This window comes from Lissotriton vulgaris, unplaced genomic scaffold (genome assembly GCF_964263255.1).
Source record: "Lissotriton vulgaris unplaced genomic scaffold, aLisVul1.2 SCAFFOLD_2761, whole genome shotgun sequence".
Classification (NCBI taxonomy): Eukaryota; Metazoa; Chordata; class Amphibia; order Caudata; family Salamandridae; genus Lissotriton; species Lissotriton vulgaris.
In genome coordinates this window covers 58,442-290,000 of record NW_028250062.1, presented here as the reverse complement: position 1 = coordinate 290,000, position 231,559 = coordinate 58,442, and the positions used below count along the sequence as shown (strand labels likewise).

The 231,559-nt window shown below is 46.8% G+C and overlaps 1 protein-coding gene across 1 annotated transcript; it reads right to left on the bottom strand.

Annotated features, from left to right (window-relative positions):
* Positions 1-12,189: 12,189 nt before the first annotated feature.
* Positions 12,190-163,014, bottom strand: LOC147663384 (sterile alpha motif domain-containing protein 9-like). The gene is given in 3 exon segments (XM_086950479.1): positions 12,190-17,543; positions 17,630-17,673; positions 162,800-163,014. Coding segments are annotated over 2 exon segments (4,782 nt in total). The 5' UTR covers positions 17,634-17,673; positions 162,800-163,014; the 3' UTR covers positions 12,190-12,765.
* Positions 163,015-231,559: the final 68,545 nt, after the last annotated feature.

The following is a 231,559-nucleotide window of genomic DNA, read 5'->3' as shown; positions in this document are numbered from 1 at the left end:
CAAGTCCCACCCCAATTCCACTTCCTCCAAATACAGCTCCGACTCTAACCACCTGAAGTGCATCCTGCTGAACACCCGCTCGGTCCACAGACACGCCACTGAACTCTGGGACCTACTCGACACTGCTTCACCGGACATCGCATTCCTTACAGAAACCTGGATGAATGCATCATCAGCACCCGACATCGCCATAGCCATCCAGGACGATTACAAGATCATCCGAAAAGACCGCACCAACCAAACAGGAGGAGGCATCGCCATCGTCCATAAGAACACCATCAGAATCACGACCAGCTTCGACGACAACCTTGCAACCGCCGAACACCTCCACTTCCAGATCCACACCAACCCCAGGACCACACTCAGAGGCACCCTTATCTACAGACCACCAGGAACCCGTAAACAATTCAGCGAAGACATCACTGACTTCATCAGCCCACATGCCCTCCCCTCCGAGAACTACATTCTACTGGGAGACCTCAACTTCCACCTGGAAAAGAAAAACGACAGCAACACCACCACCCTTCTGGACAACCTGGCCAATCTTGGACTCAAACAACTTGTTGACACTCCCACCCATGTAGCCGGACATACGCTCGACCCAATCTTCTCCTCCAGCAAGCACATCTCCTTCGATCACACCACAGCTCTCCATTGGACGGACCACAGCTGCGTTCACTTCAGCTACAAAACTACCTCGTCTCACAACCCCCCACAACTTATCCCGCGAAGAAACTGGAACAAAACCACCACCGACCAACTCCTCACATCGCTCAACCAAAATCCTCCCGCCCTCTCATCGGACCCAAACCAAGCTGTCACCAATTTCAAACAATGGATCACTCACAGTGTTAACGAATTAGCACCATTGAAAAACCACCAAACCAAACAGGGCAGCAAAAAGGCCCCCTGGTTCACGATGACCTTAAGAAATCCAAGAAACTATGCCGTACTCTTGAGAAAACATGGAGAAAAAACCCAACAACTGACAACCTGACCACTTTCAAGACAGCCACCCGCAAACACCACCAATTGATCCGATCCACCAAGAAATCAGCATTCAAGGATCGACTCGACAACAACGCCCATAACAGCAAGGAACTTTTCAACATCGTCAAAGAATTTACCAACCCCACAGCAGCCTCAAACGACATTACTCCCTCCCAAGACCTCTGCGATTCGTTATCCACTTTCTTCTACAACAAAATTGCCGACATACATAACAGCTTTGAGAACATTTCCAAAGATCAGTCCACTCCACCCACCTCCGAACCTAAACCGCCCTCTAACAACCTTAGCGCCTGGAACCCAATCACCACGGAAGACACCACCCGCCTAATGAGCTCCATCCATTCAGGTTCGCCAACCCACCCCTGTCCCCACCTCATCTTCAACAAAGCAGACTCCATCATCGCACCCCATCTCCGTGATGTCATCAACTGCTCCTTCAACTCCGCCACCTTCCCAGAAAGCTGGAAACACGCCGAACTCAGCGCCTTCCTGAAGAAATCCACAGCAGACCCCTCTGAACTTAAGAACTACCGCCCCATCTCTCTCCTCCCATTCCCTGCCAAAGTCATTGAAAAAGCCGTCTATAGCCAGCTCGCCGCCTTCCTTGAATCCAATAACTCCCTCGACACCTCACAGTCCGGCTTCCGTGCCAAACACAGCACCGAAACCGCCCTCATTGCAGCGACAGACGACATCTGAACGCTACTGGACAACGGAGAAACAGTTGCCCTCATCCTACTCGATCTCTCCGCCGCCTTCGACACAGTCTGTCACAGCACCCTCATACAACGCCTCAGTAACATCGGCATACAAGGAAAAGCCTTGGACTGAATCATCTCTTTCCTCGCCGGGAGAACCCAGAGAGTTCGACTCCCCCCATTCAAATCAGAGGCCACCAAAGTCATCTGCGGAGTACCACAAGGATCATCACTCAGTCCCACCCTCTTCAACGTCTACATGAGTCCCCTTGCATCCATCGCGCGACAACACAACCTTAACATCATCTCCTACGCTGACGACACCCAGCTGATCCTTTCCCTCACCAAAGACCCTAATACCGCCAAAACCAATCTTCACGAAGGCATGAAAGAAGTTGCCGAATGGATGAAAAACAGCCGCCTAAAACTTAACTCAGACAAAACGGAAGTCCTCATCCTTGGATCATTCCCCTCAACCTGGGACGATTCATGGTGCCCATCGGCCCTGGGCACAGCACCCATACCCACAGACCACGCACGTAACCTAGGCTTCATCCTAGACTCCTCCCTCTCGATGGCCAAACAAGTTAACACCGTCTCATCCTCTTGCTTCAACGTACTTCGTATGCTCAATAAAATCTTCCGTTGGATCCCAACCGAAACAAGAAAGACTGTCACCCACTCACTGATCACCAGCCGACTGGACTATGGAAACACCCTTTACGCTGGAACCACAGCCAAATTACAGAAAAAACTCCAACGCATCCAAAACGCATCAGCTAGACTCATTTTGGACATCCCCCGCCAAGCTCACATTACCGATCACCTGAAAGACCTCCACTGGCTTCCCGTCAAACAAGAGAATAACGTTCCGTCTCCTCACCCACGCACACAAGGCCCTCTACAAACAAGGACCAGAATGCCTCAACACACGACTGTCCTTCTACACACCCACCCGCCAACTAAGATCCTCCAATCAAGCCCTCGCCGCAGTCCCGCGCATCCACAGATCCACCATGGGAGGAAGATCCTTCTCCTACCTGGCGGCCAAGACCTGGAATTCTATGCCCTCTCACCTCCGCCTTACACAGAACCACATTTCCTTCAGAAAGGAACTTAATACCTGGCTATTCGATAAATAATGCACCCCTCCCCCAAGCGCCTTGAGACCCTCCGGGTGAGTAGTGCGCTATACAAATTCTTGAACTTGAACTTGAGAGTCAATATTAAACAGTATGAGGTGGTGGTCAGACCAGTCGATGGAAGAAATCGACCTCAAAGAGACCAGCTAATTTTTGGTGATGATCAATTCCAGAGTTGCTCCTTTGATGTGTGCTGGTTCATTGCAGAGTTGTTTGAGGTTGGAAATTTCAAGCAGGTTGGAGAAGTTTTGGGTTGTAGAGTCTTCTGGGTTGTTCCAGTGGATATTGAAGCTACCCAGGAACGCGTCTTCCGTGTCTGTTAGGGAGAAACAAGTTATGAGGTCGGTTAGTTCTTTAGCAGGATGGTAGATGGTGTGAATTTTGAAGGGCGTGGTGCCTTTGGCTGTAAGTTTAACACCTGGATATTCAACAGTCAGGTATTCTGTGGATTTTAATCTGGTAAGCTGCATTTCTTCTTTATGGATGATAGCTAGGCCGCCACCTGTTTTGATCAGTCTATTGTGTCTGATGATGTTGTTGTAGCCGGGGGGGGCGGGGGGAGGGGGTGAAGGTCTAGGATGGGGGTACAGTGATCATTGAGCCAGGATTCTGTGAGGAATGCGATGTCTATTTCTTCTGCGAGTATAACTTCAGCAATATCTGTGGCGTGTAGTACTGCTAATCTACAGTTGAGGAGCATGCACGATAGACGCCGGGGCGCCTCAGTGGTGGTGTGTGCTGTATGTATTATTTGTGTATTGAGTGGGTCTGGGTGAGAGGACAGGTCTAAGGATTCTATTAGTGCTCACTAAGACTGGGATTGCAAACGGGCCGAGTTCTGGCAAACTTCGAGGTAAGAGTCGTTGATCCGAACTCTGCATTTTTTATTTACTAAACAGGTGCTTTAGCCAACAAAGCTACAGCACCGCCTAAATTCAAGGTTAATGTGAGCAAGTTAGAAAACCCAAGTATTAACCATTAGCGACAGGAGTATTTATGACCCTGATGGAGTTACACTGCTGAACGACAGACTCATACCAAAGCAGCTGGCCCCGGTGTAATATGTAACATCACCTGTGAAAGAATGTGTCTGAATAAAGGGCACAGCAATACCGTACTGGGACAGGAAAGCATAAGAGACCATAGAGATCGGTGAGACAGCTTGTAACGACCGGATTTTCGGACCAGATAGAATCAGCTCACCAAGACACCACCAACCCTTCCGAAACATAACCACCTCCCTCCTCAGGACCTACTTACCACGGTACCTGGGTACCTACCTGAGGATGGGGAATTAGCAATATACAAGCTTAGATTCTCTAAAACACCACCAAATCCATGGGGATTACTAAAAACAATCACTAATCGCTACGGAATTCCATATTCTACACCACACTCGTATCTTATAGTCTCGCGGCAACGTAGGTCCAGACTAGGCTACCCTCCTACTCATAATGAAGGGGGCAGTTCCGATTACTTACCATTACACACTGACCACAATCAGTGCTCACTCAAGCCACCATCCTGTGGGTATCTACTCAAGCCACCATCCTGTGGGTATCTACTCAAGCCACCATCCTGTGGGTATCTACTCAAGCCACCATCCTGTGGGTATACACAGGTTTTAATCGCCGCGCCCCCCCCCCTGGCCCTCACTTGCATTTTAAAAATTCCAAACAGCACCGCTACTTTGCGGGTCCGGGCTCCCGGGGTCTGGAACTTTGGCGGCCATTTTGGGAGGACGCTCTGCACATTGTGGGTGAGCGCTCTAGCGCTGCAACGCCGACAACACGCTTATTTAAGGCGAGGAGCTGCTGCCCGTCAGCCTGGATAAGGTGACCATTACTCTACGATACTTGACGCGCTGCAATTATTTCTAGAGCGCTTTCGCTGTGCTTGCGCTATATTTTTAAAACTACCTACGTTTTGTATCTTTGTTGCATTTTCTTTCGTACCCCTGTTTTAATCGCCGCGCCCCCCCCCTCCCCCCTGGCCCTCACTTGCATTTTAAAAATTCCAAACAGCACCGCTACTTTGCGGGTCCGGGCTCCCGGGGTCTGGAACTATGGCGGCCATTTTGGGAGGACGCTCTGCACATTGTGGGTGAGTGCTCTAGCGCTGCAACGCCGACAACACGCCTATTTAATGCTCGTCCCTTCGCGCAGCGGATTAGCGCAGCGAGTGCGCCTCGCTGTGCCTGAGTCATGCCAGAGTCCTGCCCGTCTGCGCCGGCTAGGGCAGGACTTTCTAGACACTTCCACTATGCTTTCTGGTGACTTTTTATTCGGTCTCCGCCATAAGGTAAGTTCATGCGCTCACTACGCTCTCGACCCCCTTTGTGGGCCTTTTCAGTGTCCTACGTGCTCTTTTGTGCTCCCGTTGCCCCTCCCTATCACCGACTTACAGCCCTCACAAACGGTCCTTAGTGGAGAAGACCTCCTTGCTGTTACTCACCGTCAGACAACACTTAAAATATTCCATCTTAATGTCAGATCATTGGTCTGTCACCATTTAGATGTTTTCACAATACTCACAGACGAAAAACCTGACATTTTCTTTATGACGGAAACATGGCTTCACGACGATGCAACAGCAGCTATGAATCTTGCGCTACCTGAGGAGTACATTATGTACACTCTGAATCGTAACTCAAGAGGTGGCGGGATCGCGGCTGTGATTAAGGCATGTTACCCATGCTCATGGAAGGGCATCGTTATAGTGGGCTGTGAAAGCGCCCATTTTGCAATTTCCATAAACCCTCATCTTACCATCTCCGGACTTCTCATTTATAGACCCCCTGACGCCGCCTTTCGGCTTGCCCTCCCTGAGGTAGTCTCCTCTCTGGCCCTCAGATCGGCTAACTTTAGTATAGTGGGTGACCTCAATCTCCACCTGGATACTCCCCTTTCCTCTACTGTTAGTGGTTTCCTCGCAGACCTTGAGGCTTTAAAACTACATCAGCTCATCAACCATCAGACTCATGTGGGCGGACACATTCTAGATCCCTTTCTGACGAATCTCCAGAATGCTATCACGTGTCCACCCAAACCCATGGCCTGGACAGATCATTACCTGATCGAAGTTCGGCTTATTTCAAATGTTTCTCCTTTTAAGAGCTCCACTCCGGTGGTCTTTAAGCGCCCTTGGAGGAAATTGAGACTGGCCGAATTCCATCAGCTTCTGTCACTACATCCACCGGACCCCCCTAAAGATGCCTCTTTGGGATATGACCATTTTTGCGAATGGTTGACCCAAGCCCTAGACACTCTAATTCCAGCGAGATGGAGTAAAGTCCGGTCTGGCCCCTCTAGCCCGTGGTATGATGATTCCCTCAGGCTTCTTAAGACTGCATGTAAACGGGCTGAAAGAGCCTGGCGTAAGGCATATGATCCTGACCTTAAGCAGATCTATCTGGCTAGTATTAAGCCATTTGCAAAGCCCGAGCCACATTCTACTCCTTGGAGTTTAAGAACAGCCCTAACCCTATAAAACTCATCTTTAAGGTCTGTAAAGATCTTACTAACAAGAAAACTGCGGTAATGGAAAAACGCTCTCTGACTCATTGTGAAGAGCTAGCGGCTTTCTTTGTGGAGAAAGTCGAGGCGATCTATCGACCATTCCCCCCTCAAACTGTGCCTGCTAATAACCTGGGATGCACTCCTGTGACCTCTAGATCTCTTTCGTCATTACCTAAGCCATCTCAGGAAGAGTTTAAATCTCTTGCTACGAAAGTTAAATCGGGCTCGCCTGCGGATCCACTAAGACCTATACAATTTAAAGAATCCGCTGAGGTTTGCTTTCCCCCTTTGTACGATCTTATTAGGTTATCTTTTGAGTCCTGGACTGTTCCCAGTAAATGGAAGCAGGCTACGGTCATTCCAATTTTAAAGAAGCCCACCCTGGACCCATCAAAACCTGAACATTACCGACCCATCTCTCTCCTCCCATGGGTATCCAAACTTGCGGAGGCCCACGGCAACAAAATCTTGTCTTGCCATCTTCAAAAATCAGGCATCCTAGATCCATCTCAGAATGGTTTCCGCGCAGGCCACAGCACGGAGACTGCCCTGTTGGCGATGGTGGAGCACTTGCGGAGGATGTTGGACTCAGGACAGACGGCGGCACTGATCCTTTTGGATCTTAGTGCCGCTTTTGACACTGTCTCCCACTCCATCCTTCTTCAACGTCTGAGAGAGGCCGGTGTGGAGAATACAGCATTTGAATAGTTTCGCTCATTTCTATCAGGGCGTACCTTCAAAGTATCCACCCCTCCATTTGAATCTGCCTCCCACAGCATTTCCCAAGGGGTCCTGCAAGGTTCGGCACTCAGCCCGACCCTTTTAAACCTGTATGTGCAGCCGCTAGCTGCCGTCGCCAAGAGATGGGGGTCTAACTATGGTGTCGTACGCTGACGACACCCAGCTAGCGGTTGCACTAAATGGGGACTCTGCGGTCGATGCCCCTAAATTCCAGACTGCCCTAAAGGAGGTGGCAAGTTGGATGACGGACAACTGTCTCCAACTTAATGCAGCGAAGACAGAGGTGTTAGTTCTGGGCAAACAGGTTCATCTCTGGGGAGACCGTTGGTGGCCACCGGAGCTAGGCCAAGCCCCAATTCCCGTGACAGAGGCAAAGAACCTTGGGGTCTGGCTCGCTTCTTTTGTGCGTTAACCAAGCTGAACTTACACGCCTCCAGCGTGTGCAAAACGCGGCTGCCAGAATGCTGGTAGGCCTGCCTAAATTTTGTTCTGCCAGGCGTACCATCTATGATCTACATTGGCTGCCCGTCGGGCAGAGGATCAAGTTCAAAGCCTTGTGCCTGGTATTTAAGATCTTAAAGACTTTATCTCCCCCCATTCTTGCACAGACGATTTCCTACTACATTCCTTCTAGAGTTTTACGTTCGACGGGTCAATTTCTGGCCTGTGTTCCTCGCTTCAGGAAAGTCAGAGTTGGTGGCCGCTCCTTTGGTGTCCTGGCAGCGACTCTTTGGAACACTTTACCCGTTGATATTCGTGCCATACCGGATCTGCTGTCTTTCAGAAGAGCTGTCAAAACTTTTTTGTTTCCACTAGTCTAATCTGTCTCTTTAGCGCTGTCTGATATCTCCATCTGGTTATGTTATTCTGTCCAACATAGCGCCGGGACGCCACTTTGCTGTGGCAGCTGCGCGCTCTACAAATTAATATAACATAACATAACATAACATACACACCGTACTTTTACGATGCTCTCACTAACGCCGTTACACAACGACGATCACTGTCCTATTAATACCTTTAACTCTCTATCTCTCTTCTGGGAAGTTTCATTATATGCTACTGGGAGTATCTCATATACAGTTTGATCCTTTCACACAAGAATGGCCAAATTACAATATGCAAAGGTTATTCTCTGATTCAAGTGCTCCCTGCTCCCTTGTTCAGTTACCACTTACCCGGACGGGAAACGCATCCATCCACATAACAGCATCAGGCTAGAAGAAAGGTTAACTGTTTCAAGCAAATAACAATTACACAATGGTTCACTAAGAACTGGGGTCCCTTTATTACACAATAGCAAATTATAACAACAATATAATACTGCAATATAACATATAGCCTGAAAAGCAAAGGAAAGAATTAGAATGTGTGTGCACGCTAATAAGAAAGGGTCGACGTCACCTTATGAGTACGAAGTCTAGACTCAGTTGTCATCTGGGTTCCCTTCTCGTCTGTGCCTTGGCTCATCTTAGGATCACCCCTGCAGTCACGGATACGCGTCTGCACCGCTATGCTCTGTCTCCTCTGCTCCCCTCCAAGTCACTGGAACCTTCCTCTTGTTCTCTGTTTCGTCTGTCTCACTCTCGCTGTTCTGCACTACTCCTCTCTCCTCTCGACCACGGACTATCTTCACCTTCCAATTTCGATCTTATAAATCAGTTTCTTCCGCTCTAGTATTCGTTCGCTCTGCTAACTTCTTCACTCTGCATGCTCTGATCTCGGTATCAAAGCTCACCAGCTGCTCCAACTAAAGTAACATCAATCTTTCTGAGAGATTATCAGCCTTCGGTCTTTTTCAGACTTCAAAATGGCGACTGTCTGCCTTAAGTTGATTAACTGCAATAATGCTAACGACTAGCTGCCGCCTACTAACTGACTCTGAACTCTCCGTGCTTTCGCTAATATGGAACCTTGTTCATGCATGGAAATTTCCGGCCAGTAACCTGCCGCCCACCAAATTCTTGTACCACCCCGTGCCAAGGACACGTTCTCAGCCGGCCGGCCTGATGTTATATCTTTGACACGAAGAAAAATACAGTCTTTCGATAAGGGCCAGCCTGAGCCGGTTCTCTCCAAGCGAACAACACCTTATAACTAAAACTTTACATTTGACCTAAAAGCATCTCAAGCAGCCGAGGCAGAAAGAAAGATGGAGTCTCTCCCGTTCGAGGCCTACAAGGCCCAAAATAAGCATAACTCCATCAGAAATATACTAGCAACCTTACAAAAGGACGGATTAATACTAATACTGTGGAATCTATCCCTTAACATAAGCTTATAGGCCCTAGAATAGAGAAAAGAGTAGGGAATTATTTCAAACACCTTGTAAATAGGCCAGGTCTGAGGCTCTAATCCTCCTATTAGAATGATAGCAGGCTAAAGTCACCCTCACTCAAAAAGGGGAACAAAAACCCGGTCAGAACACAGCTACTGTCTGGTAAAACATTTGAAAACCTCCCAACTAGCTTATTTTAAGATAGACTACAAACATGGTATGAACAAATTAAAAAAATTGAAAGAGCTCTACTCCACAAAAATCACAAAGCGATGGAATTCACAATGTTTACCATTGTTCCCTTTACTGAGATGTCCGCCCTGTTACCTTGCCTCATACTAACAAATTTGCTGAATCTAAAGACGCCATCTGTCACAATCCATGTGCTTTTATGTCCCGTTTGAATATTGTATGTATTATTAGCCCCCTCAAAAGGATTGATGGCTGTGGATGCCGTTGAAGGATCCGGACCTACGGAATCTATTTGTTACAGAAAGCATTAGGGGAACTGAGCCTTCTAGTGCCTCTGGAGCTGGGCCAGCATTAGCGCTGGCGAGCCCAGTGGGACTATCACTCCACCTCCCCCATGACCTCCTCAGATTCCCTCACTACTACCCGGCAAAAGTGCCCCTCATTCCTCCATTGCCCCTCTCTCACATACATTTAATTTGTTTTTAAAGCACTGGTAAAGGCTGGTTTAACTAATCCACTAAGCTATACACATAAAATACAGCCCTCTTCTTTGCAGGAGGCATGTTGACCGTGCGCACTACTTTATGGAGAGTCATAAGTGCTCTCACTAGCAGGCACATTAATCACAAGAGTTATCTTTAAATTTTGATAGCAGCCTGAAAGCTGGATGCCCAAGGAACTCTGCAGCAGTTGCTTTTAAACTGTAGGTTATTGCAAAACACAGCATGGCCGAGGTTAGTGCCTCGAGCAGCCGCACCGGTCGCACCACCTTAAAGCTGGCCCTGTCCTGGTCGAGCTCTCAAATTAGTGCACAGTACGTGCATTGATGTGGAACTTAAGTGTGAAGGAAGTTGCCACAAGAAAAGCCAACAAGTTGTATCATGCCGAGCTATCCAGTACATCCGATTTAAAACGCCACACCACTGTCACAGAGGGGCAGAGTCATGGCTTGGCTGGAATAAAAGTCCAGCAGGCGGTCAGGTCTACCTGAAGTATGGGGACTCTCAGTAGGAATAAAGACATTGCACTCAAGTGATGTTCGTATCAGTCCCTCATATTTCAATGCCTCGGGTTAGCAAGTTGCATGTTAAAAATAATAATAATATATAACTTTTTTTTATTACATTGGCCTGTGCTTACCTCGCACCGAAGCAAATTATCCGAAACAGCCTCTGCTACTCGTTGTACCGAGTCGCTAAAAGAGGACGCTTGACGACCCCTGGGGCTGGGCTGCATATAAAGGGAACCTCCACCCCGGAAGTGACCTCACTGAAGGGGTTTTGGCCTTTCTCTCCCTATGCTACCGCTCCCCCTAGCAGCCCTGACCATCCAATGGTAAGAGTAAAGTGGATGGAAGGTTATACAGCCTGGCAGAGGCAATGCTGCACTAAACTGCTCCCTGTCCAAATTGTCGCCCCAAGTGCCACACAGGCAGACACATTTGTTCTTCCATTTAAAGTGTGGTGCAAGTGATCGTGGTGCAAGTGATCAAACTGCAAGTACTAGCACCCAATGCTATTCTTTTTCCCTCGTTCTACTTTTCGCCTTACCGGCAATACCGTTTCAGGGCTGTTGCCTTGATATCAATGTTCTGATTTGGACAATGACTTTCTCAGTTCCTCTTTTCCATCACATGATACTTTACCCTCCGTTTGCTTTTCTACCTACCCCCTACGAGCCACCCCTTCTATTTCAGTTTTGCACACACCAGATCCCTGTACCCTGCACCTTCATACCCCCGTACTTCACTTTATCCGTTCCAACTTGGATGGCCAGACTCCTCTCAATGGGATATATTCTGACCTGTCAGACATTTGTATTCTCTAACTAATTCTTGCTAGGTGTTATTTCAGATAGGATAGGATCTTGCTATGGCACGCATTTGGACCTGTCATCCCTCTCCTTTTGAATGCGTGGACAGGTTGGGGTTGGTCTTCATCGACTACAGATTATGAACGTATTGGTGTTATTTCTCTTTTCATGTCTTTACCTGGTTTGTTCTATTTTCTGGAAAGTGGTTTTGTGTTTTTATCTCCTCCACTCTCTAAGATGTGATCTTTCATAAGAGTGATACGTTATACTTCACATACTACTGATATGTCTCTACGGTACTGCTTAATAAAGAACTGCGTAAAAAGAAACAAAGTCAAATTAAACCATGTTCTATGATGAATATATTGTAACTATTTTGCATCCATACAAAGTCCGTAGGGCAATATTTACTTTGCCACAAGAGCAGCACCAACGGTGTTTTCTGCACTGTTAACCTGGCCACTTAATGACTATTCCATCATGTAATCTCCTAACGTTCACACAAGTAAAAGGAAATGTTAAATATGAAAGCCATATACACAGTAAGAAGTTACAAATAATCATACACCATCAGCAGAAAGGGATATATTTTTGATAAAAATGTTGCACATACACTGTCCTATACAAGGCATGCTTCATTAGCACATATGTGGAATTCTAATGTTGGTCTTACTCTCACCTTGCAGTTTTGTTGAAAATAAAAGAAAGCCATTCGTTTTAATAAACATGCAACATTTTAATGTAAAATTAAAGATCGCCATAATGAAATATTGCTGAGCAAAAGGGACATAAAAGTCGCTGATACATTTTTTCATTTTATTTCTGCTTAGATACTGTAAATATTTAAGTGAAGAGAGCAACATTAGATACACATCACTGAACAACAGAAGTTCAAAGTATTCACTGAAACTGAAATAGAGTCTCATTCCTGATGGTTTTTAAATCATTATTTCAAACATGAATCAGGATAAAAATGAATTGATTTATTAATGTTTTTATGAAGTGTTGACATATTGTGTAATGGACACGACAGAGCCCTTAAAAGGTTATCAAGGAAGAATAAATATGAAATAAACCTACTCTCATTGTACACTTAAAAGTACGGTGTGTTGTCCTGTACTTTCCCACTCAAATTGATTAAAATGTAACCTTGACTACAGAGCAACACTATTTACAGGTAGCCCCCAGATTCCAATTTGGTACAGCACAAAACTACCAGTATTTATGAATGGAACCAATTATGTATTTTCATAACCACTAAAACAAAAACATGTATTTCATAATTGCGGAGGATATATCCACCTTCTAAAACCGTTTACCATCCCACTTCAAATTTGATGGAAATCTGTACATTTTCTTTCATGGTTAAAACATCATAAATGCTTCAAATTCAAAGTGTGTTCCAATTTTGCGACTTGAATATTGTAAGCCACCAGACCAGTGAATGAAAACCCTAAATAAAACGTCACTTTCTCATTACCTTGAGGGACTGAAGAAAAGTTTAAAGGAAGAATACTGATCTTGGTCTTTTCACAGTGGCCACGTACAAACACTTTACCATCCTCTGTCCAACCAAGAACAGATTTTAGCACTTGATGCACCTTGTGCATTTTAAACAATTCTTCGTTTTGCCATTTCATTCGCCGCTCATTTAGCGGACCTTCAATTAATTTTTCCATCTTGCTTCTGTGTACAATCTTGTGAATCCCAATGCCCTTGCTCAAGAAAAATAAAACATTTGTTCTTTTCTTTCTGACAGGGATATTTTTTATTTTTATTTCATGCAAGCGCCTCATAGTTTGAAGTGCTAATGTCAAAATGTCATCTTTTTCCTGACTGGGCTCTTGATCTTCCAAATCATCTGGCCAGTAAAGCAAAGAAAGCAGTAGATAGGCACTTGGTGGATAGGTTCTCCTAAGTCCAAACCATCTACTGCTAAGGTGCCTAAGTTTTTGAAAAGGTAAAATATGAGGTGAATTAGGGGATACACAACATAATGCAATATGGCACATAATGTAGTTCACAAGCTCAAAGTCTTCAAGGCTTTCTTTCTTTACATCTTTAGGATAGAGATTTATTATTTCTTCTAAATTCCTTACAGATCTTTCATCTTTAAGATCTGACAGTAAAGACAGTATTGTGGTGACACTCCCACCACCATGCCTATAAATATTCATGTGTCTCACTAATCGAGATAATAAATCTGGATTTTTTAATTCCACACTATCATCATTCAAGAGGTGTTTGGAACAAAAAAACTTAGCAAACACTTCTGTTTTTCTTGCCAACCATTTTCTAGGACTGTAAACCTGTTCTTCACCTTTCTTGTGTGGTTGATCATCTTCATTCTTATCAATCTGAAAATAGCTTAGATCTTCTGAAATGTATTCTAGTGCATGATAAATATTATCATACAGGCCTTTTAAATGGCTGTGAAATTTATACCAGGGTTTAACAATTTCTTCAGGTACATAATCTGTAAGAAGGTAACGCATAAGTTTCACATTTTCACTTTCCTTGTTGGATTGAAATACTTCCACTGTAGAAAGCAACTGCAATAACCGGCATCCAACATCAACCTCTGAAAAATATGCAGAGTTGTTTATAGAATCTAAGTCTGATTTTGCTGCATATTCTGATGCCCTGAAACATTCCATGGCTTTTAGGGCAAGTTCAATTAATCTAAACACCTCGTCTGATTTAAGCTCACCTTTCTTTTTGTCCATTAAAACATTGAACCATTTTTTGTACACCTGACCTTCAGTATCCAAAATATATGAATCATCTGGTGAGTGTAACTTTGCTTGTTCTGCCCATTTCTTTGCATCATCAAATTTTTCATGAGTATAATTCAATCGGGCAAGTTGCTGTGCAAAAAATGGATCTTTCCCAAACCGTTCATAGGCAGCTTTCAAAAGATCAATTGCTTTGTCACAGTTTTTTTCAATATCACATACATGTTCAATTAGTGGAGAAAAAAAGGTGTCGACACTGTCCCCTCTACTTTTCTTATAGCGCCTTAAGAAAAGATCTCTAATAAACTTCAGAAAGTCATCTTTTCCAAATCTGTGCTCAAGTAGAACTCTTTCCTCCAGAAGATCAGCAGCAATTTGACTTTGAGAGCGACTTCCAGAGAGCTGTTGTAAAATTTATTTTGCAACATGGGGGTTTATTATATGAATGGATGAAATCCAAGTGGTAGGCTCTGTTATCTCAATGAAGATAAGTTTTGCCTGGTCACTTAAACTGGCTATAAAATTATGCTGCCTTAAGCAGTTTTGGTAATCATCTGTGCGTGCCCCTAGTCCTAAGAATGCCTCACAGTGTGATAAAGAGATGTACGAATTTTGCACATAGAAATTTAATAATGCAACATACCTCATCAGTCGAGTGACCGATGATGAGTGGTCAATCCCTTCCAGCACATTTATTACAAAGTTTCTAACATACTGTTCATCAAATTCTTTACTCATTAAAACAAATGTTATTATAAAGTCAGGATCAAACTGGAGACAGAGTATTTCTGCTTTCTTTGCAAACAGTATTTTTTCATCTCCTTTTAGTTTGTGAGTAACTGAAACAGTTTCTAGTGGAGATGCTTTGCACAGTTTTTCAGGGTCATTTGCTCGCTTACAGCTCATGAGGATGAAACAAGGCTTTGAATGATTAATCTTTTTACAAATCATGGCATCTGTTAGTTCATATTTTAAATCATCAATATATTCTTCATCACAGTCTTCTATAAGGAGGAGTACTGGGAGGCACTGATGGATGTCTTTTTCCTCATATTCTCTTAACTCAACAGCATGCTGACAAACCGTTGTGATGGGGCATGATGCTTTCACCACTGCGCATCGTAAATCTTTTCTCCTTTTCCAAAGAACCTGCCGTGCAACAGTACTTCCCCCACTTCCTGGCTGGTGTGCTATTTTTATTCGAGCTACAGGAAGCTTGACAGTGCTTTCATGCAAAATTCCATGTAGAATCTTGTCAACTTCTGAACAAGCCTCCCGCTCTATAACTTCTCCACATTTCTTTTTATCGGCGAGCCAAAAATTCTTCCAATTTACCTTTCCCCCACGATAAAAAGTACTTTCTATTTCCTGTATTTTTTCATCACTCAAAAGGTCTAGCTTTGTAGAATCACATTCATCAATGCATAGTATTTCAAGTGAAAACATTCTCTCTTCTTCAGGTGTTGCTAAGACGCACACGCCTTTTGTAGAAACTGGCAAACGTCTGGAAGGGGCAGTAATAAAAGGCAGCATATTCTGAACTGTGGCATCAATATGACTCAGTTTCATACCAACAATACTTCTATGATCAATAGTCTCCAGGCTGCATGATGCCTGGGCCAGGCTTGCCCACTTTGCATAATTTTCTTTAGACTCTGAAATACAAATGATATCATCCATTCCACTCATTTCTGCATAGAATTCATGAAAGGTATCTACAATTGGTTTTTCCACTGGAGAAAGCAACAAGAAAAGAACAATAAAAGACCCTTTGGGAAGAATTTCATTACAGATGAAAGAAACCGCTTTCTTCAGATATTTCTTTTTGTTTTTAACCCATGTATTTTCATCACAATACTCGTCATCTCCAGGGTAATTACTACGCCCATTACAAAATATCCAACTGGTTTGAGCAAATAAGTTCAAATGTTTCTTTAATTCACTTGTGCTCATTCCACTTTCATTAGTATAGCTTTTCGGTGAATGCAGAATTGTTGCATGGTGGTCTTTGAACTTGAGGCATAGCCCTGATAATTCAGAATCTGCATCAAAATCAAAAACACAAAATATTTTTTTCATACACATCAAAAAGGTTATATTCTGCAAGTCCTTCTTTTCACATTTATTTGTGACAAGTATGTACCATAAAGTATCATCCATATATTTCTTGCCATTAGTTAACAGAACTGATAATTTCCTTCCCAAGTCTTCCTGTGCTTCAACAATACATGTACTTTTAGACTCTGCCTGCTTTCTTCTGGCATCTTTCTCCTGCAATTCCTGAATGAAAGCAACATTTTCTTCGTCTTTCACTGGCTCTGATTTTGTCCCAATTCTCTGATAGATAGTTCTCTTCTCATGACTTACCTTGTTTGAATTTTCATTAAATTTTGGTAAGCAAACTTGAAAAACCTTTCCTTTCACTATGTCAAAAAGTGGTTCGATGTCAACTTCAATAACAAATGACTGCTCTTGAGATTCTTTGTCAATAACTTGAATAAATTTTGGGGGATGAATGCAGAGCCTTGCAGCATTTTGATCAGATGATGATTTAAAACATTTTTCAATATAATCTAATGCATCCACATAAATCTCTTTTTCATATACAGGAATACCTACTATTTGTCCATGCTTCCAGCCTTTATTCTCCACACTGTCCATTACACCAAAGTGTATTGTGCCGTTTGTTCGAACATTCATACAGGCAGAGCCAAATCGAAGGACCTCATATGCAAACTTTGCTTGTATTCTTGTTCTATCTAATCCTGAGGCAGTGGCAAAGGATTTGTATTCGTGACATGGAGCTATTAAATCTATTATGCCTGTTTCTGGTGGCACGATTCTATTTTTAACATATGTAAAATGAAGGACTTCCCTCTCAAAAGGGTGAAATGCACTTGAAATTAAATTTTCTTCTACATTGCTTATACCCTCTTTAGTTGCTTGTAGTTTTTCTTTTTTCATGCTCACTTTTTGGTACTCCTGGATGTCAGATTCGGAGTCAGATACACTCTTTTGAGTTGTGCTTTTATTGTCAGTTGTGTTGTTATGACTCTTGTCCATAGCAGTGGCATAATTAAGAACAGACGAAGCAGCATCTTTGCCAACATCAGATCGGTTATGAGACTCGGAATCATGGGGTACTTTAGAAACAAGCTGTACAATATTTTCCGATCCCACCCCAGTATTTTTGTATGTACATTGTAAAACAAGTTCATTTCTTTTTTTTATAAGAAGTTGTATTTGTCCTTCTTTCATGCCAATTTTTTTCAGAAACTCTTCATTTATCTCTTTTAGGGCTGGTCCAGTTACTTCCTCATTACACAACCTTTGTATGTACTCATTTTTAATGTGTATGCTCTTCAACCAATAGCTCACATGGCTTTCATCCCATTCCTCCAAGGTCAGTTTATCTTCTGGAAATCACACAAATGTATAATCAGAACATGTTTAAAATAAAAATACTCATGTAAATATTATTCTAAAACAAACCAATACATACCCATTTTCAAATGAACATATTTTCGGAGACTGCCAAAAACACTGCTAAAAAAGAAAGAGCATTCTATAAGAACTTGTGTGCATTTTATTAGTCTTTAGCTTCAAGTTAGGTTATGGAGTATTCAGCGCACGTTCAAATGTAGCTGTCAGTAAGTGCAGACAAACATATTTTGTTTACTCAGTATGGCAATCTGTTGTTTTTGATATTATATTCTCATTTAGCAAAAGATGCATATTGTTAAGCATATGTGCAGAAATGAATGAAACATTCTCCAGACAGCAAATTCAGACATCCTCAACGTTGAAATAGCATCTATCATTTAAGCCTAAATTAATAGATTTGAATAGTTATGCTTTTTTTTTAGGTAAATCTTGTAAATTGTTACTATGAATACCTAATATTAACCCATCAAAATAGGTACAACGTGGGAAATTGCAGGAGCTGTCAGGAAATCGAAGGCCCACTTGGCAGATGTAACCAACCGTTTGTAAATGAGGGGAAAGTCTTCAGTTACACGATTCTTCATTGACCCACTGACCAAAACTAACTTTCTGAACTGTCATGCCATATAAAGTTAGAGGTTGTTCACTAGCAAAAAAATGTATAGGTTATAACCTGGCCTAATTTAGCTTATGAATAGAAATAATCCTGCACGCAGACACACTTTATACATCCACACGCAAAACACACCACCAGAAATGGATGCAAAGGCAAACAAACAGACTTTATCACTCTGCACACTGAGACTATCACTTACACGAATCTCTGTGAACCACATGACTCCAGGCCTGCAGACATACAAAATAGAGAGGGCAGCTAATACACACAAAGACCACAGGGGAACAGGTACCTATGCACTCAAGTACCACGGACCCACAGTCACCAATGGACATCAAACATATACACCAATCCACAGATAGGTTGTGTTGAGGTTTATTAAGTGCAAGCCTTGTTGCAGTGCTGCTCATTGTGCAGGAATTGAAATACTCCTAGTCATGGACAATTATCAAAGAGGAAAGGGGAGATTTGACTCGTTTATGTGGTGCCTAGTGTGGGGAGATTCTCGTTAGCCCCTATCATCTCCTGGTCAGTATCCTTCTCTTAGTCTTTAAACCCTGATGGTAAGCATCTTCCTGCTTACTAAGCACACTGACAGACTCCAACTGAATCGACTGCTATAGCAAGCGAAGTGACTCCAATCGAAGTTGGACATGTGGGAGGGTCATAAGAAATGGGATGATAACGACAAATTGTGTAATGAGATTACCAGTATGAAAGCTCTACCCCCTCATTTTCTCATCCCAGTCATGAGAATACAGCAAAACAGATCCGACCGAGAACAATCATCCACCAAATCATCTAACCAGAAAAGGCACAGCCTATCCACAAGGAAAACTAACCACACCCAGAAGGCCAACTCAGGCGTCAAAGCATTGAAGTCCAAAGGGCAGGATGAATCAGAAGACCGTTAAGAAGAGCAGGCCCTCAAAAGAGAAGTCTTTGAAACAAATTTTACCCCCACAAGAGAGTAAACTAAAAGGAAAGTGGCCAAGGAAGCTATCATGCCAGAGTTTTGTGAAAAGAAACCCAGAAGGGACCACGATGCAGCAGCATAACAAGAGAAGCAATGCCCTTAAGCAGAGCTGCATTCACCAGCGAATGCAAACTCAAAAGACAGAGACTAACTCGGACCACTTAGAAAAGCTGGCACTATAATACAATACAATGCATTTGATAAGCAAGCAGCTACCTCCGAAGAGGCGAAGTGGCTCTAGAAGAAAGATCACCTAAAAGAAGCTCATTATTATTAATTATTTATTGAGAGCAACTATCACCCAGCGGACATCTTGGCACTGATAACTTATATCAGTATAAAGAAATTCTATTAAAAGGTTACAACTGGGGCTACTCAGTTACAGCCGTCCTTTGCCAGGGGAAGAGCTGTGTCTTTAAGTTTTTCCTAAAACTTAACAGGTTTGTACCGGTTCTTAGAGAGAGTGGAAGATCGTTCCATAGTTGAGCAGCTCTAACCTAGAAAGCTTTGCCTTCCAGTCGTTTCTTTTTAAACGAAGGTACAGACACCAGGCAGGCGTAGGATGATCTCTGCCTTCATCCTGGCCTGTAGTGTTCAACCTTTTGTTGTAGAGACGTGGGTCCCATGCCATTTTATGCCTTGTGAAGTATGCAGAGTGCCTTGAAAGAGCACCTTTCCTTTACCAGAAGCCCCTGGAGTTCCTGCAGTGTTTCGTTTGCAGAATCCCTTCTCCCTTTGTTCAGCGCTAGCTTGGCAGCCATCACCAGGAATGACAGTAATCCAGTCTGCTCAATATAGTGGGCTGTACCACAGGTCTCCTAAAAGGCTGTGGAAGCATGGGAACAATTTTCTTCAAGTTTCTTAGGAGTCCATGGCATACCGCTACTATTTTATTGACATCAGTCTCCATTGAGAGATTATCGTCAAATTGATCTCCAAGATTTTGTGCAGAGTCCATTAGCCATGGCTAAAAGTTAGACGGCAGAAAAGATTCTAAAAGATGTCTAGGCAGGAGTCAAAGAGTAAGGCTTTTAAGCTTGTTCTGGAGACAGCTTCAGACGGGCCATTTCTCAATAGGAAGAGCATTCCACAACTACGAGGCAAGGTAAACAAATGATCTACCTACTCTTCTGACCTTGTGAATGCGGGGGAGTTGGAAGAGTTTAAGTTGGTGGGATCTCAACAATCTCTCTTCGACATAAGACGTAAAACGGCGCCTGAGATAGAAAGTGCCTTTGTAGGATTAAGCTCTTATGGTGAAGATGAGTGCCTTAAACTGGATCCTTTTATTCACTGGAAGCTAGTGTAGATGACTTAAATCTCCTGACACTGCTGCCCAGGGGGTACAAAAGGGGGTGGTGATGGACGGAGCATATGAACCAATCAAACACTCACACCCAGTCAAAAGATCTGGGTTTGATCCATCACCGTTCTTTAGCCCACTCTGCCACCCCAGTTCAGACATGGCTACATGCAAATCAGTCTGACCCTGTGCCTCATGGGAACAGTCCAGCCCGAACTGCCAAGCCATGTCTTCCCTGGACCGGAAACAAGCTTCCGAGGACCGGTTTCTGGCATGACAGCCGTTTTCAGCCCGGCTTGCTTGAATCCAGTGGCAAAGTGAGCAAGGGACTCACGTCTGAGCATACCCTGCCACACTTATGGCGGCCAAAAGCGGTACAAAAGGGGGTGGTGATGGACGGAGCATCTGAACCAATCAAACACTCACACCCAGTCAAAAGATCTGGGTTTGATCCATCACCGTTCTTTAGCCCACTCTGCCACCCCAGTTCAGACATGGCTATATGCAAATCAGTCTGACCCTGTGCCTCATGGGAACAGTCCAGCCCGAACTGCCAAGCCAAGTCTTCCCTGGACCGGAAACAAGCTTCCGAGGACCGGTTTCTGGCATTACAGCCGTCTTCAGCCCGGCTTGCTTGAATCCAGTGGCAAAGTGAGCAAGGGACTCACGTCTAAGCATACCCTGCCACACTTATGGCGGCCAAAAGCGGTACAAAAGGGGGTGGTGATGGACGGACCTTCTGAACCTATCAAACACTCACACCCAGTCAAAAGATCTGGGTTTGATCCATGCCAATGCCAGAAACCGGTCCTCGGAAGCTTGTTTCCGGTCTAGGGAAGACATGGCTTGGCAGTTCGGGCTGAACTGTTCCCATGAGGCACAGGGTCAGACTGATTTGCATATAGCAATGTCTGAACTGGGGTGTTAGAGTGGGCTAAAGAACGGTGATGGATCAAACCCAGATCTTTTGACTGGGTGTGAGTGTTTGATTGGTTCTGATGCTCCGCCCATCACCACCACCTTTTGTACAGCTGCCCAGGGGGACATCTTGAGAATTAGCCAGGCAGCAGCGTTCTGAATGTTTTGAAGATGCTGCATCAGAACAAGCATTTGCAATGCAATAGGTCTCGCATTGACGCGAGTTTGAGCTATTGACATTGCAAATAACAATTACTTCTCTGTTTGTTTTCTTTTTAAAAACATTAATAAAAGGCATTGTTATTTACAATGCCAATAACTTAAACTTGTGTAACTGCGAGACCAATTGCATTGCAAATGCTTGTTCTGATTTGGCTAGGAGGCTGGTGGGCATCTTCACTGGAACAGACTACCATGGATGGCGGCAAGTGGTTTAATAGTGCACCCCTTTCTTTCCGAGAGGTCTGCTTCCTATCTCACGCCTGCAGGTGGGGGGCTAAGGTCCTCCTTTTCCTCTCACTGAATATCCCTGCACCAAATACCCAAATACTCAACATGGCTGGTTGGTGTTGCCCCCAGGGCCACATCCACTAATGTCCTGGTCCATCTATTCCTACTGACTGGTCTTGCATATAGCTCTTGTACGTGTATACATCTGTAACAGAAATAAGACTAAACATACGTAGTTTAACAGAGGTTTATAGTCTGGTTTCACTTATAAGCAATTCCTTCTAACATTCGGTTTGTGCTCTTCAATCAAGGTGGTACACCTTCGGCCTCTTAGCCAGTGAAAATGCTAGTGAAAGTTCACTGCTGACTTTTTCACTAAACCTCTTTACTCGGTGCCGTTCTCTTCCAGTAGCTTAAGTCATTCAGTTGTATAGGTGGCTTGTCACTTGAGGTTGCGGTACCTTCCCTAATTCATTTGCACTGTGCGGTCCTATACTGCTACTACAGCTACCCGTTCCTCAAGTATTCCGTCCAAACAAAACTGGATGCATTCTTGTTCCAGTAATCTCTAAAGCATACCAGGTAACTGTACACTTCTGGGAGTCATGAATCATTCCAGTGCTCAAATTTGTGCCGGTGTTCAGCACCTGCACTTGTTTCTTGACACCGACACAAATTTATGACAATCCTCCACAGAGTGGCGCTGTCTATTTGTAAACACCTGCAGACAATTTAACATTGCAAAATACATAAGAAAAACAATACCAGCACTTCCAGGTATTCTAGCAGCTGCAGATGGCCAAGAATAGTCCCATAGTGTTACATCTGGAGGGGTGTGATGGTAAGTAGATAGCATTGGTATTTGACAGGCACAATGGGTGGTGAAAGCTGAGTGGCCTCCTGAGAAATATATTGGGCCTGCACTTATTCACTGTATCATTTATTCTACAAAGACCTGTTCTTCATAAGAAGCATGGGCGATAAGTGGATAAACAATGGACATACTTTCGAGCAGGTACATCTCTTCACCTCCGATCATTATCACAAAACTCGAGATTCCAATATGTTACAGCACATGTAGTTGCTTCTAGTGAGGGCTAGAAAGCTGAACTGGGTCTATGGAGAGTAGGATGAAAAAATCTGACTCTCACGGCTCTTTACTCCTTGCATCCATCAGAAGTAGCAAGAGAGATAAATGTGGCTGTGGCCTAACAGCTAGAACAAAAACAACAATTGATGGACGGAATGTTGCACAATGGCAAAACGTTCACCCCCAGTCACAGATCTGGGTTTAATCCATCGTTATTTTGCCACACCACCCCAGTTCAGACATGGCCATATGCAAATCAGTCTTGACCCTGTGCCTCATGGGAACAGTCCAGCCCGAACTGCTAAGCCATGTCTTCCCTTGACCGGAATCAAGCATCCTAGGACCGGTTTCGGGCTATCAGCCGTCACCAGCCAGGATAGCTTGATTCCAGTGGCATGGAGAGCACGGGACTCACGTCTGAGCATACCCGCCCCACTCGGGGTGACAAATGCAAAAACAACTATTGATGGACGGAATGTTGCACAATGGCAAAACGTTCACCTCCAGTCACAGATCTGGGTTTAATCCATCGTTATTTTGCTCACCACACCACCCCAGTTCAGACATGGCCATATGCAAATCAGTCTTGACCCTATGCCTCATGGGAACAGTCCAGCCCAAACTGCCAAAATAACGATGGATTAAACCCAGATCCTTGCAACATTCAATCTTGTGTGTTTTGCTGTTCACCCTATGTGGGAAGGGTATGCCCAGAGGTGGGTCCTGTGCTCACTAAGCCACTGGAGTCAATCTATCCTGGCTGAAGACGGCTGATAGCCAGAAACTGGTCCTAGGATGCTTGATTCCAGTCCAGGGAAGACATGGCTTGGCAGATCGGGCTGGACTGTTCCCATGAGGCACAGGGTCAAGACTGATTTGCATATGGCCATGTCTGAACTGGGGTGGCTTCGTGAGCAAAATAACGATGGATTAAACCCAGGGAGTCATCTAGCAGCTGTTTCAAAATAGGATTAACCACAGGGGCAGCAAGTTGTAAAATGGCTGAGGGGAGGAGTCCAGGGGGGAGCCAGACATGCAACTTGCAAGGTTATGGGGACAAATCTAGAAAGTGACAGACCGGAATAGGAGTTGGAAGTAATAATGGGACTCTGTACTAGAACTTGACAATAGATGGTTTTAGATTTTTTTTAGGTTTATAATCTCTTTATTGAATTTTAAACACATTTATGCAGCATAAATCGAACATCTTGGATCTACTGATGCACATCAAGACAAATGCTTGTTTAAGCGTAAACAAAACCCACATAACATCCCCCAAACCCCCAACTAAACCCCTCTCCCTTGCCTCCCTTACCCGCCCATTCCGTCATGCCCCCCCCTCCCATCAGTGTACATCTATGCAACCCCTTGAGATTCAGTCTGTGGCTGATTCGTGAGCCTTAAAATTCGTAGGTACTTGGGGCATGTGAGTTTGTTAAACTCTGCAGAGAGCATCCTTATGTATGGTTTCCATAGATCTGGGCATGAAGCCCCCTGATTAGCAAGGAATAGAGAGATGCGCTCCATGCCTAAGATATACCATATGCGATGTAGCCATCCAGTATCTGTGGGAAGGCGAGTCGTGCCCCAGAACTCTAGTATATGTTGCACGGCTTCCCCAAGAGCCAGGTCTATCTGTTGGCCTCTCGAGATTAAAGGGGGAACATAAGGGCGTTAGGTAGTCCTAGGAGTGTAGGCCGGAAAGCGAGGAAGTTGTATATCAAAGCAAGCATCTATCTCACTGATAACCTGATCCCAGTATGCTGCTAAGTTTGAACAGTCCCATAGGATATGCATCAATGTTCCTTGCACCTCGCACCCCCGCCAGCATAGGGGGTCTTTAGCTGGGTTCCCCTTGTGGAGCCTAACGGGCGTGAGATACCAATAGGTGGCAATTTTGGCGTCTATCTCCACACCGGCTACATTTCTAGCTGTGTGTCTAGCTCTATAATAGATATCTTCCCACTCTCGCATTGTCAGTTCCCGGCCCAACTCGTGTTCTCATCGTCACTGACTGGAGGATTTAACATTTGCTGGAGGAAGCTTCAGCAAACTCTAACGTTCCGTTATTAGTCGGGTATCAGATGATTTGGCTAGCAGCCATTTCTCACAGGCTGTCAGGTGGCACTGTGATTGTGGGCGAATATTTGGTTGCATCACCCAATGCCTAATTTTCAGGTATCTATATCGTGCCGTCTCGGGGAGCCCCTGTTGTTGGCGAATGTCCTCAAAAGATGAGGGGACTGTGTTAATCGAAAGAAATGTCCAATGGACCTACTGCCCACTCTGGTCCACTCATGGAAGATTTTTATGTCCATCTGGGGTGAGAAATCTGGATTAGCTACTATGGGCGTCAGAGAAGATGGGAACATTGTGAAGGCCTTTTTCCCCACCTACCTTGTCCCGCACCGATAAGGGAGTTCGCATAGCCAATGATAGATAAAGGTTTGGAGGATGGGATCGTCTAGAAACAAAGGGAATTTTCCATATGGGCACCCCTGCTATTGCCCTATCCATAAACAGCCAGTGCTTCTCCGATTTGGAACGGGACCATTCTACAAAAAGTCGTATCTGTGCTGCATAAAAATTGTTCTGCAGGTTTGCAATCCCCAGTCCCCCCTCTCCTGGGGGTCTATAACTTAGTTCCCGGTGCATCCGCGGTGTCTTACCGGCCCAGATAAACGGCACTATATCTTGTTAAAGAGAGTGGATGATACCTGGTGGGGGCTCTGGCGACACTGTCTGGAAAAGAAATACAATTTTGGGTAGTATTGTCATTTTTATTGTCGCAATGTGGCCCAGCCAGGGATGCTTGTATGATTTCCTGCAACTAAGGTGTGCCCGTATCTGTTGCAGCAATGCGGTGTAATTCAATCAGGCGCGCAACACCCATTGGGCTCACCGGGCTTCAGCCCCCCCCCCCGTCGCCTCCTCTGCCCGGGCTAAGATTACACGCACTGAAATGGTGCAAGATAGCATCCGATCGGAGAATGATTTTTTTAATGCTTACTGAGAGGCCCAGCAGCCCGAGACAGCCAGCCTCTGCTTCAGTGAGTGACCTCCTGCCCCCACCTCTTGTTTTCCTTTACGGTGGCGCCGCGAGGTGAAATCCTTGCCTGAAGGCAGGGATTTCACCTAAGCACTTGATCGCTTGTGAGCATGGGGTGTGAAGTGCACAGCAGGGGGAAAGGGCTGGCCAGTTAAGGTGATGCTTTTCCTTTGTAAAGGAATTTCTGCTGGCGTCATAGCCCATGGGGTGCTGTCTGTGCACTTGTATAGATGTGTATTTCATACAAGTGCGCAGACAGCAACCCCTGGGCTATGACGCCAGCAGGAATTAATTTACAAAGGAAAAGCATCACCTGCACTGGCCATCCCTTTGCCCCTGCTGTCTGTGTACTTGGATGGAATTCACATCCAAGGCGCTGCTCACCAGATAAATGGTGAGCAGGGCCATGGATCTTTCTATTTTCGCATCCAAGGGCACCAGGGAAGAAGCAGAGGAGGCCCAGGCAAGGAGAATCCAGGAGCCATTTGACCCCCACCTATCTACTCTGAGACCTTCGAGGGACTGGATGCCAGGACACAGTGCTGCTGATCAGCCAGCCTCCACAGTATAGTATCAGAGGAGCAGGCAGCAGTTTTTTATTTATGTAAGTCCCAGTAACTTTAATGCATTTTTCAGTACAGCATTACCTACTGGCTGCATGTCTAGGTTACTTTGAATGTTGTTCTTGACTTACATACATAGAAACGTCAAAGAGGACAGTCCCCTCCAAATATGCAAATGTAGTGTAAGTTTGTAGTGTTCATTTTTTTTTTGTGGTGGTAGTGGGTAATTTTAGAGTTCAGGGTGGGTGTGGGTTTTAGGGTGCCAGTGAGTACTTTTATGGTTCAGGGTGGGTTACGGATTGGGGTGCCAGGGGGTAATTTTAGGGTTCTGAGCGGGTATGGGTTTTGGGGTGCCAGGGGTAATTATAGATTTCAGGGCGGGTATGGGTTTTAGGGTGTGAGGGGGCTAATTTTAGGGTTCAGCGTGGGTATGTGTTTTGGTGTGCCAGGGGTAATTTTAAGATTCAGGGCGAGTATGGGTTTTGGGGGGCAATGCATCAAACTAACAAAAATGTGTGCTTTAATTGTTGTCCAGTTTCAAATGCAGAATTCACCACATTTTTTCTCAGCTTGACCTGAGCATTAACCGATCCTGATTATCTGCCATTTTAGCTCCGCCCCATTGATTTACATTAGCCACGCCCCTTCATCTGCCATGTCAGCCCCCCCCCGAAATTAAGACCTAGTTGCGCCCCTGAATTCAATGATAGTGTGTTGTGGAGATGCAGCGAGCCTAATTCCCAGATATGGAATTTCGGCCAGCGCCCATTAGATGGGAAATGTCTCACGAAGGTTCTCCAACGTAGAGGCTTTAACCTAATGGTTCCCAATCTGTGCGCCGCCGCACCCCAGTGCGCAATAAAAACTACCCAGGGGCGCCGCACACCAAACGCACAGTAAGGGAACCAAATTCATTTGTTAATCCCGTCCTATCAATTGTACTTGTTGAGAAAGTCCGTGATCCACAGTAGCAATGCACGCCTGTACACAAACAGGGAAATACTGCTGAGGGGCCGCCGGGTTGGGCCAGAGTCACTCCTAGTGTTTGTATATAAATCTTCGGTGCCAGCTGCTGCGGGGAGACCTGGGCTGAACCTTGCAAGCTGGTGTTAAAAGAGCAGGCTGAGTTGATGGATAAAGAAGCCTGGGTGGAGAGAACGGCTGACAGCAGAGGCTTTACAAGGGGAGCAGGGAGGAGGCGCAGACATCACCAGTGGAAGCCTTTACTGAAGTGTTATTACATGTTCTGAACACAGTGATCGCAACTATGGTCGAGCTGGAGACTGGATAGTGTGTTTGGGGAATAAACCCTGCCTTTAAAGAAGCCTTCAGTGTACAGCTGCTTACTATTGACCTGTGTTTTTGTGAAGTAAGAATTCAATGAAGCTTCACGATTAAATAAAAACTGGATTAACACACTGATTAAAGTACTTCATGTGCACAGATTCGAAGAGGACAGACAGGCACGCCCCCTCCCCCTCCACAGAACTTGTTGGGTACACAAAGATGTTGGTTGCAGGCACCTTAAACTCATGTTATTTTAAATTGCAGCACATTTGCAACATTTAAACATGCAAGAACATATTTTACTACCACATTTGTTCTTTTTGCAAATTGAGTTGCAGCAGTTGTATATAGATCCTGCAAATGCCCACTATTTAACAAAAAGAGCACTTTAAACAAGAGTTTTCCCTTTAAAACGAATATGTTTAAATCTTATAGTTTAAAAACAGTACTGCTTACTGTTATATTTGGTAATTACATGCTCATTCATTTGTGGTCCAAACTTGTGCCAGTACTGTGCTTAACCTACTTTGCAGCTGCCCGAGGCCACCCGGTGGCCATCAAGAGGGCGGCACCTTAGTCGCCGGGGGGCTCCCCCCCGCCCCCTTGCATGCAGGTTCTCCCTCCTCCCTCGGGCAGGAGGGGTCCAGCAAGGAACGGGGCGGGCCCAGTGACGTGCTTCGGGGGGCGGCAGGCCGAGCGAGGGGTACTTAAGTCCCCCTCGCCAGATTCAGGCCTCTTTGCCGCCCCTCGCCGCCACGTACAGCATCCAACTTGGACGCACTTCACGAGCCAAGACCGTCGTGTGTGACGGTGAGTCAGGCCTAGCTGGCCGGTACCCCTCCTCCGCCCACTCCCTCCTAGCGGAGGTCGATCGGGGTCAGGCGGCCTGCTTAGGAAGCGGGCTGCTGAGGAGTGGGGGGTGCCACCTACTGAGCACAGCTCTGGGGGTTTAGCATGGGGGGTTGTGGTCGGGGGTTATGGTGGGTCCCGTGGCGACGCCTTTCTTGGGCGGACACGGGCACGATGTGGTGGACCGGCAGTGGCTTGCCCGCAAATTCGCGCCGCGTGGCGTGACCCGCATTTCTAGGTAAGCCCCCACCACGCGGGGGGCGGGGTGGCGGGCGCCACACCCGCTCTCCTCCACCACCCCATTTTCCCTCCCTCCTCGGGCCACTCACGGGGGCGAGCAACAGGCGCGGTGTCCCGGGCCCATATCGGTCGCCGTTTCAACGGACCGTTGGGTCCCGGTTGGGGTAACAAAAGGGCGGCCTCGTTACCTGTCCCGGCGTAAGGGGTCCCTCTATGTGCTGATTCCAATTGTACACTGGGCTTTGGGACTGGGGAAGCCCGACAGTGGGTCGCCCGCAAGCTCTCGCCCACGTGGCTTGGCCCGCACATCCTGGTAGGCCCCCACCACGCGGAGGGCAGGGCGGTGGCCCTCCACACCGGCTCTCCACCACCACCCCAATATCCCCTCCCTCCACGGGGGGAGCGACCGGCGTTTTGCCCTGTCTCCCTCGCCGTCGATTTTGCACAGGATCACTGGTCCCGAAGGCGGTCCACAGGCCGCAGTGTCCGGCGAGTCCCAGGCCATGCGGGCGGCTGACCTCAGAGCACGCTAGGTGTATGCAACGGGCAGGGAGGGCGGCGGCCGCGGGATGCCTCGGCTGCCACACAGACACTAAGTGCGGTCAGACGGGCAGTGGGGGCGCGACTACGGGAGGGTCTGGGCCCCCCGATCCCGCCCACCCCCACCTCTAGTGCCGGTCGAAAAATATAAGCAGGGCCTCCGGAGCAGCGCCCCTTTGCTGCATCTTCTGGTCGGGGGTCGCCGAGCCAGGGGCCCTGGTGCAGCCTCGTGCAAGACACAGGCGCATTAGTGGGGCATGGGGCAGTGGACACGCGCGGCGGCCATCTCTGTGAGGGGGGCTTGGGTCACGGACCAGCCATAAAAGGCGGTAGGGTGGGCGGCACTGCACGGAGGAATAGATTAGTACTACATCAAAGGAAAAGATGTATTCCTTTTTCGTGTGCGGGAAGCTGTAATGACGTTGGGAATCCCTGTTCGGGTCCTACTCTACATAGCGCCGTGAGCCGACCTGGAGCTGAGCGCAGCGCATCGAAGCTGCCTTGAACCCGGAGCACGGCAGTATACATGGCCACAGGCATGTTTAGGATTTAATTCACATCTGGCAAAGCGTGCACATTTCCCCTCACAAAAGATTACGTTGGATGCTGTAATCTTTCATTACATACCAATGCTTCATGGGAAAGCATGCGAGCTGCTCAATACACTCTGGCTTTCTCTGATGCATGGAGGCGTTCCTGGCAGCAGGCAGGGCTCATTTTCGGTTGATTTTTGAAGCGCAGACTTTGCTATACTCGGCAGACACTCGAGCGCGGACGTGGCTTGGGCAGTGGTGGCTCTTGTGCAGGGGTCTGGTGAAAACAAGAAGGTGGTAGCTAACTGTGTGTTAACTAATGGTTTTACAAAGTCGGGCACTGAACTGGCCCGCAACCATGTTTCTCAATACTTTGATGTTCCCACCACAGCGCTACCTGGGGTCCCTGCACTGCCTCACATGGTGCCCCACCTTCCCTTCCCTCGTGGGAACACGGTGATGCCCTTAAGGGTAGCTTGCTAAATCTTTGGGTAGTGCGGGTCATTACTGTTCCCTGTGCGACCGCAACTCACCCCAGGCACCTATTCGGCGGCCTCCCCCTCCCCCGGGGGACTAGGCCTCGCTTGCTGGGCGGTGGAAGGAGACTCTCCGTTGAACGGCCCCCTCCCGCGGCGTTAGGACCGCATAATCTCCTAAACACCCTGCTACGCGGTGCGGTAGCTCATATGCCGGTGTTTCTGCCTCTGGGGTCACGTTCCTTTCGGAGGCAAAAGTCCAAGTCCTAGCGGTGGGGGCAAGGTTGTTTTCCACACACGCCCGAGGGGACAGGAGGTGCCTCATCACGCGAACATCATGGTTAGCATGTGCACTGCTCCGGAAGTCAGGTGACTGCTTCCCTCGCGGTTTGGAACTTCCCTCCCTCACAACGTTGGCACCAAATTCATGGGGTTACATGTGGTTCACAATGGTAGGGAGATGTGCATGTCCTATCACAGTTAGGCGTTGGGCACCTCTACTGTTGATGGGAGTTTAAGGCAACATTGGAAATTGCGGTACCCACACACGGGAGGCGGGAATGCGGCGTAAGAAAGGTGCATTGCTGCATTCCGAAAAGAGGCACACGGGCTGGGCGTTAGCTCACACATTCAGTCTCTCCCCGTGGGCAGCACCCCTCACCTCAATAGGAGGCCGCTTGCACTTTCAGACCAACAATGATTATCGCTTGTGGGTGTTCCCTGCCTGCATTGAATGCCCTGCTACCACGCACAAGTCACGAAAATATAAAACATCGTTGAGGCCATTGCGGGTGCAAATTAACCTAATAAGGAGCAGTAAACGTCTGAGGAGCAGTGTGCGGTGTTGGCCCCCCCCCCCCCCTTGCCGTTGTACTTGTGTATCCATCCCTGATAGGGGGACCAGGCGTCATCCCATTCACCAGCATCCATCAATGCCTAGTTGCGGTCGAGCAGGATTTGGGTGGTACGTGCATGCTCTTTCCACGTGCTCGGACGAGCCGGGTTCGATCCCCGGGTGGGCCGTGAGCACACACAAGAGCATCTGAAAAATAATCCATGGATAAGTGGTAGTAGGGGTGGAATGTGGTCTGGTATGCTGCGTGTCTGCGCCCCTCACTCTCCCCTGGAGAGAGGCAGCCATGGCAAAGAATTGAAGCAGCAGACCGTTAATTTCCTCGATTTCCTCGATGCACGGAGCGTCTTATCAGTAGGGGCTTTGCTCGGCTTGGGGGCAGACCACTCCCGCCCTGGCATCGCCGGGCCCTTCCGTAAGGATCCCACCTTATCCTCGCGCCTGCCGATTTACGCAGGTATCCTTTCTTTTGCTGCGGTTTTCGCCCAAGCCAATCGGGTCGAGTTCGCGCCATGTAAACTGCTTACAGTGCTCGGGACCGCCCCCGCCCGCAATTCTGGTTCTAGGGCAATGCACGCTGGTGCCTCTTTCTGCCGATGCGCCGGCCGGGGGGGACAGGGAGGACAGTGCTTGGGCGAAGCACTGGGGAGCAACCATCCTTGGAGATTGCTCTTTACGCTCGGGCAGATTGCTTTACTTGGATTTATTCATTTATTTTATGGTGGCGCTCGGGTCGCGCGCTCTCGGCCCGCAGTTATAGATAACTTTTCCTGGTTACTGTTCCCATGGACCTGTGTTTTGGAAATGACAAGCAAGTTTAAAGAAAGGCACAAGAAGATTTTGAATGAGGGATGAAAGAGCACTACTGATCTCATCGGGAGGGTCCGCTGCGACGGTGCTAATCTTTATACCTGTTACTTCTTCAATGTCTCACCCCATACGGTTGTGCCTCCCTTTCAAGGCTCCAGCAACAGGTGTGAGTGCGCAAGCCTTAAAAGGTTACCAGTATTGTTCATTGTGTAGGAGGCGTCGTTATGAATGTTATCGAAATTCATTCTTTCATGAACGCCAATTTGTTGCGGTGTTGGGAGCACGGCATAGTGGGACTTTGACGTTAATGTACAACATCCTGTCCCACTGGTATCGTGCTATAAGTTGTCCAACCATTACACGGTAAGATCAGCCATTTAGGTAGCAAATGACATGCTCACGATCAACTAACCAAGATAAATATTGACTTCCTTCAGCATTATCAGGAGGTTTAGCAGAACAGTTACACTGTCTGTGATGGAGGGTGCGAGTGGTTCATTATAGACATATATATTGAAAGCGATCCTTTCTTCGATCCCTGCTTTTATTTCTAATTTATTTATTTATTTAAATTCTTATATCGCGCCTGAATCAGCCCAGAAGGGGTATCTCCGCGCGTAGCTTCTGTAAGGGAGAAGAAACATGCTAGGGCGTGACAGTGTAGGAGAGCTGGAGGGAATTAGCCTTGGGTGAAGAGATATGTTTTTAATTTCTTTCTGAGGGAAAGAAGATTTGGGATTTGTCTCAGCTGAGGAGGCGGAGAGTTCCATAGCATGGGGCCTTTGAGGGAGAGGGCCCGTCCTCCCTGTCTTGCTCTCGTCACTCTGGGCACCTGCATCAGCATGGTGTTGCTGGAACGCAAGGTGCGTCTAGGTGAGTAAGGGACAAATATGTCTCTTAGGTATTTGGGGCCAGACCCATAAATACACTTATGCATTATACAGCATAATTTGAAGTTGACTCGTTGTCTCACCGGGAGCCAATGAAGATGAGAGAGGAGTGGGCGTGAGGGAGTTCGGGTGAGGGCATTCAAGATGAGTCTTGCTGCAGTATTCTGCACCACCTGCAATCTGCACAGTTGTTCTTGATTGGCAGAGATAAGTAGTCCATTACAATAATCTATCCGTCCTATGACCAGTGCTTGAACCAACGTCTTCCTGTGGATGTCGGGCAGGAAGGGGAAGATGCGACGTAGAAGTCCGATTACTCGGAAGCAAGTTCCTGTAACTTGATTGATATGATCTTTTAGTATCAATGCTTGGTCTAGGCGCACTCCCAGATTTTTGATGGTCTGTTTTGGCACGGGGACAGGTCCTAGCTCAAGTGGCCACCAGTCGGGGGACCAAAGCAGGGTGGCCCCTCCAAACAATATGACTTCGGTTTTGGTCACATTGCATTGGAGGAAGTTCTGGGCTAATCTAATACTTTAAGTCTCAATGACCTATCCTGTACCATGAATATTTGGTATACCCTCCAGTTTTACAGAGCATTACTTTGATCCTCTTATTCACGAGCCCTCGATTTAAGGGGAAGCACTAGCATGGCTCACCTGCATACCATGGATAATAGTCTTCCAATTTTGTACCACATATAGGTTTGTCGATGGCATCATAATATTTCGGAAAGTATAAGCGGGAAGCCACCAAATCATCTTGTACCAGCATAAGTAAGATTTTGCGCTTATCTTAAGCTTCTTGCTTGTCAGGGAATGAGCGTTCACTCTGGCTTTTGTCCTAACGTTCACCGGCCTCCGTGACCACAGGCCCCATTCTTGCGCGGTGATTGTCGCGATCAGGACTATATTAATACCGGCCACGGAGAAGTTGTACGACCGCTGGGAAAGTGCCAGGTGTACAGCAGATACAATTAAAAGCTAGTCGGGGGAATTCACTGTCATCAAAGACTACGTCTGCTCCATAGGTTGGGCTTGAAAGCTTAGCGGCCTAAGTACTGCAGGCAGGCGGCCTAAGCATCTGTAGTGCCTACATAGGAAATAGTTACATCACTATGGGGCCTACACAGTTTTACTTTCTGCCTTCAGCGCAACGAGCATCTAAGTTGGCCCATAGTAGAACTGTAACACTGGCATAAAGTGTTTTCATTAAATTCTGGGTAAACCTAAAGTCCCTAGCTGGTGTATAGTGCCACGAGGTGGTGATTAGTAGAAGTAGTCACAACCGTGGAGCCTATTTTTGCTTGGGCTCATGTTACATAACAGATCCAAATCGCACGATAGGGACCTCGACAGGGCCCAGGTAATTTCAGGCTATGTCTGGTGGTTAGGTCAAAGCCCCCTCCCCCCGCAGCTAGTGTTGGTCGGCCCAGCTTTGTAGTCTAGACCGCTGTTGCCACCCCATTCATGTGTAAGCCTGAGAGTCGGCTGGCTGACGGATTACCGACGGTTACAGATTGTCATCTTGTAAAGTTTGCTTTGAGCTTGAGTACTAAAGTTCTCCGACAACATAAGTGTAAATAAAGCAGCAAAACCGTGGGATGCAAGTAGAGCGCTGGGACCTTTGGCCCTGGCAATTACAATGGCGATTAAGTCAATTTCTGTATGGAATGTGTTTACCAGGTTTTATGTGGTGCCATTCCGGTTGATCGCTTGTATAGGGTTCTAAGAGTCAATTTAGGTATGAAGGAATATTCAAATGACAAATCATAGGAATATGCAGAAGCAAAGTTGAGTGAATTTCATCTAAATCACCAAGGGGCAGATATACCATCCATTTGAGTGCCATGCGTAGAAATATTATCAGAACTGACACCACTATTTCATAGTAAGTGAGTGGTAAAGCAGCAATGGGATATTGGTATCATTCCCAAAAACAGGTTAGTTCGACTGTTTGAACAGAGGTAAATGGAACACAACAGTGCAATCAGTGTGCCAAAGGTGTTAATATTCAGTCACGTTTTACGCATTTGGCGTCTTTGAGGTCGGTCCTAATACGTGAGAACAGGCACCCCACAGAATGTCTCGGCCTTGTGTGCTAGGGGGGCCCAGAGCCGCGTTGTGACTCTATATGGTGGTGTGGAACTTTTCTTGGCCCCTGCAGTAGTAGTAGTAGGTCCGGTATGCAGTCGGCAGCGTTTCTCATTCCACATTTAGTGGAGTATATTTGCATCCACTGCCTGAGCCCGAACTGCCAATAATACCTATAGACGTGGGCCCCTAGTAGACTCTCAATAAAGAGTGCTCCAGAAGTGAAGGTACAGCTGCTTTGAAACTCGGAATGTCTCCGGCAAATGATACTAATTATATATAGTTGTTAACTGCGCTTCAGCAGGAGTTTGACTAGACTGGGTGTAGTCTGCTGAGGCTTTGTGTGTAAGTGTGTGGCTGATTTCAGTGGCTGCGCTGGTTCTCCCCTCCTATAGTTAGGAGCGCTAGCAGCAGGGGAGGTCGCTGTATCCCACGGCCTCTTCTCTGGGTATGATCCGCGTACCTGGTAGAGCCTGCACTATTGCTGTAGAGGGATTTGTCCTGGGGGTATATGCTGATTAGTGGCTAAGGGGCTTTAGTTTAGGCAGGCGTGCCTGCCTACAGATAAACTATCTTAGAGGTAGCATGGCCAAGCGTCATGATGCAGGGCGGGATCTTAAGGGTGCACTTAGTCTTAGTCCCAGCATTCCCTTGTTGGTGGTCCTAAGTTTTCCTCTCTGACCAAGCTATCTGGGAGGTAGCATGTCCGAGCTGCCTCCAGTCCTCATCTCAAGAGGGCAGGTGTGGCACGCCTTTAAGTCCTGTCAATCCTGTATTGACATATGTAGGTATCACCCAAGCTGTAGTATAATGTGTATTGTCCCCCTTGTCCCTGCGCTTTCTCGAAGTTTAGCAGCCCTAGCGTTCGCCGTGAGCGCACTTTCGCCATGTTGGGCGATGAACGGCGTTTCACCAGTAGTGGCAACTTAGCTGGGTATACCGGAGGGGGCCTGTGGTGAAGGACGGGGTTGAGTTTCAGGGCATGTGCTGTAATGCCTATGGTTCAGTAGCTTAAGTTGCCTTCAGTCTACAGCCCACGGTTGGGGTTGAGTTTCGGGGCATGGGCGGCAATGCCTATTGTTCTATAGCCTAAGTTGCCTTCTGTCAACAACCCGTGTGGGCATGTGTTGCCAGCTGTTACGCCAATCCTGTATTGTCATAGGTATGACATCACCCGAGTTGTATAGGATACGTGGTACTGACCCCTTCATTGTCCCGGTGCTCTTGAGCATTGCAGCACAGGCGTTTATCGTAAGCACACTTTCTCCATGTTTGGAGGAGGATGGCATTTCACCAGTAGTGGTAACCTAGCGGGGTTTGCCTGCTGCGCTTGTTGTGAAGGGTTCGTTGGAGTTCGGGGCATGTGCTGTTACGTCTAGGGTGCGATACGAAGCACCTTCAGCAGTCAGGGGCCCCCGCTCTTCTCGTCATTTCCTGTTAGTATGTCCTCCCGATCCGGGGATGGCTACACTATGGTTGTAAGGACTAAAAGACCTAGGGGTATCCGCAGATAGGGGCAGGAGGCCTGGGTGTCTCGTTAGGCATGTAGGGTTCATGCCACCATCAGTTATCTGCGAGGTGGTAAGGGTCCACCGCTCTGCCGTTGTCCTGGTCTTGTACAGTTTGACTGACTAGATGCTCTGCAGAGCAAGGATTGCAGCTTTTGTGTTGACAGGTTCGAGATTTTGGGTTCTGGGCCATTCAACAGTCTCCAGGTTAGGTCGATGGGCAGCCACCAGGAACTGGATGCGGGGTTTCTCCAGCACGGAGTGTGTATGGTTAGGTTTCCCGGGCATGCGCTGGAGTGGCCTCTTGTCCAGACTCAGACACTCCCTGGTGACAGGGGGCGCTCCGTCGCATCACTTGGTCATTCACCTGGGGGGCAACGATATCACCAACATGGGAAGGTCCGCGTTGCTGCATAAAATGAAGGCGGACCTGGTGGAGGTTGCAGAATGGTGGGGAGCTGTGAGGTCTGGTGGTCCGAATTGCTCCTCACGCAGAGTCGGGCGAGGCGCAAAGTCATGCGAAGCCATCGAAAGGTCTCAACATAGTGGGCTTAGACCTTTTTCTCCTAGATTGGTACGATGCTTTGCAGGAGAGAGGCTGCAGGTAGGAAGGAGCATAGGGGATGGGGGGCCCGGGCGGCGGCGGTAGCCACCGGTCGGGCTGTGGCGGAGTTACAGGGTGATCCGGAAGCTGAGAGGTTCAGCGGTGTACCTCAGCAGGCACATAGGGGTGCCAGAGCCTAACACCTGGACTTCATGGGAGGTCCGGGTACACGTGTCGGCACCTCAGTAGTCCTTCGGGCGGTTGTGGGCCTGTACAACCGGGGGTTGCCTAGTTGCGCTCCGCCCCTCGGGCGTGAGTCTACTTAATTAAAATATGGGGCAGCACACAGGTGGTCACACACTGTGCTGCCCGGCTCATCAGGCGGGCAGGTGGCGAGAATGCGGCCTGCCCTTGGATTACCCATAAGATAACCCATCTATTACATATGTTGTATGTAATAAAATCCTGCAGCATTTTCTTTCCAAACAAACACGGTGTCCTGTGTATTATTCATGTTTGTAGGGTATCCATGTGTGGGGCGGGGGGTCCTGTTGCCATGAGGGGACTATGCAGCTGCCCGAGGCCACCCGGTGGCCATCAAGAGGGCGGCACCTTAGTCGCCGGGGGGCTCCCCCCCGCCCCCTTGCATGCAGGTTCTCCCTCCTCCCTCGGGCAGGAGGGGTCCAGCAAGGAACGGGGCGGGCCCAGTGACGTGCTTCGGGGGGCGGCAGGCCGAGCGAGGGGTACTTAAGTCCCCCTCGCCAGATTCAGGCCTCTTTGCCGCCCCTCGCCGCCACGTACAGCATCCAACTTGGACGCACTTCCCCTCCCTACCTCTTACCCGTGCGCCAACTGTGGGTGGGGTGGTGTGAACTTTATAATATTGTCATTTTTCGTTGCAGCGGAGTTACAGGGTGATCCGGAAGCTGAGAGGTTCAGCGGTGTACCTCAGCAGGCACATAGGGGTGCCAGAGCCTAACACCTGGACTTCATGGGAGGTCCGGGTACACGTGTCGGCACCTCAGTAGTCCTTCGGGCGGTTGTGGGCCTGTACAACCGGGGGTTGCCTAGTTGCGCTCCGCCCCTCGGGCGTGAGTCTACTTAATTAAAATATGGGGCAGCACACAGGTGGTCACACACTGTGCTGCCCGGCTCATCAGGCGGGCAGGTGGCGAGAATGCGGCCTGCCCTTGGATTACCCATAAGATAACCCATCTATTACATATGTTGTATGTAATAAAATCCTGCAGCATTTTCTTTCCAAACAAACACGGTGTCCTGTGTATTATTCATGTTTGTAGGGTATCCATGTGTGGGGCGGGGGGTCCTGTTGCCATGAGGGGACTTAGAGCTGGAGCTCTGCGTTATCACCTGAGCAGTTTTTTGCAGGGGATCACTTTCTGTGTGTCTCTGGCTCACAGCTTTTGCATCTCTCTGCTGTAGGGGCGACAGTGCCCCTGTGTAGGTCCTACCAATTCTGTCGCAATGCGGGGATTTAATTAGGGGGCGTAACCCCTTGCGTGCTCAGGACAGCCCCCGGCCGTCCTACGTCACGCTGGGGCCGTCCTGAGCACACAAGGGGTTAAGCGAAAGGCCCGTGATTTCTGAATGTTTATTTTGAAGCCTGCAGCTTGGGAGAATCACTCTAGCTCGTCCCAAAACAATGGGAGGGAGACCTGGGGGACCGCCAGCGAGGCGATCATGTCATCAGCGTACAGACGTAGGGTATGCCTATGTAGGCCATAGGCTCCATATAGAGGGTGAACAATAGAAGGGAAAGGGGGCACCCCTATTTGGCCCCTCTACGGATCGGAAAAGGAGCGGAAGTGTAGCTATTCACTCTGACAGAAGCAGTCAGCTTAGTATAACCACTGAACACCCAGTTTATATATCTATTGGGGAACCCAAAGTGGACTAGGGTATCTTTTAAATAGGGCAGTGTCAAACACTTTCTCAGCGTCTACAGAAAGCAGCATGCGCTCGGTATCGAACTTCCCCGCTTATCTATTATGTGCAGCAGTCTTTTTGTATTGTCAGCGCAATGACGGCACGCGATAATTCCTGCCTGATCTGGATCAATCCGACCTGGAAGGCGAGGGGATAGACGGCTTGCCAATATTCCGGTGAATAATTTTAAATCTGTGTTGAGTAAAGAGATCGGTCTACAGGAGGAGCAGAGCCTCTTGTCCTTTCCAGGCTTGGGGATCTCCACTACTACGGAGGCCTATGACATAGATTGGGGGATCTGCGAGGATGTCCCATTAGCGTCAAACACTCTAGTAATAACTGGCGTCAGGACCTGACAGATCGTTCTGTAAACAAGCATTGAAAAAGCAATCGGTCTCGCCTTTGGTCTCGCCTTTGATTAAGTTAAAGCCATTTGCTTTGCTAATGGTATTGTATAGCAAAGCAAATGGCTTTGAGTTAAGCAAAGGCAAGACCTATTGCATTTTCAATGAGATAGAATTAGAGAGGAGAGGTTGGAGGAGAGTGGGGGAGGGATGGAGAAGACAGGACAGAGGGGATTGGGCAGGAAGGGGATGGGATGGGAAGGGAAGAGGGGAGGGGGAGGCGGGGAATGGAGGAGAGTGGAGGCTAGTTAAACTTTAAGAGGGAGAGAAAGAGAAAGGTGTGAGAATGGGAAAGAAGGAAACAGGAGAGTGAAGAGAGACGTCAAAGAAGATTGGGGGTAGGGTTAAAAACAGATGGGGAGAGTAGTCAAAAAAGAGTAGGGCAAAAAATAAAAGAGGGCGTCACAGAGTGAGGCATAGGTGAGAGGGCAGTTGAAGGCGGGAGGGGAAGAGGGTCTGGAAGGAGGGGTTCCGAGTAACACGATAAGGGGGAAAGCCGCCGGCTGTTGGGGGAGAAGGGGCCGTCTGATGGCAGGACTGGGGAGGGAGAGAGCAGCTGCTCCGGAAAGAGTGAAGGGGGGACCCTGGGGCAGAGAAGCTGAACGTGGCAGAGAGACGGGGCTGAGAGGGAGAGAGGTGTCTGAGGCCAGGACTGCAGGGAGGGAGGATCCGCTTGGGACAGGCAGAAGGGGCCCCGGGGCAAGAAGGAGGGGGGCAATGACCAGGGCAGGGCAACAGGCTAGAGAGGGGAGGAGAGGGAGAGAGGGCAGTCATAACAATACCAACTGGTAGAGGAGCAAAGGACAGCACGGACACCATAATGGATTAAATAAACATTTTAACAACTCTGGACCTCATTCCGCTTAGAGACTTTTGTTTTTTAACATAGTGTGCATATGTACAACAAGAGAGGCTGAAATGAGTAACGCTAAATTGTTACAGTAAATTCTTGATCACGAACGAAGCACATCCCATCTGATATAATTCCAAGATCTTCAACTTTCAGAGATTTCACATGGCCTTGTAGTGGTGGTAAATTACAAGTGAATTGGTACAGTTCATCAAAATGGCAAAAGCCACATATACATCAAAGGAGTAGGAACGGTATCTCAGAACCAGCGAGCAATAATATGGAAGCCTGATGAAAATTCAAGCAAATAAAATACATATAGAAAAGCCTTATAAAGCATCGTATTGCTCCAGTTTCATATTTATGCTGTAACAATGACAAATATTTAGTTTTTCCATGACAACTCCTGAGGAATCGTAGCACACAAATACCAGACATTGCCAGCAGTTTCCATCTTCTTTTGCTGCTTCAGAAGAGAGATGACTACAGCCTGCGTCAGACATTCTGACATCATCCACTTGGCTGTGGGTGTTGGGGGAAGTGTATGGGAGAAGTCCTTAACGTATGAGGAGGTGTGAAGTTTTCATTTAGCCTGTTTGCTACTTACCCGCCCATTCTGTAAGGGTTTGCAGGAGGAAAAGAAGGATACCATTGAATGGTCATGAAGATTCCACCAGGTCATTTGTAGTGACTGAATGCTTGTTATTGTGCATTCTGAGAATGACAGGAAGGTTTCGCAGAGTTGGTCAATGATTAGACAACATGGCCTGACATTGCGAGGTATGACTCAACCGGTAAGCAACATTTTTTGCTTGCTCCATAAGCCCTACTATTCTGTAATCCATTTTTCCACAATTGGAGAGAAATGAAAAACCCCATAACAAATGTATTTTAATATATAGAAGTGGAAGACATGAGCACGTTCTGCCATTTGACCAGGTCAAACTTTCCAATAGGCAGAGGGTGGCCTGCTTTTTAAGCAAATGCTCTATTCTGAGTTGTTATGAGCTTGAATTGTTGTTTTTTTCTTTCCTTTCTCCTTGATTGACCCTCTTTGGTTTATGAAAGTTTTAGGGAGCAAGAAAGTGTGTTTTTACTTCCCGAACTCTAAAGACCAGCGAATGCATCTGAGGGAGTGACCTTGCCATCAAACTCTTCAGGTGTCTTCTCATGGGTGCAAATGATTGTTGCACTCAAAATTGTACTCAGACACAAGTTATTTTCTTTTGTAGTTCTTTTTCATATGTTATAATAGCAAAAAGCAACATCCATTTAAAATATGATATTAAAAACCTCAGTTAACAGAAGATAGCCATTAAGGGGGTGTCTGGTATGTGCAGTTCGTGTGGCACATTCCAACGTTTGACTGTCACATGAGTACGGGGAATCACGTGTGCTTAGAGCAAACAGCACCCCTTTGATTCATTGGATGCATGGGTGTGGCTCTGGAAGTCACCTAAGTATTGTAGAAATACAGTTAAGCGCATTTAAAGTGGTTAAAATAATGCACATTAAACAACAAAAAGCAGAGCAGTAAGACGTTATGACTCTAATCCATCTATGCCTGTCTGTACTGTATTCTACACAAAAGACTTTCCACTGCAGAGCGTGACTGGGTGCTCGGTAATGGAAGCCGTTGCCCTGTAGTAACAAGTTACTATTCCCCAGGACTGGGATTTCGATGGCTGGTTATTTGCATTCGAAGCATGCGTGTTTAAACATTTGGTTAAATGAAGTTCAGAATTCACTGGTTATATTTTCTTTGACTTCTAACCCACGTGGCCCACTCTCAAGTAGCTTCGGTGCGCTCTACTCCCCGGTAAGCAACCACTGCTCACGAGACACAGCTCGGGCTCTGTTCTTGTTCCATTGAAAGTGTACAGAAAGCCAGCGTGCCATGAGATCTGTTCGTGCCCTTTGTCTCGCACAAAGGCAAGAACTTTTTGTGAAACATCTAGCATGGTTTTGCTCCAACCATTGAACATTGTATAGAGCTGCTAACTAAGCAGATTCCACATGTCTTGTCTGCTTGCTAGTGATTTTGTTTTACATCGAGATTAATTTGTTTTTAAAGTGGACCGGTTCGTCGTATCCCACAGATTAGGAGCATACGAGGGTTGGCTGCTCTGAAGCCTTATACAAGTGGACATCTAGGGCACCTACTGTGCAAGGTACACACTGCGAAGGAGGCCTGAGAACCCCTACAGAAGGCAGGAAAGTGGCTCTCATTGTACAGCAGGTGCAGTGGTGCCAAGAGGCCTCAGGGGTACACTGAGCCCTGATAATTACTGTGGGCTCACTCCGATACTTGAACTAGGGCTACGCTACTAACAGCAGACCCCACACTCGTTCAGCATACACAATGTAAAAGGCGTATCCAGCTTGAGGAAATATGTCCAGCTTGCATGTTGAGTCCTGGCTAAAAACGTAAAAAAAAAAAAAAACATTACGCAGTGAAACAAGCAAAATAAAAAAATAAATAAAAAAAGTTTGTTCTCTGTGTACCTAGCACAAGCTTAAATGCACAGCTTTATTGTGCGCCTAAAAAGTAATTCTGCCTAAGGGGTTAACCCTCCGTGCTGCAGCCTGACCTGTACGTCCTGGGTGCTGCAGTAAGAAGATGAGGGTTGATGGTTACAGTGGCTGCTGGCAGACGCTGGGTGGGAGAGCCCGGCCAGGGTGGGTGGGGGGTGAGCTGCACTCCCCGTGACCCCCTGCGCCTCCGCTCTTCGTGCCTGCTTCACAGCTGTGGTGAAGTATTTTGTTATCTGCTTGTTAAATAAACAAGCAGATAAGAAAAGTCTTCACAGCAAACCGCAAACCAGGCCATGGTGTCCGGAGGGGCTGTCCGGCAAACCAACAGGGTAGCACCCAAAAACACTCCTTTCCATTGGGAAGCCAGTGTTTACCATAAACGCTGACGATACCCAATGGAATGGAGGGGCGGGGCTTAGAGTCCCCTTTAGAGATTTTTTTCTAACAATATCACTCGCAGAGGCTGAGCAGCTTCGCTGCCACGCCCACGCGAGACCTAAAAAGGTCTGTGAACCCATCCAGTCCAAGAGATCTTAATAGCTTCTGACTAGCAATATCCGTGATAACCTCCTCAGGTCGAATTGGAGATTCTAGGGCATCAGCCTGGGCAGGCGTCAGTTTGGCAGTAGCCACCCCCTGCAAGTACCAGGAGGGTTCCTCGTCCGGTAGATTCTGTTTCTTGTATAGCTCTGCGTAGTATTGGTGAAAGGCGTCTGATCTGGTCGGTCTCGCATAGCTCCCCATTGGATGCATAGACCGAAGCAATACCGCCTGCATGTCTCTACACTCTCATTCTATTAGCCATTAATCTTCCACTTCTGTCACCTCCCGCATAAAAGGTTTGTCTTTGCCTAAGCGCTGCATATTCTGCCCAAGCGCTGCATATTCTGCCCTATCTATATCTAGCGCAGCCAACTGAATGCGTGCTGCCTCTAGTTTCCTCCAGACCCTCGAGGCTCCGTTTCTCTGATGCATATGCTCTAGTTCTTGCACTTGAGCTGTAAGAAGGTGCCTTTTCTCCTTACGCAGTTTATTATCGGAAGCGACAGCTATGAATTCCCCCTTACTACCGCCTTCAAGGTGTCCCATAGGGTTGCAGTTGAAGTCTCAGGGGTATCATTTATCTGCAGGTAGTCCTTTATCGTTTTAGTGATTCCTTCCACCACCTCGAGGCGCTACAGCAGTATGTTTTACAGGTGCCAAGTGCGGGTCGGGGGTTTGCAGCGGGCAATTTACAATTGCCTAGGAGGTAATCTATTCTGGCATAAGTTTTATGAGAGTGAGAGTAGAATGTGTATTCCCTGTCAGTGGGTTGCACATTTCTCCAGATGTCCATTAGTACTGTGCTCTGCAGAGTCTGTCCGCCCCCCCCCCCTCAGATAGCGCACCTGTCTGTCCATGTCGTAGGGCAGACCTGTCAAGGGTGTTGGCAAATGTCAGGTTCAGTTCTCCTCCTATCACTAAAAACCTGTCGGGGGAGAGGCTGACCTCTGCTACTTCTGATTGAATTAATTTCTCTTGATTATCACTTGGGATGTAGATAGTTCCAATAGTGAGAGTGCGAGCCCACCTGGAAATAGTGCACTGATAATCTCCCTTTAAGTTCAGCATGTTTAGGGCCCAATTTCCCCGGAAATGAGGCTGATAGCAGTATAGCTACTCTCACAGATTTATTAGAATAGTTATGAGAATAGTTATGAGAATAGTTGCTGAGGAAATGCTTTGGAGTGAAGCCGGTGTGTGTCACCCGGGAGGAGGTGGCTCTCCTGGAGGAGACAGCAATGCGCGCCTGTATTCTCTAGGTAGGAGAGTATGGCTCGCGTTTTACTGGATTATTAAGCCCTTTAACGTTCAGGGTGACTATCTTAAGTGTCTGAGGCATTAGAATCCGTGTGGTGTGCTGCTATGAAAATGCCTTGTAGAGAGAATGATAGAGGATTTGTGACTGAAGAGAGGGGCGCATTTCTATGAGGGGCAAGTGGGCTGCAGGGGAGCAAAACTAACGTGTTTGTTCGGGGAGCGCAGGAGAGAGAAACACCCCAGAAAACAAAGTTTAACCAACAAACAACATAATAATACAGTCGTAATGTCCTGAGTCGTCAGGCCCACGGGAAGAGAGTGGAAACGGCTCGGTACGTACAGCCACCCAGCCTCTCCCAAGCCCGTATGACACCACGCGACGTCTGCCTCGGGCCGCAGTGACCATATTGGCTCAAGGGATAGCCTACAAATGGGGTAAGGCTATGTTCAAACCGGGCCAGCCGAATCTTCTCCCAGGGTGGCTAGAACCGCCTGTCTTTCTTTTGCCATAGTCTCTGGGTCCAGTCGGGGGGCACCACGATCAGAGCCGGCCACCCTCCACCTGTTCCTGTTGCAGCCCTCAGGAGCTCTTTCAGGACGTGTAGGGCTTACGGCAGTATCCTCGTCGATTTCCAGTAGCTGGCATGCCTCACTAAGTGAACGGATATGCTGGACTTTCCTTTCATGGCAAAAGATGAGTCAAAAAGTATATCCCAGGAGTATGGGGGATCTTGTTGGTTTGTAGATGTGATGTGACCGGTCTGAAGGATCTCTGTTTTTGCAACGTGGAAGCCGCCAGGTCCTGGTAGAGAGAGAGCTGTAGGCCTTGATAACAAAATGGGTAAGGAGTCTGTGGCCTTTTGCAGTATGCGCTCCTTTACTTGGAAACCATGGACGCAAGCTAGGATGTCCGCCAGAGGGGCCAGCGCAAGTCTCTTTGGGCCCACTGTATGTACTCTGTCCAATCTGATCTCCATATCATCAGGCCCTTCCAGTATTGATCTAAAGTGACCCTCGATGTAGAGGACGATGTCTGCCCTTCCGCTCCATGCGTGGCTCCTGGATGCAGATGTTGTTGTGCCAGGAGCGGTTCTTAAGGTCCTCAGCATGTGCTTGAAGGTCAAGATGGTGGTTCGGAGGCAAATGACCTCCTAGTGTAGCACCTCAAGCTCCTCGTCCCTGTTAGCGCCTTACAACTCGAGCGTGTTAACTCGGTCTCCTAGTGTGTCAACATCTTTTCTCACCTCACCGAGCTCCTTGGCTATTTCTGCTTTCCTGGATTTGAAATCTTCTTGGGGCGTGGCGAACAGGGTTTCGATAAAGGAATGTGAGATGAGCCTCCAGGTCACCCTGTTCTGCCATGTTTTGCGCCTCTGGTGGTCCTACATTGGTCAATTTGAGTAATAGGTCCTTAACTCATCGATCCTATTTCCCCTTCAGCGCGGGCATGCTGGAGGGCCCACTGCTTGCTGGAGCCCCTCAAACCCACCATAATAGGTGGCTCTCTCACTGCTAACGGGGCACATGTCCACCGGCCTTGACAATTTGTCAGGGTTCGCCCGCAGGGCTCAAGGACACTCTCCCCCCAATTCAAGCCAAACCGCCCATAGGACAATCCAAGAGGTATCGGGCCTCTGTGCGCTGAAATTCACAAGCAGCTAAGTATGTGCTCAAGCCTTTTCCAAGGCTCTTGACTTCAAGGGGGGGCAGTCCCTGCTCAATATGTCCAGTTCAACATGCTGAATCTCCCCCTCTTCCAGGGGCGGTGGGTGGCATTTGAAAGTGGTGGGGCGCAAAGTGAGCGCACTAGCGAGCGAGCGTGCCTGAACCCCAAAAGGGGGAAATGGGGGGGTTACCCCCCAAGAAAAGTTTGAAAAAAAAGACGAAAAATCGTGCATTTTCAAGCAAATTTGAGAAAGCAGGAAGGTTAATAAAGCAATTGTGAAAGTGCAGTTGTTACATTAATAGATGGCATAACATAGGTAGCTGCTTATTCAGTATAACCACAGAGCTTCATACATTCCGTCCTATTATGCTCAGGTGCTGAATTCAGACTATAAGACTTTCATGGCAATCTCAGCTCTAAGAGTAGAAGAAGTTGCACAGCAGTTGGGAAACAGCCTTCACAAAGCATTGGGAACCACGTCTTACCTTTACCACGTTTACAGTAAATAATGGAAATAATAAAGTATTAACATATTTGTGTTTGTTAGTCACATGAAATGAGAAATGTTGCCCTGTCCAATGTATCAATAACAAAAACATGCACTTATCACTACCCTCATTTTCAGGCTACCAGACCTCTGTGTGATTTCGATAGCATTTAGAAGCTTAGCCCAGGGTCTTAAATCTGGAAAAATATCCACTTTCTGCCAGTACTTTTGCCCAAGCCCAAGGTAGCCCTCTGTATTTGTCTATATCTTCTAAAACAAATGCAAGGAGAATATTCCTGTTGTTGAGCTCCTAACTGTTCTCAAAGTGGAACAGGCGATCTGAAATGCAAAATTTAGTGAGAACCCTAGTTGACAATTTACCAAAAGGTATGTAGTGCTTCTGTTACGGCATTGGAGACCTTGGACATCTTTTTATAAACTGGGCCTAGGTGGGTGGCAGGGAAAAACACAGAAAATGCTAACAGGTAAAGAAAAATACTAGCCAAAACTAAAACACACACAAACATCACTTAGAAACCGTCTCACTTTACTGCAAAATCCACCCCAGACCTTATCCCTCACTTAGTCGCATTGTGACTGTTAGGCAATCCTTGATACCCCCATGGTATCCCTGGGCCTTTTGAGGTGCATCCAGAATCCCAAGACATTTCTCTAGATATCCACACAAGATTAATTACAACACCGACCATTGACAGTACATTTCAACACCACAGCATATTTACTGAACGGAAATAATGTGTTTTTTGTGCAAGAATCATGTATTTTTTCAAGTCAATTATCAGCCCTTTGCCCTGCCGTGGACCGTTATTTAAGGTGGTACTTTTTCGGAGACAGGTGACTGTTAAGAGCTAGTCTCCGATAGCAGCCCTTTTTCTGAAAAGAGTCAAGGAACCCACAAGGTCACCGTCATCCACAAAATGTTCAGCCTCTCCCCGGCCTTTCTGCACAACAGATTATATAGCAGTGTCAGGGCCCCGGCACAGACAGCCGACCCGCTGCAACTGCGCTCGCCCCCGAGCCCGAGCACCATTAGAGGTCCTGAAGTGTCTTCGGCTTAGTCGCATTTGTTGTGAAGAGAGTTAAATTAAATGTTCGTCTAATATGCCCAGTCACGCGCTTAAAGGCAGTGGGCAGTACGAGTATTTCACGTTTGCAGCCTCATATAGAAGAAAGTAGAAGCTTTTTATACACTTGATAACAATGTATGATTAATTGGATGAGAGAAAGTTTACTAAACAGATGACTTTGATGACGTTTTTAAAGTTGCAGACACTCCGGAGTACCCTTGTCAGGGTTAGTAACCGCTTTATAAATACCAGTACCATTCCATTCCATAGTTGTGCGAATGACCAAACTTATTACTTGATAGGAAAGGTCAGTTTTACTGTTTGATGGCTTAGAGTTAACATTTACAACAGGCAGAGTCATACACAGTGAGACCAGAAAGGGCGCATATCCAAATGTCCAATTTTTAGATTTAATGAGGGCTGGAAATAAAATGAAGCAAACCTCAAACTGATGAGCAGCACGCACCCACCTGTGTGATGATTGATTCTGAGGTCGGAGTCTGACGAGTCGACGGAGTGTGAACTGCTGGGCTCAGGCGGCTGCTGGCTCAGTGCAGTGGCTACTAAAACAGAAACAAGGTCACGACGGCGCGCGCGACTCTTGAATGAATGGCCAATCACTGCTGGCTTCATGCTGAAGTCACACAGTGGTTGGCCAGATCTATCCACAGTCATGAGCATCTGCCCCCACCCAAGCGCGGCATCCAATAATGGATGTTGCGCGGTGGACCAGTCAATCCTGGCGCTGCATGCAGCACCAGGATTGGCTAGGGGGGCACATTGTGTACTGCCCTGCAGGCCCTTGTAAAACCCGGGGCCCGGCTGAAAGAGCACCCCGCCCCTTTTGACCCTCTCTACTATTATGCCTCACTGTGTTTGACACATCTGCGCATGCTCGGGCAAGTCACAGCCCAATATTTCTCATGCGCAAAGTAAGCTGCTCCTAGCCTGCTGCAGTCAGAGACTGTCAATCACAGCAGCAGACCCGCCCCCACCCCATGCGCACTCCGAGTACGGACCTGACCGCACCATAATAAATTATCCCTCTCGTGGCGCTATGATTGTTTTTGAACTGAGTGATTGAAGACAACAGGCAATGTTTTTATCGCAACTTCTTTTGCTCGGTGCGTCCAGGGCAGGCTTAGTGGGGCTACGCCCCTACGCCCCAATGGACGCACCGCGGCTGGGTTTTTATCGCAACTTCTTGCCTCGGTGCGTCCAGTGCAGGCTTATTGGGGCTACGCCCCTACGCCCCAATGGACACACCGCGGCTGCCTATTTGGTCACCCACAGTGCACTGCTCAATGCAAAGGGCCAGCCTGCCCTCCCTCTCCCTGGTCGACAGGGTGGTGGGGGGGGGGGCTCTCCTTTTTGCGTTGGCATCACGTTAGGCCCACCTCGCTACGTCGTACCGCCGCCCAGGCCCGCTCATGCTTGGCGCCAGGCACCTTCACCGGTGTCTTTGTGTCTTATTTTCGGAGGGAATCGGGACCCCCTCGTTGCTGCTACCGTCAAAGTCAGAGGTTGCTGAAAGCGCTCTCCCCTCGGCAATTAGCGAAACTTCTCTCAGGGGGAGAGAGGGGGGAGGCTTCGCTCCAATCCCTCACTGGAGCTCCGCGGGCTGGTCCCAGCGCGTCGCGCCTCACCAGGTCATCTCCGGCAGACGCCGAGCACTTCCTCCTTTTCCGGCACCTTGCAGGGTAGCCTCAGGTACAGGCCACCGCTTGAGGGCTGCTTAAAGAGCCTGCGGCCCCGCTGCTCAAAGTTGTGTCCACAGGACCGGTCAGCAAGACGGAGCGACGTGTAGGCATGTCCTACTTGGTCGTCATCTTGGCCATGCCCCCCTGGATTTAAAAAAAAAAGAAGTCAGAGAGGCCCACACATAACTTGATAGGAGAGAGGGTGTTTCCTGTTGCACTGGGAGAGAGTAAAGAGTTGAAAATGTTAAGCAACTCTCTGGGTTCCTTTGTTGCCTCAGAGATGGAGGAGGCAAAAAAGGTATTTCGACTATCCGAATAGCCACATGGTATTTTTTCAGAGCAACCTGGTAAACTACTTTTGCGCCCTTACCCTACTTGGATCTCCAATGCCTTTCTAGCCTTTTGCATACTGATCTCTCTGACTTAAAGGCATCAAAAAAACAAGTCGCAGAAAGTATTAGCCTCTCAGAGGAGTGGGATTTTAGAGGAGCTGTGGTATCAATAGCCTCAGTCAGCCAGTTATTAACACACAATGCGTCCTGCTCTAAATCCCCATGACAGGGAATGGATGGAAGCGACTCTGCAAGTTGGGAGTCTGAGATTTTATGCCAAGGTCTAGACAATGTCTTGGTCCGTCCTTGCGTACCGCAAGGAACTGAGGAGCATACATTAAAAAGGGACCAGAACATGGTCAGACCAAATAAGTTTCGGACCAGGTTTTACCATGAATGTCAAAGGATTTGGCTTGCTAAGATAAGGTCCAGTATATGACTTGCTATGTTTGTAGGCTCCTTAATTAGATGCTCTAGGCAGGGCTGGACCCCTCTGAGGCACATGCTAGACAGCATGTGTGATTTGCTCCACAGTCTTATCAGCTTTTTCAGAGGTAAATACATGTTGGAACATTCACGGTTTTCCATGCAATCAATCAAATGTATGTGGTGCCATTATGTACAACCTAGCTGTTTCATCTGAATATACTATGAATAACAAATGCTGCACATACGTCCAAAAGGTACCGTAGGGAAGTTCTGGTTCTATGAAGTGCCGTTCGTTTATTTAGTTTTTTTTTTTTTCAACATAGTGCTTTCACCAAAATAATTTGCCAAAATAGAGTGGCATTTTAATTTACCGATATGTATAGGACCTGGGAAAGGGACAAGTGACTGGGAAAGGGACAAATGAGGAGGGTAGAGGTTCTTCCACTTTATGGGAGGGATATAGGAGGGATACGTCCTCCCAAATTACTGTACATAAACAAGAAAGTATCCCACCTCCTATTCTAACCTGCGGGGCACTAGTTTCTTACGGTGGCGCTTGCTGTAAGGCAGACCGCCAAAGAAACTAGTGTCCCGCAGGTTAGACAATTTAGTTTACCTTCAGATACAAATTAGTTTTAACCGTAATGAATTGCAGAGTCAACCCCCTAGCTGTAACGCAGGATAATTGATGCTAAAGCCTCGATTTACTAAGATTTACCAAGGATTGTACAGTTGCTTGCATAATGATGCCCAAATTTGCACTGAACCTACTGCATTTCCATTGTATGTAAATTTACAGAATACCTTCCGTCACTTTGCAAGTGCCCATGAAAAATATTAGTAAATTAACCTCTAATTTTCAGTCTTATACCCATTCGCTCATTGGTCTCTGCAAGGATCACACGGAGGCATAAATAGAAGTCAGTGCCAGAGCCTTGTTATTCTTTGCTCAATAATAGATACTTTCAAAGTTCACTTTGCAATTCCATGGTCTGTACCCCTTAATAGTGACAGGCTTGCAATCTGGTTTGATTCTGGAGGGTAGCAACACTATATTAATGTCTGTTTATCAACCCGACCAGTGTTCTCACTAGGAAAAGTAATGCATGTGTAAATGATTACATAACAAAGCGTCACAGTGACATTTATAAGTAAACCTCACACTCCTCTGCTTTCAAAGGCTGTAGCTTTGACACCACGCAAAATAAATAGAATAAATGTACAATTCTCTTTTCTAAGGTTAGCCAGCACTTCTCAAAACATTTCTATCAATATTCCCTTTATTTTGTATAAAACATTGTCTTCTTGTAGCTCAATAGTCTACAGTGGATAGATTCCTATAAGGTTTTGGTATAGTTTTATACTTCATTCACTCTTTGTTTGGGAAATCAAAAACAAGACTTGTAACAGTATCACACAGAAAAACCTTGTACATCCACCTGATAAAATGTTGGTTGCTTGAATTATTTGCCAACAGCCAGTGTTGTTAGGCAGGTTCACTGCATTGATTCTATAACCCATCAAACAGGTGATTCGACACTCATGCATTCATTCACCCACCAACTCATTCACCAAATCTACCAACTCCTTGTTGCATTTACTCACTCATTCACCCACAATAAAATACACACACAAACTCAACAAGTATATGCAAAAAATGATTAATGTGACAAACTAAACATGTACAGCAAAAACTTGCAATACATAAAGTAAAAAAAATATTATATTATCAGGCAGTGATCTTAAATGGTATTGTAAAAGCAATGGAGCGGTGCACTACCAGAGTATAATCACGTTCAATGATGAAGCAAAATCACTTCCTTCGTTAGTTTCATTTTTTACTTAATTTTATCCAAATGTGCAAACACAGAGCAACAGCCAACGCGTTTGGAGACTCCCAGAAGAGCTGTGACGCTTGCACTATCACTCCAGGCTCTTTCGCATTGGCCCTTATTATGGAGGCCTATGTGATCCTTCACGACCAGGGAGAACTTGGACCTTATTACCATTAGGAATGTTACATCTTTCACCATATACTTTTGCCCTGACGAAGTTCACTTCCTGAACGAAACGCGTTGGCTATTGCTCTGTGTTTGCAAATTTGGATACAATTAAATAAAGGATGAAACTAACAGGACCTGATTTTGCTTCATCATTGAACGTGATTATACTCTGGTAGTGCACCGCTCCATTGCTTTTCCAGTTTTGTTTCCCGAGCAGGCGGATTGCATCCATCAACGGCAGATGCAGGAGTAGCTTGTGCACACCATTCATTCAATTGCTTTGACTACAATTTGGGTTAAATAATTGAGGCTTGTGCGGCACTTGGAGTCCGCCGTTGGTTCTTGTGCTTTCCTTAAATGGTATTGTATTCACTTGCAAAGGCTCTTTAGCGTAAAGATATGCTTCCACAATAAATGTCAGCCTTACTGCCTTTATCGTAACTTACGAACAGATTATACCTTTTGAATCTGTCCTAACTTTTCCCAGTCAACCAATCAGGCCTAAAGCCTTTATTGTTTTGTCATTATAACCAACTGAGTTTACTGCATAGAGCATAATGTTTTCCACAAGGCAGCCACTGGGCATGCATACAGTCATAAAATTATAAATATGTACAAAATTACATTTGGCAAAACAATATACAACCCTTGCTAAGAGGGCCAAACAAGAATTATCATAGTGAAAATCTTTTACCGCAAGCATCTGTCAGAGTGGTAACCAACACCAAAACCTTTGACTATTAAGGTAATCTGTGAGATCCCATGTAACAAAAATACCTGTGTACAGACTTTAATATATTGTAATAGTAATCAACTGTAGGAAGATGGCTCTATACAGTGTACTATAACGAAGTACAATGTGCAGTGAGTTTAGTGGGACCGCAACGGGTATACAGAGGCAAAAGTAAATAATTCTAATGCTCTCTTTGGTGGTAGTGTGAGTGAGCAGAGGGTAGTGCTAAGCATTTGTTGTACTCACAGAGGCAATAAATGAGACACACTCTCAAACAATAGTTCCGAGACCAATTTCGAAAAATAACACGTCTTTTTATATATGTTTTAAAACCAAGAACTTTGTTCAAAGGTAGGTACTGTTTTCAATATCAATATTCACAGGTAAGTAAAACTTTCAAACCTTTGCACTTTTACAGACAAGGCAATCCTATGGGAGGAAAAGTCAAAGATGCATAAAGGTAGGTACAGTTGGTTTCAGGGGTTCACCTGCAGGGTTCGGAGCTGTAGTGGGCCAAGGTCCAAAGTACTAACAGCAGTGCTTTGGGAACCGCCCGGATTCTACCGGGAGCAGGGTGCTAGTGAGCCTGATACCTGGTGCGCTACGGTGAAGGGGGGGGGGCATCCAAAAACAGGCTGCACAGTGGGACTTGGACAAGTCTGAGGGCTCCTAAACGGGGGCATAGGTCGCAAAAGGTCTTAGTGCAAGGGAGCAGCGGTTCATTGGGACCCAGCCTGGACAGCTTGGGTGCAAAGTTTTTAGGTCGACTGGGCACGCAAAGATTAACCTCGCGGTCAGGGCCAAACAGCTGGCAGGGGCAAAATCAAAACAGCTGGGCTAATCTCGAAGTGGGTCTTCTCAGTGATGCTGGGGTCCCTCATAGGCTGCTTGGTCCTGGTGCAGTGAGAATCCGGACTAGACTCTCACTGTTGGTGTTTGGTACAGAGCGTCCTGTACCCCAGGGATTGGTGCTGCACAGCTCCGGTTGCTCCTGGGGTTTTCACACTGGGTAGAAAGACCAATCTGACCATCCAGAGCACGAGAACCTTCTCCTGTTTGTCTGCGGCATCGGTCGGGCCAGGGAGCTGCAAGGCGGTGGACTGGACGCTGCTTGTCTGTGCTTGCGAACTGCAGGGGAGTAGTTCTTCTACACAACAGGAAGACTGGCTATGGTTTTCAAAGTTCCGGCAGGCTACCAAAGGTTTTGGTATTTCTCCAGCTCGAAGGACAAGTCAATCTGTCGTGATTGTCGAGAGAGGGCTGAGGTCGGCAGGGTTTTGTGCCGAAGTCCAAAGCACTGCTGCAGTACTCCCCAGGCGGTGACTCTTCTTCATCCTTCTTCTACTGATCCATCGAATCTGAGTTCTCGGCTTCAGGGTGCCTCCTAAATACTCAATTTAGGGGCATTTACGTGGATTTTCACAACAAATAAGTAAGGCCTACTGCCTTTTAAATAGCTCTTTCTCGGTCAACATCTCCGTACAATGGCATCTGCCAAATATTGCCAGTGAGCAATTCAGGCCTCTAGCCACTATAGTTGGCTTGATACCATACCCAACTCAGGCCAACTATACTAAGCATGAGCTTTCCAACATGGGAATCATCAGGGACACAGTCCTAAAATAAAAAAAATCATTCCAAATTGAACAGTTGGCAAAACAATACGGCAGTAATAATGGTAATCACACTGCAAATCTCATATCCTCATGGTTTATATGAACGGGGGAACCATATCAAACTTTACTGATAATCTGTAAGATTCTATGGAGTGAAATACTGGTCCTCAAACCTTAGTACAGTGTAATAACAATCCACTGTTACAAGCCTACTACCTTTAAAAAATACTTTTTAGACAAAATGAGTCAGGGCTACTAATTTTGTCATAACATTTCATAATTAACAGAAAAGCCATAATCATTGCCTGGTCACCCCAACCAACACAGACAAACTGTATTGCGCACAAGCTTTTCTACAAGTCAAACAGTACAATACAAGCACCATTTTTTTTAATGGAAACACATGCACTTCGCCCGATCAAAAACTTGTAGCGTGGAAGAACAAAATGTGGGCGGATCCTACGTTCCTCTCTTAGTACTGCTTAATAAATCTCTTTTTCTGGTTATCTCATAATGTGGGGTGACAGCTAGAATTAACAATAACAGTTGTGAGCTGCAGACATGGTTCTGTTATCTCTCAAAAAAGTATGTTAACAGTGAGTAGGTAACAGCAATAAACCAATATGAAAGGAAAGTGCAGTGCCTGATCCAACATGGCCAATATCAGGACGTGTATACCTTACATACACTCATTTTGATAGTGCCTGTCCAGGATGAAAAAAGGTTGGCGTGTTAAAGGCCTACCTACCACTGACTCTGCATTCTTCAATACCAGTCAGATAATTTAAAAAAATTCCAATGGTAAAGGGTCAAAGGTTGGCTTAGTTCCATTTAATCATTACCGCCACACCACTCAGCAACTTGGAGGAAGAACTTTAGATTACATCTGAGAATACATCGGTGGTACTAAGCAGGTTGGTAGCTTGAGGTGCCTGATATTTCTACCAGAGTTTAGGCCATCAGATTAGAGTCATTTTGACTTACTAGGTCTGGGCATTTCCAATTTCCTGGCCAAACAGGATGTATAAATGTTCTAATGAAACAGAAACCCAAATACACATGCACTAGTTCCTGGTTTCAAAGAAAGACTAATCATCGGGCCTTAAAAACACTGCTAGACACTACATTTGTAACACATTTATAAAATCTTCTGAAACCTGGCACTTTTGCATATCACCATCAAACCTCCAAAAACGGACTATTGCAACAGTGATCTGCATAACATACCGTTCCATATTCCATTACTACAGCTTAAAATGTCTAATGTTACAGCAGAAGAAAAGATAATTTACAATGCAACTTTTTTCAGTTCATCCTCGTTTTCAACCCAAGGTATTGTTCACATGTATTTCACTGTTTACAGTTTAGTTGCCTGGAATAGGACCTTTATGTGGCCTTATCAGGTTGATTTTCTTACAGAATCCTACTTCTTCTACACAAGCCACTTTCAAGGGCCTAGGCACTGAAACATGGGTTCCTGGCAATCCCCACCTCCCTCTTATATATTTTCTACCACTTTCAGCATGCTCGCAGTTGCCTCTCCTGCTGAGCTTTGGCTAGAAGCTGTGCCTGGATTGGAGGATGGCTTAGATGTGACTCCCAAGGCTGAAGAAAAGAAAAGTCAGCTGCAGAAAAGTATCTCAGCATTTTTATAATTTTCAAGGAGTTGGAACAGGGCTTCTTTTGACCACTTCAGTGGTCCTCCTACTATCTTGCTTGCTTACGGTCTCCCCCAGCCTTCTTCTAGCAGCCTCGGCTGCTGACCCTTAGCCAGAAATTTACTTGGGACTGGAAATGCAGCCAATGAACTCCCAAGGCGAAAAGAAGACAAACACATGCAAGTAAATTGCCTTAAAAAAAATCAGATTCAGGAAACTGATTCATCTGAACAATGCACAGTCTACACCTATCTTCCAAGTTTCTGACTTCAGCCTTCCTCCTAGGAGCTCTTTCTGCTGTCGCTTTCCAAAAAGCTGTGTTTCAGTGTAGTATGCTACTCATGAGAATACCAAGGCTGAGAGAAAGGAATACCAATGAGCAGGCAAGTAAATATACCATTTTGATTCATTTTAGAGACAACTCCTAACAGTCTTGGATTGTAGTCTATGTGACCCTGAGGCATCTTTTCTTGATGCCAAACGTGTAAGCCCAAGCCATTAGAGGTAATAGCTAAAGGAGCTAAAAGGGTGTCTGCCAAGACTTCGTCTTTATTTTGGCCTGTTGGAAGCTAGATATGGCTATGGCAAGTCAAGTCAAGTCAAGTCAGGAGATTTATATAGCGCGCTACATACCCAGAGGGTCTCAAGGCGCTTGAAGAAGGGTGGGGGAATTACTTCTCGAATATCCATGTTTTAAGTTGCTTTCTGAATGCTAGGTGGTTCTGAGTAAGGCGAAGGTGAGTGGGAAGTGAGTTCCAGGTTTTAGCTGCCAGGTAGGAGAAGGATCTCCCTCCCATGGTGGTTTTGTTGATGCGAGGTACAGTGGCAAGGGCTTGGTTTGAGGATCGTAGCTGGCGGGAGGGGGTGTAGAAGGACAGTCGTGTGTTGAGGCATTCGGGTCCAATTTCGTAAAGTGCTTTGTGTGCGTGGGTTAGGAGACGGAAAGTAATCCTCTTATTGATGGGGAGCCAGTGGAGGTTTTTCAGGTGCCCAGAGATGTGTTCTTTACGCGGGATGTCTAATATGAGCCTGGCTGAAGCGTTCTGGATGCGTTGGAGTTTTTTCTGGAGTTTTGCGGTGATACCGGCGTATAGGGTGTTTCCGTAGTCCAGGCGGCTCGTGACCAGTGCGTGGGTGACTGTTTTTCTAGTTTCGGTGGGGATCCAACGAAATGTTTTTTTGAGCAAACGAAGAATGTTGAAGCAAGATGAAGAAACGGCGTTGACTTGTCTGTTCATCGAGAGTGAGGAATCTAGGATGACTCCCAGGTTCCGTGCGTGGTCCGTCGGGATGGGTGCTTTTCCAAGGGCCTCCGGCCACCAAGAGTCATCCCAGGCGGAGGGGGAGGTGCCTAGGATGAGGACTTCTGTTTTGTCTGAGTTCAGTTTCAGACGGCTGTGCTTCATCCATTCTGCTACTTCTTTCATTCCTTCATGCAGGTTGGTTTTGGCAGTGTTAGGGTCTCTGGTGAGAGATAGGATCAGTTGAGTGTCATCGGCGTAGGAGATGATGTTGAGGTTGTGTTGGCGTGCGATGGTCGCGAGGGGGCTCATGTATACGTTGAAGAGGGTGGGGCTGAGTGAAGATCCTTGTGGTACGCCGCAGATGACTTCAGAGGCCTCTGACTTGAATGGTGGAAGGCGGACTCTCTGGGTTCTTCCGGTGAGGAACGAGGTGATCCATTCCAGTGCTTTTCCTTTGATTCCGATGTTTCTGAGGCGCTGTAGAAGGGTGCTATGACAGACTGTGTCGAAGGCTGCGGAGAGGTCGAGGAGGATGAGGGCGACTGTGTCTCCATTGTCCAGTAGAGTTCGAATGTCGTCTGTTGCTGCGATGAGGGCGGTTTCAGTGCTGTGTTTGGCTCGGAAGCCGGATTGTGAGGAGTCGAGGGATTTGTTGGTTTCGAGGAAGGCGGCGAGCTGGTTGTTGACCGCTTTCTCGATGACTTTGGCCGGGAATGGAAGGAGCGAGATAGGGCGGTAGTTTTTGAGTTCGGTGGGGTCAGCTGTGGGTTTTTTCAGAAGGGCGCTGAGTTCTGCGTGTTTCCAACTTTCCGGGAAGGTTGCGGAGTTGAGGGAGCAATTGATGACGTCTCGGAGGTGTGGTGCTATAATGGAGTCTGCTTTGTTAAAGATGTGGTGAGGGCATGGGTCTGTGGGGGATCCTGAGTGGATAGAGTTCATCAGACGGATGGTGTCTTCAGTGGAGATAGGGTTCCAGTCATTGAGGGTGTTCAAGGGGGGTGGGGGTCCTGCAGAGGGTTGGGTGGGTTGGTCTTCGGGTCGGTTGTCGAAGCTGTTGTGGATGTCTGCAATTTTGTTGTGGAAGAATGAGGCTAGGGAGTCGCAGAGGGCTTGAGAGGGGGTGATGTCGTTAGAGTTGGCTGAGGGCTTGGTAAATTCCTTGACGATGTTGAATAATTCCTTGCTGTTGTAGGCGTTGCTATCTAGTCGGTCCTTGAAAGCGGCTTTCTTGGCATTCCGGATCAGTTGGTGGTGTATGCGGGTGGCGTTTTTGAAGGCGTCTTTGGTGCTGGTGTTTGGGTCTTTTTTCCAGGCCTTCTCAAGGGAGCGACAAAGTTTCTTGGATTTCTTAAGATCATCGTTGAACCAGGAGGCCTTCTTGCTGCCTAGTTTGATTTGTCGTTTTTTCAGTGGTGCTAGGATGTCGGCACTGTTGGATAACCATTGGGTGAAGTTAGTGGCTGCTTGGTCAGGGTTTGAGGAGTGGGCGGGGGCGTATTGAAGAAGCGATGAGGAGATCTGGTCGATGGTGACTTTGTTCCAGTTTCTTCGCAGAGTGGGTTGGGAATGGTTGTTGAATGTGGACTTGTTGTAGGTAAAGTGAACGCAGCTGTGGTCAGTCCAGAGGAGAGCTGTGGTGTGGCTGAAGGAGACATGTTTGCTGGAGGTGAAGATAGGGTCGAGTGTGTGACCTGCGATGTGGGTGGGGGTAGTGACAAGTTGTTTAAGTCCGAGGTTGGCGAGGTTGTCCAAGAGGGAGGTGGTGTTAGAACCACTATAACACCAGCATCTCAACTGCCAGACTGAAATGTGAACCCTATCATTATCCCACAAAGTCACTTCCCTGCGACCTCAAGTAAGAGTATATGATCCAATCCACAGACATCAAAAACGATAGCATTTTTGTATCCTGTAGCCATCCTGCCTAAGAGTCACCTGTACATTTGAGTCACCCTATGCACAACCTGCATTTGAGTCAATTAATCATCGAATCACCAGTATTCAACCTGCATTTGAGGCAGCTATGCCCAATAGTCATTTGAGACCTTGTGTTTGATCTGTGTTTGGGTCACGTGTGCACAACATGCATCTTAGTCAACTATGCATAACCTACCCACAAACTCATAAATTGTTAAATGCCTTCGAGTTTTAATGCCGTACAAAGAAAATAAAAGTCAGAGTCAGTACATGCCAGGTTTCACCCTACTGTGAGGCAGCATTGTAAAAGAAAGGTCCTTAACATAAACGGTATGTAGAAGAAAATAGCTGATGAATTTGACGACCCCATCCTCTGCCTTAGTAGCAGAGGGGAATGGACAGCCCAAATTCAGAAATGCCTTTTAATTCTGGCCAACATGGCCCACATATCTATATCAAACCGCAAATAAGAGGCATAACCTCAACAGCAACTTTAACAACTTTGCAGGCAAAAATAAAGATAAGAATTCCGTATTGGGGCCCGGCCGGAAAGGAGAACCCTACAAGACTTTTTCTCTGTTTAGCTACTGGTTTGGGCTCACACCAAGATGGATTGCAGAGGGCTCTAAAGCTTTGGATGATTCTTATTGGTGCATGTGTTATGTTATTTTATGTTATGTTAGTGGATCTGTAGAGCCCCGCTTAGCAACTATGAGGGTATCCTGGCACTAGGGATGTGAAATCTGACTCTAGCAGTGATTGGTGGAGGGACCAGAGTGCTAGTCGAAGATCCAGAATGTCAACTTTTTTCAGAATTCCAGCAGTGACGTGGAGGTCCTTACATGCAGAGGAAGGTCATACCACGACTTTGTTGCGAGGTGAGAGAAGGATCGGCTTCCAGCTCTGCTTCTGCATATGTTGGGTAGTTTGGCGAGAGACAGAGGCAGAACAAAAGGTGTCTGGTGGGTTGATGGAAGTGGAGACAGTGGTCGAGGTAGGAGGGTCCGGTGTAGTGCAGACCCTTGAATGCTTTTGTGAGGAGCTTGAAATGGCAACGTTTCCAGACTGGGAGTCAGTGCAACTGCCTTACTTGATTGGTGCATCGGGGGAGGTCCAGGATGAGTGGTGGCGGAGTTTTGGATGGTCTAGTGTCTTTGGAGGAGGTGCCTTGTATTCCTGTGAGTGCATTGCCGTAGTCCAGTCTGCTATTGACAAGGGATTGTCTGATGGTGCGCATTGAGTCCTGGGGGAGCCACTTGAAATATTATGGAGAAGCAGGAGGATGTGATGACGTTGACTTGTGAGGCCATGGTAAGTTTGCGGTAGATGATGATTTAGAGGTTTCTGGAGTACTCTGTTGGGGTTGGTGTGGGGTCGAGCTCTGAGGGACACCAGGAAGAGTCCCGCGGGGGAGTGGGGGTTCTTGTTTCTGGAGATCAGCACTTCCATCTTGTCAATGATGACCTTCAAGCAGTTTTCCTTTATCCACTCTGCAATGCAGATCATGCAATTGTGGACATTGTTCCTGATGTTGGTGGGATCTTCTGAGAGGGTGAGGATGAGCTGCATGTCATCGGCGTAAGAGATGATGTTGAGTCCGTTGGATCTAACGATGTTGGCTAGTGGTGTCATGTAGGTGTTAAAATGGGTGGGATTTAGTGACAGACTTGTGGGACTACGCAGATGATTTCCTTGGGTTCGGAGGTGAAAGGTGGGAGATGTACTCGCTGGGTTCTTCCTCTGATGAAGGAGGTGACCATTTGAGTGTTGCTCCCTGGATTCTGATGTGGTTGAGTCTGGCGACGAGCATATTGTGTGAGACGGTGTTGAATGCTGAGGATGGTCGAGGAGGCTGAGAGCAGCAGTCTCACCCCAGTAGAGTATGGCGTGGATGGTGTCTGGGGCTGCGATGAGGGATGTTTCGGTGCTGCTGTTGCTGCAGAACCCGATTTGTGAGCTGTACATGAGTGGAAGGAGCTTCAGGTGTTTGGCGAGTTGCTGGTTGATTGCTTTCTCCATGACACTGGCCTGAAAAGGTAGTAGCGAGATGAAACGTTAGCTTTTGAGCTCACTGGGGTTAGCTGATGGTTTCTTTAGGACGGTGTTTCCAATTTTCTGGAAAAATGGTGGTTGCTATGGAGGCATTGAACATGATTGTGAGTTTGAGGTTGATTTTGGCCCCACCTAGGCTGAAGATGAGGCAGGGCATGAGTGGGTGGGGGCTCTAGAGTGTACTTTCTTCATAATGGAGTTGTGTCCTGGTGGGTGAGTTGGCTCCAGTCGGGTAGCTGGCCAACTGTTGTGCTGGTGGTGGTGGGGTGGTTGATGAAGTTGGATGGTTTGGGCTAAGGGTTGAGGTTTCTGTAGATCGCAGCTACCTTGTCATGGAAGAAGCCAGTAAGGCTATTGCAAAATTCATGTAAAGGGGTGATGTTGTTTGCTGCGGGGATAGAGAATTACTTGACAATCGCGAAGAGTTCCCTGTTGTTGATGAGGCTTGCTTTGACTCTTGCTGTGAGAGCTATTTTCCTCATTTCCCGGAGTTGGTGGTGGGAGTGGTTGAGTGTAGTTCTGTAAGTAGTCTTATCAGTGCCGTTTTTGCTGGTTCTCCATCTCCTCTCTAGCTGTTTGCAGTGGTGTTTGGAGTCCCTGAGGCCCTCAGTGTACCAGCTGGCTTGCTTGTTGGTTCTTCTGTGTCTGGTGTTTGAATGGTGCAAGGGTGTTGGCACCAGTTTGTGGTTCAGGTGTTCAACTTTCTGATACTGAGCTCCAGGCAGCTGGTAGGTTCTGGCTGGCTGGATGTGAGTCCATTGATCCAGTCTGCTTCTGTAACTTTGCTCCAGTTGCAGCCAGATTGGCTGGGCCTTCCTGAGTGGGGGGCCTACGAGGAGGTAATGCTGAAGTGTACCGTGAAGTGGTCCGTCCAGGTAAGCTGGGTGGTGTGGCTGTGATTCTGTTGCTGGAGGTGAAGATGGGATCAAGTGTTTGACCTGCAGCATGTGTATGGTCGTGGAATAGTTGGATGAGTCCAATGCTGTCCAGGCAGTCGAGGAGGCCTGTGGAGTTGGGATCCATGAGGTTGTCTAGGAAGAAATTGAGATCGCCAAGAAGTATATACTCTTTGGAGTCGATGGCGAGGGGGGCGATGAAGTCTGATATGAGTTTTGTGAAACTGGTTTGTGGTCCCGATAGGCGGTACATGAGGGTTCCCTTGATGATACTTCTTTTGTTGCTCTGGAGTTTCAAGTTCATGTGTTCCATGGCCAGGGTGGTGTCGTCCATGACGGTGGTGCATTAGATGGAGTCTCTGTCGATGATGGCGAGCCCTCCCCCTAGTTTGTTGACGCAGTCTGTAATCTTGTATCTTTCCATGTTGGCCGTTGCGATTTCGGGGGGCCGATGATGGGTTGAGCCATGTCTCAGTGAGACGTCCAGTGCGACGTTCAGTGCGAGTGAGTTGACGAGGTCCCAGACCTCAGTGGAGTGTTTGGTGAGAGAGCATGTGTTTGTTGAATTGCAGGTGCATTCTGTGGAGTGGTCTAAGGGCTTGGAGTGTAGGAGTGTGGATGAAGCAGCATGTGAAATAGCTGGTGCTGTGGGTGAAAGTGGGGCGGTATGGCAGCAATGCTCGTGGCGGGGACCGTTGTGGAGGATGTGGAGTGCAGCAGAGTTGTATCTCTGCAGGTGTCGGCGGAACAGGGTTTGTGGTGCTGGGTGCAGTCCAGGCATCGACTTGTGCAGACAGACTTACCTTTGGCATGCCCACTACGGTTGGCCACTATTAAGTAGGTCCTGAGAGGTGGGCACGGGGTTGCAGTGGGCGGGGCTTGTAAAGCAGGAAGACACGCAGGAGAACAGGTAAGGGCGGGAGGAAAGGGAGCGGGTAAAGGCTGCTAGTAGCAGCAGAAGAGGAGAAGGAATGGGACAGAGGAGATGGCAAAAAGTGGCATAGCGAAAGGTAGCAATGAGGCACAAGTGAAAGCAAAAATAGGCAAAAGTTGGGAAACAGCAAGGAAGCAAAGAGGCACAAGTGAAGGGCAAAAAAGGGCGAAGAGAGGCAAAAGCTGAAAAACAGCAAAGAAACACAAGTGAAAAGCAAAAGAGGCAAAAAAAGAGGCAAATGCTGGGAAAGAGCAGAGAAGCAAAGAGGCACGAATGAGAGGCAAAAAAAGGGCACGAAAACTGGAAAAGAGTGATGAAGCACAGGTGAGTGGGGACGAGGGAGAGAGTGAGAACGCGCTGAGAGAGTGAGGAGGTCTGCAACAGGAGTGTACAGCTGGGTCTGAAAGAGCGCTGATTTGTTGGAGGACCAGTCCAGGTAAGTGGGGAGCTGGGCCTGGGCACCTGGTCAATAGGGTCTCTCTGCAGCTGCAATTAAGCAAGTCCTAAGAGGTGGGAGGGGCGCGCGAACGCGGGAGGAGGCGGGAGGACATACAGGTAAGGGGAGAGGCAGGAGGAAGGAGTGGGTGAAAGTCGTTAGTAGCAGCATAAAGGGGGTAGAGGGACAGAGGAGATGGCAAAAGGTGACAAAGGAGAAAGGAGCAAAGAGGTACGAGTGAAAGCAAAAAGAGGCAAAAACTAGAAAACAGCAGAGAAGCAAAGCAACACGAAGGAAAGCCAAAAATGGGCAAGAGAACTGGAAAAGAGCAATAAGGCCCAAGTGAGGCGGGGAGAGTGAGGGAGCGCAGAGAGTGTGAGGTCAGCAGCTGGAGCGCAGAGCAGAGTCTGAAAGGGCTCTGACTGGTCAGAGGACCAGTCCCAGTAAATGGGGAGCAGGACCTGGGAATGTGATGAGAGGAAATGAAGCATGCCTCGCCAAGCTATGCATCTAGAGAAATCCTGGAAGAAATAAATAGAGGTATCCCCCTTAAAAATCGAAAGGAGAGTACAAGGGGGGCTTGGGGGGCAGCCGAGCCGCGAGGTCTGCCCCCCGGGCAGATTTGGGAGGGGGAGGGGGGGCTAGCCGGACGCGGCCATTTTGGCACTTTGGGCTGCCGGGAATAGCCCAAAGGCAGCCCAATTTGGTAGGAGGTAGCCCAAATGCAGCCCAGGTATTTAAGGGCTTGCGACACTCCCCCAGCCACCATTTTAGGTATTACGACCTGGTGGCTGGGGGGAGAGCTTAGGGTTTTTTGTCCCCGCCCACCCTCCCTGTTTCTAGGAGTTTTGGGGAGGCGTTTTTTGGGGGGGGGGGGTTGTTTTTGGGTGTTAGGAGGCGGTATTGGGCCAGGTGCACTGGGGGGAAGATATTTGTACTTTGTCGCTTGGAACAGGTGCAGGCGGAGTTGTTTTGGATGTTGGCCAAGTTTGGCTGGAGTTCGGTATTTTGTCGTTGAGCTCGGGGAGTTGGGAAGCGGGAGCAGGGAAAGGGTAACCAGTTTGGGGGGTTACATTAGAGGGTAGTGGTTACTGTTGCAAGAACAGATAGGGATGGAGGTCTTGGGAGGTTTTTGGAGTAGGAGGGATGGGAGAAAATTGGATACCAAGGAGGGAATGATTTATATATTGCTATGTTATAGGGTGGGGGGATTTGAACATGTGGGGATCGTAGGGGTGGGGGGTGATAAACAAAAGGGGGTCAGGTAACTCGATGTTCAGAGAGGTGTTTAGTTTTGTAAGGCGGTGAGCCAGTTTTAATATATATGTGATGTGCACCTGTTTCAATAAAGCGGCCTTTTACACACACAAAATGGTAGTCGGTCGTGCTTGCCACCCCTCACTCCCTCCCAAAATGTGGCTGTGACTTATGAGGGACATACAGCAGGAAGAGAAAGGTGGGGCCGGCATCGGCCCCGCCGCAAGTATGACGGGCGCACCGGCTTCCACCCTCTCTCGGTGTTGGGGCAAGCCCTGTCGTGTCACAATGACGCGGTGGGCGTCATTGTGATGATCATCTGATTGGACCCTGGGTCTCCCAGTGACCCAGAAGTGAGGCCGGTTAGAACCAGCCTGGCAAGCAAGGGGTTAAAAAGACCGGGGAGCGCGGGAGTCTGCCGCTTTGAATCCGCGCTCCACTGCCTGCCCCTCCAGCCTCTAGGGAGGCTGTAATTCTTTTTCTGTTTTGTTTTTCCAGGCTTTCGTAGATGTTTGCTCCAGCTGTGAATTTCCCAACTCGAGGATTGTAGCGTAATGAGGTGGGACGGGGGAGCTGCAGGAGCGCGTCGAGCAGGGACAAGTGCCAGATCCGCTGAGGGCTTTCGTTAGCTGTGGCTTTCGGGACCGGAGAGGCAGGGGCGCATCTAGTGGCTGTGTGATGTTCAAGGAAACACGAGATGATGACTCAAGGCGGTGAACAAACAGAACGTGTTTATTAGAAGATATTACACTCCGTGACCTCAGCCACAGCCTCTCTCGCTGCTGTCGCCTCAGGGTGTCCCCGGCGCTCGCCTTGGAACGCTGGTCGTGGTGACATTCTAAGTGATGTCACCACGAGCAGCACCATCACACGCAGAGCCGCCGGGGGGAGGCAGAAGAGGGAGATACCACACATCCCCCTTCCCTGCAGGAATAGAAAACATTTGATAGAACAATGAGCAGGTAACAAAATGGAGAAAAACCTTCATTAGGCAGAATGACAATAGTTACATCATTACATATTGGTCGAAATGCCTGGGAGGTCTGATCACTCTCCTGTTGGGCCTGTCCCCTGGGAGAGGGACACCGGGCGGCCTCCTGCTTGCGAACCCCCTATCTAGTCTAGGACCACTCTCCCCCCCCTTTGCACCTTCTGGGACTTCTACTGGAGGGTGGTACTTTACAACTCTCCCTAGGTTCCATATCTTTCCTTCTTGGGTTTTGACTGCATTCTTGAAGAGTTTTGTGATTTTTGTGGGACTGCTGTACTCTGACCAGCTTGCCTTCCCTGTGGGGGCTCTGATTTTGATGTTGTCTCCCACTTTGAAACCAACCTCCCGTGTGGCCTTTCGTTGGTCGTAGCCTTCTTTCCTCACTCTCATGGCTTGTTCATGCTTCCTCAAACTGTCCTTTTCTTTGGTTCAGTCCGACCACCCCTTGTGCCATTCCATCCAACCCGGGGCAAGCTTAGTGTTGGGTGTCCTTGCGCGGAGCAACTCGAACGGGGTGACACCCGTCGTCTGATGCGGCGTGAACCTGTATGCTTCCAGACGCCTCCACAACTCTTCTTTCCAACTTATACCACTTGCTTTGGCCAGCTGGATGCTCTCCTTGATGGTTTTGTTAAAGCGTTCGACCATGCCTTTGGTTTCTGGGTGGTATAACGCGCATCTCTTGTGCTTGATGCCTCTTTCTTCCAGAAAGTCTTCCATCTCTTTTGAGCATAGTTGCACTCCGTTGTCGGTGAGGATGTTGCTGGGGAGCCCCTCCCGGATAAATACCTCCTGCAAGAATCCGATGACGGTCTTAGTCGTGACTTCGCTGACGAGTTTTATCTCCGGCCACCGAGAATACAGATCCACGAGCACCAAGACGTAAGGTGTCCGCTGTTCCCCAGACATCGGGCCCAAGATGTCTAAAGCCAACTCGTCCCATGGTCCTGACGGGGGCGGTCTACACACCATGGGTGGTGTCTGTTGCTTCAAGACCTTGTCGCTATTGCAGCACGGGATGCATCCCCGGATTTTCCTTTCCGTGATCAGGTCCATGTTCGGCCACCAATAGCTCTCCCTGAGTCTTTGCTTGGTCTTAGTGATACCTAAATGTCCTTCGTTAGCTATCTCGACCAGGTTGTCTCTAACAGTAGCTGGTGGTACGAGTCTTGTTCCCCTGAACAGGCATCCGTCGACAATGGTTAACTCGTCCTTCACAGCCTGGAAAGGCCGCAGGTCTTCATCACGTTTGTCCCCGTGCTTCCATCCATCTCTCACTCTTCTGCAAACTTCTTCCATGGTCTTGTCCTCTTCTTGTGCCTTTCTCCACGTTTCTTCGCCCAACGCCTTCTGGATGGTGCAGACATTCTCAACCATGAATCCCTCTTCATCTTCATCTGTTTTGTCTCGCAGTTCACTTGCTTCTGCATCACTGACAAGCCTGGACAGGCAGTCAGCTGCAAGGTTTTGCGTTCCTGGAACATACTCGACATTGAATGTGTACTCCTGGAGACTGACCACCCAACGCCTTATCCTACTGGAGATGGCATCCAATCCCTTCTTGCTGAAAACTTCTACCAACGGTTTGTGGTCGGTTCGGAGGGTGAACTGCGTACCCCACAGGAAGTCTCAGAATTTGCCTATTGCCCATGATACCGCCAATGCCTCTTTTTCAATGACTGAGTAGTTGTTCTCAGATTTTTGGAGTGACCTCGAGGCAAAGGCCACGGTTTCTTCTCCTTCCACACCTTTCTGGGTGAGAACCGCTCCCAACCCTTTTGCACTTGCATCAGTGGTGAGGATCGTTGTCCGGTCGGGCATGTAGGACTTCAAACTAGGGGCTTCCGCAAGAGCTCTCCTTACATCCTCGAACTCGCTCTGGCATTCTTGGCTCCATTTGAACTCGTTTTCTTTCTTAAGCAACAGCCTGATGGCGTAAGTCCTGCCTGCTAAGTTTCTAATGAACTTTCCATAAAACTCCAACATCCCCATGAATGATTTGATCTCGTCTTTGTTCTTGGGCGGTGACAGATTCACAATGGTGTCCTGGAGCTCGACCTTGGGACGTATGCCTTCTGCTGTAATCTTGTGACCCAGGAAATCTAACTCGGCACAGCTAAAAACGCATTTGTTCTTCTTCACGGTAAGACCCTGGGACAAAAACCTCCTCAGTACACATCTCAGTCTCTGATCATGCTCGACTTGGTTCTTTGCAAACACCAGCACGTCATCTTGGTAACACATGACGCCCGGGATGCCCTTCAGGATGTTGCCCATGATTCTTTGGAAAACGGCAGCCGCCGAGACTAGGCCGAAAGGCATCCTTTTGAACTTGTAAGCGCCCATGGGTGTCACAAAAGCAGTGAGTTCTTGAGACTCCTCGTGAAGTTTTATCTGGAAATAGGCCGAGGTGAGATCGAGGGTGGAAAACACCTTGGCACCCTCTAGCATGCTCATCATTTGGGTGATGTTCGGCAAGGGGTATCGGTCAACGACGACCTCTTTGTTGAGTGCCCTCAAATCAATGCAGAGCCGGACCGACCCATCCTTTTTCTTCGCTGCCACGATGGGCGCCAACCATTCGGTCGCCTCCACAGGTTCGATAACTCCGGCCTTGCACAGTTTCTCCAGTTCAGTTCTGACCTCCTCCTGAATGGCTATGGGGAGTCTTCTGACTTTTGCCACAACGGGCTTGGCATCCTTCTTCAATTTGATTTTGTGGCAGTAGTTCTTCAAACACCCAAGCCCTTCCCTAAATACCTCTTCAAATTCTCTCGTGATGTCAACCTCACCTTCCTGTATCTCCTGTATCAAAATCTGGGGATTGCTGTTGGGATTGAGGTACACCCCTAACCCTTTTTGTGCACGCCACCCCAAAATGTTGTCCCCTACAGTGGACACATATACCTTTGAGACAGTAGACCTGTTCCTGTACACAATTTTACTCAGGAAGTACCCTTTCATGGAGATGGGGCGCCCCGCATACCCTCCTGGTCTCAGGTCTAACCTCCTCAAGATTATCTTGCCTTTTGACACACGTGAGAACTCACTGGCATTAATGATGGTTATATGAGAACAAGAGTCAAACAAAGCATCTAACTCGACATTCCCAACTTTTATGGTGTCTTTAGGACTTTCAACTTGTTCCTCTTCTACCTGCGCTGTAACCTCTTTACCCAAAGGGTTTCTGGGACCTGGCGTCTTCAACTCTTTTACTTGTACAACAAATTCGTCGCTCACCACATTCGTTCTGTCCCTATTCTGTCTACTGGCCCCTTGCCCACTCTTGCAAAACTGCTTGAAATAGCCCTTCTTACCGCACTTGTTGCATGTAAACCTGAGGGCGGGACACTCCTTGTCGTTGGCTAGGTGCCCTTGTTTCCCACACCTGTAGCAGGTACCTTTGCATGACCCTCCCGGTCTGCTTCCCTTCTGCTCTTTGCCCACTGCCTTCTGACCTTTAACCACAGACACAGTCTCGCATTCGGTCACTATCTCACTGACATTGGTCTTGTCATCATTCTTCTTCTCCCCTGCATCTTGCTTAATCTCCTTGACGCACTGTAACATGTGCTCTACCTGCTTGGCTATGATAAGAACCTCTCTCAAGGGCGGGTCATCTTTAAGCCATAGCTCCTCACGCACTCGCTCCATCCTGCAGGTCAAGACAAACTGGTCCCTGATTCTCTCCTCGCTTGCTCCCCCAAACTTGCACGTGGCAGCTAACTTCCTCAACTCAGACACAAAATCCTCAATAGACTCCCCCTCCTTTTGTGCCCTTTTACCAAAATGGTACCTCTCCATAATAGTGCTGGTCTTGGGGAGGTAGTGCAAATCTAACTTCTTTAGACTAACTTCAAATTCATTCAGACCCCTTGCCTCTTGTGCCCCTAAATCCGGGAGATGGTCTAGGACTTCCTCACCCTCTGCGCCCAAATAATAGGCCAGTAATGCAACCTTTCTTTCTAGACCCAAGTTTGGCCCACATACCGTAGCATAATTTAGGAACACCTTTTTCCATTTCTTCCACAAGATGGTGGGGTCCCCTGGGTTGGTCAGGAAGAAGGGTGGAGGAGTCACACTTTGCATGCTTAATGTACAATATGCAGAAAGAAATTTTTCTCCTCAAATATAGAACAACACCCACAACAGATACTATGACACTTATAATGCAGCAAGTAGCATCCACTATGATAAGTACACATACAATACTTCAAATTCCCACATTGACAAAGAACAGGAGTAAACGGTGAGAAGAAGGCTTGCACGATACTTAATGGTGAGAGTGAAAGAGAAAACTATTTTTTTTTCTTGGGGAGAGATGCAGAAGTTTTAACCAAGGAATAGCGCTGGTTATACTGTCAGTTTCCTGTGATGCACACCACTACGCTGTACCCAAAATTAGTGTGGCCTGACTTTACCCATACAGGGATGAAGATGGGAAGCACAAGGTTGGACCTATTCAGCGCATAAGATGAGTACTGTTCAGCACGAGGCCCGTGCACATTCAAAGTTGTTCCAATGTAGTGCTTCAAAACATGCCACCACACCAAATTGTTCTCCCCAATGCTTTCTCCACTTCCCACGCCGCGCTGTCACATAAACATCCAGTCATTTACAAATGTGGCATGGGTTATCCGAATCAGAGGCTCTGTCACGCTGTGCTCCTAGGCTCTTTTCTCCTCCTACGTCGCGCTCCTGATTATAGCGCAGCGCTGGCAAGTTCACGTTTTATGTCAGCAAACTGCTCTGCTTCCTCGTCAAAATGCGGCAGGGAGTAATGTGCCAATACTCTCTTCACACGCTGCTTAGAGGTGCAAGGAGACACGCGCCACTATCGCAGGGGTGTGTGAGGAGGAAGAGTTCACCCAACGAGGTCAGGCTGAAACACCTGAGATGCGTCAACACACAGCGCTGCTCAGTTGCTGTAAAAGACGAATTCAAAAGGGGCGCGCTGTGAAAGTCCTTGAAGGAGCACTGTCTTTCACGTACAGTCTCTAAACTGGCGGTGCCTTAATTATTCCGCTGGCAGGCTCATACAAAGCAGGGAGGTCGCTTCCCTCTCGTTGCCGGTGTCAAGGCTCGCCACAGTCACCACATGGGCGGAAGGTCTAAGGGCAGTGCGCAGGGTCAGCAAATAGGCGTACCTCACCTCAAGATGAATGAGACTTCACGCGTTCTTCCACGGCCACTTCAGCTGCTTATAGCTTCTTTCAGCTCTCCATGCTACAGTCAGTAGCGCCGCAACCCGATACCTGCCTCTTCCAGCCGGCCGTTCTTTCAAAGTTCGGCTGTGCTTCTTCCTTCTTTTCTTCGGACAGCTTCTGGGCGTGTTGAGGTCACAAGAGGCTTTAACCCTCGTCGCCAGTGTGATGTTCAAGGAAACACGAGATGATGACTCAAGGCGGTGAACAAACAGAACGTGTTTATTAGAAGATATTACACTCCGTGACCTCAGCCACAGCCTCTCTCGCTGCTGTCGCCTCAGGGTGTCCCCGGCGCTCGCCTTGGAACGCTGGTCGTGGTGACATTCTAAGTGATGTCACCACGAGCAGCACCATCACACGCAGAGCCGCCGGGGGGAGGCAGAAGAGGGAGATACCACAGGCTGTCTTCTGAAGAACAAGCAGCTGTCCTTGCGGCACAAACAGGAGGAGGATTTCAGCCGGAGGCTCCACAGGGCAGACCTTTGAAAGTGGGCACAGCTCCCGCTCCCGCCGCAGAATTGTGTGTTGCGACACGTAGGCATTGATGGCTTGTCTGGTCCTGCAGTGAGAGACGTGCGCAATTTTGAGTGTGAACTGTATCTTTCGTCGTATTTGTTGGGCATTATTTTGCAATGGGGCGCAGGGACGGCAGGCAGTCATTTTAGTTCATGGGCATGTTGCGCTTTTGTCTGCTTTAATTTGTGGTAGCGGGCGGATTGCTGACCTTGTTTCTCGTTTTTACAGACAGGGTTACGATTATCCAGATAGTATGCACACGTTTATTCACATAGTGGCTCAAGAGCATTTGGGGGGCTGATGAAAAATGTTGGGAAGGTTGTGCCCGCCATCATGTTACAGTCAGTCGTTTACAAACGGTCAAAGGAACGTCACGGACTGGTGTAATGACAAGCTAGTCCCCTGACAGCAAGGGCACCACGATCTCAGTAGCGGCTGTAGATTGCGTTGTGCTATGTTGATGTTTATGCATTCATGGGAGAGCAGGCATCGCCAACCAAATTGTTTCAGACCCACTCGCTTGAGTCATCTCAGTCAGCTTTCATAGTAGTAATGCTGCTCTCTCCATGTACTTGGTGTTGGTACCGGCAGCATTAGATCTGTCCCCTGATGAATATCATCAGTTGTAAGGTCTCTGCTGTGAGCCAAAGCTGATCAAGTGTTTGGTTTCTATTGCGATAGTGCGAGCAGCGCGCTCTTGAGGTCAGGATTTAAAGCACTGAGGATCCCTGTAAAGTGTAGATGGGGGAAAACATTTGAATAGTGCTGGTGGGCGGGAGTATTACCCATTGTTTAGCACCGCATTTACTATTCCACTGTTTTGGCTGTACCTAAGCGCAGCGTAATGTGATGAAGTGTGTTTGTTTTAATTGCAATAGCGCGAGCAGCACGCTCTTGAGGTCAGGTTTTAATTTCTGTAATTTTTTATTGTATATAAAAAAATATATATTTACAGTGATCCGCAGTGGCAAGATCCGTATTGTGTGAATAGGGATAGCTGGAAATTAAATCTGAGGTTATCTTCGAAGATTCTTTTCTGACCCAGGATTGGCATCTGGTGTATTGCTCAGCATTCAGTCGGGCTATGAGTATAACCGCAGTCCAATCACAGAGCGATTCCCTACTCCAGTGTCTCTTAATCTTGAAATCAGGCCTAATATTTATGTTGTAGTAAGCCAAATTTTTAGATCTCGAACAAGATCGATGGTGGCTTTGAGTCACTCAGCTTAAGGACATTCTGGAGCTTCTGGGAGCAATGGGGACTGGTGTTGGGACATGCCAGGCTAAGAAAAAACCAACAGAAATTGTTAGCTGACTAGATTGGAGATGTCTAGCCATCTACCGGTCAATCACATTGCTCATTTGCAATCAGTTGTTGTTGATATTAGCATACCCCAAGCTGTTTTTGTGCTGGAATAACAGATGTTATTGATCGGCAACACAATTACACATTTTATCGGCCACAATAGAATAGGTCACTCACTCAGTGCTGCTGAATGTGAATCTGGGACCCACTCCTTGTGCACATCTTGGTAAGAGGTGTCAACTCACCAGCCATTCTTAGTGGCTGTGCAGGGGCATCTGGATTTATATGTATATTTAGAGACCTAAAACCTTTGTCCTAAGCCTATCCTGGGAGATGCTCCTGTGGCCTCCTGTGTGTGATCAAGACGTTCCTTACAGTGAGACTCTATACATTGAGATCGAGAAATGCTTAAACCAGTTGTCGCTGCTGGTCGCTTCTCCGAGCAGATCACGGAAGTTGGCAGGAGTCATTTTGCGCCACCTGCTATCAACAATTGGTCTAATCATCACATTTTTTAGCTGGGGGTAATGACGTTGTGCACATTATAGCAGTTGTAAATAAACAGGGTGTTGGTTCACCTTTGCTGTGCGATTAGGCATTTTAATAGCAGGAAACTTGCATTGTATTTGCATAGGAGCATTTCTGACCTCGACCCACGTGCAGTAGTACTATAGCAGGAGTCTGCACACAGGCTCATTATAACCCGGAGAGTAGCTGATATAAGTACAATGAAACAAGCCAGCCAGAAGAAAAATACAATTTGAGGGTTATTAAAAGAGGCTCGCTGCCGCATAAATATTACAGTCAGCTCCTTGTACCTATGCAGTACAACTGGTGCGCTGCTCTTATGGGTAGTTTGATGTTGAGGGTGTGTTCAGATAGTGGCATGTCCACGTTTGAGAGTGGCAAGTGTTTAAAGGGATACTGACTACCCAAAAACAGAACCTGGGTGAGGGTGTTTTGGAAGTGTTTGCCTTTTTACTCATAATTTGCTGACCTTGTTTCTGTGGGTTATAGTGTTGTGCACTTTGCCGCTATTGATCAGTGCTAGTAATGCATATGCCCTCTGTGGAATTGTGACAGTGACTAAGTTTTCTATGGTTGTCGTATTTGATTTGATGCTAAATCTCTTGGAAATACATGCGTGTGTGCCAAGGGCCGGTAAGCCAAATGCTACTAGCGGGCTTGCAGCACCGGTTGTGCCACCCACATGGGTAGCCCTGTGAACGTATATCAGACCTATCATTGTAGGGTCTGAGCACTCAGTTGCTAAATTGCCATGTTGGCTCAAAACCTTCTTTTCTTTACATATAAGCTACCTCTAGATAGGCTCTAGGATTCCACTTTTGGTGATATAACTTACTGAGGGATTTATGCTTAGCATGTTACAGCAAATTATTTACATGGTTTTGAGGTCAGGCCTACTTGGCACTGGCCTCGGTGAGGGTCACTCAAGTACACTATCAATACCTAAGACGTCAAAACAGTACATCCCAGGGAGGGGTTGTCACACCTTCAAGGGTATCCCAGGGCACGTGTGCGGAGTTACATAAGAATTAGGGGTCTGTGTCAAAAAACCCTAGGCACCCATTGCAGGTACACGTAAGCTTTAGGAGTGTGTGATGTCATGCGGTGCCTCTGCACCAGGCCGCACAGTATCTATACACTCTCGTGCTCATACAGGTATGCACAATAATGTATTGTATCACATAGTACCTCTACACCTATGTCCCTGTGCACTTGTGCCTTTGATGTTCGTCTGGCGTTACACGTTACTGTAGCACCCCTGTGCATGTACAACAAGGCATTATATGCCTAGGGTTTGTCATGCGGTATCTCCGCACCCTTGTTCCTGTGCACCTATACAGTGAGAACGCTCTGTAGACTGGATCCAGGGGTAGTATCACACAGTATTGATGCATCCATGTGGCGTCACACAGTACCGGCGCACCCCTGTGCGTGTACAAGGTGGCATTATAAGCCTAGGGTTTGTCATGCGGTATTTCTGCACCCTTGTGCCTGTCAGCTATTTCTGTGTTGTCGCACGGGAACAACTCCCCCTGGGGCTGGATTTGGGGCGTTTTGGATGCCTATGTCAGACAGTACCTGTGAACCATTGGGTGCCGACAGTATCTAAGCACCCTAAGTTGGGGGTGGGTGTGAAAAGGGGGTGTGTACAGTCTCACGTAGTAGCGCTGACTTGCGAATTATGTTTGGTCATCTAAATGGAAAAGGCACTAATCATTGAGGTTTGATTTTCATTTATGTATGACTGGATCCACGCCTGACAAGTGCTCCTCACCGCTAGAACTGCAAGATGTGGACAACCAAGGGGACCAGTAGATCCGAAACGTGAGTGGCAAGCTACAGTATCACGTGTGATGGCCGATCAATTCAAGGGCTCAGTCGGTGCCAGCAGGAGACGGTGCGACCCATGCACTATAGTTGAAGTGTATAAGTGTGTCAACCATTGGGGGTTGCCATTTGTGGTAAGTTAGCAGTACGCTGCCTTACAGGTGTATACCTTGCTAGCTTGACCAGAACACAGGTATTACGGGCGGATGCGACACATTAACACCCTTGTCGTGGAACAGTTATCTGCCATTACAGCGCCTGTGCTCGTGGGCGCCTTCGTAGTGGACACTACAGTGTTGAGATGCTCCGTAGTAGGAGGATAGGCTTGCGCAGAGCTTATCCCAGGAGCATAGTGGTCAGGGGTCGATAGTTCACGGTTTACATTATATGCTTATGGGAGAGCTCAAGAGGTGTCGGCACTATATTGGTTGTGTATAGGTGTGTTACCAATTATTTGTGCCAGCTGTAGTAATGTAGCAGTTTGCTGCTTCACAGGTGTATGCCATGCCAGCTTGACCAAACCCAGTGGTAACGGGTGTATGCAACACCTCAACACCCCTTGTCGGGAAACAGTATTTTGCCTTTACGGCGCCTGTGCTCGCAGGTGCGATCGTAGTGGACACTGGGTGTTTGGGATATTCCGTAGTAGGGAGGTAGGCATACACAGAGCATTTCCCAGAGCATAGTGGTCAGGTGTAGGTGGTTCACGGACTTCATGATATGCTTATAGGAGATCTTGGGGCCTGTGGCTACCTGGGTAGCTATCCAATTGCACCAACAATGAGTGTCAGTGTCTGGGGTGACATGACTTATCGGGTACAGCATGATGCCATCAATTGAGCCCATTTAGTGGCCCCATTGTGGTATGTCCACTTTCCCTGAGTCAGACAGCCCTAGCATCTCTATCCCGCACTTGGGAGGGGGGTGGGGAAGGACTGGGTACGCCTGGGTAGAAGGGTGGGTCGACATGTCTGTGCCCAGGGTACACCCTGGTGCAGAGACTCCAGAGATTACAATGGGGGGCAAGCAAGTCTGTGAGGGCATTGAGCCACAAGGAAAAATAACTAGTAACAAACTGGTGAGGCTAGCTAGGGCTTGACACTTACAGACTATAGCCCAGGGGTGCATCTGGGGGGAGTTGTGCTTCTTAAAAGACGGCGCCCATTTGTCCACATCAGGGGAAGAAATCATCGCCTAGTTAGTGGTGTATAGTGACAGGGCATGACCTTTCAGTGAGTTTTAAGGGGGGGCCTGATAGTCGGAGTACAAAATATAATGGCTTGGCGTGTGAATTTTTAAGGACAGGAAATGACCTTTCAGTGTAGGAGGGGGGCCAGATAGTCGGTCAACTTCGCTGGCCTGTGGCGGTAAGGTCATGATTGGTGAGCAGTAAATTTAAGGTCCTTAGAGGGCAGCGCCATTCTTGAATGGGGTCGCCCAAGGGGAGGGACAAGTGGTCTCTCCTAGAACTCCAGGGGCAGTTACAGCCTGTTGGCTAGATGGGTGCAGCGGAGGGGGGGGGGGTCACGCTTTCTCTAAGCTGGTTGGCCACTCCACACATGCACAATGACGCCAGTTAACGGCGCAGAGATGTAAGGGCCCCCTATAATGGAGTTAATAGAGCGTAAGGGGGTAACCGGCTCGGGGAGGGGGTTACCCTCACGGTAAACGGGCCCTCTGCACATGAGCACTCCGACTGGAGGGCGTGGTTAAGTGATAAGGATCTGACACCAGTTAGTGACCTTGCCGTAGGCCCAAATAGGATACGCAGAAAAGTAAATACTGTATGATTATGGTTCATATGTTAGATTCGGATAGGAAATGCCTTGTAATAGAATTATGTTAAGGTTAGCCATCTGATATCTGTATATATAAATTGTAATCAATTTCTGCGTAATCATGTAAATGTTTATTTCAATTTTGTTTGATTTGTATGTTTAGTAAATACGGCCGGGGGTTGTACGACCCCCGCCTCTAAAGAAATCCCTCTCATGTCATATTAATAATGTTTGATTAAAGAAGGGGGGTTTCCGGCAGTCCCTGGCCATATCACTGAGCACTGGCCGGCTACATACTGTTAGAATCTGTGACCGGGGCAGTGCTCTCTGCGGCCCCTGGAAGGAAAATGGGAGAGCAGATTTGGGAAGCATGGCACAAAGTGGCTGTGGGTAGTAAGGTGTGAAGACCGATGCAGTTGGAGGCCTCGGCTCGGTAACAGCAGCACTCTACACGCACCAGAAGAGGAAGAGTGTGCAGACTTGAGAAGCAAAGACACCACAGAGCACCGGACAGTGCAGTACAACGATGGATGAAGGCAGAGGCCTCAAGTCAAAGCCTGCAGAGAAGAGGTGAGACATATAGCGCAGAGAAGGAGGTACCAGAGTCTCTGCACAAAATAGGAGTAGTGAAAAGTATAAAATAAAAAGAATAAGGCATAGACTCGAACGACTGTTGATGCAAAAGGTCACATGTAGAAAACCTATTTAGGTCGAGCTCAGACCACGCCTGAAGAACCGGGTTTTAAACCCAGCGGCGTCAGGGGCACTCCCAAAGTCTTCGGATTCACCTGTCTTGGTATACAGAGACACGGAATACTTCTGGGTGGCGTCAAAGACCAAATTTATTAGCTGCAGCTAGTAACAGAAGTCCTAGAAATACAACACGGTGTACAACTCAGGAAACTGTTCAATTTTGTAAGGCCATACATCCCTTTCTATGCCCAATATTCACATTACGAATGCACACCCACTTCGCAAAATTCTAGCCAATAAGATATATTTTCAAACAAAGTATCACATAGCAAAAACCTCAATTTACATTGCCCCAACCCACAAGTTAATTATTAGGAATGTCCCAAATCCAATCTCCACAAGCCGGACAAACCCATAATTGAAAGCACAATGCATGTAATGAAAAAGCATAGAAAAGAAACAATGACAGATAACGAGCAAGATAAAGCATGTGTAAAGAACCTAAAAGTTAACGATGTCCTGAACTTTGATTGGTAATCTCAGACAACGATCAACCAAGGAAGTTGGCTCAGCGAGGTCAGTTTCAGGTGAAGGAGTCAGATCCTTACAATTCACCTTAGAGTCAAGAAAAGGCCTAGTTAATGAGTGCATGAACAACGAAGCCCATGCAACTTTGTTCGTTTGGTTACCTCCATGGGCCTACGTGATGGCAACACAAAATGGATTCACGGACAAAATGGAACCCATATTCGAGACAAAGTCTCCGAATACGTAATGAACTCGCTAGTTAACGTGACGAATTCACTCCATATTAGCCGCACTTACTAAATACGGTACAACATCACCAAAATCGTGTCGGAACCATAACCTCACGAGACAAGACAGAATTTTACAGAACCTCAGACCCTCCTTTTGCCATTACGTAGGCAATAACCCAAACTCACGTTAATCTGAATCTAGGTCTATATCAATATTCATCAGATCATCAAGGTGTTGCTGGAGCATCATCCTACTATTCTCTACTTCTCTCGAGACAGATCTCCGCACACACAAGGTAGCACAAAGACTACAAATGGCGGGACCACACTGGATGCAAAGACAGCAAGAGAAGAGGATAGCTAAAACCATACCAAAGAACATCAGAATCTTCCATCCCCATTTGGACAGTAGTCCCCAAAACCATCCAGTCAATGACCAGTCTCCTTCATCCACATGAATAGACTCAGAAACCTTATGCAGTCTAGAAATGGCTTGGTATACTGTAGGGGTATTGTCTGGTATGAAAACACAGCTACTAGATTGGATCAATTTGCATACCCCTCCTCTATCTGCAAGTATAATGTCTAAAACCATACGGTTTTGTAACGTCATAAGACGATCCACTTGAAGCTCAGCGGTAACATTACTAAGGGCACCTGCAGTTTCATTGATAGTGGCCTCAACCACTCTCGTAAGTTGTCGTATGTTCCTGCTATTGGCCATAGGACCCCAAAACAGTAGGAAACCCTTGAAAAAGTCTCCTACTTCCTGTGCTGCGGTATCTTCCTGATCGAAGACACCTCTACCATATCTTGTCCTATGATAGTCCGGAGTAGTAGTGTTTGTAGGGGGAAGCAAAAATGCCACATAACAAGTTCCTGAAAAATCAGGTGGCAACCATGTGTAGGCTCTGTCTTGACAAACAAAATACGTGCCTTTAGCTGGCACGAACGGAGGAGAAGTCTGAGATGAATAAACATAGGTTTGAGCACACACACTCTTACCTAGCTGAGCTCTCGGATTTCGACCACTACCTTGCAAACAAAAGTGGCCTTGATGTGGTACAATCCAAATCGGGGAGACCTTTTTCGTCTCTCCTTCTCTGTCAAACTAGTACTGTATCCAGTCACGATCCAACCAACGTAAGCCTGCACCTCATCCTTAGGGATAGCATTTTATGCATCAATATCTCAAATCATATCCACTATTCCCTTTATCAAGACACTATTACTCGGATTGTCCTTCGCGGAACGTAAGGGATATACCTCATTTGCATAGATGAACATAGTCTGAAAAGCCCATACAGACCCATTGAAAGAAAAAGGCAAAACCAAACAAGGCATACCTCTATCTGTCGTATGAGGCATAAGACCACAAACCCAGCAATTAGTGGTATTTACTACCTGCTGATGCAACAGCTGTATAAACGCATTGTTAACAAATTCTGACCTCCTTGTCTGTTCATGTTCAGGCAACGTGTAAAATTGGTGCAAAGAAACAGTAGAAAAGGAAAGCATAGGTTGGGAAGTGGGTGCAGATTTCAGTGGTGTAGCATAAACAATCCAACCCACACAAGCTAATGTGATACTTAAAAACATAAAAGAACACAATATGATAAAACATTTGCTACGTATTAATGTATAGAATCTTGTCTTAAAATCCATTTTATCCACAACTCTATCAGTTACAAAAAACTCCATCCTCTAACATGCTGCTCACGGCAATTTTCCTACTTCACTTAAGTGTGCTTCCAGGCGTCCTAGACGTCCTTAGAACCGCAGACCTTTTGTCAATACGCGGGTCACCCCTTAAGAACTTATACCGTGACCCTGCAGCTGAGCTCGGATGGTAGCTCAAAAAAGAAAAATAGAACAAAAAAAGTTTCTTGTCTGAAAGAGTATAATTCTCAAAAAAACATTCGAATTTTATTTGTCCTTTTTAGACCGCAGAATATAACTTTCTTTACCAGACACCGTCTGATCCGGGAAAAGCGTCTCTGGTTGCGTAGTATCAAGTCTCAAATGCAATGGCACAGCTTCTTGTAGAACTTCATCATCCGCACGTTCCGACTGAGTCCATTTCAAACATGCATCACTAAAAGGCACAAATCTCGGGACCCTTTCAGTCTCGGAATCAGCAATACCATCTCTGACCCACTGGACATATGGTAAGGGCAAGGGTATCCTTTTACAATGGGTGGCGTGCACCCAATTTTTCTTGCCGCAAACCTTGACAGCAGACCGAGTCGCCAATAACACCTGGTATTGACCCGTCCACCTAGGTTCCAGATTCTTTGTCCTCTGGAAATTCCTTACGAGAGTCCAATCTCCAGGTTGAATCGAGTGACCTGCATCCACAGAAGCTGAAGGTAAAGTATTGTGCACCTGTTGGTGAAGAACACGCAATTTTGCAGTCAAGTCATGTAAGTAATCAACCAACATAGGATACTCAATGTCGCAATATTCATTCGGCCATGGCACACTCCAAACATTCGCCGGGTGACCAAAAACAATTTCGTATGGGCTAAGTCCCACACGAGAATGTACTGTCGTTCTTGTGGACAAAAGTGCCAACAGCAAAGCATCGGGCCATGTAAGGCCAGTGCTCGCTTGTATCTTGGCCAATTTAAGCTTAAGAGTGCCATTGTAGCACTCAACCAAACCAGCTGACTGAGGATGATTCGCAGCATGAAATTTCTGTCTGATTCCCAAACCTGCACACACTTTCTTCATAATCTGCCCCACAAATTCACTTCCGTTGTCACTCCATACCATTCTCGGCAAACCATACCTAGGGAAATATTCTTTGAGCAAAACCTTTGCTGTAGATAAAGCAGTATTATCCTTGAGGGGTTAGGCCTCTATCCATCGGGAAAAGGTACAAACAACCACAAGGACATACTTTAGGTTGTTGCATCTTTCCATGTGAATAAAATCTAGCTGTAGCACCTCGAACGGATACGTTGGAGAAGCAAAATGACCCGCTGGAGTTGAGGATTATGCATCAAGCAAATCATGCAGTTTTTAACCAGATTCTCAGCACATTTAGGAATTCCAGCATTCTGCCATACCGGAGCCAACAACTTAAATATTCCTTTTGAACTGATGTGAGTCAATCCATGAGCCATTGTAACCACTGGGAGCACATACGCATCAGGCAACAACCATCACTGGTGCTCGGACAACTCAACCCAACAGCCAGTCGAATGCAACATTCCCGTAGTCTCTCTCCACACACTCAATTCTTTCTCAGTAGCTTCTGCCTGAATCGATTTCACACGTTCTAACGTGTCTTCACACATTCCTCCTGCCATAACCCATCTAGCAGGGCCTGCAACATACATACGACTCGTCACATCTTTCGCCGTTTCTCTCGCTACTTCATCCGCAAACGCATTACCACGACCAACATCATCCGTAACCTTCCTATGTGCACTGCATTTCACAATCGCAACTTGTGTCGGCAAAGTAAGTGACTCAAGAAGTTCATTCACTAATTGTCCATGCTGAATTTTCGTACCCTGAGAAGTAAGAAATCCTCTCTCTCTCCACAAACGTCCAAAGCTGTGGGCCACACCAAATGCATATTGGCTATCAGTATACACATTCACTCTCTTTCCTTTCGACAACACACACGCTCTCGTCAGTGCAATCAACTCTGCTGCTTGAGCTGAATTCCATGGAATATGTGCAGTTTCAACAATTGTGTGCAAAGTCGTAACCGCATACGCTGCAGTCGTATCACCATTCGGAAGCTTAAAGCATGAACCATCTACTCATAAGGTACCGCCTGGATTCGCAAGAGGAGTATCTTTCAGATCAACTCTACCCTTCGTTTCCTCCTCTGTCCAGAGAAAAAAATCATGCTGTTCCTGAGCATATGTCTCTACAGACATCGGCAACAATGTAAATGTAAATGTCAAGGTATTTGTAGAGCGCACTGTCACCAAGCGGTTTCCTGGCGCTATTACTCATACCGCTGTGGAACCCTTCCTGGCTTTCCCTATGAAGTGTCCACTCCTGGGCACCCCCAGGGTGAAGCCAGGCATCCTAGCGCTGTTGGGGCCGGAGTGGAGGTTAAGCAAGCTATTGCCCAGAGTTGCAGCATGGGGCCCATGATTAGAATAGGCACCGAGGCGAGAATTGTCAGGTCCGAGGAAATTTAGCCCAAGACCCGCCGAGGCGGGAATTGAACCCTGGTCCCGGGCCAGAACTCTGCATCAGGGTCTGCCGCTCTAACCATTGAGCCACACTCCTCCAATGTAGCTGGATTCAATGTGTTGCACCGCTTAATGTGCACATGACTAGCCAAAAGTGTCAACTCATAACCTGACAAACGCGCACTAGTAAGGTGCTGAGTCCTTGTTTTATTTAATGAGGTATCCACTGCATGTGGGACCATCACAATCAATGTATTATCCAATACCAAACCAGCAGACTGTCGGATAGAAACAGCCGCTGCAGCTCTCAAACAACTAGGCAACGCCCTAGCTACCGGATCTAAAGTAGCTGAAAAATATGCACATGGGCTCTGCTTGTCTCCAAATTGTTGTGTCAACACTGACAACGCACAACCTTCTCTCTCATGCATGTAGAGTGTAAAGGCTTACGGTAGTCCGGAGTACCCAACACCGGAGCAGAACACAATGCATCACGCAACTCAGAAAAACTCTTCTGACATTCGTCAGACCAAGGAATAGGATTTGGTGCATCCTTAAGGGTAAGTACCAACAAAGGTTTTGCTAGCAACGAAAAATTTGGAATCCACTGCCTACAATACGAGGTGATACCCAAAAACGCACGCACCTCTCTCTGTGTGGATGGCACAGTCATTTGAGCAATCGCTTGAATACGCTCTGGGGTCAATCGTCTTCCCTCCTTCGACAAGAGATGACCTAAGTAGGTCACTTCTTGGCGGCAATGCTGCAACTTCGAAGGTGACACTTTATGCTGAAGGTCAGACAAATGTCGCAACAAAGAAAGCGTAACTCCTTTACAAATCTCTTCATCATCAGCAGCAACCAGCAGATCATCAACATACTGTATAAGAGTAGCACCAGGAGGCAAGACAAAAGCATCAAGCTGAGTTTTCAAAGCCTGACTATAGATGGAGGGACTCTCACAATAACCTTGAGGAGCGCGCTTAAACCGGAAGCTTCGGCCTCCTAAAGAGAAGCCAAAAATATCCCTACTTTCTTCAGCAATCGGAATACTAAAGAAAGCATTCTTCAGATCGATAACAGAAAACCAAGCAGCTGAAGCAGGGATCATAGTCAATAAGGCAGTAATGTCCGGAACAAAAGGAAACTGTGGCACGACAATTTTATTGACCTCTCGAAGGTCGATCACAAACCGATACACAGGTGGCTGAGAAGAGTCAGTATGCTTAAGGACAGGCAGAACAGGACTATTACACACATTACCTCTCGTTTCTTCAATCACACCTTTCTCAACCAAATCATAGATAATCGCTAAAAGAGCTCTCTCACCACTAGAGATCTTGTATTGGGGAATGCGAGGTAGCTTAGCATTCGACTTGAGGGTTACAACATAGGGTGGAATCTGCAAGAGGCCAACATCATTAGGACCTGTAGCCCAGAGAGTATCAGGGAGCGAACGCAATTCCAGTGGAAGCCGATCTTTAGACAAGTACATCGGAGAGATAACTCTCTTACCCAACGTAAGATGTACTCCCGAAGGAGAACAATGTAATGTCGCATACAATCTTTTCAACAAATCCAAACCCAACAAATTCTCACCACAACCTGTCGTTAGAATAAGGGGTGCTTCCAATTCACAAGGACTAATAGAAAGAGGCAAAGGACTAGAAACCGGATTACGAACTGGGGCGCCAGAAAATCCTACCCAGACATTCATTAAGCCAGACAAAGGTGTGCCAGGGAGTTTAGAGTGCATGATAGAACTCTTAGCCGCACCAGTATCCAAAAGAAAAGGTTCTGCCACACCTGATGTAACTACTTCAACATAAGGTCCACTCTGGTCTACTGGAACTGACACTACTCCCTCCCTTTGTCCATGGCTGTCCTAGCTATCATTAAAACCAGCACTCTCGCTTTCAACATAATAGTCATCCGTGTAGTACTGAGCAGACTGAACAATCGGAACATTCTGTTGATCAAAGTAATTCATAGAATTCTGAGGGGGAAAGGAATGTTCATTCTGAGGAAACGTACCACGTCCTCTACCCCTAGGTGCTTGTTGAAAACCACCACGACATCTCATTCCAGACACACCATTCGCACGCTGTAGCAGAACCGGACAACTATTCTTGAAATTACCTTCTTCCCTACAGTAAGCACACTGATTAGGGCCTAGCGGAAGTCGCTGAGGAAAAGACTCAGGCTTCTGCAACAATCTCTGAAACTGTGGAGGCTGCTGAAACTGGGAAGGTTGCCGACGCTGATTAGAGAGAGGCGGATACGCCTGCTGTAAAAGAACTTTCGTCTTCAATTCTTTAGTCCTCTTCTCTGCTTTATCCTTCTCATCTTTATCTCTATTCTCGTAATATTGTGCAGTAGCCAATATCTGGGCCGAGGAAGAAACAGCCCATGAACTCTCAGAGTCCTTTAACTTATTACAAAGCTCAGGAAGCAAATTAAAAACAAACTTGTCCACAAACAACCTTTGACCACCTTCTGTACTCATGTCCTGACCACTGTGATCAATGAATGTTTCCTCAAACCTAGTGAAGAAATCAGACACACTCTCATCTTTCTTTTGTTTGCATGCTGCTAACTTGTCCCAATTCACTCGCATAGGAGGCATCAAGGTTTTCATGAAATTAATAATCCTACAGGGTAATTCTGCAACTAAGGGTTCAGGTTTAGCACCTCCTACCTGTTGACCATCTGCAGCAACAATATTAACCCACGTATCTCCTAACTCTACTGCATGATCCTCGTGACGGATCTTCGCCCACAAAGGTTGAGGGACTACATTACCCAACAACATATTCACATCAGCTAAATTCATAACACACGCATCAACTGTCTGAGACAACTCCTTGTAGTAACCAGGCAAAGTCTGCTTAAGAGCCAGGACCTCCGCTCTCTTCCAAGGAACATGTACCCACACTCGCTGAAAATGAGCCGGTACAGCCGCAATACCCTGATTAGCATCAGCCCAAACTGCCTCTCTCCATACAGGGGGAACCTCTCATAGGATACTGCTTCACTTTCCTCCTAACAGAAGGATCAGGTTCAAACAACGACTGAGAAGGAAGTCTACACCTAAACGCAAGAAGCCTCTCTACCGCTTCCTCAACATCGGGACCCACTATCGTCCCTTTAGCAAATTCGGACTGAACATCAAGCACTTCCTGCGGAATCGGACCCAACTCATTATTTTCCCATTCTTCACGAAGGAAAGTACACATTACATCAAAAACATACCTTTGCTTAGGCGGATCCCACTGTAAGAAAACATCCATAACCGCTTGTAAATTATACCTACGAAGTTACCGATATGATACGCGTTATCATGGAACAGCTATTGGGTCTTGGTTCCGCAAGCTGCAACCGGGCTCGGCTCGTGCCAGAGCCCAATTCACACGGGTCCATGCACTCTGCCTTCAGGATTGTCAAGGCCTGCCATAGGAGTGACTGATAGGAACCCGGGTGTCCATTGTGAGGTTAGATATAGGGATACTATACCTAAAGCAACGAGCGAGTACGCTATGGTGCCCCAGCTGTCGTGCAGCCAGTTGTGTCAGATTTAGATGGCCATCCAGGGGTGGCATAATACATGCTTCGGCCCCTGGTAGGCCCTGGGTACACCGATGTCCTGAGTTACAGGGTCTGACAAGGTGGCCCAGTTCCAATTGGGTAATGCACCTAAGGTACACGCATCAATTTAGTGAGAGAACAGCTAGGCTGTGGGTCTGATTAGCAGGCCCACAGCCCGAGAAAGTCGTAAACCAGTGAAACAAAAGCAAAAAGTCCGGGTGATCATAGGATTGCAGACCCTACTCTCCTACACCATCTACGAGCCAAACGATCCAACACGGCCCTCTCTTCGGGACCAGGAAGCTGACTACGACTCTGCTTACGTTCCGAAATCAGGGTCCTATTTAGTGACCTAAAGAGTGGAGACAAAAGACTAGTAACAGTCTCAGCCATTCGTTTTCGAGCAGAAGGAGAAGAAGTTGACATAAGGACAGGAGACCAAGTGTTTTGAGGTGACAAAGACATAGGGTCAGTATAAAAGGAAGGCAAAGGAGAAGAAGGCAAAGGAGTTTGAGGCAGAACTGGTAGCAAAGCTGGCAGCCCTAGAGAAGGCAAACAAAACAGGTGATGGACCGAATGTGGATCAATGTCCCACATTCATCCCAGTCAAAAGATCTGGGCCCAAATCCATCGTTTTTTTGCACTCCACACCACCCTGGGTTAGACAATGGCGATATGCAAATCAGCTCTGACCCTGTGCCCCATGGGAACAGTCCAGTCCGAACTACAAAAGCCATGTCCTTCCCAGAACGGAATCAAGCATCCGAGGACCGGACCGGTTTCGAGGTAACACCTCTCATCAGCCCGGCTAGCTTGACTCCAGTGGTGTGGAGTGCCTGGGACCCACGTCTGAGCATCCCCAGCGCACTTATGGCGGCAATTGCAAACAAAACAGGTGATGGACCGGATGCTTGATTCCGGTCTGGGAAAGATATGGCTGTTGTAGTTCGGACTGGACTGTTCCCATGGGGCACAGTGTCAGAGCTGATTTGCATAAAGCCATTATCTGACCCAGGGTGGTGTGGAGTGCAAAAAACGATGGATTTAGGCCCAGATCCTTGTACTGGGGTGAATGTAAGACATTGATCTACATTCTGTCCATCAAATTGTTTTTTGTAATTTTCTCCCTGAGTGTACTGGGGTAGCTCAGACGTGGGTCCCAGAGCCTCCACACCACTGGAGTCAAGCTAGCCGGGCTGATGAGAGGTGTTACCTCGAAACCGGTCCGGTCCTCGGATGCTTGATTCCGGTCTGGGAAAGATATGGCTGTTGTAGTTCGGACTGGACTGTTCCCATGGGGCACAGTGTCAGAGCTGATTTGCATAAAGCCATTATCTGACCCAGGGTGGTGTGGAGTGCAAAAAACGATGGATTTAGGCCCAGATCCTTGTACTGGGGTGAATGTAAGACATTGATCTACATTCTGTCCATCAAATTGTTTTTTGTAATTTTCTCCCTGAGTGTACTGGGGTAGCTCAGACGTGGGTCCCAGAGCCTCCACACCACTGGAGTCAAGCTAGCCGGGCTGATGAGAGGTGTTACCTCGAAACCGGTCCGGTCCTCGGATGCTTGATTCCGGTCTGGGAAAGATATGGCTGTTGTAGTTCGGACTGGACTGTTCCCATGGGGCACAGTGTCAGAGCTGATTTGCATAAAGCCATTATCTGACCCAGGGTGGTGTGGAGTGCAAAAAACGATGGATTTAGGCCCAGATCCTTGTACTGGGGTGAATGTAAGACATTGATCTACATTCTGTCCATCAAATTGTTTTTTGTAATTTTCTCCCTGAGTGTACTGGGGTAGCTCAGACGTGGGTCCCAGAGCCTCCACACCACTGGAGTCAAGCTAGCCGGGCTGATGAGAGGTGTTACCTCGAAACCGGTCCGGTCCTCGGATGCTTGATTCCGGTCTGGGAAAGATATGGCTGTTGTAGTTCGGACTGGACTGTTCCCATGGGGCACAGTGTCAGAGCTGATTTGCATAAAGCCATTATCTGACCCAGGGTGGTGTGGAGTGCAAAAAACGATGGATTTAGGCCCAGATCCTTGTACTGGGGTGAATGTAAGACATTGATCTACATTCTGTCCATCAAATTGTTTTTTGTAATTTTCAGCCCTAGAGAAGGCTGCGCCAATGGAGGAAGTACCACCTGGGGAAGAACGGGTGGCGGAACAACAGGGGGTTGAACAACTGGGGGTTGCGGAGGTGCCGTAGCACTCTGCACATAAGGGGGTGGTAATCTCAACAAATGCAACATCAAAGGACCCTTTTCAGGGTCATTTGTCGCATTCGGAAGAAGAGGTGGCAAAACCGGATAACATTTATCAATGGCCATGCAATGTTGTCTATCTGACACCTCAATCGCACGATCTTCTTCATTTTCTTTAAACTGCCTAGCAGGTTGCATTATCGATATATTATTTTCTTTCCTATCTCTCTTAGCTTGCTTAATTTCTCGCTGTTTGGCTTCCTTACGCCAGAGGCGGAAAGAGTCAAACATCGCCGGCCGGGCTTTCTTCCTAAATAGTGCAACTTCTAGGTTATCTAAAACCTCTGATTCGAAACTACCATGTTGGGGCCATCGTAAGACACCATCTTTCTTCGTATAGCAGATCCATACTTCATTAAACGTAATTGGACCCATGCCGTGCTTTGAATAGAGCTCATAAGTTGCAGTTCCAACCGGAGGTATCGGACACGAGTCCTCCAATCGGGAATCCCTGTTACAACTACAACAAAACCATTTCCTAAATTTGCTAAGATGAGGCATCTTATAGCTCACTAATCTAGCTTCAAACTTCAAGGGGTTATCAAAAACGATATGCTCGCAAATATACGAGCCCCTCGGCTTTGGTAATTGCAATAACCAAATCAAAGAAACCCAAGAAACCAAACAAAGTCGTGGGAGCGACCCACTTGTACTTAACCAAAATATCTGTCACACCACCAGAAGACCGTCTAACGTCTCGCCTTACAAATCATCACAAGAGGGTCCAAGACAGGGCGACAGTCAGGGCAGCAGTCCTTCGTAGCCGTCGGAAAGGGGAAGCCTTGCAGTAAAGACCTTCGGTCCACAGTCGACATGCAGGGGTCGATGAAGTGGGGGCCCTCCTACATAATTTCCTCACGAAGCTCCTCACAATCTTCGGGCTTGGACTGGTACCGCTGAAGTCGCCCCACGTTGGGCGCCAGTTGAAGAACCAGGTTTTAAACCCAGCGGCGCCAGGGGCATGCCCAAAGTCTTCGGATTCACCTGTCTTGGTATACAGAGACACGGAATACTTCTGGGTGGCGTCAAAGACCAAATTTATTAGCTGCAGCTAGTAACAGAAGTCCTAGAAATACAACACAGTGTACAACTCAGGAAACTTTTCAATTTTGTAAGGTGAAACATCCCTTTTTATGCCCAATACTCACATTATGAATGCACACCCACTGCGCAAAATTCTAGCCAATAAGATACATTTTCAAACAAAGTATCACATAGCAAAAACCTCAATTTACATTGCCCCAACCCACAAGTTAATTATTAGGAATGTCCCAAATCCAATCTCCACAAGCCGGACAAACCCATAATTGAAAGCACAATGCATGTAATGAAAAAGCATAGAAAAGAAACAATGACAGATAACGAGCAAGATAAAGCATGTGTAAAGAACCTAAAAGTTAACGATGTCCTGAACTTTGATTGGCAATCTCAGACAACGATCAACCAAGGAAATTGGCTTAGCGAGGTCAGTTTCAGGTGAAGGAGTCAGATCCTTACAATTCACCTTAGAGTCAAGAAAAGGCCTAGTTAATGAGTGCATGAACAACGAAGCCCATGCAACTTTGTTCGTTTGGTTACCTCCATGGGCCTACGTGATGGCAACACAAAATGGAGGCACGGACAAATGGAACCCATATTCGAGACAAAGTCTCTGAATACGTAATGAACTCGCTAGTTAACGTGACGAATTCACTCCATATTAGCCGCACTTTACTAAATACGGTACAACATCACCAAAATCGTGACGGAACCATTACCTCACGAGACAAGACAGAATTTTACAGAACCTCACGCCTGTGCTGTCCGGAAGATGTGTTGAATGTACTCTGTGTGGGCTTTGAAGCATTGCCCAGGGTCTTGTCTGCTTCCGCTTTTGCTTAGGGACTACTTTTTTACTAGCAACTGCCTCTATTTAACTGTCTTGATAGAAAACGAATAGCAGAGGTCAGTAAAATACCAGATTCACTTTACCCAATATAGTGTGCTTCATAGCTAACAACGTACAAGGTCCTAAAGGCAAGGCCTATTGCATTCCAAATGCTTGTTTTAATTGAACTCTGGACTACAATTGAGTTGAGCCTAAATTTTGCAGTAACACAAGCCAAAAACAACTTACTAAATCAGTGATATATTCTAAGCACGTTACTGTGCTAAAATTATGAAGCCAGATAACGATATTTACTTAAACACTAAATGATTGATTCAGTGCGATTGTCAATTAAACGTTCAGAACTAATTTCCCTTTGCTTAACTGGAGAGAGACCCATTCCATCGACAGGAGGGATTGCAAATGATCTCGCAAACACGAAGAAAAATACTAGACTAGCGACAGCAGGCATCACCTGAATTATTGTCATGATTACTGCAGGCATAAATCCTGTTAGTAATAGCAATGTCACAGGAAATAAAAGACAGAAATAGATTTGTAAGGATACATTTAAAAAGTTGTCTACTTTAGTTGTTCTAAGATTCTCAGGACTTACCTTAACTTGAAGCTACAGGACATGATTTTCCTAACAAGAATTTGCTAACAGGCAACAACTCAAAGTGATGAAAGACGCAAGGAAAACGGAGCGTGTGTTCTCCCTAAATGACTATTGGAGGGTGCCATTTTTAGGTCTCGCCTGTCGATGCGCATGCGCATCGAGCAAGCGAGACTATAGGGGCTCATCCACTCTTTATCCAACTGCAAGGAATCGTGGCGATTCCTTGCAGTGCCCGTGACTTTTAAGGTCAATGCGCATGCGCATTAAGCTTATGCGCATGCGCATTGACCTTAAAAGTCACGGGCGCGTGCACGTCCGTGTTTGTTTACCCTTGCCTACTCTCTCTCTCTCCCCTCTCCGCCCCCGTTCCGCCCCCTCCCCTTCCCGCCGTGTCGCATTTCTCCTCCCCCCTCCCCTCTCTTCCCTCCGGCTTTTTTTTTTGTTTTTGTTTATTTTACCCGCCGATTTAGTGACAACAGATGCCTGCACTGTCTTTGGCAGATCATGCCTGCACTCTGATTTGAAAGCCTGTATTTTATTAGCTAGGTCTCCTCTCCTCCTCCCGAGGTCTGACTCAGGCTCCATGGCAAACAACTGTTCTTAAGCTCTCTGCCAAGACGTACACTTTGGCTGGATCCTGCATTTACGGCATACTGAAGCTCGCCCCGAAAGCATGATACCGACGGGCCCAACCTGTAATCTTCAGACACTGCTAATCATGGTAAATACCTTCTCCCGTCGATGGAGCGGCCTCCAACACAAAGCCGCCGCAACCTCTCAGGAAACAAAGCGGCCAGTAATCCCGCCATGCAATATACTACTGCGCCCGCACCAATTAATGAACGCGACCGAACAGTCTCTGGCATGCGGCTGGTTGCAGGAGCCCTTGGGTAACGTTGCTGAGGGCACCAAGCGCACGTGAGAAGCGTCGGCCATGTTTATTATCCCAGTAAGAAGGCAGTTGTGCACATTTCACGTTAGAGGATGCCCTGGGACAGTACCCAATATGCTGAACCATTTAATAGCCCTCACGGCAGGACTTTACTAACTAGCGTTAGCTGTGAGATTTATCTGGGGGGAGATGATTGGGCCTTTCGTGCCTGGCACAGCACTGAGCTGTTTTTTTCCCTCTTTGTCCTTCTGTTGCACTCGGTGTTTGTGCGTTTTAAATAACTGAGGCAAACATGTATCTTTCATGCAGCCCCTCGTGCTATTTAGTGCCCTCCGTGCATAAGCTTGTGCGACTTCACTGCAACAATGCACACGAGCAGAAAATGAATGGGAGCACTTGTGACTAGTTCATCTGGCATCAACTCACAAAACACCACAGTGTATACCGTACTTTAAGATCATCGTAGATCTTTACCACTCAAGAGAGGCTGGTTTTGTGGACCACTGGCAATCACCCATCGTGTCGCCCCCGTTCCGCCCCCTCCCCTTCCCGCCGTGTCGCATTTCTCCTCCCCCCCCCCTACGGCTTTTTTTTGTTTATTTTACCCGCCGTGTCTCCGATCCTTTCGCTCTCCTCCCCCCTCCCCTCTCTTCCCTCCGGCTTCTTTTTTGTTTCCCCAGCACACTTCATTTTTACCATCAAATAGCACATTTAGTGACAACAGATTGCACTCTCCATATACACGAGGTGCAGGAGGTAATGTGCTCTGCAGACATGCCAAATAAATTCGTCCACAACCACTCTCCCCTGCACTTACATTTCTCCACCCCCTCCCCTCTCTTCCTTCCGTCTTCCTGCCGTGTCGCACCTCTCCCCTCTCCGCCCCCTCCCCGCCCCCTCCCCTGCCCGCCGTGTTACAATGCTGCATTCGGGCGCCCCCTCTGCTTCCTCCCCCCACCTTGCTTTGATCTCCATGTCGGAGCCGGCTCCAATGGCGAGCAGAAATATCTGTGCTTCTGATGGCCGCGATGGAGACAACAATGACGCGATTAAACCCCAAACCGCACAGGAATGTCACCCCCGGCCCTCATCTAATCCTGCCTGGCTGACGGCCATTACTTGACTACCCGAACACGGCTATGGTCATGAGCCGTGCCTCCCCTACTCTCCTCCCCCCTCCTCCTCTCCTCCCCTGCCTGCCTGCCGCTAGTTTCCATTCGCTGCTCCTTTCTCGTCTCCCTGGCCCCACCGCCCTTCGATGTGAAAGTCCTCCCCCCCCCCGCCCCCCGTCCCCTCCTCGCTCACCCTCATCTCCACCTTGTTAATATACCTTCTATATCCCCTTTTCGCCCTTCGCTCCTAGCTGCCTCCTGTAGTCCCCGAAGCACCTCATCCCGGTAGAAAGCCTCGGAACAAGTACGATGCCGCACGCCACGGTAACAGCTCAAGCCACAGTAAGACACGTTACATCGGGGGCAGGTATAGCGCGAAGGGACTGTCATGCACAGGGCACACGGGCCACCCCCTATAGGGGAGGACATCCCTTCAAAATTAGGAGCGCGATTATTAACGGCAGGCTCCATTACTCATCAGTCCTTCCTCAAAAGTTTTGTATTAATGGCACAGCTGCTCATGGAATATTGAGCTAGTCACAAACACAGTAGCAAAGCATATTTAATTACGCACAATGACAGCAAATCGGATAGCCGGACAGTGAGCGCTCGCTCTACCACAGCCAATCACAAACGCTTTCAGTTTTATAGTACTCCCCGAGCCACATGGATTGTGTCTTACTCGATCTGAATGGATTGCAGATAGAGGGAAGGCGCGGTTGAGGAGAGGCTAAAGTTGAAGTTGATAACCTGTGACGGCCGCTTCGAAATGCTCTTGATTGCATAAACATATATTAACTAGGAATACAAAGGTTGTACTTCAATGAGCCTTAACTGAGATAGAAACCAATTTGATGTTGGTTATCGTGGGTTTGATGACCGAAAACTGCAAATCTAGCGGCCATTTTAGAATGGGGTACTTCTTGAGCACATTAGCGTAAAGTACTACAAACGTTACTAAATCATTGAAATTACTCTTAAGATCTTAGTTAATAATTGTTAGGTATAACAGTAAATACATTATGTTAAAATAGTAGGTTTCGCCTCATATGTATTACGTAGTGCCGAGCCCTGCCGATAGTACGAACGTTATGCTTTTATGATGTAGACCCGAGAAGTAGGCGTACTTGTATTGCAGCTCATCGGAATACACGACAATTCAAGATGGCGGCCAGGCATGTCACCCGCAGTCAAAGTGTTGACATGAGGTACTGATCAGTGCTAGAATACTAGCTGAGCTGCTTGTTTGATCTTCTAAGCGTTTTGTGGCAGAGGAGGCCCCATTTCCCACGTGTGAGCGCAAACAGCTGCTGACCCTCTTGGGCTGAGGACGTTGAACAACCTGTCCCGTGGGATGCCTTCATCGTCCTCCAACGGCACATAAGAGGCTGCAATTGACCGGGGTCCCCACTTTTGGGACGCCCATGTCACCCTCAACACCTCACCCTCAACCCCTCACCCCCTCACCCTCACTCACCCTCACTCACCCTCAACCCCTCACCCTCCCTCACCCACACTCACCCTCACCCACACTCACCCTCAACCCCTCACTCACCCTCAACCCCTCACTCACCCTCAACCCCTCACTCACCCTCACCCTCACTCACCCTCAACCCCTCACCCTCACTCACCCTCAACACCTCACCCTCACTCACCCTCAACCCCTCACCCTCACTCACACTCAACCCCTCACCCTCAACCCCTCACTCACCCTCAACCCCTCACCCTCAACCCCTCACTCACCCTCACTCTCACTCATCCTCACTCACCCTCAACCCCTCACCCTCACTCACCCTCAACCCCTCACCCTCACTCACCCTCAACCCCTCACCTTCACTCACCCTCAACCCCTCACCCTCACTCACCCTCAACCCCTCACCCTCAATCACCCTCAACCCCTCACCCACCTTCACTCACCCTCACCCTAAACCCCTCACCCTCAACCCCTCACCCTCACCCACACTCACCCACACTCACCCACACTCACCCTCACTCACCCTCACCCTCACTCACCCCACCCCCACTCACCCTCACTCACCCTCAACCCCTCACCCTCACTCACCCTCAACCCCTCACCCTCACTCACCCTCAACCCCTCACCCTCACTCACCCTCAACCCCTCACCCTCCCTCACCCTCAACCCCTCACCCTCAATCCCTCACCCTCACCCACACTCACCCACACTCACACTCACCCACCCTCACTCACCCTCACTCACCCTCACTCACCCTCACTCACACTCACCCACCCTCACTCACCCTCACACCCACCCTCACCCTCACACTCACCCTCACTCACCCTCAACCTCATGCTAAAGATTTACAAAAAAACCCATTAACAATTCTAAAAGCACTAACTCTAATGCTGCGAGACCTATTGCATTTCTAATGCTTGTTGGGTATGTATTTGGGAGAAGGTCTAGCTATCGCATTTCCCACTCCTATTCAGTCATATTTAGACTTCCTGTTTGTTTGGGGAATCCGGTTGTGAAATTCTTTAAGAACTACTTCTGATGTGGATGAATGAGCATTGTTTTTCCAATTTTAGCATTTCCACATTCCTGTTTAAGTTAAGTATTTGGGCTGCTTACGTTTCATGTATTTTTGCAGTTGAGCAGTACCAATGGCAATAAACTGTTGGAGCAGCCACTAAACTGACTTGTCGAGTGTGATTGAACACTCTGAGAGACTTCAAATATCATGGTATTGAGTTGGCATGTATGAGTTAACATGTTGCTAAGAAAATCAGAACAATTAAGTTTATAATTGGACATAGAGGCATTATCAAGCTGAATGAACCTCCCCCTTAAGTGCCTATGTCTTATTTACAAATGATTTGAGAGACTTTTGCTACAAGTTATCATGATGTGAATTTAATCAAAAAATCGTCATCTACATTATTTGGTGGGTACAAAATGTCTTACATTATTGCATGCATAATGTTCTTTGTAAACTACTGAAATACAATACCAACGCCATGGCTAACTTTCCACATTAGAATGCAGAGAATAATGCAAAGATCCAAGAGACTGAACAAAAGAGAAATGCTATGAGAGAAATCTCAGAGTCCAAAGTATTAAAGTTAGGGTTTTCTCCTACAATTGATTGTTATTTTTTAGTCTAAAGGAACGTATTCAAAACACTGAAACAAAAAGATTGATGGCCATCTTTATGGGAGACCAGAATGAGGTGGCTCCTACCAGTGTTTCTTTTTATTCTCTTGTTCCATTCCTCCTTCCCTTTTGTGGATTCACTGACTCCCACTGCAGAATTGGGATTGTGTGGATCAAACAGGGGCGTAAGAAAAATAGCAACTGTGATCTTTTGACATTTCCACAGAAAGATGGTACATCTTAATATATATGACAATTATACATTGTATATCTCACTGATCAGGACTAATACGACTGAAAGAGAAACTGGTTGAGGGTTGTTTATGAGTGCCCTTCTGCACCGGGCCTCATCTTGCAGTTCAGGGTGTACTATTACTATGAGGAACAGAATCAGTACTAATTTGCATAAGGTGGACCTCTGTCAAGATTGGCACCATGGGTGAATATTGATAGGTTGTAATGCTACCCCAAGTGATTGCCAGAAGTTAAACTATTTGCACACATTCCTCCCATTACCTTTTGTGTGTTTTAGGTAACTACCAATTTCTGGAATTTGTGCAAAAACAATCTGAGATCATGTCAACTACAAAACCAAAATGTCAGAATTTTCAATCTATGTGTTTTTCAAAATCAGATAAAAAAAGATATACCCAAACAGCTCGCCATCCAGACAGAATATCAGCTATCAATGACAGAATTACTAGCAGTTTCAACGATAGGTAACATCCATTTACTCAAGCAATTACAATGAAACTTTATAAAATCCTTGGAAGATACAGATCATTTACTTCAATCAATCAATCAATCAATCAATCAATCAAAGACATTTATAGAGCGCACTACTTACCCGTAGGGTCTCAAGGCGCTGGGGGGAAAAGGGGGTGCCGTTACTGCTCGAACAGCCAGGTCTTCAGCTTCTTCCTGAAGGAGAGGTGGTCTTGGGTCAGGCGCAGGTCGGTCGGGAGGGAGTTCCAGGTCTTGGCGGCCAGGTAGGAGAAGGACCTTCCTCCTGTTGTCGCTCTTCGGATGCGGGGGACGGCGGCGAGGGCGTGGTTGGCTGATCGGAGGTGGAGTTTGGGAGCATAGAAGTTGATTCGGTTGTTGAGGTAGCTCGGGCCTTGGTCGTGTAGGGCTTTGTGTGCGTGAGTGAGGAGGCGGAAGGTGATTCTTTTGTTGACGGGGAGCCAGTGCAGGTCTCTCAGATGTCCGGAGATGTGGCAGTTTCGTGGGATGTCGAGGATGAGTCTGGCTGAGGCGTTCTGGATCCGCTGGAGTCTCTTCTGAAGCTTGGCGGTGGTGCCGGCGTAGAGGGCGTTGCCGTAGTCCAGTCGACTGGTGACGAGGGCCTGGGTGACGGTCTTCCTGGTCTCGGTGGGGATCCACCAGAAGATCTTCCATAGCATGCGTAGGATGTTGAAGCACGCCGAGGAGATGGCGTTGACTTGCCTGGTCATGGAGAGGGAGGAGCCCAGGATGAAGCCCAGGTTGCGTGCGTGGTCTGTTGGTTTGGGTGCGGTGCCCAGGGCGGGAGGCCACCAGGAGTCGTCCCAGGCGGAGGGCGAGGAGCCTAGGATGAGGACCTCCGTCTTGTCTGAGTTCAGTTTCAGGCGGCTGGTCGTCATCCACTCGGCTACCTCTTTCATCCCTTCGTGCAGATTGGCTCTGGCGGCGGCGGGGTCGTTGGTCAGGGAGAGGATCAACTGGATGTCGTCGGCGTAGGAGATTATGTTGAGGTTGTGTTGGCGTGCGATGGCCGCGAGGGGGCTCATGTAGACGTTGAAGAGGGTGGGGCTCAGCGAGGATCCTTGAGGGACGCCGCAGATGACTTTGGTGGCCTCTGACTTGTACGGTGGTAGGCGGACTCTCTGTGTTCTTCCGTCGAGGAAGGAGATGATCCATTCCAGAGCCTTCTCCTGGATTCCGACGTTGCTGAGGCGCTGTACTAGTGTGCGGTGGCAGACAGTGTCGAATGCCGCGGAGAGGTCTAGGAGGATGAAGGCCGCTGTTTCTCCGTTGTCCATCAGGGCTCGGATGTCATCGGTGGTGGCGATGAGGGCGGTCTCGGTGCTGTGGTTGGCTCGGAAGCCAGACTGTGAGGGGTCGAGGGATCCATTCGTCTCGAGGAAGGCGGCCAGCTGCTTGTTGACGGTCTTCTCGATGACTTTGGCTGGAAACGGGAGGAGCGAGATGGGGTGGTAATTCTTGAGTTCGGTGGGGTCCGCTGTGGGTTTCTTGAGTAGAGCGCTGAGTTCGGCGTGCTTCCAGCTCTCAGGGAAGGTGGCGGTGTTGAAGGAGGTGTTGATGATGTCTCGCAGGTGGGGTGCGATGACAGCGTCGGCCTTGTTGAAGACGTGGTGGGGGCAGGGGTCGGTCGGAGATCCTGAGTGGATGGAGTTCATCGTGCGGACTGTGTCTTCGGTGCTGATCGGGGTCCAGGCGCGGAGGGTGGTGGTGGGGGGAGGTGGTTCGGTCGTAGTGTGCGTTGGTTGGTTGTTGAAGCTGTTGTGTATGTCCGCGATCTTGTTGTGGAAGTATGAGGCGAGGGAGTTGCAGAGGTCTTGTGATGGGGTGATGTCGTTGTTTCCTGCGCTGGGGTTGGAAAGCTCTTTCACGATGTTGAAGAGTTCCTTGCAGTTGTGTGCGTTGTTGTCCAGCCGGTCCTTGAATGCAGTTTTCTTGGCGGTGCGGATCAGCTGGTGGTGCTTCCGGGTGGCAAGCTTGAAGGTGGTCCTGTTGTCCGGTGTTGGTTCCCTTCTCCAGACTTTCTCGAGGGCTCGGCAGTTCTTCTTGGAGCTCTTGAGTTCGTCGGTGAACCATGGGGATTTCTTGCTGCCGGGTCTGCTGGGCGGGGTCCTTAGCGGGGCGAGTTCGTCCGCGCAGTTGATGATCCACTTCGTGAGGTTGTCGGCGGCCTGGCTGGGGTTCGTTGAGCTGGCAGGAGGGTGCTGGCTCAAGGAGGTGGCGAGCTGGTCGGTTGTGATCTTGTTCCAGCTTCTGCGGGCAACCTGTTGCTGGTGGTGGTGGGTCGTCGTTCTTTTGAAGGTGAAGTGGACGCATCTGTGGTCCGTCCAATGAAGCTCTGTGGAGTGGCTGAAGGCGATGTCTGTGCTGGATGAGAAGACTGCGTCGAGTGTGTGTCCGGCGAGGTGGGTGGGGGTGGACACCAGCTGCTTGAGTCCAAGATTGGCGAGGTTGTCGAGCAGGGTGCTGGTGTTGCGGTCGTTGTTGTTCTCCAGGTGGAAGTTGAGGTCCCCCAGGAGGATGTAGTCAGCGGAGGTGAGGGCATGCGGGCTGACGAAGTCGGCGATGTCCTCGCTGAATTGGGTGCGTGGTCCCGGAGGTCGGTAGATCAGGGTGCCTCTGAGGGTGGTCTTCGGGTTGGTGTGGATCTGGAAATGCAGGTGTTCGGCGGTGGTGAGGGTGTTGTCGGTGCTGGTCGTGATGCGGATGGTGTTCCTGTGGATGATGGCGATGCCTCCTCCCGTCTGGTTGGTGGTGCGATCCCTCCGGGTGATCTTGTAGCCCTCTGGGATGGCGATGGCGATGTCGGGTGCTGAAGAGGCGTTCATCCAGGTCTCCGTGAGGAAGGCAACGTCAGGGGCTGTGGTGTCGAGGAGGTTCCAGAGTTCGATGGCGTGTCTGTGGACAGAGCGGGTGTTGAGCAGGATGCACTTGAGGTGGGTGCTGCTGGTGTTCGACTTGGCGGGTGCTGGTGCGAGGCAGGTCCGGATGCAGGTGAACTTGCAGGCGTGGCAGCTGAAGGGTCCGTGGGAGCGTCGAGGTGTGGCTTGGTAGCATCCTGGGAGTCGACCGGTGTTGAGTGCGATGAGGGTGGCAGCGGTGTACGTCAGGCGGGTCGGTCGGGGTCTTCGAGGGCCAGGGGTCCTGGCACTGGGCGCGGTCCAGGCGCGGACGGGCGTAGACGGGCTTACCTTTGGCGCGCCTTTGGCGCACAATCGGCGCGCCCGCTGCGCGTGACCGCTGCGCGTTCGCACGGTCGCCATATAAGGCGAAGTGCGCGGGTGGGCGGGGCAGCTGGGAGGCGGGAGCGGGGAGGGTACAGAAGGGAAAAGGGGCGTGGTAAGCGGCGGTGGCGGGAAGCGGGGAGGGAGAGCGGAGATCGGCGAGGTAGGCGGGCAAACAGGAAGGAAAACGCAAAAACGGGCACAAAATTACAAAATTACAATAACAGCAGGCACAAAGGGGAGAAAAACAAGACCAAGGCAGAAATAAACAAACAGTAAGCGCAACACCGGCAGGCGAGCACGGACCACGCCGCTCGGCGGAGGGGGCGTGGTCAGCGGCAGCGAGGCAGTTAGGCAGGGCAAAGGGGCACACGCAGCAGCTGGTGGCCGTGCGGCGCGGGGGTGTCCCACAAGTGGGTCACACTCACCTGCGTCGCACGGTCGCCATATAAGGCCAAGTGCGCGGGTGGGCGGGGCAGCTGGGAGGCGGGAGCGGGGAGGGTACAGAAGGGAAAAGGGGCGTGGTAAGCGGCGTTGGCGGGAAGCGGGGAGGGAGAGCGGAGGTCGGCGAGGTAGGCGGGCAAACAGGAAGGAAAACGCAAAAACGGGCACAAAATTACAATAACAGCAGGCACAAAGGGGAGAAAAACAAGACCAAGGCAGAAATAAACAAACAGTAAGCGCAACACCGGCAGGCGAGCACGGACCACGCCGCTCGGCGGAGGGGGCGTGGTCAGCGGCAGCGAGGCAGGCAGCGAGGCAGTTAGGCAGGGCAAAGGGGCACACGCAGCAGCTGGTGGCCGTGCGGCGCGGGGGTGTCCCACAAGTGGGTCACACTCACCTGCGTCGCACGGTCGCCATATAAGGCCAAGTGCGCGGGTGGACGGGGCAGCTGGGAGGCGGGAGCGGGGAGGGTACAGAAGGGAAAAGGGGCGTGGTAAGCGGCGGTGGCGGTAAGCGGGGAGGAAGAGCGGAGGTCGGCGAGGTAGGCGGGCAAACAGGAAGGAAAACGCAAAAACGGGCACAAAATTACAAAATTACAATAACAGCAGGCACAAAGGGGAGAAAAACAAGACCAAGGCAGAAATAAACAAACAGTAAGCGCAACACAGGCAGGCGAGCACGGACCACGCCGCTCGGCGGAGGGGGCGTGGTCAGCGGCAGCGAGGCAGGCAGCGAGGCAGTTAGGCAGGGGCAAAGGGGCACACGCAGCAGCTGGTGGCCGTGCGGCGCGAGGGTGTCCCACAAGTGGGTCACACTCACCTGCGTCGCACGGTCGCCATATAAGGCCAAGTGCGCGGGTGGGCGGGGCAGCTGGGAGGCGGGAGCGGGGAGGGTACAGAAGGGAAAAGGGGCGTGGTAAGCGGCGGTGGCGGGAAGCGGGGAGGGAGAGCGGAGGTCGGCGAGGTAGGCGGGCAAACAGGAAGGAAAACGCAAAAACGGGAACAAAATTACAAAATTACAATAACAGCAGGCACAAAGGGGAGAAAAACAAGACCAAGGCAGAAATAAACAAACAGTAAGAGGAACACCGGCAGGGAGCACGGACCACGCCGCTCGGCGGAGGGGGCGTGGTCAGCGGCAGCGAGGCAGGCAGCGAGGCAGTTAGGCAGGGCAAAGGGGCACACGCAGCAGCTGGTGGCCGTGCGGCGCGGGGGTGTCCCACAAGTGGGTCACACTCACCTGCGTCGCACGGTCGCCATATAAGGCCAAGTGCGCGGGTGGGCGGGGCAGCTGGGAGGCGGGAGCGGGGAGGGTACAGAAGGGAAAAGGGGCGTGGTAAGCGGCGGTGGCGGGAAGCGGGGAGGGAGAGCGGAGGTCGGCGAGGTAGGCGGGCAAACAGGAAGGAAAACGCAAAAACGGGCACAAAATTACAAAATTACAATAACAGCAGGCACAAAGGGGAGAAAAACAAGACCAAGGCAGAAATAAACAAACAGTAAGCGCAACACCGGCAGGCGAGCACGGACCACGCCGCTCGGCGGAGGGGGCGTGGTCAGCGGCAGCGAGGCAGTTAGGCAGGGCAAAGGGGCACACGCAGCAGCTGGTGGCCGTGCGGCGCGGGGGTGTCCCACAAGTGGGTCACACTCACCTGCGTCGCACGGTCGCCATATAAGGCCAAGTGCGCGGGTGGGCGGGGCAGCTGGGAGGCGGGAGCGGGGAGGGTACAGAAGGGAAAAGGGGCGTGGTAAGCGGCGGTGGCGGGAAGCGGGGAGAGAGATCGGAGGTCGGCGAGGTAGGCGGGCAAACAGGAAGGAAAACGCAATAACGGGCACAAAATTACAAAATTACAATAACAGCAGGCACAAAGGGGAGAAAAACAAGACCAAGGCAGAAATAAACAAACAGTAAGCGCAACACCGGCAGGCGAGCACGGACCACGCCGCTCGGCGGAGGGGGCATGGTCTGCGGCAGCGAGGCAGGCAGCGAGGCAGTTAGGCAGGGCAAAGGGGCACACGCAGCAGCTGGTGGCCGTGCGGCGCGGGGGTGTCCCACAAGTGGGTCACACTCACCTGCGTCGCACGGTCGCCATATAAGGCCAAGTGCGCGGGTGGGCGGGGCAGCTGGGAGGCGGGGAGGGTACAGAAGGGAAAAGGGGCGTGGTAAGCGGCGGTGGCGGGAAGGGAGAGCGGAGGTCGGCGAGGTAGGCGGGCAAACAGGAAGGAAAACGCAAAAACGGGCACAAAATTACAAAATTACAATAACAGCAGGCACAAAGGGGAGAAAAACAAGACCAAGGCAGAAATAAACAAACAGTAAGCGCAACACCGGCAGGCGAGCACGGACCACGCCGCTCGGCGGAGGGGGCGTGGTCAGCGGCAGCGAGGCAGGCAGCGAGGCAGTTAGGCAGGGCAAAGGGGCACACGCAGCAGCTGGTGGCCGTGCGGCGCGGGGGTGTCCCACAAGTCTTCAGATGGCTGAATCCAGATTAGACCATGTTAAGAATAATTTAGCCAATATTAACCCTGTCGGCCTTAGAGTGGTCTACCCTCAAGCATTTTGCCTTACTCCTCCATTTTATTTTTGCTAATCTCATTTCTTTGCCCTTAGGACTCCTTAGAAACAGTGCTAAAGAGTGTGTGCTCACTCCCTAAAACACGGAACCTTTGTCTTACACCCAAATGGCACTCTTAATTTACTTATCGGTCCCTACTAAAGTGGTATTACATGTACCATGGGCATATAAACTAAATACTACTAGAAGGCCTGCAGCACAAATTGTGCTAACCACTTATGTGACATGTCAAACATGTCTCAGGTCTGTCATTACAGCCTGGGAGTGCAGCTTGAAATTGCCATTCCAACCTGGCAAGATAACCCTCTTGCTGGGTCTAAACCAGGGGTACTCATAGTACGGCCCGCGGGCTGGTGGCGGCCCGGCAAGCCTTCCCTGGCGGCCCGCGGACCGTCCAAACATCGTATCTGTGTTTTAATATATATATATTTTTTAATAGTGTCAGCAAACACCCCTGCGGCAGGGCGAGTCAAGAGACTGCTGCTCTGTGGGGGCCGGGACAGGGCGATTCCGTGGAGCTGCAGGGGCCTACAAGGTGAACAAAGCCTCATTAACATGGAAATGGTCTTTTAAAGACCTGTTAATTGCTCGGGTGCGGCTGTGTGTGTGTGTGCCCGGAAACTGTCTCAGCCCAGGCATACACAGGCAGGATTGGAAGACAAAGGTGTGTATAAATCTGGTAGGCTTTGTGCTTTAAACAAGGGGAAATCTAGTTGAGATTGATGCTAGCTATACCAACTATAGTTTGGCTTCTGAATCTAAAAACATCTATATTTGGTATTTTTGAGCAAACCGGCACCAGGGGCAGGATGGATGGCTACCTGGTCTTAAAGAGGTGCAATTCATCCCCGTCTGCCAACCTACCAAATGGCGACATTTAAAAGTCAGGGGGAGTTGGGTAGAACCAGTCACAGGTCAGCCTTGCATCTGTAAGGGAATGAGGGCTTTGGACGAGTGAGACCCTGTAAGACAGACGGGGCTGGGCCAGCGTCGGCCACACTTGTGCAGCTAAACGATGAAGAAAGACTACTAGGCTGGTCACTGCATTTTAAAAGTGCAGAAAGGCAGATGTATGCAGCAACATTATATCTATCGTCTCACCTTTAACACCTTCTCGGTTTTTACTGATAAATGACAACTCAGCCGCACCGTTTTTGTCATAGACATGCACGAACTATTTTCTCAGTTTAGGTCCTATCTGGAAATCAAGTGAGGTGGGGCGGAGTCAGTCATGTCATGTTATTAGGTTGGCATAGAAGGGTTTGTCATTCTGTTTGTATCTGGAAGAAAATGGAAAATGAAACCCTATTTAAAAAGGGAAAAAGTGTTCCAAGAAATGACACACGTTTTTAAGGGAAGACAAAAGCAAATATATGTTATATTAAAATGTCTATATATGGAGAGGAATTTAAGTTTGATCCTTAGTCTAGATAGGGCTAATGAGTTTTAATTAAGGGTCTCAGTTAAGGTTTGACGGGTTGGGCACCAAACCATTGGGCTGGGGCTTAGGACAGATACACATCTCCTTTCCCCTGACATACACTGGGGTGAGTGTTGGGGGGCTTAGGACAGACACACATCTCCCTCCCTGAGGGAGAGCGAGGGAGAGCCAGACAGAGGGAGAGCGAGGGAGAAGCAGACAGAGGGAGAGCGAGGGAAGGAGACAGAGGCCGAGGGAGGGAGACAGAGGCAGACAGAGTTAGAGCGAGGGAGAGGCAGACAGAGGGAGAGCGAGGGAGAGGCAGACAGAGGGAGAGCGAGGGAGAGCACGGGAGAGTGATGGAGAGCGAGGGAGGGAGACAGAGGCAGACAGAGGGAGAGCGAGGGAGGGAGACAGAGGGAGAGCCAGACAGAGGGAGAGCAAGGGGGATCGAGGGAGGGACGCAGAGGCCAAGGGAGGGAGACAGAGGCAGACAGAGTTAGAGCGAGGGAGAGGCAGACAGAGGGAGAGCGAGGGAGAGGCAGACAGAGGGAGAGCAAGGGAGAGTGATGGAGAGCGAGGGAGGGAGACAGAGGCAGACAGAGGGAGAGCTAGGGAGGGAGACAAAGGGAGAGCGAGGGAGAGCCAGACAGAGGGAGAGCGAAGGAGAGCGAGGGAGCGCAAGGGAGAGGCAGACAGAGGGAGAGGGAGGGAGTCATAGGCCGAGGGAGGGAGACAGAGGCAGACAGAGGGAGAGCGAGGGAGGGAGACAGAGGGAGAGCAAGGGAGAGTAAGGGAGGGAGACAGAGGCAGACAGAGGGAGAGCGAGGGAGGGAGGCAGAGGCAGACAGAGGGAGAGCGAGGGAGGGAGGCAGAGCGAGGGAGGGAGACAGAGCAAGGGAAGGAGACCAAGTGAGGGAGCGAGACAGAGCGAGAGAGAGAGAGAGATAGAGAGAGAGACTGAGAAAGAACGAGAGAGAGAGAGAGATGTGTGTATGTCGGGTCTGGTGGCTCAGTGGACGAAGGCGCCCGCTTCAGGTACCAGTGATCAACCTCATGGTACCAGTTTTTTTTGTTGCTCGAGCCCCGCCCCCTCCCCAACTGACCCCGCCCCCACCGGTGCGGCCCTCGGCCACAAACCACACTGTAAATTTGGCCCCCGAGAGAAAGTTTGTGAGTACCCATGGTCTAAACATTCCTTTATAATACATGTAAGTCACCCCCAGGGTAGGCCCTACATAGCCCAGAGGGCAGTGTGCAATGTATTTAAAAAGTTGGACATGCACTTTCAAGTTTCACATGTCCTGGTAGTGAAAAAACCTCAAATACTGTTTTCACTACTTTCAAGGCCTACCTCTCCAGTAGAATAACATTCAGGAAGTTGGCTGTATCTTTTCCCAGCCATTTGATGCCTGAAACCTGTGCCCTAGGTCACATGACTGGGCATAGCTGGCAGTTGATCTTTGTGTATTGCTCCCAGACAGTGAGACAAATGGGGAATAGGTGTTGGCAGGATGGGCCATCTCTGACTTGATGAGGGGAGGAGCTGTCACGTAACACACTTGCACATCGCAAAGACTTTGAGCACACTCAAAAGTCTTTTGTAGCCTCAGACAACCAGGGGCCACGGCAGGGTGGCAGGATATTCCAAACAGCCCCAGAGGTGGAAACCTTCAGAACCTTCTCCTAGTTCGAAAGTGGCACCAAGTACAAATACTGGACTCTCAGAACCAACTCCTGAGTACACGTCTGGACTTGTGGAAGACTCAGAAGGACTGCTGTGCCACTCTGAAAGAAGGGCTGCTACTCTGCTGCCTGAGTGAGAAGGACTGAACCTGCACCTTGAACCCAGGTCCACCAGAGTGACTCAAAGGGCTAGTTGGATGGCCTTGTGATCAAAGTCTCCAGAACAGAAAGACTTGACCATCTTGAACCCAGCACCTGACTCTGCCTGATGTGAGGCTTGCCACCCAAGTGGTGTCATCCCAGTCCTAGCCCCTGGAAGTGGGCCTGAAGGTGCTCTGCCAGCCCATCTGTGAACCAGGCAGAACCGATGCAGCACAGCGCTTCGCAGCTCAGCATCGGAACTGCCACTGCGTGATGCATCCCTGATGCAGGACCTCGCTTTGCAACACACAGTTTCCTGGAACAACCAATGTGCTACGCATCCCGGATGCAGGACTTTGCATCACAACCCTTCAGCAAATGCATCCTTGATGACGACAGCATCCTCAGAGCTCCGAGATGCATCTCGAACGCAGGATCTCGCATTGCCACCTGCAGTCTCTCCGAACCGTCACTGCATGACGCATCCTCAACGCAGGATCATGCAGACCTCTGCAACCCAGATTTAAGGTACTTTGTTCAGTGGGCCTCACTTAGTCCATATACCCGTATCTGGCCCATTCTCCATCACAATCAGCCTGAACTTGTGACTGTGTCCCAGTCCCACGCAACCAGTTAACCACAGTTGCCGCTTTGTGCTTTTAGCCACTATTTTCACTGAAACATTTAAAATTGCATATCTCCGATACTATTGCTTGGATTTTTGTCGTTATTGTCTCAAATTCTTTTTCTATTTTTCTAAATCAGCGTGGAATTTTTCTTGTGTTTTCAATTGAATACTGTTTGAAGTGCTGCATAAATAATGTATATTGCTTATAAGTTAAGCCTGACTGCTTCGTGCCAAGCTACCAGTGGGTTAAACACAGGTTAATTTGGTGTTTGCTTGTGTTTCACATTGACAAAAATTGTGGTTGCTGCTTAAGTAGGATTTCACCCTCCTCAACTAGTGATGAACTAACTACGAGCTTTGAACTGGTGCAATAAAAATCTATTTTTGATTAAACAGAAGATGGGCAAAATAGATATGAAAACAACTATATCCACATTTGTGAAATTCACAAAAATATAACAAATGCAGATCTTGAAGTACATGTCCAACAACTGTTTCGCCACATTTTATATGATGCTGACAATTGTAACATAATATTAGATTAAACACATTGTGTTTTTTACTGACTTACTCATGAAAAAATATCTGACTCGAGGTTACGTTAACAAAAATTAATTTCTTTCAAATTAAACAAGATATTCAAGCCATCCATTTCAAAAGTGATAAATAATCGGTTAAAGATGTATCGTCAACAACACTCAACAAATGCAGGGACATGAAGATCTTCCTACCTGCGGAAAGAAAACAAACAATGAAGGCGGGAATTTCCATTTCGACTTATGTTCTAAGCTTGCGTGGTTAAGACAGTTGAAGAAGTGAAGTACATACTTAACCTCAGCAACAACTAGGAACAACTAGGATAAATATCCACAGTGCAATCTAACTCCCGTCAACCGGCATGGAAGAAGCAGGGACCATCAGAGACTCTTAAGAGGCTTGAAGATCGAAGAGGAGATATGAGAAAGATTGACAGTATAAATCCTTAAAATGTATAGAGGTTGCCTCTATTTTCCTAAATACTTACTTCATATACCTCATTCTCTGTGTTTTAAACACAATACCTTGATATGTCTTGAGTTATATGTTATGTAGCAAGAAGCTTCCGGGTATATTTAAATTAAGACTGCCAGGTGACAAATGGAAATCAGAAACAATAACATTAAGCCTCTCCCCATAAGTTAATTAACTAATGGAGATACATCCTAGATAAAACATAACATCATTGTCTCTCAAACAGAATTTCTTTAATTTCCTTTTATGTTTTATTATTCAAAGACTCTTTTTCTATATTTTTGTATATATGTATATCAATAAATAGTTTCACATATCAATTCATCATATATATTGTGCATTTTAAATTTGTTGTACTGTGTTTGCCTTTTATGATTTAAAAAAAATCGAATAAAGTGTATTTTGACTGACTGATATTAAACCTTCTTTATAAAACATCCATCAAATAAAACCGCCCCACTGAAACTTAACATACACAAAGTGACGATGAGACACCACAAATCACATACATACCAACCATAACATACCCAGACTTGTAGACAAAAGCACAATCAACACAACAACTCATAGATCAACAAATATCAAAATATACAATTTATAAATCATATCAAAAGTTCTTTTGATATAATTTATGAATTGTATATACGCTCCTCTGTATATATGTGTATATAATTGTACATATCCGCTCGCTACGCGCCGCCTCTTCTAAACAGAAGTGGCGCATCTTTGACACTCTCCATTTGTAGGAGTTTGAACAGAGCATGCACCACAGTAGCTATGCATGCCACAACACATGAACTAGACAGTAGTCCCCGCAGTGGCCTCTTCCAACAGGACGCATGCACTAAGATTGCATTTTATGTTCGTAAAAACCTACATGTTGTGTCTTGTCTCCTTCTTTCCCCTAACAGGTTTTTTTGCTGATTCCATATGTCTGTGAGTACGCTGACATTTTTTCATAACCACACACCTTAGCGAGTGTGTAGGCATTACACTGTTTTTTCACGTGGCTTCACTCATCTTTCGCCACTCACTTTTGCACATTTCTGGTCCTGAAGAAAGCCCCGTTAATCACACTGCGGGGGCTGAAACATGTAGACCGCCACACATAAGTCAACTCTTAGGTAAATTACTCCTTTAGTAGTTGCACCACACATATTTTTAACTATGCCCTGGGCCGCCAACATTAAATAAATAGGTTAGGATTCCCAGAGGTATTTTTAACTGTAATATATCACATCACATCACATTTCTGCACCCACACCAGCTCCGCTGTAACCAGGCGTCGTAGCACAACCGGGTGGCATTCGGCCGCCTGGTTGGGACCCCTATGATGAAGCATGACACCAACCAGGTTGGTGTCTGAGAGGTCTTTTAAAAGTACCTCATGGGTCCACATTCAGGCCGCAAACAGTGACTACAGCATTTACACACACATAGTTGCCCGTCCACATTGTTTAAACATATTACGCTTCTGGGGAAAAGGACGCGCCCCTAACATCCTTGCTCTCCCCTTGATTTCTTGAGTATTCGACAGCACAGAGCTGTGAGAGCCATACATCAGAGCTAACTTTTTTTGTCTCCAGTACACCATTATTTCTACAACACCATGGCAGAAAATCCAGGTCTGCGGTTCACCCTGGATGATGTTAACAGCATCTTAGCCAACCCCCCACTCATGGCAGACTTCAATGTGGCAACATCCATTGCCCAAACAACAGACCGGGAGAGTCTAAACGCGAAAAAACGCAACCGCATAAGAACCATCCTCCATGGGGTAATTCTCACAGAATATTTAAGAAACAACACCGCACCGAGGAGCCTCATAGTGACGAAGGCCCCACGCATCTTCTTGGATGATGCAACCTTTCGTAAGGATTGGTCTTAAATAGCATAGAGATGCACCAGTGACTGGATTATCCTCATAATCCAGACAGCCAAACGCCTTTCTGATGCCATCCTCATAGAAATCCAGGCCACCGAAACACACTTTAAGTCCACCCTTACGTCATACAAAATAAGATTGGATGAGGCGAACAAAGAAATCAATGAGTACAAAGAGAGCCTCACGCAAAGCAATATCAATAAATTTCAGAAAGACTTCAAAAAGTTTTCATACTCAAAAACATATCCCTACTCCGACACTGACTATAGAGCCCCCAACAGGAAAAGCGACATGTCAAGAGGGTCCTCGGATGAAGACTCATCCGGAAGCAGTAACTCCAGCACAAGCAGCTACAGGAGGAAACAACAAGGAAGAGGAAGAAACCTGGGATGGCAACAACCATGGACACAAGCACCACCAGGACCTAACATGCATTACCCTGGCCAGTACCCACCGATGCATCCACCGTACGGATATGGCTGGAACATGCCATTTGGACCCCCACCGCCACACCCCTACCCAAACCAGAACCAACGGTTTCCTTTTTTAGGGGGAGGCCATCGAGGCGGATGGAGAAGACATCGAGGGAACCAAGTACACTGGGGAGAGGACCAAGAAGAGGGAGCCCTAACAAATAGCAAATCCAAAGACCAGCAACCAGGCCCCAGCATGAGATGAGTTTGGTAACCAACCTCTCGTCCCATAACCTAACAGCAACCGAACAAGCAGTCCTAGAGAAAGGACTAGGTTTCGTGCCAATAGCCAGACTGGATAAATTCCAGCTTCAGTGCGAGCTAGCGACTTTTTTCAGAAAACTGAAACTCAAGGCATTTTTTGAAAATTCGCCTACCGACACCAACTCTGACACTGAAGGAGACAACAATTCAGAGTGAAATCCAACTTTGTGCCACCCCCTACTGCTGTTCCCCCTGAAATAGCTGTATACGAACAAGCTGTATTTAGAGACATTGAAGAACTCAATGAGGACCACACCTTCCAGAACACCACCACTGCAGAACGAGCCGCTATAGTCACTCAGATCCAACCACTCTATCGTTATCAAACCGGCCGACAAGGGTGGAGGAACAGTCATCATGAACAAAGAGGACTACAACAAGAATGCATAGGAACTTCTCAGTGACACAAAAAACTATGAAAAACTCAACCAAGACCCCAGTGACAACCTAAAATCACGCATTAGCAACCTAGTTGAAGAGGCTGAAGCCACTGGGTTAATAACATCTAGTGAAGCCAAATTCCTTACTACCACAGAAGGCAAAAACCCCTACTTCTACATAGTGCCGAAGATTCATAAGAACAGAACACCACCTCCCGAACGCCCAATTGTATCGGGCATTGGGTCCCAATTGGAGCCCTTGTCACGCTATTGCGACTTCTTTCTCCAACCCATGGTCAAGACTACCGATACATATCTACAGGACACTAAGGACCACCTCAGACTCCTCGACGGCCTGGCATACAACACCGAGACCTCGTTTCTAGTTAGCCTCGACGTGGAGAGTCTCTACACAAGCCTCCCACAAGATGACACCTTGAGGGTCCTAGAAATTGCCTTGGAGAAAACTGAATGGCAGTACCACACATCTACCAAATCCATCTGGGACTGCGAAAAACTCGCACTTAAAGACAATTATTTTTCAATTTGAAGGCCAACTATACCTCCAGAAGTACGGTACATCTATGGGGAGCGCTTTCGCTCACAGCATAGCAGGCCTTTACGTACATCATTTTGAGACCAAATTCATTTTTTCAAACAATGAGTCACGCATCCCAGAAATAAAATTTTATAAACGTTACATCGATAATATCCTACTCATCTGGGAAGGCAGTACTGAGTCACTCACCTATTTCTGCCAATGGCTGAACACTTGTGACCAAAATCTTAAATTCACTTACAGTTTTGACCCACGAAAAACGACATTTCTGGACCTGGACATTGAGGCTGAAAGTGGCTATTTGAAAAGCAAAACACATTTCAAACCCACCGCTAGGAACTCACTACTACATTTCTCTAGCTTCCACCTCAGGCCCCTGAGGAAAAACCTCCCTTACCGACAGTACTTGCGATTAAGAAGAAACTGTAGCAATGTGACGGACTACAAAGAACAAGCCAATGACCTGAGCAAGAAACTCAGTGACCGGGGATACCCCAGACGGATCACTGAAAAAGCAAAAAAGCGAGCCCGAAATCAAAACCGGGAGGGACTCATTGAAATACTCCCACGTGAATCCAGACCCACGCCTTTGACGTGTGTTACCACCTACAACACGGTCTCCAATCAAGTCTCCAACATAATAAAGAAACATTGGAAGATGCTAGGGGCAGGCAACCTCAGATGGGACCAACCACTCATTTCCCATAAAAAAGCCAAGTCTATCAAGGACGCCATTGTCTCCACAAGACCGATACCAATACAGAAACAAGGGAACACAATCCTTAGCGCATGGGGCCTTCTCAAAGTCACGGGCCATTTTGCGTGTGGCAATTGCAGCGTATGCCACCTCACGACCACCACAAAGACACTAGACTTAGAGCCAGGCAAGACATGGGAATTGCGTACCCACACCAACTGCAACACCGCACACGTGATATACCGGATTATGTGCCCCTGTAATCTAACCTATATAGGGATGACCAACAGGAAGGTCAAAACACGAATATGCGAACACCGGAGCACCATACGGTGTAAAAAGAACACAACCAAAATGACCAACCACTTCCTAGAAGCAGGACACACTACCAATGACATGAGCTGGGTCATCATCGAATCCATGGATCCCAACATGCCCAACATCCAACAACAATTACTGCTAAAAGAACAAAGATGGATCTATGGCCTTTCCAGCCACAAAACGGGCCTAAATGATAAAATTCCTTGGAATAGCCACAGCAGACGTTAACACAAAGAACTTGCGCAAAATGACCTGAACACTGACAGCCTTCACTGTCTGCGTATGCGTTTTGCCCCTCTTTGCGCGCCGTGGGATTGCATCTGCAGGACTCCACAGTCATGGGCAAGCTACCTGTTACAGGCTGTGTATGAGCAGCACACCGCTTTTTGAAAAATACCAGTCACCCTGGATCTATTGTCCAATATCCTCTGTGATCCTTCCACATCCTTACAAAACACTTTACAGGACACATTGTGTGTCAGCATCCCGAGACATCAGCGTCTCTATCCTGCCAGGCATCGCCCTGCGACCCTAGTCAGGCCCACTGCAGGTCTTCATTCTCATGGACCATTCAGGTTGACCTGAAAACCCTTCGTTTCCCATCTGTTTTTCATAAACCATTACATTCCTTTCCAGAATATTTTTCATTAGAAACAAACTACTAAGTGCATAAATTCCAGGTGTGTGGTGAATTTTGCTACCGTTATGCCTTCAATACCAGTACTCATGCCCTTTGTAAACCCTCTCCAGCATGGTCGCCGCAATACGCTCCAGGGTCTAGATACCTGCGCATGCGCGCACATGCGCCCTGTCACTGACCCCTGAGTCATGTAGTCTTCTTGGCGCACGTACCGGTACTGTGACTTCCGCTACTTAACCCACAGTCTCCGGCACCGACACACCAGCCGGGACTAAAGGGGGACCGCAGTGAACATATCATACTCGATACAGCTCACGGCAGCATTTTTTACTTTTTCCTCTATTTCTAGATCGGACACAGGATGAGCCTCTCCCCCGTGCCCCGATTTCTGCCATATCTCTAATAGCAATATAAATATTGGTGTACTTTTTTTTTATCCTTCTTAGTATTACGAATACTGGTGAATTTTTAACAACCTTCACTATCCATGTAAGAGCACACCGCACCCTTTGCGGTATCTTAACCACCGAAGTCGGGCATTGCTTGAACTTGCATATATATCACTAATATGTAAGAACTCAATAAACTGTACGCAGCGGGCCACGGACCGCCCAGTGGCCCACCAGCACGCACCTGTACCACAAGCATTTACATCAGCACGTAGCACGCCCTGGCCTTCGCACAGTGCAGCAATGCTCCTCTGTATATATGTGTATATAATTGTACATATCCGCTCGCTACGCGCCGCCTTATCTAACAGAAGTGGCGCTTCTTTGACACTCTCCATTTGTAGGAGTTGGAACAGAGCATGCACCACAGTAGCTATGCATGCCACAACACATGAGCTAGACAGTAGTCAAAGCATTGGCCTCTTCCAACAGGACGCATGCACTAAGATTGCATTTCATGTTGCTAAAAACCTACATGTTGTGTCTTGTCTCCTTTCCCCTAACAGGATTTTTGCTGATTCCATGTCTGTGAGTACGCTGACATTTTTTCATAACCACACACCTTAGCAAATGTGTAGGTATTACATTGTTTTTTCACGTGGCTTCACTCACCTTTCGCCACTCACTTTTGCACAGTTCTGGTCCTGAAGAAAGGCCCGTTAATCACACAGCAGGGGCTGAAACATGTAGACCGCCACACATAAGTCAACTCTTAGGTAAATTACTCCTTTAGTAGTTGCACCACACATATTTTTAACTATACCCTGGGCCGCCAACATTAAATAAATAGGTAAGGATTCCCAGAGGTATTTTTAACTGAAATATATCACATCACATCACATTTCTGCACCCACACCAGCTCCGCTGTAACCAGGCGTCGTAGTACAACCGGGTGGCATTCGGCTGCCTTGTTGGGACCCCTATGATGAAGCATGACACCAACCAGGTTGGTGTGTGAGGGGTCTTTTAAAAGTACCTAATGGGTCCACATTCTACTCAAGCTACATATGGACCCGATGTGTAGTTTCTATCGACCAATAGCCCTGTTAAATCCCTACGTTAACATTTTCATCAGAATTCTTGTCTAAATGTTTACATTCAACATACATGTAGAGTTCAGCATTCATAAAAAAGGTTTCTTCGTGCTATAAATATGAAATTATTACTAAAGGACAAGGAAACCCACTCGGTAAGCAAGGACCTGGGGTATCAATTAAAGTAAACAACAACGGTCCTTGGACAAGGAAGAATAACAATTTCAATAATTATAGGCCACAATATGCACTATAATGAACATAAAGTCCAGCCGGACTTCAAAATTTATTTGATAACTAGATAAATCAAATTAAACAAACAACAATAAGGCAGTGGGACACAGTCCTGTATCCACAGTGCTGTACATACAATACACAGTGCAATTAACTAGGGATTATCAGGCATTTAAAAGGTAGAGGAGCAAAAAAGTAATTTTTCAGTCTATTTGCTTCACATATGTAGAAAAAACATGTTTTTTGGCACAAGATTGTGAACTAGTTGTTTAGACTACATAGTTTGTCGACGGCGTTTCGATCCATTAAAGATTGTGGATCATCATCAGGACATTCAATGCTTGCCTGAATTGAAAGCCTAGGTGTGGTAATTTGGACCAGGTAATGTGAAAATTCACGGGCGGTCGAGCTGCCGATTAAAGAGCATGGAGGGATTGTGCCTACAGATCGAGGTCAATTACTGAATGGCTTGGTCGTTGGATTCAGTGTGTCTACGGGGTGCCTCGCAAATTAGGCATCACCGGGTTGCCGATATGGAGCCTGGAAGGATCAGGGCTACGATTAGAGGGCAAGTCCTGGAGGACTAAACTATGTAGTCTATGTAGTCTAAACAACTAGTTCACAATCTTGTGCCAAAAACCATGTTTTTTCTACATATGTGAAGCAAATAGACTGAAAAATTACTTTTTTGCTCCTCTACCTTTTAAATGCCTGAAAATCCCTAGTTAATTGCACTGTGTATTGTATGTACAGCACTGTGGATACAGGACTGTGTCCCACTGCCTTATTGTTGTTTGTTTAATTTGATTTATCTAGTTATCAAATACATTTTGAAGTCCGGCTGGACTTTATGTTCATTATAGTGCATATTGTGGCCTATAATTATTAAAATAAATATGAAATTAGCATTGAAGAAAGGGTGCTAGTCTAATACTGATTGACTGGCAATGCTTTTAAACCTTTCAAAAAAGGTATAACAAAGACTGACCTAAGAGCAATAGGAAAAGTGTTCCAAGATTTGGCAACTTCAATATAAAAAGTTCTACCCCCGAAATTCAGAGTATTGGGTCTAAGAATTTGTAACAAGCATTTTGGTTTTGACCCTAGCTGTCTAATGGGCTTGGCCCACATAATTTTATTAACCAGGTATGTGTGTAGACATTGCCTTATGAACTATTGGAAGTGCTTTAAAAGTCATTCTTCTATGAATAAGCAACAAGCGAAACTTAAGTATTGGTGTAATAGATTCAAAAATCTTCAAGACCACTAAGAAGATATGAAGCTGCATTTTCTATTAACTGTGATTGTGAGATATTTAGGAGCAACTAGAAAGATGGCATTCCTGTAATCGATTCTGGGTTGACTAAGACCCTTAACAACTATCTTCATGTACTTCTCAAGATAAGTGAGAATTATACAAAGAATCTTCAAATGGAAGCAGCGAAGTCTGGTAACATCAGTGACATAATTCGCCAGCTCTGTTGGAATCCGTGTGAATGCCTAATTTGCAGACAATGGTCGAGGGGGGTGGAAAGAGCCATAACTGGTAACTAATCTCGGTATTAGGGGACGTCAGGAGCAGTTCTGCTTTTTTCAGATTCAATTTTAGGTAACCTGTTGCTGACAAACTATCCAAGAAGATGGAATTGATTTATTGGAATTGGAGTTATTGTTAGAGCTGCAAAGGGGGGACGAGCCAAAGATTAGTGGAGCATCATCAGCATTCTTACACAATCATTGGAAAGGCAAAAGGGATGGCACTGGCCTTTGGATTTTGTCAATGCATGTTTTCTTTTGTTATGGTTTTTGCAAAACTTTATCGTTAGGGAAATTGCACAGCCCTCATCAATCTAAAAGTAAAATACTGACTAAAAGGAAAGCTTGTATTTGCTCTCTAAAAGCACGTTACCATAGTATTCTCTAGAACTGAAGAAAAATAATTTTTGTGTGAACGTGTTCCTTGTGTAAGGGCAGATTGTGGCCACTCATAGTAAGTTAGCCAATGGCTGAAGAGGGCTGTTCTACTGCTTATGCTGTATGCTGGAGTGGGTGGATGAAAAACATGAATGCCACAATAACACACCAATGGATGAAGAGGGCAAACAAAAAAACTCCTATAAGAATATTATACATAGTAATTATAGTTTAATCAAACAATTGTGCCCATTTAAATTTAAAAGGTAATCAAGTGGGAACATATTAAAATTAAAATGTACGGGGACTTAGATGGCTCCTTGGGAACTCCAAATTGTGTTTTTCTTTGCTAGGAACAATAAAGAGAAAAGAGACGATCGAGGAAGATATTTTTGGGCCAACTTAAGGCTACTTCTTTGAGTCCAAATTCTGAAAGCCTGGTAGTAAGGATACTGTGGTTAATGGCAGCCGAGAGGGTCAAAAGTATGACGATGCCTTAGCCTCTAGGGTCCACCGATCTACACAGGTGGACCACTACAAGTTTGGTGAGTTTGTCATGAAAAAATCCAGCCTTCTGTGAGCCTAATACAGAGTTAGATTTTACATATTTTTTGTAATTGCAAAAAAAAAATTCAAGTAACTTAGGGGGTCATTATGATGGCGGAAGGACCGCCACCGCCATCCCTCCGCCATCTGACTCCCATTTCCCCCCAGCCACAATAGGATGGAGGGGGGAATCGTTTTATGATCGCGGCGGTTACAAAGATCGCCCTCCACGCATCCACCACATTGCAAGGCGGATCGGTCAGCATGGGTAAAATGGCAGTGGTACCTAGCAGCACCGACCACCAGATTACAATGCTGGCATTAGCCAGCCTTTCCATGGCGGTGGAACAGCCATGGAAAGGCTGGCTGAGGCAGGGATCGGGGGCACAATGCTGCCCCCCTCTGTGTGGGGGAATGAATGAATGAATATAAGTTTTGTAGAGCGCAAACTTAGCCCAGGGGGTGTATGTGCACTGGGGGTGCCCATGGTACCCCCCTACATTTCCATGCCCAAGGTGGCAGGCACCCTGTGGTGCCCGCCATGTTGTGCATGGAAATGCACTACTTGGCATTTTGGCATTGTGAAATGTGCTGCAGCCAGCAGCACCATCGGCAATGATCAGGGCCCTGGATGCTCCTGCCACAGTGGCGGGCATATCCTAATAAACTCAGTGGGACTGCCGCCTTACCGGTGGGCAGTCCCAACAACGCAACGATGACGTCCGCCCGCCATTGTAATGAGCTCCATAGTATGGTAGGATGGATATACAGTGAAAATTGTTAGGATCTGTACAGTCTAAGTGAGTTTTTTAGTTGTTTTTTTAAAAAGACGCCGGACTACTACTGCTCTCCAGAATTTGGGAACCAGTCCCCTCACGAGTGGACAATTAAACATTTTACAGAATTTCTGTAAATATGACTGAAGCTAATTTTTAGGTCTCGCGTGCCGTACTGCGCACATGGGCAGTTGAGCTCGCGAGATTTTATGTCTTAGAGTCAGTTTCTCTAGCGAGGGTTAAGCCCCGCTCCTCTTCTCCATTGGCTGGCCTCCTAAACGGTGCCAAGCCATTGGAAAAGAGGTTGCCATGACGTATTTCTTTCTCTTTAAGCCCCGTCTTTTCAGACTGGGTTCCTTGCCTTACGTTTGTGGTAAAAGCTTTCTTATCATCTTTATGGGTCCAGATGGTCCCATAAAGAAGGTAAGAAACATTTTAAGTCAGCAGGAAGTCGGGAGCCCAGTCTGAAAAGGACGGGGCTAAAAGAGAAATGTGTATGTCGTCCTTAAACATGCAAGAATTGGTGCGAGCATCAGATCTTGTATAAACATGACTTCGCTTTGTGGAAGGGCTCTGTCACCAGAAGATTTCTGGGCGCTAGAAGTAAAGGGAAGGTTCGGAAGCAAGAGCCGCGGTGTCACAGAAGAGCACGGAAGACCCCCTGCGTGCCTTGGAGGGCAGCACTGCCGATTTGGAAAATTAGAATTTGAAACAATTAAGCTAATGAGCATCGCTCTTCCCAACTGTTAGTCATTAATGCCAGAGGCGCTGTGCCCTCACCCCCGCAAATAAGCAACTAAAGCCCATTCATTGTATGGCAACAAGGAGATAGCACATGACCCCAGGAGCATTCAAGACAGTACTGCTGCTAGTTAATCACAGGCATGAAATCAACCCAGAAAGGGATTTCCCAAAGAGTAAATTACTGTATCCTGGAAGCTGAACGAGGTGAAACAAAATATCTGTTGAGCATCTCAGAGGTACATGAAGGAAGCGTGAAGCCCCAAGTGTGACCAGGTTTAAAGTTGTGTGTGTGTGCTTGGGCTTTACATGTGTGATAAGGACAGCACGAGCTTGCAGGGAGTGACACGCAGGGTCATGCGACCCGTGCAAGGGACCCTGCCACATCTGGACAGCAGCCTTAGAATACTCACCTTATCCTAACTTCTACCGCGTAGCACTTTCTATTGTCAGGATGTTATTTCAGTCTGGGTGCAAACATTCGAATGCTGCGAGATGGAAGTCTTGAACCTCGAGGCGTGAAGCTCCCCCGATCAGAACAATGAATCTCAAAGCTCGTCCATGTCAAAAGCAGGGCTTTATTCAGTCACCCTTCATGGCACACATGAAAATTGAGTGAAGGGCTAGGATTGTGTTAAGTCTGACCCTGAAGGTCAAACCTTCACAATTTCAATCAGTCAAGCACTGATGGCCAACAACGAACGTGCCAGGGGGGAGAGAGAGATAGATAGATAGATAGATAGATAGATAGATAGATAGATAGATAGATAGATAGATAGATAGATAGATAGATAGATAGATAGATAGGATTTTAAACTTAAGAATTGTAACAATAGGTATGACAGCCTAATATGACATCAGTCCGGCTATCCTGGTCCATTGGACACACCTTGACAGTCTGTTATGAAATCAGTCTGGCTATCCTGGTCCCATATTGGACACGCCTCGACAGTCTAATATGACTTCAGTCCGGCTGTCCTGATCCCACTTTGGACACTTACGTGGCGGAGGGCTGCATGTGAGGGCACGGGGTATATTAGGGTTCACCGGTGCAGCTGTGAGGTGATAGGTTGAGCCCTGGTGCTGCATGTGGGGGCACAGGGTATATTGGGACTCGGATCTCCCATCCATCTACCAGCCCCCTCTCTTCCACCCCACCCTCCCCTCCCATCCCGTCTGGGTTAGTACCCAGAGGGGACAGACCGGCTACGGCCCGTGTGGGGTGGGAGGTGTTACGCAGCTCTCAGCATCGCGGGTAATAAAGTTAGAGGCTCTCCTGTGGGGGGGGGGGGGGCCTAGCCTGCAGCGCTTGCCTCATAGTGGTTACGTCCATGCCACGCATTAGAGGTGCCCCCCCTACCCCTCGGCTGCACCACTTTTGAGGTTGGGGGGGGGGGCACCAGGACTGCGGACCGAGCGGGCATGCTGCTGGGAGGCCGAGCGGGTCCTAGGTACTAGATTAGTCTCTCCGGAGGCATCGGATTCCACTGCCGCCGGTCCATCACTGTCCGGCACGTCGCTGTGCTCCAGGGCTCAAGTCCTATCAAAAGAAGTGGGGGGGACTGGGGGGCGCTAGAGGGCGCACATACGGAATGGCCGCCTAACTGTGTGGCTCCCGTTCCTTGGAGCATTGATCCTTAATAAATCCTGACCTGCTGGAGGGTTAACACTCCCAAAAGTAGCTACATCGGTGCCGTGTGAGGTCGCCCACGCTCGGTCCAGCTCTTGGACCTCTGGAGGTAACCAGGAGCGAGAAAACATCCCTGCAAGATTCGCCGGAGTTGCCCCTGGAGCCGGTGTGACGGTGAGCTCGGGCGCCAACTGATACGCAAGGCCGGTGCTTGCCGCGAGGAGGAGGGCCTCGAGCGCGGCTCTGGCTGCGGAAACGGATACGCCCCAGGCTATAAACCTGGCGATCGGCCTATTCCCCTGAATACTGGGAGCCTCCCCGGGGCTCCGACAGCGATCGAGGCCTCACGCCCGGCAGGGGCACCGAAACTGGATGGGGGACACCTGCAGGGTCTACAGCGTGCGGCAATCGCCGCTGGGAACATCGCCTCGACCATCCTGATCCCCGTCGGTGGCGCAAAGGTTCTGGGCACTGCTGGGGGCCGATAGATAATCCTCCTCACCTTCGATGTGGCAGCAGCTTGAATTGGTCGCTGCTGGGGGCCACGAGGGGTGGACCTGCCGCGAGGAGGCTCCCGTCCCTGCCGGGGACTATGCACAGAGAGCAGACGTGGGGAGGGCGGCGCTGGGGAGATCGCAGGGAGAGTGGCCTTCCGAACCCCTGCAAGAACACTGAGCCCCGATTGCCCGGGACTGCTGGGGGCGCCGGGGGAACTACATGAGCGGCCGCCACCTACCGTGGTGCTTTCTGCGTGGCGCTGCTTGGTCGGCCCCTGGTGACATTACGGCCCATGATGTTGGAGCGTCTGAGAGCCCCTGAGCGCTAAACACATAACAGAGCTTGCCGTGAGGGTTGCTATCGGCGCATGGCGCTATTGGAATCTTAGACCGCGTGCTGCGCTTACCTATTAGGCGCTGAACGCAGCTTCTGGTTGACTCTGCCTGAGACATAATCCTGGCTACATGTCGCTTCTTCTCAACCAGTGACCTGCCTTGTTGCCTCGCAGTGCGGCTCTTCGGTTTGCGAGGATTCATTGGAGTGAAAGGCCGCGAGGCGCGATCCTGGACCAGCCCCTTGCTCAGAGACAGGCTAGAAGGCGGCACGACACCCCACTTGGCCGAGGGACACCCCCCATTGCATCAGTGGACCGCAGGACGGTGGGTCGTGAGAGGCGCGAGAGCACGATGGTGCGCTCCGAGAACCGCCTGATTAAAATAAACTTTGAGGGCGCAAAGAAAGGGTCAAAGTCAGGGACAGCGGAGCCGAGGCCTAGTGGCGCGGACCCTACTGCTATAGCCTCTCCCTCTAAAGAACTTGATATGCACCGCCTGCTTCTGGAAATGCGATAGGGGTTCGCCACTGTGGTGGAGAAGGTGGACAGGATGTCCTCCAGGATGGACGCCTTAGTGCATAAAGTGGACCAGCATGAGGAGAGAATAACCACAACGGAACAACGGATTTCGGACAACGATGACATCACCGCCTCCCATACATCTCAGCTAGCCCGCATGGATAATCTACTACGAGTTATAGCAGCCAAGAATGAGGACTTGGAAGCCCGGAGCAGACGCAATAACATCCGCGTCACGGGCGTTCTGGAGTCCAAAGACACTGGCAGGATGGAACTGTATGTGGAGAAACTCCTCCGAGCGTCGGTGGGAGAAGATGCCTTCTCACCTCAATTTATTGTAGAGCGGGCGCATAGATCACTGGCCCCCATCCCTAAACCCGGAATGCCGCCTAGGCCGATCATCGCTCGTCTGTTGAATTATCGCGACCGAGACGTCGCACTGAGAGCAGCTCGGACCAAACAGAACATGCATTACAATGGAGTCAACTTTTCTATCTACCCTGATTTCACTCCCCTAGTGCAGGAGGAAAGACGCAAATTCCTGACTGTTAAAAAGAAACTGAGAGAGGCCCAGCTGGACTATGCCCTGCTCTACCCGGCGAAGTTACGGGTGACACACCAGGGTAAGCAGCGATTTTTCACTAATCCGCAAAAAGCAGAAGACTACTTGAAAGCACTCCCCAAAGCACAGAAGGAACGGCGGAGTGGCAATGCAGACCTCGAGGACGACTCACTTCTTGTAGACAATGGCAATTGATGCAAAGCGTCCCTCATGGGCCAGACTGTTCGAGGACTGTTCTAATGGGCCTAACCCTTAAGACACTAAATCAAATAGATTGGACACCTTGCTGCCATATGGGACTACTTGACTTCTCCAGTGGTAAAGTATTACAGGGACCACTATCCATGCCCTGGCCTCCGCCGAGGGCGGTACAGTACGGGAGGCTATCGGAGGGAGAAGTGGCTGTGCGCCCTTGATGTTGTTTCCCCTACGGGTATACCCCACTCGTGGGCACAAGTTGTGGAAGTTATTGGGGGATGGGGGAGGGGAGGCGTGGGTATGGGTGGCTGCTGGCATGATTGGGATGCAGTAGTGGGAGGGGGGTTGAGTTCTTTTGGGGGGGACGTTTGGTTCTGCGGGGAGGCAGGGTGGCTGGTTGGACGTTGCGGTGCTTGGTATCCCCTGAGAGAAGCTGATTCTTTAGCATCTATTATGGCACGCTACACTTCTATAACGTATCCTAATTTATGGCGGGTCCGGGGCTTGATGCACGATTGAATTGTATGTCATGGAATATAAGGGGTCTTAACAATGGTAAAAAATGTCGAAATGTGATTGCATACTTAATCGCCATCATGTTCAGGTTGCCATGCTGCAGGAAACACACTTATCACCGCAGACACGCCCTACATTTGCAAGCAAGTGGGGTAATGCTCGTGTTTTCTCCTCTTACTCTACTTATGCGAGAGGAGTCGCTATCCTAATCAAACGCACTGTGCCATTTCAAGCATGTGGAGAGCTGGCGGATGCAGAGGGCCGTTTTGCCTTGATGTGGGGACGGCTAGGCCGAGATACCATCACTTTAGTAAACTGTTATGCCCCTAACACAGACATGCCCTTATTTTTTACCACGCTCTGGGGGAAAATTTTAGATGTGGGGTCCCGGCATGTTATTTGGGGGGGAGACTTTAACTTAGCACTGGTGCCTCAATTAGATAGGGCGGACGGAGTGTTGCATTACAAACCTTGGTCCAGGGAAGCTCTGGGGGGTGTGATCTTGGAGGGCGACCTTGTGGACGGATGGAGTTATCTACACCCTCTCCATAAAGAAGGCACACATTTCACATCATTGACAGGCACATGGGCACGACTGGACTACATTTTCACGACTAGAGAGATATGTGCGGGGGTAACTGAGGAGGTACAGCTTCCGAGGACATACTCTGACCATAGTCCGGTCCTGATGCACCTGCAGGTGCCTGGATGGGACGATCCTAGACCACACTGGCGGCTGCAGCCAGCGGCCCTACTAGACACCGTGTTCCGCACTGAACTCGGAGAGGAGATCGCTGCTTTCTTCCCCAGAAATAAGGGCTCTGTTGACTCGGTCGAACACATTTGGGAAGCCTTTAAGGTAACAATCAGGGGCTACTGTATATCAAAGTGCTTTGAGGTCCTGCGTGACATTCAACGCACCATCCGCAAACTTGATAGCGAACTGAAGGCCTTGGAGGCTCGGATGGTAGAAGGAGATAGTGCAAACATCCACGCAGAGTTTAGAGACAAACTGACACAATATGAGGATGAAGCAAACAGGGAAGCCAAGTTTAAAGGGAAGCACTGGCAGGCGAGAAAATACTGTGAAGGAGACAGACCAGGCAAGGCACTGGCAATGTTGACGCGTACACCACACAAAAATAACACGATTCTTGAGGTGTTGACCGACCAGGGGCACACAGTCAGAGACTCTGATGACCTACTCGCCGCTTTCGTTTCACATTGTCATACGTTGTACACCTCAACCACGACCTCTGATGTACCATATGATGACTTTCTTGTGGATGTGGCCCTCTGCTGGCTTAGTGATGGTGACAGGGCCTTCCTTTCTGCCCCTTTCGAGTCGGATGAAATTCGGGATGCCATTAGGTCACTCCAAAATGGGAAGGCGCCCGGCCTAGACGGGATACCTGCCGAGTTTTATAAAACATACATAGACATTATGGCCCCTGTACTCCGTGAGGTCTTTGAGGAATCGCTGGCTGACGGAATCCTCCCTAGCTCAATGCGCGAAGTCGTTATCACTTCACTATTAAAGCCTGGTAAGAACCCTAGCGCCTGTGATTCTTACCGCCCACTTTCGCTCCTGAATTGTGATGTTAAAATATTGGCGAAGGTACTGGCTACCAGACGGTCTCTGTTGATGACCCGGATTGTATTACCGGATCAGTCTGGGTTTGTCCCAGGTCGATCCACCTCTCATAACCTGCGCACTCTGTTTTCCCTGCTCCGCACGGTGCACCCTGACCTCCCTGTCGCTGCGGTCTTTCTAGATGCCACTAAGGCCTTCGACTCGGTCGAATGGCCATACTTGTTCACCTTTCTAGCGCGTATGGGTTTTCCTAAATTGTTCATCTCCTGGGTCCAATTGCTATATACACAACCAACAGCGAAAGTCCTGATTAACGGCCGCCTTTCAACTTCTATTGACATTTCGAGGGGCACCCGACAGGGATGCCCGTTGTCCCCTCTTTTGTTCGCAATAGCTGTCGAGCCACTGGCCTGTAGGCTTCGTCAGCTGCACTGTGAAGGCGCGATTCGCTGCTTTCAACGCCAGATTGACGTATCGTTATATGCTGATGATATGACGCTGTATGTCAAAGACCCGGCATGTAACTTGAATCCCTTATTTAGGGAGTTTGTTGCCTTCGGCAGGGTGTCTGGTGTACATATAAATTGGGCCAAGTCACAATTTTAACCGCTCACGGATGCTGTCGCTGACTTCCCCCTTGACTATCCTCTAGAATGGTGCCGTTCAGACCTCCGCTATCTGGGTATCCAAGTCTCACGCGACAAAGACGAAACATTACGCTTAAACTACGGAGTAGCAGTCACGAAGCTTGCCACACTGGTGGATCGCTGGATCTCCCTCTTCCTCTCCATGGCGGGCAGAGTGTTGCTTATCAAAATGGTGGTGCTCCCCCGCTTTCTTTATCTTTTCCTTAATATCCCATACTACCCGGGTGCGTTTTTCTTTAAAACATTGAAGTCAGAACTCTGTCGCTTGTTCTGGGGGGGTAAGAGCCCGAGGCTGAAATGGTCCGTGCTGATTCAGCCATACGATAAGGGGGGTTTCGATACACCTGACTTTGAGGTTTACTACTTGTGTGCTCAAGCACATTATGCATATCATTGGATGGTCCCCACCCCTTTTATGCCTCAGTTGGCGGTGGAAGATTGGATTGCAAACCCTCTTCCCCTCAATGGGCTCCTCCATTGCCCGACATCGGTTATAACTACACCATATACTTCTGTCACATGCACCATTGATGCCTGGTGCCGCATGGCTAAAAAACTGGGCTGCGGTTTGCTGTATTTCCCTCGGATGCCGCTGGCATATCACCCTAAGCTTGAACTCCTACGCGAACGTGGCTTCCGAATGCTCTGTGAGAGTCTACGGATCACCTGCTGGGGCGATCTCTTCTCTGCTGGCCGATTCAAAACTGCAGAACTCTTCTTTGCCGCACACAACCGCACTCCGCTCGAGGTATTCTACTACCTACAATTGCGCCAGGGGATGAGGGGAATCCTACCTGACTTCCCCAACGAGCCCGAGGTCCTGTCTCCACTACACTTCATGCTTTGCTCACAAGATGGCTCGCACTTGGTGTTGGGCATGTATCGCCATGTCAGAGCGTGTGGTCCGATACCGGAGGCCTTGGCCCGATCACACTGGTCCACCGACCTAGCCATTGAGATCACTGACGAACAGTGGTTATACTGCTGTACCCTCACGGCCCAAATATCAGCCAGTAGCAGGCTCAAGATGCTCCATTACAAATTCTTGCAGCGCTTATACTATACCCCGATGAAAAAATACAGGTTTCAATTGACTGATAACGATAGATGCGAACGTTGCCATGCGGAACATGCAGGCTTCTTACATCTTGCCTGGGAGTGCCCCCCGGTTCATGCCTATTGGCAGCAAGTGCATAGGGCCCTCGAATCAATGACTGGGGAATCCATAAATCCTGATCCATTACTGATGCTCCTGGGACACACACCACACATCCCCAAGACCTGCAGGAAATTCTTAGATATTGCCTTACTCCTCGCGAAACGGCGCGTGGCATGCAGGTGGGGTCGTGGTAGGACCCCGAAGTTCAAGGAGTGGCTTGCAGACATGACACATAGTCAGGAGCAACACACAATCTTCACTGAATTACTCCCAATCCCTAGCAGACCGAATGACATTTGGGGACCTCTAGTCAGCTATCTCCTGGCCCAGACTGGGAGTGATCTCCAAGGCGACAATGATGTCCAGGCGTGACGTATCCATTCATTCAGATAAGCTCACCGTTGGGAGGCTCCAGATTACGCTCATCAGCACAGTATGAGATTGTCTATTTCACTGACTAACAAAGTGCACCACTACCCACTGTCGATACGCTTGCACACACCTGATGTTATCCCATACCTTCCATTGTTGGATGCTGTGGCATGGTTCCCTCCTAATGTAGGCTAGCGATATGGTGTTACCCCTAATTGACAGGAATTGTGCTCACACTAATGACCTTCCGCCGCTATATACATCCTATTACGTTGCCATATACTGTAAATGATACGTGTTTTATGTGCTGTCTCACTGACTGTAAAGCCAAACCCCTGTATTGTTCTGTGTTGAAAAATAAATAAACAGAGTTTTAAAAAAATAAATAAATAAGTGGGGGGACTGACAATATGCAAATGACCCCATGACGTCACGTACTGAACGTGTCCCGGTGTCTGAAAATGACACCGGGACACAATCATCTTTTTTCGGTGGGGCCCATCTTCTTGGAAGTGGGGGCGGCGTCCACCCGCGTGGACCCCCGACCCGAGCCCTGCTGTGCTCCCTGGTCTGGCGATTACGTTTTAGGCAGAGGCAGGTTCTCTCCCCCCACATCACTCCTTCCCCCTTGGGTCTTGGCTCCGGTACCTATGCCCGGGGGGAGTTGGCTGAGAGGGTGCGGTTGGGGCCTGGCCCCTAGAGGGGCTGCTGCCCGCTCTCTTATGCGTTGGGGACTTTGCCACAGGGGTATTATGAGATTATGAGTGCAGTTAGGGAAGCCGTTAGGGGTTTCTTGGCTCCGGTGGTCTCCAGGTTCTCACCTGCACTAGCCTGTGAAGCAGCGCAGAGTTCCCTACAGAGACTAGAAGGGCTGGGGCGAGTAGAGACACAGGTCCCGCTCCTACAGACAGAGGAACTGAGCGCTGCTGCAGAGATGTGCAAGTTTGTAACGTGCACGTCAGTGTCATGGCTCATAAATGCGGTGACCAACTCAGCTTATCATCCTTGCTACAGTGTGCACTAGTGAGTGAGATGACCCCACCAGTTATTATTTATGCATGTGCAGAGTTAGGTAGGTGTGGTTGAGATGGCCATCATCAAGGTCCTTCACCTTCTACCCTCTCCTAGTGGTGCTGTCTACTGCGGATGTAAGAAGAACCGTTGGATTGTGTGAGGAGAATGGGGAAGGGCGTCCAGAGAGTGTGAGGTAAGTCGGGGCTCGGCGGGAACGCTCTTAATTTGTAAATGTGTAAAGTTTTCTGCCGAATACCGGGCTCGCTGAATACCAAAGCGGTTGTCTTGATTCCTACTCGTGCCCTTTTCTTTCACCGAATTCCTCTTCATGTCTCTATCTCTCTCCAGCATGTTCTTTTTTTTCCATTCGTTTTCTCCTTTTCCCCATCTTTCTGAGCAGCATGTGAGAGCCCTGGCTGTGCCAAGCTGTAGGTGTGTCTGTGTGTGTATACAACCATGATTCTGGGTGTGTGCAAAATGTAGGTGTGTCAGTGTGTGTGAAGTTGTGGGTGCTTGCATGAGCGTGCCGGTGTGCAAGTGTGTGCACGAGTGTCAGCGTGTGATTAAGTGGTGGGTGTGAGTGTTGCCTGTGTGCAAGTTGTGAGTGTGTCCGTAAGTTGTGTGCGTCGGGTGTGTATAAGCACGAGTCAGTGTGTGCAAAAGTTATGGTGTGTGTGTGTCAGCGTGTGTGCAAGTTGTGTGTGCGTGGAAGTATTAGTGTGTGCATGTGTGTCAGTGTGTGTGCAAGTTATGATGTGAGTATGTCAGCATGTTGTGTGTGGGAGAGTCAGATTGTGTGTGAGTGTCAGTGTGTGTGTAAGCACGAGTCAGCATGTGTGCAAGGTGTGGTGTGTGTGTGCGCCAGCCTGCTGCGCTGTGTGTCTCTGGGCCTCGGCAGACCCCGGCTGTTCCCCAGTCCAGGCGAGGAATGCACTCTCCTCCCATATCCTCAGCCAGCCTCTTCCATCACTCCCTCCCACTCCCCCCTCCTGCAGCCTCTCCCTCCCCAGGGACAGCGGCCCTCCCCTGGCTCATCCCCAGCCCGCCCCACAACATCACCCAGCCTCCCCCTTACGGTACAGTGCATTTAATTATTCGCGTTACTACGATCGATGCTGGCCTGGACTGCAGGGGCGGATTGGCAAGGCGGGCATTCGGGCATGGGCCGAAGGGCCGGTGCCTCAGTGCCCTCTGTGGGCCGTTTTTTTTCTCCCCTGTCCCAGTCCACAGAGAGTGGACTAGGAAAGGGGAGGAAAAAAAACGGCCCACAGAGTGCACGGAGACAGAGACTGAGAAAATGAAAGCAGCCTCGCTGTGCGGCCAGACAGCGATTGTCAGCTGTGGGCTCTCCTTCACCCCTACCCTGCCAAGCAATCAATCTGAGGCTGGGGTGGGGAGGGGTGATTGTTTGCAAGAATCGGCCTCCCTGGGGGCCAGGTGTTTCTCAGGCCTTTGAGCCATTTGCACCTCGGCCCCCTGGCGCCCATGCAGCCCAGAAACGGTGTTAGTCTTAACACCTCGCCCACAGCCCTTCACATTCAGGGCATAGTGGGCGAGGAAGAATGGGTCTTGCTGTGGGGGCCTGGTGATGTTTGGAATTTTTTTGTTTTATTTATTTATTTATGCAATTTTATATAGCGCTGACTTTACCCGAAGGTGTCTGAGCGCTTCACACTAGGAACAGCAATAATACATGAGGAGAAAATTATAAATGGACAAATTACAAAAGCAAACGTTAAGTTACATGAATCAAAAGTGACAATAGTGAGAAACCAAAATACAAGAGGAGCAAACGATACATTACAGGAGGAAAAAGAGATGTGTGTGCAGGTTACAAAAGCGTACAAAATACAAGTAGAGGTATAATACTGCAATTAATGGCAGACACTCCAGCACAAGAACAAACGTTACGTAGGCAATGGTGGCACTTGTGCAAGTATCTAAAGCAAACAAAAGTGGGAGGTAGCAAACAGTGTGTTACAAGAGAAAAGTGACTTGTGCAAGTTACAAAAGGGGACCATACACAGGTACAAGGGTAATCCTACAGTAAATGGTAAACACTCAAACTGCCAGAACACACTGGGAAGGCACTTCCCATGCACCAGCTTCACCTCTGGCTATATGGCTACCTGGCTACCTTGGATGACCCAGAAAGCTGTGTTTTGTGCTCCCCTGCCAGGACATTTTCCCAAGGCCTGGAGGGTTGATTAATTTACTAATTGCAGGGGCCTTATCTCTGTTCATGTGCTCCTGAGCTGAAGGTCTGGGGAGGGCTGAGTAGGTTAGTAATAGCAGGGGCTTTGCTGCTTTTCAGGTGCTCCTGTGCTGGAGGGCTGGAATAATTTTGTGACAAAAAGGGGCCTTGATATTTTTTTTAGTTGCTCAGCATGTAGGCCATTGTCACCTTGGCCCTGTGTCCTGTGCAAGAACAGTATCCTCCCACTTTCATTCCTTGTCTGTGCAAATGGTGTTTCATGAAAGGGCACGCCCCATGAATGTGGGCCACGCCCCTTAAATTTGGGCCACGCCTCTTGAATGTGGGCCACTTTTTTCGTCAGTGCCCGGGCCGAATTGTGATCCCAATCCGACCCTGCTGGACTGTGCGCTCTTTATGTTCTTAATGTGAACATTTTATTTACTTTTGTGATTTCATATAGCGCTAACATGGGCCGGAGGCATCAGAGCGCTTTACAGTAAAGCAGAACATGTGAATAACATAACAACCAGACCTGGCCTTTACGTAACTGATTAGTTGCCCACATGACTCACGTTACTCCTGACCTGTGCTGTATCTGCTCTGTGTTCCTTAGAACATTACAGACAAGGCCTCACCTTCTATCATTTATTTTTTAACAATAATAGCCAGTAACCCCCCAGATCTCTGCGGATATAAATAACACAATTATTACTGACCAGTACTACACCTTTGCAAATACATTTCGTGAAATATTGGCCAGTAGGTCACATATTTTTAGTTTATATGAACAATTTTGACTGGTAAGGACCAGTGCACGACTGACAAGCACACAAACATGACAATAGTGTGTGCACCTGTGTACGAGGACAGTGTGCTCCCGTTGGTGTGTGCGACTGCGCAGTGAGGACACTCCCGTTAGTGTGTGCATGAGGACAGTCAGTGGGTGCGCACGCTGGCGAGCTCAAGCTAGGGTCACACACGCGGGTCTGTGAGTCTGGCCATCCATGGAGCAGTGCACTCAGAAGAGGTGTGTGTGTTTGTGTTATTGTTGGTTCAGGTTTGTGAACTATGCGAGTGGATTCAGCTACGGCGTGCCTGGGTGACTGACTGCATGTAGTGATTGTAGGGGTGACGTCTATAAGGGTCTGTGGGTCGGTGTGTCTGGGTGAGTCTGTGGTAGGTCGGTGAGTCTGTGGCAGAGCAGTGTGTGTATATGGGTCTGTGGTAGGTCGGTGTGTCTAGAGGGGTGTGTGATAGGTGGGTGAGTCTGTGGCATGCCGGTGCAAGTCTCTCGTAGTTCGGTGTGTCTGGATGTGGCTTGCGGTGCCTGGAGTGTGAGAGACAGCATTGTGTGTAAGAGAGACAGCATTGTGTGTAAGAAAGACAGCAGTGTGTGTGTGTGTGAGAAACAGCAGTGTGTGTGAGAGAGACAGCAGTGTGTGTGTTCTAGGGAGAGACAGCAGTGTGAGAGAGACAGCAGTGTGAGAGAGACAGTAGTGTGACAGAGACAGCAGTGTGAGAGACCTTTTATTTATGTTTTGGTTTTTGAAACATAAATAAAACGCATCGTTATTTGCAATGTCAATAGCTCAAACTCGCGTAAATACGCAACCTATTGCATGCAATAGGTCTCGCATTTGCGAGAGAATAAGCTATTGGCATTGTAAATGACAATGCCATTTATTTATCTGTTTTCAAAACCAACACAAATAAAAATTTGTCATTTACAATGCCAATAGCTCTACCTTTTGCAAAGATGAGACCGTTGCATTGTAAATGCTTGTTTTATGTGTTTTGCCAGACAAATATTCTTGGGTGATGCTGTGGGTCGGCTGCGACTTATTTTATCTGAGGGAAAAGAGACTCAGATTCTAGATATTTTCTCAAAGAAAAATCTTTCAAGACTTTCACATAAAAGATTTTCAATTTGGATGGCCTAAAGTTCTTGTAACTGACAATTTTAAGGAATTAAGGAATTATTTTGACATGTTAGGAGCTTTCAGTAATCGTTTTGTGAAATATAAATACAGAACAAATCCCAATAAAAAGAGCAGTGAGACAAGGATGCGCGCTAGCACCCACACTATTCTCACTCTAGGTCAATCACATTGTAAAGCATTTCCAGGAGTGCAATCATGATTCTTCAAAGTTTGTTTATTCCGGCGTAGAGCGCGTTGCCGTAGTAGAGTCTGCTGGTGACCATGGCGTGAGTGACAGTCTTTCTGTGTTCGAGGGGGATCCATTTGAAGGTCTTACATAGTAGGCGGAGGGTGTGGAAGCAGGAGGACGAGGCAGAGTTGATCTGGCGGTCCATTTTGAGCTCGGAGTTCAGGATGATTCCCAGGTTGCGTGCGTGGTCCGTGGGGGTTGGCCGGTCTCCGAGGGCGAGGGGCCACCAGGTGTCTTTCCATGCATCGGGGTTTGGGCCCATGAGGAGTACTTCTGTCTTATTGGTGTTTAGTTGTGTCTGGAGGTGTTGGGTTCGTTGGATAGGGATGAGGAGGAGTTGGGTGTCTTCTGCATAGGACACAATGTTGAGTCCATAGGCTCAGACGATAGGGCGAGCGGAGCCATGTAGATGTTGAAGAGCGTAGGGCTTAGGGAGGACCCCTGACGGACTACGCAGGTGGTCGGTGTAGAGGAAAGGGGGGAGTCTGACCCGCTGCTTTCTGCCGGAGAGGAAGGAGTGGATCCAGTCGAGGGCCTTGTCCCGGATCTCTGCGTCGTGGAGTCTGCGTATTAGGGTGCAATGGGAGACTGTGTCAAACACTGCAGAGGTCGAGGACGATGAGAACTACTGTTTGTCCTTTGTCCAGTAGGGTGCAGATGTTGCGGCAAGGAGGGTGGTTTCCATACTGTGGTTTTTCTGAAGCCGGATTGGGAGGAGTCAAGGATGTTGTGCTCTTCCATGAATGCTATTCAGAAAAGGGGGTGGTGATGAACAGACTGTCTGAATTAAGCAGACCACTCTTACCCAGTCCAAAGATCAGGGCTTGATCCATCACCGTTATTTAGCTCACTGCACCATCCCAGCTCAGAACCTGGCTATATGCAAATTAGTCTGTCCCTGGCCCAGTGCATCATGGGAACAGGGCAGACCAAACTACCAAGCCAATTCTTCACCAGAAAGGAGACAAGCTTCCAGGGACCGGTTTCTGGCATTTCAGCCATCGTTGGCCCGGCTTGCTTGAATCCTGATGGTGCAGTGAGCAAGGGACTCATGTCTGAGTATACCCTGCCACACCTATAGTGGGCAAAAACGATTCAGAAAAGGGGGTGGTGATGAACAAAGTGTCTGAATTAAGCAGACCACTCTTACCCAGTCCAAAGATCAGGGCTTGATCCATCACCGTTATTTAGCTCACTGCACCATCCCAGCTCAGAACCTGGCTATATGCAAATTAGTCTGTCCCTGGCCCAGTGCATCATGGGAACAGGGCAGACCAAACTACCAAGACAATTCTTCACCAGAAAGGAGACAAGCTTCCGGGGACCGGTTTCTGGCATTTCAGCCGTCGTCGGCCCGGCTTGCTTGAATCCTGATGGTGCAGTGAGCAAGGGACTCATGTCTGAGTATACCCTGCCACACCTATAGTGGCCAAAAACGATTCAGAAAAGGGGGTGGTGATGAACAGAGTGTCTGAATTAAGCAGGCCACTCTTACCCAGTCCAAAGATCAGGGATTGATCCATCACCGTTATTTAGCTCACTGCACCATCCCAGCTCAGAACCTGGCTATATGCAAATTAGTCTGTCCCTGGCCCAGTGCATCATGGGAACAGGGCAGACCAAACTACCAAGCCAATTCTTCACCAGAAAGGAGACAAGCTTCCGGGGACCGGTTTCTGGCATTTCAGCCGTCGTCGGCCCGGCTTGCTTGAATCCTGATGGTGCAGTGAGCAAGGGACTCATGTCTGAGTATACCCTGCCACACCTATAGTGGCCAAAAACGATTCAGAAAAGGGGGTGGTGATGAACAGAGTGTCTGAATTAAGCAGACCACTCTTACCCAGTCCAAAGATCAGGGCTTGATCCATCACCGTTATTTAGCTCACTGCACCATCCCAGCTCAGAACCTGGCTATATGCAAATTAGTCTGTCCCTGGCCCAGTGCATCATGGGAACAGGGCAGACCAAACTACCAAGCCAATTCTTCACCAGAAAGGAGACAAGCTTCCGGGGACCGGTTTCTGGCATTTCAGCCGTCGTCGGCCCGGCTTGCTTGAATCCTGATGGTGCAGTGAGCAAGGGACTCATGTCTGAGTATACCCTGCCACACCTATAGTGGCCAAAAACGATTCAGAAAAGGGGGTGGTGATGAACAGAGTGTCTGAATTAAGCAGGCCACTCTTACCCAGTCCAAAGATCAGGGATTGATCCATCACCGTTATTTAGCTCACTGCACCATCCCAGCTCAGAACCTGGCTATATGCAAATTAGTCTGTCCCTGGCCCAGTGCATCATGGGAACAGGGCAGACCAAACTACCAAGCCAATTCTTCACCAGAAAGGAGACAAGCTTCCGGGGACCGGTTTCTGGCATTTCAGCCGTCGTCGGCCCGGCTTGCTTGAATCCTGATGGTGCAGTGAGCAAGGGACTCATGTCTGAGTATACCCTGCCACACCTATAGTGGCCAAAAACGATTCAGAAAAGGGGGTGGTGATGAACAGAGTGTCTGAATTAAGCAGACCACTCTTACCCAGTCCAAAGATCAGGGCTTGATCCATCACCGTTATTTAGCTCACTGCACCATCCCAGCTCAGAACTGGCTATATGCAAATTAGTCTGTCCCTGGCCCAGTGCATCATGGGAACAGGGCAGACCAAACTACCAAGCCAATTCTTCACCAGAAAGGAGACAAGCTTCCGGGGACCGGTTTCTGGCATTTCAGCCGTCGTCGGCCCGGCTTGCTTGAATCCTGATGGTGCAGTGAGCAAGGGACTCATGTCTGAGTATACCCTGCCACACCTATAGTGGCCAAAAACGATTCAGAAAAGGGGGTGGTGATGAACAGAGTGTCTGAATTAAGCAGGCCACTCTTACCCAGTCCAAAGATCAGGGATTGATCCATCACCGTTATTTAGCTCACTGCACCATCCCAGCTCAGAACCTGGCTATATGCAAATTAGTCTGTCCCTGGCCCAGTGCATCATGGGAACAGGGCAGACCAAACTACCAAGCCAATTCTTCACCAGAAAGGAGACAAGCTTCCGGGGACCGGTTTCTGGCATTTCAGCCGTCGTCGGCCCGGCTTGCTTGAATCCTGATGGTGCAGTGAGCAAGGGACTCATGTCTGAGTATACCCTGCCACACCTATAGTGGCCAAAAACGATTCAGAAAAGGGGCGAGTTGGCTGTTGACGGCTTTCTCAATGACTTTCGCAGGGAACGGGAGCAGGGAGATGGGTCTGTAGTTTTTTAGGTCGGTGGGGTCAGCCGAGGGTTTCTTCAGGGGGAGGTTCACCTCGGCGTGTTTCCAGTTGTCGGGGAAAGAGGCGGTCACCAGGGAGCGGTTGATGAGCGGGCAGAGCATGGGAGCGATGGTGTCAGCGGCTCTGTTGAAGATGTGGTGGGGCAGGGGTCTGTGGGCGCCCAGGAGTGGATAGACTTCATCGTCTTCAGTGTGACTTTGGTGGAAAGGGCTATCCAGTTGTCATTTGCTGGCTTCAGGGTGTCATGGGTGGTAGGTGGGGACTCAGTGTGTTGGTTGTCTTCATCGTAGATAAGTCGTAATGGACTTATCACACATTCTCTCACTTCCACCTGCACCTCTCTATTGTGAAATATAGTTAAATATATACACACATACACACACACTAGAATTCATAACTCATGGAATGCAGGGTTTAATAAGATGTATATCACTATCAAAAGAGAGAGAGAGGACTAGGTAGTTAGTCCGTATCCCATGGGTTTTATATGTGAAATCAATAAGGACTAGCCTATTTGTGAATTCACATAGACTCAAGACTGTAAGACAGGGTACAAACCCTTTTGTTTGTTCATGAAGCCCTCACCCACCAACCTGGTTGGTGGCATGCTTCATCATCGGGCCCACCCAGTGACATCGAGTATAGCGGAGCAGGTATGTTTCTGAGTGTGCAGTGTAGTGACGTTAAGGTAAAAGTTTAAAAGCTGTACAGGGATCCCAGTACCCAAGGTAAATTATATTTTAATAACTGGGTCACTGTTAGCATTAAAAAAAGGCTCTTGTATGTTATAGGAGTGTTAATTAGGGTCTTCTACATCCAGGTGTGGTCTACATGTTTCAGCCAGGCCTTTATGATTATAACTGGCTTTCCTCAGGACCAAAGTGTGTCGGTGCAAATTACTTAATTTTAAGTGATTGTGTAATTTTGAAAATGTGTAGCACTCGCTAAGGTACTTTACATGTGTGAGGGGGATTCCCTCTTAGAGCATTAGTTGGTTTGTTGCCAAATTAGCCCCATGGAGTAGTCCGGCAGAGGAGTGGACCGAAACTTTCGGTCAGTGTCTGCGTTGAACCTCTTATTGTCTCTGCGGCCTCCGTAAGGAAGCCTCAGAGACAACAAGAGGTTCAACGCAGACACTGACCGAAATCACTTAAAATTAAGTAATTTGCACCTACACACTTTGGTCCTGAGGAAAGCCATTCAGGCATCGAAGCACACCCGGGACACACTCGGTGTCACTGGGTGGGCCCGATGATGAAGCATGCCACCAACCAGGTTGGTGGGTGAGGGCTTCATGAACAAACAAAAGGGTTTGTACCCTGTCTTACAGTCTTAAGTCTATGTAAATTCACAAATAGGCTAGTCCTTATTGATTTCACATTTAATAAGATGTAAACACATATACCCTGCAAACATACTGCTAAAAGTGGTAAAAAATGTTCTTTAAAATTACATTGAAATACAACTCCTAAGTATCATTGACATCACCAATAAGATCCCATATGCAATATTCCACATGGATATCTGCTACAATCCTTGCAGTTAATTACAAGGATGGGACCTCCACTTTATTTTCAAACCTGTGAATGCTCACAGTATATCTACTTCAGTGCTGTCTACTCCTTAACATACATTTTCCTAATGCACCATGCATGCTATGAATGCGTTGCCACAGTACAAACAGTGAATGCATGTCTGATCTCAGAAGCCTTAGAGCCACAAATACTTGCTTACTCCTAACATCTTGCTAACCGGAATCCACCACCTTCTCAGATGTGTGGGCTGTGCAAAAAATACATTAGGTGAGCCACTATTTCAACCACAGTATTGCAAATCATGTAAGCACTGCTCTGATGTACAGAAATCTGCCATCTTGATGAGAAGCCATGAACTGTAAGAATGCCAAATCTAAAACTGTGACAGTCAGGCTTAGGTTGCTTTAGAGTTGTAATCTGTGCCTGACAGGGCTCCATATTGCGGTTAGTTGTGCCTGTCGTGGTTCAAGATGCTGCAAGGTTAACGGTTCATGAGTTGTATTTGCTGACTGAAGCTGCTGTTGGGTTGTAAAGCTCCATTTCTTTAAATGGACACCACAGAAACTAAACTATTATCAGATTTAAAGCTAGATGCTGGCTGATTTATTTTATTTCCATTCTGCCTACGGCTTTCGGGTTCTGGGTTGTCTCGGGCAAAGGCTCATTGAGGAGGCTTTACGCTCCAGATTTTAGACTATTTTGTTAAAGTTCAAGTAGGGAAATGTCCAATGGAAACTCTGTGCAGGAAACGGAGGCCACAAACACAGATCATGGGTTGTCTCGTGCTGGATGCAAGCCCCCCCTATTCCTGTCATGTTCCCTTCAAATCTAATTGCTTCCAGCGCATTTGCCCTTTACAATCGTAGGACTTCAAGTACCACAAAACAAATAAGATGTCAGAGCGGGCAAAACTCATCACACATGACGTGAGATCCTTTGAAAGATCCATAAAGGACTTCCGGTTGGACGTAAGAAAGGGAAGGAATGTGGTCTCCCATCCTTATACCAGTCTTCTGAGTGAACTCTACAACCAGGAGCTGGTGCTTCAAAACAGTCTTTTGTAAGGTAAATATGTATGTTGCGAGTTTCCCGTCCTCCTCACCAACTCACTACTAACTAATTCAGAATAATCTAATACTGTAATTGGGGGAGTCCTGCATGGCTAAGCACCACTTGACTCACCCCCTGCACCCTGTGACACGTTCAGTCAGCTCTGGCTTTTAGCCAACGCTTTTTTCTTCATTTCATCTTTGTCCTCGCGACCTCCAATGCTTAAAGTGAAGAAAAAGGGTTGACAGGTTTCTAGTCATGCATGTTATTGGCGGCATTAGTGCCAGTGGGCCACACCTTGGTCACTTAAGCACTCGATGAAACCCTCACCTGGCACAAACAAGCATTTACAATGCAATAGGTCTCGCAGCATTAAAGTTTGAGTTATTGGCATTGTGTATGACAATGCGTTGCATAAACTTTTTAGCAAACTTTGAATTGGTGAGCAGTGAGAGTGTGTGCAAGAGTATGCTGTTGCTCACAGCTGTTATTATTCACACAGCTCTGATGATGCACCTCAGGCACGGGGCTGACGCCGTTATTATTCACACAGCTCTGATGATGCACCTGAGCACGGGGCTGACGCAGTTATTATTCACACAGCTCTGATGATGCACCTCACGCACGGGGCTGACGCAGTTATTATTCACACAGCTCTGATGATGCACCTCAGGCACGGGCTCACAGCTGTTATTATTCACACAGCTCTGATGATGCACCTCACGCACGGGGCTGACGCAGGTATTATTCACAAAGCTCTGATGATGCACCTCAGGCACGGGCTCACAGCTGTTATTATTCACACAGCTCTGATGATGCACCTCACACACAGGCTCACAGCTGTTATTATTCACACAGCTCTGATGATGCACCTCAGGCACGGGCTCACAACTGTTATTATTCACACAGCTCTGATGATGCACCTCAGGCACGGGCTCACAGCTGTTATTATTCACACAGCTCTGATGATGCACCTCACGCATGGGGCTGACGCAGTTATTATTCACACAGCTCTGATGATGCACCTCAGGCACGGGCTCACAGCTGTTATTATTCACACAGCTCTGATGATGCACCTCAGGCATGGGGCTGACGCAGTTATTTTACACACAGCTCTGATGATGCACCTCAGGCACGGGGCTCACAGCTGTTATTATTCACACAGCTCTGATGATGTACCTCAGGCACGGGCTCACAGCTGTTATTATTCACACAGCTCTGATGATGCACCTCACGCACGGGGCTGACGCAGTTATTATTCACACAGCTCTGATGATGCACCTCAGCTCGGGGCTCACAGCTGTTATTATTCACACAGCTCTGATGATGCACCTCACGCACGGGGCTGACGCAGTTATTATTCACACAGCTCTGATGATGCACCTCAGGCACGGGCTCACAGCTGTTATTATTCACACAGCTCTAATGATGCACCTCAGGCACGGGCTCACAGCTGTTATTATTCACACAGCTCTGATGATGCACCTCACGCACGGGCTCACAGCTGTTATTATTCACACAGCTCTGATGATGCACCTCACGCACGGGGCTGACGCAGTTATTATTCACACAGCTCTGATAATGCAGCTCACGCACGGGGCTGACGCCTCCTGAAAGTGCCTGTATTTCTGAGACTCCCTTGAAACTTGAAAGAGAGGCAAATAAGTGATGCACTCACGCACGGGCTCACAGTTGTTATTATTCACACAGCTCTGATGATGCACCTCACGCACGGGGCTGACGCAGTTATTATTCACACAGCTCTGATGATGCACCTCACGCACGGGGCTGACGCCTCCTGAAAGTGCCTGTATTTCTGAGCCTCCCTTGAAACTCGAAAGAGAGGCAAATAAGTTCCCTAAATATTATAGGAGAGGATAAGCCATTAAAACAAATAGAGTATATATTGGCACAAAGGCAGGGAAAATAGTGCTAGAATGGCTGGGGTATTGCAGCCATGAAATAAAGTACACTGACAAAGCATGCATTTCTGCCCCCCTGCCCAGTGCGGACACAGGAGTGAGCTCTGCAGGGCAGGATTACGGTGCGGTACATTGGCAGACCTGTGATCCCACCGGTAATCACTGTAATTACACGTTTTTGTAGGGTTAGTCAATTACTCTGACCTACTAACAGTAGCGCGGCCTATTTACAGGGCGAGAGCAAGAGCATTTTCTTGGCTCCCGGCCTTGGATAGCGAGTCAATTTGCAACTGAGACACGGATCACATGTTAGACTTGGCTTCATTTTCAGCAGGTGGGAGTCGGTGCCACGCACCGCTCTCTTCCGGGAAAGAGGCCTGTCTGCACAGCTTTAGTCACTCTTCAGGCAGTCACACAATCTGCACTCTGAATAAAGAAGGGCGAGCTTGACAGAGCATAACCTGGGCTGTGTGCCTGGACCTCTCGTTGCTGCAGTGGGCGGAGTTTGGCTACTTATACAGTACAACACGCACCCGTGCTCCCGCACCCTCCCCATGCCGCTGTTTGACAGGTATGATGAATAAGCAAACTGTTGGAAAATATGTCCTAGGACAAGGATTGGAGGGCAGTTTAGCATTTTCTTTTCAGAGGGTGGGAAAGAGAAAGTAGAGAGACGACGAGACAGGGCGGCAGCGAAAGAGGAGAGAGAAGGGGGTGCAGAGATAAGAACTGGTAGAAAAAGATAACAGCATACCGTGTTGCAATACAAATGAGGCTCTGGGGTCAAGTGCATTTCTTCATAGACCGAATTCATAACCTAAGGTATTAGGCACTGACTTTGAGGCCTGTAGTTGTAAAAGTCAAGATGAGTGCACATGCAATCCAGTATGGTTATCAGTACTGAAATGGCAGGGTACTGTGTCGCCCAGAGCTGCTTACACAGTACTAATATAGCAAGGTATGATGCAAGCAAAGTGTGAAGTGCTTTGACAGAGTCGTAAGTGGCTCTCATTAAGGACAGATGTTTTTACAGACCAGTATAAAGGTGCACACACAAACCCACATATGGACCAGCAGGGGGGTTTGTAGCTCCAGAATGAAGTGGTGTGACAAAGCAGTGAGGGATGCCAGTGCAGACATGGAATGAGGTGCTACAGGCTTTGGGTTAAGGCTCACTGAAAGAGCTGAGCATAGGTCTCAGTGCTGAAACAGAAAACGGTGCTGCATGGCAGCGTTGAGGTATGTAGACCGCTGCGGTGAGTCGCTCACTGCCATTAATTGTTCTGTGTTCGTTACACAAGTTATTAATCACAGCCTCGGTTACGGATGGGTGATCTAGGTTTACGCTGTACCTGGTGAATGTTTTAGACAGCGAGTCCTACACCAAGTTGAAAACTAAATCTAGACTGGGTGCTGGTTTGAAAACCGAGCTGACAAATGCGGAATAAGTGTAGTGTAATGCCAATATTACAATGATCAGGTGGACTCCTCTGTGCCTATCTTGTATTCTACGTCCTGTTCTAGTGCTGCCGCATGTTCTGGTAATGCCCAGGCACCCTTTGCCAGAATCCTTGTTGCGAATGCCAGTGATTCCTGTACCCAAAGTAATGTGCACTGGGACTCATCCGCGGGAAGAAGATACACAAGACGTGAGCGAAACTGAAACCTGTTGTGGGGCGGGACTTCTGTCTTCTGAAGCCCGCGCCCGCGGAGTGCCTGGCCAGAGAAGCAATGGTGACGCGAGGCTCCCATGACCGAGGGAGAGCCCCGCGGAGGCTGCAGAAGTCCGGAGTGGCGGTAAGTGGGGCTTAGTTGTAGAGGGGAGGGGGTGTCTCGGTGCGCTTGTGTGTGTGCGGCGGGGGGGTGTTTCTGTATGTGTGCGTGCGTGTATGTGTGCTTGTGTGTGTGTCTCTGTGTGTGCGCATGAGTAAGCAGGGGGAGGAGTGCCTGTGTGTGTTAGAGCTTCCCCGGAGACAGGAGATAGCCACAGCGAGCGCGTTCGCACGCGCGCGCGCGGCCCGCTCCAATCCGATTCTTTTACATGCGCGTGGCCATCTCTTGTCTCCTGGGAAGCTGAGCCGCTGACAATAGGTCTCTGGCGAGGCCGTGCTTTCGCGCGGTAAATGCCACAAGACCTAAAAATGACTCTCTACTTGGTCTAACAAGGGAAGCGCGTCAGTTTGCTTTAGGTATTAGGCTGAGATATAACGCAGTCCCTTGTAGTGTAGCCCTCCTCCTCATTCAAGGTGCTGCAACTCAATCCAAGGCCAATCAATATCCGTGAGGTATATAGAGCCTTAAGTGGGCCTGGTGCTGTCGCAGCACCAGCAGTTCTAAAATCCCAGGACTGAGACAAGCCCCTATGCTCTCCATTTGTGCCCTCACATTCCAAGTGAAAACAATATACTAACTCTGGAGCAGTACCGCCCTTTACTGACTTGTCTTTGATGTAACTTCAAAGATGCTCGTTCTAGTTATTTCAATGTTTCATCATTTCAGAATTGAAGGATTGTCAATATTATATAAACCTACTCATTGATGTTGCTTGCTTATTGTGAGAAGTTGGCCTGGCATATGCTGTCCACTATTCTATTGGGCACCTTGCACCAGTCTAAACGACCCTTATTGATGGTAGGTTTAAAGACAACCTATATATAATGCTATCCTAGTGGTAGCTGTGGAGAGCAGCCTTCAGATTAAGTCTTGAAGGAATGTAAAGCAGCTTGTTTTACCAGTCTCTAATCTCATAAATGACCAAATGAAATGAGAACCACACCAGGATTATATATAAAATATATGTATTTATTATAAACACATCCCTCTAGTATCTTTGTGAGGCTAGAGGCAACAGTACATTCAGTAAACTTATTTAGCACACAGTAAATAAGCACAATATACGTTGAGCCCTAGGGGCGTACCAACCATATATTAAGAAAGTGGTATAAGAACCACCACTGACATAGATACAAGGCCTAGAGCCTTTAGAACCGCTGGGGCCACCAGGAACCACCCAAGGTAGTGAGACAGGGGACCCATGGGGATGCGTGCAGTGTCTAAACACAGCCGCAAATCACCATTACCTTCTATGGGGAAAGTCGCGGTTGGAATTTTAAAAGCTGGACTTGGAGCAAACCCCTTTAGAAGTAGGTAGTTCTAGAGTCAATACCCACGGAAGCACCGGAGTACTCGAGTTACCTCACCCAGGGAAGGCGGGTGCAAAGGTGTCTTTTGATGTTGGGTTTCGTCGTCGTTTTCAATGGCGATCTGGTGCAAAGTGCTGCTGGCGACCAAGTCGAAAGTGTACGGGTGGATCGGAGATGTGAGGTTCCTAACAGCAGAGGGGACAGAGTCTGGGTCACTAGCCAGTGACCAGGAAGGTGATGAGCAGATGCCCACCGATGTCGGTGATTTCAGGTGAAAAAGGTGAAGCAAAGATGCTTGTTCTAGTTATTTCAATGTTCAGCCACGAGGAACAGGAGGCATCGACGATGACCAGGAGCTGGATTTGTGCTGTCCCATGAAGGATGTCGAGTGCTGCGGTGTCGGTATCCAGATTGGACCCAACAAGCCTTGGCAACCGCAACCCACGCAGAAAGCAAAGATTGGCTTCAGTGCAGACCAGCAAGGTTTGAGGGACTCACCACAGGGTGGGGAGTCGGGGCACATCTGGAGCAACCAGGAAAGCCGAAGAAACAGAAGAATTACCTTTGTGGGGACCCACAAGTCAACAGACCAGGGATCGTGAAGGAGCCTCAAGCGGAAATGCTAGAAGCGGGCCCACGGAACACTCGTGGAGTGTAGGCCCACAATCTCCGGTGCAAATGATGCTCAGGCTTAGACTACAATTAGCCCAACGCACAACTTCGGGAAAGCTCGGGAAGTTGATGCACTTGCAAATGTGCACGGTGTCCAGGAGTTCCGGTTCCACATCACTCGTGAGGGCTGCGGGTGTCAGCTTTGCTGGGATCTCGTGTCGGTCTCTGAGAAGTCTGGAAGTCCATGTCCTGAGGCACAAATCCGTCTGGAGCCTTGGAAATGCAGATCAGCAAGATGCTACTTTGGTGCCTGTTTGAACAGGGGAGTCACTCCTTGACCCCAAGGGAGATTCTTCCATCTTCTAGTCATGTAGAATGTGGAAGTTCCAGGATATATCCTAAGGACTGAGGTCCCATACTTATACTAAGTTAGGGGGTTGGACATACTCTGGGGACCCACCTATGGGAGGGTCTGGGAAGAGGGGTGGTTACACCCATTCCCTTTGTCCAGTTTCGCGCCAGAGCAGGGGCTAAGTTCCCCTGCAGCTGGTTTGAACTGGGGTATGCACAGGGACACCAAGTGTGCCCTCAGCACAGTCTGAAAAGCATTCTATGAATGCGCCCACCCAGCCCCAATACACTAAAGCCTGTCTGGGAGGTGGTTACACCTCCCTCTGACAGGAAACCAATTGTCCAGGAGTTTCATCCAGCAGCAGGAGGTCAGACTTGTGTCTGTGGCTGTAGCATCCATTTTGTGATGCTGGGGCTCTTTTAAACTATTACTGGTTAGGTTAGTGTGTACATGTCTTCTCCCTCTAGAAGGGTGGGATTCTACCCCCGCCGCCAGGACTGGCGGAGGGGTGGTAGGATTCCAAAGTGTTTGACAGCAAACACAACATGTTTCCATGCAGCCATTCCAAAGTTAGCATTTACCGCAAGGTTATAATGCACTGAAGAGTATATGGTCTGGCTGCATCACAGAACAGCATCAGAGAATAGATTTCAAAAGCTGCAGAGGGGTCCTACTCATTCATGTGCACCCTCTCACACAAAACGAAGCACTCTGCCTTTAGGATTGATAAGGCCTGCCAAAGGAGTGACTTATAGGTTTATATATGTCAGTGAATAAAGGTAGATATAGGCAACCTATATCTTAGTAAGGGGTGCATGTACCACCTTACCCAGGTTGCAGTAGCAGACCTGTGGTGGCATAATACATGCTTCAGCCCCTGGTAGGCCTCTGGGGTACCTATGCCCTTAGTACCTAAGGTACCATATACTAGGGACTCACAAGCGAAACCCAGTAACCAACCTGGAGTGTACCTAAAGTACATGCAATCAATTTAGAGAGGAAGCAGCTAGGTGGGGGTCCTGGATAGCAGGGCCCCAGCCACACTAAAGTCGAAAAACAGTGAAACGCCAGCAAAAAGTGGGGGTGGCCATAGTAAGCAAATCCTACTCTCCTACACACCAACCCTCCACCCCCCAAACGCAAGGACATTAAACTAACCTTGACCAGTTGAGTCTTCATGTTCTGAGTGGAAATATCTGGAGAGTCCATCTGCATTGGCATGGTTACTCCCAGGTCTATGTTCCACTGTACAGTCCATCCCCTGTGGGGAAATAGACCACCTCAAAAGTTTGGGGTTTTCACCCTTCATCTGTTTTAGCCATAAGAGGGGCTTTATGGTCAGTCTGAACAGTGAAGTGAGTGCCAAACAAGTATGGCCTCAGCTTCTTCAGAGCCCAAACCACAGCAAAGGCCTCCTTCTCAATAGCTGACCAGCGTTTCTCATTAGGGGTCAGTCTTCTGCTAATAAAAGCTACTGGCTGGTCCTGACCTTCATCATTCAATTGTGACAGCACAGCCCCTACCCCCAACTCAGATGCATCCGTTTGGACAATGAATTCTTTGGAGTAGTTAGGACTTTGCAGAATTGGTGCAGTGCACATGGCCTGCTTCAGGTTATCAAGGGCCAGATGTAGGTAAATCAGAAATACTGATTTCTTAATAGCGAATTTTACCGATTCGTTATTAAGAAATCTGTATTTGCTATGTAGGTAAAGATTCAGTAAAAAATACGGAATCCTTAATATTCCTTATTACCGAATCGGTAATTGAGATTCGGTAATAAGGAATTCCTACCCATTCCTTTCTATGGGCTTGGAGGCCCATAGGAATGAATGTGAAGACATTCAGTATTAGCGATTCTGTATTACTGGCTCTTTTCTCTCAGACGCCCAGAGATGGTTCTCGTCCGAGCTAAAAGCAAAGAAACTGGCCCTGCGCCAACTGGAGCGACAATGGCGCTGTAGTTACTCCCCCGACCTAAAGATAAGATTCATTACTGCCCAGAAGGAATACATGAAGGCCATCCTTGCCACTAAAGCGGCTTATTTTTCCTCACGTATCCTTAATTCGACGAATAGATCGAAGGACATTTTTCTCATATTGAATGAGTTAACCAATTTATACAGTGTCCGCCCCAGGCTGACCCCTACCCAGACCCTTTGTGACTCACTCAATGATTACTTCATTGAGAAAATCTCGGATATTAAAGCTAGTATCTCACAATCCCCCATCTCTATTACTCCTATAAATGCTACTGTCAAAAACAACAACATACTCAGCAGCTTCCCCCCTATCACCCCAGAGCAATTTCAAGAGCTTCTAATGGCGCCCCCTCAGATAGCTGCCCCCCCTCATATTCTAAAAGACTGCTTTTCTGCTCTCCCAGAAACCGCCTGCACCCTCCTGAACGATTCCTTAGTGTCGGGACAGGTGCCACTAGCATTCAAGGAAGCGACAGTAGTACCGCTTCTGAAGAAACCCTGGGTTGATCCCACATGCAAGGCAAATTACCGCCCTATTTCCCTGCTCCCTTTTTTAGCAAAGGTGATGGAGGCCCACGTAGCCAGATGCCTGTCCAACTTTCTGGAGGATTCAAATTACCTTGAGCCCCATCAGGCAGGGTTCCGGCCCGCCCATTCGACTGAAGCGGTGGTACTTACGGTTCTGGATACACTCTGTGACTGTGCAGACAACCGCTCCCCCCAGGCCCTGGTGCTCCTGGATCTTTCGGCCGCGTTTGACACGGTCGATCATACCATCCTGATCGACCGTGTCATCCAGGCCACATCCAGGGCACTGCGGTCAGCTGGCTAAAATCCTTCCTGGAGAACAGATCTCAGGCAGTCCGTCTTGGAGATCTGGTTGCCCACAAACAGACCATCACCTGCGGTGTTCCACAGGGCTCCTCCCTGTCCCCCCACCTGTTTAATCTCTATATCTCCCCTTTAATTCAGTGTCTTAGAGATAGACAAGTGACGGTTTTCAATTATGCAGATGATTTGCAACTGCTTTTTACAATAGACAACTCTGAAATCTCCATCTCCAGTTTTCAGTCGACCATGAGGTTCATCCAAGGTTGGATGGACCAAAATCATCTGAATCTGAATCCGCGTCAGACCGAGCTGGTACTGACAGGGGACAGTGTCAAACACTGGGGCCCGCATTACTGGCAGCTAGATATGGGCCCAGCTCCGACTCCCTCCTCATCGGCAAAGACACTCGGAGTCACCTTAAATAGTGATCTCTCACTAAAAACACAAGTGGGCCAGGTGGTCTCCAAGTGCTTTTTCCAACTCAGAAAAATTAGGAAGGTTCGGCGCCTCCTTACATCGGAGGCCATTACCCAGGTGGTGATAGCTACAGTGCTGTCCCACCTGGACTATGTTAATTCTATTTATCTTGGCTTACCTCTCTAATTGCTGAAGCGACTCCAGATGGTGCAGAACTATGCGGCCAGACTGATTTTGAGCCAACCTAGATGGCAACCTGCCACCCCGTTGCTTATGAAACTTCATTGGCTCCCCATGGCCCAGCGCTGCACCTTTAAAATAGGCTGCGCGATTTTCAAATCCTTACACTGCAAAAGTCCCATATTCATTGACAAACTTATAATAAGGCATACCCCTTCCCGCAATTTGCGGTCCGCCCATCTTGGCCTCCTGCATACACCCTCTTTCAAACGGAAGCGCACCGGTGGCTGTCGATTTGCGACACTAGCCCCTCGCCTGTGGAATTCTTTTCCTCTTGAGATCCGGATTTGTCCGGACCTCATGAAATTCAGAAGAGCACTCAAGACCTGGCTCTATCAACAAGCATATCATTAACTCAAGCACATAATTACAATCTTCTGGATTCCGCTCCCTGTCTTTTACAGCGCCATGAAACCAATCCGTTATAGTGCGCTTAATAAATCTCGTTTAACATAACATAACATAACCGAATCGGTAATACCGGGAGGTATTTTAAGGATGGACACCCTGTTGCACCCCTGAAATGTGCATGTGTGCACATGTGGCCCACATACATGCCCTAAGGGCATGGATGTGTGACACATGGCATTTTAAAAAAAGCAAAAAAGTGCTTTTTTAAGGGAAATCGGTAATTACCACCAACTTGAAGTTGCTGGTAATTACCGATTTCTTAAGGCTCAAAAGCACTCTTTAATGTGCTTCCTACATCGCATTGGTAATACCGATTCCTTAAATGCAAGAGCAATAAGGAATCGGTATTAATGGCTAAATACCGGTCGGTAACACTGAAATTTACTGAATTTTGGCGTTACCGACCGTTATTTAGCCACCTACATCTGGCCCCAAATGCCTTTTGACAGCCTACTGTCTGCTGAACTTTCTTAGGCCTTCTCTTAGAAGTTAAGTCAGTCAGGGGTGTCACAATGGAACCATACCCCTTGACAAATCTTCTGTAGTACCCAGCTCTGACCTGAGTCTTGGTAGTTGGAGCAACCCATTCCATGATGGTCTTGATTTTGCTCTGTAACGGGTGAACCTGGCCTCCACCTACAAGGTGGCCCAGGTACACAACCTGACTCTGCCCTATCTGGCACTTAGTAGCCTTGATAGTTAGGCCTGCCTTCTGCAGGGCCTCCAAAACATTTCTCAGGTGGACCAGGTGATTCTCCCAGGTGGTTAAAGACAGCAATATCATCTAGATATGCTGCATTATAGTCTTCAAGGCCTGTTAGGACGTTGTTCACCAACCTTTGAAAAGTGGCAGGTGCATTCTTCAGACCAAAGGGCATTAACACAAATTGATAGTGCCCACTAGGGGTTGAAAATGCTGTTGTTGGCTTTGCATCATCAGCTAATCTGATCTGCCAGTAGCCAGCTGTAAGATCAAATGTGCTCAGAAATTTGGCTGAGGCCAACATATCTATAACCTCATCTGGTCTTGGGATTGGATGGGCATCAGTCCTAATGACTGCATTGAGACCCCTGTAGTCAACACAAACCCTCATCTCTCTCTTACCACCCTGGGTGTGAGGTTTAGATACCAAGACCACTGGACTAGCCCAAGGGCTATCTGAGGGTTCAATAACTCCCAAATCCGGAATTTTCTGGACTTCAGTCCTGATACAGTCCCTGACCTGATCAGGTTGCCTATAAATCTTATTTTTAACAGGCAGACTGTCCCCAGTGTCCACTTCTTGAGTGCGCCAGGTAGTCTACTTGGAGTCAGAAAAAACATGTCTGAACTGATTGAGTACCTGTCTGCAATCAGTTTGCTGCTGATCAGTGAGGCTGCCTGCCAAGGCTACACCATCTACTGATCCATCATCAGGGTTCTGTGAGAGAAGGTCAGGGAGTGGATCACTCTCTTCTTCCTGTCCCTCATCAGTAGCCATAAGCAAGCCCATGTCTGCCCTGTCAACATATGGTTTCGGTCTGTTGACATGAAGCACCCTATGGGGGCTCCTGGGAGTTCCAAGATCTACCAAATAGGTAACCTCTCCCTTCTGTCAACAATAGTGTGGGGTCCACTCCACTTGTCTTGGAGAGCTGCTGGGGCCACAGGTTCCAAACCCACACTTTCTGTCCTAGCTGGTAAACAGTCAGTACAGCCTTTTGGTCATGCCAGGCTTTCTGTAATTCCTGGCTAGCCTCAAGGTTTTTAGTTGCCTTTTTCATATACTCCGCCATACTGGAGCGGAGACCAAGCACATAGTCCGCTATGTACTGTTTAGGGGGTTTGAGAGTTAACTCTCATCATCTTCCCCAGACACAATGGCCTCTTACAGGATGCCCAAACAGAAGTTCAAAAGGGCTGTAGCCCACTCCCTTCTGAGGAACCTCCCTGTATGCAAATAAAAGACAGGGTAGTAGGATGTTCCATCTCCGCCTAAGCTTTTTGGGAGACCCTTGATCATACCCTTTAAGGTTTTGTTGAATCTTTCAACTAAACCATTGAATTGTGGGTGATAGGGTGTGGTGAATTTGTAATTCACTCCACACTCCTTCCACGTTGCAGTCATATAGCTAGACATAACGTTTTCACCTCTGTCATATACTACCTCCTTAGGGAAACCCACTCTTGAGAACACTCCCAAGAGGGCTCTTGCCACAACAGGTGCTGTAGTGGTCCTAAGGGGTATAGCCCCTGGGTACCTAGTGGCATGGTCAACTACCACTAGGATAAACCTGTGCCCAGATGCTGTCTGAGGATTCATTGGTCCAACAATGTCAATCCCCACTCTCTCGAAGGGAACCCCCACCACAGGTAGTGGTATCGGGGTGGTCTTTGTTGTACCACCTGCTTTGCCACTGGCTTGACAGGTGACACAGGAGCGACAAACTCCTTTGTTTCTTCAGACATGTGGGGCCAATGAAAGTGAGGGACAATTCTGTCCCAAGTCTTGTTTTGGCCCAGGTGTCCTGCTACGGAAATATCATGGGCTAGTGTCAATAGGAAGCCCCTGAATTTCAAAGGTAGAACCAACCTCTTGACTGCACCAGGCTTGGGGTCTCTACTCGATGAGTACAGGAGTCCATCATCCCAATAAATCTTATGGGTGCCACTAGCATTCCCAGCAGCCTCAGCAGCAGCTTGCTGTCTGAGGGGTTCAAGAGAAGGGCAGCTCAGCTGCTCCAGACTCATATCTGCCCAGGAAGGGCCCCCTATCCCCAAGAACTCAACCTGATCAGGCTCAAGCTTCTCTGGGACAGTTCCTTCTTCAGGAGCACAATCATCTCCCTCAAGAGACTGATCATCACTCTGAGTCAGGAAGGCACTGCCCTAACCCTACTACTCCTTTTCTTGGAAGGCACCTGGGGCCCGATGTAGGTGGCCGTTTCAGGCCATTTACCGACCGGTAACGGCTGATTTCGGCCGTTACCGACCGGTAAATGGCCAATCGGTATGTAGGGGCCTAAATCCAAGGCCACATGTAGGTAAATCTACATTTACAGAATCGGTAAAATTACCGATTCGGTAAAATACCGATTCGGTAATTTTACCGATTCTGTAAATTCCATATGTAGGTGGGACTCTTCTGAGTCCCAAAGGCCTTAACGAATCGGTATTTTACCATAAAATCCAACTTCATGGTAAAATACCGATTCCGGTGTGCATGCACATGTGTGCATGCACACCTATGCCATGTGGCAGGCAGGCCTGCCCCTAGGGTGTGTATGCCTGCCACATGGCACCCAATCCTGTTTAGGGGGTGCCAGGGGGTGTCAAAGTGACACCCCCTGCACCCTTGTGAAATTCGGTATTTACCTATTCGGTAAATACCGATTCGGTAAAGCCTATTGATTCCTATGGGCTTTGAAGCCCATAGGAATCAATAGGCTTTACCGATTCGGTATTTACCGAATAGGTAAATACCAACTTTTGCCGATTCGGTAAAAGGGAACATCTGGATTCCCTACATACCCACCCCTCACATTTACCGAATCTTCATTACCGAATCGGTAAAATTCGGTAATTTTCGGTAATGAAGAATTGGTAAATGTTACTTACCTACATCTGGCCCCTGGTCTATTATTCCAGAATCCAGGGCCTGTTCAGTGTTATACATTTTGGCCTGTGACCTAGTCACAGCAAACACATGTCCAGAGATCCCTAACATTTCTGCATGGGTCCTCAACTCCACTTCAGACCAGGCTGAAGTCTCTAAATCATTTCCAAGCAAGCATTCTACAGGGAGGTTCGCACTTGCCTCAACTTTCTTGAGGCCACTTACCCCTACCCAGGAGAAATTAACAACTGCCAGGGCCTGGTTAGTCCTGACATTGCTAGCATTGGTCACTTGGTAAACTTCACCAAGTATGATCTGTCCAGGGTCCACAAGGTCTTGTGTCACCATTGTGACTCTTGCTCCTGTGTCCCTGTAGGCCATAGCCTCTTTTCCATTTATCAAATGTTGTTGTCTGTATTTGCCCAAGTTACTAGGACTCACACAGGCGGACATATCCATGCCTCCATCACTGATCAAAACAGCCTGAGTTGGCACTCTGACTAGGCCAGAGCCCATCTCAGTACCCAGGGTTAACCCTACACACCCTTCTGCTGAGTACCACCACTTGGAGCTAAACTAGGGGGAACAGTTGCCTTAGGGGCAATGGTGGCTAGAGCTGCATCTTTCTTATTGCAATCACTAGTCCAATGGCTGTTCTGCTTACAGACTTTACATCATGGTTTCTTTTGGCCTTTCTGTTTACAAGATTGGGAATCCCCACCATTAGAAAATTTTAGTAAGCAGATCCTACTCTCCTACACTTATCTTATTCAACTATCAACTATTTACAACGCCACTACTCACGGCTTTCTTTAGGTGTAATGCCAGTGGTTGTGCTATAAATCAGGATGCAATAACAGAAAGACGGAGTGCATGCGGCCACTCTAATAAACACAGATTTTAACCTTTCCATTTTAAGCGACCTAATTACATATGCCACGCCCCTTTGAAAGAATACGGTGGTCTTGCCAGTCACAGGGAGTCACCCCTCTCCCACCCCCCAGAATTGGTGGTATTGCCAGTCACAGGGAGTCACCCCCTCTCAGCCCCCAGTATTACGAATGATGCTACCAAGGGTTCTTATTTTAGTAGGAGGCAACGCCCAGCTGTCACTAAATGTTATATTGACTGAAGACCAAGATGAGGCCTGTGCACAGGCCGTTACACTATCCCGGTTGATGTTGATAAATCTAATCCCTGCACAGTAGTGGAGTAACCAAGGCTAGCCAAGTTACACCATAACTAGGCCTATAACCATTTTGAAATCCAAATTCTCAAATGCGGGGCTTGTCCATGCCTGTAAAATTGGCTTTTTACAAATTGTGGGACTACGGTGCTTGTGCATTAGTGTCTGAATTCGTATTGGCCGCCAGATTGCGCTATTGCTGTTCCGTCTTTGTTCTCTCGCCGCTAAACCACAAAGAGCCCAAGGGGCAGTGAAGAGGAAGTCATCTCTACCCCATATTTGTCCTCCTGCTGGAGTAGGGAGAGAAGCATTTGCTGCCTTAAGTTACCAGCTATGAGGGACATGTATACAGTACATTCTCTGCACACAGTATGCCAAGGTTTTCTGTGGTAAATACGATTCGTCCTATATTATTATTTCTGACAAGCTACACAGAGATCTTATGAGTAAAGAAGGTGGTTGCTTTAAAAAAATCCATACAAAAGGCTTTACGATCTCCAATTACAGCCTCTTGCAATGCCGTGCTGCATAGCTTTTTATTGAATCACAGGCCTGTTGCTTGTGCAGACCTATCCTTCTAGATAAACACTCTTTCGGGCTGGGATCTCTATTTATAATGTGCCTTTCTCGCACTCAGCTGGCCAGAATTGCTCTGCAAACAACCTATTCATTCTCAGAGTAAACTTTGAGAAAAATTACACTCCACCAGTAGAAATATTATGCAGATAAATGCCTCTAAACGGCGAATAAAATGAAACTGGTTAATGTCGCAGAGCTGTTGCCACTGCGCTATTCCGTGTTTTTAAAAAATTAGTTTTACTCATGCTCGATCGGAATTTCTGAAACCGGAGCATGACTTCAGCACTTCACTTCCTTCCAGAGACGATTTTTTTTTCCATCAGCCCACACTCCTGTGCCTCGCGATTGTGGCTACAGCAGGAAATGGGAGGCAGAAAAAAACAAGCGGGGCCGCGAAAGGAATGTGAGGTATGCAGCTGGCACCCGGCCGCGCTGCTGCTCGCTCCCGAGTTCCCTAGGCCAGGGAGAGAGAAGGTGGGACATGCACCCGCCTTTGGCCAATTGCCTGCTGTCTTTCTTAGAAAGACGCACGCAAAGGTCAATAGTGTGTGACTTTAAACTCGGACCACACGCACGGGCGTGTGGTCCGAGTTTAAAGTCCTCACTAGAAGCCTCGCAGAACAGCACATGCATGCTGGCTCAGGCGAGACCTAAAAACACCAAGTCACTATATCTAAAGCGATTTCTTCAGCCCTTGAGGTCTACAAGCAAAAGGCCCAATGGGCAGCTTTAAATGGGGTGGAGTTGTGGGGTGTAGTTAATCTTAGTCAGCTTACGCTAAGTGAGAGCAAGTTTGTAAGGAGGCTATTAGGTTTCCCAATGTCTACACCACTGATACCTATCTATTTGGACATAAAAAGAATAGATCACATAGCTGTCCTGAGACTGATGCTTTATTGGATACAATTATGGCTCACACAGGAACTGGCACAATATAGATAGGGAATTACTGGAACTTGACAGTTTCATTACTTTCCCCCGGTTCCATCATGTCCAGATTTGGTTCGGCAAGCTTGGCCAAGTCTCCTTCTGGAGTGTTCCCCAAACATTAACAGTACACTCAAAAAACACTTGAAACAGATACACTGGGAGCACGTCTTGACCATTCCTCATCAGAATCCCAGAACGGGTAGGTTGAATTTCTTGCTGCCAAACCATACCCAAGGTTTGAAAAGTATCAAGATGTTGTTCAACCCCACTTGGCAAAAATGTTCTATATGAAATTTCGCTTCAAAACCCTTCAAATCCAAATAAAAAATGTATTAGAAAAATTACAAACATTATTAAAGAAAACAAAAACGACCCTAATTTGCCAATTTGTTTTACAAATGGAAAAAATTAAATAAAACCAAAATGAAGAAAACTATTTTTTTAAATCAAAGCTTTCGCAGCAAGGTGGAAACCAACCCACAATGCCTACAAAGAATCTATTTGCACTTTATGTAATGCGGCAGCTACAGAAAATCTTGCACATATATAAAAAAAAGAAATTGTATTGCCAAGTTCAGAAGGTAATTGATTCTCTCGATTTGCTGCAATATGGGTTTTAGGAAACATCTAGAGGCTCTGAGAATTTTAAAACATGACACCACCCCACACATAGGGCCCGATTCATAAATATAAACTTAGACCAAAAGTATGTTTACGACTTTCGGTATTCACCAAGGTAAGTTAATAGTAGTACCTTTATGTATGCACTTGGGCGGAATCTCTTTACTAGATTCCGCCCGAGTGCGGACGTAAAGATACTACCCGTAACTTACCTTTGTGAAGTCATAAACCTAGACTTTGGTCTAAGTTTATCTTTGTGAATCAGGCCCATGGTCTTTAGTTTAGATATTTATTAGCAGTAGGACTAGCACGGAAAAAGAGGGGCTTCAAATTTTAACCTATTGTAGTTATTTTTAACAGTGGTTTTAGTTTTATTTGATTGTGTTTACCTGAAGCGATGGATTATCTTATGAATGCACTTTAATGACAATGCACTGTATGTTGAATAAATTGTATACATGCTTTTTATGTTTTTTAACTGAAATAAATTACTTTGACTTTGAACTGCTAACCCTGCTTAATTTGTTGATGATATGATCCCATATATAACTGGGATATGACTAAGCAATATCAACTTATCAATCTGACTTAATTAAAAAAAAAGACAAAACAGGGACAGTATTATGCCTGGTGCAGATTGTTTTAGATCTGAGTGGGGCAGATTATTTTAAATTTGGAGTGAGGCAGATTGTTGTTTTGCAGATTGTGGTGGGGCAAGATGTTTTAGAATGGAGTGGTGCGCATATTGGAGTGGGGCAGATTGCTTTGGATTGGAGTGAGACGGATTGATTTGGAGTGGGGCAGATTGTTTTGGATTGGAGTGGGGCAGATTGGAGTGGGGCAGATTGGAGTTGGGCAGATTGGATTGGAGTGAGACAGATTGATTTGCATTGGAGTGTGGTAGATTGTTTTGCATTGGAGTGTGGCAGATTGTTTTGCATTGGAGTGGGGCAGATTTTTTTGCATTAGAGTGGGGCAGATTGTTTAGGATTGGAGAGGGGCAGATTGTTTGGGATTGGAGAGGGGCAAATTGTTTGGGATTGGAGCGGGCATATTGTTTTGTGTTGGAGTGGATTGGATTGAAGTGGGGTGGGTGAATTGGGGGAAGGAGTGGGGTGGATTGGGGTGAGGTAGATTGGACTGGGCTGTATGGGGGTGAATTGGATTGGTGTGGGGAGAACTGGAGTGGGGAGGTTTGTGTTGGATTGTAGTGGGGTGAATTGGGATGGAGTGGGTGGGTTGAGGTGAGGTGGATTGGAGGTTGAGTGGGGCACACTCAAGTGAGGCAGACTGTTTTAAATTGAGTGGGACAATTTGTTTTGGATTGGAGTGCAGCAAATTGTTTAGGATTTACATGGGGCAAATTGTTTTGGATCGAAGTTGGGCAAACTGGAGTGGGGGCAGGTTGTTTTGGTTTAGACAAGGGCAGACTGGGGTGGGGAGACTGTTAAGGAAGGTAGTGGGGCAGACTGCGGTGGAGCAGATTGAAGTGGGGCAGATTGCTTTGGACTGGAGTGGGGCAGAATGTGTTGGACTGGAGTGGGGCAGATTGTTTTGGACTGGAGCAGGGCAGATTGGAATGGGGTAGATTGTTTTGGATTTGAGTGGGGCAGATTGTTTTGGATTTGAATTGGGCAGATTGGAGTGCGGAAGATTGGAGTGGGTCAGATTGTTCTGGATTGGAGTGGGGCAGATTGGAGTTTAGCAGACTGTTTTGCCATTTTTTCAAGGCTGCCTCAAATAAATAAATAAATATGCCACATCCTGAAGAAGACCCGCACTGACTCTTTCTTATTAGTGCTTCTAATGGGGTTGAAATGTCAACGGTTGTTCGTAGTCCAATCCTTATTGGGTCTCTTTGCTTTCAAAACGACTATAGATCAACTCCTGAGCTTGAGACACTTGCTTTATATTGTGTCATTGGACACTGCTTTATTATTCGCGACTTGTAAATATTTCGCCATTCGTCTACTTTGTCACTTACCTGTGAAATACACTGATAATGTCACATATGCACCTTATTTACCTCATCACTGTAAATATAGGTCATTTGCGCCGTTTTCATTGATTGTGTTATTAGACAGCCTGTTCCTATGGCGATTAGTGCATTAAATTAAAATTTCTATTTGAAAAATTCTAAATCTAAATAAATCATTCTCTCTTTGTTTGACTTTAATGAAATGTTTAATTACGCCTTTAATTCTGCGCCATCAATTGATATATTATTTACATGATTGTTTTTGTTTACAAAGAAATAGCTACACCCGACAGAACCATTGTTTGTTATTGATGATTACAAGGCTGTAAAGAAGAGTGCCAAGCAAGCCAACAAATGGTAAGCAACGGGCAGGCACCAAGCCTTTATATGTATATAACCGTCTCTCGCAGGCTTGACCCTAAAAATACAAAGGACTATGAAAATATCAATTTGATTTACCTATTTATTGAAAGAATTGAGGAGTTGAGTGCTGTGCTTAAAATGTGTTTATAAATGCATTACAGAATGGTAAGTTCAGTGTAAGTAGTCTATCCTTTCTTCACCTGTAAATTTGTCTTAATGTCGTTTTTAGGTCTCGCGACCTATCGATGCGCGCAAGCGCATCGAGCGTAGCGAGAATTCATGTGGCGAAAACATCTTCAAACCAAAGGGCTTTCAGCCCCGCGGTTTTCATGCAGTGCCCGTGTACATGCACGCGCATCGCATGCAAGCCCAGCCCAGTCCTCCCCTCATTCACGCCCACCCACCAGGCTCTCCCGCCCCCATCAGGCTTCTCTCCCAATCCGCCTGCCTCCCCTCACGCATTCACGCCTCCCACCAGGCTTTCCCGCCCCCATCCGGCGTTCACGCCTCCCACCAGGCTCTCCCGCCCCCATCAGGCTTCCCTCCCAATCCGCCTGCCTCCCCTCGCTCGCATTCCCGACCCAGGCTCTCTGGCGGCTTTCGTTTTCTGCTTGATTGCCTTCCCTGCTGCTGCTCGCATCGCACTCTCTCCTCCCCCCTCAGGCTCCCCCACCAGGCTCTCCCGCCCCCATCCGGCTTCCCTCGTAATCTGCCTGCCTCCCCTCGCTCGCATTCCCGACCCAGGCTCTCCCGGCGGCTTTCGTTTTCCGCTTGTTGTAGTTTTGATTGAACCAACGTGATAGGATTTCCTGAAAAGCACCACCACCCTATGTTGCCTTGGGACAAAAAGTTAGCGGGCATACTGCGCCCATTTTTTTTGGTTTGCAGATTTTATTGAATAATTGATCTGCCCAGAATCACAGGACGTGGACGCGAAGCCGAGATTCGAAACTGCTCAACATCTTGTCAGGTTGGACTTCTTCAGGGAATATCGGATTCCTTGTCAACTGCTCATTCGTAGCATGCGGGGACTTACAGACCCATACAAAACACGGGGAAGCTAAAATACAAAATAATCGCCATCTAAAGCCCAGGTCTAGGCTGACTGGCAGCACTTTCCCAATCTCTAGACGGCTCTTCCCACCCGCAGGGACCCCCGATGACCTTCCCTTAGCAGGGGATCCCTGTTTACACTCCACTGCAGTCTCTCCCTACTGTTTACTCCTTCAGTCTTTTTTAGGAACCCCCTGACCCCGGGACCCCTCTCTCGGGGCATGTGTCTTCGGCCCTCCACCACAAGGTGCAGCTCTCCTCCGCGCTTAACCCTCTGCCACTCCGGATTTAACACCTCTCTCCAAGTGCAAAGGGGGTATTCTGTCGTGGCACGAGGTAACGCCAAAATCTCACTAAATCTCACCCTCTTATCCCAGGTATGCCCCCTCCACCCTCCATTTCTATCCCGTAAACATCGCGTCTTCATATAGGGCCTCCTCGGGACTGCCTGTCTCCTTACCTTTCAGCCCTACGAGCCCCCACCCCAGCCCCCCGCCCCCATGTACAAGTGGGTCCCCTTTCTTACCTTGGGTCTGTTCAACCACTTCCTCACCAGTGCAGGCAGCATGTCTTGTCATTCAGAGTCTAGCTTCAGGGAGGCACGGCGCCCCTCCACCCCTGTCCTCTGCCCCTCGACTGTCTCCTAAATCCTCTCTGCTCAGCCTGTCCTCGGTATGTGGCTTCCACCGCGCCCCTCCCCCTTCCCCCCCGAATCTTTTTTCTCTCTGTTTGTTTTCTATCAACACTCTTCTCTTCATACGTTTTTTTTCCTACTACAATCTGCCCCTTCTTTAGCCCCACTCGCCTTCTACTACCTCTGTTTTTACTCCCGTAGCTACTGAAAGTTGTTCCTGGTTTTTTTCTCCGCCCCGAAAACTTTATGCCCGCCTCGCATGTACAGCCAAGCCCGCGAGACACCCTGGGCGCTCCTGCTGCACACGTCAGGTGTGAATGCCTCACCAGCAGAGCGATCTCATGTCCGTGCAGGTTAGGGTAACTCACCGCCGCCCTTGGGACAGGAAATAGCCCCGTGCACCATAGTAAAAGCCGCCCCGATTAGTGAATCAAATAGTAAGATAAGTGGCCCATATTTGCAAATTGGGCAGTTTTGAATTTGTAATGACACGTTTTTATAGTTATATGGGGCACTCATGCATTTTTGCTTTCCACAGGTAATGTTTTTTGGTAATATGGAAATCAGAAGAAAACAAGCATTTACAATGCAATGGTGTCGGCATTGTTAAAGTTAAAGCTATTTGCATTGCTCATGACATTTTTTTATTTATGTTTTGGTTTTTAAAACATAAATAAATGGCATTGTCATTTACAATGCCAATAGCTTAATCGCTCGCAAATGGAAGACCTATTGCATTTGCACCTACACAGAGCCACACACACATACAGAGCCACCCACACAGAGCCATCCACAGTCATTCATATAGAGCCACCCACACACACACACACCCACACATAGAGCCACCTACAAAAACAAGCACTGGCGTTGCCAATAGGTCTCGCAGTAGGAAAGTTGGAGCTATTACAATTGCAAATAACAATGCCTTTTATTTTTGTTTTCATTTTAAAAACATAAAGGGCTTTGTCATTTACAAAACCAATAGCTCCAACTTTCCTACTGCGAGACCTATTGGCAACGCCAGTGCTTGTTTATACTGGTGCTAAGCATGACTGTAAATGCTCCTCAGTTTTGACGAACTTTGACATTGACAGGGAGATTAAGGGCCTGGCTAAGAAAAACATGCAAAACTGTTGAACTCCTGACTTAACTTTACCATTTGCCTAGATTATCTGCATTTTTCGAATGCAAAAAATCGAACAGAAATACTCATGGAAGTCTACGTACATCATAGATTTTCAGGTATTTTATGTATTCACTGTGTATACTTCATTCGACTGACCACATGGCATATACTCCACTGGAGCATGTGTAAAAAGCCCCTTTTTTAATTCATTTTTTTTGTCCACTTGGAACAATTTATTTGTCCAAGTGTTTGTGAATACCTTCAAATGTATGAGTTTGTTTTTGGTCAACACTTTTTGTTTGTCTTGCCCCCTACAATTTCCACATTTATAATGTGAATACACGTAATCAGCGCACCTGTCATATGTGCCGTATACGAGCTTATTATGTCCTTAGGATGCTTGCTATAAGCTGCCATGACTTTTCCAAAATCTGTTCTCAAACAAGCTGCCTGCTGCAGCTCTTATGACTAGTGTGTTTCTAAATAAAAGCACCATTTACAAGATAAATATTGGCATGTTGACAGCAGAAGTGGCTGAAGTCAAATGGAAGACACCACTCTTGGGTTACCTGATACATGCCACACTAGCCAGGGGCTTGTGAGAAGGCAGTCAATGTGCATCAGACAAGAAGTGCCTGTAGCATTATCTCTGTGAGGAAGAGCTGTGTACCTCTCTACTCAGCAGTGTATTCCAATACAAAAGACAGTAGTGGCCAACACAATCAAGAGGTGATAGGGCAGGGGGAGCGCAGGAGGGGAGGATGCGGGTGGGAATAATTAATTTTAAAAAACACTTACCCGAAGCTGCCGGTGCATCGCTCCTCGCGCCTCGATGTTCTATTGTGCTGCTTCCTGGTCCCAGCAAGCACTGGGGCAGCATCAGACTCCCTGTGCAATACCTGCAATGCTCCGATTCTAAGAGAGCAGCGCGGAGATTGGCCTGAGTGACCTAAAAAAACGGTCTGCTCAGGGCAGGGAGTCTGCGCTGTTTCCCCAGCCCGGCTGTTAAATACACCCTGTTGGAGAAACCTAAGTGCGCATGTGTGCTTGGTCAGACTGAGCCCGTCAGCCAAACAAAGTGCACTTAGCACTCCTCCTCCGCCCTCCTATGCCCGGACCCGCCCCTTCCTGCACAAGTTGGCTCAGAGCCAGCAAATGAAAATTGAAACAATTATGGTATAACATTTTATTTTTCACTTGCTGGCTCTGTGCCAGTGAGGCGGCGCTCCTCCATCAATACAGAGGAGCCGCCCCTAAAGAGGAGACACTTTGTATAGACCACCGGGAGATGACTCTGATTGGTGGCTCTGTACATACAACCTGTAGGACTGACGGTGTTTTTTTCTGTATGAGGTCAGTGAAGACAGGAACATACTAGAGTAAGGCTTGTTCTATTAGTGATCTGGAAGAGTCTAGAAAACACTGCTAAGTTAAGAAGATGTGATCTACAGCTTTACTTCAAGGATCCAGAGCGAGTCATGGCTAGTTCGATAATGAACGTAAAAGAATGTAATCCTAGAATAAATATTAACCTGATCTACCTACATTTGATCACTTTACAAATCTACCCCTGGCCTGAAGTGACAAAACACAATAGTAAATAAAGTATTGCAAAGAATATATTTAAAGGATATTGCCAATCACCTTGCACGTTGTGCTTTATATAGTCACAGAACGCCGTAGTGATATATAACATAACACACTTAAAATGTATTGCTGGTGATACTTTCACCCTATTTGGTCGCTTTAAAGCTTTGGTCTGGACCCACGATGTTATTGCATAGAATTGCGACTCTAAGTGCCCTGGCTATGTGCCTCATTACTAGTCTTTAAATGGTCTTTTAAAGACCTGCTAAGTACTCGGGTGCGGCTGAGTGTGTGGCCGGGAAGGTGTCTCAGCCCGGGCTGACACACACGACGGGAAGGGAGGGGATGGGGGGGGGGGGAGGGGTAGCTGAAGGCCTTTGAGCCTAATGGGCGTTGCGCCCCCGATTTAAAGATAGTTTAGGAAAATCTGGGGATGAGTGGAACAACGTTTGGCTCAATAACACCCGATATTATAACAATACCTTCCTGGAGGTTTTTAACTCAAAAGTAGCAAAATTAGAAAGGAAGCTTGAGAGCTTCTATTTCGTGTCAAAGTGCCAGGCGAATTCTTTCTCTCTTAAACAATTTACATTCCACTTCACCGAGACTCCTTTCACACCCTATCCCTATCCTCTCGCTCTGTGGTCCGTTCTGTTGTTCATCGAGATACGCCTATGTTCCCTTAAAGAAAACAAACGATTATCAGCTATAACGTGCATTGCCAGTGGAAGAAAACAGAAGTGTCATTGTCAAAACTAGTAAACGGCAAACCCAGGGATCGACAAACGCGCGAGCTTCCCCCCTCTAAAATTGTCTGAAACCTCCCTGAATACTTACATGCGAATGCGTGAACGGGGTCTGCTCCGTCTTAGGCAGTCTGCAGGGGCTCCTCTTCCGAATGAAGCGATCCCTTGACCTGCAGTCTTTTCGTCCACTGTCCTGCCGAGGGCCGACTCCAAGCGTACAATAGATTTACCAGCAGAGAGAGGATGCGACACCGTAAACCGGGCGCGAGGAGGAATGGCGCTCCGTGCCCATTTCCTATCACAGAGACAGACTGACGCACTCAGGGGACGAACACGTGTCTTCCTGTTTCTACTGGTATTCTAGCAACTAGTGCGAAAATATGAGGAGCCGCCCCACCCTTTTGAAGGATCGTGACTTAGAAGGTGGGTGGGGGTACTGGTGTACAGTTTCAGTTAAGTTTTGACGTTCTGGGAAAGGCGCAGCCAGCAGACAAATGTAATGACAATAGTGGGTTGGAAAGATAATCCAAATGTTCTGATAAACGGAAATATGATGTAAAATGGCAATACAGTCGTGCGGAATGAAGTGCACTGCGACACTGACAGGAGTGAAAATGAAATCCCATTTTGATAGAATTAATGCATTTATTCTGGTGTACGTCAGAACGTCGAGAACTATCACCAGCTTTGGCGGCCCAGTCGTAGTTATAACACTACCGTAGATTAGGGGTCAGAAGGGGAAGTTTATAGACCAGTGGGTGTGTGTTCCCTCATTAATCAATCTATATACCAAAAAACACACCTCTAGTCTCTTTCATGTGTATGAAAACAATTATGCAGTTTAGCCCTACCTCTCTCGAAACTAACTTAAGTGATGTTTATCATCAAGGGTGAGACATCCCTTAAGGATAAGAACCCTCACTCACCCGAAGGTGACATGCTTCATCATATGGGTCCTCCTTACCAGTGTAGAAAACCTAGTCAACACTAGGAGCTACTACTTCGAAGTTTAAGGAAGGAGCTCAAAGATGTTTTTTGGTAAGGAGAAGGATAGTAATCCCATATGTGAGATGGTGAGTGTAGTGAGGTTAGCAGCGCTGTGTGGAAAAATAGAAAGTGAATTAAAACTGCCTAGATAAAATTCACTGTCAACTACTTTATTATTGTGTTCTACCTGACAGGATTAAAATGAAACAGCACAGTGGTATGGATATATAACTGATAGAGCGCGCGGGTCACCCGGCTCACCAAACTTTTCCATGCACTGGGCCCTTTGCGTGATTATTTCCAATGTTAACGTTTTATACTGGGGTGAACCAGGCGATTTCACGCACGCTCTTATGAGTAATCGGTTGGGTGACTCTTACACCACATACTATTCATGTACCTGACTTACCACAGGCACATTACTCTTGACAGATCAGGAGCTAGCAGTGGACAGGTGATAAGGGTTTTCCTAAAAGGGAGAAAATTCTGATTTACACATTTAATACCTTTAATATTTCTTTAATGTCTAATGACCACAGACACCTGGTTGGTTTTAAGAGTTTTATATAGTATAAGTTTAGGACGAAAATGCCATTACAAGCAGGCAAATGCAAAGTAATACATCAATGATCAGTATTAAGACCAGAATGTAGCTCTGGATCAAAGTGAGTATCATAGAGTAAAAGGGAACACTATAGGGCATAAATCATATGGACATTTATCTAATACAGTTTTAATCTAGGGCAAGGACGTGAGGAGAAACCCTAATGTGTGACCTAATAATTTTAATACTATTTCCTAAACCTTATGCTATCTTTCTAACTTCACGGCAACCATACTAAGGGAAAGGGAATAAGTGGAACAATCTAGATAAACAGTCGGGTTTAGCAATGTCCTATAGGAAGGGTAAAAGTGGAACATTTACTAATAATCAATTGCATGAATTTACATTCAAAGGAGATATGGAGAATATCACAGGCAAGATTTGCTTTAATCAGAGAAGGAAAAGTTGAGAGTAAGTACAGACAGACACCTATGTCAATAGTTACCTAGGTGAGAATGAGGACTAACCCTGGCCACGGGTCAGTTGGGAAAGAACGGGACAAGGACCCTCAAGGATTCAGGGAAATACCAGAAGGCGAGCAGGTACAGCTCATGGACAGTCAGGACAGGATACCCCTCAGGTCTGGGTCAGGACTGGGTTCACCAAGGCACGACCAACCCCTTACAGCATCGGATGTAACGCCAGCGTTACCCCCTCTTCTGCACGGAATCCGCCAATAACCCCGATTGGGTTTTCGAATCTCCCAGCAAAGTGCTTCGCTTAGCACTTAGGACTAATTTCCACCCCTTGGAGTTTGTGGAAAGTTTCAGGCAGAATGCTCCGCAGCACTCTGTATCAGGCACCTATAGAGTTCGTAGGGTCAGTGACAGGTCTGCTAGTCGGACAAGTCGGACAATTTCTCTAAGCTAAGCTAGGCTATTTATACAAGTTTAGATCCCCAAGACCACCCATAAATGTTGCAAAATGACAAAGTCCCATCTTCTGATTGGTCAAGGGAGGTGGTTTGGTCATAGGTACCACCTATACTGCACGTGACATTATCCCTCCCCCTAACACCTGGTTCCCAGGCCTACGTGTGGGAAAGTACAATAGTGAAGAAAAGGTTTGCAACATTGTTGCGCATTTCAGAATAAAAATAGAAAGTCTTCAAGGGCAAAGGTGCGCCTGGAAAGGACAGTCCCCTTTTCAATGGCCAATCTGGTCAGGTTCCATTGCTGCACGTCCCAGATCTTAGGTCATGTGATGTGTGATACGTCAGCATCAAGATGGATCCCATCCCTAGTTCAAGGCCCTCATTTACGCGGTACATGAAAAGTAAGCGAAAACAAATTAATAACACAGAATAAAATGAATACACTGTACACCATGACCAACTACTCTTAATCCCTTATTTTATAATACTTATAGCATTAAGAGTTAGTGCAGAAAAGATGCATAGACAAAAGCGGCTTAAGATAGCATGAAGCATGATTAGTGACAAGCGGCCATTTTAACACCACTGCGCATGTGCGAACTTTTCCCTCCAGATTGCGAGTGCGTCACGTCACATGGGTATGACCGACGCATGCGCAGACTGAATTTCTGCAAAGCGGCCATTTTATTAATGTGCAAGCTTGATTATGATGAAAAAACACATAGGCAAGCCTCCTAGGGACACCCGTGTGTTGGGGAAATACAAATAAATGACAAACAATCAGAGTTAGTACAGTTATGATTTAAGCCGAGGTTCATGAAGAGAGCAAGTCGCGTTACGTGCGAATCCTTGCTCCATCAATCCCCTCTTTGATGATATTTACTATCATCACTACACATGAAAACAGATGCCAACTTCATTCATCAAATTCATCCATCTCAACCTCAATGAACTTATTGTTGAGTTTTCTCTCCGCCTCTCTGTGTGTATGATTGTTCTTTATTTTCTTATATATCTGGTTTCTTAATTCTTCTAATTCTAAGTCTTCAGCTTTTCGCTTTCCTCTTTTATTCACTACATATTTTCTGCATTTCTGGCATTTGCAACAGATGAATATGATCAGAACAATCACACCTATTCCAACTATTGGCATCAGTATTTTCCATAAAAGGCTTTTTCCTAAGTTAGAGAACCAACTACCTACAGAGGAGAGACCATCAGTCAGTCTCTTCCAGGCACTGTCAACCTCTAATGGTTTGAGCTCTTTTTCCAAATTAGTAATGTTCCTTATATACTTCTTAATTTCGACACTTTTATCAGGAATGTAAGTGCAACAATGTTGTGCCCTCAGCATCCTGCAGACTCCGCCCTCTTTTGCCAATAAGGTATCAAGAGCAAGGCGATTCTGTAAAACCATTGATCTGATCGCAACCATTTCGGTATTGATCATCAGAAATCCAGCAGCAGTGTCAGTGGATAACCGATCCACTACTGTAGATAATTTGCAGATTCTATGAGTATTCAGAGCTACCCCCATTCCAGGTATCAGTGCGCTAAAAATATCACCTATAATTTCTCCTACACTTTCACGTTTTCTACGCACTAAGCCATTAGTAATCTCATTGCTTCCAGCTGCATTGTTCACATGGTATATTTTCGGAAAGACAATGCCAAAGTAGCAGCTTCCATACCAGTGATCCGGCAATTTGAAATAAGCCTTGTTTCCACATATATAATAAATTCCTGGAAACACAGGTTCTGACCCATTTTTGAAACCCCAACCTCCAATTACCTTGTAATTATGTTCACACTCGCTGGAACCAATGAATACATTGTTATAATAACTAGTCTTTTCTCTATGAAGACAGAGTTTCCCTTTCCGTTCAAAATCCAGCAACAGAGCAGGAGTAACTTCGCTTTGTGAGGTGTTATCCATGTTTTCTGCCCATCTAGGGGTTCTGTTCTGTTCGTCATTTGCCTTTTTCTGAAACTTTTCCCTTCTCTTCTCTGCCATTTTTAAGAACATTTTCTCTTGTGCATGTAAGGCACACGTCAAGTTGTCTCTACGAGCTTCATTCAGATTTATGTCACCTATAGTCAGGAAATATTCCCCCATGTAGCGAGTCACTCCACCAAGGGTATGTACAAGGTTCAGATTCCCTCTAATAGGAAGTTCTGAAAAGATAACGTCAGTGTTGGAGTAATAGTACTGTAAAGTGCTTCTATAGAACAAGCTAGCTAGAATACTACAGGAAATTCCATAGGTCAGGGGTAAATGGTGATATGTCACGCCTTCAGCTACTGAAGTAGGTAGCATCATGCAGACATAGCAATCTTCTATTTCCATAGCTTCTACATAGTGCACTAAAAGGTTTGCGAAAACATTTAAGTGTGTCCTGTTCTTCATTTGGGGATAATGTAGTTCTCCCTCATCTGATGCTTCTAAGTCAGGTCGTGTATGTCTCAGACTCATTGCATTGTCATGTCTTTCTACACTTCGTGGTGTTTCTTCAGTATGTACAACTTCTGCGTCTTGTGTCGTCAAGTCTGTAGGATACATGTTAGGGTCTTTGCTTATCATAAAAGGTATAAACACTGTTAATCCTATCCATATTATTACTAGTACCACTACACTACAGATGCATATTTTACAGCATGTCTTGCAACAGCTAAATCTGGACCTTCCAGTGACATTTGAATCAGACATTTTATCTTACAGGTGGCTTTCTCAGCCCCTCTTCGTTTCTTCTCTGCTGAGGTTTTACTTCGCTTCACCTCAAGGAGGGTCTTCGTCAGAACTCCGATCAGCAATGGACCCTTCGTCGCTTTTGCCACAAGCTTCGGGCTCATCAATTTCTTCCAACACCAGATAGGTCCACTCAGGGCTCCGATACAGTTTGTTCTGTTTCTTTACTCTGCCGCCCTTTCGGATGGACTTTCCTCGGGCTTCTTTCCTTTCACTTTCAGCCCGTTGTTGGTCCTTTAGTTTTTCTTCGACTGTTTTTATTCTTATTCTTAGTCTTTTTACATATCGGGGTTCATCCTTCTTTTCAATCCTGTTTGTAGTCGAGGAAACTTGCTCTTCCTCGTGAACCCTTTTGCTTTTTCTTCTTTGTCGCACTATTGCTTCAGCAGTGTCTTTTTCCCTACCTGTCTGACTAGTTCCAGGTCTTTTATCTATTTCTTCTGCCTGGTCCTTAATCTGACCTAGTTCAGGGGTAGACTGGTTTTGATCTTCGTTTGTCAGTGATTCACAGGACTCTTCTTCCTGAACACGTTCATCTATTACTAACTGGCCTGGTTCATGCTCTTCGATCTCTTGATTTTCTTCCGCATGAACTTCTGCTTTGACTACTATCTGTCCCTTTCCAGTCTCCTCTGGCTCAGGAGGAGGAGTGTCGATGACTTGTTCTGTCCCTACTTGGCCTATTCCCTGGTCAGATTTTATGATGGCTTTGATGATCTGACCTTCTCCTTCTTGTTCTGACTCACCTGCACTGTCCCACTCACTACCTAGGTAAGAGTATTTTCGGGTTCTTATTGGATCAAGAACCTGGTCATCAACAGGAAACCATTCAACTTCTTGACTTGTGCCTGGTAGTTCGATGTCAGCGGGATCCGGACCCTCTTCTGGAGTCTCCTCAGCTGGACCACCCTCGGCTTCAGTCGCGTTTTCTCCAGTCACCTTCTTCGTGTGACTTGCATGGATCCACTTTGGTACACCAGCACACTTCACAGCAGTTGTGGTGACAAGGATCACTTGTCGAGGCTTGCCCCACTTCGGTTTAAGGCAACTCTTCCGGGTATGTTTCTTCAACACCACCCAATCACCTGGTTTCAGCTTGTGTGCTGGGGTGGTAGGCCATTCGACAGCAGTCTCTCCAATCTGGTGAGAGATAGAACGCACTTGGTCACCCAACTGCCTGCAGTATTCTAGCACCATATCATCAGAAATACTTAGCAGTTTGTGTCCAGGTACCCATGCCTGTCGCATCATTCTTCCCATCAGCACTTCATGGGGGCTCAAGCCTGTCTTTCTGTTTGGAATACTTCTCAAGCTCATCAGCACCATGGGCAAAGCTTCTATCCAGTTCATCTTTGTGGAGTCACATAGTTTTGCCAACCTGGACTTGAGAGTGCCGTTTATCTGCTCGACTATTCCAGAAGCCTCTGGATGATAGGCACAGTGCAGCCTTTGCTCCATTTTGAATGCTTTGCAGAGTTCTTTTAGGACTTCGTTTGAAAAATGTCCACCTTGGTCTGTTTCAATTGTCTCTGGAATTCCAAAGCGTGGTATCAGTTCCCTAAGTAATAATTTAGCTACAGTCAGGGCATCATTCTTCTTTGTTGGATAAGCCTCCACCCACCGGGAAAACAAGCAAACGATGACCAGGACATATTGATATCCTTTGCACAGGGGTAGTTTTATGAAGTCTGCCTGCATCCTAATGAAGGGACCTTCTGCTCTCCCAATGGTACTTTGTTCCACTACTGTCTTCTTTCCTGCATTGAATTGTTGACACACTAAACACCTCTGGCAAAGTTTGTCCGCTGTGCTCCTGAATTTTGAACTGTAGAACACCTTTTCAAACATTCGGCACATGGCATCCCTCCCAATATGTGTTGGTTCATGTATTATCCGTGCCATTGCGGTAACCAGTCGTTCAGGTAGTACAGGCCTACCAGTCACGTGGACCACAACACCATCTCCTTTCCTGGGTTGACATTCATCCTGCCTCCACATGTCCCTTTCTTTCTTGTCTGATGTCTGTTGTAATTCTCTCAATTCATCCCATGTTCCCAATCTCTCAAACAACATCAGTTGGCAGCTGCTTTCACCTCCCCATAATTTAATTAGGAGGGACATTTTGAGTCGGGCGCAGTACTGGGCAATTTGGTCTGCATATCTGTTCCCGGCTGTCACCTCGTCATTTCCAGATCGGTGAGCCGCACACTTGACCATAGCCAATTCTTTGGGCAATTGGATGGCTTCTAGTAAGTTTTGTACTGGTTTTCCATTACGGATAGGAGAACCTGAGGAAGTCATGAATTCTCTTTGCAACCAGAGCTGGCCGAAGTCATGAACAACCCCGTAACAGTACTGACTGTCAGTATAGACAGTTACCCTTCTGTTTTTCCCAATTTTACAAGCTCTTGTCAGGGCAATGAGCTCCGCTACTTGAGCAGATTTAACTTCGAAAAGATAGGAAGCTTCCAGGGTCTTTTCCAATGTGACTACAGCATAGGCAGCACTCAAACCTCCATTCTCATGTCTCAAGCATGAACCATCCACAAACATTTTGAGGTCTTCATCAACTAAGGCCACTTCTCTAATATCAGGACGGGGTTTTGTGCTAAATTCAGTCAAGTCTATGCAGTTATGGTCAATTTCACCTCCTGCCTCTACATCAATGGGAAGGGGCAATAGAGTGGCAGGGTTCAGAACGTTACATCGGGAAATTATTACATTTTCTGCACCAATGAGAATCCTTTCATACTTAGTCATCCGACTAGGGGTGAGATACTGTGTCTTGGTTCGGGTGAGCAAGATCACAACTGAATGTGGAACAAATACAGTGACAGGATGTCCCATCACAATGTTCTCACTCTGCTCTAGGCTTGTACAGGTAGCAGCTACTGCTTTCAGGCACCCAGGTAATCCAGCAGCCACTGGATCTAGGGCGGCCGAAAAGTAGGCCACGGGACGTCTAATCAGACCATGTTCCTGGGTTAAGACCGAGAGCGCACAATTGTCTCTCGTGTCACAGAACAGTTCAAAGTTCTTAGAATAGTCAGGCATTCCTAAGGCTGGAGCTGTGCACAGACAATTTCGCAATGTTACCCAAGCAGTCATGCATTCATCATTCCAACAAACTGGGTCTTCCGCTCCTTTCTTTGTCATGTTAATCAAGGGTTTAGCTATGGCTGCGAAACCCACGATCCATTGTCTGCAGTACCCAACAACTCCTAGGAACATTCTTACTTCTTTCTGAGTTACTGGTAGTGACATTTCTCGAATTATTTTAATTCTTTCTGTAGTGACTTTTCTGATCCCTTTCTCTATCTGGTGTCCCAGATATTTTACTGAGGTTTTGCAGAACTGTAATTTGTCTGGCGAGACCTTATGTCCTCCTTTTCCTAGGTGATTCAGCAAGGCAATGGTATCAGTGACACAGTCGTCTTGACTTCTAGATGCCACCAGTAGGTCATCTATGTACTGTACCAGGACAGACTCTTTAGGCAGTACTAAGGATTCAAGACATTTCTTTAGGATCTGGTTGAAAATCGATGGACTTTCGGTGTACCCCTGGGGGACACGATTCCAGACATAGACCTGGCTGTTGAATTCAAAACTGAAAAGGAATTTGCTTTCTGGATGCAATGGGATGGAAAAGAACGCATGGCACAAGTCTATGACAGTGAACCATTCCGCCTCCCAAGGAATTTGATACAGTATTACTGCGGGGTTTGGCACTATGGGACAGCAAGGTACTACAATTTGGTTTACCTTGCGCAGGTCCTGCACTACCCTATACTTTCCGCTAGGCTTCTTAATTCCGAGTATGGGTGAATTACAGGGACTACTCATCACTTCCTGAATGATGTTTGCTTTGAGCAATCTGTTTAATTCCTTTGCGACTCCTTCTTTCACTTCTGCACTCATTTTATACTGTTTGGTATTTGGGTATACAGCATTTGTTTTTATAGTTATTTTAACTGGGTCTACATTTGCCATTAAGCCTACATCCTTCCCAGTGAAATCCCAAACTTCAGGTATTACGCTTGATTGCAGTTCTTCAGGTAGACTTTCAATGGACATGGGCTTAATGTCGGTGTCAGGCCTTAACAACATTAATTTATACAGGCCATCTTCATCTGGGGTCTGGATTTCAACACCATTTGGTGAGCAAAAGATGGTGCAACGCATTTTGCATAGCAAATCTCGTCCTAATAGGTTTACAGGGCTGGAATCACAGACCACAAATCTGTGCATTTCCTTGAAATTTCCTATGGAAATTTCCATAGGTTCTGTTACCGGAGTACTGATTATCTGATTTGAAACTCCCACTACTTGGATAGCTTCTCCCGAGAGGGGTAGGTTAGGAACGTCCGCTGTTCTCACAGTGGAACGGGTAGCACCAGTGTCCAACAGAAAGGTGACATCTGTCCCTTCAACCTTTCCTTCAATGTATGGTCCAGTCTGGTCTACCGGTAAGGAGGCACCAAGCACGCACTCCTTGTCCTCCCCTCTCAGGCCCCGTCAGTATTGATCATCGCAGAGAAAAGTATCATTTAACAGGTACTGTGGAATGGGTGCATTTCTTTCATTCTCTCCTTCCCACACTTCGACCCTTTCATTCTGTTGACCCTGATTCCTATAATTCTGTCTAGGTGCGCGTGGCACCGGGGGTTGATTTACCTGCTGTTGGGTCTTTCGGATCCCCTCTTTCTGCACCTGTGGATTTAAACCATTTACGGGGGCATTACCAGCCTGCAATTGCGGACATTTATCTCTCCAATGTCCCATGTGACCACATCCGTGACAGGGGAATTTTTCCATAGCCTCTTCCCTACTCATCTTTACCCGGGGCCTGCCTCCACCCCCAGTATTCGGATTTGGAGCAATATTACTGTTAGTCATTTTACTTAACTGTTTTTCTTGTTGTTCAGCTAATTTCACCTGAGCCCACATAACCTTTTCCTTTAGGGCTTTCTTTTTGTTCTCGATCTCATCTTCGCAGTATTTGGCATATTTGAGAACATCATCAATGGGTTTCCCTTGCCAACTGATTTTGTTATCCCTAATCCACTGGGATATTTCAGGTCTCAATCCTAACACGAATCGATAACAGAAATGTGTCATATCCTTCAAGTCCACATTATCGATTCCACTGTAAGTTTTGAAGACCTGCAGTAACCTTTCATAATAAGAGTGGACTGATTCATCCCGCTCTTGGGTAGTTCTATCTATGCGGGTCCAATCAGTTTCTTTTGCGGGCACCTTCTTCTTGAGGTACTGTATGACTTGCTCATACTTCCTCATTACTTCAGGTGCGGGAGCTCCTGTTATCTCGTCTCTCGCATATTCTTCGCTAGGCCAATCAATTTCAATTTTGCAGTCGGTCCACAAATCTACAGGGACCACAATGTCGAAAAACCCATCCAGGTCTTTCAGAAGACATTTCTGAACTTTTATGAAGCGTTCGACCTGTCGGTACCAATCGACTGGTTTCTCCCGTAATTTTGGAAAGTCATTGGTAAAGGATACTATATCTTGTCTAGACCAAGGGACATGGACATATTTTCCCCCTGGGACTTCCCTCATGGGACACAATTTTTCTGGTTTGTCAGCTTCTTGTAAGACGTACTCAGCAGTCCGTGGTCTCTCCTTGCTATCCTCCTTTTTCTTTGCCCACCTGGCTTTCCACTTGTCTAGATCTCCCCATTTCTGTGCTAAGTTTATCAGTTCTTTAATCTGCGTCTTCTTCCCTGCGGTATTCAGGTTTTCTAGATCTTTGTCTGAAAATTCTACTCTGTAGGATTTCTGTAGTACTTTGGATCTGCTGATATCGATTCCCATACATACTGCCGTGTCCATTAATTTGTCATAGTATATTTTTGCGTTCCTAGTAAGGTGTTTGCACATGAACAACAACTCATCTTCCTCCCGGACATTCAATCGTTCTAAACCCACATTTCCTGCGCTTAGTTCCTCTAGCTCTATTCTTAGTTTATAAATATCTAGTGGTTTTGGATGAGAGGTTCCCTTTTCTAATTCTCGGGTCCATCTTTCTATTTCCTCGGGAGTTACCACTGTCGCACTTTGAGTTCCTGATGAGGACTCTATTAGTACGTCTTTGTTCCTAGTCTGAGCTCTCATTTGAGACATACTAGGTCCCTGCTCCCTGTTAGGCAGATCCATCAAGGAAGCCATGGACTCACATTCACTTGCTTGGTCATCAATAATGAGTGGTTCCTTTCTGGGCGGGGGCATCATCGGGGTTATGACTGGAGTTTTAGGAGTATTCATTCTGTCCCCATATAGAGGAAAAACTGGACCAATGGTTACTGGAATCGTCAGGGCTTCAGGATTTGGATTAATCTGAGCTATGGCATGTATGAGATCATTCCGCTGTCCTCTCAGGGCATCCCTTTCCTGCTCGTGTAATACTCGATTCATGGGGGGATCCTGTATCATTTGGGGTACTAGAGAAGGATATAGATTCGGAGCTGATGGAGTGGACAAAACTAGTCCTTCACCAAAAGGGTTGTAATTCGGGACCACGGGGTCGGGTCTACCAAATCCCTCTCCTCCCTCTCTTCTCTGTTCTATCCCTGTGGAATCGGCTTCACTAGTACTTCTTCTTCCTGAAGGTCTCAATGGAGTAGTTGAGCTCTGAGATCTGGCTTCTTCATTATAAGGCGGGGGACCTTTCATAAATAAGTCCTCTAAAAATTCATCTTCCGATTCACCCAGGGGCATCATGTGTCGGGTTTTCTCAGTACATTTCTTCCCTCCCGCCATTTCATTAGTTCCGAACATGGGGAATAACCCTTCTACCATCATATTTTGTCTCCACTGTTTCAATTTCTGCTCCTTGGTTTCCTTTACCATTTTTGGATACCATCGGGTCACTCCCTTGTCCATTCGGGGTCTGTCTCGCTCTAGAGCCTCAATTTCCCATTCCTCTAAAGCTTCATACTGAGTTAATCTAGGTCTGGGATGTAATTCATTCATTCGGGTCCTCAGGTTAAATAGGATTCTCCCGTTAAAAGTACCATCAATGGGAAATGCTAAAACTCCATCCTCCGCAGTGTACTTTACCCAGTTCTCTAACCATACACAGGTATGATACCCTTTTTCTAACATCATGAAAGAGGCTGGAGTATTTGGCGGAGGAATGATCACACCTTCCCTAGTCCGTACGGGTTTGTCAGTTTTGAAGAAATTCTTTATTTTGCTGACAAATGACATTTTTTCTCTTTCCTCCGTACATGTTGTGAGGTCTGCCTTTGCTCATCAACTCTTTATGACACCCTAGGTTTCGTGGATCAGGCAGAAAATCAGGGTACCACATACACCGCTCGTAACAACCTATAAGCTCGGTGCGGAAAATGTTTACTTCGTTTGTGCTTCCAATGCTAGCGCGACTCCAATTTCTCAACAACCAATCAGTGCAGAGGTTGCAAAAGTTCTTGACCAATGGGTGTGCGGCCTTTTCGCGAGACGCGTTCCCACGCTCAGGCACTCACCCCTCCCTTACAATTTCGGCTTCACTACACACCCGCTGGTTTAACCAATCCCAGCGCGGCACGGAGTGACGTCAGAGCAGCCCTTCGGCTGACTCCCTCCTTCACAAGGTAACGGAAACTTTGTATTTTCTCTAAGGTACTATGATTAATTTTAGTCAACAACGTATAACATTCGCCATTGTGTAGGAGTGTTCTAAAGAGATAGAAAATTCTTCTTTTACTACAAGTAAACCACTTCTGTCTACTTTTCATACACTTCGGATAGACTTCTCTTGCCCACCCTCACGCAAGCATTAGAAAACCTGCTATTACCCAGTCTCATCCACTTCTTTCCGGGATATATACTAAGCCTGGGGTTCGTCAGCGTTTCCCTTTGCTATCATACAAGCTCCGATGACTCTATTACTCCCTTAGTGTGACCCTTACTAGGTGATATCAGACCAAGGTTTCTATCAGAAGTCCGTCACTTTCATTCATACAGTTTTCCGAAATGACCTAATTAGCGCTTCCAGTTCCACTTGAACCATGCACTAATCTTTCCTCCCTACAAATGACCTCAGAACGCGATGGATTCTACTCACCATCCGTTATACAATTCCCCGGGGATTTCAGACAACACTCAACAAGCACACACAATTGGTTAATAAAACATATAATATTTAGCAGCAATACATATATATAATTTATCTTAAACAATCAAAATATTTTAAAAACAGTTGCGCAATAAAACATTAAGTAACATAATCAATATTAAAATTTTAGCAGCACATTTATTTTTCACGGTTTATTTTCTAACTATCTTATCTACCTATCTTACTAGTCCTAACCATTCCTCTGCTTACCAGAAATTACTGATAGAGCGCGCGGGTCACCCGGCTCACCAAACTTTTCCACGCACTGGGCCCTTTGCGTGATTATTTCCAATGTTAACGTTTTATACTGGGGTGAACCAGGCGATTTCACGCACGCTCTTATGAGTAATCGGTTGGGTGACTCTTACACCACATACTATTCATGTACCTGACTTACCACAGGCACATTACTCTTGACAGATCAGGAGCTAGCAGTGGACAGGTGATAAGGGTTTTCCTAAAAGGGAGAAAATTCTGATTTACACATTTAATACCTTTAATATTTCTTTAATGTCTAATGACCACAGACACCTGGTTGGTTTTAAGAGTTTTATATAGTATAAGTTTAGGACGAAAATGCCATTACAAGCAGGCAAATGCAAAGTAATACACCAATGATCAGTATTAAGACCAGAATGTAGCTCTGGATCAAAGTGAGTATCATAGAGTAAAAGGGAACACTATAGGGCATAAATCATATGGACATTTATCTAATACAGTTTTAATCTAGGGCAAGGACGTGAGGAGAAACCCTAATGTGTGACCTAATAATTTTAATACTATTTCCTAAACCTTATGCTATCTTTCTAACTTCACGGCAACCATACTAAGGGAAAGGGAATAAGTGGAACAATCTAGATAAACAGTCGGGTTTAGCAATGTCCTATAGGAAGGGTAAAAGTGGAACATTTACTAATAATCAATTGCATGAATTTACATTCAAAGGAGATATGGAGAATATCACAGGAAAGATTTGCTTTAATCAGAGAAGGAAAAGTTGAGAGTAAGTACAGACAGACACCTATGTCAATAGTTACCTAGGTGAGAATGAGGACTAACCCTGGCCACGGGTCAGTTGGGAAAGAACGGGACAAGGACCCTCAAGGATTCAGGGAAATACCAGAAGGCGAGCAGGTACAGCTCATGGACAGTCAGGACAGGATACCCCTCAGGTCTGGGTCAGGACTGGGTTCACCAAGGCACGACCAACCCCTTACAGCATCGGATGTAACGCCAGCGTTACCCCCTCTTCTGCACGGAATCCGCCAATAACCCCGATTGGGTTTTCGAATCTCCCAGCAAAGTGCTTCGCTTAGCACTTAGGACTAATTTCCACCCCTTGGAGTTTGTGGAAAGTTTCAGGCAGAATGCTCCGCAGCACTCTGTATCAGGCACCTATAGAGTTCGTAGGGTCAGTGACAGGTCTGCTAGTCGGACAAGTCGGACAATTTCTCTAAGCTAAGCTAGGCTATTTATACAAGTTTAGATCCCCAAGACCACCCATAAATGTTGCAAAATGACAAAGTCCCATCTTCTGATTGGTCAAGGGAGGTGGTTTGGTCATAGGTACCACCTATACTGCACGTGACATTATCCCTCCCCCTAACACCTGGTTCCCAGGCCTACGTGTGGGAAAGTACAATAGTGAAGAAAAGGTTTGCAACATTGTTGCGCATTTCAGAATAAAAATAGAAAGTCTTCAAGGGCAAAGGTGCGCCTGGAAAGGACAGTCCCCTTTTCAATGGCCAATCTGGTCAGGTTCCATTGCTGCACGTCCCAGATCTTAGGTCATGTGATGTGTGATACGTCAGCATCAAGATGGATCCCATCCCTAGTTCAAGGCCCTCATTTACGCGGTACATGAAAAGTAAGCGAAAACAAATTAATAACACAGAATAAAATGAATACACTGTACACCATGACCAACTACTCTTAATCCCTTATTTTATAATACTTATAGCATTAAGAGTTAGTGCAGAAAAGATGCATAGACAAAAGCGGCTTAAGATAGCATGAAGCATGATTAGTGACAAGCGGCCATTTTAACACCACTGCGCATGTGCGAACTTTTCCCTCCAGATTGCGAGTGCGTCACGTCACATGGGTATGACCGACGCATGCGCAGACTGAATTTCTGCAAAGCGGCCATTTTATTAATGTGCAAGCTTGATTATGATGAAAAAACACATAGGCAAGCCTCCTAGGGACACCCGTGTGTTGGGGAAATACAAATAAATGACAAACAATCAGAGTTAGTACAGTTATGATTTAAGCCGAGGTTCATGAAGAGAGCAAGTCGCGTTACGTGCGAATCCTTGCTCCATCATAACCACTGTCACTTTATGGTCAACATGTTTCAGCCTGTTGATCAAACCTTTGTATCAGCGGCTTTCTTCAGGACCAGATATAATCGTGCTATTGCTGCTGCAACAATGTGAAAAATAATAACGTTTATACAACACCGGTATTCCTGTTTTTATTTCTGTTGTCAGGTTATACCCAAGGTTTCTATGGATAAAAAACAGGAAATGGGGGAAGAAGGTTCGAGAGAGAGAAAAAAGGCAAAAAACAATAAATCACATGATAACTTGAGCATTGTGCATTGTCACTATGTCACAAGTCTATTTATGCTTCTTTTTAGGCACCATCAATTCGGACTTACCCTCAACTGTAGGATAGCCCTGCCTCACCTCTACCTGACAGGCTGCTCTGGAGGGAGGCCCCGCGCTGCGGGAGAGAAAAGAAAAGTGCAGAAGGTGTCAGAAATTTCTACACCCTCTCCACTTAACTCCTAATATCTTTGTAAATCAGGAGGCCAATAAGCACATCTAGGTCATGCAGTTTCAGAGACCCCACGCAAAACTCCTCTTGATTTCTCTTTGATTTCAAAAGAGGAGGGTATTAAATTTAACCAGAAATTCTTCTTAGAAGTAAAAGCTGATATTATACTTTAAAAAGCATGAATACCACTAATTTACGAATTACAGCGATCAAAATCACAGTAACAATATGGTTCCTGCTAAATCACTCACCTTTCCGTCGGTACCTCAACTCAAGAGAGAGCTCGCCCCGGGAGGTACCGAACGGAATGGCGAGCTCGCATTTATACACATATGGCATGATTGCCTGCCGCTGTGCAAGAAATGTGTTCTTGCGTTAAGGCAGACCTCATCGTTGCCTGTGTTTTTTCATTGCGCATGCATCTTCCCGGGTGACACTATACTCAGCGCATGCGCTCCCTGCCAGTTTATTTGTTAAGAGTTTCTTTTAGACAATTTAACCAAAGTCGTCGACACATGGGAAACTGTAATCACAGTACCTTTCTATGTATCGTACACACATGTTTATACTGCCTCTTTCACTCGAAGAGAAAAGTACATTATAATCGGCATATGTATGCGTAAATGACACTACTTTCCACGCATGCGCGCTTGGTCCGTGTCATTTTCTCGTCTTGCCGTACTGGAGAAATCAAGGCTCATGCGCCCCATAGAGATTAAAGACGTGGTACTTGTGATTACAGTTACCCTCTCGTCCCATTCAATTAGGCGGATATTTATGTGAATGATATTAAAAACGCGCCTTATCAATGTTAATCTCTCAGATTTTTATTTTTCATTGAGATGCCTACAATAAGGACTCCTGGACCCCGTAAAGATTACATTAAAAACGCGGTCCATGTAATTATTAGTCACACTCTCATATCTTATAGTGTCATGTTTATTAATGGTGCCACAAGTTTCTTTTGGTTATGGGTCTTAGGTTCACCTATATTTCAAGCTATATGCGCTCTCTCTTCTTGATACGCGCATTAGTATGAGGGTTGAGAAATTCTACTCATTCTACAACCCGTTTAAATGATATATCAATCGTTCCATATCCAAACTCAATCAGTCTACTTAAATAGAAGCCCAAGGTATTTCATCGTTTAGGCCTATTGTGTCTGTTTTAAGTCTATAAACCCACTGTTGTTCTTTGCGGAATAAAAACTTCGAAGGATCAGTCAAATGCGGTGGGATCCAAGGTTTTTCTAAAACCACCCAATGTAGATCGGTATCTAGATGGCCTTTGTCCAAAAAATGATTAGTCCGCTTTGTGGAGCGTTTTCCACATCTGATCGTACTCTTATGTTCTTGAATACGGGTTTTAATTTTTCTAGTGGTCATTCCCGCATAGCGAATCTGACAGGGACACCATATCAGATAGATCAGTCGCTCGCTGTTACAGTTGGTGTGTTTATCAATTTTCCATGGGCGAGAGGTTCCTATGTCAATTTCTTGATTTTTTTCTGTTTGTGGGTAGACTGTACAAGTTCCACATGGGAAATGTCCTACCACTGGAGGAAGATTCCAAAGTGTTGTTTGGGCCCTGGTGTCCTTTGTCCCTTGTGGTCGAGTATGGACTAATTTGTCTTTCAGATTGGCACTCCGTTTGTATGCGAACAGAGGTCACGGGAGTACATTGTCCGCTAAATTCAAAACCTGCCAATGTTTGTTAATACTTTTCTTAACTGAGTTAGAAAAACTAGAGAAGGTTAATCTTTGATTTACTTCCTTTGTTTTTGTCTTTTCAAGTAGCGCTTAAAGAAAATTATTTCAAATTCGAGGATCAATTGCATCTGCAAATATCAGGTACTTGTATGTGAAGTGTTTATGCTCCCAGCTTGGCCAACCTTTATGTCCACAAAGTCGAACAAGAGACGATATTGGCATCACGCAATCCATTCTTGAATCATCTACGTACCTGGAAAAGGTACATAGATGATATTTTCGTCATCTGGAGAGGTGATGAAGAGACATTGAAAATGTTCCATGAATGGCTAAATAATCAAGATGATTTTTTGAGGTTCACCCTAGAATTTTCTAAAACCAGTCTCCCGTTCCTGGATTTACGGATAAAACCGAGGAATGGAGAACTGATAACAGGACTATATGAAAAACCAACTGCGTGTAATTCCCTTCTGTCATTTCAGAGCTACCATCCACGAGCCCTTCGTGAAAACTTGCCTTTCGGGCAGTTTTTACGTATAAGACGTAACTGCACAGAGTTGGAACAGAATGAAGAACATGCTTAAGCATTATCACGAGATCTAAGGGAGAAGAAATACCCTAGCCATGTAATTCGCAACTCAAAGAAAAGAGCGGCTAACAAGAATAGAGAAGCGCTACTTGAAAAGACAAAAACAAAGGAAGTAAATCAAAGATTAACCTTAGTGAATACCTTCTCTAGTTTTTCTAACTCAGTTAAGAAAAGTATTAACAAACATTGGCAGGTTTTGAATTTAGTGGACAATGTACTCCCGCGACCTCTGTTCGCATACAAACGGAGTGCCAATCTGAAAGACAAACTAGTCCATACTCGACCACAAGGGACAAAGGACACCAGGGCCCAAACAACACTTTGGAATCTTCCTCCAGTTGTAGGACATTTCCCATGTGGAACTTGTACAGTCTGCCCACAAACAGAAAAACCTCAACAAATTGACATAGGAACCTCTCGCCCATGGAAAATTGATAAACACACCAACTGTAACAGCGAGCGACTGATCTATCTGATATGGTGTCCCTGTCAGATTCGCTATGTGGGAATGACCACTAGAAAAATTAAAACCCGTATTCAAGAACATAAGAGTACGATCAGATGTGGAAAACGCTCCACAAAGCGGACTAATCATTTTTTGGACAAAGGCCATCTAGATACCGATCTACATTGGGTGGTTTTAGAAAAACCTTGGATCCCACCGCATTTGACTGATCCTTCGAAGTTTTTATTCTGCAAAGAACAACAGTGGGTTTATAGACTTAAAACAGACACAATAGGCCTAAACGATGAAATACCTTGGGCTTCTATTTAAGTATCCACTTATAACATCTTTTACACTAGAATGACTGATTGAGTTTTGATATGGAACGATTGATATATCATTTAAACGGGTTGTAGAATGAGTAGAATGTCTCAACCCTCATACTAATGCGCGTATCAAGAAGAGAGAGCGCATATAGCTTGAAATATAGGTGAACCTAAGACCCATAACCAAAAGAAACTTGTGGCACCATTAATAAACATGACACTATAAGATATGAGAGTGTGACTAATAATTACATGGACCGCGTTTTTAATGTAATCTTTACGGGGTCCAGGAGTCCTTATTGTAGGCATCTCAATGAAAAATAAAAATATGAGAGATTAACATTGATAAGGCGCGTTTTTAATATCATTCACATAAATATCCGCCTAATTGAATGGGACGAGAGGGTAACTGTAATCACAAGTACCACGTCTTTAATCTCTATGGGGCGCATGAGCCTTGATTTCTCCAGTACGGCAAGATGAGAAAATGACACGGACCAAGCGCGCATGCGTGGAAAGTAGTGTCATTTACGCATACATATGCCGATTATAATGTACTTTTCTCTTCGAGTGAAAGAGGCAGTATAAACATGTGTGTACGATACATAGAAAGATTCCAAAGTGTTGTTTGGGCCCTGGTGTCCTTTGTCCCTTGTGGTCGAGTATGGACTAATTTGTCTTTCAGATTGGCACTCCGTTTGTATGCGAACAGAGGTCACGGGAGTACATTGTCCGCTAAATTCAAAACCTGCCAATGTTTGTTAATACTTTTCTTAACTGAGTTAGAAAAACTAGAGAAGGTATTCACAAAGGTTAATCTTTGATTTACTTCCTTTGTTTTTGTCTTTTCAAGTAGCGCTTAAAGAAAATTATTTCAAATTCGAGGATCAATTGCATCTGCAAATATCAGGTACTTGTATGTGAAGTGTTTGTGCTCCCAGCTTGGCCAACCTTTATGTCCACAAAGTCGAACAAGAGACGATATTGGCATCGGGCAATCCATTCTTGAATCATCTACTTACCTGGAAAAGGTACATAGATGATATTTTCGTCATCTGGAGAGGTGATGAAGAGACATTGAAAATGTTCCATGAATGGCTAAATAATCAAGATGATTTTTTGAGGTTCACCCTAGAATTTTCTAAAACCAGTCTCCCGTTCCTGGATTTACGGATAAAACCGAGGAATGGAGAACTGATAACAGGACTATATGAAAAACCAACTGCGTGTAATTCCCTTCTGTCATTTCAGAGCTACCATCCACGAGCCCTTCGTGAAAACTTGCCTTTCGGGCAGTTTTTACGTATAAGACGTAACTGCACAGAGTTGGAACAGTATGAAGAACATGCTTAAGCATTATCACGTGATCTAAGGGAGAAGAAATACCCTAGCCATGTAATTCGCAACTCAAAGAAAAGAGCGGCTAACAAGAATAGAGAAGCGCTACTTGAAAAGACAAAAACAAAGGAAGTAAATCAAAGATTAACCTTAGTGAATACCTTCTCTAGTTTTTCTAACTCAGTTAAGAAAAGTATTAACAAACATTGGCAGGTTTTGAATTTAGTGGACAATGTACTCCCGCGACCTCTGTTCGCATACAAACGGAGTGCCAATCTGAAAGACAAATTAGTCCATAGAAAAATTAAAACCCGTATTCAAGAACATAAGAGTACGATCAGATGTGGAAAACGCTCCACAAAGCTGACTAATCATTTTTTGGACAAAGGCCATCTAGATACCGATCTACATTGGGTGGTTTTAGAAAAACCTTGGACCCCACCGCATTTGACTGATCCTTCGAAGTTTTTATTCCGCAAAGAACAACAGTGGGTTTATAGACTTAAAACAGACACAATAGGCCTAAACGACGAAATACCTTGGGCTTCTATTTAAGTATCCACTTATAACATCTATTACACTAGAAGGACTGATTGAGTTTTGATATGGAACGATTGATATATCATTTAAACGGGTTGTAGAATGAGTAGAATGTCTCAACCCTCATACTAATGCGCTTATCAAGAAGAGAGAGCGCATATAGCTTGAAATATAGGTGAACCTAAGACCCATAACCAAAAGAAACTTGTGGCACCATTAATAAACATGACACTATAAGATACGAGAGTGTGACTAATAATTACATGGACCGCGTTTTTAATGTACTCTTTACGGGGTCCAGGAGTCCTTATTGTAGGCATCTCAATGAAAAATAAAAATCTGAGAGATTAACATTGATAAGGCGCGTTTTTAATATCATTCACATAAATATCCGCCTAATTGAATGGGACGAGAGGGTAACTGTAATCACAAGTACCACGTCTTTAATCTCTGGGGCCCATGAGCCTTGATTTCTCCAGTACGGCAAGACGAGAAAATGACACGGACCAAGCGCGCATGCGCGGAAAGTAGTGTCATTTACGCATACATATGCCAATTAAAATGTTCTTTTCTCTTCGAGTGAAAGAGGCAGTATAAACATGTGTGTACGATACATAGAAAGGTACTGTGATTACAGTTTCCCATGTGTCGACGACTTTGGTTATATCGTCTAAAAGAAATTCTTAACACATAAGCTGGCAGGGAGCGCATGCGCTGAGTATAGTCTCACCCGGGAAGACGCATGCGCAATGAAAAAACACAGGCAACGATGAGGTCTGCCTTAACGCAAGGACCCATTTCTTGCACAGTGGCAGGCAATCATGCTGTATGTGTATAAATGCGAGCTCGCCATTCCGTTCGGTACCTCCCGGGGGCGAGCTCTCTCTTGAGTCGAGGTACCGACGGAAAGGTGAGTGATTTAGCAGGAACCATATTGTTACTGTGATTTTGATCGCTGTAATTCATAAATTAGTGGTATTCATGCTTTTTGAAGTATAATATCAGCTTTTACTTCTAAGAAGAATTTCTGGTTAAATTTAATACCCTCCTCTTTTGAAATCAAAGAGAAATCAAGAGGAGTTGTGCGTGTGGTCTTTGAAACTGCATGACCTAGATGTGCTTATTGGCCTCCTGATTTACAAAGATATTAGGAGTTAAGTGGAGAGGGTGTAGAAATTTCTGACACCTTCAGCACTTTTCTTTTCTCTCCCGCAGCGCGGGGCCTCCCTCCAGAGCAGCCTGTCAGGTAGAGGTGAGGCAGGGCTATCCTACAGTTGAGGGTAAGTCCGAATTGATGGTGCCTAAAACGAAGCATAAATAGACTTGTGACATAGTGACAATGCTCAAGATATCATGTGATTTATTGTTTTTTGCCTTTTTTCTCTCTCTCGAACCTTCTTCCCCCATTTCCTATTTTTTATCCATAGAAACCTTGGGTATAACCTGACAACAGAAAGAAAAACAGGAATACCGGTGTTGTATAAACTTTATTATTTTTCACATTGTTGCAGCAGCAATAGCACGATTATATCTGGTCCTGAAGAAAGCCGCTGATGCAAAGGTTTGATCAACAGGCTGAAACATGTTGGCCATAAAGTGACAGTGGTTATATATCCATACCACTGTGCTGTTTCATTTTAATCCTGTCAGGTAGAACACAATAATAAAGTAGTTGACAGTGAATTCTATCTAGGCAGTTTTAATTCACTTTCTATTTTTCCACACAGCGCTGCTAACCTCACTACACTCACCATCTCACATATGGGATTACTATCCTTCTCCTTACCAAAAAACATCTCTGAGCTCCTTCCTTAAACTTCGAAGTAGTAGCTCCCAGTGTTGACTAGGTTTTCTACACTGGTAAGGAGGACCCATATGATGAAGCATGTCACCTTCGGGTGAGTGAGGGTTCTTATCCTTAAGGGATGTCTCCCCCTTGATGATAAACATCATTTAAGTTAGTTTCGAGCGAGGTAGGGCTAAACTGCATAATTGTTTTCATACACATGAATGAGACTAGAGGTGTATTTTTTGGTATATAGGCCCAGTCGTAATTGCCAAGGTTTCACTTTGCTTATGTGTGACTCTTCCATGTTTACAGTGTATAGGTGTGACGTTTTGGTGATTTATGTTTGACTCTTTGAGTGACACTTCATTTTTATTTATTTATTTATGTATTTATTTAATTTCTTGTATAGCGCAAGAATCGACCCCGTACGGGGTATCTCCGCGCTTTGCTCGCTAAGATGGTGAAAAACAGGGACATTGCAGATGAGCTAAAGGGTACAGTGGTGGAACTACAGTGGATTAGTCTTCTGCAAACAAGTTGGTTTTTAGCCTTTTTCTGAATGATAAGTGATTAGTGATCTGTCGGAATCCAGGAGAAGGCGCTGGAATGGATCATCTCCTTCCTCGACGGAAGAACACAGAGAGTCCGTCTACCACCGTACAAGTCAGAGGCCACCGAAGTCATCTGCGGCGTCCCTCAAGGATCCTCGCTGAGCCCAACCCTGTTCAACGTCTACATGAGCCCCCTCGCGGCCATCGCACGCCAACACAACCTCAACATCATCTCCTACGCCGACGATACCCAGCTGATCCTCTCCCTGACCAACGACCCCGCCGCCGCCAGAGCCAACCTTCACGAAGGAATGAAAGAGGTAGCCAAGTGGACGTCGACCGCCTGAAGCTGAACTCGGACAAGACGGAAGTCCTCATCCTGGGATCCTCGCCCTCCGCCTGGGACGACTCCTGGTGGCCCCCCGCCCTGGGCACCGCACCCAAACCGACAGACCACGCACGCAACCTGGGCTTCATCCTGGACTCCTCCCTCTCCATGACCAAGCAAGTCAACGCCGTCTCCTCGTCATGCTTCAACATCCTGCGCATGCTACGGAAGATCTTCCGGTGGATCCCCACCGAGACCAGGAAGACTATCACCCAGGCACTCGTCACCAGCCGACTGGACTACGGCAACGCCCTCTACGCCGGAACCACCGACAAGCTCCAGAAGAGACTCCAACGGATCCAGAACGCCTCAGCCAGACTCATCCTCGACATCCCACGACACAGCCACATCTCCGGACACCTAAGAGACCTGCACTGGCTCCCGGTCAACAAGAGAATCACCTTCCGTCTCCTTACCCACGCACACAAAGCTCTTCACGATCAAGGCCCGAGCTACCTCAACAACCGCATCAACTTCTACGCTCCCAAACGACACCTCCGATCAGCCAGTCACGCCCTCGCCGCCTTCCCCCGCATCCGAAGAACGACAACAAGAGGAAGGTCCTTCTCCTACCTGGCCGCCAAGACCTGGAACTCCCTCCCGACCGACCTGCGCCTGACCCAAGACCACCTCGCCTTCAGGAAGAAGCTCAAGACCTGGCTGTTCGGGTAGTAGCAGCACCCCCCCCCCCCCCCCCCTCCCCCCCAGCGCCCTGAGACCCTCCGGGTAAGTAGAGCGCTCTATAAATGCCTATGATTGATTGATTGATCTAAGGCTAAGGGGCAAGTTGTTCCACAAGGTCGGTCCCACTAAGGAGAAAGCTCGGCCGCCTTGTCTGGTCTTTTTGATGAGAGGGGATTTTAGCAGAAGTTGATTGCTTGACCGCAGATCTCGGTCCGGTTTGTAATACTGTAGTTTTTGGGTTAAGTATTTGGGGCCGTTTCCAAACAGGCATTTATGGACAGTACAGCAGATCTTAAATTTGACACACTGGCGTATAGGGAGCCAGTGGAGTTCTCTCAACAGGGGTCTGGAAGATGTTCTTGAGGGGGCATTCAGAATCAATCTGGCCGCCGTGTTCTGGACCACCTGTAGTCGATTGATGGCATCCTCGTTAGCTTGTATCAGGAGCCCGTTACAATAGTCTAATCGACTTATAACCAGGGTCTGCACAAGGGTCTTTCTGTAGGTGTCTGGTAAGAGAGGAAAGACTCGTCTGAGCAGGCCAATGGTACGGAAACAGGCTCCAGCGATCACGTTTGCTTGTTCTTTTAGGGTTAGATTTTGATCCAATTTCACACCCAGATTTTTGACTGTCAATTTTGGGGAAGGTACAGGTCCCAAGTCCAGAGGCCACCAGTCGGGAGACCAGAGTATGCTAGCTTTCCCAAAGAGCATCACCTCTGTCTTCCCGACGTTGCATTGGAGGTAGTTGGAAGCCATCCAATTTGAGACAGCCCTCATACCTTCCGCAAAGTTTTCCCTAACATTAGAGTTAAGGGCATGGAAAGGGTAGAGGAGTTGAGTGTCGTCGGCGTAAGACACTGGTGTGAATCCATACTTCCTCACAATCTTAGCAAGGGGGGCCACATACACATTAAATAATGTGGGGCTTAGGCATGAGCCCTGTGGCACCCCTGTGGCATCACCGGTAAACCCCAGCAATCAAGTGTAGTATACAATCCATCAGGAGCCCATTTGTACTCCCAGTTTGTTGGCACCTAAGCTGGGAGCTAGGGTGCCATACATTATCCCTGCGGTGTTGGCTGGACTACATTTGCCAGCTCCTGGATTCCTGCTTCTTCCGCCTTCAAGCGCTGTAAAAGAACGGTGATGGATTAAACCCAGATCTTTTGACTGGGTGTGAGTGTCTGATTGGTTCAGATGCTCCATCCATTACCACCCCCTTTTGTACCGTAAAAGCACAGTGAGCACCTGCGGCATGGAACGCGTGGAGAGTCGCGCCCGGGGAAAGGGCGGGCCTCTCCACGCCCGTCGGAGCCTGGAAGGGGCTGGGCCCCCCCTCCAACTTCTGCTTCTGAGATAAGGTACTGTTATACTCAGTTGTAATTATGATGAAAAGAAAGGGATTGGTGGAAAAAAATGGAGGAGGGGTGGGAGCGCCCTTGGACTCGTTTTTGATTAGAGCGGCAAGTGTCCTTTCTCATGAAATAGAGCTAACCGAAAGGCGCTTATCAATAGAGCCGCTCCTTTTTCCTCCGGGGTTGCCTACAGGTAGTCCAATCCAATGCAGAAAAAATGCCACTAAACTGACGGACCACTTTCTGGAAATGAATCACACCCCCAACGATATGGAATGGACTGTAATCGAACAGATCCAAAGAGGCAATAACATACAACAGCAGCTCTTTGAGAAAGAGCAACGTTGGATTTACAGACTTTCCACATACACAACTGGATTGAATGACAATTTCCCCTGGGGCACGGTCCTCCAGAAATGAGAAGGAGCAACACTGTGATTCCTTTAAAGCCATGTGCAGACTTCTCCTTACGATCAACCTGAGCGTACACTCTCTCTCCATGAGTTAACACCTTTTACATTGGGTCTATATTTCAACCCATATACAGTCATAGTTACTGCCCCCTTTCCAGCGGGGCCGCATCATTTCACCTCCCTATTTTATATTCGGTGCACCATGGCCTTAGTTACCCATATTAGAATGACCTTTCTTTAACCAATACCAATTGCTCATTCAGCGCTTTTTTGCCCTTTATGCCAGGTTCTTTCCTGTGATCGACATTGCACCGATCCAACATGCCCCTTTTTAAAAACCGAACCCTCACGTTCGGCATACTGAGACCGCGAGGCCACTGTACTAGCGTTTGTGTCGGTTGCTACAGCAACCGGCTCTCACACCAGTCACGTGAGACTAAGCCCCGCCCACACCCGGAACTCGCTACCGTATATCTCTACCACCGGCAGCCATGGGCGGTTGCGGGGAGTTCTGGATGGCACGTAGGCATAAAGTCCTCTGATTTCTACATAACTGTAAGTTTGCACATTCCGTCTTCTTTTACAGGTGGTTTTTGATACCCCACGGCGTGTTCGAGCGATCCCGCTTCACCCGGCACACCGGTTCCAGCCCTTTACAATCCACCTTTGTTTTTTCTGTCTTCTATTTACACAGAATATGTTCTTAGTAGAACAGGCTATCCTTCCACCCCTGTGAAGTACCTGAAACTCTCTCCCCGAGTAAGATTTACCTTAGTCCTGGATTTCCCCACCGCCAAGAGTCAATGATGCTTTATTGATCTAAATTATGCATGCATTAATAAACGCTCACATTATAGTGTGTGAACGTCGATAGTCACTTTCTCATAAAGTATGCCAGAGTGACTAATCCATTATCTTACATCCACTTATCCACGTATATTGATCTGTGTGATGTCGTGAGAGTGTGAGACATTTTGAACACGGGCAAATCGAGCCTTTTTCTCCTGGAATTACCAGTAAAATACATTGCATACTTGCAACACAATGCAGGCCCGTGCCAGCATTTTTCCACCATATAGTATGCACTCTTTGGGACAATGTCTTTAGCATGAAAAGGGATTCGCATGGAGCCTTTTTAACTACTGAGAAACTACACTACGTTGCAGGCACGTAATTGTTTGTTTGTGATGTCTTCTTCTCTTCCACAGGTTTCTCCTTCTTTTTCCTCGCCTGACTAGGCTGTGAGGACACCGACTGCAAGTTTCCAGTTTGGTAACTGGGACCTAGGATTGGATACACGTTAGTGGGTGTATACCGCCCAGATCCCCTATTGTTTTTTGGTCCTGACGAAAACCTGGCAGATCCCATCATAGGTTGAAACATGTAGACCTCACAATCACATAGATACAGTTGGTCTTAAACACCAACACTAGTGTCTCTTCACTATCTTTTAACACTGTCAAGTAGCTTCAGAAGAATTTTTTTAAGCATTACTGAGATAGTTTTTAACATCACCAATTTTTTTTTGCACCACATTCAGAAAACCCGCTCCACTGTAATCAGGTGTCGGATGGCATTCGGCTATCCAGGTGGGACCCCGATGATGAAGCATGTCACCAACCAGGTTGGTGAGTGAGGGGTCTTCAAACAAAAGATGAATTTTTTCTTTTGTTATGTCTCCATCTCCCTTTTTCCCATTTGAGACGATTGAATTGGTCCAATGGTGATACTCTTTTTGTTCTTTATATAACCTAAACGAGTCCTCACCTGTCACTCACCCATCATTACTGATTACATCATTGGATCTTCCGCCAAGTCAATGTGGGCTTCCCCCTCCCAATTTAACTCCTCTAGCTACAGCAAGGAGGGGGCTGGATCTTCCATCCCTAAAATATATCTCCAAAGGATTCCATGCATAATCCGCCTGGCAAGCATCGCAGAGAGGGGGGAGCTCTGAAGACAAAACAATCTAAAATAACCTGTGGCCCTAAACTTAAAGGTCCACAAACCATGGCGACTACAGCAAATCTTATATCACCAGCTTCCCAAGTATCTGCTAATATTTTATCTTTACAATCAGTTCCAGATCATGTAGTATGGACAGAAGTGAGCAAAAGTTTAACCATTATAAAGGACCCTTTTTTAATCAAACTGACTCAAATCAATAAAAATGTCTTTATTCGGTTTCCATGGCAAAAGAAACCATAAAAGTTCATATTTACAAATCACATACATTGGTAAAAATGTATACACGTTTTAAAAGAACCAGCACACCATCAAAAAGTATCTTAATTCATCAAAGATAGTGATTAAAACTATTTGTAGGGTCGTTTAAGTGCAGACCTAGAGCACAGTATAGCACATTGGGATGTCTATGACACTATTCCTATTATAGGTTTGTCCTATGTCTAATACAAAACTTAAAAAATGTAACAATGTTTGTCACCATACATTCTGTCTCCACGAGTTGCAATAACTGAGAAACCTTGGGTCTGAAAAAGGGAGTATTGTTAACAACCTCTATGTATTTAACTGGAAGTCTAGATTAGTACAACCAAATACAACCAAGACTTATTAGTTCCGGCTCAGGATAAGGAATATCAAGCAGGTAGGCCACCAATGATTGTAAAGGAAACACATTTATTTAGGATTCCCATCAAACAATTGTATGATCAATATTATCACTTGGTAATCCTATAGGGTCGCATGTCTCTAGATCATTGAGACAGGGATCGTACCCTTTTTACGGAAATGGGATTCCGACACGCAATCATTAGGACCATGTGACTCTGATCTTGATGGAATCTAGTGCAGTGCAGAAAAAATATGAAAGTGGTGAGTATAAAATAGGATAGAGAACCTCAAGGAAAATTATTTATTTATTTGAGAAAAAAGCAGCCTCTTCCTGTTAAAAACAAGAACAGTGCAGTAATATATGTTTTTTGCAGTTTAACCAAATAGCTGGAAGGGGGCCAACATGTTTCAGCCTAATGGGAAGGATGTCCTAGGCTTTCTTCAGGGCCTCTGTTCTGACTTATAAATGCTACTGCAGGTGAAAATTAATGTGCTAAATTAAATAAAGTGATTTCAAAGAAAGGATATTGTTTTCCTTCATCTGTTAGACTTCGCAGTGTCAACTGGTGTCATTAGACATATGAAACAACAAACAAATGGTGAACACACCATTAGAATCCTCCTTATACCCGTCACACTGTCCAGGAACCATTAAAAAACGCTCTATAGGACAGTGGTCTACTCACCCAGTGTGACAGGGGAACAGACCTCACCTCTCCTGGACCTGGCTCAGGAATAGTGAGACCCCGCTCTGTGGAAGCGAGAAAACCTGAGCTTAAAAGACAGCAGAAAGGACACCTGGAAATGTGCTGCTCTGTCCTCTAAACATAGTATACTCAGTCACATCTTGTCTTAGCCTCCCAGAGACATGCTTGCTCTCTTAGTCCCCACTCAAAATAGCTAAAATCAGTTAGGTGCATGACCCTATTCTCTAGCTATACTCTTGCTGTGTTTGAAATAATCTCAAGAGTAGTTGTTTATTCAGCAGTTATTAAACCAATAACCTATACTTATGCTATGTCTAAAAATGTCAAAGTGACTACTAAATAGGCAGTTATTCAACAAGTGACCCACAAGTAAACACAATTCTAAAGGAGCTTAGAAAGGGATTATCTTTGGTGCTCGTTTGTCTGAACCCAAGCAGAATTGCCACCTGGTATCATGGTGCTCACCTGTCCGTCGTTGCCTCAAACTGGTACTGAGTCAGGGGGAGGCAACGAACGTGGCAGGAAGAGCCCAATTTGAGTAAGTGTCTCCGCTGTTGATTCGTCAGACAGCAGGGCTAAAAGATAGCCTGATTGGTCTATATGCTATAAACAAAAAATATGTTATAATCACTGTGCTCACCCGTGTCTTACACGGCAGGTTCACCAAACTTGAAAACGAGCCTCATTCACTCATCGTTGAAGGCGTGTTCTCGCGGGAGACAGTGGGTCGAATGAAACTCGGACTACAGAATGACAAAGAAAATAACAGCACAGATCAAGGAAGTGATGTTAACACTGGGCTAAGGATAAAATCTACTTTCCTCCCACCCACACACGCTACACCTCCACAAGTAGCGACCTTTGAAAAGGCTGTGAAAGGCAACATAGATAAAATCTGGGAGTCTAATATGGGTGGCTACAATAATTTGTCAAAACTAGAAAGATTGGCACTCAAAACACTCACACAGGATTCCTCCATAATCATCAAACATGCTGATTAGGGGTGATCCATAGTGATACAGGATATAGAGACTTACAGGAACGAGTGTTCACGACAACTGAGCGACAGGACTTCATATATGCCATTGTCAGTAGATCCCACCGACAGACTGACCAATGAGATCAAGGTTTTGGTTGAAGAAGCCTTGGCAGAAGGCTGGATAACTTCCGTTGAGGCTAATCTTTTACAGGCACAACAGCCAACTATCCAATAAGTCACAAAGTGAGGGGCCCCCAAATGGGATGTGAGGCAGATCTGCAGGGGAAAATAGTGAGGAAATATAAATTTTGGTCATGTTGTGTTCCCTAGCGCGTACCCCACCGTCTCCATGTACCAGCTAAAAGTGCATGTAACTTCCCTCCTGTGTCAGTTATGAAGACGCAAATACATTTGCGTCCAACGTTAACTTGTCCTCTTTCAGATCCACCCTGAATGGATTAAATAACGCGTTCCTAAGTATGCTATGCCAACGTCTTTTTGTAGTGTACTTTACATGTTTTCCTGCTCTGGCAAAGTAGGCCCTGAATTTCTGCCATCGAGCCTCTTTTCTGGCTTCTGACTCTGACAGCCTCAGCCCAGGCTGCCTCTGTACCCGTGAACTCTGACTTACTTCCAGCGCGGCCCACCGCGCTCAGCTCAGCCTGCTTTCTGCCAAGACTGACTATAACCTTCGAGTTATCTGTTCCGCTCCTCGAAAATGCATTCCTGCCTACTAGCTTCAGTAAACATCCTCCCCAGCTGCAGAGCCAAAGGGCCGACCTGTCTCAGTGCAAGTAATTCATAGCTTCTGTTGCCATGCTTCCATGGAAGGCCCCTTGCCCCCACGCTTCTCATGCAGACACTTAGGCGCTTATACACGCATCCACAGTTAGTATAGAATGGCTTCTACCCTAGAGACCTTTCCGTCCAGATAATATGGTTCCTAAACATCAGATATCAGATATGATAGAAGTACAAGTTGATCTGACATGCCAGACTTCTGTCTCTTTCCGTCAGTGTAAATGTCAAGTCCCCTGCACCCCTCCAGTTTCACGTCTATCACACGTCATGCAGCTGCGCGCGCATCCAAGCTTCCGATTTCTGCTGACATTGCAACATTTCTGTTAGTGCCACCCCTTTGTGACACCCATCTGTGACGTTTCTAGCACACACCTCCAGTTCACGCCTAGTCCACGCCTTCTGATTACGTACTAGTAACACGTGTATACTGTTATCTTGTCTTCTCTCAGCTGTTACGCCTACTATACTGTTTCCTATGACATGAATTAAGTATATAAGCTATGTACTGTCAATAAAATGTGGCGCTCTATCCCTTCTTCTACCCCTGCGGTAGGAAGAACATGATATTATGGTCCTGACCATTCCTTTTTGAGGAATAAAACCCCTAAGAACTCTAACACCACGGACTCTGGTTCTTTCTTTCCGATTTGAGTTATTATTGATTAAGTACTTACCTGCATAGAAATTAAGAGAGTAAATTATATATTTACGTCATTTTGGCGCCCGAACAGGGACCCCTCCCCCACCTCACGCGCCGGTTGGTGCGTTGCAAGCTCTGTCCCCTGCCATCAGTTAGATGGAAACTACGCGTACCGGCAGGATTTCCTGCATCTCCCTCTGACCCACGGAGGTGACGAAGACTGCGATCAGTGCCCAGACGAGGCGGTGAGGAGTGCGGAGGATCCCGACCAGAGCCTAGCCGAAAGAAGCAAGGTCCGAGGTGTCAAGAGGCCCACCAGTTTTCCGAAGTTTTCCGACGCTTTCCGAAGTCGAGCCGAGTCGAGTCCAGTCCAGCCGAGTTTTCCGAGGCCTTCTGTTTCCGTGCTTCCCGGTGAGTACCATTGCTGGGACGTATCTAGACGGGTTTGGGTACACAAGTCCGGTCTGCACTGTTTTTAGGCAGTGTATCTGTACTGTTTAGCAGTATATCTAGTATTCTGAATTTCTGAATTTCTGCACTGTTACACCAGTGTATCTGTACTGTTTAGCAGTACATCCAGTATAGGGGGTAGTCATCTATGTCTCAAATGTCTTTTCATGTGATTAATGTCGTTGTATGAATGTGACCGTTTTTATGTGCATTATTGTGTTTCTTGTGTAAACTAGCTGTATCCAGTATTAAGTAGTAAGGATTGAGCATTCAGTAATAAGTAAACAAGATGCCGTTTTTCAACAAGCTAAAGCAGATAGGAACTAGGAAAGGGATACTGGAGGAAGAAATTCCTATTCCCCCTAGGGACACTCCAGGTAACTTTATGTATCACAAACATGGCATAGATGCCATATTGTATCTAGAGTTATGGGCCGACTATACCAAGCATCTAGACGAAAGACACAGATGGCCTGTTACCGGAACATGGGATGCCGAGTGCGTCATGAAGGTAGAGGAAGTATTATGGAAAAAGAAAGCTAGACAATCTCAGAAAGACGCCATAGAATTTTGGCGTAAGGAATCACATAAGCGTGCTCAGAAAGCACTCCGTAGAGAAGACAGACTTAAAGAATCAGAAAAAGCCCAAGAAAACAAATTAGTTACTGAAGGGATCCGAGTAAAAACAGAACAAATAGACCGTGCCCGAAACAATCTTGTAAACGGTATGTATCTTGCGGCCGAGGGTACACCTGAGGCCCTATCAGAAATACCGAAAAACTTACCGCCGCCATTAGTTCCAACTAAAGTAATGCATAAGACTACTAAAGACATATTCCTAAATTCTTATCTAGAGGAAGTAGCACCGGCTTACACCAATCTGCCTGTTCGTACCTTGTCTACTGACAGGGACGGGGGTGGCAACCCGCCCCCAGATCATGTTCCGCCGGTACCGCGACAGACCTCCCCCGTTCCGCCAGCCCCACCACTTCCCGCACCCAAAATTGACCTACCGAAACCACGTCTACCTGATCCTACTAAACGACAAATTCAAGTTCAGATACAGACTCCACAGGGAGATAATGCCCAAGCCTCCGCTTCAGGAGGTGCGACCGCGGGTCTTCGGACCCCGCCATTAACACACAGATTCAATCTCAGGGATATGCAGAGTCCTCTCACGTTCAGGTCACCCCGCCTTGACGCATTAAAAGAAAACCTTTCAGTTTGCAGATATGATCCAGTACCCGGAAAAGACGATCTAATGATATTGGCATCACTACGGTTAAGATCTGCTACTGATATCTTGTTATGCTATGTAGGAATGAAGGACCGTCTAGATAGAATATATGAGTTTGTTCAGACAGGGAAAGACCCTGACAGTATCAAGGATGCCATGGAGAAACAGAAAGTTGACGTTCAAGCACAGATACTACGATTTTTCATAAATTGTCTAATAAGAGAACGAGACAGGCCTGGAACAGATCAGAGTGAATTAGATGCACTGAACAAGTGGGGTCAAAATATAGCTGAAGGAAAACATGACAAGGGGACTTGCATAGCCAGTATGTACAAGAAAATTAGAAAAGCAGTGATAGCAGTACACCAAAAAGAGAAAGAAAAAGCTTCCTCCGAGGAGGAAGAAGAACTTGAAGAACCAGAAAGGACTACAGATACTATAGCGTATGTAGGTAAGGGAACTTACCTTAGGAAGGGCATCCGTCCGGAAAACAAGAGAGTTTTTCTCTCTGCTTTAACAAACCCGAATTCTTCTGAACATCAGTTCCAGGAGACTGATAAAAGACTACGAGAAAGAATGGGGTACCATGTACTCAATTCAATGGATGAACAAGAACTAGCCCGGTCAGCCATATTATGGGCCGAAAATCCAGACATATATAATGATGACACCGTAGCACAGACGTTTCTGAACCTTTCCCCAGACGAACAGAAATTAGCAGGTGTATACATGATTCAGCACCTCCTCACGAAATACAGAAACCAACATTCCGATCCAGGTCCCTTACACGAAACATTAGAAGCATTACTCATGGATAGATGGAGAGGTTTCAGTACCAAGTTAATACAAATAATTCTAGAACAACGACATAAATATAATACTTTCGTAAGCTCTGAATATGTTCCCGCCCCGCCTCCAGAAAGGAAAATGTACCACATGCAATGCGGGAGTGGCATTGAAAGCCAGAACCCCTTACGAGAAGTACACCCAGTTATGGGTGCGGATCACCTCTTGAAACGCGTATATGTACACACGCCACTGACTAAGTTAGAACTGTTAGAAATGAAGAAACTAGTCCCGTGTCATGATAAAGACCCTGCAGGTTTTCACAGAGAGCTTAAAGACATGTTACTAATGGGGGATTACACGTATGAGGATATCATGAAAATGTTGAAGGTGCTGTTGCCTACGGGCATCTACGAGAAATTAAAGGAAAAAGAATGGGAGGTGGGGGACAAAAAGATTGTATGGGCAGAAATAGAAGACGAAGAAAGCAAACGTGTCCCAGGGGTAGGCCTTGGGGATAAGACTAAAGCATTACCCGGTTTAATAGTACAGGTCCTGCCAAGATTATTGACAACTAGAAAGGAAGATTGGGACGCCATCTCGTCCTGTAAACAGAAACATGATGAAGATACTAGTGACTTCTATTCAAGATTCGAGAAATGTTTCATTATTAATAGTGGCCTAAAACCAAGTAGCGAGTCATATCCACACCTTTTTGTATCAAAATTAGTCGAGAACTCCCTACCATTAGTTAAAAACCGAGTGTACAAAGTGGAAAGCACTTGGCAGGCAAATACGCCATCCCAGATGTTACAAATGTTACAATATCATCAGAATAGAATTAGAGAAGAACAGGATCAAGAACAGAAACGTATGAAAGACACGAAAATGAAAATGTTAGTAGCTCAGACGGTCCCAGCCGACGGTCAAAGGAAGGGTGGGACCCAGACAAGTCACACTACAGCTCCCGTTAAAGGAACGTGCAATTATTGCAAGCAGCCAGGTCACTACGTACATGAATGTCCAGTTCTGAAACATAACATAGCAACAGGGAAAACTAAAGAGAGACCGCATCCGCCTAGACAAGATCAGGTCCAGCAACAGACCTCACAAAATGTACAGCCCATGCAGAATACACAGCCTATGCATGCCCCATCTCATACAGCACAGACAGTAGCAGTACCACAGCCCATTGCCGCGACTCAGCAAGTTTCACAACAGATGTACCAGTATGCCCAATCTGCATATCCAGATTACCCCCGATATACATGAAACAGCCTAGAGAGGGAAGGTGGCTTGCCTCTTATTGAAATTCCTGTAGATCAAGAAGGTCCTTATGTACACAGTCACGTATTGGGAAAAGACAGAAAGTTTTTTATTGACACAGGGGCAAGCCGCACCACAATCAGCCATAATGAAGTCCCAGGGGCACCCCTCTCAGGCTCACAGAATGTTTCCCTTGGTTTTTCAGGACAGCCTATTGTAAATGAAGTATCAGAACCAGTACCCTTGGCTGTGGGTCCATTATCACGAGTTACAGATTTGTTACTTACGAACTCATGCCCAGAAAATCTGTTAGGAATTAAAACATTGAAGGCTCTAGGAGCTATAATCTGCTGTTCCCCGGAGGGAGTTAGACTCTTTCTACGGGATTTCAAGGGTCACTATGTGTTGCGAAAATTCGATGTCAGATTGAAAAATGTACCAGATCACCTATGGGCAAAAGGCCCAACTGATGTAGGTTGTATGCATATCACACCATACCGTGTTACACTCAAGACAGGAGTTGTTCTACCACGAATCAGACAATACAAGTTACCACCCGATGCTGTAGTGGCTTTACTGAAAATCATTGAAGAGCTTATAGCACAAGGAGTGGTCGTCGAGACTGACTCCAATATCTGTAACTCACCTATCATCCCAATTCTTAAACGTACTGACCCCAATGCACCGCCAGTATATCGGCTGGTGATTGATCTTCGAGAGCTGAATAAATGTATTGTACCACAGTACCCTGTGGTCCCCGATATCTCTTCCCTATTGACTGCTATTGATTCAGAAGCAACGTTCTTTACTGTAATTGATCTCAAGAACGCTTTCTTCAGTGTACCTATTGATCCGGAGAGCCAATATCTCTTCGGATTCAGTTTAAATGGACGAAGTTTCAAATTTTCCTGCGCACCTCAAGGATTCACAGAAAGCCCCAGCATCTATAGTCAAGCACTGAAAAGGCAACTAGATTGTATTAGAATGCCAGTTAACACAGCCTTACTGCAATACGTCGATGATCTGTTGATCACCGCACGAAGTGAGCCCGAATGTGAACAAGCATCGCTGACAGTTCTACATTTTCTGGCAGACAAGGGACACAAGGTGTCTCCTTCGAAGCTGCAATTCTGTGTTCAGCAAGTTGTGTACTTGGGTCACTTGCTGTCCAAAGTGGGGAGACAGCTCACTCCCGATCGCATTCAGTTAATTGTAAATATGCCACGACCCCAGACACAAAAGGAAGTGCGGGCCTTCATAGGCCTCACCTCGTACTGCAGACAATGGATTCCTCAATATGCATTTCTAGCTAAACCACTCATCCAGTTAACGACGCAGGAGGCAGCAACCTCGACTGTCCTCCCTTGGACTCAGGAACATACACAAGCCTTTGAGGAATTAAAGAAAGCATTATGCCAAGCACCAGTTTTAGCGACACCATGTTACAGCAAACCGTTTACACTTTTTGTTACAGAACGTGATGGTACAGCATTGTCTGTCCTCACTCAAGATCAAGCAGGTTCACATAAGCCTTGTGCTTATTTCTCTAGTACATTGGATTCAGTAGCTCAGGCACTCCCTGCATGCTTAAAGTCAGTAGCAGCAACAGCGTTAGCAATAAGACAGAGCGATTCAATTGTTTTAGGCCATCAGTTAACAGTACAAGTTCCACACTCTGTAGAGGTTCTTTTAAACAGAACTCAGACTCAACACTTGACTATAGCACGACTGACAGGTTATGAATTAACGCTATTCCAGCCACACATAGAAATAAGACGCTGCAGCATTCTGAACCCCGCAACACTGCTACCTACAATTATGACAGATCCAGCCCCGCATGATTGCATAGAGATCATTAATGCAGTAACAAAGCCCAGACGAGACTTAACAGATGTTCCATTGACAAATCCAGACCTGACACTTTATGTGGATGGTTCATGCATGCGAACAAGTACAGGAGAATTAGTGGCCGCATATGCCGTGACCACTGAAACCGAAGTTAAAGAAACACATCGTATCGATACACTGTCTGCTCAAGCGGCAGAGCTTATTGCTCTGACCCGAGCCTGTATTCTAGCCAAGAACAGAAATGTCAATATATATACTGATTCCCGTTATGCGTTCGGAGTTGTACACGACTTCGGCATGTTATGGCAAGAACGAGGTTTTCTGACCTCTCACGGTGCCAAGATCCAACATGGTCCCCTCATTCAAGCACTGTTAGAAGCAATACATCTGCCTTCAGGCATATCCGTCATGAAGTGTAAAGCACATACTAAAGTCACAGATTCTGTTTCCCAGGGTAACGACCTGGCAGATCAGACAGCAAAACATACAGCATTGACTCACACTCAGACAATTGACATGACAAAGACAACCGGACCGACACATTGTATGACAGTCAGAGATCCCACACTAGATGTTATCGATATTCAGACACATGCTACCCCAGAAGAAATAAAGAAATGGATTGAACTAGGAGGGATCCAGACAGATCAAGGCTGGATGACGAAGGGAAAATCTACATGGTTTCTCCCTGACTCTATGGTTCAAGTCATGATTAATACAGCACATAGTCCAGCACATCTAGGAGAGAAAGCGATGTTAGATAGTTTACAAAATCTTTGGAACAATAAACACTTACGAGCAGCAGCGAAACAGAAAGTGCGTACTTGCATGATCTGTTGTCAGTTCAATCCAGGTAAAAGCGTCCCTGTAGAGCAAGGTGGATTTCATCCTCCCGATCACCCTTTTGAAGTCCTCCAGATGGATTATATCCAGATGGACCGTTGTCGAGGATTTAAATATGTTCTCGTAGTTGTTTGTGCTCTGTCCCGCTGGACCGAAGCATACCCAGTCCCAGTCCCAGTCCCAGATTACACTGCTCCGACCACTGCCAGGCAGTTGGTTTGTTGGTTTGGTACGGCTTGCCTCGTGTCGTGTACTCAGATAACGGTCAGCCATTCTCATCCGCATTAATGAAAGAAGTTTCTTTATTGCTAGGATACCAGTGGAAATTCCATTGTGTCCGACACCCCGAAGCCGCAGGCCTTGTAGAGAGGCATAATCAGACATTGAAAATACGACTTGCTAAAATATGTAAAGAGAAAGGGGTCGACTGGATAGTCGCCCTGCCAGTGGCATTATTCTATATGAGAATGGTTGCCCATTCGAGATCAGGGCTATCCCCGTACGAAGTGGTTTTTGGCAGACCACCGAATATGTGGGGGACGCCCATTCCGAAAAGAATTACTGATGTTGATTGCAATATGTTGACAGATTACCTTGCCTCCTTGATGTCTGCACTCCAATCATGTCGTTCACAGGTTGCCGCAGCCTTCCCTGACAACACTGATGTAAAGCCACATGATGTCCGTCCTGGGGACCTAGTATTGGTGCAAAACTTTGATAGGAAGAGTCCGTTGGAGCCCCGCTGGAAATCACCGAAGACCGTCCTTCTCACCACGAGGACCGCCGTGAAGATCGAAGGGAGAAAGGGGTGGGTCCATACGAGTCATGTGAAAAAATTCCATGAACTGAAACCAGACCGAGACTCGTCCACCCCCACCAAAGACTGTGTTGAGCCAAAAGACTTTACAGTATCTGAACGAGAAAAAACTCCCCAAGAGGAGTACCGATCGAAACTCCGATCTAGCAAGTCAGACAGTTTAATTGTTTAAGTCCTCCCCTAGGTGAATCGGTTAAATAGTTTCTGACATGTATCCCCTAGATCGAGATAGAGAGAGAGAATTCAAGAAACGTACATACTGTAAATCACTGCGTAGTCACTGTATAGTGACATTGTTAATAATGTTTTTTCTAAGTCTTCTGATCATAGTTGCCAGTATACTTCTCCCTATCTACTACCCTATTTTCAGGCGTGAACAATCTGTTTACAATGTCTCTGCTGAACACACTTTTAGCGAGTTACCTCCACACGAACTCTCCTACAGACTTGCGCTGCGCAACAACACATTCATTAGTATGCTACACCATTCCCATCAAACTAACAATGCTACAGACTGCTGGATATGTGGCCGACTCCCTCCCTACCAGAATTACAAGGGAGCTCTGCCCCTCTTCCCGTACCCGTTCACTCACAATGGCTCCTGTGGTGCATGGTTTAAAATAATTAATTCCTTAGATCCTGATATTGCTGTTTTCGACGGGGGTTGGGTTTGGGGAAACCTGAACTTGGTCCTGCTCGACGTCTGTTACCCTGATAAGGAGGGACTCCCCACTAGAATAGGAACTGATCTAGAAAATGAAGTGTATGGATTAGGTAATTATACAATTAGCCTTATGATTCTTACTGTTGAATCCGAAGCCGCACCTGTTATACCCACTATGTCAGTATTGCCAGTCACTGGCGAATTATGTATCAGGAAGAAAGGTTCAGTACACTTAGGTCATAGTAAATGCACTACTGTGGTCGAATTCAGTGATCATGGAAAATCGTCCTTTAAAGCTATCAGTCATTCCTATTTTGTTTGTGGTCATATCGCATACATACGTCTACCTCCAGATTGGGATGGTACCTGTTATATTGCATTCCTTCTGCCACCTGTTTTCCTAGCTCCTCCTGATTACCACAGAAATACAAATCTAGTACAGAATAGACCCAGAAGAGATATCCCACTTGTCGACTACACAGAAACGGCATGGGAACAGTACACCGATTTTAATAAAGGATTCTTTTTCTTTTTAGGACCTGTTCAAAATAGTAAACTAATACGCAGATTAACTAGAACACTTGAAGCAGTAGTGAATGAAACTGCCTCCGCCTTAGGTAACTTAACAGAAGAGCAGTCCGCCATGCGGGTTGTTGTCCTTCAGAATCGTCTTGTTATTGACGTCATCTTGGCAGATAGAGGTGGAGCCTGTAAGGTCATCGGGTCAAGTTGCTGTGTTTTCATACCACAAAACGCACCATCTGTATATCAAGCTATTACACGTCTCCATAAAATTGCAAATCAGATACATCAGAATCCAGGCACCTGGACTTGGTCCGGTTGGTTCTGGACAACGTTAACCGCTTGGGGATGGAAGATCCTATCCTTCCTAGGCATTGGCCTAGTCCTAGTATTCAGTTGCTGCCTGTGCCTGCAGTGCGGGCCAGCGATTTGTGGACTGTGTGCCACCTCTTGTATTGAACATTCCAGTTTCCTTTCAAGCCGTCAAAGAAAGAAAGATGAGCAAATGATGCTGCAAGAACAAACTGATCGATTCATGAGGATCGAGATTTCATGAAGGGTCCGTAGGGAACAAGGAGGGAATGAGGAAATATAAATTTTGGTCATGTTGTGTTCCCTAGCGCGTACCCCACCGTCTCCATGTACCAGCTAAAAGTGCATGTAACTTCCCTCCTGTGTCAGTTATGAAGACGCAAATACATTTGCGTCCAACGTTAACTTGTCCTCTTTCAGATCCACCCTGAATGGATTAAATAACGCGTTCCTAAGTATGCTATGCCAACGTCTTTTTGTAGTGTACTTTACATGTTTTCCTGCTCTGGCAAAGTAGGCCCTGAATTTCTGCCATCGAGCCTCTTTTCTGGCTTCTGACTCTGACAGCCTCAGCCCAGGCTGCCTCTGTACCCGTGAACTCTGACTTACTTCCAGCGCGGCCCACCGCGCTCAGCTCAGCCTGCTTTCTGCCAAGACTGACTATAACCTTCGAGTTATCTGTTCCGCTCCTCGAAAATGCATTCCTGCCTACTAGCTTCAGTAAACATCCTCCCCAGCTGCAGAGCCAAAGGGCCGACCTGTCTCACTGCAAGTAATTCATAGCTTCTGTTGCCATGCTTCCATGGAAGGCCCCTTGCCCCCACGCTTCTCATGCAGACACTTAGGCGCTTATACACGCATCCACAGTTAGTATAGAATGGCTTCTACCCTAGAGACCTTTCCGTCCAGATAATATGGTTCCTAAACATCAGATATCAGATATGATAGAAGTACAAGTTGATCTGACATGCCAGACTTCTGTCTCTTTCCGTCAGTGTAAATGTCAAGTCCCCTGCACCCCTCCAGTTTCACGTCTATCACACGTCATGCAGCTGCGCGCGCATCCAAGCTTCCGATTTCTGCTGACATTGCAACATTTCTGTTAGTGCCACCCCTTTGTGACACCCATCTGTGACGTTTCTAGCACACACCTCCAGTTCACGCCTAGTCCACGCCTTCTGATTACGTACTAGTAACACGTGTATACTGTTATCTTGTCTTCTCTCAGCTGTTACGCCTACTATACTGTTTCCTATGACATGAATTAAGTATATAAGCTATGTACTGTCAATAAAATGTGGCGCTCTATCCCTTCTTCTACCCCTGCGGTAGGAAGAACATGATATTATGGTCCTGACCATTCCTTTTTGAGGAATAAAACCCCTAAGAACTCTAACACCACGGACTCTGGTTCTTTCTTTCCGATTTGAGTTATTATTGATTAAGTACTTACCTGCATAGAAATTAAGAGAGTAAATTATATATTTACGTCAATAGTCAAAATAAATAGAGAAAGGGATAGATCTGCCCCGTATTTAATCAAAGATAGGCTCTTGTAGAGTCCGGTTTCTTTCAGTAGTCACCCATTTCAGAGCTCACCAAAGAGTCAGTGCCAGATTAGATTCAGACAGAAGCAGATTTATAAAGAATATATCATTTTTATTATTATTTTCTTCATATTTTTAAAGCACATATAAGCATAATCATTAATTAGAACATTTCACAATAGCATGTTAAACAAGCATTGGCATAGCCAATAGGTCTCGCCTTTGGGACCTTATAAGTATTTATTTATGCAGCACATTATCCTTGTTTCACTTTACAAGTGCATAGTGTATAGCAGGTGGTTTGGACCAGCACAGCATCTAGAAATGTCGTTAGCTTTGCTCTGGATTTTTTATTTTAAATAAAAAATCATGTATACAGTTGAAATTAAAAAAAATTTTCACACCTGGAAACCGACAATTTAGACAAAACTACGACATTGCTACAGCACAAAACATCGCATCACAACCTGGCCAGCTGAAAAATTCAAAACGTCCAGTTGATTAGCATCCCTAGCCCTATATTGCTAGTAACTTTTCCATCAGTACATAAACGCAACACAGGATGTACAAACCTCTTTCCGTACACCTTCTCAACAAAGGTAGGCACAAGGAGAGAAAACACGAGCCTTAAGCTGAAGTAAAGCTCCCATATTCATGTAAACAATCATGAGCTGTATGAATATAACATAAGCAAGATCTCTCTATTCACTAGTATAAGGCCTGTGAGAATCCAACAAAGCAAGGTCTCTCTGCTCACGACTGGAGGAGCTGTACGAATATCAGACACAATGCCTCTCTACTCACTAGTGCATGGGCTGTGAGCGTCCAAAAAAGCACAGTCTCTTCCCTCACTACCGGAGGAGCTGTACGAATATAACAGACGCAAGATTTCTCTACTCACTAGTGCAAGCACTATGAGAATTTAACAAAAGCATGGTCTCTCTGTTCACTACTAAAGGAGCTGTATAAATATCAGACGCAAGGTTCTCTACTCACTAGCAAAAGACACACAATTGAAGGATGGAATGCAGAACAAATCAAAATATTCACCCCCAGTCAGGAGATCTGGGTTAAATCCATCATTCTTTTGCTCACCAAGCCACCCCAGTTTAGCCTGACCATATGCAATAGGTCTCGCATTTGTAAGTTTAAGCTATTGGCATTGTAAATAACAATGCTTTTTATTTGTTTTAAAAATCAACAAGTAAATAAAAGGCATTGTCATTTACAAAGCCAATAGCTCAAACTCTAGTAATTGCGAGACCTATTGCATTGCAAATGCTTGTTTGAAGCTAGCTCTCGCTTAAAATGTCTTCTGTTTAAATAAGTCCACGGGAAAAATACATTCCTCCGGTTTTTCTTCAGTACTCTCCCACCTGTTCTAAAACGTTGTCATGTAACGACAGCTATTAGTGATAACGCTAACAAGATTAGATGATCGGTGATGTTTCACAAACTAATTCTGTACGAAAATAACGGCGGGCACTTGCTAACTCCAGACTTTGGGGTACAGTGTAAAGGGCCGTGGGCCTCGAGATTCTGACCACGACACCACACCAATGGTCTCCAAGATGGGGCTGTTCTTGGGCCCTTGCTTCGCGCACTAGGCTGCTCTTAACGGTCTCCAGGAAGGGGCTCTTGCGTCACGTGATACGGCGCCGGCGTGCTCCTGGGGCCCTGACGGTGCGCACGCAGCTCCTCTCCCGCCGGCACGCGCCTGGGCCCAGTGACGCACTTCGCTTTCAAGCAACATCGCCTCAGTTAGCTGGGCCTGGTTCACGACCCCTGCTCCCCGTGGATACCGCCGCACCCATGTGGGATCGCGGGGATGGGTGGCACCGTGGGGTCCCGCACCAACAGGCTCCTTGCGGCGCTAGCACACGCCACTCGGGCGGCCGCTGCCTTGCCCACGACAACCCCGCGCCCGGGTACAAGCGCTGTGAGGAGAGCAGGTGAACCGTTGGTCGGACTTTCGGATAAGGCATGAAAATGGCGCTCCAGTGCCGAAACCGAGGGGTGCAATCCCCACCCCCTTCTGTCCAGTGCTTAATTTGTGTCGGTGCTTTCCGGTGCTTAGCACCGGCACTTATTTACCAGGGCCGGGTCTACACTGCCACTGCCCATTCACATCAACATCAGGACTGAACTCACTGCACCTCATATCATACATACAATTGAAAAATAATTGGCTCACTCACTGCAGTGTTATTCAAACTCTGCTACAGTCGCCCGAGTCTCCTGGTGAATACAAGTGTTACTGTGCTGAGAAAGCCGATAATGAATCTTTATCCCGGCAAATTTGCTTTCAGTTTCATGTTCTGCGTAACCTTTTTTTCAAAATTAAACTTCACGTCCGGCGCACACGCACCGCATGCGTCACCGCCAGTAGAGCAGGACGTTGAGGCGTGCACTCTCATTCAAACTCGAAGCAGCACCAGCAGCAGGCCCCTTCATAAAGGCAGTGTCATCAGTAAACCAGTAAGTATAAAACCAATGCTGCTTTTATTTTAGCGTGGTGACGGTCACCGTGGGCGTGGGGCCGTAAAACAGACTTGGCATGAACAGAGTCTGAGGCCCCAGCACTCATGCCACCTGCGCCGGGCGGGGCACTGTGTGCAGGAGCACAGGTCGACCTGGAGGCTGGAAGGGCAGCAGGGTCTTGGCCTTTTAATCCCTTTTTGTCTGTGATTTACTTTTACTGCTCTCAATTTAAATGAAATGCTTTTTTCCGTGCATTTCATCTCTTTCGGAATCTGGCTATTTCCAAGCCTCGTGGCTCAGGTTGTTTGTGCATTCAGTGGTGATTCCTGTTGTGGGGGACGGACCAGTTGGGCCACTGCATCTGTTTGCTGCATGGCCTCTTTAGTTAGTTTGCAGAAGATGTTTGGCTGCATCATGGTCAGTTTAACTTCTACTTAATTTCCATTCCCATCCTAACATTGCTAGCTTTGCATGTGCACATTCAGCTTCAGTGTTTTCTCGCTGCTGGGGCTCTTTCGACGTTTGTCTGATGAACGTCCCCGAGGCACCGGAGCCCCCGCTCTGTGCAGAGTGAACTGTGTGTGGTGTCCTTCATATACTTTAATATCTGCGGTGCTGTGGACACTGGAGGCGCGCAAGAGTTGTTGATGTGCACTTTGCATTCCAACGGATGAATGAAATCAGTAACTGGCTTCCAAGTTCCAACCCCAGTGAGTAAATGCCCCATAAGCATACCAAGTGACTTGAGAGAAAAATGCATCTAAAGTTACACATATTGTTGATTTACAGTGCCCCCCTCAGCCAATCAATTCCTAATTTATAAAAGTATATTAAACAATATGGATTTCATTTTTATGTTTGTATTCCTTACATATGTCACAAGCTAGTGACCTTCGTGGGATCGAATGAAAGGGGCAGGATTGTGTTTATACATATATATGTACAGAACAGATCATCTCAAGGAGATTTTAAGTTAAGTAGTTGATGTATCATGAATCTAACTGCAAGATGCAGTGTCACTTTATATTAAACATTTTTACATGACATGTTTTTTAGATAAGTATATATATATATATATATATATATATATATATATATATATATATATATAGAGAGAGAGAGAGAGAGAGAGAGAGAGAGAGAGAGAGAGAGAGAGAGAGAGAGAGAGAGAGAGCGAGAGAGAGAGAGAGAGAGAGAGAGAGATAGATCGATAGAGAGTAAACTATGCGTATTACATTTAGTCACATTCTCTAGTTCCTCAGTCTATAACACCACTTTGGAGGGCCTGCTCTATGCCTAGTTGAGACTATTAATGGTAGGGCCCACCACAGCTGACAGCAATTTTCAACTCAAAAGTTAGATGTCAGACACACTTGGACAACAAGACAGTAGCATGCGCACAGAAACTAACAGCACTTACAGAGTTTGTTTGAAAATCACACAAAATGCACCGTGCATAAACAGCGCATGAGAAAAAAACACAACCATTTAACAAAAATAAACTGTATACATACGAAGTACAGGAACACAACAACATGCAGGTAAACATAAGGTTCCAAAACGTGGGTCATGCCTGTCATTGGGAAAGCACCAATCTTTAGACAACAGTCTCATTGTTATGGGCAAGCAATGAAAAACTGGCATGCACATTCAAACAAAACTATAAGGCGTTGGTGATGAATACTCTACCATAACCAATGTTGTGTAATGTGATATAAAACCCTAAAACTGATTTCTGCATTCATTAAATCAGCCAAGGGGTCGAACATGAGCCTGCAAAACATGATATTTATTATTTGTTCTCTCAATAGCTTGTATCTGGAAAACAGAAAAAAACTGGCATGGTATCATAGAATATATCACCTTTGTGCCACAACCCTGTCTTTTTTTGGCAGTCTAATATGATGATATGAAGCCAATCTAAGAAATACAGGATTATTCTAGCTGGTTGAATGCTTAGATAGTTCCACTCAAACTAATCAGGAGTTACCTAAAACTGCAGGAAAGAACACGTGTTTAAAGAAACTTTCTTTGTGCACTAAAGCACCCTGGTTAAAGATTTCAGGACAATGTTATGCTTTGCCATAAGAATTCCAAATGGGATCCTCTTTTATATTTCTGGAAAATATGTTTCATGCAGTGCTTAATTTGAAAAAATGTAGGTGCCAATGCCCATCTCAGGAGGCCACTGCAGCCTGCACCACCAATTGCCCCTGCCAGCTATGCCAATGATAGTACCAACACAAATACCAACACAAATACTTACCATCTTACTCCAAAAGCGTGATAATTTAGACTATTGCTGGCCATCCAAAGCAATAAGGATGGCGTGGGCAGCAGGTATTCATTTTCAATGTATATTGACATATTAAACACTGTCGCTTTGCTTTTCTCAAAATTAGACAGACAGCTCTGCCATGTGGTGGACTGTCATTAGTGTCTGAGTTGAGAATTAAGTGCCATTGCTGAGCATTGGAAACCACTGCCTCAAATTTAGCACTGGTTTCATGTAGTTTGTAGAAAGCCTCACCTGATTACAGTCATGCCTGATGTAGTTAAGTTTAGAGTATAAAAGAAAAATGGAGCTTTGTGCCTCAGAGGCAGAAATCATCATGTATGTAAATGTGTTGTATTTGTATAGCGCGAACAGTAACCCGGAGGCATCCCGGCGCTTGTACTCCTACCACAAGGGAACCCCTCCTGGCTTTTCCTTGTGAGGTGTCCACTTCTGGGCATCCCATGGTGAAACCAGGCATCCCTTGTGCATCGGGGGCTGTTGTGGAGACTAAGCAAGCTATTGCCCAGAGTTGCAGCGTGGGGCCCATGCTTAGATTCGGCACTGAGGCGAGAATATCCGGTCAGACGAATTTAAGCCCGATCCCGCCGAGGCGGGAATCGAACCCTGGTCCCTGGCCAGCATTCTGCATCAAGGTCTGCCGCTCTAACCATTGAGCCACACTTCTCACACTTCTCCACCATGTTATAGCTGCGCATTCGAAGCTCATGTCATAGTACGTAAACAGGTAATCAGCTATTAGCACTTGCCCCTTCTTTGCTCGTGACCATTAGTACTGAAGCTTGCATAGGAGATCAGTGAGCACTGCGATGATTGTAGAGAAACAGGTGAGGGCACACACTAGCATTCATACTGTAGCAAGTGTGGAACATCTTTGATGAGGCAAATTTTGGGCTGCACTCCTCTCACTCAACATGAGAGGATAACAAATAGGCATCTAATCCAGGCAGCATTTGGGCCATGCCCTCCTATTAAGCCCATGTAAGGAAGCAGAAGAACAATAGAAGGGCAACTGAAAACAAGCCCTTGTATCTCTCGCTCTATCTTTTGCTCTCTTTTTTGGCAACACACATTGCCAGCAGTGCCTCAGGTTTACATGAGACAAGTCAATTTAACAAAGACACATTTATGGTTAGATGTCCCTACTTGCAATGCAAGTCATGGGGTTGCATTCCAAAGCATAGATAAGAAGATGTGTGGCACCTCTAACAGCTCTCATTAGAAAGTGTCCACAAGCACATTTAAGTACTACAGTGTCAGCCACCTGCATCTCTGACCCAGTTATTGCCTAATTTAAGCACTTACTTACACTGGCAGGAATGCAGAGCACCAGTGCAGTAAGCAGTTATTTCTTTAACAGCAACTGACTGCTGCTAACTTGCTTCCCTCTTGTCAGAGGAATGAAAGGAATATATTAAAGTCAGATACAATTTTGACATGGAAATGAGGAGTGCCAGCATTACTATTGTTGCAAAAGGCTATCTTTAGCCAACCCACACACTCACAAAAATGGTGTCTTGATGTTGTTGCGATGAAAGGGACCTGGTAGACTAATGTGTGGTGATGGAGTAGATGTCTGGGCGCTGTCTTATCTTCAGCAGCATGGAACCTTTATATTGCCAGAGATTGAACTATAGAGTTCCATTTAAATCAATTCTTCAATTTTTACGCAATCAACACTCTTACAACCTACATCCACTCACCCACCACGATTATGTAGATATGTAGATAGATTGTATTAGAGAGAATTCAGGGAAGAAGTGCTGAGCCACTATTTGTGCTACCTAGCAAAAGGCGGGAGACACTGCACTCTCTTGTCAGCAAAGTACAGTGTTTTACTATAGTACTCCACACGGGTGTTGGCATATTCTACATATGTTAATGTCTAATTTGTTCTCTCTGCCATTAGCATAGAGTGTGTTTCTGTGTGTGTGTGTATTTGGGACAGGGAGGGTAGGGGACGGGTAATGCTCAGTATGGAATGGTTTAGGTTTTTGTGTGTTTGTATGCAAAGGGGACATATTTAGATTCTCTGTAAGTCTCAGTTGCTCTGGTTAATTTTAATTTCTGTCCTCGGTATTTGCCATTGAGTATGTGCAACACCTTTGTATTGTTATGTTTTGGCACTCTGCGTTGCACCTGTACTATCCACAAATTTAATATATCTGTGTATATGCATATGCACAGTTGTCCTTTTGTTTGTCTTTGTTTGCATGTCTCTGCTTTATTCACACAACTCGGCAAACATCACAGACCAAGATGTTTTATGTAAAGTATTTGGTAAATAAATTGTGTCTTGTGTCCTTCCATTGTGGTCCTTGCATTGTGGACATGCCTTTTGGCCATAGATGGGTTGTTCGTGTTCTTAGGTGTTAAGTTGGGATTTTTCAAAATTGTCTGACTTTAGTGATATGTAAAAGTTGTATCTTTGAACTCATGATACACAATGAGACTCTCCTAAAAATGGCATAACCCAGTATTGCCCTTTCCCCAAATTGGCACATAGAGCACTGGAATATTTCACATGTCCCTATTCAATGCATTAGTCATTTTAGCCATTTTATTCCAAAATTGAGCTTTAAATGGACTTTTGATTTATTGTTTTTCAACGTTTTTACAGGGTAAGAGAACCTCCTATCAAAATCTTATTTGGAGGAAGGCTCCCTTGCTGAAATTCAGATCGGGCACTACATCTGACTTCAGCAGTACCAGTTGAGGATGTTGGTGGAGGCAATATAGGAAGTGGGTGGAGCCAGTGGAGGAAGTGGGTGGAGCTGAGGAAAGTGGGTGTGGCCTCCCAAAAACATTTGAGCACCTGGACTTCATATTTTACAAATTGTCTCCAGCTTGCTTATGCGCCACACTTCTGGACACGTATGGATTTATTGTGTGCTTTTTGTGTCTGCATTTACTGTGTGCTTGTGTGTGACCCTTTGAGTGGCAATAGTAGCGTCATTTAACAAGGCTGTGCACTGTAACAGGATGTACGCTGTAGAGGAATAAGTATTGTAGTAAGGTGCGCATTGTAGAGGGGTGGGCATTGTAGGAAATTTGCACTATAAAGTGGTGCACACTGTCTAGAGGTGCACGCTGTGAGGGCGCATGCTGTAGTAAGATGCGCGCACACTGTAAAGGAATGTGCAATGTAGATTAGTTATAGAACAGTGTATACGTAATAAGTATTAATAACGTGTAAATGAATTGTACTTTTCTAACAATATGGCATATTAATTTGAGCATTAGTTGGTTTGTAAGACTGTTTGTGATTTAAAAACTGCGTGGTCATAGACTGCAATACAGAATAATAATGAGAATGTGAAGTTATTTTGTTTAAGTGAGATTGCAAAAGCACTTAATGAATAGGATGGAATTGTTAATATACCTTTCAGTTGTTTGAGCTTTTATTTTGTGTTTCTTTATGTATTTTGCAGCCGTGAAAGTGTAAACTGCAACACATAAAGAGAAATATAACTTAACATTTTTTGTTCAGAAGAATTTTAGTTATTTTAAAAGGCTATTTAAAACACACCTAATGTTCTAAGTCCTTTTAAAGAAAAATTAATAATGTCCGAGTTACATGTACGCAGTTTAAAAACGCTTTGTTTGTGCTAAAATGGCTTTTATGTTATAAGAACGTTTCTACGAATATATAGCATCTAAATGGGCAAATGTTGTCGTTTGAAACAGTTTCGTGTGTCCAAATTGAAGCCAGCTGTCCATGCATGACTGAAAATTAAACTGAATGTGTAAGCACGGCTAAGAACGAAACTAAATCTCTAAGCAAAAACATATTTTGCAACAACAGGGAAGTGCCATCTCGCTGTAAATAGCTGTATGCCTTACAATTGTTTAATCATTTGCCCTTCATTGAAGCTATATGTGCCTTAACAAACGTATTGTTGTTTTAGAAAGCTTTTTTATTGTCTCAAGGATTAGCTTGTAGTATGGTGTATGCTGTAATAGAATGGTATATGTTGTAGTGGATGTCTGCTGTTGAGTTGTATGTAATAGAGCGATATGTATTGTTAAGGGCAAAGTACATAGTAGTGTTAACTGCAGACTGGTATTGAATGCAAAATGCACATTGTTGTTAAGTGCAGAGTGCCTATTGTTAAGTGCAGAGAGCAGTTTGCTGCTAAGTGCAGGGCGCAGATTGTTTCTGAGTGCAAAGTGCAAATTGTTAATGAGTGCAGGGTGCAGATCGCTATTAAGTGTACAATGTTAAATGCACAGTGCATATTGTTGTTAAGCGCAGACTTGAATTTGAATTTAAAAACATTTATTGAGCGCGCTTATACCCAGCGGTTTCATGGCGCAGCCAGCAGATTGTTACTGAATGCAAGGTGCAAATTGCCACTGAACACAAAGTGCAGATTGTTGCTGAGTGCAGAGTGCTACAGCGCAACGCTCCACTCTACAGCGCAGCGCTCCACTCTACAGCGCAGCGCTTCACTCTACAGCGCAGCGCTTCACTCTACAGCGCAGAGCTTCACTCTACAGCGCAACGCTTCACTCTACAGCGCAGCGCTCCACTCTACAGCGCAGCGCTCCACTCTACAGCGCAGCGCTCCACTCTACAGCGCAGCGCTCCACTCTACAGCGCAGGGCTCCACTCTACAGTGCAGCGCTCCACTCTACAGCGCTCCACTCTACAACGCAGCAGTCCACTCTACAGCGCAGAACTTCCCAGTATAGCACTCCACTCTACAGCGCAACGCTCCACTCTACAGAGCAGCGCACCACTCTACAGCGCAGCGCTCCACTCTACAGTGCAGCGCTCCACTCTACAGCGCAGCGCTCCACTCTACAGCGCAACACTACACAACGCAGCATTCTGCTGTACAGCGCAGCGCTCCACTCTACAGCGCAGCATTCACTCTACAGTGCAGCATTCACTCTACAGCGCAGCGCTCCACTCTTCAGCGCAGCATTCACTCTACAGTGCAGCATTCACTCTACAGCGCAACGCTCCACTCTACAGCGCAGCATTACAAAACACAGCACCCCAGTCTACAGTGTAGCAATTCATAGCCCAGCACTCCACTCTACAGCGCAGCACTATACAATGCAGCACTCCACTCTACAGTACAGTGCTCCACTCTACAGCGAACTGCTCCACTCTACATTGCAGTGCTCCATTCTACAGCGCAGTGCTCCATTCTACAGCGCAGTGCTCCATTCTACAGCGCAGTGCTCCACTCTACAACGCTACACAACACTCCACTTTACAGCGCAGACCTTCCCAATTTAGCACTCCACTCAACAGCGCAACGCTCCACTCTACAGCGCAGAACTTCCCAGTATAACGCTCCACTCTACAGCGCAGAACTTCCCAGTATAACGCTCCACTCTACAGCGCAGAACTTCCCAGTATAACGCTCCACTCTACAGCGCAGAACTTCCCAGTATAGCGCTCCACTCTACAGCGCAGCGCTCCACTCTACAGCGCAGCGCTCCACTCTACAGCGCAGCGCTCCACTCTACAGCGCAGCGCTCCACTCTACAGCGCAGCGCTCCACTCTACAGCGCAGCGCTCCACTCAACAGCGCAGCGCTCCACTCTACAGTGCAGCGCTCCACTCTACAGCGCAGCACTCCACTATACAGCGCAGCGTTCCAGTCTGCAGCACAGCGCGCCACTCTACAGCGCAGCGCGCCACTCTACAGCGCAGCGCGCCACAGCGCAGTGCTCCACTCTACAGCGCAGCACTACACAACACAACACTCCACTTTACAGCGCACACATTCCCAATTTAGCACACCACTCTACAGAGCAGCGCTCCACTCTACAGAGCAGCGCTCCACTCTACAGCGCAGCGCTCCACTCTACAGCGCAGCGCTCCACTCTACAGCGCTCCACTCTACAGCGCAGCGCTCCATTCTACAGCGCAGCGCTCCACTCTACAGCGCAGCGCTCCACTCTACAGCGCAGCGCTCCACTCTACAGCGCAGCGCTCCACTCTACAGCGCAACACTACACAACGCAGCATTCAGCTTTACAGCGCAGCGCTCCACTCTACAGTGCAGCGCTCCACTCTACAGCGCAGCGCTCCACTCTACAGCGCAGCGCTCCACTCTACAGCGCAGCGCTCCACTCCACAGCGCTCCACTCTACAGCGCAGCGCTCCACTCTACAGCGCAACACTACACAACGCAGCATTCTGCTTTACAGCGCAGCGCTCCACTCTACAGCGCAGCATTCACTCTACAGCCCAGCGCTCCACTCTACAGCGCTCCACTCTATAGCGCAGCGCTCCACTCTACAGCGCAGCGCTCCTCTCTACAGTGCTGCGCTCCTCTCTACAGCGCAGCGCTCCTCTCTACAGTGCAGTGCTCCACTCTATAGCGCTCCACTCCACAGTGCAGCGCTCCTCTACAGCGCAGCACGCCGCTCTACAGCGCAACACTCCACTCTACAGCGCAACACTCCACTCTACAGCGCAACACTCCACTCTACAGCGCAACACTCCACTCTACAGCGCAACACTCCACTCTACAGCGCAACACTCCACTCTACAGCGCAACACTCCACTCTACAGCGCAACACTCCACTCTGCAGCGCAGCGTTCCAGTCTGCAGCACAGCGCGCCACTCCACAGCGCAGCGCGCCACAGCGCAGTGCTCCACTCTACAGCGCAGCACTACACAAAACAACACTCCACTTTACAGCGCAGACCTTCCCAATATAGCGCTCCACTCTACAGCGCAGCGCTCCACTCTACAGCGCAGCGCTCCACTCTACAGCGCAGCGCTCCACTCTACAGCGCAGCGCTCCACTCTACAGCGCAGGGCTCCACTCTACAGCGCAGCGCTCCACTCTACAGCGCAGCAGTCCCTGCTACAGCACAGAACTTCCCAGTATAGCACTCCACTCTACAGCGCAGCGCTCCACTCTACAGCGCAGCGCTCCACTCTACAGCGCAGCGCTCCACTCTACAGCGCTCCACTCCACAGCGCAAACACTTACACTGTACAGCACAAACACTTCCTAACATGCTCATTGTATTGAAAACACAAACATTATTATTGTAGTTAAACACAAACACTTTTTTACGGACTAATTATCGAAAACACCCACTTTTCAACACACTTGTATTAAAACACTCACATTATATTAAAAAAATCCATTAAAAAAATTGTATGCAGAAGCTGTTTGCACACAGTTGGCAAGGGAAAACTGAAACTGACATGTTCTTCACAAACCAGCCTTTAAAACTGCAACAAAGTAACAAAATCTAGAACTGCTCGTGTAAAACTGAAACTGACATGCTCTTCACAGTTGACGCGACCTAATCCAAGTCGAAGATCTGCGCGTTCACATCTCTTGTCTCTTGTCTGTTCCCCTTGAGTCCTTGAAAACTGAAATGATCACAATAAGTCTCGCAGCGACGGATCGCTTTCGCGATCCGGTTCGCAGGTGCGAGACCTAAAAATATGTACACCCTATCAACCTTCCAGCATTCGAACTTCAACATATTCATACATCACAAACAGTCATACTCGTACAGAATTCATTCATGCATTCAACTCAGATAAGATTTAAGAAAAGTTGCTCTGAGAACATCCTGAACATTCCTCTCAGCCTTAGGCCGGGGATAGGTGATTATAGGTTCAGGACAGGTTGTTTCAACGCCAACGCGCGCTTCGGTGCCAGGCCTGAAGACTGGCCGCACCTTCGTCAGGGCAGGGGAAAGGAAGGAGGGGTTGTACTTGACAGTGGGGTAAATGCTTCTGATATCCAGGCACCCTGTAGAAAAAACACATCTTTTAGTATAGTGTTTAGCCCCCATTCAAAAAAGCATTTTAGAGAGATACTCATTAGTTATCCTCATATTTTTCTTTTACACAATTTTCCTATAAACCTATACATGATAGTGCTAGTCACATAGTAACTTATCACAGTGATAGAATCACACGTTGGAGGGATACTCATTAGTTATCCTCATATTTTTCTGTCAAACAATTTTCCTATAGACCTATACAAGATAATGCTGGTCACATAGTAATTTATCACAGTGATTAAATCACACATTGGGGGTATTGGTGAGTTCGAAAAATGGGTGACACATTAGATAAGATTTAAAAACAAACAATTAACAGTTAATATCCAAGGTGCTCACCCGTATCTTACACAGCAGGTTCACCAAACTTGAAAACGAGCCTCATTCACCCATCGTTGAAGGCGTGTTCTCGCGGGAGACAGTGGGTCGAATAAAACTCGGACTACAGAATGACAAAGAAAATAACAGCACAGATCAAGGAAGTGATGTTAACACTGGGCTAAGGATAAAATCTACTTTCCTCCCACCCACACACGCTACACCTCCACAAGTAGCGACCTTTGAAAAGGCTGTGAAAGACGACATAGATAAAATCTGGGAGTCTAATATGGGTGGCTACAATAATTTGTCAAAACTAGAAAGATTGGCACTCAAAACACTCACACAGGATTCCTCCATAATCATCAAACATGCTGATAAGGGGTGATCCATAGTGATACAGGATATAGAGACTTACAGGAATGAGTGTTCACGACAACTGAGCGACAGGACTTCATATATGCCATTGTCAGTAGATCCCACCGACAGACTGACCAATGAGATCAAGGTTTTGGTGGAAGAAGCCTTGGCAGAAGGCTGGATAACTTCCGTTGAGGCTAATCTTTTACAGGCACAACAGCCAACTATGCCTTATTTTTATACCTTGCCTAAGGTGCATAAGGCCCAGAGACCCCCACCTGGAAGGCCGATTATCTCCGGCCAAGGATCTGTTCTAGAACCACTTTCAGCTTTTGTAGATCACTTTTTAAGACCTATAGTGCACACTATGCCTACCTAATTAAAAGACACAACCGATGTCCTAAGGGTAATCCCCGGAATAGAGTTCAACCAGGAGACAGATTATCTAGTCTCCTTGGATGTCGAATCATTATATACCTCCATCCCCCAGGATGAGACATTGGATACCATCAGTTCCATCCTGGGGGAGCTAGACCTTGACTCTATTACTCCAGTGCCTTTCATAATGGCCCTAGCTAAGATCGCTATGAAGGACAACTACTTTAAATATGAGGATACTATCTACCTCCAGACTTCAGGGACCAGCATGGGCAGCATTTTTGCTCCATCGCTGGCAAATCTGTATGTTCATAGTTTTGAACAGAAGTCCGTGCTCACAGCCATGAATCCATTTTTTACATCAATCATATGGTGGAAGCGTTATATCGACGATGTCTTGGTCATGTGGAGAGGCGACCTTGCATCTGTCCTTCGCTTTCATGATTGGTTAAACATTCAAAACGAGTTCCTGCAGTTTACTATTGAGACCAGTAAAGAAAGGATTTCCTTTTTGGACCTATCCATTTATACCACTCCAACAGGCCTAGAAAGTGAACTTTTTCGTAAGCCCATGGCGAGGAGTTCACTCCTCCTCTACGAAAGTCAGCATCTAAGTCACTACGTTACAATTTACCTTTTGGACAGTTCCTCCGGGTTCGGCGGAACTCTTCAACTGTAGAAACGTTTACAAAACATGCAGCTACTCTTTCAAACCAATTGGTAGCCAGACATTATCCAGCCAAGCTAGTGAGACGCTCGTTGAAGCGAGGCACTAACAATAATCGCGACGCACTCATGGAGCCATCCACAGAAAAACCACCCTTGGCTCGTTTGACGTTTATCAGTACATTTAATACCAAATCTAATGCAATATAGAAAATAGTTAGACGACACTGGCGTTTACTTAACAGTAGCAATGAAAAGATTGAATATCCACTCTTTGCTTTTAAACGTTCAAAGAACTTGCGAGACTCTCTTGTACATACTCGCCCGAAAGAGCTACAAAAGAGAACTATTGGCACATTGTGGGATTTACCAGCGGCCACTCGGCACCTCCCATGTGGTGGATGTTCAGTGTGCTCACAGACAGCTAACATGACAAGTATAGACATTGGTACTAATCGACCATGGGAGCTAAGGCAATTTACCAATTGCAACAGCTCCAATTTAATTTACCAATTGAAATGTCCTTGCAATGAGCAATATATTGGTATGACCACTAGAAAGGTTCGTACACGCATGCTAGAACACAAAAGCACCTTTCGTTGCAAGAAAAGCGTCTCTAAACCGACAAAACACTTTTTACAACACAATCATGGGGAATCAGAGTTTACTTGGACGGTCATTGAGAAACCTTTTATTCCCTCTCATATAAAGGATGTATCCAAATTTCTGACTACACACAGACAGCCAGGGGTTAAATGATGAAATACCCTGGTTCAGCCTCAATTGAACAAGTTTCTATATACAGATAGCCAAAGGATAAAATACCCTGGTTCAGCCTCAATGTAACTAGCTTTAAGGCTGTAAATAAGACATCTTTTAGCTGAGGTGACACATAGCATCAAGGTTGCACCATTTATAATGAGCGTTTGTTAGTTATACATGGGCAGTTTGTCACTATGAGTTCATATCCTTTTGCAACTCCCAAATTGTCTGATTATGTGGTTCTGTGATAATTCTGGGTATTCTATTTATAACTTGTATCTGGACCCCCTAGGTACCAAACAACTTGTTATTATTCTAACTGTGGCGAGGAGCACCTAGTATCACGAATTTTAGATAATGGAACTACCAAAATGGAACCCACATCGCCATCTGGTAGTTCTTCTATCTCTCGCGAGATCAAGAACCTGACGTGACTAGACCTAGTAGGCGTAGTCAGATCACTTGCAAACTAAGCGTTAAATCTCTCCCTTATTATGATCAATAGAAAAGCAAATTAAATAATTCATAACGTTTAGTTACGGCACTCTTTTCACATATACACGGGACTACACTACCCGGAAGTATGACATGACGTCATTCTGTATTCCGAGATTCATTCGACCCACTGTCTCCCGCGAGAACACGCCTTCAACGATGGGTGAATGAGGCTCGTTTTCAAGTTTGGTGAACCTGCCGTGTAAGATACGGGTGAGCACAGTGATTATAACATATTTTTTGTTTATAGCATATAGACCAATCAGGCTATCTTTTAGCCCTGCTGTCTGACGAATCGACAGCGGAGACACTTACTCAAATTGGGCTCTTCCTGCCACGTTCGTTGCCTCCCCCTGACTCAGTACCAGCTTGAGGCAACGACGGACAGGTGAGCACCATGATACCAGGTGGCAATTCTGCTTGGGTTCAGACAAACGAGCACCAAAGATAATCCCTTTCTAAGCTCCTTTAGAATTGTGTTTACTTGTGGGTCACTTGTTGAATAACTGCCTATTTAGTAGCCACTTTGACATTTTTAGACATAGCATAAGTATAGGTTATTGGTTTAATAACTGCTGAATAAGCAACTACTCTTGAGATTATTTCAAACACAGTAAGAGTATAGCTAGAGAATAGGGTCATGCACCTAACTGATTTTAGCTATTTCGAGTGGGGACTAAGAGAGCAAGCATGTCTCTGGGAGGCTAAGACAAGATGTGCCTGAGTATACTATGTTGAGAGGACAGAGCAGCACAGTTCCAGGTGTCCTTTCTGCTGTCTTTTAAGCTCAGGTTTTCTCGCTTCCACAGAGCGGGGTCTCACTATTCCTGAGCCAGGTCCAGGAGAGGTGAGGTCTGTTCCCCTGTCACACTGGGTGAGTAGACCACTGTCCTATAGAGCATTTTTTAATGGTTCCTGGACAGTATGACGGGTATAAGGAGGATTCTAATGGTGTGTTCACCATTTGTTTGTTGTTTCAGATGTCTAATGACACCAGTTGACATGGCGAAGTCTAACAGATGAAGGAAAACAATATCCTTTCTTTGAAATCACTTTATTTAATTTAGCACATTAATGTTCACCTGCAGTAGCATTTATAAGTCAGAACAGAGGCCCTGAAGAAAGCCTAGGACATCCTTCCCATTAGGCTGAAACATGTTGGCCCCCTTGCAGCTATTTGGTTAAACTGCAAAAAACATATATTACTGCACTGTTCTTGTTTTTAACAGGAAGAGGCCACTTTTTTCTCAAATAAATAAATAATTTTCCTTGTGGTTCTCTATCCTATTTTATACTCACCACTTTCATAATTTTTCTGCACTGCACTTGATTCCATCAAGATCAGAGTCACATGGTCCTAATGATTGTGGGTCGGAATCCCATTTCCGTAAAAAGGGTACGATCCCTGTCTCAATGATCTAGAGACATGCGACCCTATAGGATTACCAAGTGATAATATTGATCATACAATTGTTTGATGGGAATCCTAAATAAATGTGTTTCCTTTACAATCATTGGTGGTCCACCTGCTTGATATTCCTTATCCTGAGCCGGAACTAATTAGTCTTGGTTGTATCTGGTTGTACTAATCTAGACTTCCGGTTAAATACATAGAGGTTGTTAACAATACTCCCTTTTTCAGACCCCTAGGTTTCTCAGTTGTATACATATGAATTAGGAGGAATTTAACCTAGGCTGGTCTATAAACATTCCTCGGACCCTCTCTTAGTGGTTTGTTGTTTATATCCATGAGTTGCAACACAACAAGAGCAGGACGACATTGGCAAAAACCTAACATTTTTAAAATTGGAATTATCCAGTGCTTTCTCGGTTCTTTATAAAATTTACAAAAAAAAGAACCACATGGATTAAGGACTGAGTTGATACATCATCGCAGGGACAAGGTATTAGCAGCTTTGACCAATCATTAATTCTGGGAAAGGTAACCAATCAATGGAAAATATTCAGCCTGAAACGAGTCAGCAGAAACCTTTCGTAGCCACTCAGAGAACAGATTAAATAGGGGTGTATGGCCATGGTAGATTGAATCAGCATTGAGTGTTGAACTGAGATTTTTTTAACCTCAGTAGCCAGGCGCAGTTCTTCCAGATGAGTCAAATTGAGCTTTTTCAGCCCTTTTCTGGATATCTCTACGATAAGTGGGGGGTTATGGTAATATCTTTCTAAACCCAAATCATACAGAAACCTTTTGACATAAAGGAGCCAACCAATATTGTATGAATTTTTGAGTGAGAGACAGTCATTTAGTATGCCTTGATTAAAAACTGTCTTTGTGGAAGACCACAGGCGATGCCACAGGAGAATCGGTTGCATTTTTACAATATCGGTGATATATGGCAGACCTAACTCTAGGTGGCAGCTAAAAGTCGAGGTACCTTGTGGAACAGTGAGGAGGAACCTCAAGAAACTGTTCTCCACTTTTTGAAGGACTTCCACCTGACCATAACCCCACACCCCTGCTCCGTAGATGGCTGTGCTGATGCATTTTGCCTGGTAAATTTGAATCAACTCCGCTAGTGGTCTATTACCAAGCCTCTGCGTGAAACTTACTAAAGCAGAGGTAGACCTTATGAATAACAACTTTCTAACCTCAATTGCTTTCCTCCATGTGGACTTATCCTCTATTAAGATTCCTAGATAGGGATAGGTGTTAGTATTCTCCACCTTGATATTATTGGTGAAGATATCCCTCTTTTTCTTGTGCCTTGGCCCTGAGGTTATTATGAAAGTTTTTTTAATGTTAGTTTTCAAATCTAAATTGGACATGTAAGTGTTGGACCTATTGAGCGAATGTTGGAGTTCCAGGGGAGTACGTGCAATGATTACAGCGTTGTCTGCGTAGAGTAGGTATCGGGCGTTTGTGGAGTTGGGGTAGGTCCTGGCACCCTTCCAGCATGGTTTGTTCTAGGCCATTAGTATAAAGTGAAAAAAGGAAGGGCGCCAGGTCGCAGCCCTGCCCAACACCTCTCTCAACCCTAAATGGCGCCGTCAATTCCCCACCCACACCAAACCTCACCCTCACCGTGGCATTTGAATGCAGTTCACGTAGGAAATGAACCAAAAAAAAAGCTCAACTTCCATCTCTTTTAAAATGCCCCACAATTTCGAATGGCTTACGCAGTTGAAGGCAGATGTTAAATCTACGTAAGCCATATACAGATTCCCTCCCTTTATGTTCACATATTTACCCATTAAAAGGGTCAAATTGAGGGCTTGCTCGATGATAGCCATACCCTCCCTGAACCCGAATTGAAGGTCTGACAATATTTTATTATCGTCAGCCCATTGTTGGGTCGCCTACAGGCAGTCCAAACGAGTCCTCACCTGTCACTCAGCCATCATTACTGATAACATCATTGGATCTTCCGCCAAGTCAATGTGGGCTTCCCCCTCCCAATTTAACTTCTCTAGCTACAGCAAGGAGGGGGCTGGATCTTTCCCCTCCTAATATATCTCCAAAGGATTCCATGCATAATCCGCCTGGCAAGCATCACAGAGAGGGGGGAGCTCTGAAGACAAAAACAATCTAAAATAACCTGTGGCCCCAAACTTAAAGGTCCACATACCATGGCGACCACAGCAAATCTTCTATCACCAGCTTCCCAAGTATCTGCTAATATTTTATCTTTACAATCAGTTCCGGATCATGTAGTATGGACAGACGTGCGCAAACGTTTAACCATTATAAAGGACCCTTTTTTAATCAAACGGACCCAAATCAAACAGAGATTGGCTGATTTAGAGACAAAGAACCACTTACTACTTCCCGAGCACAGCCCCCAAGAGACCCCTTTCCAAAAGTACCCACAAACAGAAACCAAGTTCAGCTAAATGAGGCCCAGGGGCCATCCATTTTACCAACAATGTCAATTACACCGGTCGTCACCACCAGGGTCTTAGCTCAGCCTTTAATTAGTACTTCGAACCCTAACACCCCACAGGAGGCTCTGAACCCCCAAGAGTGGAGTACAAGGGAGGTATTCCAGCAGGTACCAACAGTCCAGGAGGAAACAAGAGGGTCCATTCAGTCAGCAGGAACACAAGAGAATTATTCCGGAGCGGTAGATGATCACCCGCAACAAGCTCTTCACCTTCCACCAGCAGCCTCCCCCCTAGGACTGGCCCTGGCAAATGTTCCTCCCCTCCGGGAAAACCAAAGTGAATCTATGAGACAGTTAAGGGACAAATGTCTTTATTGGCTAACAGACAATCTTAAGCCCTCAGGAATGGGGAGTCACCAATTGGCTAATAAAATTATCATCGGCCAGGAGAGTGGGGTGGGTGGGCAGTACAAGTAAATCCATAAATGGTGATTGCGTGGTGATTAACTTTAATAATGTCTCTACGGGACATTTTCTCTTAGATAATCTTTATAGATTTTCTCCTAGGAACTCGCAGATTATCCCTTTACCATTGAAGCATTTCTATAAGCAGGGTATAATGTCATGCAGGGATCATAGGGTCAGAAGAATGCCGGAACACCCTTTCTTGAGATGTAATGACGATTCCAACACTAGTTCTGGGATAAGGTTGCAAAACAGATTCACAGCTATTTTGGATCTGGAATCCTGTGACTGACCAGAGGGTAATTACACCGGCTCCTCAAGTGCTCAGTTCACAGGTGATCTCATTATCCCCACTGTCTCGAGAGAGGGCTTCCATAGCAGTAACCCCTGTTCCCAGTAGCCAGGACACTGCCCTGAGTATTATACCTCATCTGACTGTCACAGAGGAAATTACGACCACTCTAGCATCCTGGAATGTGGCAGAAATAGCCTCCAAGATAGGAAACCCCCATTGGCAAAATCTTTGGCAATCACTGGAGATTATATTCTTCCAGGGCACGTGGGCTAAAGAGCCAGTCTTTTTTCCTGGGTTTCGTACCTTTCACACCCCCACAATTCCATCACCCTCTGGTAGGGCGAAGGGGAGACTAATAACCTTAATTTCTAACACCATACCCTTTCAAAGTCAGGCAGGTTGGCTCTCCAAATAGCCATGTCCAGCTCCTTCAACTTGATTATGGGAAAGAAGAAACCTGGTTAATTATCAACTATTCTAATAACCAATTTGGGAGAAATGTGAAGAAAGTGGCAGACGCTCTAGAAAATGAGATAGAGAAATTCATCGTAGTCATAAACAGGGGCCGTGTAAATCTCATATGGTTGTGGGATTCTAATACCCACCTTTGCAAATTTAATGAGACTATGATGTGTGGATTAGAAGACCCCCATGGTAATCCTCTTCAACATTTCATGCATAATGAGTATGGTGAAGCTTTAAATAGATTACTACATAAGTGGAATCTGGGAATAATAAACGATGTAAAAGCGGGTGAGATAAGGAGAACATTTAGAAGGGGAAACCAAGAGTCCACGATCGACTTTATTTTAGCACTCTAGATGGGAAATTGGTCCATACAGGCACTCTATTTTCCTGTTATAGTGACCATGCCATCTTATTTATCCATCTAAGCATCCTGCTCAAGGCAAAAGATTATCAACAGGTAATGGATGGTGTGACTTTAACTAGGAAAAATGACTATCAACTGAAGTGGTCACAGGCTCATAAGGTAAATTTGGTCCCTGAAATATTAGCTCAAGCCAAGAAAGAAATCATATATTGCTCGGAGGATAGTACTTCCCCTTCACTCTTGGTCACCCAGTTTAGAGCCCTTTTGATTAAATTAAAAGAAGCACTTACTCATTCAAAGGCAACAAATACTATATCTACCACCCGTTGGTTTGATTCACCTCCACTGCCAAAAATGCCTAAAAATTTACCCTAGAGATCCCATAAAGATACGAGCACTACGCAATGATTACAAACTAGCGAGAAGAAGAAGAGAAGAGAGGGATCTTAGGGAGCAGGCCTGGGAAGATCTTGAGCAAGCAGCTATTTCTAGTAGTAGTAGGGATTTCTGGAAAATTGTAAATGCCCCCTATTTTAAAGACTCCAAATATCCCTCCTTAAATACACATGTAGAAAAGGAAGCATGGGTGGGACATTTTGAAATTATTTTTGGCTCTACCACTCCTTTAACATTCCCAACCCGTCTCAGATCCCGCATCCCAAGGCAGGCAAATCTTCTCATTATCGGAGGCTTGAAAGGGGCTGGAGGCTTGTGCCCCCGGAAAGGCTCCGGGGCCTGATGGAGTCCCAATTGATCTCTTCCAGGAGAATTACAACATGTGGGTCCACCTACTAAGAAATGTTTTAACACCATTCTGATAGAGGTCCCCCACCATCCTGGAATCAAAGTGTAATAGTGCCTATATACAAAAAAGGTGATGGAGGTCTCCAAAGAGTTACCGCCCAATTTCCCTTCTCGACACCACTGCCAAGCTTATGAGACAGCTTTTATTAGCCAGACTGGAGGCCTGGGCCGAAGACCATAGCATGTTTATGCAGGCACAATATGGTTTCCGGGTGGGGAATGGGGACGCTGTATCAATGCCTAAACCTCTCGTTATCCGTAGATAAATACACCAAGGCAAAAGACTGAACGATCTACATAGCCTTTATGGATTTAACCGCAGCCTTTGATTGTGTTTCTCATCAGAAGCTGTGGTCTATGATGGAGGGCATGGGCATTGATCTGCCAATAATTAATTTTATTCGTCAGCTGTACAACAATGCCACTGCCTGTGTCCGTTATGGCAGGAATGGAGAGTGCACACGTTTCTTTAAGATCGAAAAGGGGGTAAGGCAGGGTTGTGTCCTCGCCCAGTTTCTTTTTTTCCATCTACACAAACGGGGTGGAGGCCGCCCTGTTTTCCTTACCTTTGGATGTGCCTATATTTGATCATACTCCTCTTCCGATAATGGCGTACGCTGATGACGCAGTATTAATGGCTAGAACTGTGGTAGCCTTACTGTTAGGTTTGGGGGTCTCTGGTTGGCAGAGGTAGGTACCTTTGACCAAGTAGGGACCCTTGCGTCTAGTCAGGGTAAGGGGGTACACTCCTAAAATAACCCCTGGTCACCCCCTTGGTAGCTTGGCACAAGCAGGCAGGCTTATCTCAGAGGCAGTACGTAAAGCATTTTTGAACACATACAGTAACCCAGTGACAACACTACAGATGGACACCACACAAGTTGTAGTATTAAAATCAATATTTTTATATAGACAACACAAGGCGACAGAAATCCACAATACTGTACTTTAAAAATGGTAGAATTAGCTTTGTTCTCTTAGGATGTAAAATGCGACCCTTTGAGTTCAATGTACCTTTGGATGCGTAACGCTATACAACAAAAGTGTTTCAGGGAAGGCGATGCGTCGGTTTGTGTCGGGTCCCTACTGATGCGCAGGGGATGCGTCGGTTCTCTGCGAGGGGAGGTGATGCGTTGGTTTCTTACTGCGCTTCCGTGGCGATGCAACCAGCAGCGTCATGATGCAATGAAGATCTGGTGCAAAGAAACAAAGATGGAGTCTTCTTCTTGATGCAACATGATGCGTGCACACCCGTGTGGCGACTCAACAATTCTTATGAGCCTCAACAGGCCCTGCGACATGCTTCCCAGTGATACTACGGCGTCTGATGCGACGTTGATCCTCTTCTCCGGCGATGTGAGGCGCTTTGTCGATGATGCGACAGCTGCAGCTGCGGCGACATGCTTCTCTGTTGATGGGGCGTCTGATGCGACGTCGATCCTCATCTCCGGCGATGCGACAACAGCGGCTGCGGCAGCAACACGCTTCTTCTTTGTGAGTCGCGCTTCCAGGTCCTTGCGACGCGCAGTTCCTCAGAAAGCCCGACACAACTACTGGCACTTCTAAAAAACTCTTGGCGAGCTGGTGGGTGAAGTCTGTTGTCCCTGAGACTTCAGCAGGAGGCAAGCTCTTTCTCAAGCCCTTGGAGATCCTATACAAGTTGATGAAAGTACACACAAAGTTCCTCTCTCCTTTCTTTGGCAGTTAGGCAACCACTGCAGGCCAATCCCCCAAGCAGCACTTCAGCTTAGGAATAGTCTCTCCTCAGTCTCTCTGGTTCCTCTCCTCAGTAAAGGTTTCTTCTTGTTTCCCAAAAGTGATCTAGTTCTCTGGGGTCTGGGTCCCCCTTTTTATACACAGTTTTTCTTTGTTCTCTGAAGGCAGAGAGGCCTTTGCCTAGTCCAAACCAGTTCTGGCCAGTCCTGGAGCACTTTGTTTACTTGTCTCCTTCTTTCCTTTCACAGTGCAGGGCAGAGACATCAGACACACCACAGGAGGTGGAGCCAGCATTGTGGAGGGAAGGCACAGCCCTATTCAGGTCCCAGGTGCAACCCCTCTCACCCATCTACATGTAGATCTCTCTATTCAGCCATGTGCTGACTCACCCTGTCTCTTGGAATCCCCCAGCCCCTGTCACTCAAACTCCAGACAAGGAATACACAACCTAGCAGAAGCAGGCTTGGATGGTTAGACAAAAAATACCTACTGCCTAAAAGTGGTATTTTCAAACACAGAATGTTAAAACCAACTTCTCTAAAATATGTGCGGGCAAATTAATCAGTGGGCGGAGTCGTGACGAGCCAAGCTCGTCATGAGCACAGTTCTACTGTGACTCGTGATGAGCTGGGCTTGTCACGAGCACCGCAGCGCCTTGGCCCCCCCCCACGCCGTGGGGGACTTACCCCAGCAGCGATGGGGTTAAAGGCTCTCCCGGATACGTTTGTGTGCTTTTCCCTAGCTTCATTTTTGTGAACTTGTATTAGAAGGAGGAAAATGCGGGGGTCGTTGCCTTAATTTGTAGCAACTAAGATAGAACTGGACTCATCTAAGCAATATGGGCTTAATTGTTATTAAGAGATTTTTAGCATTTTAATTGATTTTAATGGTTTTCATGAGAATTGTTTTACTATGCACATGGCTAACTTGATATAATGGTCTTTTAAACTTTGTATATATGGTTATATAACCTGCCTTGGAACATTTAGGATGAATTTGTACTTTTAAGATCTGTTTTAAAAAGATCTAATAAAGTCGTGTGATGAAGTGTATACAATGAGACCAGTTTCAGAAATCACTGCTTTTAACCCCAATGAAGAAATTGTCTCAAAATAGCAACAGTATTTCTGAAGTGCTAACCCCATGTCAGAAACCCATTCTGAAAAGTGGTTTTCCTTGGAACAGCTACAAAGTGGAGCGTAACTTTCGCTATGACGAAGAAATAAAGGCAATCATTGTGCACAATACAAAGCAGCGGCGGCTTTGGCGAAGGAGTGTCAACTCTCCCCCCGCACCCCACCCCTTAGCAGCCAAAAAATGAAAAATACAACGATAATGAACCTGTGTTTATTATAGTTTTATTTCCTCCATAGCGTCGCCTGGGGGGGGCTAGGGGGTGGGGTGTTGGGGGGTGGGGGGGATCACGTGGATGACAGGTAGAGGGGGAGTGGTAGGTGCACCGGTAGTTAGTGGTCAGTGCCCATGACGGTTTGGCTGTCTGTCTCAGGCATGGAAGCTCTTTCCAACCCTGCTGCCATGCTGGGGTGGAGAGACCAGTAGGCACAGGCTCCCAGTCTCCCTGCGAGCGCAAATAATCGGTGCTCAGGACAATCATGAAAGCAGCGTCAGGATTGGCCCATGGGATTCTGGAAGCCTGTGCCTGGCGTGCATGGTGACAGAGCCAGAGAGGATCGCTGTAACGTTGAACAGGTAAGTTATTTTATTATTATTATTTTTGTTGTTTGTCCAGGTTCGTCCCTCCACTCCCCACTTTGCCCATAAACCAGACGCTACTGATATCAAGTGTAGATGGCCCCAATAGCACACCTGTCAACAGGGTCGGGGTACTAGACTATAGGGCAATCTGACATTGGTGGAAGTCTGGTCTGACAGATCAGTTTATGGGACAGTTTTTGGCTATTTGTGGGCCTGTTTTATAATCTTGGGTTTTGTGGTTTATTGTTGACTCCCATGATATTGCCTCAAAATTTGCCTGCAGCAAGCACAAACGCATGCTGTCGCTCATATGCTGTAAAACACTAATTCTGTATTCAAAACAGCCCGATTTGCAAATGCTGGCCAATTTATAATTAATTAAAATTCATTTTAATAAAATGAATTTACTTACAGAAGATACATTCTCTTTGCTGACCTGGCCTATTTATTGTCCCAGTCCGACCCTGTCTGTCTGCCTAAGGGGGTAGCCAGAAAATTAAAGTACCCCCAGCTTTGATATAAAGCTTTGATGGTACAAAGTAAGTAAGCCGACTCCTCCCTAGAGGAGCTCGAACTTCTCTTCCATCCAAGCATCTATCCATTCATCAATTCATACACCAAATCAAGTTTATTGTCATGATTTGGAACTCCGAAGACATCCACAAAAGAGAATACACAAAACAATTTAATTCAATTTAGAACATAGAACATAATTCCTCAATGCCATTAAAAATAATCCATAGAATTCATCAAGTCATAGAAACAAACATCACTAAACCAGTATTCATACTAGTATCAATATAAATTTTAAAAAGCATTTCAAAAATGTAAAAATTCAACAACAGAACATTTGATTAGGGGGATTAAACAGTAGTTGTAAGGCTTCCGAGGAAGATCGTACTGACAATTTCAGAAATATAGGCCTCAATAATGTACGGCAGTACAGTAATAAAGCCGGGCAAACAAATAAAAAGTGCTTCAGACATTGAAAACCTTTCTGACAAAGGCTACAGATTTCAGAAGTTCCATACCATTTAGATGTTAAACAATTTAGAGGCAAAATATCCAGTCATAGGAAACATCTAACCCATGAGGCACATTCCATTTCACATACGGTTGGACTTTTTTCATAGCAATGGTATCCTTTAACGTTTGGTAGCCCCTTTTCTTACCACAAGCTTCGTTGTCCAAGCAAAAGCTAAGAACCAACAAAGCCTGTTTTAACAGGCCTTTAATTGGGAGGTGGAAAGTGAAAGCAATTGACTTTGGTCACGCCAAAACTGCTAGAAGGGAAATGTGAAAATCCTGTAGAATAGAGTTTTTTCTTTTTCGCCACAATAATTTCCTGTCTCATATAATACCTTAGAGTATCCCCTTCACTTTTCTCATG